The sequence below is a fragment of the Pleuronectes platessa genome, chromosome 13 (genome assembly GCF_947347685.1).
Source record: "Pleuronectes platessa chromosome 13, fPlePla1.1, whole genome shotgun sequence".
Classification (NCBI taxonomy): domain Eukaryota; kingdom Metazoa; phylum Chordata; class Actinopteri; order Pleuronectiformes; family Pleuronectidae; genus Pleuronectes; species Pleuronectes platessa.
Window position 1 is genome coordinate 21090072 of NC_070638.1, and position 288358 is coordinate 21378429.

Consider the following 288358-nt stretch of genomic DNA (forward strand, 5'->3'; position numbering starts at 1 on the left):
AATTTGGCTAAAGCGATGTGAATGAATGAGGAAAGAGGAGGGAAGCATTTTCACTTTCATTAGCCAGCCCTCCCCTTTGGCCCCAAACACATAGAGCTCAGTGCCTCACACACACACACGCACACACACGCACGCGCACGCACACCCACTCACACACACACACACACACACACACACACACACACACACACACAGTCTCAGTTATCCTCCTTTCCTGGCACAAACTGTCTCTCCTCTTTCATCCCACGTTTTCTCTCCATCCTCTCCTCGTCAAGATCTCTCATCCATCTTTCCATTCTTCCCATCCTCTGGTCCTCCTCCCTCCATCCCCTCTCCCCGGTGCTCATCATCATCGCAGCCTCACCTCCTTCCCTCTCCTCCTCCTCCTCCTCTGCTGCTTTCAGCCAATTGCAGCCGAGCGAGGTGTGGTTTCACTCCGGGAGGATGGACAGATCTCGTGGAGGAGAGGAGAGAGAGCGGGAGAGAGGAGGAGAGCGCTGGTGAAAAGAGACGCTCTTTCACGAGTCACTTTGAAAGGCAACGCCAGGCTGTTCCACCGTGAGTGATGACCGAGGCGCGCAGAGACCCAGGCGATCCGGGATATTAAGACGTTTGAAAAAGAAAAGCAAAGTGCGGTACAGAGAGGAAGAGGAAGAGGAGGGCGCTCCGTCAGTGGATACCTGTGCGTGCCTGCTCCGGCAGCAGGTGCACCACAGCCCCTGTGAGGAGAGAGTTTTTTTTTTGGTCCGGAGCGGAAAGAGAGAGACGAACTAATCTCCCTGGGATTATCTCCCTCCTTTCACGCCCGATCTCATCCGTTTCTCAGCCACTTTGGGAGCAAACTTTCTCTGCAGCCGCCGCTCTGACTAGAACCATATCGCGAGGAGCTTCTTTTAATTCGTGGACTGTTCCATCAGACTGTTTCCAAACGCGGATAACTGGGGGCGCACCATCTCCAACCGGAGCTTGGAAACCCATCCGAACTGTGAACTTTCGAGTTGTGGCCCGAATCCGAGTCCGTAGTTTGATGTTAATGTTTTGACGAAGAGGACAATGTCTGGATTATTACAGCCGCTGCTCAGCCTGCCCCGAGGAAGAGGCAGGGACTGAGGGAAGAAGAGAAAGAGAGAGGAAGAGGAGAAGAAGAAGGAGGGAAGTCGGTGGCGTATGGCTGCCGTCCTCTAGTTGGTTTTCGCCTTTGCTGCACGGGTTTCTCCCTCCTCTTTTTACTGGATACAGGGACACACACACACATCTAGAGGCGCACGGGGAGGACCTGCGTTCACACCCTGGGTGAGTTTTTGCGTTTGTGTGTGTGAGTGCGTGTATGTGCGTGTGTGTCTGTGTGTTTCCTCTCTTGGGGGAGGAATACGACCCCGTGCGTATTCGTGGCACAAGACGGCAGAACGGGTTCGGGTGGTCAGTTGCAGCTGGAGTTGAGATCAAGTCGTGACGCATGATGGATCAGCAGAGAGTGAGGGAAGGGGGAGAAGAGTTGAGTCAGATGTGAGGCTCGTGCAGCTCGTGTCCACACTGGCAGCAGTGGATTCCTTCTCGTCAATATCTGTGCAAAAAAATCTATGTTGTGCAAAAGAGTTGCGCACAACCAAACACACCTCGGGGGTCACACGTGGGTCTTTCCTCACTGTTTGTGTGATTGTTGTGTGTTTTGAACGTGTGAAGACTGAGTAAAGCTCCGCATTCGCACCATGCCGTAGAAATATCTGTGAGTTGTGGATTGTGTTGTTTTTTGGCGTAACTACAACTTTGCAGTTTCCCTCCGTATGTGCGTGTTAAGAGCGTGCCTGTGCGCGCACCCTAATCCAGCCCTGTCCCATGGTTTTACATAAAAGCCAAAGCTGGAGCCGACCTGTCCTTCAACCTCTGCTTTGCGTCGTCTCATCAACGTGCGTGTCTGCGTGTGCGCTGTTGCTCTCCCACTGAAAACCTTCCTGCCTCTCCCCGCCGTCTCTCTCTCTCTCTCACTCTCTATTTCGCTCTGCGCCCCGTGCATGCGTGCGGGATACAGTCGCTCCATCAGTCACCCTGAATGCCTGCCACGCACCGTGCAATTTCTCACAAATTCTCTGAACCGTGTAAGGACAACATTTACCTGTCAGCTACTTTGTCGGGACTCGGCTGCTGTGTATGTGGCCGCCGGAAATCCTCGGAGAAGAAGAGGCGCTGCTGTCTCAGTTTTCACACTGAACGCCCACTGCTGCTGCCAGAGACCCGAGGAGGGGGGGGGGGGGGGGGGGGATCCTGTCAAACAAATAATGGAGGAGAGAGAAGAAAGCGACCAAGTCAGAATCAAACTCCTGCAGCTGGAAAGCGAGAGGAAGAGGGACAGTCACCCTGTTTGATCTCTAAATACTGTGGCAGTCCAGTAAGTCCACATACACCTGGCAGCATTTCATCCTGCGGGGACACGTCAGCAGCTTCAATTAACATTCACATCCTACATCAGGATGGAGAAACATGTGATCTTAGTGAGGTTGACATGATAGCTGTTGTTTGAGTGTTTCTGAAACTCCTGATCTCTCACACTCTCTGGAGTTTTTACTCTTGAGACTGGAGAGTAAAACAAAAGAGTGAGCTGCTCTTCAAGCAAAAACAGGGAAGACATTATCGATGAGATGGGTCAGAGGAGAAAGGCTACGGCATACCTCAGATAACCTCTTTACAGCTGTGGTGAGCCGAACAGCATCTCAGAATGAACAACACATCCAACCTTGAGGTGGAGGGGTGTCAGTTTCCACTCCTTGGATGCCGGTGGTGGTGTAATGGTGTGGGGGGGTCCAAACGTCAAATCCAACCCATTTTCGTGAACATGGCCATGTCACCCAGATGTGAAGGACACTGTGGTGATGTGGCAGAGCAGGAGATTGGCAGGGGGGGTGTGCGGAAATGATGTCATGCGGTCGACATGGATCAGAGTCAGAGGAAAGATTTCAACACCTTGTGGAATTCAATGAATTCAAAGAAGTGAGGCAGTTGTGAGGAGATTGAGCGGCTCCCCTCAGTATTGGTGTCACGACTGTGTATTTAAGTGGAGATGGGATGTGCTTAGTGAGCCTTGTTGTGATATACTGTGGCACTGAGAGAGAGAGCTTGACACTCAGAGATCTAATGACATGTTGTGTGAAGGCGGTGGGAGTGGACGTCCACGCGGAACATCCGGTCCGGATAGAAAAGGAGCATTGAACACTCGATGACTATGATCAGTGACATCTGGTGCTGAAGGGGGAGAGCGGACAGAGTGTCCAGGAGCAGATCTGTTCAGGTGGGAAGTGTTCTTCCACCGCGAGCCTCCGGGACTGTGTCAATACGACTCATCTCTTGAACTCAGCTGTAGAGAACAACATTCTTTTATGGGATTACATATCCTTGCCTGGTTTCTTTTACCTCGGGCTAAATCAGATTGCAGGTGGGCAGTTGGATTGCGATCTGGCCATTCGTGATGTTTCTCCACCTCTTAGTCTTTGTCTGTAATTCGTCAGCTGCCTGCATGCTGAAGCAGCGGCTCCCAGGGCACAGGCGTGTGGATGGATTGTGTCTCTTTCTAATTGTGTCGTGTTTCTCTGTGGCATCTCATTGTGGCCATTGGGATCCTGGGTGTGTACCCATGAGACCAGCTCAGTTAGTCATCCGTGTCCGCACACTGAACCCGAATGCTTTCTTTGGCGAGAAGGCTTCTGCAAACCCATGAAATTATTTTGCAGAAGTCGGAAATGTCCACAGAATTCTTATTTTAAATTGAGAATAAAAAAACATCTTTTATCTTTCAGTAGTCTATAAGAATATGCATTTAAGAAGTAATCCAACTTTATATTACATCAGAAAATAACTGTGCGCATGTTAAAAAAAAGAAAGTTGGAATGACTCATTTTGTTTTATATACATTTTTAATTAGTTGTTAATAATTTATTATTGACGCCCCTTATTTGGACTTTAGAGGATTGTAAAATAAATCCCCAGTTTAAGCAGATGCAGTGAATGGTAATGAGCGCTGGCACTTCAGATTAATGACTCAGACATCTTCGTCAAACACTCCACTAACTCAAGACAGTCCACACGTAAACAACTGCAAGACGGTATTGGATTGAAAAGGTGAAAGAATATTTAAGCTGTCTTTTCTGGTGGCTTTATATTCGACAATCTTCTTCTTAGAGGTGTTGCATGATATAAAAACCTTTGTACATGAATCAACATGAGATTTTTCTCAACACGCAGAATGGACAAAGTTGGAGGTAAAGCAGCTTCATCATAAAACGCTTTTCAACTATTTAAACATCCTCAAAACAAATATCAAATTACCAATTTTACACCCTCTATAGGAAGTGTAATTGTATGACGCCTTGTATAAAAGCGTCAGCTAAATGACATGTTATGTATTGAAGAAAAAAAGTCAAGAATGTTGGAAAAGCGCTTTATAAATACAAAACCATTTACCATTTACCCTGAAAAAAAATCTATCTTCACTCTCCACATTTCTTTGTGCCTCCCAACCTTGTATGAGGAAATATATCTCAATGCACTCCCATTATATCTGGCTTGTTTTTATCTAGTTAAATGATATCAGAAACAGAAACCAAGCATTCACCTGTGGTTTCTGTTGATAATTGTTGTCTCGGGTTTAGAATCATAAAGCAGGCAATTTCTAGGGTGATGGCCACAGTAGGCGGAATGAAACATATGACTCATCGGTTATCTTCATGCGTTCCTCGAGTGTTCAAACATTTCGGCAAAGCAATAAAATAAGAGTAAAATTAAACCCCTTCTCATTTTGCTCAGGAGGACCCGGTGGGATCCGTTCATTGGCCCCTGATGGTCCCCGCTCTGTACTTTTTAACAAATATATTACTCTGTCTCGAAATGTGTTTATCGTCTCCCTCAGTCGTAATAAGCAGTTCTCACCAGACGCATTCCACAGCAAACAACTCCACATCCAATCCCTCAGATATTTCTATACGATTGCAAATTTCCAGTGAAAGGACATTCAGTGCTGGAAAAGAGAATATCTCCTCTCACCTGTTGTCCTTCCCTAAACCCAAAACAATTCATTTGACCTCTTATTTCGTTCACTTATTCTCCCTCACGTTTCTCTCGCCCGAGGTTGCATATTTAAAGGAGGCTCTCCGTCCGTCTCTGACCTTTGCTCTGCCTCTTAAGAGAACTGAAAAACATCGCAGCTGGATCTACCGTCGCTATCTCGCCGGGAGCCACTCTGCAGAACAGCACATCGGCTAAATGCGTGTGTATAAATGTAAATGCGTGTGTTTGCTCCTCAGATTGACTTGTGCATACGACGCAGCTGTGTCCTTCAAACAGCAAGGACATGGGGGAGATATTGAAAATGCAGGCATTTCAGCGATTGATACATAATAGCCGCCTTTCAGATTTGCTTCCGGTCTCACCCCTCAGAATTGCACAGTGTCCTTCATAGATAAGTGGCACGTGGGTTTTTAAGGTTCATGTCATACTGTGCACACATTTTCAAAGGTTGCTTTTTCTATGGGCTGAGTAGGTGGCTTCTCCATACATCCGTATGCCAGCAGTGTGGAGCAGGGTTTCACTTTCCCAGGCAGCCTCTCACTCACTGCTGCATCACTGTTCCTTGGACCATGCACAATTCAGACTGATCATTATTTTCAGTAATTCAAAAATGAAGGCCAGTTTATCCATTTGTCAGAGATTATATCGACGGTTTTGATTATCCAAAGACATTGACATTTGATTTAACACGTTTTCTTCCTAGATAAAAGCCTCAGGAGATGACACACCACATGCCCGAGTGTTGCATTTATAGAGTTTCTATTAAATAGATTAAACATGGTTTAAACAGTGTTTATCAATGAAGAGGTGTTAGATACATTTAGTTACTTTGAGGCAGAGCCAGGTTAGCTGCTTCTAATTGAGCTATGAAACCCATCACGTTATATCAGACACTGTTTCCTTCCATAAGAAATGACATTTGAAAAGGACTCGTGTGTGTACGTAGGTAAGGCACACAACACAATACAAACAATTTAAATCCTGCAAACATGGGATTTGCATAAGTCTTCGATCAATTTTAGCGTAAATCACATGAATTCTGTTTTAATAAGACTCAATATTTTCTTCCAGGTATGAGAACCTCATACATTCTGAAACAGGTTGAGCACTGAACCTAATCCAACATCCCTGAAATGCATTCCTCCCTCATGGGGGGGTTGCAGCTGCTTCAGACATGTGTATGGTTTTTTTTGCTCTACTGTGTGAGACGTTTATCTCAAAGTGTTTTTTGTATATACCTATAATGTATGTATATTTAATTGATTGGCACACCTGATGTTTTGTGTGCAGAATGTATGTGGTGGTAAAAAAATCTTTAAGCAATGTTCTGAAGCTGCACAGCTCCTCTGCCATTTGGTCCCGCAGTAATTGATTATTGATTGACAGAGGCACGGCTACATCGTATCTCTGTGCCGTAAAAATTGGTGGAGATATCAATGACCAAAGTGATGCTGTAAGATATAAACAGAAGCAGTGGGCTGTATTTTTTGGGCTCAGAGGTGTAGTGACTAGAGTTGCAAAGGGGCGAAAAATGTCCGGTAAATTTCTGGAAACTCTCTGGAAACTTTCCATTGGAATATTAAGCTAGGAAATTTGGGGAATTAAAAAATAAAAAAATACATAAATTAAACGCTGAGCAATAAAAAGATCATTCAAAACTCTATTTCAAAGATGTATGGAATGCAACACATGCATTACTGGGGGAAATATATTAACATGCTGATTGAGGATTGTTCATCTGTTCTTTAAGCCTATTTATATTCATTTATCCATCAATTGTAAAATATTTTTAAAAACGATTCCAATTGGCCAACTATTTATATCTCTGGCATTGCTTAAGTGTTTTTTTACAAGCTTTTTTCTCATCTTACTCTACAGAACAATGCCACGTGCACTATCTCATGTGTGAAGACACTTCACTCCAGCCAATGTAGAAAGAAAGGCTGTGTACATTTGCAAATACTGTGCAAAGACCAATGTTAAGAATGACAGAAGCATAAAGTCAAGTGCCCAAAGTTTCCTCAGGGCTCAAATCAGCCTATGACAAAACAAAATGTTTATATTTATCTCTGTATATGACAAGGTAAATACAGTTAGTATAAATTACCCACACAATTTCCAGTTTATTCCCGTTAATTCCCGTTAATTCCCGTATATTCCCGTTAATTCCCATGGAAAGTTTCCAACTTTGAATATTCCCGGAATTTTGCAACCCTAGTAGTGACCGAGCTTGCTGCAGCTCTTGACACAGTGCAGCCACACGAGTGAGAGGCCTGACTGCCGTGCAGTGAGAAACGCTGCATTGCTGAGGCTCTTCAGGTTTTCAGTTGCAGCCGTCAACATGAAGATGAATCAAATCATTCATAATTAACTTTACCTTGTATACACTAGTGTAGTGAAGGGTCCACGCAGGTATACATTACATACCCACTTATTTGTGATAGCATAGCAGTGGGAATACAGCACAGGATATACCCACTTCTAAATCGCCTCTTGTGCGCATCATTCATTCGTGTTTTGCAAGCCCATCTTTTCCTAGGACAGAAAAAGCAGCCAGCAATTTACTCTGCCTCTGATAGGTAAGTTATTAGAAAATAAAAATGAGCCAATTAGAGGCAGAATAGGGCGGGCCATATATGGGTTTGTCTTCCGGGTACAAAATATCTCCTTCCCTTTACCTGATCTCCTGATTAACAGAACTCAAACTAAATACGGCCTCTATGGAAATTCTAACACGAGGCAAACTACCCATACAAAATATCAGCAGACGTTTCAGTACGTTTTACCTCGGTGCTGCTTGCCACTGGCTCAGGTTGTCATGGTAGTTCAGCTTAATCTGCATCAGTGAACTAAATAAGCAATAGTAGTTTTTCATTTCACAACACACAAGGTTAGTCCTTTGCTGGACGGGCTGAAAAAAAAAAAGACAAATTAAGAGTATATCTCCAGACACCACTACACCACTGCTTTTATAGACTGCTTTCATTTGAACTAGTTGAGTTTCGCAATATTTCAAAGACATCCGTCAAAACAAACTTATTAATAAAAGTGTTCATTGTTTATTGAAATCTCTTGGATTTCTGCCTGAGGTGAATGAAACTTCACCGGCGACATCCGCTGTCAGTGTCCCAGTTTTTCTGGATAAGACAAATACATCAACTCTCTGCTGCAACAGCCTTTTACTGAAAAAATAATCTGTATGAAACCATCAAGTCATTGCAAAAAAAAAATTGACAAAAAAAAAAAAGCAATTTTGGACGCCACACAGGTCATTCCTCTCCTCTGGGAACCATCTAACTTTAGCTTTTAATCAGTGTGCAAAATACCCAGTGGCAATCCGGGTTCCCCCTTTCCTAGTGCTCCAGTGTGTGTGTGAGTGTGTGTCTGCCCGTCTCTGTCACTCTTCACACAAACTGACCGTCACATGTATTTACAGTGCCTTGCATAAGTATTCACCCCCCTTGGACTTTTTCCCTTTATGTACTGTTACTAACTGGAATTCAAATAGACTTAAATAAACGTTTTCCCGTTTGATCAACAAAACATGCATAGTACTTTGGAGGTGCAAAATAAATTTTATTGTGACACAAACAATAATGAGAACAAAAAAGTTGACATCTGTTGGGTGCATAAGTATTCACCCCCCTGTGTCAATAATTGGTAGAACCCCCTTTCGCTGCAATTACAGCTGCAAGTCTTTTGGGGTATGTCTCTACCAGCTTTGCACATCTAGAGATGGAAAGGTTTGTCCATTCTTCTTGGCAAAAAAGATGAAGCTCAGTCAGATTGGATGGAGACCGTCTGTGAACCGCAATCTTCAAGTCTTGCCATAGATTCTCTATTGGATTGAGGTCTGGGCTTTGACTGGGCCATTTTAAGACATTAACATTCTTTAATCCAAACCATTCCTTTGTAGCTCTGGCTGTATGTTTAGGGTCATTGTCCTGCTGGAAGATGAACCTCCGCCCCAGTCTCAAGTCTTTTGCAGACTGCATCAGATTTTCTTCAAGGATTTCCCTGTATTTGGCTCCATCCATCTTTCCCTCTATTCTGACCAGTTTCCCTGTACCTGCTGAAGAGAAGCATCCCCACAGCATGATGCTACCACCACCATGTTTCACTGTTGGGATGGTGTGCTCAGGGTGATGGGCAGTGTTGGGTTTTCGCCACACATAGCGTTTTGCATTGAGGCCAAAAAGTTCAATTTTGGTCTCATCTGACCAGAGCACCTTCTTCCACATGTTTGCTGTGTCTCCCACATGGCTTCTGGCAAACTCCAAACGGGATTTTTTATGGATCCCTTTCAACAACGGCTTTCTTCTTGCCACTCTTCCATAAAGGCCAGATTTGTGGAGTAGACGACTAATAGTTGTCCTGTGGACAGATTCTCCCACCTCAGCTGTGGATCTCTGCAACTCCTCCAGAGTAACCATGGGCCTCCTGGTTGCTTCTCTGATTAATTTTCTCCTTGTCCGACTCTTCAGTTTGGGTGGACGGCCTCCTCTTGGTAGGTTTGCGGTTGTGCCATATTCTTTCCATTTTCTTATGATGAATTTTATGGTGCTCAGAGAGATGTTCAAAGCTCTGGATATTTTTTTATAACCTAACCCTGCTTCATATTTCTCCACAACTTTATCCCTGACCTGTTTGGTGAGCTCCTTGGTCTTCATGATGCTGTTTGTTCAGTAATGATCTCCAACAAACTCTGAGTCCGTCACAGAACAGGTGTATTTATACTGAGATTAAATTGCAGACAGGTGGACCCTATTTACTAATTATGTGACTTGCAAATGTGACTTGTGAATGCAATTGGTTGCACCAGATCTTTGTTAGGGGTTTCACAGTAAAGGGGGTGAATACATATGCACTCAACACTTTTCAGATTTTTATTTGTAAATAATTGTGAAATCCATGTAATATTTCCCCCCACTTCCAAATGATGCACTATTTTGTGTTGGTCCATTACATAAACTCACGATGAAATAAATTTTAATCTGTGGTTATACCATGACAAAATGTAGAAAAGTCCAAAGGGGGTGAATACTTATGCAAGGCACTGTAGTTATTAATTGATGGTGTCAGAAAACATGAATCCGGATTGTTCTGGGCGCCTTAACCCTGATGTCCAGGCTGTGCGCGTCACGTCTCGTGTTGTGTTTTTCAGTTGAACTGTGTGTGCGCGAAATGTGGGATTTTTTTCCTACGTGTTGGGGGGACGGGGGGGACGGACATGCTGCAGGGCACAAAGATATCGCCTAAATCCAAAAAGAAATACACGTTAATGACAATTAAACTGATCATTTTAGATTTATTTTTTCCAGAGACCCCCACCCCAGAATTTCACTGTTGAGGCTTTCGGGAGGTTTCTCAAGTGTCGATCAAGGGTCTCAAACTCCCCCATTTTTTATCCTCCGTTTGTTAACATTTAAATAAAAGTTAATCATGTTCCCAGATCTTGAGACGATATGGCTTGATTAAACATGACAGACACTCTTTTGTATTCAAATTGGACTCATACTCCAATAGAGAAAATCATTATGAGAATGGAAACGTATACAATTTGCATTCTTGCCTGTTAAATGACCCAAACACTTAATCCGTGATCATCAGTTCTCTCCACACTGATCACCGACTAATTGGCACACCATGCCATCCCTATTTGTCGATAGAAAATCTGAAATATCTCCGATCATACTGCAGGGAGCTGTTATATTTAGCTGTGTCGACCTTTAAATGAAAGCTGCCAGCAGCCGGTATATCGAGCTTTCTGAATCCCTTATCCAACATTGAGATTCGCCTTTATCTTCCCTTGTGCTTGTGCCAGTCATTAGGAACGGTATCTCTGGGGGGGGGGAATAAAAGGAAAGATGAAACAATGGCCCTAACCACGAACCTCCCCACTGGTGCTCCAATCCTTAGCGCCGACATGCCTCTGGTGGCAAACCCTGGAGAAGTGCCTGGCTTCAGTTGCTTGTTAAAGGCAAAACAGCTAAAAGAAAGTGAATGGGAAGGAGGGAGGCACATGAAAGGCAGTTAAACTCTCTCTTTCTTTCGACGTTGGCCCCTTCTCCTCCTCTCTTCTCACATCAGAGTGCTCCTCTCTTCTAAGGAGAAGCCAGATGCATCCCACGGCAGTTGTAGTAGGAGGGGATGAGTGAGCAGTGTGACGCTCCATTGTTTGCTGTATGTACATTAATCCTGAACTGGGCTCCAACGTGGACTGTGGCGGTCCAGGGACTCATCCTACACAGGGGATGTATGAGGGTGACGGGACATTTGTGTGTGTGTTGATTGTACATGTGGGTGGGGGTGGGTTTAATGCTGTTTTTACCACTACACAGTGAAAAACACAGCTTTCTGTTTAACTTAATCCACTGAGGATTTTTTAAAACCGATTACAAATACTTTTATGGACTAAGCAGTTGAGTTGTGTGGGAAAATGTCTTGTCTCATTAATACAAAGGGATCAGCCGCTCGTTCCCATAAGGCTTTGGGGAAATTGTTTTTGCAACGCTCTTTTTTAGAAAGGTCAAGCACAAAATGTACTGTCTTAAAACTTATATGCTACCATTAAACTTCTCCATCTGTTTTTCTCATCCTATACATCAGAAAATTACATCAAAAGCCATACAACATCTCATGATTGATGTGAGATGTTATCTCAACTTGTTTTGCTTGTATTTTCCAGCTTATGTCTCTTTTCAAATTTTCAAAAAGCTAAGTGAAAAGCTTGATTTGTAGATCAAACTTCGGATAGCCATTAGCCAACAGATCACAATACTAAATTTAATTAGAATACACATCGACACATTTTGTCATCTTGTCCGTCTTTCTTTTTTCTTACATTTTATTTCAAGTGTGTCATATCTGGATAAAATCTTCAGTAGATTAAATCAGTTACATAATGGAGTTTTCCTTTACCCTTCATCAGCTGCTTTGTCTTTTTATCTGTTGTGTACATTTTCAATAATTGGTGCTCTTACCCCCTCCAGTTAATTTTGAGCACCAACAATTAAACTCCTGTTGCTGCTAAACAGAAAAAGGCATCAACATTCTGTGGGCAAGAGGGATTTTGCTGAATAGATGCATTCAGTCATTACTGTAGCAAACAAAAACCACAAGGACTGCATCAGTGTTTTCCTTAAAAGCATTGAGAAAAATTTACATCTCCATATCAAATGCAGCTCAGTGTTACCTAAATTCATGTGTACATGAAATTAAAACCATTAAACGTTCCATCCGGGTTCTCAGAAGAAGAAACATAAAGGAAATTTAAACTCTCTTGGCGCGAAGGCAGTGTATTATTTATGCCCTATCCAGCGTGTGAATCTCTGCCTCTCACCCCCCCTCCCTCTTCCCTCTCCTCCACCCTCTGACAATGATAAGGAAAGACATTTAGTGGTAAGAAATACATCGATTATAAGTTGAGGCATTGATCTGTGTATTGACCTATATCATCCTGAGTCAATAACTCTGACATCCAAACTCCTCCCATTGATTTTTACCAAAGCTGTTGAAGGCTGCGTACCCCCCCCCCCCTTCTTGCATACACACACACACACACACACACACACACACACACACACACACACACACACACACACACACACACACACACACACACACACACACACACACACACACACACACACACACCAGGCTATTAGCTTCATTGCGGGGATTTTGATTCAGGACAGACTCTTAATAGAGAGGGGTAAGTAAGAGAGAGTCCATACACATTACTTTATATTCATGCTGTTTTACCTCAGGCCTGGAAAATGCAAAATGTCCCAACCAAGCAGTTAAAAAAAAAAAAAAAGTGAACCAGCATGGCGTCACCTTGTCTCCCGCATCAGCAAGATACTCGTTTTGCCACCGGAACACATTTCACGGCCAAACATCGGCCGGGCTCCCTTCAGATCGAGCGGGCTGCTTCAAAGTGAAGCAAATGAAGTGGAATGGCTGGGTGCGCTTATTAAAAACCTATCAGGCGGCTGCATTGGCCCAACACACTCCACCGAGAACATCTGGGAGGACGCGATAATGGCCTTGCTGCCCGCTCAGACATGTCACAGCTGTCCCTGCGGAGAGTGTGTGTCACTGGGGGTGAGGAGGTGTTGAGTGAGAGTAGGGATGTGGCCTCTCAGGAGAAATGTAGAGTTGACACTATGGGACTGCTTTCATTGATTTTATGTTGTAGACACGCCGACAGGTGGCGGGAGAAAGACAAGAAGTCCACAAGAGTCAAACTTCTCATCAGCAAGGACACTGAAGATTCAACTTTGCAAACCTATAGAGCTTTTTCATCTCTTTAAGCCTGTTTAATGCCGTACTGGTTCTCACACTACTCCCATCAAAGCTTTTTAACGCAGAAGCTGCCCCAGAGCAACTCCAACAGCGGATGGGGTAAGCTAACAGCTAGCTGCTAATTAGTGGTTAGGAAAATTTACATTTTGCAGCTTAAGATGCAAATATTTTATTCTCTATCTAGCAACTGCGTCTTTTAACTCTTAATTCCAATGCTCTTTTGAGATTTTAAGCATTGCTGTTTTCTTGCCCTTCTAATTAAATGCCTGGATGGAAACACCATTTTCCTTATAGGGCTATTAAGTTTAATACTTTTCCAATGGAGGTAAGGTAGACGTTTGGATGAAGGCAGTAAGAAGCTAGGCGTGTCTCCTCGCCATCAGCTTACAGTGAAACTCTAAAAAGATAAATTCATTTAGAGCCTGAAACTTGGACCCTTATAACGTCAAGGAACCCACTGGGATCTTACAGTCTAGGCTCTGCTCTTTTGCGAACATGTTAGCTGAAACAACTTCATAGAGCCACGTCATGGTTAGCTGATGTTCAATCAGTTGTAATTCTGCCAATGTTGCTTCCTTTCATCTGTCTCTCTGGAAAAGGTGAAACAGATTTCTGAGGGTTACCATAAGGTCTCTATGGGAGACGGGCTTTAAAAGTTGTTCTGGCACATATATAACCCTGAGGTACAGCGTCTTATCACATGGCAAGAGGAGAGTTGGCCGAGGATGATGAGGGTTTGGTGTTAAAAGGCGTCCAAAAAAATATATAGACGTTTAAAAGGCCCATAGGAAAAGAGACAGGGTTAATGTGTCATAGGGAGATAGAGAGATATTCTGCCCCTAGTTGCCAAATAATATTTTAAGACAACAAGAATATCAAAGGGCTTAGTCACCCGTGGGACATCAGCATCTCCTCTAATTGTCTTGTGGAGACGTTGATCCAAGAAATGGCTATTCATTGTTAACAAGATCAATCTTTCTTGAGGAAAAGAGAAAATATTACGAGGCCACACTTCACTTCTAGTAAAGTTTGAACTTTTCAATGCAAATGTTGTGATAGGGCACAAAATCTACCTATTCGATTTGTAAAGTCAGAATTCAAGTGGATCACAGTGATTATTAGTAAAAACAGGCAATAGCTTGTTTTGTACTGATCATAATTGCTGTTGGGGAAAAAAAAGGGAAATGGTTCATCAGCCTCTCTTTTGTTGTTAGAGGAAAATGTGACCAACTGAATGTCTTCCCAGTGAAAGGATGATAATGATTTCCAAATAAGTGTGCCTCTAATAATGCTAATTTATTCGATGAAGGGGCTTCTTTATTTTCTTGGTTTCAGCAAAGTTAAAACTCCCGGATTTGTCTGGCTCAGTTTGCATGCCTGATTACATATTTAATTCATGAGGAAACATCCCAAAATGTGGGCAACCCACCCCCCGCCCCCTCCATGCTGCGTTTTGGCTGACTAACCCAACGCTCGGCTTTGAACCTACTCATGCATGTGGTTTTGGGAAAGCGCTCATGCAAATCTGACTTCACATCTGACAATACCAAAGGGGAACACATGTATTTACATTCCGGGTATCACTATTGTGAAGTGAAATGCTGTGAAATGAGAGGCTGGCATTTTGTGTGTGTGTGTGTGCGCGAGTGGCATCTTTGAAGGGTGAGGGAAGTAAGAGGGATTTTGATCGCAATCAATATTTATAAATTATAAAGCAGTTAGGCGAAGAAATACAGGCCGATACATGAGACGCGATGAGTTCACAATGAGAGCAGCTTCAGAACAAGAGAGAAGAGCTGGGTTTTAAGGCAGAATGTTGAATATTAACACAACATGTCTCACCTCAAGTGTATGCTCACTCTAGTATAGAATACATGCAACATACAAAGCAATACGGCAGATAAGCAGCATAAAGCTTTGTGTCACTTGGAAGTACTTCAAATGAATGTGAGTTCATGTCCACTGCACTGACCCTGCTTAGGCGTCGAAGGTTTACACAATCCTTGAAATGTTCAGTTAAGTTTCTGAACCAGTGAAGAGCACAAGGTGACAACGTGCACCCTGTGCCCGGTGATTGGTGGCGCAGGTTGTGGTTGTGTTTTTGTTTCCATTACTTTGGATATTTCAGGTCGACCATTGTTCTCCCGCTGTCCAGATGTTGATAGATTTGTTTATGCCTTCACTGTAAGTTATCACGACTTTCTCCAGCTGCGATAAGCTTCTGAATGATAGTTCTTTAAGTAAAAGAACTGTGCATTTTTCTCTGCAAGTTCCAGGATGAGAGCCGGATGATTAACAACCACTGAAACCAAACCTGCGCCCTTGAACGGATCAAATAAAGAAGCTCAAATGTTTTCCCAGCTCCTGCTTTTCCAGTGAGAGACTCTGTAGCATTAATCTAGTCTCTCCGACAAAGTTATGCCTCCATCTATTATCTATACCGCTTATCCAGCAGAGGCTGCCAGCACATGGCAGGGCTGACACATAGAGACAAACAACCCTTCACACTCACAACCACACTTACGGATAATCTGGAGTTGCCAATCAGACTCCGCTGCACGTCATTGGACTGTGGGAGGAAGTCAGAGTACCCGGAGAAAACCCCACACAGACGCAGGGGAGAACCAGCAAACTCCACAAAGGAAGGCCTTCGCCGAACTAGGATTCTAATCGATGTCCTTCTTATTGTGTGGTAACCACTGCACCGACCCTCTGAAAATGGATTTATCTGAGCAAATAGGCATATGATTCACTCATGAACACATTTACAGGCTGAAGAATAAATGGAAATCTGAAATTGAAAATACAATATATTCATTGTTTGCAGCCCTAGATTCAATATGTTCTACTCAAAACTACTGTAAGTGATTTATGTATATTTTTTTTACACAGGAGATCATGTTTTCTACCAGAGAAAGCTCTGTTGATTTGACTCTGCATGTGTACTGGTCCAAACCCTGAGTCCATGCCCAAAAGTGTCCTCGAGCAAGACACTGAACTGCTCCCAACGTTTGTGCACGGAAAAATATAAACTGCTTCGTACAGAAGCATTTACCAAAAGCATTATTTTAAGATAATCCCTCATTGATCCGAACGAGGGAAATTGGGTATTACAGCAGTACAAAATAAATACAGATATATATATATATATATATACAATATAGAATTAAAGTAGAATAGACTAAAATGGAACTGCACAGCAACAATAAGACACACAGCTCAGTGACAAAAAAATGACTAGTGAACAAATTAAGGCAGGCTTGAGCTAGTTTCGTAAACTAAGTGTCATTGTGATGATGATGATGATCAAAGTATATTTTTTTAAATCATAAATTAACTATTATTTTATCTAATTTAATTATTGTCGGACAAATTCAGGTTAATCACATGGTGTTACTACTGTTTGAATGTAGCTCAACACAACGCCTGTGCTCTGTGCTTGAGGTCAATCCAAGTTTGACGCGTCCCTCTCAGCCCGGTGTCTCCCACTGATCCTGCAGTCAGCCGTGATGTGCCAGCTCCTCTGAACAGCTCTAACAGGATTGGACCTCTGTCTCCACGGTGACGCACTAAGCCTGTCAAGGTCACTAACGGCGTCACATAAAAGAAGACATCAGTTCTTAATGAAGTCATACATCACGTTTAGCATATGGTTCAATTAAAGGCTTCATAGAGATTATTGAGATTATATTATCCCAGCGCATCCATTAGCTAAGCTCCAATAGTCGCCCATCTGATTAAAAGCTGTGAGGGGATTTGCTGCTGTTGACTGGGACCGATCCAAGCAGTGGAGGGAGATGGAGTTGCTGCTGGGGCAGAGATGGAGCGTACATGTTCCGGTTCGTGTTTAATTGCGTGGATGTTTGATTTTATGCAAATGAATTTGTAGGGGTACACATGTTAACATGTGTAAGGACATTAAGCTCATAGTGTTTATGAAAACTATATTTGTGGCTTCATGTGGCACTCACACTAGCCACGGTTCGAAAACTTTGTTAATCCTACTGGTTTATCTGCAATGAGGATTCTGTAGTCAATGTTTTTCATAATACGAAACAGAATTTACTTAAATTTGCATCTTTGAGGCTTTTTTATAAGTTACAATGATTCAGTGAACTACTGTTTCTTTTTTCATACATTGCGGTTTGACTATTTCAGACCCAAGTTCACAACTTTTCACAATAAAGGTGCTTCAATTGGGATCGATATGAAGGCTAGCAGCAGGAAGAGGGAGACATGTTCAACTTGGCTGCAGAGCACTGGTCGCCTGCTCATCTCATTTTTATTAATATCCTATAACATATCCGATATCAAAATTTCACCAAACTCAGCAGTACACATTTTCAAGCAATTTCTAATACCGAAGTGTGAAGCTGGTAAGATGAGCAGTTCATGAACTATGTGTTCCACATAGACAGACAGATGGAATTAGCAGGTACAGTAGATATGTTGGAGTCACTGGCTCAGCTTTCTTCAGAGAGACACACTGTACTCCTCTATTATTGTGTCTTTATAATGGAAGGTGTTTTTCACTGCTGGCCTGATGTGGGCTTTTCTATTCAGTTTATGAGCCATGATAGATTTTCTATTTTTATGTTGTTTGTTTTCATCCCCACAGAATAAGTTTGTCTTGATGGTATTTCTTGGAAAAGTTTTCACCAATGCCATGTACTACATCATTTAGAGACGGAGATGAATTGCGTCACACGTCCCTCAGTGTACTTTTTTTTCAAATGCACACACCTCACCAGGAAGAAAACTCACAATAACACAAAACAATAACAACATAAAAACCGAGAGGTTTCCTATCATGTGTTTATTGTCTGATTTCACTTGGAAATATCTCTGTCAAATTGAAGATTTCTGAAGGAGACTTTAAAACTCCCCTGAGACTTTTTGCCAGAGGTTTGACTAAGACACTAAGCACCATCTGCTTGGACCTGTGGGCCCAGTTTCAGGGCATTTGTAGCTGCGACACCAGATGCAGTTAACTGCTGTTGCTGATTATCAACAAAAATCTCTTTTAAAGAAAATAGGAATGTGGTGGAGGTAAGTGCTGATCTGCATAAAGCACAGTAAGCATAATAAGCAGCTCTTTGACTGACGTATGGACGTCTATAATGTTTTGAGACAACTGCAATTTATGTGTTCTAGTGTGTGTGTGTGGGGGGGGGGGTCTCTTAAATTCCATTAGTCTCTCTTTGTCTGCCTGTCCATAATGTACATAATAATTTGAAGTGATGCTCATCGTGTCTAACATCAAAATCGAATTTAAATAAATGGAAACAATAAAGGTAAGATACTTTGAAAATACAACACTGTAGTGATTGAAAAGGAAAACATAATACAACAGTGGTTTTAAATAAGGAAATGGTAAGTGACATTATTATATCACTCTCATAATAAACAAATACTTCTGCCAAAGCCCAACAGTCCTGTTTTCTTCAATCAAGCTGCAGCAAATTGCACACGCAAAGCTATCAGTCCCCAAAATATGCCTGGTTCATCAAGATTCATGATTTAGTTCCCGGAAAATCTGTGAATACATCACAATAATAAAACCATTTCACAATGATTAAACACTTTATGGTCCCCCCCCGAGCCGGATTCCGCTGACTCTCATTGCCATTTACTATAAAAATTTAACTAAACATAAATTTGACTCCTATGGGCCGATAAAGAAAAAGATCGGAAGACAACAACTGGGACCTGATGGTTATTGTGCACATTTTAGACGTGACCCTTTTGAGTGAGACAAAACCATGTTGTAATTATCCTCTGAGGAATTATATATTAACGGTGGTTACGACACCTTCGGTTAAAGGTTAAGAATCCAAGCGGCAGTTCACCTTCTGACCTTCACCTCAAACTCTTTTCCAACACGTCAGTCATGATTTCCTGTAGAGTAATTCTTATCTTCACATTTTTAATTAGAAAACCAGGCGGGACTGTCTCAGCCCTCTCAGGGGAGAAGTGAGGCGACCGAGGACATGACGTGAGCAGGGGGCTGAGCCTGCGCCGGCTGCTCCCTCTGTTGGATCTTAAGACCCTCTGCCCTAGTTGACACTTTAAACGATGCACTTAACAATCTACAATTCATTGAAAATGCTGTAAAATGACAACTGATCTTGGTGGCATGGAGGTGGTGGGAAGTGGAAATCTGTTTTCATCTGTGTGATTGCCCTGCGCCGTGAGTCTCTCCCGCTTTCGAGCACGCACACACACACACACACACACACACACACACACACACACACACACACACACACACACACACACACACACACACACACACATACATACATATGTACATAAATCACGTCTGACTCCACTCACCAAGTCCTGCTCTATCCCGGGGTCATCTCAAAATCACCATTTAATGTTTAACGGCGAAGTGGGCTCTGAGACCAGCAGATAAAGTGGAATTTCTTGATTGCTTTGGTCAAAGAGGCTCCGCTTGCTGAGAAAATGATTTATAGGACACGGGGTAGTCGACGGAGATCAAACGAGACATACGAACCACTGATTCACACCACGGGCTCCGAGTGGGCCGGGACATGTCCAGTCACTCGCACCAGCGGTGCCACTATACCACCACTGTTCCTTCCTTTTAATTGGCCACTGGGAGAGAGATATAGAGAGAGAGAGGGGTGATGATGTGGGAAGGGGGATGCACAGGTTACCTGAGAGCTGCAGGCTGGAGCCCATTACTCAGGTTGCAGAAAGAGAGGGTCACCCATGAGGAAGAGATGAGGAAGGGTCAGTCTGGGTGGTGGGTCGCTGATTACACCTCCGTGAGAGAGTTCCCATCGAAGTGAACGGAGATTACTTTGCGGCCCCGGCTCCTCATTCAGAAAGAGTGCGATGGGATTGGAGTGGAGGAACTGGAGAAGTTGCGTTGCAGAAGGGCAAGAGAATTGAATGCCTGAAAAATGGTGGGGTATTGATATTTTACAAGAGAGAAGATTTGCTCCCAAGATTGAGAGCAATATCACATTAAACCCTGTTGCCGGCCCAGAAAGAGAAAATAAAGCCAGTGAATCAACCCTCTCCCTCTCCTGTTTTTTTTATTTTTAATAACTTCCAGCCTGAAGTGCAGCGCTGGAGAATTACAGCTCGTGAGACAATTGGAAAAACACCAGCATGCCCGGTTATTGGAAGGAATGTGCATCATTCATGAGGTGGTGACCAGTTATTGGTACAAAGAGGAATGAGCTTGTAAAAAAAAAAAAAGCTCCCATTTTGAGCAGGTTGTCATAATAATGCAAACCGTATATTCAATGAGGGTCCATTACACATTTATCCTTAAAGAAATCTACATAGAACATGCATCTGTTGGCATGATTTATGGCATGAGGGTATTTCAGAGGCAAAGAACTTTGCATCTGCACTTTTCCTGTACAAATAGCAGTTATTTGTCCTGATGCTTACAGCCGGGGATACAGGGCTCCTGCTTCACATGATGTGTTCTATCTCCATAAGCAATATACACAAGTAAAGTAACAAACTGCATACCATTTACATGTTTACTACATTTCTTGCATTATAATAATACACTGCACTAGCCATTATTGTGAAACAAGTCATTTTATTTGTGGGTTAGGTTTCCTGCAGTGTTCATTGTTCAGAGGTCTCCTCCATTTCAAAACAAGCACATCCTGAGATTAACTCTGATAAGAACACTGAAAACTGCAGCTTCACCTAAGATCCAGAGGCCCGGCGACTAAAATCCTCGGTCCAGTTAAAGGTTAGAGTCATAAGTTTGTAAAGTTATAAACGATGTGACGACTTGGAACAGTAATAAAGACTGTTTTAATGTCCGGCCATCTGGACGAAAGCCAGCTCTCATGCAAACCCGGAAGTAAGGTAAACAGAGCTGTAACATAGTCCATCAATTCCCGGCTGAATATGTGGATAGATTTCAATTTATGTATCAGGACGATGCAGCTGTTAACAGTTTGGAGAAGCACTAAGGGGGGGAAAGTGGTGTCCAAACATCAGAGACCACTTTCCCTATTCAAGTGAATGCTCTGATTTGCATTGGCAGCTGTGAGACCTTGTTTACACAGATTTGTGCCTTCCCAAATCACATCTAATCAATTGAATTTACCAGATGCTCCACAGGCAAATTGGAGCAATATCTCAGAGTTGATCAATACAAATAGGAGGCGCTGGAGTGGAGTCTGAATACTTATATCAGTGTGATATTTAGTTTTCCCCTTTTTGATAAATTTGAAAGAAAGTTCTTAAATTAAGTTTTTTGCCTTTTCATTTTGAGGTATTGATTGTAGATTTCACTCAATTTAAGAGCGCTGTCGATCAGTTTGACAGCAGGGCTTTTTGTACATTCAGATTTTGTAATGCTCTGACTCAAAACCCTGTGTTTGCGCTCTATAAGCACTGCTAAGTTTTCCTGCAGCTTCAGCTCTACTCCTCGCAGCCGCGTTACGTCAAACAACTGCTCTTGGATTTTTCAGTTGCTCGCGGATTTGAGTAGAAGTCGAGCAGATGGCTGGTTGACATAGAGCGTCAAAAACAAGGTCGCCAAGTTAGGTTTATATTATGGGAACATTCTAGCAACTATGAAGCCAAAACGGATGCTTGTTTATTTTCCTCATGTGTTTTGTGGGAACCGACAGCCAGAGTTCACAAACAGGGGTCAACTCCAACCGTCATCACTGCTCTCAACCTGAAAGACTCAGACAAATAAGTATGTGAAAGATGCAAGAAAATTAAATGTAAAAAAAAGGAAAAGTTGAAATTGAGCAGAAAGAAAATCATTTAAAATTTCGATTTATTTTTGCATCATTATCAATGTGCCTTTTTGTCTCATTACAGTGTGAAAAATAATGAAAACCGATATCGGACAGACATTAGCAGCGCAAAGGGGTGTAGGATATTTCCTGCAGCGAAACCACACTACCCCATACTGTTAACTCTACTGTGTGTACTGAAACTAATGCACCAAAAGATTTTGATGCAGTGCACTGACTGAGAGGGCGCGAAAGACAGCAGAGAAATGGGAGAAAAATGGAGATTTATGGCTTATGCTTAATTAAAATCTCTGGAAGCTAATGGTGGGAAAATTGAAATGTTCCTTATAGATTAAATTCCCCACTACTGCGAGGTTTCATAGTACGGTTAAGCAGACTGTGACCATCTCGTGATCTCTGTGTATAATAGAGTTTCCAACATGTAATTGGAAAGTGGGAGCTGTCTAAAAGTGTTCACCAACCGATGCATAGACTCTCAACAGCTTGCGAAGAGGCTGACTGATCCATTTCTGAGGCAGTCTTTAGTTTTTTAGTTTATTTCTGTACACATTAACCTGATTCCCAAAATAAAAGTTAAACCCTGAATTTGAGAAGTCGTTGGCCCCCTTTCAAAGAGCTGGCATCCCAAACTGATACAGGTAATGAGATAAGGCCAACACGGGTGGCTTCATGGTGGACCATCAATAACAAGCTGTGGTCAGAAAGAGTTTTTGCTGCACCACACAGTTCAGACTTTCTTTCCCAACATGCTTTTCTGCTCCAATGATTATGGCACCACATGTTATAAACAGACACACAGACCGGAGACCCCCACGCTGGAGAATGGAACCCTCCCGGGACCAAATTACTTTCGATGTTGTGTGGACCCTGTCCGACCTACGTCCCTGGTTTGGTCACGGCTTTAAGGCACCATTCATTGGAGCCAGGCCAGCCCATAACTTGGCCATCCCAGGAGAAATCAGCATCACTTACATGTTTTTCTTTGCTAGTGATATTTTTTTCTTCTGTTCAGCCATGTTGTACATAAGCTCGTCTCAATATATTTATCGTAGACTGCTGATGACCTTTTACCACTCTGCAATACAGAGCATCCTGTCGTACGGCATCACAACGGCAAGCTCTGCTGCCGATAGAAGAATCTCTACAGAGGGTCATCAACACAGCACAAGATATGATCTGCTCCCCTCTCTGAGCAGCCTCTTTGGCCTCTCCAGCCAACAAGTGAAGGACTGTTGATGCATAAAAAAGTCTGACATAAATGGCTTTGATGTCCACCCATAACATCGGATACCCAGCCAATGAATTTCCTCCAGCCAGGAAACTGGTTAACAACTTGTTCCTTTAACTTGTTTCAGTAAAAAAAATAAACACCACTACCAGTCACTGCAGCTGTGGTCCAGTTATTTGTCAAGTATCCTATCCTGGTAATGACACTGAGATATTGTTACAATCCACCACGATGATTTGCTGATCCATCAAAACAATTAATGACACCATTACGGTTGCAATCCTACACTGGTGGTTTCGGGGACACACTGCAAACAGAGAGGTCAGTACTGACAGAACCTGAGCACAGCCGGGCCGCCTGTCTGAGGAGGTTGTAGGAATTGGAGCGGCAGCTTGTAACATGCACCACATCACAACATATCAGGGACCCCGGTAGTTGTCTTACCCCCCCTCCACCTGCACGTCAAGATGGATGGTTGTCATTATCACGTCCCTCTGCCGACTCGCTGGGGTCCGCTGACCTTTTTCCAGGGGTCACTCCCATCAAGGATAACCTATTGATCAAATTCTCTGACACAGGGTGCTTCTTGACAATGTGTGCGTACAGGTTGTGTGTCTTCTACAGACATGAGGACTGTCACCAACACAATAGGGCTGTGCGATGAGCCCAGAGTCGTGCATGCGTGCAGTGAAGGTGTGTGCATCTCCTTGGCCGGGAAAACAAAATGAGCCCATCAAAAGTGAGTGAGCGTGCGTCTCCTTGACCTTGGTGATGGGTGTGTCAACTCAAAGAAGGTATAAAAGTTGATGAGGTGATATAAAGCGAGCAGTATGAACAATGGACTGAACAATGGGCCTTTGAGGACACAAACACACCCACCCACGTGCTCTCTCCATCTCTCTCTCCCTCACACACACACACACAACAGGTTTTTAATGAGGACCCAACTTTGAACCGATGTCCCCTCTCTGGTACGTGCCCTGCGTCAGGTCGTTACTCTTTTACCTCATACTGAGCCGCCGTTGTGTCTCTGCGGGTGTCAATCGCAGGTCCAGCAGGATCGTTTGGAGAACCCAGCGTGGTGAACGATGAGCTCGCAACGCTGTTTGTCATGGAGCTAAGCAGCAGTGCTGAAAGTGTAGAGGAGATGGGGTGTCCTCAATTGCTCCCATCGATACACGAATCTTCCCTCCACGACCCTTGAGATGAAATATGGACTCATACATTTGCCATAGCAATTCTCAACATGATGTCGTCCGTGTCATGCAGAGATCTGGCCCGCGCGCGGCATGCGTCCTGCAGTTGAAGCAGCTGTCTGCAGCACTTTCCTGTGCTGCAGTGTCTTTCTATTGCTTATCAATTAAACACAATAGTGATTTCACCTCCAGCTTGTGAGAGATCTTAAACACTCGGCTAACACACTTCTGCACAGGAGGTGATGCATTTACACTTTGAGGCAGCAGGCGCGGCAGCCCGTGGGGAACCTTTTTTTGTCTATTCTCAAGAGGCATGGACGCCTCCGAGAAATGGTGCAGTTTTGCTTTTTTTAGCTGTTGCTCACTTCAGTTGGGGCCCACTGCTTCCTTCTGGTACTACTGCTTAAATGTGAAGACTACACAGGCCGTCTGAGACAAAGTGTGTGGTTTATGATGTAAGAGGTGAGTTAGCAGGACAAACACAACAGGTGGCTTTTCTCAGCCAAATGTTAGCATAGCCAATGTCAGCTAGATGTTAAAGGTCCATGTGGACTATTGCAGAACACCATAGCAACATCCTGTTCTCTCTTGTCAACTCGTTTTGTCTAGATTTGTTTATACAAGAACAGTACTATTCTGACTCTCGCTATTTTGACATAAAATGAGACAGACTCTGTTTTATTTTGTATTTGTAGCATGACATCTACCATGATATGTATATATTCTTTATTGTTAAGACATCCCATGATACATACAGTTGTTTAACCCCTTGTGGACGAATGTCGCGAATTTGCCTCAAACCCCAATCCGGTCTTAATGCCGCCGAGGTGACGATTGTGCCTGATGGTGCAAATACTACACATACCAAGGAAGGTATTGGAAGCACTCGGCTGCCATCTAGTGGTCAGAGTGGAAAATACATTCTAGCCACTTGGGACTGTGCAGCAAAGTTATTTTGAGGTATTAAGCTGTATTTGAAATACTGTGATGATGGAACAGCAATAATTGTACAGAAACATACCAGAGACTGGTAAATTAAGGTTATGCCCCATTATGCCTAATTTTGATAATTTGCCTCATACCTTAATTTTATGTCTACTGTATATGCTATATTGAAATTAAAAATCTTCAATTAATTTAGCAGCTGTATGACAGCCAAAAACACATAATAATTGTATTGTTGATACATATTAGAAGTCTGAGGAAAAGCCTTGTGCCTGAAACATCACTGACAAATAACTGGAGCTGCGGTGCGGGGGGGTTATAGGTCAATTGTGGCTCAAATTTCTCACAAAATTTCAAGAAATGTTACAAATGACAACGAGACTGAATGCATGTTTATATGCACCATTGTGGCAAATATCTAATATATAAAATAATATGTAAATATCAGGAGTTGGTTTGTCAATGTAAACAGTTCTTGGGGCTCAGTCTCCAGTTGGGTGCCAACAAAACCACTGCAGAAGAAGCAAACATCCAACGGGGGAAAAACATTATGGAAATATGGCATTCATTAAACATTTGTTTGGGATTAGTTTATGGAATGTTATAGTATCATAATGTAATATCACACAGATCGTTTTTTTCTCTCTGTCTGCTTCCTCTTCAGTCTCTTCACTATAGCGGACCCACCAGTAAAACACACAGTCACATGCATAATGTATGCAATGATTTATTCACTACGTCTGCTTCCCTGCACTCAAATGCCACGGTAAACCCAAGTGTAAAAATATACTGTTTCCTATGCAATTGTAGTTTAAAGAATTTGGTTAAAGTAATCAAGTTATCTGCTTATTGTGTTAATTTTTGATCTTTTCAAACATGTTCGGAGCATAAACGTCACTGCCAAACAATTGGAGCCAAACCGAGCTCGCCCAGTCATTTCCTCCTTCCCTCCCTTCAATTGCCTAAGTTTACAAATTCTGTAGTTTTTTTTAACCAGTCTGAGTTTCCACGTGTGTCTGAGGACACTGTTATTCTTTTTGTGAGTGCATGTGTATGTCAGAGCGAGAGACCCTGAATCAATACATTAATGTGCAGCTGTGAAGAAAGATTTTACTCCTTTAGAAGCGTAGATCATTATTTGTTTATTTGTTTATTTAGAAGGATCCCCATTAGCTCTACCCTAAGACAGAGCTACTTTTAGTGGGGTCCACATTTAAGACAAACAGATATCAAACATTTTAAAACAAACATTAAATACCAATATCAAACATTTAAAACATACGTTACATTATAAATATGTTACATTATAGATATCAAAAGTTAATATACATAAAAATAGTGATCATATACTATTACAGATATCAAAAATAAATTGAGTGGTTATGCAATATTACCTTTTTCATGATATAAAATACTGATATATACAATTTAATAGAAGCGAAAACTGCAAATACTACTACTCCTTTATGTACAGTACCTCACCATCTAGTGTCACAAGTATTATGTGGTGATCAGAGTTGATATTTGGGCGTCATTTCAAACAGTTGTGGTGGGTCAGAGATGTCAGCTGAGTCTGTGTCAGGGCAAGAGATAGAGAGAGAAAAAGAAGTGAGCAGTGGCGTCAGGGTGTGTGCACAATGTGATTTCGTCAGGTTAAAATTATAGTCAACCGCTTTTACCTTTCCCTCAAATTCTGGGACTATGAGGCAGAAGCTATACATTTCTTTAATAGTAATGATCGCTTATAGTGATCAATTTGGCCTGTGATCACTGTATGTGTTTTCCACTGTATATCACAGGTTTGTAAAAATAGATCTTCTCTATAATAAAATATTCATGCCTTAAAAGTTTCAGACACAGAACAGGAAGCTTTTACTGAAATTAAACGACTATCCAGTCACTTAATCTATATTGAACCTAAAACCATCATCCGAGTGTGACCCCCTTAACAGAGTAATAGTGGAGCTGCTCAGCTGCTGGATTCTGCCTCCGTTCACTATTCAGCCTCGTGGTCACGGTCTAATCGATTTTTGCATTGCTCGATTCGGGCAGCACATGAGGCCAATTTCATACGCCCCACTCTTGATCCTGCTGAAGGCTCACCGCACGGAGCTGACTTCAAATGTAAGCAATTTAGGTACGCCTGCTTTGCTTAGAGATTCTCATAACTGAGAAGGTTATCGGATTGATGAGTGAACTCATTTTCACCTCCCATCATTTTGACCTGTGCTCAGTGTTTCTCAAGTCAAGGATTAATTACAAATATTAATTGTAAAGTATTTTAACAGGATAACCTTTGCAGAAATTGTTGGATGTGGTATCAACATAAAAGAACACAATTGAAGATTGTTCTTATCAAGGTTTTATTATTGGCACTTTGTGCTGTTGTGAAAATTGTTATACTTCACAGCTCCAAATATACCAGCTACATTAAATGTGTTAAAAATGATGCAGATTTTTTTATAGCCGAACCGCTTCACTGCTGCAAAGGGTTGTCCACTTTTTTTTTATTTGAGAAAATGAAAGTGTTTCGTGAGAATCAATTTAATTAGGAAGTTGTTGCTTTACCTGTAATCTCACTCTCAAAATAACAGTGTTACTTGTGCGGCATGAAGCATATTGTCTCATCTCAGGTTGCCAGAGTTTATGGGAGCATTTCTTGTGGCGTTTCAGTTACTTTCGCTCTAATTATAGCTGCTAACCTAAAAGCTGGACTGTTGAACTTCTTCTCTCATAGCTCTCTCGTTCTTTTAGCAACTTTCTCAACAATCCTGCAGTAGTTTGCATGCTGTTCTCATTCATGACTTGCTTCAGCTTTCCACCGACAGAACGCTAGTGGGGATCCAAGACACAGGCTACAAAACTATCCAGCAATGTCATATTGTAGAGATTAGGCCTGCAGGATTCAATATGATAATATGTAATAATAATATTGGATCTCGATTATGCTGCTGCACTCTCCCCCTACAAGGACAATTGATGCAGAGTAGCAGAAAGCCAGCAATTAAAAGCTGAGATAAGATTGCAGTCAAGTCAATAAAAAAACTTACAAATTTTTAAAAAATCACAATAACATGAATCCAGAAGAAAAACACTGCAGGGGACCCAGATATGTGCATTTACATAAAAACATTTGTCCCTTGTGAGATGACCTGACCACTGGTCAGGTTTGGACCTCACGTCCCTGCTCCATAGGCAATTAAACACATGAACTTATTGTGTTCAGGGAGACTAAAACATATTTTTCATAATCCAATTTTTTCCAGTATCATGCATCCCTAGTGGAAACCGATAAGAGAGCGCACCCTCAGTCATTCGCAGACTTGGTTTAACTTTTATTTTGTGATTCCTTGGCCATCGAATTCCATCCTGTTCTCTCCGAAGGGAAGTTTGGGCGATGTCCTCATCCTCGTCCATCTCTCTCAGCCAACACTCAGGAGTAGTTTCCACAATCCCTCCCTCTTGATTGGCTCTCTACTCCTGTCTCCCCGTCCATCACTCACCCTCCCACTTCTCACCACGCTCCCTCAGCCCTCTCACCTCCCCCCCTCCATCTCCCTCTGTCGCTCTTCATGGGATGTGTCTCACAGACGGTGGGTCTGTTTTGACGGCTTTGCATTCTGCCAGCGAGGCGTCAACTTCGGCTTTCCCTCCCGTCCATCACTCGCCCGGCTGCCGCACCTATGCATTAAATATCAAGCCCTCGTGGAAGGAGTCGCAGGATAGCACGCTGGGGTTTGAGCTCCGTTGGCAGATCTGGGGGGAATCTCTCCTCGCAGTTGGTGAAGCTGGAAGAAGCGGTTGTGGAGCAGCTTTTAATATTTCCCTGATGTGAAAGCACCGTGGGAGCGTTTGAATATTGCATTAAAGGACGCCGACTTTGGCGCGAACACAAGCGTATTGAAGAATGCATCTCTCTGTACTTCTCATGCACACCAACGCACAAAAAGCTGCTCTCCAGAGCAAGGACAAGCACAAACCCACACTAATTTGTGCACACAGACAAGCTAATGAGATTAGCATACAGATTTTTTGGGGGGAAACTGGCGGATTGAACGAGTAGTAGGGGGAAACAACACAATTGTGTTGAAATTTTGCGGATGCATCAGTGATGGCACAATTTTCAAGCAGAGGAGAACTGAACTTCATTATACTCGAGCCTCTTTTCATTTGTTGAAATGTCCATGCTTTAATCAGAGGTGGGAAGCAACAAAGTACAAATTTAAATGTTCTCTAGTTGATTTTTCATGTATCTATATTTTGCTTGAGTATTTTATTTTTATTTTACAATTTACCAAGAATATCCGTAGTTTCTATACGTCTCATTGTCAAAACATGTTCGTTACTTTGGTTAAAATTGCATCTTGTTGTGGTTTTTATTTTCAGCCTAAAATATACGCCCCTTTCACCCGATTATGCACAGAGCTCTGCTTTGAACTCAATATATATATATAAATTATGACTGAAAATAATATTCAGGAGAATTATTTGTGAAAAACACAAGGGTGTAGAATCTAGACTGAAGACGTTTATTCTGGGCTAGCCTGTTTTATACCCCGTGGTTAAACTGGACTAGACATGAATATACCTTTGGCTATGAAACAGACTAGCCCACTTTAACTAACCCCGGGGATAGTTTGGTGGGGGGTTAATGTGGACTGCTACACCTGAAGCAGATACAGGAGTAAAAAATGTTAAATGGGTTTAATGATTCTCAGTGGTGGGACTGGTGATGGTTGAGGCAGTGGGCAGGCAGGCAGACGAGCGGAGGGGGTAGGCATGAAGATAGCTGGAAGCCGACTGGAGTGGAGAGATGAGTGGAGGGTTGGAGCTGGCACGGCAGGCGGGGGAATCTGGCGTCCCTGTAATAGGAGTCCAGGTCACGATAGAGAAGGTAGTGAGCACTTAAAGTTGACGTGTAGCTCTAAATACTAAAGAACATGCTGTTTCACATTAATCAGCTGAGAGCTTGTACCAACTAGACCGATAGAAGAGTGTGGAGTAGAACGGCAGGAGAACCAGGGGATCTGTAATGCTGGGTTGATGAGCAGATTCCCAGCATCTAGACCAATTTCAACCTTAATGCAAGGTCCAATAATGCAACAAAATAGATTCCTTGATGTTAATCAGTGCATATCATAAGCAACATACATAACTTGGCATAAAAAGCAAAGCAAGACAAAACTGAAAAGAGAGCGCGACACAAATGTCCTTGATTATGGTCGTTAGCAGCTGAGGAGCCCCCTACAGACGAGCAGAGCATCGTCAAGTGTTCAACATGGTCTAACTGCGTGGCGAGTGCAGTGGGGTGTGTGAATGTGTCAGGACCATTTGTGTGTCATGTCCGCTTCCTTCGCACGGCGCTATCTGTGACAAGGTATAACGACATGGAGGAAAGAAAAGAATCAGTCAACATCGCTGACAAATCGTTGACATTCTCCACCGCTGGCCTTATTTAAATCAAAAATACTTCATTCAGTACATTGTGCAAATTTCCTCCAGGAAAATTGTCCATTCCTCAAAACCTTTTCTCACTAAACCTATGTTCTTAGTTTATAGTTTTATTTTATTTTTATCTAAAGAAATTGAAAGATGCTACTTTTTACATTTAAACTTTAAGTACATTCCCGAGCCTTTACTTTGACCAGCTAATACTTTTCCTTGCGTTGTTACTTGAGTAAAGAATGTTTGACTTTTGCCACCTCTGCTTCTGTTGATGTGAATGGGGAAGTAGCTGGAAGTGAGCCCGGCTTGATAAGGGAGCTGTCACGTTGATGTTCATCCATCCAGGCTCGTGCAACAGGCTGCTCAGCTGATCTGTATATCTCCACCTCCATCATGCTGTCACTTTGTTATGCTCCCACTGCATCCTGCCAGTGCCTTGTATCTCCAAAAGGAAAGTTTTCAGCCATTCATAAATAGACTGTACTTGACAGTTTTATAATACATATTCAGTAGCTGGGTTGATCCCAGGATCGTAAAGTGATACCTGGGGGGACAATGTCACCTGTCTAACTGAGCGAGGGCGGGGGTGTAAAATGGAAATACGAGGGTTTTACAAGGCGTGAGCAGTGTCATGGCAGCTGTGTGTGAAATTACATGTTATACTCCAACAGATATTTGCATTAGTTTCACTTTTACTAGTTTAAGTGAGTCCCCGTGAGTTGATGCAGTTTCACTTTTTTTCTTTCTAAGAGTGAGGAGCGGGCAGAGATGCTGCACCACTGATGGATGCTGAAGTGATGCATGATGGGTGACAGCTAGATGGATGACACCACACATTAATATTCTTTCCCAAACCTCTTCTCCATCATTGTGACATGAATTTCCACTTAATCAAAAATTAGTCGTGATGAAATGATGTGACATTTTTAAAGTATCATAAACAACTGGTTTTGGAAATTTGGGATTCATCATATACATTAATATAGAGACAGGCAAAAACCTTATTGTTGGTAATAGTTTTTTTTTTTTTTAAATACAATCGAATCATATTTTGGTCACATGATGGGCTGTATCTGTCTTGTTGGAACCAAGATGGATTATGGCACATTCAGTCACTGGCCTGGGGCATTATAACCAAAGGTCAAAGTTCAAATCCTGAGGACAGATGGAAAGCACTGGTATTTGTGTTTTCTTTGACATCATTAACCGGTTCTGGATGGGTCGCTCTATTAACGACACTAGTGGAACAGGAACTGTGAAGCAACCGTCACTCTGGATTGAATTTGTGTAAAATTAAGTCCTGCAACTGACTCAAATATACTGTGTAATTTGACTCGAGCAGCCAGAGTGTCCACACTGAGAAGTGGTGAATATTGGATTTCTTTTTTTAATCGGGAGCCATAAAGGGGCCAAATCACAAATAGAGGCCAGCTATATGTCCATTGCCAATAGTATATCCGCCCCTGGATCCATCCCTGATCCTATCTGGTTAAAACTTTGATATGCCAGAAACAAATTTGTGCTGGCAGAGTAAATGCTGCCAAAATGTCTTTTTTATGGGGGCATATTAATTTATGCCGACCAAAAACGGTTCTCTCATCCTTCTCCGTTCTTTTCTCTGGTGTCATATTTAAGAGCATAGCATTAACTAAAATTTGAAAGCCAAGTGAGATTAGGAGGCTGCCTGATAAATCGATGCGTTCATATAATCAGCCTCAACCAGCTAATTATTGAAATCATTTCAGCAGGCTGTAGAATTCAGTTTCTGTTCTGCTCCTCAGAGTTGGGGAGAAGAACCCGACAGCAGAAAGAAACCGGTTGTGAACTGAGAAAGCACAAGTGAGACAGTGAGGCAATACTGGATGGAGAAGACTTTGTACAAGTGGCTTTGGTGCCATTTTGCAGCACTGAACCAACAGAGAAGAAATGGATATGTGTTTTCCATCAGTGATACACGAAGAAAGAGCAGAGACTGTTTCCGGGCTGCAGACGTGGAGTGTGGATGTGACAGCTGGTTTGTGTAAAACAACAGCAGTCTCTCAGCTGCACTTTCGGGAAGATGAGTTTCTTTGAAAACCACAGGGACTTGATTTATTTTCAACAACAATCAATCCCTCTCCCTGAGACGGAAGTATTGTAAACTTCAGGTGACCCACAAACACTGAAAATAAACTCTGGGAACATAAAAAAAAAAAAGTACCAATAGCTAAAGGCAGTAGGCTGCGTTTACTAGTAGAGCAGGTTTACAGGAGAAATAATCTGAGATACAACATCATACATGAAACATAGTTAATTAAATGTAGAGGCACGATCCATCCACCTTCATGCTTTTGTGAAAACGACATTTAAATGTGTGTATTTCACAATTAAACTTTGACTGCTGGTCCATTCGGATTCAAACCTTTCATCGTCATTTCCACAATCGCTGCGAGACAGCAGAGGCGCAGCTCGAACACGGAGCTTGATTTCTATTATCTTCAAACCGGGGGTGTCATGTTCGCTTTGGAGACTGTCTGCCGAGGTAGATCAAGAGCACGTCGGCGGGGTTCAAGGAGCTCAAATATTTGACACTTCAGTCAGAGATTTTATTCAGGTCTGTCAAAGAGACGTTTGCTCTGAAGAGATCTGTCATTTTGTGTCCTTGTCATCACAGCCCGACGCAAGGCTGTTGCTGCCGGCTGCACACACAACACGATAGGTGGGGGAGAGCGCAGTTCTGTTGTTACAATACAATCAATTCTGCTATACATGTTTTCTCATTTTATTTCCATATTAATTTTTTGTTTATTTTCCTCATCATTTAGCAGCAGCCCCCCCCCCCTCCAATCCCATTATTATTCCCAGTTATCTTCAGTGTTCTTGTAATTGGAAACTAGAATTGTCTCACCTAGTATGAAATTGTATTAGGGCCTAAGTGCATTTTATTATCATGACGCACTTCGCAGTGATATTAAAATGTAATAGAAAAATCTGCTCGCTGCTATGATTGTTCTTTAAGCAATTATTGTGACATTATTTTCTTATAAATCTGCGTATTATTGTCTCATGCAAGATAGCTAATTATCTTATGTATCGGGTTCAGCGCACTGTGTTGGTTTGTTGTTCTTGCAGCCTTTTGGCATTTCAGCTGAGGTGAAGATGTTGGCAACTATAGAAAAGAGTTATTAAAACATAAAGTAAACAAAACCAAAACCATGTCTGCATACTATAGGGAAATGACAAGAATGGATGTTAAAATGCCTATAACTACCTGCAAGGGTTTTTACAAAAGACTAAACCCACTAACTAGTTTTAATATTGTGGCTGATTGACGAACTATTTCAACTGACTTCCTGCTTTGCTCCTGTCATAACTTCTACAACCACTAGAGGCCTTTAGCAATAAAACACAACAACAGTGACTTGGATCAAACTGAAATCCACTGAACTTCCCAACGGAGCTGACACTCATTCAACCAGCTCTCACTCCTTCCATCCATTGTATAGAAAATACCTCAGATGAGTGCAGCACTAAGGTTACAGGGAGAGATGGTATGTTGCTAGGGAACTTGATGAGAGCATGGTCTCCCGTGCGTTGTTGATCCAGTTGCTGACCCACGCTGAACTCCATGCTTGGATTTGTGCCACTAAATTATCTCACACCAACAAGCCACAGTTCAAAACAAATCAAGATTATTTTATGTCATGTTTTTAGATTGTTTTGGCCAAAAACTAAGTCAAAACAACAAGTGTTGCATAAGCAAATATATCTAGCATGGTCCTGTTGGTCAGGATGCAGGATAAGAACATTTTCAGAAGCAGTTGAATGCAAAATGCAATGAATAACTCACTTTTTGGAATACTTGCAGTGGCTGTTTGTCGGGTAACCTGTATGAAGACTGGCAAAAGTTGAGGATGCCCACTCTGAGCTGTACTACGCTGTAGTGGCAGTGCAGTATATTATAGAGTATAGCTGTAATAATACTGCAGACACCCTTGACTTGCCCACAGACATAACAGATCCGCTCGGCACATTTCTCTCCCCTTGTCCTTTTCCTCCCTCTCATTGACCCTTCTTCTCATTCTGTGTTTTTCTACGCTCTCTCTTTTTTGTCTGTCTCAGCCTCTTGCCCACTTATCTCCCTTCTCCCTCTTCTCTCTTTATCCCCGTCTCCCTCTCCGTCTCACGGCTTGGCTGTGGCCCCGAGGCCCCTCATTACTTTGTCGCTGTGCAGTGGCCACTCCTTTCAACCTGATGCGCCTGTGGGATTAGCGTTATCTCCATCTATGTCACTTGCTTATCTGTTTTCTAGACTCTTGAAATATAGCCCGGCCAGACGTGTGATGCACTTCAGATTACCAGAGGCAGGAGGCAGGTATGGAAATCCCCCGCCGATCAGATGCCCTTACTCAGTCTGAGGGAGATGTGCACAGACATTTAACTCGGAATCCAAAGTCCTGAGAAGGCAAAGTCAGGATTTGATTTATCTTTCCTCCTCTACCTGAAAAGGGCATCAATTACACACGTTGAACATAACAAAATAAGCTTAAACTATGTTTTTTCTTAGTGAAATAACACCATGAACTAAATCAGTGTTGCGAATCAGAAGCGGATACATTCAAATGAATCATTCTTTATATCCCTTAATCAAAGAAACAAGTAAACAAGATATTAATCAAAGAGAATAAAATACATATTCAAGCAGCAAATTTGCAGCATCAAGAATACACAAATAAATACAGAACCATTATGCCTTATACGTAACTTAGGGTGTGATGACAATTTATAAATGTATAAATTTATAAATTTCATTTATAAATAATTTACTTCTCAGTATTTGTCATTAAGTCTTGCAAAGTGAGGTATTAGGAAAATTCCCCCAAAGACCTCCCAACTATGTTTATTTAATACCAGGCCATCACTGGATTCATTATTAACTTAGAAATGCATTTTCATTTTTTTTAAAAATATTTTACACAAAAAAGAAACCTAGACCAAGACCCCCTATTGTAATCAGACAAAATTAGATTTCATTCACTCGTATCAGGCGGCAGAGGAACCATACAGAATAAGTAATATGTGACAGAAGAGGGAAATGTCACGGAAGCAAATGTGGTTGAACTGCTGCTTATCTTGAAATGCTGCCACGTGGTGACAGTGGTAGATAGGATATGGGCCATCTTGACTGGATGCTGTGTCAACACGCAGAACAAGAGCTGTGGGTCGTCTCTATGGACCGAGAACTTTTGTTTATCCTTTTTCACTCAACTATGAAGCTTATTATTTATCAATTTGCGGCATTTAGAAAAAAATCCAGTATTGATTTTGCATTTGCTCTTAATGACTCTTTGGAGCAACACTATAATTGACCTGACGTGTGGAATAACAAAGCTTCAGGGTTGATGATGGTTGTTATGACCATGTATCAGTATCGAAAAGAGAAGTGCAACAACGCAATGAATGGACCTGGAAATAAAAAGGCACATCAACAGCAGTTGGTTTATTTTGTATTTATGTCTTTCCTGGCAGATTTACTTTTAACCCACCCCCTCACTAATATATAAAGCCAATAGCTGGTGATTATGTCTTAACAACCGCAGGTTACTGGCAGTGACAATGACACACCGATGCTGTTCTTCTTTTGCTTCACAGTATTTAACAGCAGACTGGCTGAGCTCCACCGAGCCATTGCTGCGGCAATCACTTTTACTCCACGTAGGAAAGTCTCAGTAAACCTGTTTACTGCAGTCTGGTGTCAGGTATTTCCATGTGAAAGAAAGCCAGGACACAGTGTGCTGCCTTCTTCTTCATAGAACACAGCTATCTCTTAATGCTGTTTTCATACCGAAGGTATTTACCGACCTGTACGGCAAGAAGCAAGAGACAAGCAAGTTCTCCTGTGTATTATAGAAAGGTTTTGGTGGATAGATAGAAGCTTAGTCCTGAATCAATTTGTAGATTGAGCACTGGTTCAGTCCACAACTAATCTGATAGCTTCCTAAATTTGGAATAATTCATCATCATCATTTCATATATTTGACAAAGCAAAGGTACCGACTGGAGATTATTGTGCATGACTTGCAGTGATACCTCTCAGCTTCCTACGTTTTAAAAGATTATCATTATATGGTTTTTAACACAACTACACACAGACAGTAATACAAACATCTGCCAAAGCTTCCAAAAAACACTTCCAGTTTTTGGTTTCATGGGGATCACAACAACAACAAAACATCACTGTCACGGCAAGCAAAGACTCACATCTGTGAAAATTAGCCGAATTTCCCTGTAATATGACATATTGCACATATTGTCAGATAAAACAAACAATTTAAAGACATCACTGCAGCCTGTGATTGGAATGTGTTTTTTTTCTTTTAGGTGTTTTAATTACTGTTGGTATCCTCTCCATGGCAGTTTGGTCTGAGATACGTTTATGTAAATAAAGTCTGTAGTTTGTTTGCTGAATTTAACCTGATGTAGGTCTGAGGACCAGAATGTCATTAATATTCTGACTGGAAGTTATTTGCACTGGACAACTTTTTGGCGTTATGTGCATGGGGCACATTTGGGGTATAACTAGTGACTTTATAACAACAAGCTGATAGAGTCTTTGACATTGTTCTATATAACTGCTCAGAAACAGGTCACATTCTTGTCCAGAGTCAACAAGGGCAGACTAAACATCTGCAGCAAATGCACAGCAGCTGTGGAATTATACCTAAAAAAACCTAAATAAATAATGACTAGAATTGCACAACCAGTAGACATGTTTAGTCCTAAAAAGCAGGGATGTCAGCAGTAATGCGCTCTGTCCTCACTGAGGGAAGGCAGCCTTTTCACAGTATCTCTTTGCATATACAGTATTTTTCTGCAGTGGAGTGGATGAAAGTCTTCCCTCAGTAAGAGTCAGTCCCTGCAGCCATCTGAAGGCAGCAGGGCACATATTTGTCATAAATCATCAGCCTCCAACTTGAGAAGTGTCAGTCCGCGAGGCATCTTAGAATCTAAATGGAAGTCGCTCTTGGAGTTCCCTGCACAGTGTGTGCACCCAGCTTTGCACTGGCTGTTGAGCTTGGACCATTATTGTTGTATTGGCAGGTTTTTACCATTCAACTTACTGCAATTAATGCATTTGAATGGGCTCTTTATGGTCTTTTCATCTGGGAAAGCATGAGGCGTGGTGTTCAGAATCAATAGGGATTAATACAGTGGCATTCAGGAGGGAGCACAAAGGGGACATGAAGATTTTCCCAAAGGCCCATGTTGGTAACATGTGTCCTCTTCTGTGCTCATTTCGTCCCTTGTCCACTGTGCTTAATTTATGGCTATACCTGCATTGCCTCTCCTGGACGTCGGAGGAAGGATTTATACCGGCTGTTTTATGTTGCAGACGATAGCTTGCAGCCGCGGTTAGCTAAGACTGTAGAAAAAAGAAGAGAGACCATGAAAACGACAAAGACACAGCGAGTGTGAGGGAAGTGACAGAAGGGTTCACTGTCTGAATTTAGGGCCGACCAAATCCAAAGCCCACTCGGGCAACGTTTGTGTCTGTGCACACAATTCACGCCGGGGAAAAACAAAAGTGGAAATTGACTCATCCTTTTCTCACCTGAGTTATATGTTCATCGGCAGGAGGAGGATATTGTGTCTCTGAGTGTTGCTCCGGTTGTTTTGCCACTTTTCTCCTCTTCCTGCATGACTCACCATCTCCTTGTCCTGCTTCACCTAAGGGCACACATCTGCCAGGCTGGGATTAGGCTGAAACGGAAGCGCGATTAAACGGCTTTGGCAACTGTCTTCTCATACATCTTAATAGAATTCAAAAGTCTGTTTAGGGTGAAATCCAGCTCCAGTCTTGTTTTTTTTTTCCTCTTTCATTTATCTGAAGTGAGGGCCTTCTTTGAGTCGACAACTGGTTTAATGCGCTCATGGGCAGGGCAGAGCAGATTAGTCAATTAAATGAAGCCGTGGAGGAAAAAGGGCTCAGTTTGTTCTCATCCTTAAGCCCCTATTCTGTTCGTCTTAAGAAGCCGCTGAGGGAAATCAAATGACCAGATTGTTGGGGGGAAAGTGAAGAAAACAAATGCAGTGTGCGGACATGCTCCGACAAACTCTGTAATGCAACAAATTGAAAGATAAGAACTTTTGGCAGATGGAAGAAATAGAGTGCATTTACTAAAGTGGGAACAATATCTGAAAGCTATACACTTTGTTCCACCTTCTGATATTTATGATGCTTCGGTACTTAATGAATTATTTGTTTCTTTGGGAGATACACTTTTCCACTTTCTTGCCCAGCGTTTGATAAGGTCATTGAGGTCATGTCTGTACAGGAAGTGTTAGGCTACAGGCAGCTGTCAGCTAGCTTAGCTTAGCAAAACAATCAAAAATAGACTGGCACACAACATACTGAAAAAATACTTTCGTTGGACTTTACCCAAAAATCAATAAGAGCAGCGTCTGTGGTTTTAATTAATAGCAGTTTATTTACTGTTTTTTTGTAGCATTTAGACAAAGAAAATGTATTGTGAAATAGAAAGTTGATCTGTAAAACTAAATTATATGACTGCTCTCTGATTGAATACATAAATGCTGATTTCAAATCACTTAATACAGGATTTATAAAAGTGTTACTTATATAGAGGGACCGCGCTTAGGAGTCTGCTCATTTTCAAATCTATTCTGAAACTAAACTCCTAAATCATCCCACTGTGTCTCAAGTCAGATGTCCCCCATCCTCTCTCCAGCCTCTCACCCTCCTCGCCCTCATCTGTCTATAACCGTTCAACTCAGGCCCACCGGGCTCCTCTTACTTGGCTGAGCCCCGGCTGTCTCAGGATCTGCCCCCAGTGTCAGCAGTTCATACTGTTATGGACGACCATGGTCTTGACCTTCAGGAAACTCTGGAGGCGAGAAGCCTCTTATCCATTTGACTTTTTTCTGTCGTAAAGTGTGTGCGCGGCTCTTGGAGTCATCGCTTATAGCTACACAGCGCAGATAACTTTATCTAAATCATAAATTGGTATGTTGTATATTTGTGTTTGTGGGTCAGGGGGGGATAGATTGATCTGTCTCAGCCCTGTCTGCCAGCACACCGTGTTTAAAAGTCATATATTGAATTTCTAGGGACAGACACAAATTTGAGGTGTGAAATTACAGATCAATGATGAAAGGCAGATTTAGATCGAGCCAGGTTTGCTGTTTCCCTGCGTTTTTGTGCGATGATAACTGGCTCTAACATTTGGCCTTTAACAAGTTAATAACTATAATATGACTTTAAATATGTAACCAATACGTTTACTATTGATATTAAGTGTATATTTTGCTGATAATGTGTCAGTTTTACTTTGACTTAATTTACTCAAGTCAGATTCTGGACGATTCAAATAAATGCCGTGTGATATTTTTATCCCAGTAAATCTGGCACTGAAGAGCAAACACACGTTTAATAGTTAAAGAGTAAACTCTCCACAACCCTGCGCCGTCAATAATATTCCAGTGAAAGTGATATAAAATGCAACGCTGCAATTAAGCTGAAATTGAGTTTGAAGCATTATTATTTATCTGCAGGCAGATCAATGTAGATTATTTTCAGGCGTGAATGATGTATTCAAATAAGTGGGAAATTAATAATTATCAATCAAAGATTTCCACGACCAGAGAATAGTAAAAAGAGCAAGAGCCTCAATGATAATAGAGAAGATGATTGCAGCCCTCTCTATCTGCCGCCAGGATAAAGCGGCATTGTTGCGGCAAAGATCCTTAACTATCCGCATGACGCGACAGACTCGCTTAAAGGTCAGGCCATTGTGTGAAATTAGCAAAGACAGAAAGGTCATTGAGATTGTTCCCGGCTAATAGATTAGCCCCGAGGCCTTAATGGGTTCATGTTTTCTCCTTTTTTATCAAGGGAGGATAATGCACATGAGCCGGCCCTTTTGTGTCTGATGGACTCCAACACACCCACACAAACACACAAACACACAGAGACCCACACCGAGAGCAAAACAAGCGCCGGTGCATCAGACACAGGAAAATACTGCCAGGCATGAGGCACGTAAAGCCAGGGTGATATAGAAGTTGAGTCAGTTACTAAATAAGAAATTACATATAAATTATTGTACAATGGTTTGTATCTGTGCTTTTAACAGTGTGGGGGTGGATTTTCTGGGCTTTAAGCAGGGAAAGATGGAGGAGGTGCGTTCAGGAAGCCGTGCATCATTCGGAAGCAGCCAAAGTGCATGCTGCAAGCTGATGAATCATGTCTTTTGTAACCTCATAACCAACCCTTTTAAAGAAAACACAAAGATTCATCTTAACATCTGGACAGAAAAAAGAAAGATAATTGGTCAATTCTATTGGGATCGCTCTGACTTGCAGAATTAGGAAAGGTGGTTTTGCCGACTTCTCTTTTTCTTTTTGGTATCACCTGCAGCTGCTTCAAAAGGGAAAAAGGTTGAAAACTCTCTGCACCTTTTTTCTGACACATTCTGTTCTCTCGCTGATTGTGCCTTCGCTTCATCTACTGTATAAATGCTATTTCGAGGCTGAAGGTAAAAGTTGAAGTGGTGTCCAAAAAAACTGAGATACACTACTGTAAAATAATCCTGTGAAAAATTGATAAATATATTTATGTATTTGTTGAATACAAAGCATTTCATAACAAACTCAGATTATATGTAAGTGTAATTAATAAAAACAACTCAGAACTGAAACTTTAATCAGTTTCAGTCAGTCTGGTTTATTTTTTAATAGCTTCGTGAGTTAATTATTTCTGGTGATTAATGAACATTTTAAGACTCAAAACAACATCATTTATATAACAATGTAAAAATGCACTTTTCCTCACTAGACAAAATAATAATTGTTGAATGCAGGGCGACATGTACTTAAGTACCGAAGTTAAAAGTTCAAATGAATTTTAGCTTCAATGATGCACGATGCGAAATGAAAAAAAGTTTTAGGCACACAAAATAGGATAGTTTATCCTCTTGTGTTAACACCCACCCACAGTGCTGGTACAGAGAAGAATACACAAATCACTGGACACTGTCTAGTTTTGCTGCCAAATTTCAGACAGAATAATAAAGACTGAACTGAACCCAGGTCCTGCAGGAGCACCTGGATAATTCTTTTACAGGAAATAAATGGATGGGGGATGTGCTCGTGTTGATTAAGTCCCTGCCCTTTGTACACACCGTCTGTTGCTATTACCCATTGGATGGTTCAGTGAGGTCCTCAGATCGGCCCCGCCGGAGTCGGTCCAGGTCTAGAGGAAGTAAATGTTTCCGTAGGTTAACCTGTGGAGGGATCAGTACCGGTACAGCCGCTTGACCTCTGCCGACCACGGCAGCCCATCCAACCTCCGGACGTTTAGGGTCTTGCGCCCCCCCCCCCGACTGCACACACACCGCGAGGTCTGCTTTTCTCCGTAGGCCGGGGGCAAGCGAGTGAGCGAGCGGTTAGCAGTGTGCGTAAAAGCGCGCAGTGAGCCAACCTCCGTTGCCAAAGTAACGAGCCAGGGAAAAATTAGCTCAAGTAAAGTACAGATACTTCAAATATCTAATTAAGTACATAGACGAAGTACAAATACTAAACACTTCTAACCTCTGGATCAGTGAAAAAAAGCAGTAAAAACATGGATTTTCCTCTATTATCCACGAATGATCATAAGGCCCCGACGTTTATATTCAATTCGAAAACGAGGTAATTTATACCTTGTTTTAAACCTAAATTTCCTCTGATATCTTCTGACGAGGTGCATTAAGGGACCAGCGGAAATACTAACAACCTAGCCTAGTTATTTCCAGTGGACTGTTAAGATTTTTACATTTCTACAGTGATTTAGAGGAGATTTTGTAAATAGATATATCGTGGTATCACCTAAAAATATCGCAATATTTCTTTTAGGCCATCTCGCCATGGTTTTGCATTGCACAAGCATCGTGAGAGGTAAATACATTAATGTTTGTGAAATGTATGCTGTTTTACACATGTATGGAATTGTATGCCCATAAAAACAAGTTTAAAAATATGTATAATCAGGTTTTCGTCATAGTTACATTTTATCAATGGGTCTCACTTTAATCACTAAAGAACGTCTCTGTGGTCTTCAAACACACAATGCAATTCCTATTTGAACTACTCCCCCCCCCCCCCCATCTCCTTCCCCTTCTGTCTTTCTCTTCCTTCCCAAAGCTGAGGTTTTCTTGATGTCGTCTTTTCAGTTTCGTCTGTGTCAGGGAAAAAAGTAAACATAGGTTCAGTTTGCATTTATATGCAAATATTCCTCTCTAGGAGGTTCAATTCAATATAAAAGTATATAGGAGGCATCTCATTTTAACATATATTTCAACTCTTAACACAAACTTAAACAAACTTGTTTTGAAAGTTTACCAGTCTGACAATGGATGGATTCATTTACTGTCAGCTAGCTGGATATTAAATTCAATCTGGTAAAACTTTTATAAAATAGTAGCATGAAAGCAAATACAGTATTCTTATAAGAAATATAATTCAAATAACTAAAATGAGATTGAAATATTAAGAATCAATGCAACAAGAATGTGAATTATTATATTAATATTCATCTTTTTGTGAATTCTTGGTGTTGTAGTAGTAGATTTTATTTGGACATGGACATGACAATGTCATTGGACGAACCAGATGCATTGTTTACAGTGTATTAGCATAAATGCTAGTTTACAACACCTGTCCACAGGAGGCTTTTTGAAAACAACAAAAGAAACTGAACAAGACAGAAACAAGATCAAATACTGATAAAAAACTGATAGTGATAATTAAAAAGAGTAAAAATGCAGTATACAGTAGAGTACAGAGCAGCAATATAATGAGTTGAATATATATATATAGGCTACGTAGAGAACAAAGGCAGCATGATCAAACAATAACCAGTTGTAAATTATTTGTGTGAGCACTGTTGATTTGATTTGAGCCGTTGTTTTAGTTCTCTGTTAAAAGTGTTGCTGTTAGTCTCTAGTTTTAGACTAGTGGGCAAGAGGTTCCATAGTTTTGCCCCCTTTGCAGAGAAGACAGACTGACCGCAAGATGTCCTGTGCATGGGAACAAGACAATCACCATTGATGGAGGCTCGTGTATTTGCCCGACGAGAGCTCTGACGTCTGATGGCCAATTCAGACAACAGTGGTGACACATGGTTATTTACACACTTGAAAAACAATTGAAGATGACTAAAATTAATAAAGTTATCAAAGGTGAAAAGGTTGTGTTTTTTTAGAATGCCGCAGTGATGCCATCTCATGGGTTTCCGGTCCATGACTTTTATTGTCTGTTTGTATATTGAGAAGATAGGTTTTAATGCAGTAGAAGAAGCTTGTGACCATGATGTGATACAGTATGACAAATGAGAAAATATCATAGCGTGCATAAATAATTTGGCCGTTTGACATGACAAGTCCCTTCTTATGAAACGGAAACAGTTTAGATTTAGTTTTGCCTTTTTTGCAACATACTTAATTTGCGTAACAAATTTTAAATTCTGATCCAGGATTATGCCCAGATATTTTACTTCATTTACTGATTCAATTAATTCATTTTTGATCCGTACCTCGAAAACATCGGTGATAGGCCTATTACGGATGGAGAAGCACATAGAGGCGGTTTTCTTCACATTAATGGTCAACTGAGACAGCTCAAGCCATTTTGAAATGCTGAGTAATGCTTGTGTCAGGTGCTCACCTGCTAAGCTGGGTGTTTTACTGGACACATGGATAACAGTGTCATCAGCATACATTTGACAGTTGGACCCCGGACAGCAGTTTGGTAGGTCATTGATATACATAGAAAACAACAGTGGACCAAGTACAGACCCTTGCGGTACACCCATGCTGTTGGCACGCAGATGGGACCTGACCCCATTGACCCTGACACATTGCTCTCTCCCCTCCAGGTAAGATGCAAACCACTGCAGAGCTTCTGATGACATTTTGAACGATTTTAACTTGTTCATTAGAGTACTGTGGTTTACCGTGTCAAAGGCCTTTTTTAGGTCTAGGAACACTGCCCCAACAACATTTCCTTTATCCATTGAAGCTTTTATGTTTTCAAGCAAATACCAAATTGGCTGTTTCAGTTGAGTATTTCTGTCTAAACCCAAACTGCTGTGGATGAAGCAGCTGGTTAGACTCTAGATGTTCCATTAGTTGCTCAGCTATAATTTTCTCCAGAACCTTTGAGACAACAGGGAGGATAGCAATAGGCCTATAATTACTCGCTATGTCCTTGTCTCCTGATTTATAAACAGGGGTAATTATTGCAGTTTTCCAGCTTTCTGGGAATATTTTGGTTTGTATAGACAGGTTAACTAAGTAAGTGACTGGCTCTAACAAGTAGCTCTGATGTTTCTTGATTAATGCAGCATGAAGATTATGAATATCTTTTGACTTGGAGTTACTCATGTTTGTGATCACCTTTTCAACTTTATCATGAGATACCAATTTAATATAAAAGGAGTCAGAATGAGCATTGTCAAATTCTTTGGTAGATTATTCCGTAGCTTTAAAATTACTCGCCAGCTCTTGTACAGACTCAATAAAAAAGCTATTAAAAACATTTGCAATGGACTCATTACTATGGATAAGAGTATCACCTACTTTCAGACTGGTTATTTTGGGGTGTTTATGCTTGCTGGAGTTGGTTAGTTTGTTTATATGTTGCCACAGTTTTGAACTATTACCATTGGCCTCTTCAATGAGTTTGGAGAAGTAATTGGTCTTGGCCTTTCGTAATTCAGACACTACTTTGTTCCTCAGGCCTGTAAAGACAAGGTGGTCAGTGTTGTGTTTTGTTATTAAAGACCTTTTAAGAGCAAGATCTCGCTTTTTAATGATCTGAAGGATATCACTGTTGACCCATGGAAGAGATAATTTCTTGGGTCTGCTTTTCCAGGTTTGTGTGTATTTATCAATTAGATCACAAAGGGTTGAGACAAAGTTGTTGGCACTGTGGTTTAGATCTTGCTCTTTAATTACCTTTTCCCAATTAATTTCACTCAAGTCATGTTCAAAGTCACCAACTTTTGACTTGGGAATTGCAGTTGTTAGAATTAGATTTTCTGTTTTGTTGTGGTGTACTAGGCGTTTTTTTGTTAGCTTTCGTACCATCAGTGTCATATTATGATCTGAAAGGCCAGTTATTAGATTATATGTTTTTGTAACCCTCTCTGGCCTGTTTGTAAAAATCATATCAATAAGGGTTTCACTTTTCCTAGTGATTCGAGTAGCTCTACTGATCAGCTGTTTGTATTTAAATTTCTCCATTGTTGATTTTAGTTTTGATTTACCACTTTTATCCAGCCAGTTGATGTTAAAATCCCCAAACAACATACATTCATGACAGTTATCGACAACAGAGAGAAGATTCTTCAGTTCATTGTAGACATTTGCATCATGTGATGGCGGATTATAAAGTACAACGATATTAAATTTCATTTTAGGGGATAGCATTACATTCAATCCCAGGCACTCTAAATTCAGGTCCAGTTTAAGCTCTACACATTTAAAATGTTCCCTAATATAAATTAAAACACCCCCTCCCCTTCCCTTGGCCCTATCTCTCCTATGGCATGTGTATCCTGATATGTCAATTAGGTCAGTAGGAACATTAGGATTTAACCAGCTCTCAGAAAGGCACAAAAAGTCCAAATTAGAGTCATTAAGTACATTCCGGATCTGGTCTATTTTAGGCAGTATGCTTCTGATATTGATATGTCCTCCCAATATACCTTTAGGTTTACATTCAGAATTCCAGATGATTTTGGCATGATTCACAGTTTGAAAAAGTCTTAACTGCCGTTGTTTCTGGACTGCGCGATTAGTGAAGTGTTTTATGGCCCTTTCGGGCGTCCGTCTTTGTTGACATTCATCAGCTGTCACAAACAGTTCACCGAGAGAATGACAGTCTATTGCTGGAGCACCACACGAATCAACACCAGGCGCCGAACTCACCCGAATGTTAGTGCCGCTGATGGTCCCGGGCTGGCCAAGTACCATTGCCGCTGATGAAGCAGCAAAAAGTGCGGGATTATACAACTCCGCGCTTCCATCCGAGCCCGAAGGGTATGGCTGTAACCGCCGCACTAGCCCGACAGGCTCTCCCAGCGCGATAAGTGGACTAGCTCGTCCACCCATCCGTGCCTCCCCAGTGGAACCGCAGCGATAAGAATCCCCTCCGGCCAGCCGATTCTTAAGGCCCACGACCTCCGAAGCCCCGCTAGGACAGACGCTATCCGGCATCAGAATCTGCGGAGTCTCTGTGGGTGACTCGCTGCCGCTTCGGTTCTCGCCCCCGTGTCCTCTCCAAAGCATTAGCACTAGCATTAGCCTGTGCTAATGCTCAGAGCCTGCACAGAGCCGACGGTTCATGGAGGAGCTGGACTTTGCAGTCGATGACAAGGAACCTTGCCTGTCACCGGAACTGGACGTGGTTGGCAAACGTTACTGGAGCAACAACTTCCTGGTGGATCTGGTGGCAGTCACAGCTAATGGCTCCCTGGTGGCCGGCTACATTAAAGGTCATCACCCTGCCTCCTGCATGTATGTGGATTGGACATAGACCAAACTGAAAAGTTAAAATACACCTCAGATAAAACATTTTCAGTGTTGTTTTCTCTCATTTTATCACAATGATCTACGTTCCGCAGTCTGATGGCATGAAAGCTTTGTGGGCGGCAACTTTAACACAGTGCGGCTGCATAGGAACTGATGTCTGCACTTGATAGACATGTAACCGCGGCAGTCTCCTAGTGAAGTTCCAGTTTGCTCAGTTATGCTTCTCCACATTCAGGTGCCTGCTCGTCTGTTGTTGTGTTGTTGACACAATCAAAGAACAGCGCTGTTGAGAGTAACGATAAGAGCCTTCACTCCACCCACACACACAGACACACGCTAGAAAAGCAGTAAGGCACATGATCTGATGATACAGTTATCTTGCCATTGCGTCTTTGCAGAGCTGATGTAGTTATTTTAGTGTTAGTTAAATATATCATTTCTTCAGAACTTTTACAATATAAAATACAGACCTGTGCACATGCGGAGTCCGCTTCTAGTGAACAACAGGGTCTCATTATATCACCTCTTTTACGGTACTACCCAGCTTTTCTAAGCCTGTAATAGAGAAGACAGAAGCTGAGGCTGAGTAAAATGGATCCATGGCAGCATCTGGTTCATACCTCGGCTTTCAGCTGCTTATTGAAAGGAAGGAACAATATATTGCACAGCCATATTACAGGAAATAACTTTTACCTGGTGTTATAATATCTGGGGGAAAAAAGCCTCATCACTATGACACAGCATACCAAGATAATTGTAGAGCTGTGTGTATAAAGTACAAAGTGATGTTTGGTGTATCTTACCTCTCAGCAGTAAGAAATGTTACTAGTTACACATTAATGTCTCTAATATGAAGACAGTGTTTTAAATTAATTATCTAGATCAGTCTGCCATATTCTAATTTGTCCCACCAAAGTTTCATAATGAATTTTTTTCTTTTTTTTACACAACTCATAATAAAATCAGAGATCTCAAACTTGGTGTGTGTGCAGTGACACATGTACACATGACACATGTATGCTAAGCCTGTCACCCCATCGTGTGCTCACGTTACTGCATGTTCGTACTTACACTTGTTTGAGCTAACGCAAGCTGCCGCATGCTCTGGCTTAAGTCCACACTGGGACCATAATGTTTTTACCATCCACGCAGACATCGTCATAACTTCATAATTTCAGCTGCAGTTTGGGCATTAACGCATTTCTTTCTCTCGCTTGAGAACTAATCTTTAACCTTCTCATCTGTTTAGCTGTCACCACTGTTGCACGTGAGACCTTTAAAGCACCAACAGCAATAAAAGACATGAGATTAACAAGATAAAGTCCGTATTGTGAATCAGTCAAAGGCTCAAACAGGCGTACGGTTTATTCATCGCTGCATTTTACAGCTCAGGTGTAATTGCAGTAGTTCTGCCAGTTTCTTGTTAATCTTCTCAGCTGTGACACAACCTGTAGTGATGACGTCAGCCAGGGACAAATCCTGGAGCCGCTCCACAGACTGTGAATAATGCTACAGCTCCTGGGACACACTGACAGCCAGCGCGGTGATTATACTGGGATGTGGGACAATGTCTGACTCACAGCTGGAAACCCCACATTCACGTACAACTTGTTTACGTCAAAACAGAGAATGTGTATGTTGGTACGCCACCTCAGAGGGGCAGATGTTTTCTGCCAAATTCAGTGACATCATTAGTCGTATTTCAGCCTACATACTTAATAAAGATGTCAGCTCGTTGTGCCACCAGTGGCCCTGCTTCAGTGGGAAGCAGTGAGCAGCTGAGCAGCTCCTCAGGGTGTCTTTGCCCTCTGTTCTCCACAGAAGGCTCACAGCAGGATGGAAAATAAAAGCAGTCAGTCTGCAGGGAATTGTGCCTGAGTGAAAATAGAGACACACAAGCACACACAGGAAGTAACAAACACACGTGTCAACTTTGATTCAAGCGCATTGATCCTGACACTTGCAAACACAAATATGTCTTGATTACTTGTGTTTTGATTGTTGAACAATCAATCAGGAGTATTCAGGGATGCATTCAAGTTTCCATCAGTATGTTGATGTAATGATCCGTTATAGCACTTTCTGAAGTTCTACATTCTTATATAAAAGTTTTTGAAAGCACTAAGATACTTGTTAACACAGTGGGGGGGAAGAAAATTGCCAAATAAAATACAGCCCTAATGTACAAATCCAATTTAACTTCTTCTTTGCTTTTGCTTATGTAGTTATTGCTGCCACACAATCAATTTTCAATGTGCATAGTTGGGGCTGATATGGTTCATATCAAGTGTGCATTAATTTCTTTATACTCTCCCCATGTTTTGAAAAGGTTTATGTATTTTTAAATCATTTTTATTGACTTACATTTAATTTTCTATCTCCTTTTGTTGTTGTGTGTCTTACTGTGTGCAAAGTGTAGCAGTCCATAGCTTTAAAACGTCAAAGCTGAATAGCTTCAGTAGCTTATTAACTTTATTTGTCCAGTAAACAAAGAGTAAGTTAATACCAATTTTATAAAATATTTAAGAGTCTCTGGCAAATACATTTCTTTTTGTGCAGTTTTGTTGTTTTAACAGTTCTGTTGATAGATTCTACCTGTAATGAACTTGTTGGAACACACAGTACAATTAGGATCTGGGCAAGCAAAATCAAATCAAATCAAAGTTTATTGTCACATGCACCAATGACAGCGTCATCGGAGCAGTGAAATAGGCTATAGGCAATAGGCTAGCAGCTGCCCTGACAGCCACACATTGAATGACTGATACTCAATATCGATTAACAACATGTGTAAAGAGTAAAATAGTTTTTTGAATTGTTGTTAGAGCAGAGATTACATGGTTTTAAATATAAATGGGATTTTTGTGTTTAACATCTGTTGGGATTTGAGATACCCAACCTAACAATGGGATTATCCTGGACAAACGGGGACATGTGGTTGCTGAAAGTGAAATGTTTTGTGTCATGACACAAAGATGAATAACGCCTTAATAAGCTTAACCTTTAAGGCGGGCTTTGAACACACTGTGGCTTTATTGTTCAATTACTCTAATAGAGGCCCAACAGACGACTGTGGTGTCCTGACAGCTCCCAGGTGGTCACCAGTATGTGTGATAAAGGCATGCTAGAGGAAGGAGCAAGTTGCTCATCGCAGGTTTCTTGAATAAACGATGGCAAACACATTTAAACACACACACACACACACCTACTCTTCATCAACCAGCCTCACCCTGTGCTCCCTGCATGTACACATCAGTGCCCTGGAAGCTTCTCCTCAGCACTTTTAGCCTCCTTAATTAAACCAACCATCGCTCCTCCAATTTTGCCCCATTAAGGAGCTGTAAATCTCGCAAGCAGCTCCAACTAACAGCAATTTATCCACACAATGATGCAACTGTCTCAGATTGGCCTTGCAGCCTAATCAGCCTCCATGAATAAATCAGATGGCGGGAGGAGAAGGGGGCAGAAGCGGCGATGCGTGTGCACGTATGTGACTGCGCATTTCGCCGTGTGCGCTGACATTTACTCTCATGGTTTGTTTTCTGGGCTGTGCACAGGATGAGGGTGCACGTCGGAGGAAGCGTAGACATGGGAGCGTGTCAGCTCGAGCCGAACAGATGGAGGACGAGGGAGTGTGAACAGAAGGTGTCAAACATGGAAGAACTTATTGTTTCGCTCATTGTTTGCCGGCAGTTTTTTTTTATTGTTTAAAATCTGTCAGTTTTGGCTGGGAGCAAACTCTGCCATGTGCATTGTACAAGACGGTCTGTTTACCGAAGACCAGCCAGAGAGGATGAGAATCTGCTTCAGGAGGAGAGACAGGCAGCCATGAGTGAACGCCCCGTGCTTAACATGCACCAGACTGCCTCTTTGTGGGTTTCCTTGCAGAGAAGTACTTTCCTCTGTGCTCTTGTCGGCGTCGCTGTCATTTTCTGTTGCCATTTTCCGCCTTTGCTTTGTGTGAATAACATGAATTTTTAAAGATCTTTTGTATGGCAGTCAGGAGAACTTTGATATTCAACAAAAGAGAAGGACAGGGATGAAAAATGCTGACAGATGCAATCATAAACACAGATACACAAATATATCCTGTATATGTATAAATACCAATACATTACAGTTATGTTAGCAGGCAGAACACCATTTTATTATTTGCAATTTTTTTTCACGAAACCAGTGCAAAGTGTAGACTTTGAAAACAGTACTGGTGTCCAAATGCTACCAGAACCAATACTTTTTTGAAGCATTTCAATATATTTCCTGTTTAAAGTTGACTTAACTTTAAACCCAGCAACTTTAAATAATAAAATCACAAAGAAATGCTAAACCCAGTCTACTTCCAGTGCCTACTGATGTAAAATAAACCAAAACTGTCATCATTCTCTCCCCACAGCTGGGCCTAGGTACGACCAAACTGCCGGCTGATGTGCTCGAAACGAGGTCAAACATTTCAACCCGGTGCATCCCTTCGCATCGAAAAGTATCCCTCCATTGCCCTTCGTTAAGTTGATCACGTCCCTGCCTTTCTTCTTCTTAGTCTCTCAGTTTACGGCCAGATCACAAAACAACAAGATTAATAACAGCAGCTAGCCTATAAACAGCTGCCAGGGCCCAACTATCGGGTGTCGGTTGTACATTTCCTGCATGTATTGGTGTTCAAAAACCTTCCTTGTGAAATACAGCCACACTTCCTACCTCTGAGCTTCTTAATTTTGTTGTCGTGTTGACTAGAGTTTGAGCCCGAGGTGCTGCCAGAGCCATATGGAGAGTGTTCTGAGTGTAATGATAACTAGACACGTGCTCTGATGATTTTGTCTCCTGTACGTACCCAACATACCCAATCGTACATATGTTAAGAAGAACACTTGTAAGTAAAATCAGTATTTCAGTGATCACTGTGATTTCCAATTAAAGATAACCGCATGAACAAGGTTATAACAGAGCCTGTGAACACTTGGCCTGGCTGGTTTTGGCTTGGCTTGTCTCAAATGGAGCACTGCCACTCATGGTATGGAACTACCAAGAACAAGTGGTAAACCAGATAGTGAGGCTTCATAGAGAATAAACATTGGTGAAGATACAGGAGGCCACTGAACATGAGCGGAAATAAAACTGCAGCTCAGGAACCTAGAGAGTCTGCCCAATGACCAATCATTTAAAAATGACACCAACCACAACAAATAATTCTCATCATCTCTCTACGCTTTATCATCATGGCAGTCAAAACTACTAGTCTGTATCCAGACTGCCATGAAAGGTTACGTGAAATTGATGATTGTTCAAAAGGTGAACGATGAGATTTTTTTTCTCTCCACTCTAGAAAATCAAATTTTTGCCACAACAGCTATTAATAATAACAAAGAAGAATATTGTAGTTGTCTTTCCTGTGTGCTGAGAGGACAGCAGGGAGGATGCAGTGTGCCGTTTTCTAAATTTGCCGCCTATCAATAAATCTTGAATGACTGTGAGCTAGTCTTATTTTTCTCTGGGTAACTATTTGACTGTAGGGCCACAAAAAGTTCAATGAAGTAAAATCAGTCACCGCTTCAATGTCGGTGCCGTCCTCGGGCAAAAAGCCCAAAAAGGTGTGGCCAGTGTCACTGCAGCCATCCATCACGTTTCTCATCATGAATGGAGACTGCTGTCGTCCATCATGTTAACTGTATTACATTCCGGGAGTCTATATATGAATATGCATGCATCACTTGTAAGATGTGATTGAGCCTGTGCGCGTGCATGCGTTTTTGAGTATATGTGTGTGTGTGTTTGTTGGTGAGTGTGTTTGTGGGTGTTTGTGTGCATGCTTGAGCGTGTGTGTGTGTTTGCTTGGACGCACAGGGGATAAATCTGTATATATCAGCCTTTAAAAATGATATAAGGATGATAACATGGAGAGAAGCACCTCTGAGAACTGCGTTTAAGATAAGAAAAGGATACGACAGTTCCATAATGCACCGTCACACACTGTGGCTGTGTGTATTCTGCATACCGCTGCATTATTTGCGGCGGAGACACACACTGCCTGAATCCTTGTGGGCCAAGATGAGAGAAGAACTAGTTTGACTTTTTCCGCACGCACGCGCACGCGCACACGCACACGCACACGCACACACACTCTGTAGTTGCCCGATGGTTTGGAGAATGCCAAAACAGACTTCTGCTACTATATTATCTTTTATTAAAACAATGGTGCACCCCGGCTGGATTTAAGGCTAATTCATTGCTCTTGGCAAAAGCCGGAGCAGAAAATGTACGACACAATACTGAGATAGCACAAATGTGTGGGTAGATGACAATCCAATTTGTTGTGTCGCACTGGCCACCTCACACGATATATAATAACAGGAGCTCTAACAATAAGCCAGCAAGCATGATTCACTGTACGAAGGTGAGGCTTTTCTTTCCCATTTGAGTCACTTAAGAGACGCGGTAGCATCATTAAGGTTAAATATAACATTGCAGGCACATATGATATAACTGGATTGTATTACACCGTATGCTTATGGACTAGAAGGACTTTGCTGTCTTTTGTACATACACTTTCCACATTTTGAAAAGGAGAATTCTTCAAATAAAAAGAACTCCAGTGGTATCCCGGTAAAAATATGTAACTATCTGGTAAGGGATCAAACATATCACATAACATAACATAAAATATTTTATTTTATAGAGCAGGTGCAACTGTGTCAGATAGAAAACCGTAAAGCAGACACAACATGGCTCATTGCAGATAAGAACACAAAAAAGCCAATCTGAAATCATTCAGTAACCATATGCATCTGGCATTTAAAATCAGCAATTACACTGAATTCAATGTGCAACAGAGAATTTTAATCCAATGCGTAACGAATTTGAATGGGATTTCCGTTTAGATGTTCTAAAACAAACTGTCACGAGTCCCATAAGAAATTAAAGTAGTCAGTTAGTGGCTTAAATAAATCATTGCACTGATCCATGTCGATATGTTGCAATAGGAAAGTAAAAGAAAAAATACTTTATTTAAGAACTGAGGAGGCCATTACTGCAAAACACAAAACACGCATTGATGCATTCACAACATTCCTTCTGTTTCCTCATCTTGAAGCACTTAGCATTCTGTGCTGCAGTGCACAGTAAGCTCACTGGGGATGATACATAAACCCCAAGCAGCTACAAACCTTTTTTTTCCTTCTACAATGATCAATATGTCTAATGTTACAAAGCTTTAACCTCTTTGCTTTCCCTCTACTTTCCTCCGTGTCTGTGCTCCCATGTCAGTGCATGGCAATAAAATACTATGGAGATAATCAATATGTTAAATTGGCATCCTGAGAGATTTGCAGGCCTCATGTTTCTCATGTCCTTTGTTATTTCTGGTTATTTTTTCCTCTACAGGCAAGTTGCTACATACACTAGTGAACTGTCTTTTACAACAAGGAGATTTTGTAAAACATTTGCAATAAGGTAAAGTTAGTTAATAGAATTGGCAGTGGTCAGTAGAAATGTACGATTAAGTTTATATTTTCTATTTGTATGTAATTTTGCACACAAGTATAGCTATAATAAAATAGCCAATCTATGAATGTAATTATTATTGTAAAAAAAAAACTATTCATCGTCTACTGTGTAATAAATTCACAATGTGTGCGTTTCTACACATAAAAAAAGAGACTTTCCAGTCCTTCGATCCGTTTTGTCCAGCCTGATGCCTCATAACTCCAAACAAGCCCTTTCTGTGTCCGAGCCGAGCCGCCTGAAGCAAAAGAAATACTTTAGCTGTCACACAGGACACCTGGGAAGGATAGGCTACGGTGGCAGCTGCTGCCGTAGTGCACGACGAATGGGTTACAAGGGACCTACTAACCCTCCAGTTTTGAGCACCACCCTGAGTCCATGTGACGGCCTGAATAAACACTTGCCGGATCTCGGTCTTGTATTTATTTCACCTTGACATCCAATCTGGCTGCACCTCCCTGCTGGACCTTGGGCAGGGAAAGCAAACACAGTGGCTGCTCCTACAAATATAAAACCCGCTGCCCTTTTATTAATCTTTTATCTGAAAGTAATTTCAACAGCAGCTCCGACTCCACATTGTAAAAATGGACAATGGCAATCTTTCAGTGGATGAGTTGTTGCCGTTGAGGACAGACGTGTTTGGATGGAAAGGTGATAAAATACATTCCAAACACTGTAGCAGACCATTAATGAGATACAGCAGCTCAGCTTACCACTAAACACTATGATGAATTAACAAATCCGGCCAGAGAACACAGTTATTTACTGTGTTTTACTCCATGTCTCTTGCCCTATGCTAATGTGGACTTTAGCTGCGTCTCAATTCAGGGGGTGCATCCATCAGAGGATGCGGTCCGCCCCGTTGGAACTTTTCTTTATTTGTAACGAAAGGACACATCTCTCGGCTGCAGCTGAAAGAGCATTTGAAATGGGGGCAGCCTAGTCGCCCCGCTGTGATGCAATCGGTCCATAAATGCAGCCTCAGAAGAATGCGGTCCCTGGATTGATTGATAGTCTTTGTCCATTGCCGGTTTGCGGGTTTACAGTATTTGCAGGGTCCAATATATCACACACGTAATAAGAAGCATCATCCAACTCATATTTCTTAGAAAAGGCGGACGAGAGTGTCAAACTGTGTTAATTATAAAGCGATCTCCACTGTCGTCCAGCCAAAATTGCAAGTCACTAGCTATTTCTGGCGGAAGCTTTGTCAGCAGCCCCGGACTGAAACCGCTCCCTGATGAGCAAGGTTCTGCTGCTGATGCCCAATTCCACTGGAAATGAGTAACCATACATGTGATCATTACGCCGCTTTGCTGAGGGCCTCCTAAAATATTCAACATCCTTTTTCGAAACATATTAGCCTATCGGCTTCAAGTAGCATGGAAATGTAATGTGGCTGCAGGGCCGTGCAGATCCAGCAGTCTGAAATGGACAGCAGGTCTGTGACAGGCTCGGGCACGAAATTATAATGGGAGCAGCATGCTGTGTGCAAAGATGGCAGATATGTTCAAAAAGTTCAGACTTTGCATTAGTCTTTCCGGAGCTGAGACGGCTGACTATCTGCACATGAATTAATATGTTCATAATTGTCTTTCAATGTGTGTGATGCTCCGCAGCACTATTGGAATATTGATTCAGAGATATCTCTGTGGAGCCGATAAACAGCATTACAGATACAGAGGCATCGATATCTTGGAATATTTAATAAACCATGTTTTTCTCCCCCTGAAGTTTTTTCTGAGTCAAATTTATACTCATCAACATCGCAGGGAGAATACATTATCGTGCTTTTCCCTCAGTAGTTGTGTTTTACTTTTTTATTCCAGGGTTTTTATCAGAGCCTATCCTAAACGTGCATAGTTAAATTGAGAGAATGGAGGAGTGATAAATGATATTGGGCCCATATCTGGTGAAGTATTATTCATTTAAAACCAGTAAACATAACAGTCGGAAAGTTTTTTTATCGTATCTTTTATCCTTTTTATCCTCAGTGTTCATTGCAGTGAATTGCTTTGGGGGAAAAAACAGTGAACCATGAGGCAATGAAGGACTTTTAAATTCTTACTTTTGAATGATCTAATCTCTTAAGTGTATCAGCTTCACATGTGTATTGTTAAAGAAAGCCCAAAGATGTTTAAATCTGATGCAATTTGGACATTTGCACCAGACTTTGTATAGGTGTGAGGACCTTTTAATATTTTATACACAAATAATACATTTTTCAATAGAATTTTGACTTTTAGGTTTCAACCTATGAAATAATGACCTAAATTATTTGACTATTTAAATGCAACAATGCTGAAGTGGAATGAGTGTACTTACAACTGAAGATGATGTTTTCACCTGCTGCATGTAACAAGGCTCAGCAGTGACAATGAGAGAATCAGATGGTGCTAATCCACTGCTCTGTGCCGTTCCTGTTGATTCATTTTATTTGTGGGCTCACCTGTTACCGAAGGAGGAACTATGATGCTGGGATTGTTAATTGGTTTCCCTGTAAACTGGTTTCCCCTCCAGAGCCAGTTCATCTAAAGTGAGCACCTGCAGCCAGATGGCCCACAATAACAGCATGTGTTTTTTCTTCCTTTTCCTTCTGCAGGACTAATATGAAAAGCTAATTACTTTATTCCATGAAAGGTACAGTCTTTAGCCATAATCAGTTCATATAATTTTGATAGTTAACCCAGGTCAAGAAATCCCTTGGTTTGTGTTACTATTCTTCCTAATTAACTGTTGTTTTATATGACTAGGTCTAAATTAATTTAATGGTCTGTTTTCCTCTCCATTTGTTCCATTGCGTGCCATGAAAAGTTACCATAGTATAACACAAATTGGTCAAATTCAATTATTGAAACAAGTTACTGGAAAAAACAGTTAAGGAAGAGTGCGTCTGGTAGCTTCTAAATTGACCTGCAAAATAATGCTATTTAAGTAATTTCATGGACCCACATAACTATATTAACTGTATTACCTTTTATGTTTATTTTAGATACAAGCCTTTTTAAGCTGACTGCCTTTATTCTTGCTATGTCCAGACTGTTGCAGTATATTGGATGTGTCACTCCTGTTGTGATCACAACAGAAACTGGACCAAAACAATATAATCTGGCCACGAGTGAAGGGATCACCGGGATCCTTTTGCGGCTGGACATGATTAGTGGAATGATCTGGGGGGGCAGCAGTAAACCTGCAGTAGAGAGTCAGTTTATTTTAGAGCTGCAATGAATAGATGCTATAACAGTGACTATCTAACTCATTAAGTCAGACAACCTTGGAAAAAGAAAATAATTAATCAAATCTAATAAAATAGAAAAAACCATCTGGCAGTACAGTTTGTTTCTCAGAAACTGATTTGAATAATTATTCTAACTGCTTTATCCTCGAGAGGAATTCAATTCCAACTATATTCGTTATATGGACCAAAGTGGTGGATCAGCCAGTCGATCCTCTGTCATTGCTCTGCACTGTGCGCTACAAAGTGACTCATGCTGCCCCCATCGCACATAGACACATTTTGTGTGATCTATGTCTAAAGTAAGATTTGCAGACTCCTACTGTTACAGCACATAACAGTGGGTCATGATGACAGGTTCTGACTTTCTAACCTTCCTCCAAAGAAACACGAAATGCTTTGACATAAGTTTAATTGCACCTGTGAGCATTTGACACATTACAACAACAAACAAACAATTCGCAAATTGCTCCGATCATGAAACAGTGTCCAGTGACGTGCGATACTCCTAGCCAACAAGTAGGTGCCTTTGAACGACTCATATGAACGGTATCGGATCCGTCCACCTGAAACAGTAACTACAACCCTGCTCAGAACATTAGCATACTGGACCTGGAAATATTCATTCATAGCAGATCTATGCACAGTGTCATCCATATACATTAGGTAATAACATGATTTTGTCCTTGAAAACAGCAGGAATGTGTCACATGTTTATTTGTTTATATAGTATTGAAAATCTGCTCACAAGTGGTCACATGGGACTGTTACAGGACACATTTTAATGTCAGGTGTGACCAGGAGAACGTCGAGCTGTACGAGGTCTGAACAGGGCTGAGAACTCCCACCGACTGTTGGTGGGAGATAGATTTCAAACTTACATGACCAGCAGCCAATCGTCAAGAGGGTTTTAAAACATCCGAACAACTTTGAAGCCTTTGCACAGCTCCCACTACGACACTGGCTATGATGGGTTTGGCTCATCTTCGTATCTGTCCAAAAAAAACCACATTACTGTGATTTACTGGTGCCTTTGGGCTCCTCCAATGGATCACCATTTTAATCCCTCACTGGTTCACACAGCACCTTCAGGCTGCACTTCAACATGTTACACACAGTCTAGCTCACTGCTGATGTGGAAGTGCTGCTTCATGCCGGCAAAGCCAAACACACATATCCCCATGAGTGAGGTGGGAAGGTTAAGATCGTTTTTAGCAAACCAGTCATTACATTAAGCTGAACAAAGGCTCGAGCTGTACATCCATGTTCCGCCCATTTGAACATGTAGGCGGCATATTAAATGTTCTGATGTTCTGAGGAGAGCTTCTCCCTTCCTCTTTCCTTTTTTTCTTTTTTTATAAATAGCGATAAGAGAGGCAGGCAGATGAAGCTAAGAGGCTGAACAGGAAAATAATGCTGCTCCTCATTGCTGCGAAGCTGAAAAAGGATTCTGAAAATGCCCGTGGGTATAGATTTGCAGGGTGAGAGGAAAAGAGAGAATGAGAGGCCGGTTCCAGACGGAATAAAGTTATGAACGTGAAAATAAGAGGAATACAAAGAGAGTAAGTGAGAGCGAGGCAATTTGACAGTGAAGTGGGGATGTGGCTGCTGCCTCCATTATCTCTTTTTTTTTTATAAACTTCAGGAAATTTCAAAACTAATTTCAAACTCCTTCCCTCTGGGGCCGCACTAAACGGTGCCTCAGCTGCAGAAAAAGCAGCGAGGCGATTCCTCTGCCGTAACATCCCCGTCTAACTGGGGTTCGAAAGCAATCATGTTATCTATACTGCCGGAGCGGGAGAGCAACAGCTTTCATTAAAGGACACTTCAGTAATCACTGCAGCCATTATAGCTCAGTTAGCCAACCTTTTTACTCATGGGGTAACGTTTACCTTTTACAGAGGCCATTCTTTCTGTATTTCTATATATTTATAAATCATACAAATCAGGAGTAAATTAAGAACTTTAATCAGATTTTGGCATTTAAAGTCCTTAGTTAGGCCATTTAGACTTAAGCTAGTTTACCTCCTTCAAGGAGGTTATGTTTTCACCTATGTCCGTTAGTCCGTTGGTTGGATTGTGAGTTTGAATGCAAGATAACTCAAAAAAACTAAATGGATTTCCCCGAAACTTGGTGGTATGGGTCAGGGAAGAACCTGTTAAATGTTGGAGCTGATCCGGATCCAAGGCATAGATCGTGAGAACAACAATCCGGTACATTTCGGGATAGGGACTAACATCTATGAGTGTGTGATATTTGGTGCAGCTTGATTGGATTTAAAGGGACCTTGGCGGAGTATCGTGCTCTACTGAGTGACATTCTAGTTCTCACATAATAAATATTACAGCTGGTCAGGAGCAGTCGTTAAGTCAGAATCCATGCCCGTAAAAATAGTTGAAGTATTGAAGTAGTAGTCTACTTTGTGCTGTGTAAAAAAAGCTGCTTAAAGCTTGAGGCTTTCTCTCTATCGTTGACTGTCCCCTTGTTTTATAAGTCATAAAGTTGTATTACTATTACATTTTTGTAAGGGATGTTCAGTCTGTTTGTCTACGATCTCTTCTGCTCCATTTCTGTATCAGCAGACATCTACACTGAACATCGCAAACCGTGATGCATTGTTCAGAGTGTGTGGGTATGTCAAGTGTTGGCTATATGTGAGAAATGGTAAAACCAAGTAAATATAATTTAATATCAATTAGTAAGATGCAACTAGTAATCAAATTAACAACAAATATTTCATAAATCAACGCGAAGAAAAAATATCCTGTTTAGAGACACAGGGATCATTGGCACAAATATGAGCGTACACATGAATGTGCAGCACTAAGACCAGTTTGATCCGTTTTTATTAAAGATCAGATTGTGTAACCTGCTCCTGAGCATTATTCTCATCTTTTCGCAAAGGCCTAACCTCTCCTATTTGCATTACATTAAGTTGACATAGCGAGAAATGGTCCAGCAATATATCAAATCCTCATGGTTATTTCATGTAGAATTCGAGTAGTAAAGAGTTTTTGAGAAGTGTCTTTTACGTTGGCAACCAAGACATTTTTCTGGTTTTGCCCTCACATTCTTGCCTGCCTGTAGCGTATAGACTTTATATTAGGTGATAGTGCACACATTCAAAAATACTTGTCTAGGTTCAGGGAACATTTTACAGAACATATAGCCTTCGAGGAAAAGAAATGAATAATTCAATGAGAAATGATCTGGTTTGCAGTTGGAGGTGTTTTACACTTTTACTGCAAGGGGCTGGTGAGAGATGACACTATATTAATACATCTCGCATATCAGCACGTTTACCAGTCTGAAGGGCGAAAGGCCAAATTGGCTCGATCTGTACTGCTTGCCATCTAAAAGACATTGTAGCTCTGCTTTGGTCTCCACCCTCTCCAGAGAAAAGTGAAAGCTGTTACAATGAGAGCACAGCTTTTTTTTTCTTTTTTTTTGGCTCAATCTCAAAGAGGAAAGTGTTCATTTAGGATTGAAAGAAAAAAACATTATGATGTGTATTCTTTAGTTTTAGTTTAATACCATCTTATAAGAATCCAAGCCTACGTATTTCATCGAACTGTCTATCTGTAGCTTTAAACGTCGGGTCTTTCTTTTTGAGAGACCCCGTGGAGAGGTAACTTGTTTGCACTCTGGCTGCACAGAGTCATCGCTCACACACAGCACACCTGACGTTTTGGTCTTTGACAAAATAAAGAACGATTGCAGCTAACAGCCCTACAGCTGCAGTGGCCCAGCTGTTTCTGGGGCCCTACTGCTTTTAGGAGGCAGCAGCCCGTAGATTTAACTCCCCATTACTCTTTGCTCTCACTTCATCCACCCGTGCATCTTTCACCCTCTTTCTGTGACCCCCCCCCCCTCTCTCTCTCCCTCTCTCTCGCTCACTCCCTCTCACTGAGCATCAACAACAGAGAGGTGTTTGTTTCTCGTTAGCTTTTGGCTGCATCCTCCCAGGGGGACTCGGGCTGTTTTGTAGCAATGCAGGACACATGATTGGAGTTGGCATGGGAGTGTTGCCAGGGGCACTGTGCCTCCAGCATCACAGCCCCATGCCTTCACTGAGGGAAGTGACGCTGGCCAAAAAAAGCTCAACATTTCCACCTCAGACTCCCTCTGGCCGTAATTTATATAATCACCTTGTCTCATGTCTGCATTCTAAAATGTAGTTTTCTTTGCGTCGTTTAATTTTCTGTAAATATAGTATCAGGCATGTTGGTGACTCAGTTTTTATAACGCGACTGAACGCACCTCTTAGCCAGTGCCCTCCTCTATTGCCCATTCTCTCCCGTCTTTCCCTGACTGCCGGGAGCTTGTGTGAAAGTGCTGCTCTGCACCTGATTCGCTCCGAGGTTCAGCACCAAGCTCACCTGCTCATGACTATTTAACAACGCAGTTGGGCAAAGCTGGAAATCGTGCACACCGAAGCCCAAGAAACATCCAAAATGCATTTGTGCTTGTAAGAGTCTGAAACCAGTCATGAAAGTACGATGCTTTATTTAACATTGATAAACGCTGTGAACTACTTTCTTCTTTCTTTTGCTTACTTAAGGTAATGAGTGAATGTTTTTTCAAGATACATTTTGTGAAGAAAGCAGCATAAAGTAAGAGAGAGAGAGAGAGAGCATAAAGAGACTAAGAGAATATAACACAATCCATAAAACAGAAAACAACCACTAGTGTTCTTTTTATGATTCATATTTTATTGACTTGTGAAAGAAAACAACAGTCGTAATGGACATCTGACAATAATTATCACCACATACAACTGTATAGCAACACAGCAATATATATATGAATAAACCACAGTGTTCTTTATCAAGTCCTGTTTAAAACCCATATGTAGTATGGAATGCCAAAAAAAGTAAAGAAGCGAAAGTTGAAAGACCACTTACTGTTTTTTAGATCATATTTCTCTCATTTGTAGAATATTATTCAGGGTAAGTGTGCTGCACCTGCATTTTTTTTATTATGTAGAAGCTTACTTTTTTGCAACTTAAACCTTTTAAAACCTATTTTAGCCTAAAAGACAGAATTATATTAGGCAGTTGCCATATTAAATCAAAACAATGGATATGGATACTAATTTGTATCCATCAAGCTGGAAAAAATATTACATTGTGATTTTTTGCAGTAGAATGTTTATTGACTCTGACTTGGAGTTCTTACAAGCAAGAAAACCCCCAGGTTGAAAAAACAGGAAATGTTTAGTTTAACAGTATGTTCATATTTTTCCATGAAGGTTTTGCTTCTTCTAGTTTTGGAAAGTTTGGGGAATTCTACAGATATGAATATCAGTAATTCATGCACATAAAAGGAGATAATTCATAAATTGAATGTATATAGCAGATACTGTAATTGTTTATTTTTCTTCGGTACAGTCTGACTGACTGTCCCCTCTCTTCACCACTGCATCCATTTTAGAAGTGGCCATCACAGAGCTCAATGTGGCCCAATCTATTTTCTCATCTCATCTAAGTTCAGCTCTGTGTTATTAAACTGGGATGAAATCCCTTGCACACAGCCACTTTACAACCACATCGCTTGGAGAAAATGATTTGTCAAATGGCCTTAGTATTTGCAAAGAGCCTGGGGAGAGGTTCCGATGTTTGCATAGTGGGAAATAAGCAACTATGACCGCCCCTCTCGCCTCATAGCCCTTAAAGCTGCTTAAATCTGAGGCCGGGGAATAGTTTAGGTGATCAATTTCTCACTTCCTCTTGTCTGTGATGCAGAAAAAAAAAACAGCTTCTTACCGATTTCTGAAAGTGGCCCCATGAGCAGCCACGCAAGAGTTTTTATCTTTAAAATGTGGTGAGAGGAAAAACGCATTTTTCTAAACTTTCAGACAGCAGAGAGCAAAGAGTGTTGGACTCTCCACACACACACACACACCGTCCATACGATCCCGCAGTCCTGGCTGGCAGTATCAAGCGACTTTTACCGGCCACAGAAATAAATGACTTCCCTAAGGAAGCGTTTCAGGGCTCGGATCTTTACTGCAGCAATCAGGTGAGTTATGCATGCTAGACTCTGAGTAATTAATTCACCGAGCACAGCTATTGTTATATCGATCCGCAGAGTGCTATACCCCGGTAGAAAAGCCAATACATGTGTTATTGATTGGAAAAAATTGCTGTTGGACCTGATAAGCCTGGTTCAAACTGCTAAAGCTTAAGAGACAGGCAGAGTGTAGGATTACTCTATTAGTGACTCTCACCGTGTTCCTTACTGCAACTGAATGAAACCAAAGTGGCCTCGTAATTTGGAAATGCACTGTTTAGTCCCCATGGAGAGCAGAACCATAGTTATGGGCCGTCAATGGCTCTGGTGGTTTGTAGATTATTTAGAACTATCTCACTGATAATTTATCATTCTTTCACATTGGTATCTTAATAAGTGTCAATTGGTTGCATTTGTCACTGCTTGTAGTATTAGGTTGTTTCCTTTTTCGTTTTCAGAATCTTTAAGTCATTTCTATGATCCTGTTCTATATTAACCATGCCTGCAGTTCATTTTGAATTAGGATTTTACAGACAAAGAATTTATTTACAAGACACTAAGAAATTTACATAATTAGCTTTAGCCTAATAAATCCTTGGATTAAGTTTTTTACATTTGACATTTCATAATTTTCTGAATTCACCCAGTGCAGAGTGATAAACATATTAGCATTTAAGAACACGCCACTTGTGGAGTTGTTAAGTTTCTCTCTACCAGCTACATGATTTTATATCATCTGAGTCTGTTCGGTTAATCTGCTGGCAGCCAATAGGAGCCACTTTCTTCTACAGGCACCATGAAGTAGATATGTGTTTTTGAGTGAAAGGTCTTAAGTATAGCATGTAACCTATTGCAATGAAACCTGGCATAGACTCAGCAGTACTCTCAACAGAGCCAAGTAGTAAATTTTATATATATATATATATATATATATATATATATATATATATATATATATACAATCTTGTTATTGTGATATTGTTGGCATACATACATTTGTATCTCAAAGTATAGTGAATGGTAATGTCACAGAGGACAATCTGTCCTTCCAAAGGAACTGTTATGTCATCGTTGAAAAGAAACAGGAACAAACCAACGGGGGTTAGATACCCCTTTGTGTTTCCCTTAGGGATTAGTAGTAAGTACTAAAACCAAAAGCACTTATAGTGTACTCATTAGAAATTAGGTATATATAAAATGCAACAGCATAAATATTTTGTTGGGAATGTAGTTGTGACTAAATTATTATTTACCGTTCTCTCTACTGCAAAATATAGTAGCAGTCAACTCTAGAAAAAAATGTAATTGCTAGGAGATTGAGTTCATACATATGCCACAAAAACCCTCACATACTGACCGTTTGAACTTGAAAATCTTAGTTATTTGCTGATACTGCTACTTTTGTTGTTTTCCCACTATTATACATTTTTTTTACCTATACTAGATATATGTTGGAGAGAGAAGCGTCATACTATTCCATTGTCCCTGTGTATAGGGAAAATACAGATCTTGAAGTATTGAATAATTCAATATTACCTCTTGTTTGCCAAAAATAAGTTTCTTCTCACCCTGCAGAAAAAATGTCCCATCTTCTCTGTAGGTATAAATATAAGAAATTAGAAATTAGAGCAGTTTGCATGTGATGTGGACCATTAAAGTAATTCGAACATTTCCGTGTCACACATTTCCTCTTTCTCCTGGCAGGACTATAATCAGCACCGGAGCGGTAATGTGTAAGTAATGTGTTTTACAAATGGGCTTCATCATCAAGGTGAACTCGTAATGAAGACATACAAAAGTTTGTGTTATAAATGTGCTAGCCATGAAATTGGTTTGACCAGTAATATTCTTTGACTCTGAAAGATTGATGAGGTTAAAAAGAAGATAATAATAAAAGGAGCAATATGAAGTTGGCTACAGAGATAGAGAAACTGGAGGGGCAAATAAAAATACTGCCTTTGACCCAGGAGAGGGAAACATCAAATGTCATCAGTGTCACGGTTGTCAGAAATGTAGCAGTGCTAAATATGTCTTGTGTGTAGCAAATAGAGACAGAAAAGAATGTCTCAGTACTCCGCGGGCTCTGTAACAACTTTTTAATGTGTTTTTTTTTTTTAAGGGTAATTGGGTTTATTAAGCTAATTCACAAATTAAACTCACAACGGAGCAAACATCACTTCCCAACTAATTGAGATGCTGTGGATTCAGCCAGTTTAACCCAAAGGAAATCCTGGTGTGTGAAACACTCAGGGAATAATTTGTTTTCAGATCATCTTGAGTATAACAATTTCAGTCTACAACTTAAAATAATATTTTGATGCAATTAAGAAATACAATTTGTTGTTGTTGTTGTTGCTGAGTGTTGACATATATGTTACATCATTTACAGGCACTAGTTTACTATTGTTTTGAGCTGTGGACAGATAGGGAGTAGCTGTTCCACTCGAACTTAATCTTAGAGCAAATAAAAAAACAAACAGAGTTTATACACTGTTAGCTGTAATTTGTATTAGTTTTTATTTACCATAAAGAAGTACACATCTCAGAAAAATTTGGGTAAGAAAGCAACATCAGTTTTGAAATTCTTCCTCTAAGAAGCTATTCGTCCAAGAAAATAAAAAAAATTGGTCATTTATAAATCAAGAAACACATTTGGGTTGCCTGGGAAATTCAGCTGCAAATTAATAACAACAAACAAGTCAGAAACAATATCAGTGTGAAATAGACAAACTACTCAACCACAAGTTTGAACTGAGCAGGGGCAAGACAACAAAGGGAAAGTCTGAGCAAGAGTGAGAGGGACAGTTCTAATGGCAACAAGCAGATAATAACTCGGCCCTAGCATTTCTGAGACATTTACTGTCCGAATCCAATCTTGGCCACAATAATCTGTGAACCGCCCCGACAATATCAAACATCTTTGATATTTACAGCCATCTACAGGGGCCTGATCTGTCCTGTAGTGTGTAGAGTATTACAAAGGCTGCAGGCAAGAGAGGCCAGCTCATGTTCATTGTTGGTCTGATTGGAATCACATTGCAAAGGAGATCTCACGAGATTGGAACCCCTGGTGTCGGAGGCATATATTGAATAAGAAAAACTGACACCAGAGCTCGAGAACGTTTTTGACAAATTTTTTACAAAGCTAAAGAAATCACATGATTCACCCAATTTGGTTAGATTTCTCAATAAGACAGCCTGTGAGTGCAATGCTGGTAAACAGCCAACATATGTCAGAGACTATGAATGCACCAACCTATTACTTTTTGTAGTAATCCTAAAAACAAGCCATTAAATACACTTTTTTGTGTTATCCTCTCTTTACAGTTTTCTTCCCTGTGCTGCATTCCAGTTGTTTATCTGACCAGACAAACTAATCAGTGGACATGCATTCATGTAAAGGACTTGTGTTAGAGACAAAAGTCTGATATATATTCAAATATTTGACCATGTATCCATTCATTCACTGAGGCCAATTCATTTTAAGATTTAAAACACAATGATAAAATAACTAGCAGGTTACGGTTTGGTGACGCTCGACTACACAGAACCCCGAACTGGAGAATCAGTTGTCGCCATTATCATGAACGTGCGGTTGTCACAATCAATGATGCCACGTAGCCACCGCTGCTTCAGATCTGTACTTTAAATGTAGTAATATTTAGCATTTAGCATGTTCAAAATGATCCAAATTATTTTCTGCACTTCCTCGGGCCTCCAGCAACACGCCTGCCAAAGTAGTAGTAGTTTGTAATAGTGCAAGGTCAATGGGTTGAACGGTATTTGTGATGGGTGAATTACATAAACACATGAACTGAGATTCCTTGCATTGTGCTAAGATTTCAAAATGAAATCAATATGTAGTTGTTAGCATCTCTATTGAATCTCCTTTGCTTGTAACCCAAGATGCCCCCTCAGTGTGTGTGTGTGTGCCAGAGAGAGGGAGCGAGAGAAAGAGAATGTTAGAACGACAGATGTGAAAAGGAAAAAAAAAACACCTTTAACCGACCTCAGAAACATCCTCATCTGCCGAAGCAGCAGGATTGAGTGGATGCACATTGTGACCTGAGGGGCCGAGAGGAATAAGACCGTAACAATGGCTTGTATACACACACACCTCATTGGACCCCGCGCTGCAGACACGTATGGAATAGAAGCGAGACAGCCCACGCTGAATGGATAAAGGAGAACTTGCTTGCATGTCAGTTTCTAAAGCGCTCTTAGGAATAGGAGCTCAAATTTGAGAAAGATTAAAGGAAATCTCAATGCCCCCTCGTTTCCACTCTCTTTGTAACTTTAGCTTCAGGGCCGAGAGCAGGGAAGGGGCGTACTTTTGCAAACTCTGCCCGTGTTGTTGGTGCAACGTGACAGGACTGCTGTGGCACAGACTTGCAAGGCCTCATTCTGTACTGTTAAAAGGGAAAAAAGGTTAGATAAGGTACTTCGTCTTTTTTTTATAACAGATGTCTTGTGTTGACGGTATCTCGGCTCGCTTTGGGCTAATTTCTCTGAGCTTGAAAAGTGCTGAGCATTCAGCTGGAGAAATATTTGCCATGTTTTAAAAAAATCCTTTTGATGTTTCAGAAGTTTCAGCAGCTTAATAGGTAGAATATGAAGGAAAATATTATATAGCATCTTAGTTATTTGCTTTGTTGAAGACATCACATTTATTTTTGACCGCGAAGTGCCATAATGCCCTGCTTTTATCACTGAAATTGCTCTCTTTTTGTGAGTAAAATATTCTCTTTGTTACCTTTGGAGTGAGCTCGAGCTTCAGCTGTCATATCTTATGACCCCCCCTCCTCTTATGATTTGAAGGTAAGTTTTAAAAATGTTTGTCAAATAATCTCGAGTTCTTTTGAATCCCTCCAGGAAGCCTGACTGTTGCCTTTGCACTGGCGAATCCCTCTAGTTGAGTAGTTTGGCCTCATCTGATTCTGAATCCGAGTTGTTTCTGTGAAGTGCTGTTGGTCGGTTAGGGTCCAGCACTGAGGTGGTTCACCCTGTGACAACACACGTTAGTGTTATTAAATCGAATTAACCCGCTTGAAAGGGAATGTAAGGGGGCAAAGAGGGTGAGGAAGACAGGATATGATAGAGCCGACTCTCGTGTGTGTGTGTGTATGTGAGAAGCACAGAGCCGGTGTTAGGACTCACTGTACAGACAGCCTCTCTTCTAAATTACAGGTTGCCAACATGTCTGTGAAACGCAGACCCTTCACCCAGCTGCTATTTACTGAGTTAAAACCTAATAATTAAATGTGTCTGCCTCTGAGCTCTTACACAGACTCCACAAAGGGCCAGAGAAAGACAAGAATTCATAAATTAACTTTCGTGTTTTAAATGGAGCTCATGCATAAAATTAAAGAAAGTGGTCTTAAAAAATACAGCAAATGGATTAAAAAATCTAACTGGATAAAGAAACTGTATCAGATGATAAATTGTTCAAGAGGTTAATTGCAAAGAGATTGTTATTGTTACCGTGTAATTTGAATCCATTTAGCAGCAAAAAACAATTGGAAGCTGTTCCATCAAATAAGAGTAAAAAAATATGAGAGTAAAAATATAAAATGATCCTTGTTGTACACTGCAATGTTGATTCTGCTCAGAAAAAGATAAAGACATTACTAACACCATTGCAATTTAATATTAGAGTTACGCTAGAATGAATTGACGTAAGATATTTCATCATACTGAAAAGATGAGATACTCGGCTGCACTGCTTTAACCTCAGTAGTGAGGAAAAAACAATACCAACTCGTTTTTTTAATCTTTACAATAACAATATTATTGTGGTTACAACTATAACATGCAGTTTTTACAAACGATTACTATATGCGTCTTATTTTTAAGACAAGGCAACAACTGTGTCCGGTCCTTCGATCGCTTGCATGTGTTGTGACATTCAACATTGTGTAAAAGACCGAATCTAACAGTGGACTTTGCTGAACTAAAGTGCACTTTGTGTAGTATGAGTGGCTGCGCTGACACTTTATGTCTGCGGGATGTCAATGTATTGACTGTGCTAACCCAGATACCGGACTGAATGCTCCATTAAACTGAAGGTTTGTGTTCGGGAGCTCTCGGAGGACGGGCCACGCCAATTACCAACGCACACACATTCATTGACACTCTCCGACGCATGAGTAGAAAGTCAAAGTACAGTATTGTGAGTGTGTTGCGAGTGATTTTTAAAACATTGGCTGGAGCTGCTTCAAGATGCGTCAGCAGATGTGTTCCTATTGATCCCGTCTCTTAACCTTTACCTCTCGCCCACCCATCCTCCCGCCCTCCCACCTTGCACCCTCAAAACCTCATTCACATGAGAGCCATGAAAGAGAGCACTCTACATAATAGCTGCGTGCGTTGGTAATATTTTATAACAAGTGTCTGAAGCTGTTGAGTTACATTGCGATCCGTTTCAAATTCCATATATACAAGTTGTAGCCTGATCGTCTGATGTGCAGCTCTTAAAAAGACTGACAGGCACAAGTGAAAAGCTGTTTCTCTTCCCGGTTCCTTCTCTCTCGGCTGTTATGGTGCAATATTCCTGAGTCTAACCTTTGTCATCATCGCCGCTTGAAGCGCAGTAAAGAACACCCCCGGGTGTCATGTCTCTCGGGTGCCTTTGCATTAAAAGTTCTGAGGCAATGCGCACATGACTGGTGAAATTAGGGGAGAGAAATCGCATAGACAGGAAAGGTTGTTTAGAAATATGCCCTTTTATGCCATTCGGTGGTATGGAGTTTGTGATTTAAATTTCACGCAACACTTGTTGTAAGGCTAGACGGTATTTCACGGTTGCTTGGTTATTAAGCAAATGGTTCAGTGGAAATGGTTTCCATATAACCTATTTGGCTTGGTTCACTTGGGATGCTGTGAAATCTGTCAGTTGCAAGTGGGTCTTGATCCATCCCCAGTGAGTGGGTCCGACCTCCCCCCTCAGTAGATTTGATGTGTATATTTCTGCTTGACAAATGCTCATGTAGCAATCTAGTGTATTTGAATAAAATATATGGCTTTTAATGGGATCTCTCTTCCAATGCTGCTTCTGTCGCTGGTTTCTTCACTGCCCCTTAGTGGTTACTCATTGTGGTAACTGTCGAGTTTCCCTCTATAGCGTTGGAAAGTCTTGACTTCACTCTGCAAAGTGCCTTGAGGTCCTGCACGTTAAGACTCGGTGCTATACAGATTAAAAAAAAAGTCACGGGATGCAAGTAAGTTTAGTTAGGCAGCTTTGGGTCTGAATCCAGCTTTGGACAATAGACACCAAGTTGTCTGGCATCTCGTGCAAAACCCTGTATATCATGGACAATTTGTGTGGTTGACACAGCTTCCAGGAAACAAAACTTTAAGTACCTGACTGAAGAACAGATACAGGAATTAGCTTTGCTGCTGTTAATTAACAAGCCTTCTTTTAGGCTTGACGCTGCTCTGAGTGTCCATTTCTGCTGTGGGAAACCAGAAGAGATGTTAGTTATTAATGTTTAAAGTCATGCACTTATTCAACAAATCTCTCCCTGATTTTCTGTTGGTATTGGATTGGAATCTCAAAAACTGTTTATTATATTGGCTTCAAACTTGGAATGTGTATTTCTAAGGGTCCAAGGATGTGCAGTGTTGAATTTATTGTGATTTTGAAAAGTGCGATACCTTCAATATTAGTACCATCTGAATAAACAGGAACACAGCGCCTTGCAGTCAGTGGGGATGGGGCCTTGAATGTGGCTTCTTGTAAATTGTTGGACAACCTACAGCACTGGGTGGCAAATTATGATAATTTAGATGATTCCATGTTTTTTTATAATCTGTTATGGCAACATATAATCACTTCCTCTATAGACATATTTAACACAGTAAAAGCATAATATTTGTCGAATTGAATGCAATGATTTAACATTGAGTATTCATTAACTGTGAAGACCTCTGAAAAAGCCGATATGCATTGCGGGAAAAATATCACCAGTACAGTAAATCCTTGAAATTTGTAAGCAACATGCCTGAATAGTAAGAAAATAAGTTGAAATCTTGATTGCAGATTAACCAGGTAGATAGATTCACCATAGACTAAAAATATCTACACGCAACGTCCAGCATAAAAACAATTAAACATGTCAGTATATTATAGAATACAGGGCATAACTCTAGAGCAGGGGTGTCCAAACCTTTTTTCCCCGAGGGCAAGATACACCACTATTGGCAAAATTAATCAAATGCAGGCAAATTACATTTATGTTGGTAACCGCCGCAACCCCCCCCCGCCCCGGGGAGGACTGTTGTTGTTTGGACACCCCTGCTCTAGAGCAGTAACACAGGCAACCAAACAGCCCATCCCAAACCGGCAGGTTTAGAAAGGACACTGTACTAGTTACACTAATTACAGTTTGGCAGGGTCACACACTGCGGGTAATTCTTTTCTTTTTTCGGATAGAGCCACTGACTTAACACAACATTCAGCGTCAGTCAAGCAGCCTTACATGTCGATAATCCTCCTAACATAACACAACCCTCCTTCATCTGGTCAATCTGTGACAGCAAGTAGTCTTACGTGTACACACGCTCTTCTAAAAGACGTTAAACTCCTAAGCATTAGGGTCCCTTCCATAAATGCCACTCTTTTCCTTTGAGGAGGCTCTGTACTTGTCAGTACGAGTGCTTTGGTGCCAGATCTGTGTTCTTCCCCTGATCACAGTGAAAGGTAAATAACAGACAATCCTCCTGAGTATTACCACATCACATATTGTTCAAAGAAAACCATATAAAAGAGAAACTCATTAGAAAATCAATTCATATATTGCAACGCACTCGTAACATGTTACTGGTGAGAAGAAAAAATACAAAAACTCACTATGATCCTGACAGAATTTCAGGACTCAGGGTTATTTGCTATAATAATTCACAGAGTGTCAGCAGGGAAGAGCCGATATTGAAGTCTTATTCTCTGCACTTACTTCAGGAGATGTTAAGTCATGATCACAGATCTTGACTGAAAAGGTTGCTATCTGAGGGGTATCAAGGCTGACAAACTGAAAAGCACATTTCCATGGTCTGTTTGATGGGAGTTCATTTCAAAATCACGAATTGTACAACATTTATATACTCTGAGTTGTGTGCTGCTTCTTCTCGGGGTCTTCTCGGGGTGTTTCTGCCGTCACCGGGGGTTCCGTGTTAATCTTACCATGCTTGAAGAACAGACCAGTGCTGCTAAACTGCTTACTGTAGATTCTCCTCAATGAAAAGATGGAGGGAAGGACAGTGCTCCATATTCAATAGGGCCAAGTCAAATGATTGTGTGCAATGAAAGAAACTGTGTCAAATCGGGCCTTGAGTGGATCGCTAGGCTGGAGAATGCCGTATGACTGTGAAATGACTTATGTCTGCTATTGTCAATAATGACCTAACACATGTAGTTCACATTTTTTTTACTGTAGTTGCTGAACACTGGGGAAACACTAGACTGCCATTTCCAGTGTTTCAGTAAGCCTAATTAGATTTATGCGATTTAGTGACCGGAAAGGTTAAAGTGATGGTGACAGTAGTTTGGAGGGAGGTTAAATACAGCACAGGGCCATGTTTTATGATGCGACTGCCGCAGTTTCTGCTCTGCAAAATGAAGCGTTACCACTGCGGCCTGGTGAAGCAATTACAAGACCTCTACAGGCTTTATTTTGTAGCAGCGCTGCTAATGAAATGGTTTTCAATGGGAATCCCATGGGAAAAGATCATTAAGAAATTACTCTAAATCTAACTGTGATGCATCGGCAGATATACTCCCCGTGGGTGGATGTGTGTGTGTGTGTGTGTGTGTGTGTGTGTGTGTGTGTGTGTGTGTGTGTGTGTGTGTGTGTGTGTGTGTGTGTGTGTGTGTGTGTGTGTGAGAGTGAGAGAGTTATACAGACGCACTGTGACCCAGGAGACTGTAGTACATCTGTTACAGATGAAGGGACTTCTTAAACCCATTTCAATGAAGTGACTATCAGCAGCTAATGTGCTCCTATAATAGAGGCAGGTTGCTGATGATGATGATGTTGGGAGGGGAAATGAGCCTTCAATCATTCCCCCTTCAATAATCTCAGCAATTCAAATTCCACTACTTGAAGCTAACTGGATTCAATTTAATTTGAAGGATTTGATCCAGGAGAAGAAAAACAACACGCGTCCCCCTGAGAACATTTCTGCAGATCTTCCTTTGAAAACAATTTTTTTTACCTTTTTATATCTAGGCTCAACGTGCAAACATCAGCTGATTGCATTACAGCTGAGGTGCTGAAGACAGAGTGCGAGTGACACGTGTTGAAATTGCACTGCCTGCTGGGAAGGCAGAGGCTTTTCAAACGGCCTTGATTAAGCATCACAACAAGAAGCAGGACAGTTACATTGAGGAATATATTTCTGTGATGACAGGGTCAAAATACACCCGCCCTATCACACTCAGCCCTGTGGTAATGGGGCAATAGCACGATGCTTGACCCCCATAACTGTCATGGCCCACACACAATTTAAACAAATAGAACAGGCAGCCCACACACACTCACTCACACACCGGCGATTGTGCCCTATTCTTTTTTAAACTATGTGCCGGGACCTACAATATTTCATGGCCCCCACCTCTGCTGGAGTTGCCACATGGTACTAGCGGCAATGAATAATGAAGCTGCATGGGACCCAGGGAATGGGATTACATTTTTCATTTTGTTTTAGAGGAGATATAAGTTTTAGGTCCCCTGAATTATGCAGTGGATGCAACACTGTTTATCAAAAGCGCTCAGATATAGAGGTTATTTGAGAGGACAAAGTGTTTAGAACAAAGATGTATTGAGATTCGACATCAAACTTTTCCCCCTTAACGATAAAAGAACTAGGCGGAGTAGAACGGATGCTCTCTGGCCTATAAGGGTGCAAGGAAAAGAGCTGGTATTTGTCTGGTCATAGGAAACTAGAATTGAGCAAATACGGAAATATCTTCACAAAATAGCAGAGTGATGAGAGCAGAATGTAATGTTTACCCATGGTGACTGCTCTGGTGCTACACGATTAGAACGGCAGACATGTTCTGGGCCGAGAAAAGATGATATAAGCAGTGATTAAAATCAAAGCTCGGATATGTTATGACTGTGATGCGAAGAGGGATGAAGACAGTAAGCAATAGGCCATCTGTGGTCTCATGCAGCCTTACCACTTAGGAAACCTCGCAAAGATCGACAGTAAAAACAACTGTTTGCAAAACCATTCCACAAATCTACTGTTCAGTCATAGCCTAGAAAATTCACACTTTTTAGATGGTGATCGGGGCATAAGCAAAGTGCGATTTGCATAGTTAGGACTTTTCTAGTCAGTGTTTGCATGTTTGACTCACTCAATAACTTAAATAACTGTAGTTTGTTCAGATACACTATATTTGAATGAAATTCTTGTGTCTTCAGTAGCAGACCTTTCCAGCTCCATGTTGCATTTGGGGGAAGTTAGCAGCCAAAAGTCAAATATGAGATACTTTTTTTAAATAAAAAAACTGGAATATGAAAAACAAATTTATGCTATTTATTTCTTGACACTATTATATCTGCAAACCATCTTAAGTAGGAATAAGAACTGTCCTCTGACACCCCCACTGCCATTTCCCTTTAAAGGGTTAGAAACCATCAGAGCTTTATAAACTTTGCAAACTTAGTTCTTTTATCCAAGTATTTTGATGCTGGTGCAGCGCTGGTGCTGCTGGTTGAGATGAAGGAACATGAACCATCTAAGTTCCTAATCAGCATTCAATAAGGTGGATTTTGTGCACAAGCCATATTGGTTAGGAAACAGTCAGATACCATCAATAAGGACTCTCTACCTTGTGTCTTCTAGTCTCCACCGTCTGTTGTGCTCTATTTCTGCTTGTTCTTTCTCATGATTTGTGTCTTTTCTTGCTCAATCCTACAGGATTACTTTTTCATGGGGAAGACCAGTTCTCACAATGAACATTTTCAAATGTAATTTTTATTGTAAGGCATAATCACCAATAACATAAGTAAATAATCACTTCGATTTTACTAATTTAGCAGATGCCTTTATCCAAAACGACTTAAAAGAGAGGGACATTATTAAAGTGTTAGTTTAGTAAGAGACCTTGAAGTAAGTACTAAGTGCTCAAAGTGTTGAAGAGAAGGTCAGAGACAGCTTAGAAAGAGCTCAAAAAGTGCTTAAAATTGACAATTAAAAGTTGAATTATAACTTGATACACACAACCTATTTGCCTCAACCTCATGACAACACAACAAACGTTAACATTGTCAAGATTTTTATTTCGAGCAATCCTTCATTCCCTTTTGTTAAAGAGACACTTCATGTTAACCTATCCTATCATGCCAAGGGGCTGATATAGTTGGGTAAAGCTAGGGTGAGTGTATGGCATCACAATTTTGATATGTTAAAAAATGTAATGTTGGACATAAAGTCGATTTAAATTCATAAGCTGTGGAATTATCTAAAGTGTAGACCTGTTCATAAGTTTATTTGAATACAGTTATGATCAGATCGCTATGCAGTGCTCTGTAACTCGGTGCCATAAAAGACAATTAAGCTCATTTAACTTCATGAAAAGACAAGAGCACTGCTTAACGTTAGGGTGTTATTAACCTCCTCTGTGATTGGCCGTCATTTCATAGGTCAAGCAAAGAAACTTCTGTATGATTAAACTCTGGCTGAGCAGCTGTGTGGGTGAGCGCTGAATGAGCACAGCTTTAGAACAACGCTTGCTTCTACTGCCAATGGCTCTCAACCTGCCTGCTCTCTACTTACTGAAGATGAATGACTTCTAAGTGGCCATTACTTACCATGTGAAATGGCCTTAGAAGGAATGGCATCGCCCTTGTACACATAAATGTGACCAAATGCCATAAAGTCGCCCTCACTTAAAAAGGAATCCATTATATGTAACAAAACTATGAGCTCGAAATGAACTTTTGATCTAGCGGCAAATTAAAAATCCGGTTTACGTTACGCAGTTTAGCATTTTAAAGGTCAGAATGCAAATCAAATATGTAGAGTAACAACCTAGAAAAATAAGAATGTGTTTTCCTGCAATTTTAATAACTAATAAATAAATCTGTTCTTAAAAAATGATTTGTCCAATGAACTAGAACAGAACATTTCCTGTAGTTATAGAGTATAAATACTCCCTTATAAAATGTACTGCAAGTTGACGTATTATGCTTTTAATTAATTTGAGGTAATATAAACTGATGGCTCAGTAGCATCCCATGAGATACGTTGCAATGTGTGTAATTACTCTATAGGATTCCTAGGGTGACCATGGTCCACCTATTACTGACCTTGGGTTTAGTGGGATATCATGGTAAGATGCTCTTCATTATCTACAGCCGGGGTCATGGAAATGTCATTCGATTTATTTGGTCATAGGCCAAGCTGTAGGACGAATCAAGATGCTGACCTGATGCCGGCATCTCATGTAAACTTGAATTCAAACCATGTTGTGATTCTTCTGAAGGAAAAGATCTGTATAAAATCAAGATGATAATGCAACCTAAAGTTGTATCAATGTTCAACTAAAAAACATGTTGGTGCTGCAGGAAAGAGATCACCAAAACCATAAGATGACATCATCTTGTAACCATGAATACCTGTTGAAATGTTTCAGTTAAACATGGATATGTCTAGGTCTTTTTAAAGGTGGAGGGGGTGCTACAGGAAATGCCAAGGAAAATCAAGAGAGGCATTAGGATTCATTATCTGGGGATCAGGAATATCTGTGAAACATTTCAGGGTTACCCCTTCCAAAGTCCAAAATATGACTCACCAATATACTGGCATTGGGGTTATGGTTAACCTGACCCCCATACAACTATACACCTTCCTTTTTTACAGTACTTGCAAAAGTATTTTATTTAAAGTACATATTCATTCAAATGCTTTGATGACAGCTGGCAAAAATATTAGAAACATTTGAGCTTTTTAAACTGTATTATCACTATTTGATAGGTCAATATAAAACGATAATTTATAAACTGATCATCATATTTATGTTAAACCCTAAACTGTGAAGCAACTAGGATATCAAAGCAAAAATTCTTCACCTTGAAATACGTGCAATGAGGTATGAGTATCTTCAATTTCTATTTCTCTGAAAACCTTGCAAATCTCCCACATTCCATTCTTGTTCACTTCAGGTATTGGTAAATATACATGTGCATCTGGTCACAGCAGCCTAAAATTTGTGCTTTCCTTTAGAAAGTTGCCAGCTTCTCTGGAGTATTGATGAAGTATGTGTTTGGCATTGGAATTAGTCCATCTTCATCCATGCTACTATGGTTCTTTGTAGACTTGAGAGATTTTACAAGAGGAACTGTATCTCAAAATCATTCTAACACTATGGTTGGCCTGTTATCTCACACATGGCTGGTCTGCAAATGCTCTGAGAGGCCACACGTGCTATACCAGCTCAAATAAGAGCAAAGTGTTATTTCACACGACCCAAGATATCCAGTTAGTAGCGCTAACTATTCTAACAGTCTTATTAATTGTCACATTAGTGATCATTGCATTAAGAGCTTCATGGATATTGTTGATGGACAGTGCTTTGGCAGCCTTTAGTTGTGGCTGGTCTGAAAAACAAGAAACCAAAATAGTAATTATTGTGCAATTCCGTTTGAGTATCATCACTTATTGGATAAACGACTGCCGGAGGACTTTTATTCTATTTTCATAGACTGGAATGAGTGCATGTGTGTAACAGAGCATGAGATGCTCTTTGTGAGTAGCAGGCTATTCATCACAGTCTTCTCTCCTCTGGTCATGGCTTTAACTTGTCCTTAATGTGTCACACACTTAGGCAGCTTTTAACTGCTGTAAGCGACCCTACCCAGTGGTAAATGTCCTGCTTTTTGTTTTTCTATAGATTAGCTTTAAAAGTGGTTTGCCCTCGGCTACGGCTAATACCTCCCATTTATAGTTGTTATTGTCAACTTAGTGGTATTGACAGATGGCAGAGCTGACTGCACAGCTGATTAATGGATGCTGCAGGGTCAACACTGTGGCTGCTTCCGCTTGTCACGACAGTGGCAGAGCCGTTACAAATGTTATTAGAGTGACAAAGTCACTGCGGCTTCTGAAACACAAAGGAATCTACATTAATAGCAATTTGAAGCACCTCCAAAATCCATCAACCTCAAATCAACCTTCAAACTAACATGAAATTTGTCATTATCTATCGCCAGCACAATAACAAAAGCAAATAATTGCACAAAATCTATCAGCAAATTCATCTATGAATGAAAAGCTAACCCCTTGACTCCAATATCATCCTAATTTCACACTGCGCTTGTGCTTAGTTAGAATGTTTATTTATATTTCTCTAAGAGACTCCTCTGCACAACTGGAATGTAGTCACTCAAACAGCTGTGCATCCACAATAAGCTCAAATGGATATTTGTTTGGTTGACAGTGTGGTACTGGATCCATTCTGAATCAGCTCGCCAAGGATAATGTGGGTAGTCCAGTTATTATCATGATGACATTGTGGGTGGTCAGGGGTTTTGGTGTAAGCCCTTTTGTCTGTGTAATAGTGGGACTGATTATTACAGCTACATTTGGACCAGTACTAATTGCATGGCTGCCCTAATAGCCTACGTGGCCAGAATGTTAAGCATATGATGGCTCACAAGGGGCCCGATGCTCACTCAATTATCCACCGACCGTTTGTATATGTAAAGACTTAACTCGACTGGGGATGGTTTCTCCTTGGAGCTTGTTGCCGTTGTCGGTGAGCTCATTGTCTGTTGCGTGGATGCAGGCAACATCGATTATATTTAGCATCAGCTCGGGGTTATCAAGTAATAAGCAACTATAATACCACCATGTTCGACATTTGAATTTCGCTTTATTATTTCTTCTCCTAAGCTTGTATAGTTGGACTGAAGCTGCCCAGACAGCCAACTTTTAGGTAAATGCTGCCTACATTTGGCACAATGGAGATTAAATGAGGCGTGGAAACAAGGGCAAACGGTCCGACCAGCGTTTTTTTGATTGGTTTGCGGAAATACTAAATGTTTCCAGGTGCATCGACAGATCTATCCCCAGCCACATTGAGGAAAGTGACACAAGTTACAAAACCTCAAAAATGGCTACTGAGCAGACATATACCGTTTCTGAGTCGCCGACAAATGTTAAATCTCCTGTCAGTCCCAGTTTCCACAGACTCATGGTAAAAATATCTGTCTCTTTAGCTCAGCTGAATAGTGCAGCCCCTTCATTAGTGAGCCACCAACTTTGTCTGTGTGCCATCCAGTGCCGGGCAAGCTGCCTGCTGTGTTTACAGCACATTATGGTCTTTTGACAACCGCTTTTGTTCTGAGCGATTTCACAAGTGCTTTGAAAGTCGGAAGCAAAGTTTGCCGACTGCAAAGCCAAGAGCAGAAATATGGTAAAGGCTCTCTACCGCTTAATGCAACTGCAAAACTCAGCGGGGATTCTGTCATTACAACCAACACCTCTCACATTACACAGTCACCCAACACCTATGGTTTAAAAAGAAATTTTGCTTGTGTTCAAATATTTGCAGTTTTTCCATTATCCTACTTATTTTTCTTCCAGGCAACATCTCCCTGAGTGACCACTCAGCATAATTGCCATGACTCTAGGAAGCAGATTGTTTGTGCACACGGGTACATTGGCATAAATTAATCTGATGTATATTCTAAACATACAGCCTCAGGTACACCTTCTGTATATTGCTGCGTGGTGCGGTGTAATTGGAGCTCCCCATCCCACACGGCTCTTTCAATTACCAGAATCTGCTTTCTGCTGTTGCTGGCAGAATATCAGGCGAGGCCCGGTTGACTCTGTGTGGACCTATTTGGAAAGGATTAAGCCAGCTCGCAACTAATAAAGGAGATGTTGCAGTATGCATATAGGGACTTTATGGGGCTGCTGGGCTCAGTAGTGAGCAGCCTGTGTAATTATCAGGAGAAGGGATGGGAGCTAATGAGGGAGGGAGAAAAATGCTGCGGTGAAAGAAGGGGGGAGGGAATAATTGATGGGTGACAGACTTGGAGAGAGAAAGGGTGGTTTGGTTTAATGTGGAGCTTTTAAAGAAGAATTATGTCCAATGAATTTCACAAAATGATTCTATTTTGAAATAAGAAATTACACACAACATTCTTCAGTGGTTAGACTCCTTAAAATTGTGAGTCAATGCCTTTTTGCTTGTCTTACAGCCAAAAATGAAACATTTAGAATATTTCCCCAAAGAACCATGAAGGGATTTATTATTTTGCTCTTCTTCAAAACAAAAAGAAAGAGCATAACTGCAGGACTGTAATGCTGCAGCACCAGTTATGAGCAGGTAATCAGAAACTTGCAAATGATTGCAATGTTAAGCTCCCTGCAGACCAGGTTTTCATTATTTATTGAAGCTGTATGAGACTGAGAATGGGACTGTAACATGGCAGCCTCTGAGACCTGCAGGCTGCTGGGGAATTCTTGTCTGTGTGTTTGTACCTCCTACTTTACTGCTCAGACTTATGTTTTTTTCAGATGGAATCTATGGAAAACATATTAGCGGATGATTTACTTGAATGCTAGTCAGTCCAATAAAGGGGAGAATATATATTTTTTTATGTTTATTATATCCATTAAGATTATGTGGATTGCAACTAATGATGGTTTTATACTGTGGGAGCAGCATGGCTGCCAATGACTCGAAAAGGCAAAATAAAGTTATGGTCTAGTCATCCTAGGCCATGTAATTGCGAGTCTAAATTCATCAGGAACTGTAAAAAAAAAAAGGAAGACAGAGAAATGCTCCAACCAGTTTGAAGAGAAGTAGATCAGTTACATTGATACAAAACTACAAGCACAATGCAGCATCAGAATTATAGGGAATTAAGAGTGTATCAGTCACAGAGACCATTTTCCTGCTCGGGTACTTTTGATACTTTCATTAAATTTCTCAATTCGTGATGGTGAGCTTTGGAGAACAAAGACTAATTCCTTTAGACTGTATTTCTCCTCACTCATCTGTTGTTATTGTTGCAGTATCAGTCAGTTTATATGTTCTTCCAAAACTGTTTTTACAATGTTACAATGATATAACAACAATGTTTTTTGAACAGTGACTTGTCATTACGTGTTAAAACTAACAATTTAAGCGATGTACCAACCATTTTGTGTCTTTACAGCCCTGATGTGTTGGGTTAATATGACTTTCAGCATGGAGAGCGCTGCTGACAGGCCGTTGGTTTCTTAATTATCAGCTGGTAAAGATGTTAACAGAGGTATTGATGAGCCTTAATTGACCATATGGTTGTTTGTTTGTCTAGCTGGAGTTTGGCCAGAGAATGTCACACACACACCTACACACTAACACACACACACTAACACAGATGGATGCAACATGCATTGCACGCGGACCCATACACACACACACACACATTCTTGTACGCAAATCTTAGTGAGGACACTCGTAGGCATAATGCCGTTGCCAGCCCCTTACCCTTACCCTAATTCTAACCCTAACAGTCAAAGCAAGTCTTTGCCCTCAAACAGGCATTTGAAAAAGGGAAGACCGGGCAAAAAGGCCTCCCTTTCCAAAAATGTCCTCACTCTGTAATGTTTATTCTCAAAATGGACCTCGCAAACCTTTAAGTAAAAGCATACACACACACACTGGGAGCCAGCTCAGCATATCATTTGCAGGGGTTCTAGTTTCCAAACAGAGCCCTTCAGAGTGTGTCTTCCAACATTATCGGCATTATGCTGCGCGCTGACATTATTGCTGGCTCTGCTGCTTCTTAATTCAGTTGTGCTTATGCGTGTGTGTGTTGTACATGTGTTTCTTCGGGGGGGGGGGGATTGGAGATCTTACCACCTGCTTGTTCAAAGACTCCGCCTTAAGGCCCTGTAGGTCTGAGGGGGGAAAAACAACGTGTAATCATGTCGCTCTCTTTTATTTCTAGTCAGACGCACCTTCATCGCCCTTTTTTCTCACACTTTAATTGCATGACATTGTTTTTAATGCTCTCTCCCCAAACTGACACTTATCGGTTTCAACATGTTTCGTTATTAGACAAGTTAAACCGGATTATGAATCTCGGTTGATTATTGAATTCATTCTCCTGATGACTTCAAAAGTCAGAGAAGCATTTCCCAATAGAATAAGCAAATGTTGAGCAAATATTACCCTCTGCAAAGATCACTATGTAGCTGTTCATGTAAGCTGGAAATACTGTCAACTGCAGCCAAGAGGAGTAAGATGTTAAGAGAAAACTGCCATATTTATTAAAAGACACACGCACACACACAGAGGCGAATCACGTTTATCTGTGTTCTGTCTGAACAGGTTAACATGTATCAGACCAGCCCCTGGTCTGTTAATAGGTCCCCTTAGACACCTTGTTTTTTTTTGTATTTATTTTTTATTGCAATGCATTTCATATTTGAACAATTCTTGAGGCAGGAGGCCACGCTAAAATGTAAGACATATCCATCCTAAGGGTAAATTTATAAAGTATTATCATATATACAGTATATATATATATATAAAAAAAAAATCATAGAAATGAAAGAGATTATATAATTTTTTACAGTAGATCTACAGACTAGCATCTCGTAAGAGAAACCAACCTGAGATTTACAGCATCCTGTATAGTAGAGAGATCACTAGACTAATCCTTGTCAGAGTTGGTCACTGTTTTGTTAGTATCTCCGTACCCAGGCACATGACAACAAGTCATGTGAGTGAAATGAGACCCAGTCAGGCTCCCAATATCTCCACTGACAGTTGATGACAATAATTTGCAAGTTTGTAGTAAAATGAAATAAAAACAGTGAAGAACCTTGCTAGGAAGTAAACAAGGAAGTTATTTCACATAAAATATCATGCGTTTAAATGTTTATGAGGAAAGAAGATCGTTGAGCAGGTTTATCAGGCTGGTTAATTTTGACGAACACGGTGGGTGTTGGACAATAGAACTGAATGTAAACATATCTTAAAAAGTTGGGTGCTTTGAGAGCACATACCTCAACTAACCATCTCTCTTGACATGTAAAGAAAGTGAAAACATAACCCTGGATCCACCTGTGTGAACAGATCTGCTCCTTGGGTCCTGGCCTAACCCCTCACCTCTGCACCAAAGTAGATATTGAGGTATTTGTCTGTATGACTGACAGACAAACAGATGACAATGACATCATCTACTAATCAATGTTAGTGGAAACAATGATACAGTGTTCCAAGGTGGTTCCCTAGTCTGTCCAATCACAGCTGATTTTTACATTTGAATGATTCTAGTGACTCAAACTGAAAATGATTCCCCCATTGCCCAGTGTTTTCTGTGAGCATATGTTTTGTAGACCCAAGTTATGTATATCTCCTATGTGAATAAAACTTTCCACTCTCTGAAGAGATCTCGTCTCTAATGCCAACCCTGTGTGTACACAGTATATACATTTAGAAACTGAAATACCTAAAAGCTATGTAGAAAAGACAAAAAAAACCTTCTTGTGTGTGTTTTTAATGAGCCACCGATTGGACCAGCTTTTAAAGACCCCTCTTTTTTCTCTGGTCCTTTTCACCACATCAAAACTTTGAGCCAGCAGCCTTTGCTATTCACACCCAAACCCTCGCACACATCTAAATGTGGATCTGAGTCCCTCCTTGTCCCTTTGGTCGCTCCCTCTGGATGCACCTGTCTCTCCTCCTGTCGCTCCCTCTTAACGTCCCTGTTTGTCTCTCTCTGACTGGCGTCCCGTACCGTTAGCATCAATCCTTCACTTCAAACTTTCGTCCCCCTCTCAGTTCTCTCCTCTTTGCCCCCCCCCTCAATCCAAGTCCAACCTATGTATGGTGGACCTGAATCGCAAGAGGGAGAGGTGGGGGTGGGGGTTGGTTGGCGCTGAGAGCAGGTGTGCATCTGGCTCGCTATTGCTGCTGACTAGCATAAGCGCTGAGAGTTGAGTGGTGAGCTGCTGGTGCTGAGGGGTGCAGCTGGCCTCTAATGCTGATGGACCTCCACCTGCTCTAATGTTTGCCAGGTGCGCACGCACGCACGCACCCACACACACAGACACACACACACAGATTTTTAGATCCGCAGCTACAAGCCGACATGAGGTTCATACTGTATGTGAGTCACACCCAATAAGGATTCCCAGCTGCAGTGATTGCAGTGCACAGACGTTGAGCTGATGAATTCTGGACCAGGTTTATGATCTGTATGCTGCCTGAAAATGAAAACAAGTTTTATTTTCATACTTGTGGTAGGGGAAAACTAGGACAGCAGCTTACCCTCGTAATTCTCTGCCTTTCCAACTTGAGCACAAATTACTTTGGGTAGTCAGGAGGTCGCCTTCAGCCGGGCCACTCTGCGGCTGGGTGGGGAGTTTAAGGGAGGCAGCTCTACAGGGAATGAGCTGCACATTTTCAAGAGCCATTTCCCCTGCCCGCTCCCCGTCTGTCTCTCCTCGTTTCCCTCCCTCTCATTTCCTCCGTCAACGCTCTCAGCCTTCCTGATGTTTCTCATTTCCCTCTTGTCTTCTCCCTTTTTTTCTGCAAACACAGTTAAACAACCTGCGCCTTACACACGAAGCCTAGTGAAGGCGCAGGGAGAAAACAATCCGATAAACATAAGCCCCGGGTCCCCCCTTGACTCTACTGTCGTCTCCAAGATGTTATTTAAGTGCGACACATGGTCGATTTCTTCCATTCCACCTGGAAGACCTCAGCTCCCCTCCTCCCCATCTCCAATATGGATTTGAAATGCTCGTGCCATTTTGCCTTACCTCAATCTCCCCCGAGCTGGGGAGGGAGAAGGGTAAATACACAAAGGCTGTGTGAATAATGCAAGGCGAACATTAAATGTCAAGGCTAAAAATTCGCAATTCCTCTCTTTTGTCTAGCTGGCATTCGCTGGCATGTTTTATGCATTTTATAATTAGTAGGGGGGTCTCAGAGGAGAGGAGGCCAGGCAGCTATAGGGATTCCTTATTTCTGCGAGAGGTGCGTTTCAAGAAGTTACAGAACTTCATCTGAAAGGCAAATCTCACTCTGCCTTGGAATGGAAAAGGAATTCATCGATAGATCGTTATCAGCCCTAACATGTATGTAGCATGTGTAGGTGTGTACATGCATATATAAATAGTTATTTAAGTATATGGTATGCACTCAAGGTCTTTGCTTTTCATTTTCAAACCAAGTGGCTCAATAATGACGAAGCAGAGGTAGAAGCTTGTTACATTAACACAAACCGTGTTCGGCTACAGGTCAGTGTTTGATTTGGCATCCGTCCAAACTTTTTAGGGTCGAAGGGGGTGAGAGGTAGGGTACATCCTGGGCAGCTCGCCAGTCCATCCTGCAAATGTAGGCTTGCCATTTAACTCAACCAGCATGTCTTCAGAGCGAGATGTACGCACAATGCACCACACCGAAAAAGACATGCGAGGCCCTGGGAGAACATGCAAGCTCCACAAAGAAAAGCCATGCCAGCCGGCTGGTTTCACGCCTTCTTGCTGTGAGAGGACAGGGCTACAGTACACCACCGCACCTGAGATAGATGGATATATATATATATATATATACAGTGCCTTGCATAAGTATTCACCCCCCTTGGACTTTTTCCCATTATGTACTGTTACTAACTGGAATTCAAATAGACTTAAATAAACTTTTTCCCGTTTGATCAACAAAACATGCATAGTACTTTGGAGGTGCAAAATAAATTTTATTGTGACACAAACAATAATGAGAACAAAAAAGTTGACATCTGTTGGGTGCATAAGTATTCACCCCCCTGTGTCAATACTTGGTAGAACCCCCTTTCGCTGCAATTACAGCTGCAAGTCTTTTGGGGTATGTCTCTACCAGCTTTGCACATCTAGAGATGGAAAGGTTTGTCCATTCTTCTTGGCAAAAAAGATGAAGCTCAGTCAGATTGGATGGAGACCGTCTGTGAACCGCAATCTTCAAGTCTTGCCATAGATTCTCTATTGGATTGAGGTCTCGGGTTCATTTTAAGACATTAACATTCTTTAATCCAAACCATTCCTTTGTAGCTCTGGCTGTATGTTTAGGGTCATTGTCCTGCTGGAAGATGAACCTCCGCCCCAGTCTCAAGTCTTTTGCAGACTGCATCAGATTTTCTTCAAGGATTTCCCTGTATTTGGCTCCATCCATCTTTCCCTCTATTCTGACCAGTTTCCCTGTACCTGCTGAAGAGAAGCATCCCCACAGCATGATGCTACCACCACCATGTTTCACTGTTGGGATGGTGTGCTCAGGGTGATGGGCAGTGTTGGGTTTTCGCCACACATAGCGTTTTGCATTGAGGCCAAAAAGTTCAATTTTGGTCTCATCTGACCAGAGCACCTTCTTCCACATGTTTGCTGTGTCTCCCACATGGCTTCTGGCAAACTCCAAACGGGATTTTTTATGGATCCCTTTCAACAATGGCTTTCTTCTTGCCACTCTTCCATAAAGGCAAGATTTGTGGAGTAGACGACTAATAGTTGTCCTGTGGACAGATTCTCCCACCTCAGCTGTGGATCTCTGCAACTCCTCCAGAGTAACCATGGGCCTCCTGGTTGCTTCTCTGATTAATTTTCTCCTTGTCCGACTCTTCAGTTTGGGTGGACGGCCTCCTCTTGGTAGGTTTGCGGTTGTGCCATATTCTTTCCATTTTCTTATGATGGATTTTATGGTGCTCAGAGAGATGTTCAAAGCTCTGGATATTTTTTTATAACCTAACCCTGCTTCATATTTCTCCACAACTTTATCCCTGACCTGTTTGGTGAGCTCCTTGGTCTTCATGATGCTGTTTGTTCAGTAATGATCTCCAACAAACTCTGAGTCCGTCACAGAACAGGTGTATTTATACTGAGATTAAATTGCAGACAGGTGGACCCTATTTACTAATTATGTGACTTGCAAATGTGACTTGTGAATGCAATTGGTCGCACCAGATCTTTGTTAGGGGTTTCACAGTAAAGGGGGTGAATACATATGCACTCAACACTTTTCAGATTTTTATTTGTAAATAATTGTGAAATCCATGTAATATTTCCCCCCACTTCCACATGATGCACTCTTTTGTGTTGGTCCATTACATAAACTCACGATGAAATACATTTTAATCTGTGGTCATACCATGACAAAATGTAGAAAAGTCCAAAGGGGGTGAATACTTATGCAAGGCACTGTATATATATATACACTCCTGATCAAAATCTTAAGACCAGTTAAAAAATTGCATGAATTTGCATTTTGCACTGTTGAATCTTAGGAAGGTTCTAAGTAGAGTTTCAAAATGCAAAAAGAAGAAATGGGAACAAGAGCCCAAATGTTGTGAGCAGGCAATTTATTGAAAACAACAATTTAACTGAAGTAGGCTGTTCATCAGCTGATCAAAAGTTTGAGACCACAGCTAAAAAATAAAAAAAAACCTCCTAAAACAGAAATTAAAGTGTCAAAAACTGACTCAGTAATGAGTAGCTCCACCATTATTGTTGATCACTTCAAAAATTCGTTTTGGCATGCTTGATGCAAGTGTTTCCAAAAGGCTAGTGTGAATGTTGCGCCAAGTGGTGAAAATGGCTTCACGAAGGGCATCCACTGTCTGGAACTGAAGTCCATTTTTGTAAACTTCCCTTGCCATCCATCCCCAAATGTTCTCAATTGGATTAAGATCAGGGGAACATGCAGGATGGTCCAAAAGAGTGATGTTATTTTCCTGGAAAAAAGTCTTTGTCAGACGGGCATTGTGAATCGGAGCGTTGTCCTGCTGAAAAACCCAGTCGTTACCACACAGACGAGGGCCCTCAGTCATGAGGGATGCAGGCTGCAGCATCTCCACATAGCTAGCTGCTGTTTGACGCCCCTGCACAACCTGGAGCTCCATTGTTCCATTGAAGGAAAAAGCACCCCAGATCATGATGGCGCCCCCTCCACTGTGCCGCGTAGAAAACATCTCAGGTGGCATCTCCTTGTCATGCCAGTAACGTTGGAAGCCATAAGGACCATCAAGGTTAAATTTTTTCTCGTCAGAGAATAAAACTTTCTTCCACCTTTGAATGTCCCATGTTTGGTGCTCCCTTGCAAAGTCTAAACGGGCAATTTTGTGGCGTTGAAGGAGACGGGGCCTTTGAAGACGTTTCTTGTTTTGAAGCCCTTCCTTCGCAGATGGGTTAGGGTTAGGTTAGGCTGATGGTTATTGGGCTGCAGTCAGCACCAGTAATGGCCTTAATTTGGGACGAGGATCGTCCCGTGTCTTGACGGACAGCCATTCGGATCCTCCGGCTCAGCGCCGGTGAGATTTTTTTGTTCCATAACCCTGAGGATCTGTTAAGAAATGCAAAATGACTGTCTTACTGCGTCCAACCTCAGCAGCGATGGCACGTTGTGAGAGGCCTTGTTTATGCAGTTCAACAATCCTACCACGTTCAAAGACGGTGAGCTTTTTTGCCTTTGCCATCAAGAGATCTTCACAGTGTGATTACTTGACAGGAAATGACATGGAATCCAAATTTTTGCACAGATTTTGGCTTTTAAAGGCTGTGGTCTTAAACTTTTGATCAGCTGATGAACAGCCTACTTCAGTTAAATTGTTGTTTTCAATAAATTGCCTGCTCACAACTTTTGGTCTCTTGTTCCCATTTCTTCTTCTTGCATTTTGAAGCTCTACTTAGAACCTCCCTAAGATACAACAGTGCAAAATGCAAATTCATGCAATTTTTTAACTGGTCTTAAGATTTTGATCAGGAGTGTATATATAGATGGATAGAGGGACATTTAGGCATCCAGTAGCATACAAAACAGTATACATTGCTCAAGCTATACAAAGTTGTGCATTTCGACTAACATACCCTGTAAATTATGGTATATCATATGTAAGCCTATTTGAATAAAAAATTACTGAACAGTACAATTTAAAAAACAAAACCAGGGATATAAAAATATAAAATCAAATAAAGATAAACATATTCAGTAATGGTGACAGTCTGGCAGCCTAGTAGTATTAGACAAACAGAAAGTTCAATTTCATAAACAAGTTGATCTCTTAAATTGTGTCAGAATAGAGGATTTTTATATTAATGTTTTTGGAAAGTAGGTAATTTGGAGGTAAAAATGAATTGATAATCAAATATTCCTAAAGATTAGATTGCCTTAAGTATTTAGTCCAAACCTGGTTTTTCATTTAAATTATAGCTTTAAACAGGCTTTTTCAGTTACCTAATAACCTTTTTTTACAAACAGTACACTATGATATGCGATTTCATAGTTTTTGGAAAAGACAAGAAAGGTTTTTCCTGTTGTTTTATTCTTGTTAGTACTTACTTGGCCTTCAATGTGTAGCTGTCCTAGAATATCATTCGGTCTCCTGCCAGTGACATAATAAACAGTTAAAATAGTTATTTAAGAAAATAACTTTAAAAAGCCCTATACAGCCACTGCATGCGTTCACGTTCATCTAAGTTTCCGTCCTTCCCTGACTTGCATGAATACATTCGTTTGACGGATGACTTTTACTAATCGCTTCTTAAACTGCAGTGTTCTCCTGGTGCAGCGAGTGAAAATGAAAAAAGCTGTGCTCTGAGTATTGTATTTTCATGTCTGAGCCCGCAGTTATCCACCTGAACTTAATTCTCTAATTTGAATTTAAGATAAACAGGGAATACTAAGCTTCCCAGCCCACTTAAAGCATCTTCTCCACTGCTCTACGTATCCACTCTGAAATACAGATTTTTCCCTGAAGGCTCCACCCAGCAGTGCTGCCAGTCATTAACAGATAAGTGAAGAGCGTGCCTTGACTTTTTTTTTAGGGCACTGCAAAGTCTGTTTCAAAGTGTCACCTTAGAATTTTTTTTTTACTGCAGTGTGCGTGTTTGCCTGCTCCGTCTAAATAAAGGCAATGTCCTGTGGAGTTGGCTGTGAGACCCGGCTCCTCACACTCGAGCTGCGGTGTGATTCGCTAACACCGCTGCTCTGTGTGGAGGCAGGCGATGACACGTTTCTCCAAACGCAGTATAAAAAAAAAAACGCACACAATTTGCACATTCTCCACTCAGAGCCGCCTGCAGGTGACTTTCAGTCGTTCAGAAACTTTTAATGAGCTCATTTCACTTTTGTCCGTTGAGCGAGTGTGAAGCTGAGCTGTGTTGTCTCAGGGTCAGTGATCATACTTTATGAAGTATGAAGATGCTCTTTTGTTTGAATCATCGGCCAGTAAACAAAGCTTTTCATTCATGTGAGACTTGATTTTAGCCATTAACGTAATGCACACACTTTACAAAGCCATCAAATGGACACACGGTGTTGTGAGGAAAACTTCAGTAGCACTTTTATAGCAACAGCTTTGCCAGTGTATGGTATGTGTCTGGCTAAATTTATTTTATTCTGCTGTGTATACACTCTATTAATATGTAAGTTCACATGAGTTGAGTTGTGGGATCACTACTTCACATGACATGACTCCTGATCTGGAGTCTTAGGCTACATCCATATGCGACTGCGTTTTCATTTGAAAACGGCGTTTGGAAACTGAGATGATCTCTGTTCACATGTGTGTTTTGGCTCTATATCAGTTTTAATCCTCATCCATGCTAACTTGCCTGAAAACACATTTCAAATCATACATATATCATGTACACTTGGCATGCGTGTCTCAGTGTAAACATGAAGGCAAGTGTGCCATGCTGAGGTCCTTAAGGGACTTGATAATTGTCGTAGATTGTTTCTATGATAGTAAGCAGGTGCATCATTATAAAATGCAGAATTTAACTGCACAGCAGTTTTTAGCAAAGACGACAGGATCAGCAACACCGATACACTGATATCCAGGTTGCATTCTATACTGGTGGCCAAGGCTGGTTGGTAGCCAAGGCAGATGTCTGGTTATTTGATAAGAGCCTGATGAATCAGGAAAGGTTGTGTTATAACAAAAAGACTCATCAGCAAGCAGTTGTGAGTGTGTGCGTCGTAGTTTCCAAACATCTCAATTTCTGGCGTCCAGACCCAAAAAAAAATCCGGTTAATAATTTATTAAACAAAAATATATTTATGTAGACGTACCATTCAAGTTATTTTTAGTTCTTATATGACTTATTGGTGGCGTGTTGTTGTCAAACACAAAGGCTTTCTCCAGGAGGAAGAGGAGAGGCTGAAATGCTTCTGTGACTTGGCTGGAGTTGCGGTAGTTTTGGTGATTTGGTGATGTCCTTTCCATCACTTGTCCTTTTCGTTTCTTTTTTCCTTCTGTTTTCCAGTTGCTTCTACGAAGTATGGGTGGGAACAGATACCTGCTGCACTGGCTGCATGACAGCTTTCATTATACCTGCACAACACAAAGCAGATTTCTTATGCTCAGAGTCTCGGATGAACTGCCACTCAGTACCGTGCCTGACTGCACTCAGTGGAGACCCACTGTAAGAGGGAAAACAATTAGCCACGTGATTGGCCAATTAGAGAGAGCTTGTGTCATGCAGATACAACTGTGCAACACTTCTGCTACCTTCTCCTTTCCCTCCGACATGCATGTAGAAAGACCCTGACACAGAGAAGCTAAATGCACAGGCTGAATGACTTAACATATCACATTTCAGCCCATTCAAATGCCTGATCAGTTTGTGAATACAGTTATTTATTTCTAATTTAAAACACATTTTCAAGGAGGTTTTTAAATTCAATCAATGATTTATGAAATCCTTGATGAATAGTGTTTAATGTTGTTTTCTGTCCCTTTTTTGTTATCATTTGAACCATCTGTTGATGGGTTAGGCTTACTGGGTTACTGGTTGACCAATTAATAACTTTACTTAATCTTAGCTTTGTATTTATACATACAATTAATTTGTGAACAAGTTTATTAATGCCAGTTTATTATTGTACACTTATTTATTACCAATAAGAGGCTTTGTCATCAGATTATTTTATATCATTCTTAAATGTTCGACAGTCACTCTCACACAGGTGTTGGTGGTGCTGTGTGAAAGGAGTAGATGCATGGGGCAGTTAGTGCAAAACGTTGATGTCAACACAACTCGTCACGTAACAGTAGATCGCTAGAAATTTCAGATAATTTATTAAAGGATCTTTTATTAAGAATACAAAGCATGTAAGCATATCATATAAAGAATTGATTCAGACACGGGGAACAACAATTGATTTGGTTTATTGTACTTTAGTGGTGCTCATTATCAAACAGATTTATTTAGCAATAAATACAAATTACCTCCATGTGTCCCTCAGAGGAACTGGGGAGTAATGCCAGCCATGATTTGTAGGCTTGACTAACAAAGGCACTAACGGGATACTGTTGAACTGCATCAGAATTGTTTCCTGATCTGAGATATCTGCCACATAAAAGTGCAAATTGTTCCCAGGATATCAACCATAGGCACTGAGCTGATCAGTGGGGTAAATATTTAATGGAGTTAGAAAAGAAAAAAAAGCAAATCTCTCTGATTCCTGCATTTAATTATTGTTCATGGTTTTATAACAACACGAGTCCAGGATATGCAGAGGAAACCTTCCACGAGTCCGAACAGACAAGGAGTCATACTGTTATGATTGAATTAAACTAGATTAATTATAATTCTGAACTGAAAACACAATGTTTAAACAGCAGAGTCTTACAATCATAACAAACTTCATTTAAGAAGTGCCTACATAGCCCAGTAGGCCCCGTAAAGTCAATCCAGCTGCACCAGACACATAGATATGAGTTCCCTAAATATAGACAGTTGTGATCAAGACCTGTGATTTTCTTTCTGGAAAATAATCTGTTCATTGTTTTATGGGTAATCCTGTGTGTATAGGGGTGAAAAAAGGACCTCCTTGGTGGAGGTAAAAATTATAAACTAAGTGTTTTAATCTCTTATCATTGTTTTTGTAATTAACGCCAAATGTTTCTGTGTTTGGTTTTTCAGGCCAGTGGGAGGTGACTGTCAGAAGAAATGCCGGTCCCAGGTGCCCTAGTACATCACCACCATGGCAACTCCTTGGCCAATCAGAAGAGAGAGGTGCTCCCATGGCTCTGCGTGCCTTGCTAGATGGTCAGCGTCCTCCTTGATGCTCCTATGGTTGCCTTGGGTGTTGCTATGGCAGCCATGGCCCACCCGTGCTGAACAAGTGGGCGGCGGGGGACAGAGCGGGAAGCCAATCCATAGTTCGCTAGCGTCTGCCTCATCCTCCTCGTCCTCATCCTCCTCGTCCCCCTCCAGCACCTCATCGTGGGGCTTCAGCACGAGGCAGAGTGGGGGGCAGCTGGACTGGCTGCTTTCAGAGAAGGGACCTTTCCACAGATGTCCGGAGTACACAGAGTTCAGAGAGCGGTTCCAGCAGGGATTTTCTACCAGATACAAGATTTACAGGTAAGAAAGTTCTGCAGCCTTGTGTATGAACGCTGTGAAAACTAATATTTTGGCTCCAAACAAAAGAAAAAGGGAAAAAGGGAAAACTGCTTCTACTGAATAACGGTTGAACTAACCCAGAACATGATGTGAATTAGTCTTTTTTGAACTTTAAAAATAGTAGTCATTACCACGTATGTAAGAATTCACGGCTAATAAGCTTCAGTTGTCTCAAACTGGCTTGACTTAGACACAGAAGTTTCCCTGCTTCAACTCGTGAACTTAACTTGCATCAACAGTTCAAAGATGTATTGTACGTTTTGAAAACATAAAACCACAAGTTAGTCATATGATGATGAATCTGGTGATTAATGTGGAGAAGGCAGATCGGCCTTCTTTGTAACGTGTTGACAAAAGAACAAATCTGAGCCACTTCGTACCAGAGTCAGAGTCCACACATATACATGTATATTCATACAGCACATCAGCCCTGCGTTATAATATTTTAATCTGAATCTGAAATTAAATTGAATCTGATCTTACTGGGTCTTTATACTTTAGACGAGGTATTTAGCATTTGTTTCGATTATGTTACAGTTACAGCTTTGACTACAGTAAATAACATCCTTGTCATTATTAAACCATTTGTACCAGAAAATCTAAAGGAAATCCAATTAGGTCAAGCAGCCGGCCCTGGTCAACGAGTCCCTGGTCAAGCAACCTGCTAAACACCTTGAGCCCGAAGGATGGCATTGAGTTCCAATTTAAAACATTGTCCACACATGAGCCTGGTTATGACTGTATACAGGTGCAAGCAGTCCTTCCAGTTCCTTTATTACCGTATGGAACAAATGTACATTAAATGAAGGTTTGAGTGTTAAAAGACAAGTTGCATAAATGTCCTTTTCGTCACAGCTTCAGAATACTGTTCAGAGAGGAGGTATTTTTGTCCAGCATTTATGTGGCATTCAATCTTTTTCCAGGAAATGTTACCAATTCATGAGTAGTGAGCATACGCCCACACCCAGAGTACTGGGTGCCTGGTGAGCAGTTTTGGGGGGGGTTAAGTACCTTTCTCAAGTGTTTATTCACTTCTCCCCCATCCGTCGTTCTCACTGCCATCCAGGGATTGGAACATGTGACCTCTTGGCAACAACTCCCACCCAGTACCAGTGGGTTTTGTTTTTCATTTTGAATAACAAAACCCCGAAACAAAATGATTCTTCCACTGAACTCTCTACAGTTTGAATAATGCAGCACTAACTCCTAAATTCATCAAAGAATCTATGTGCATGAGTGCGTGTAATGAAATGCTGCTCTGTTACTTTTACTTAAAATACTTATTGTCAAACATAGCTCTTTGCATCAAAATTTGCTGGATGGATGAAATTTAATTTCCATCGCTACTGCTCGCCGGACCTGTGTGACAGCAGTATCTCCTTTCTGCTGATAATGGACTGTTTAGTGTGTGTGTGTGAAGCTAAAGGAGATTGCTTTTAGTGTGTCTCCTGTTCTTTGACTGGCCCGTTTGGACATTTTATTAACTAATTAATTCAAAACCAGCTTTTTTGGAGAGATTTCTTCCGTCTTTTTATCTCGGCTGTGAATTAATTTTCCAGTAAGCTCGCTCTGCTGCTGACATTCATGCGGACTCTGCAAATTCAAGTAAATAAAACACTGTTCTGAGGTGGATTCTTTAAAGAGCATCTAAAGAGATACAGAGGGAAAGGTGAATGTATCGTGTCTGGCAGATTAAAGCAGAACTTCTAAACCTGCCTTCATGTAATCTGTGAATAAATAAATGGAAAAAAAATGGTGTTCTTTTTTGAGTCAAAGAAGAAGGAGATGCGACTGTTGTACATTGAACTGGCAACGCATTTGGCTCCAGTCCCTTTTTGCTGATTCTTTCTCTTCTGAATCATGAGCTCAGCAGGACCAGGGGTAAATGGAATTCAGGCTTTAACTAGTTTAAGGAGCAGTAATTACAACTTGTAATATAAATAATATATAGCAAAGGTTCATTATAGTCATAGAAACACGAGTGTCCGTGCAGCCAGCTCTCACCTTCCTGGGGCGGTCCAATTTAAAAGATGTGACGGGATAACGTCCTTCTTGACAGCTCGTAAAAACTCATAAAACTCATAAAAAATATTTTCAAATTTAAAAAAAAGTCACCTTCTGCAGAGCTGTAACATGTACAGGATCCAACACAGTCCTGCCATGTCTTTTATAATCCGGAGAAATCAATACATTTAACAAGACTCTGAAATAAGCTTTATTGTGAAGCTTCAAAAGGAATATTATTCATGAAGAGACGACAGAGTTCGGCCTGTCTACTCTACATACAACACTGTTGAACACATACATCTAAGCAGGATATAATTCACTGCAATAGGATGAGTAGGATGCAGAGAACAGTTTCATCAAGGTACAAGGTACAGAGGGAGCCGCATGTGATGACTGTAAATTATTCATTAATCGTTGTTATTTATAGAATGTTAACATTAGCGCTACGTATCTTTACTAGTTGTGGTCAGTGGCCCGAGTTGGACCCTGCTGAGAAGTGTTAACGTTTCACACAATTCCTGCCGTTTAAATGTTCAATCCATGCTCGTGTTTGTAAGTTATTTCTATAAAGATCTCTGAAGTGACTTTGCAACATGATGACATTAACTCTTATGTATGTATCTATATTTGTTATTAGTGAATCCCTCATGAATGTCCATGAGGTTGGTCAAGACTTGTAAACGAAGATATAGCATCATGACAACGCTGCTTTATCAGCATTTATGATGAGAGAAAGGTCAACGTCAACACCTTTATGTATTAATGTCTCCAGTGGGGGGAGATGGTTGCCAGTGGAGCAGGGCAGACATGTACCGACCTATTAAGAGCTCTCCTGTTTGGTACAGCTGCTGTACCACGCCATGACGCTGTCCACTGCACACTGGCAGAGCGTCTAAACCTTCCTTTGTACTGAGTGTATCTTTCTTCAGCGTCCTCACAGAGTAGAGGCTCTGGTTCACCCTTTTTACAGTGTGAGATGTTTTGTGGTGTGGTAAAGGTTGTAGGTGATGTGGAAGCCAAAAGCAGTCCTTAGTGTGAAGAACCTGACAGCGTTAGAGGTTGGGACTGACCCAAAGGTGAACCCAACCATCATTGTTATTTAATCTATCTAGTTTCCGTTTGAGAAATATAAAGACGAGAACTCCAAAGATGCAGCTAGATCATTTTCTAGATAGTCCTACAATTCTCAGGGTGGGACACAGTAGTCAGTCTTTGGACAGTGAGTGCAGAGACAGGTGTTTTGTTGCCTGTGTCCAGAGGCTGTCAGATGTGTGGTCTGTCCATGATGCAGTGGAGTCCCTCACCAGCTCCATAGGTCATGTCTGCCCCTGTCACTAATATCCTTATTGCTAATTGAAAACAAAATGTGATGGATTTATACTCTATCCTCCTACGGCTGCAGTTTCAATTTCCATTTTTTCTCAACTAAGAGATGTGTATCCTTCCTTTCCTCAGTTCATTAGCTCTTTAAAACTCAAAATATTATTTTAAAGCATAACTTGAATGTTGTCACGTGCATTTGTTCTGTCATAAACATAGATTCCCCTTATATATTATAATTATCTGTGGCTTCTATTTCTTTGATGTCATAGGAGGGGACTGTGACTATGTTTCAAAAGACTTTTTCAAACACTTCCCTATACGGTCCCTTTTGAAGTGAATCATACAGACTCTGGCTCACTTCCTCTCTCGTCCTGGCTGTTTTTTTCATCAATAGCAAAGTCAGCTGAAGATGTGTGACAGGCTGGTTTGCATTTATACAGCCACTCTCCACTGGTGCCTGTTTCAGTTCTCTGCTGCTCCTCTGGTCACTTGGACAGCAGGAGGTGAGACACATCTCTATCAAAGCTACTTTTATCCGTTCCTCATCCATCAGTTTCTTCAGCAGACTACGTCCCTGTGTGCACAGTCTCAGGTGCTTTTGCTTTTACAAATACAGAATGACAAGTCTTTTCCTGTCTCCCTCCGTCTTCCTCCCTCTCTGACGCCTTCCCTTCCTCTCACTCTCCCTCTGCCTCCACTTGAATGAAATGGAAATGACAGCATCGCTTACAGATGAAAGGGAAGTGAAGTGTGAAATGACAGGTGAAGTTTCCATAAGTGGGGCAGATTGTCATATGAGTCTTCTTTTAGCTGCAGGACACTTTGAATGAACCATGATAAGGCAACATGGCAAACTCCTCCTGATGTGCGCCGCTTTCTCCGAGACACAAATACTAACTTTTCTGACTTCTTATTTTTGGCCATTTTTTTTTTCTTCCTAACTCTTCCTGTTGTCAACCTCCTAGGATTTTATTGGTTATTTGGCAAGTTCAAAGGTCAGGACCAAACACGAAAGCTGTGAACGATAACCAAAATTAGATCGGGCCTAAATATGTAGTCTCAAGCAGGAAGCTCACAGGATTGCTTGCCGTCTTTGCATCAGACAATGTAATGTTTGAATGACAAATACATTCATTTAGCTGATAGTGATACGATAATGACAGTAACAGTGAAAATGAAATTAACAAAGTGAAACTATTTTCTCCATTCAAAGACAATTCCGCTAACAAACAATGTCAAGAATAGATACATATGGAAAAGTCTTTAGTCCGGTCCCTGCATTTCAATGTGAAACCAAAATGAACCTTGCTTCGGACCGTGGTCTAGATTTTCAGGTGTGAAAAAGACCTGACTCTCTCGGAGTGTCTGCAGCATGTGACAGCTGCCTCACTGATCTGCTGCGTCTCAAATGCATCTGTTGTTGTTCCATGGAGCGCGTCTGCTGCTGAGCTGCTACATGAGCTGCTACATGTTTGAATACCCTATTTTTTCAAAAATATAAGAAGGACAATTTACTCAACAAAATGTCAGGACCCTACAGTATGAAGCCATTATCTGCTGGTCCTGCAATGAAAATGAAAATCTTGTTAAAGCAAATTAATAGATTTAGACAGCAGAAACCCTGGATTGATTTTACTTTGAAACAGGGACAGGAAGTGATGCAAATATTTATGTTTGTGACATGTTCAACAGGTAGAAACTGTGGTGAAGGTCATTTTCAATGTCTATCTTGCTCTGAACAAAAGAGTGGTGTAGCTCAAACGCATGCACCTGAGAGGCTTGTCTCTTGCAGGCAGTGGGGCTGCTCCCACCTGTCAACATTGACACTGAAATGAAAAGCCCGTCCTGTGGCATACACGCCCACGCAGCCAGTGAGGCCTGGGTGTTCGTCTCCTGGAAGGCAAATGCCAAGCTTTTCTTGCTTGTTTAGGTTGTGTAACTATTTGGAGCAACTCCCTGTTTAATCCGAGCAACTCTTTACTTTAATAATTATATTCTCATACAATAACTTAATTGTGGCCCCAATTGGTGCCAGCAAACATGATCCCTGAAATCCCTGACACGATTATGTTTGGATGTGATGTTTTTAATGAATGAATGAAGCCTTCCATTCATGTACAGTATCCAAGAGGCAGCAAGTTGAATGTCCAAAAGACTTGAACCTTTGAGTTATTTACAACAAAGTCAGTTTGGTTTCAATCAATCAAATTTGTTTTGTATAGCCCATATTTACAAATCACCATTTGTCTCATTGGGCTTAACAAGGCTTAACATCCTCTGCCCTTAACCCTCAACAACCGAAAGGACAAAAATATGAAAAAACAAAAAATATTAACAGAGGAAAAAACGTAGAAATCTCACAGACAGCCCATCTCCCAGCAAAATAACTGTATTTACAACATTGATTGGAAGAAACAGTTTGTAACACAATTGAAAGTAAATGGATTGAGGAGTTATTGTTAGAAATGGTAGAGTAAGTGAGTTTGGTTTAAGGTTATTGAAACATTCATGGCTTTGTTATGTAGTCGGTACAAGCAGATGTTGTATTGCAAAATCAGATATTCCAGCAAAAATCAAATGTCATTTGTTGTATGTTGTTGATTACACATCCTGCAGAGCAATTTGCTTTGTGTCAACTGTTACCGACAGACGTCTCTTTAATGACATATAGATGTTGAGTCTCTTTCCTTTCAGCAGCTGTTTCCAGTTTGACGCAAAGTAATTGTCAGTTACTTAGTAACCAGTGCAGCATCCTGTCCCTCCAGCTCATCCTCAATCAATTCCCTCATCACTTCAGCAAGCTCTAAAAATCTGGATGAGCCCTTATATCAGACCCCAATCCAGCCATGACTCACTCATATGTAGCAGCGGTTATGTCAGAATTGAGTGCTGCCTCTCGTCTCTCCTCCGCGCCGCCAGAGATTCATGGCCTCCGTGTTTGTGTTGTGTGTGCCTCCAAAGTGCGTGCGTAAATTTCTGAGATTGTTTATTTTTTTCCTTGTTGATTTGATTGCTGAATCCCCTGCTACCCACAACAACAAAGCACTCTGGTATTTCAGCCAAGGCATCCCACTATGTGCTCCTCAAGACCACTGGCACACTTCCTCTCAGTCTGTATGAAAACAATGACAGTGGCAGAGAAACAAGGCCGGGGGGGGCCTGACAACATGAGCTCCAAGGCAACAGCGCCAAACCCGAGTGAAATGTCGTCTTTTTCCACGACCAGATAAAAACGAGAAAATAACACTACTCTTAGCTGAGGGTGCTGAGCATTTTCTATGTGATTGTCAATGTGAAGGTTATTGTTTTCACATCATTACACTTATGAAACCGACATGAAATATTGATCCTTTGCTGTGCAGTGATGAAAATCTTAATGAATGTAATTCTGAGTGGAGCCATGTGGAACATCATTCCATAAGCCTGATCAGTGATGGTGGAGATAATGTGCATGACAGGACAGTGGGTAGATGAATGAAGAGACTGACAGCCCTGATCAAACTCACAGTTCTGTAATTAGATCATGATTATAATTACATGCGCTGGCACCTAGTTATTTTTACATGCGTCATGGAACAGGAAGCCGGCAGTTAGTAAACACTAAAGAGAGAACAGCTCTCCTCCTGTGTTTCTTACTGTACTCCGGTGACATTTACTAATGCTAATACTCTATCTGATTATCATTTAGGATGCCGGCGGGCTTCTCTCTGAATTAACTCTCCACAGAGCCAGAGCAAAATTGGCTGCTCTCATTAGCTCTTAATAAGGGGTAATGGAGATGGGAATCCATGTTGGCTACATTTTCCTGGGCTAACCCTAATCCGTTAAATCCTTTAATCTCATCATCGCACTAGTTACATCAGCTGCTACAGCCTAAAACAAGCTCGAAAACCATCAATGGATGAGGTCGTGGTAGCTGCACTTTCCCAAGTGTTGGCTATTCTCTCGGGTGGCGGCTGTTGTCTGAGGAAAAATCCCCCTTTGACTCCACATGAGAGGCTGTTTGGAGTCAGTCCATTTTTGGCAGTCACATATACATCAAATTAACCATCATGTACTTACCATGTACAACAACATGTTTGTTTTTTCATGTGGGTTTCTAGATAAGGCCCTCATCTCCTCCATGAAGGATACTGCAGTGTTAGTTAAAGTGACTATGCACACTTAAATGTTTCTTTTTAGCTGTATAAAAAATTTTTTATGACCCAATTGACCCTAACCCTGATGAAATACATAAATGCTGATTTTGATATCAGATTTATTACCTTGAAATATATAATCAATTTGAATGGGTTGAACACGGTTCATAACGCCATGTAGTGTTTCTAACTTTGAGGGCCAATGCATCGTTGGAATCAACCTTACGGGACGTCATGCCATTTGTATATAATTGAAAAAGTGGGTGGTCCCCGCTACTATCGATTGCTCAAAATAAAGCTGCGTAAACCTTAAACCCCTGCATTGTCTAATATTTAGAGATGTCCCCCATCATCTTCTGCCCCTCGGCCACTGCCCTCTACAGACGGGGTTTAATTTTTTCGGCAGCGGTTGCCTTTGCCGGTGGTTCAAATGCCTTGGGAAGACTGTGGCTTTGGCCGTCACAAAAGTGTGTGTGCTGCAACTGGAGTAGTAGCTCAAAGCTAGGCAGTATAAATAACTTAGCTTTTGCAAGGTGATTTGTATGTTGTATGTCTGTGGTGGGTGGATGTGGGTAGGCCCTACCCCGTCCTCCCAGGACTGCGTTCTAAATGTATTGTATTAAAATTTCCATGGAAAGACAATTCAGCCAAAACTTAGAGTTTAACAGGGCCTTGTCCCATTAACTATACGTTATAACTATAAGTGTTTAGGTGCCAACATTCATTAGTTGTTATAGATACATTTTACTACAGATTTCCAAGCCTACCATCAGAGGTGTGGACTCTTGTCAGATTTAACTCATGAATCAGATCCTCCTGAATGGACAAAAATAAAAAATACCTGAAACTCAGCTTGGAGTGCTGCAGCTCACATAGCTATGGTGTTGACCTGCATGGTACGCTATGGCTAAGCCCTGACTCCAGATACCGACAACTCTTACATTTACTCAACAATTTGATCAGAAACACAAACAAACTCAGCCCAGCTTTGCTACTTAATCTGCTTTTGAGTACAAAGATCCATTAGGAAAGCACTTTGGCAGGGAGAACAGATGTTGAATTGTTTAAACACTTAAATATAATGATATAGCCTAATATTGATTTTTCTTCTGTCCTCGGTACAGTAATATAAATATGCTTCAGTGTGTATAAACATGCCACAGCCTATACAGTTAGGCGACCACCACCTTCTCATTGATCTATGTCCTTTGTTGCCATCTGCCGTCCTGGACCAGTCGAGCTGGCACAGGCTAATAGTGCTGTAATAGTCGCATGTAGTGTGAGGTGTTACAAGAAGAAGCTGAATAAACTCAAAATATCTCAATGTGTCTGCCTCTTATTGGCACCACGAATATTATAACTAATTTAATTTCTTATAATAGTGGAAGAGGTCTCTCCAGCTCTAATGATATATAATTACAGTTATTGATCGCAGGAAACAGGACCAGCCTCCATTGTGTGATGCCTTAATTGGCAGCTCAACCGATTAGATGGTGTATTGGATGAATGCAGATCAAGAGCAAACAGATTCTGCATGTGAATACGCAGAATCTGTTTGCGAATGGACACGACTTTGGGGCCTAACGCCTTGTAGTTTGACCAGTAATGTATGAGCAGACCTAGATAATTCGCAGGTTAACAGTCCGCGTTGCGAGCAAAAGAGGTGGAACACATTGACAGAAATGCGTTAGATATCCATCCATCATCTTTACCGCTTATCCATTTAAGGGTCAAGGGGGCAGCCAATCTCAGCTGACGTTAGGGAAGAGGCGGGGTGTACCCTGGACAGGTCGCCAGCCCATCACAGGGCCAACATACAGAGACAATCAATCTTCTGAGTCTCTTGGTGTGCAGTTTAACCTGGTCCAGGACATGCAGATTAAGGTTAGGTCATTTGGAGACTCTAAATTGACTGTAGGTGTAAGTGTGAGTGCATCAGCTCTCAGCTTTTTGATCTATCTGTATTCATATGTAGATAACTGTTAATAGAGATTGAATATCTGGACCTGAAACACTTACAAAGATAATCGCTGTTTGTGTTTCTTGTAGAGAAACCTTCGACTTGTGTGATAAAATAAACTAGTGAGTCTTGGTTGTTGCCGCTAGAGACAAGTTCCTTGTCAGACCAATTGGCTCCAAATGTGGTTTGTTTGAGGAGAGAGAATACAGAAATAGAGGCCAAATCCCTTTACACACCTTGGCCCTACCGCTTAGACCAGGGGTGTCCAAACAAATAAGTAGCACTGAAATGGCAGTTACTTATAGCACTATGTAGTTTTGCTCTATTTTTGAAGAAATTATACTTTCTTGATTCTTGTTGTTCTGGGTTTGTACCCTCGAGTAGGGGAGAGCGGGGGAATGTGAGACATTTTTTACATTTGCTCCCCTCTAGGCGAGCTAAAATCATATATCAGTAAAATGTACACATTTCCTATTAATTCAGGATGTTTCCTAGCATTGGAAATGATCAGAATGTCTTCAGGACAAAGGGCAATGAAAATATGATTGTTTGTAAAAAAGTGGTCTTGTGTCTCACTTCACCCCAGCTTAGGGGTAAAGTGAGACAGACCAGAGAAATGATCCACTTACCTTTTCCACTTTAAAAATACCATAACAACACATGTTGTAATAGGTAAATTAAGCACATTAATGATTATTATGATTCATTTGATCTCTTGCACACCCTAGCTTGCCTACACATTGTTTCTCTGTCCAATTGGCAGGGACAGGGATATTGTTTTTCTCTGCATATTCAAATGCCAGTTCACGGCACTTAACTGGAGCAAGGCCATGGAACTGGTCAGCTAGTTGTTTCAAGTGTTTGGCAAGCTCCTCCTCCATCTCATCTGTGAATATTCTCTTTGCCTCAGCTACTGCACCCCAGGCTACTGATTTTACTTCCCATTTCTCTGTTTTCTTTATGAATCTTTTGAGGGTTGTCTTATCAATATTTCTATCCCTTCCAGCTTTTCTTAAGGACTTCTTTCCTTGCATGACCTCAGCGGCTGCACTCTCCATCTCTGGGAGGGGTGTTTGGCCCCAGGTTGTCTTCCTGGGGTGTAGTTTCTTTGCAAGATGGCTTTTCTACAATGTTTAAGGCATTAAAAATAAAACATATGTAATGTAATATAAGTTCACCAACATGTTTGATATAAGTTTTTCTACCTGAATCAATTTTTTTTGACAAAACAGTTGATGCAAGATAATTTACTTTTACATGCAAAAAGAACATTTTTGTGAAAAAACATTCTAACCACAGCATCAGCACCAACTTCTCTTTCATGGCAAGAGTGGAATGGGAGGGGCTTGAAAACATAATGATCACATGACCACAAATGTGTTCCGTTGCCTAGATACAGGGGGTGTCTCACATTACCCCACTCTCCCCTTCCCGTGAATGCACTGATTGAAAATCGCTTTGGATAAAAGCGTCAGCTAAATTAATTGTAATGTAATGGACTATGGCCCACTGTATTGTACTACTCAGTTTTGACACTAGGTGGCGCCACGCCCCCCGCCCTAAGCTACGCGATTGAGGCGCACTGTCAACAGTCCGCTCCAGTGCAGGGGGGCGTGGCGGCGTGAGTGGCCCAGACCTTCACATTTTTTTCTGTATGTGGCCCTCAGGATAAAAAGTTTGGACACCCCTGGCTTAGACCCTTCCCCTTCGAGCAAAACTCTGTGTCTTGTCTGTTTACATCGACGACTACTGATGAGATGTCAGGTTTTAGTAATGACTACTGTAGATGTAACGGCTTCTTGAAGGGCTATACCGATTCGTAGGGGAGGATTTCAACCACTACCCATGTGACTCCATTTCAAGGGGAAAGGTCACCCTGGAAAACAAGGGGTATGGCTAGTGAGTGAAATGGGATTGGGCGTAAGTACATTATTCAAACTAAAAAAATCCAACTAATTTCCTTATGTTCAATCATGATCTAGTAGTCTCGCAGAGTCTGAATTAAGCTTCAGGGCTGGTGGAGCACCACATGTGGCGCCATTGACTTTTCTTCTGTGGTCCAAAACATCACAGAGTGCTTAGCGTGGACAGAGCTGTGGGACAGAAACAAGCCTGTGGCTCTGTGATGGAAACAGTCAGGAGGCAACACTTGCCTGTTGTACACACTGTGTGGTGCCTGTGTGTGTGCAGGGCCCAACACTGGCCCAAATGAATCCTGTGTAACACAAATGTGGGTCACCCCACCTCGCCATTCAAACACACAGGGTCTTTGCAGTCTGTTTGACGTGTTTACCTCTCTGTTTCATGAAGGGATGAAACAAAAGAAGCATTGAAAGCCGCCTACATTACCACTGGTCTTAAACACCAAGTGGGTTCACACAGATGCAGGGAGGCAGAGGGAGAGATGAAGAGGGCACAGAGGAAAAACCCAAACAGTGTGACACAGAGAGAGACATGCATACATTCAAGTGAAAGAACAAAGCTAACAGGTTGGACAGTATCTTGGAAAGTATAATACTGCATTTCATTCACATGCTGGCACAGCAGACAACAAACGGCTCACTTATACAACACATACACAGTGTGTGTAGTTTCTTATGGGGTGAAGGGTTTCAGACCAGAACCAACAACCTGTCTCTCTCTTTAAAGATGTTTAAAAAAGACTTGTCATGAATACAGTTTTACAGTTTTTTATAGTAATGCTTTGAACGAACATGTCAAAAATATGGACAATCATTTGTTTATTATTATTAAATTTATTACAATTATTATTTAGGTCTGTAGCAAAAAATAAATATGCTTTATCAGCCTTAGGATTTGCTATTAAATATAATGACAAGTCATGGTTCAGCATAATAAAGTGAAACTACAAAAATGTTGCTTTTGCTTTGTTACCAGTTTAATTAAACAGACAATGAATTAAGTGAATAATTAATACATTTTATTGCTTGCTGTCTAAATCACATTATTACTAGTTCCGCTCTGTCTGATACTGATGATTTACAGTCCTCTGTGCAGGACTTTAAAGATGACAATAACACCAACAACTAACCCCCCTGATAATCAGCTTTTGTATGTGTGGCAGTAATCTACTGCACTCCCAGGGAAAGCCATAATGACAGATGTGTTTCCTGTTTAAAAAGGAGCCTGCATGTGAAATAAAGTGTCTGGAAAGCAGCCTGTGAATATACAGAGACCTTGACCTCGGAAAGTGAATATGCAAAAAAAAGTATACTAGCGAGCTTTCACTTTAACCTCTGATATGAGCTATTTGCCATCAAAGAGACGTTTGGCTATTAAAAATGCAATGCAGAGCAAAATCTGCCAAAACAAATCAAAAATGACAGGGAAAAAGTGTCTGTGTGTGTCTGTGAGACTATGTTCCTTTCCATTTTGCCTCAACTCAGTTTAAAATCATAAAATAACCACCAGTAAAAGCCTTCACTAAATTACCTGGAGCTTTCCCACCTCTAGTTCACATAGAACTCTAAATTGACAGGAGTGAACGACTTAAATCTATTTTTCATTGAAATTTCACCCCCTGGAGCCTCGAAGTGAAGACGAGCGCCTGCTTTGACTGTCAGAACTCACTGGGAGCGTAGATGTGGGTAAGAAGGGCCCATTACTCCAACTCCCATGACTCAGTAGGCTGTTGTACTCATGTGCTCAATGCCGTCATGGTTACACTATTAAGAGGTGCTTTCGGTTAAAATTGCTACTAATTAAATTAACAACAACGATGAACAGAGAAACAAATGAGGTCTCCTGTTTATTAGTGCTGTGTTTTATGTATGCTTTACATATGGCGCTATGACTGTCATCTGACTTTTCTGCTGTCATATTGACTGTGGTCAGTAGAGGCCGCCTATCTATATTTCATGGGCTGTAATCATACACTGTAAATGAAGATTGATGACAGGTCCCTACTTCCTACCAATAACCCCAAAATTAAGCAAAAATATTCCAGATCTTGAGCCTAAGATGGACTAAGGCACTGCGATAAGTGATCAGGGAATGTCGCTGCAGTAGCGACTTCCCACCAATATCATCATTTAACTAATAAGAAATCAATGTCAGCTGTCCTTCATGAAGTTTCAGCCCATTTTTACATAATTTAAATCCAACTTTCAGGAAACATGGGACCTAAAATGACAGAAACCATCCTTCAGAAAGTGTATTTTAACTGTTTAGCTGGTTCAATGTCCCATCCTCTGACATGGAGGGGGCGGAGTTGATGACCTAAAGGCAGCCACCTGGGTCGATTAAGATGCTTTGGCTTCACTTTTGGGGAGCTGCCATGGCTCTAGTGTTTATACAGTCAGTTGTTGTAATGGCCGTTTGGTCGTTTGTTTTCCAGTAGAAGGCAGTGTCCCTGCACGCCACCTACTGGCCAACTGGTAGCTGCTTTTCACCTCGTCTGAAGCATAGCTACGGAGAAAATGACAACTGATAGTAGCTTTTTGTAGGATAATACAATGAATTGTGGCTGCTCTTAAAAGTGCTTAGCCTCCCCCCTCAGATGACTGACAGACATAGTAGTGAAAATGGATTCCAGTGGTATCAAAAAAATCCCAAACTTCTCAAAGCACTTCTCATGTTCTCAATTTTTTTTCAGCAAGTATCCTATATATATACATTAGAGATTTACTAAAAAAGATTATTTGGCCGTGAAACTAGCAAATGATAAATTATAACACAATTACAAGTTGTGTATGCTATTTTTAAATGCCCTGATTACTTACACTACCTATATCTCAGAGTTTGGATGCTTTAGATTCCCTGTAGGATCTAGTGTGAAATGTAGATTCTTACTTTACCAAGTCCCTTTGAGAAAAATCCTGGCACGCTCACGCACACACACCCACCCACACACACTGAATACACATTTACACCCTTAGCCCCCTGCTGTGAGTGTGTGAGTTTGTGTGTGTGCCTGAATGAGCGAGGGAGAGGTAGAGATGAGGAGTAGGGGAACTTGCAGCTACGCAGAGACAATAAAACATCAAAAAGAGCTTTTCCGTCAAAGAAGATTACGTTAGATGCAACACTGATGGGATGGAAATCCGGGCAACATTTCCCTCTTTTTTCATCATCAAAAGATTATGTTTTCTGAATAAAACACTCCACAACTCTCGCTCCCCCCGCCTTCGTCCCCCACCCCGCACACACACACTTATCCAGCGCAGAGTGCCTTGTGTGCTTGTGCCTCTCGCTCTCTGCATCTTTTTCTAACAAACACATGGAGTTGATGAGTTCAGAGGATCATGCATTCTGATGTGAGTTGGGATTTGATTAGCAAGTAGCTGAGGTTCATGTTGAGTCAGGATTTCTGCTGCTGGGATTTAATTTACACTCAGGGGGACACATGACAACATCTGGAAATTGGACTCCTGCTATTGCTCGTCGTCTTTTCCTATTTGTGTTTGTGCAAGAAGAAGATGCTGTTCCCAGAGCTTCGACACTGAGGATCTCATATGACATAGATTCATCTCAGGACCTCTATTATCAACCTCTTCAGAATAGGAAATCCAAGAAATTCTGATCCATTTTATAATAAAAGCATTTCATAATATTTCTTCACTTGTAATAACTTGTCTCTGAGCTACAGAGGTCTTCCACCTTGTTTGTCACGAGTTGCCAGGCGATGGCATTCAGCCAGAGATATTCTGTGAGTGGAGTCAAGAGAGGAGAGATGTTTTGGAAACGCTTGATGACAACAAGTTCATCTAAAAGATGATTTTCCAAAAGATTGTGTGGGGTACACGGGAGGACACATGCTGTCCCTGCTGAAAGTGATGTCCACACGAGGCTGGAATTTATTATAAATAAGGAAATGCATCGAACAGAACCAACAACTGCAGCTGGCAGGATTCAGACTTTGATCTGAATTAAACACATCATAATGAGCATTAGACTACGTTCACACTTTCACCACTACTGGGAGTTGAGTCGTCACATTAGACCCGGTCAGAAACAGAACGTGGGTGTCTCCACAATATTATTTTTAAACTTTCCATTTCTCCCCTTCTAGAAAGATACACAAACTGTTTTCTAAAAAGTGTTTACAAAAGTCTCCATTTTGAAATGCTAAAAATTAGAGAAGCCAAATATGTAAGTGTGGATGTTATGTGATTGTTGTTAATATCATCAGTTATGTCTGTTGATGCTGTTTGTTGGTGTGTTGAAAATGCCCTGCGATTTTAGCGGCAAACCACTTTCCCTGCAAGGAAAAATAAAGAATCTAATTTAGTCAGTTGTTTGAGGAAGGCTGTACCTGGCCTGGCTGGATGTCGAAGGCTCGTGAGGGTCAGTATCCAACAAGTTGTACATCCCTTGATTGTACAAGATGCACAGAACATGATTGTTACATTAGCCGTTACATTAGCCACTGCTTCTTCTCTAATTATCAGTGAGAATGTAGATTGAGTCAGTCCATAGAGGAGAACCAATAAGATCAACAAACATTATTACTGACAGAGAGAATGTTACTGAATGCAAAGTGCGTCTTATTAATGTAAGTCAAACAGACTTCGTTATCTGAACAAGACAGGTTTTGGACAGTGGAGGTTGATGGATCAGGAGCTGGGCTGCAGGCTGTTGGATATGCCTGTGCATTAAAACTGTATTTATTAATTACTCCATCCATTTGTCCCTCTTTCACTTTGTTTGTGTTTTTGTTGTCGGGGAAACAATTGAATTTAGATTTTAATTTTTTGATAGATCATGAAGAGATGGTCAATAAATATTATTTATAATTTTTCTGGTTTGAACTCTCAGAGAAACTTTGTTTGGCCGCATTAGGTTTTGAACAAAAGGTCAAATATGTAAAAACCTGGAAAACAGACAGTGGTAAAAATACAGCCTGGTTGCATCTAATTATGTTAATAAAGAACCTGCTGATTGGCACCATGCTGTGAGTGTAAGGGTTTGGAAAGGTTGCTTAAACCACAGGAAAGCTCCCCCATGATTTTTAAATTGAGGGAAGTAGCCAAATATATGGTGTACGGAAGTGAGGTGGCCTAATGAGTGTTGCTGATTTACCGGTTTGCTAAAATTCATTTATCTGTATTTATAAATGTGAAACTCTCTCCAGCTGGAGTACAGTATTTTGGAATCCGACAGCAATGCTACAATCCATCAGTAATTTATGCATTAACACCAGTGACATGCAATGAGGCTTCGGTAAATACCATTACCAGGCCTGAGATGATCCGTCACAGAAATTCAACGGCAGAGAAGGGTCAAGATGAAGAGTAGAGGCCCCAGAGTGCTTGTACATTGCACAGTTGAATGTTAGACCATAAAGCCTCATAAAAGACAGAGGGGATCAGAGAAGCAAGCTGAGCTTTGATAGCTGGCTTTTCACCTCAGCTTACCTGAAGCTATTTGTAACAGTAGACAACATTTTCACCTTAAGATTGGGTGAGACGTTATTTAGTATGATAGAGATGTGCGCCAAGAAACGGATCTTAAATTGTTATCAGTATCTGATTAGTCTGAACCCTAATACCAATAATCAATAAGTATGTTTATTAGCATTTTGTTTGACATGTCTGACACATCTCTGAAGAATAGAAAAAAAGACAAGCCAACCTCGATTCAAAAGCCCCTTTCCTGTTATATCGCCATTAAGAATTTAGATTTTCATCCATTAAGACCAGGTACAACATTAGTGTGCTTCTCCCCTTAGAGCCGGATGAGAAGTGTGCGTCATTGTTTGAAAACATGTGACTGATAAATCGAGCATGAATTGTGGTTGCCCGAAATACTTGCAGAAAAGGCAAAATGCATTAATAAAAATAGTTTTTTTGTGTTAGTGCTCTTAGCCTGCAAAGAAGCACTTCAGGCAATGGCTGATCATCTAAGACAGGGGAGAGATATTGAAGCAGCAAAGAGAATTATTGACTAAAACAACAATGAACAACATTCAGACCCGCGTGATGTTGCTGCTCACCCTAAGCCTGAGAAATGTTTGAGGAGGAAGGGGAGATCTCGATGAGTTTGTCAGCTCTATTGGTTTTTTAAACATCTTAAATCAAGTTTAGGGAAGTTCATAAAGTTTTTGTTTTTTCTTACATGTGTGTTTCTGCTTCAGAGGCTGATAAAGTAAAGCTTTTGTAAACCTTGGCAATTCTGTGAGCTCTTCAGAAAACCCTTTAGGTGGTCTGTTTCAAACTATGCTTTGCTTAGAGAGTGTGCTTTTATCTGGCACCTTCGGTCTTAAATGGGTGAAATTGTATGCTGGTTTTCTGGAATCGGAAGCATGATGTAACACATCAGCATCTTTGTCCTGTCAAAAGACAACAAGCCCGGTTTGTGAAGACCCCTACTACCGACATAAATTTTTATACAGAACAGCAAGGTGGAAAGAAGGTGCAAAATTCCCACCTGTGTAAATGGGGTTTTAGTCAAACCTGCAGCTGTTCCCATTTGTTATCCATAAAAACCGAATGATAGCCATTCCAATTGTATGACCTGGTTTGATCAAAGGCTACTGAAATATGAGGTAGCTGAAGGAATCTGATCGGCATCAACTAACATTTGGGGACAGTAAAAGTTAATTTACTGTTAGAGGAGAACTCCAGGTTCCTCCTCGTCACTGCTCTTTGAGCCGAGTCTGGGTTTTTATAGTTTTCTGAGTAAGCTGCAGTGGATCTCGTTCCCGGAACAGTCAAGATTGACTCTTATTTCCGCTGCTTCTGAGTCGAAGGTGGAAGAGTGGATGAGTACAGGTTGTGTCTGTACACATCATTACCACAAAAGTTATATTTTTTGAGTAAGTTGCCACTTTCAATGTGGCTGCCTGCAGTGTTGCCACAGTTACTTTGAAAAAGTAACTTAGTTACTTTACAGATTACTTGATTTTACAAGTAATTTAGTTACTTTACAGATTACTTGATTTTAAAAGTAACTTAGTTAGATAATTAGTTACATTCAGCAGCTGTCGACAACACCCCCGCTGCCTCAACATAAAAATTACTACAGATTTTGCCAACACTCACTTTATTAGAAACCGCCGGAGGGGCCCCCCCCGCGCGAACGAAGGGTTCCCCCAGCGGGTGCCATAGCTGAGGTGATCCGTGAGAAGGGGCCGACGACACGCGTCCAGAGTCGCTGCCGCCGACCGCCGTACCCATTCCCCCATCAACCGGTCCCCTCCAACTTGTCCCCCCCTTCAGCACCGCCGACGAACACCGCCCCGCGACTCAAGAGAAAAGAGAAAGGCGACGCCCTGAGGCGCCACCAGACGAGGACCTCCCCCCCCCAAAAAAAACTTCGAGGCGGGCCGCACACCGAGCCTCCGGCAGCGTGGAGAGGAGGGCGACTGGGCGACTGCTTCCCCAGCCGCGGCACGTGCCCAGTGGTTTAACCACAAATACCTAAATAGTAACGCACAGTGACTTGGACAAGTAACTTTAATCTGATTACTGGTTTGGAAATAGTAACGTGTTAGACTACTCGTTACTGAAAAAAGTGGGCAGATTAGGCATCACTGGCCGCCTGTCAGCCAACTTTTCTTCTGTCTGCAGTCAAGCATTGTTTTCCTCATTGTCTGAACTCCCTTTTTGTCGAAAGCCTACAGGGCATGTGGGAGTCGAATGAGTCAGCCATAGTCCTTTAACAAACTATTTCAAATTGCATATTGACATCTACAAGCAGGTTGAAAGCTCTTTGCTCCCTGCTGCGTCTTGAGGGGGGTTACTCATTTGCCTTCACTATTCAGAAACTCAATTTTCTTACCATTTCCCTCTGCTAAAATCAGGCATTCAATGACGCATGTTTTCTTTGTTCAGTTTTATCCTTTGCCCCGGTGATCAACTGACCAATCTCTGGGTGCAGGAAATGGGCAGCAACAGTCAAACGGCTTTCTTAGCAAATGGTTGCAGAACAGCACAAAGAGAGATCCCCAAAAGCAACAAGGACACCGTGGAAGAGCTGAGTAAGAGCAATAATACCTCGGCAAAACAGAGAGAGGGAGATGAGGCGCTAGGGAGGGGAAGGCGGGAAACATGGGAGAGTAAGATGAGATGGGATGGTTTGAAGAAGGAAGTAAGATGAGATGGGATGGTTTGAAGAAGGAAGTATGAGGGCAGTGCTGTTTCTGGAAAAGGGGTAGAGAAACAGATAGTGTGTATATCTGTGTAGGTTCTCGTTTGTTTTCCCTACAGTGTGAAAGCGGAAGAAAAATTGACCAATACAGCCACACCTCGCTCCACAGTGCTGCGTCAGTCCTGGAAAAGGATCCGGCTGCACCTGTTCTCTGAGGGGAAAGAAATATAAAATGAGATATTCCTTTAGCCCATCAAAGTCATCATAGGTAGCTTCATCCCCATGATGCACTGGTAAACTGGTCCAAGAAAAGAAATCCTTGCTCATCGTTGCTTTTCGTCTTTTACAGTATTTTCTATAACAATGCGACCATTTGAGAAACAGATAATCTACGTCCTGTTTACACCATCACATCTTTCCCACACACATGCCCAATGTGTTTGACAGATGATAATGTGCCGTTGTTGTGGTCACAGTTTGTTCCACAGCCGCAACGTGTCTTGAGTGCTGTAAGTGTGGCCTCATCATAAATGATGAAACCCACAGAAGGAAATTCTTTTTGAGGGTCTTTTATTGCATCAATGCTGCAATTTTGGAGGCAAGACAATTGCAGTTATTGTATGACTAAGGTGGTGCAGTCGCATTTTGCTTTTATATATTTAATTTGTGAAGATGAGGGAAGCATATGTCTCATATGAACGTCATTTTCTGAGACACTCTCTGTAGCTGAAGACTAATATTGACTGGTAGCTCAAAATTCTTCACTATTGTACGAATCAATATCCAAGGAAGCAGGTTGGTCACACAGGACATGAACAATTACAGTAAACAGTACTTTGCCTGCAGATAATTTGACCTCATCAACACTTTGCAGTAGATATTAACACATATAGACAACAATAGTGGATGTAAAGGAAGAAAATAAAAATAAACCATCAAATAACATCCGTTGAACCACTTGTGAATATACCACAAGAAAAAATACATTCGTTTTCTTGGAAACATATACGCATTAACAAAATATACCTTTCAGAGTTCAAAATGTGTTTTTCCAGAAGAAAATCATCTCTATCTAGTGCGCAGCATACACACAGAGAGAAACTTACGCCGGGCCACACCGGAGGCGGAAGCACCACGAAGCGCCATTTCCAGTGCAAGCAGCCACCTGGCTGTTCACACCGGAAGTGGATTTCTCTGTACTGGTCAGCCCGCCATTCTGCTTCTGCTGCTACTTTGTACTCACACGTATAGCTGACTCTCGGCGTTAGACTGTCCTTGCTCAGATAGTCATCATAAATAAATGAACATATTTAACAAAAGTTGCAAAAAAAAGAATAAAAGGCCCCTTGTTGGAGATGGTGAGGCAGATGCTTGGGAATGCATGCCATGTTGACCTGGCAGTGGAAACAGTCATTATTCTGCAGTACCACCGCCTATAAGTTCCTCAAGTCTTGTGGGAGCCTACACTTTATAACTTTTACATAACTAGTCCTGCAAGTAACTAAATGTCCTGCTAACAGCCCAAACTACTCCCTCTAAGATAGTAACATGGGTCAGTCCAGTACACAACACCACACAACACAACACAACACAAATGCCTATTCACAAAAAAGTAAGGAGTTTTAATCAGGTCCTATTGTATAATCCAATATTTTCTCTCTTACATTCACAAAACCTTTCAGAGCCATAGGCCACCTCAATAAGAGAGCTTGAGAAATTTAGGCCTGTTTTTTAATAAAAAAAAAAATTCTGTCATAATTCATCTGCCATTGCATTGAAAAAAAAATAACAATCTGCTGAGGGAGTGCGTTGATGAGACGAGAGAGAGGCTGCTGAAGCCAATGTGCCCTCCGGAGGTGCACTCCAGTGGCCGGTTGATGAGAATCAGTGGTGTGACACCAAATCCACACACAGTTATTACACAGAGGGCCACGATGCAATATATGGAAGAAACCCACGAGTCATGATAATTAAAAACATAGGCTCCCCCACACAGGTCCTGATCAGCTTTTGTTTATCGGCCATCACATCGTAACCATCCAAACTGGTCATATAACAAGAGATTATGAAACATTGTAATATGCTGCTGTAGAGAGTCTGTGTGATATCAACTGTGTTTTAATAAAAACATGTTAAGGAGAAGTACCAACAAAACTCAGGTGTAATAGTGACAGCTGTCTCTATTCCAGCTGTTACCGGGGAACTTTTTACCACAACCGGGATAATTGTGCCGGCTACGAACAGATTGTTCAGCTTTGTATTACGTTTAACACGGAGCAACCAGGATTTCTGTTTCCATCATGTTGCATTTTTCAGAGATGAGGAAAAGCAAAAACAATTTTACAATTGTATTATTCATTTGAAATGGTTTATTGGATGCGCAGTCCTTTCCCTTTTAAATAATGCAGACTGTCAGTGCTTTTTTCAATTTTTTCAGATTTTTTATTTATTTTTTGCCCAGAGCCAAATATTTGATGCTCAGGGTTCATATCATAGCTGCTCGACCTGGTTCCCGGTTTAAAACTATTTTTACAGCCACTTCAGTTGTGGCTGAGGGTGTGAAGCGGTTGTTCTCATACCAGCCAGTCTTCCAGCTCTGCATGCCGAAGTGTCCTTGGGCAAGATACTGAACCCCAAGTTGACCCTCATAGAACAAAGCGCTGCCCATAGATGCACTGCATGAATGGTTGAATGGAAAGAAACTGTACTGTAACGTTGAGGTCATCAAGACAAGAAAAGCTCTGTATAAACATGGACCATTTACCATTTTCATAAGGCTAATCTGAAACTTAAATGAAGAAAACAAATGGGGAATTTACTTCAGTAACCAGCGATGCTCTAGTGTGGGCAGCCACTGTTGAGCTCGATTTATCGAGAGCTAAAGCTGGCTCCTGCATACTTTGTGCAATCCATTCCACTGAATATATTCTCACACTGTATATATATTCTGTTTTTTATACTCTATACATTTTTATTACATTTATTTTCTACATTCCTTACAATTACAATTCTAAGAATCGCATGCTGACTTATTTTTGACTGCCCTCTTGCGGTTGGAACATTGCACATTTCCTTGTTGTGGGACAATTAAAGGATTATCTTATCTTATCTTAGAACACTGGTTAATTCAGACCATACATTTATATATTGTATTTTGTATTTGCCAAATATCTACACAATCTGGTGGGTTGCTTTAAAATAAATTGCTGTCCACACCGGCTCGAATCGGAAGCGATATTAGAGGAGGTTGCCTCATATTAGAGGGGCGTTGAGTTTGTCAGCGCTGCCAACATTTGCTCCTAATAAGTGTCATATTGCAAAGTCCAGGGGCAGCAGACAATATTCGCCTGGTGTGAGAGCCCCGGGATTGGATTGTAATTGGTCCTCGTGCTCACGTGTGTGCACATGTCTGCATGCAGCACGTGTCCGTGCCCTGTGAAATGACACCAGGGCACAGAAAGCTCACTGTGATAATTAGTGTGTCCAGATCCATGTATAAACACGTAGTGATTCAATTAATTTATTCCAGCTAAAAAAAAAAAATATGGAAATGGCTCCGGGGCAGCACAGTAGGAGCAACCTGCATTTGTATGCTTGAAACTTGTGTGCGCTCTCTCCTTTGATTTAGAAAGAGTCAATTTGAATTATATCTCCAAGGCTCAGTCTGTATTTGCTAAGTGGAGAGTGGGAGTTGGTGAGTTGGTTCACGATCCACAGCCGTGTCTAACAATACCTGCTCTCATTTGGTTGAAGCTGTGCATATTACAAAATAAGGAAAAAAAGGATCTTGCCTATTTTCTTTTTTTTCTTTTGTCCGCTGGCAAAATTATAAAATTTTCTGATAAAGCAATTGAAGTTTTCTGACAGGGTATGTTTAAGTGGCACAGGGGAAGAATAGGGACAAAAAGAAAAGATAAGTCACATAAACCTCTGACCCACTGCAGGTACGACTCAGTTTAGATTTGACAATGTCATCATCTACCTCAACCAATCCTTTCTCATTACATTACATCTAATTTAAATGACGCTTTTATTCAAAGCGAATTCCACTCCAAACTTGAATGGGTTCTTGAATGGAGAGACATAACTGCATGGTCAGTGGTCACCAACATAAAAACTACATTTGGAGATTCACAATTTGCTAGAATATGATGAAAAACGATTATAAAAGGCAACAGCAACATCTTTTCAGGGATCAATTCAGAGAACCATGACGTGATGAATACCATCTGCTCATCTCACCAGAGCGTCGGAAATGCATAGAGCCAATTCTTTTTTTTTATATTCCCATGGAACACCAGGAGCTCTGTTTCTTGCTTATTCAAACTCCTCATCCACTGCTGCCGTCGGTTGAACCTGTTGTCAGGCCCGGATCTAGACTGCTCAGATTTAGGAGGCGGGTACAAATTCTTCTCATTTTAATTAGAGCGAATAGGATGACTATAAGAATAGAGCCTAATGTAGAGCTCACAAATAGTTTAAACATGAAATATTAATAATGCCCATTTGTGAAATCTAACCAGGTACTTTAACTTTGTTTATACCGAGTCAGCGTTGGCCAACTGTGCTTGTGTACTATTTATCTAGTACAATAAAACAACTACCAGCAACGATACCTTTTTAATACAACATTCCAACAAACAACACAATAATTTGTAACATAAACAAGAAGTATAATACTAATAGGCTTCCACTGTCACATATCAATAGAACACAAATTCTCTGCATGCAGAATGACAACAGGGAACAGCGTACTTATACCATCCTCCTAGGGTTGGGTATCACCATTGATTTCCCAAATCAGTTTGACACTGATTCACAAGGTCTCAGTTCGATTCAAATGAATTGACTGTGATAAATGATATTTACCTCTGCATAGACAAGCGCCAACGAACTTGTTTACACCTGCACAGAAGCACATATGCCGGTGAAGAGTTACAGTAAGGACGATGCGACAATTATAATATATATATATATTTTTTTAACGAAACATGTGTTAATTTCAAATTTGTTAAAGAACAAGTTTAAGTTTTTTTACTGTGAGCACCTGGAGACTTCTATGTATGTAGGTGTATAATATCTGGAGGAATATAATTGTAAGTTAAAACTAATTGAACACAGACAATAAAGCGGAAGCGAGGCAGTGTTCATGCTGCTTTATAGGAAGTAGATTCTGCTTTCAAAATCCGAGTATCTACAGAGATTGGGAGATGAAGCAGCCTGAGAGGCACAGATACAGTGATGAAGAGCTGGGAAACAAAAGAGCTGAGAGCCGCTCGTCAACTATACCCAGTCAGTACTAAACCAGTTCATTGTTAATTGGAAATTGGACACTCTTGCCCACTGCCCATGTCGTTTCTCTAAATCTTTCATTAAACGAGTGGTTGTCACTGTGCTTAGAATCTCAACAACCGCACAGAAGTGACATCACCAGACCTATAGGAACCTCTGGAAACTTTCTGACTGTGTGATGTGAGGACACCAATACAAATTGATGAGTGCTCTCCCCCTGTTCCAGGAAGAGTTATGAATAATGCAATTGCCCGTATAGATGTGCATCTTCTTTATTGAATCTCAGTTTCTTTCAGAACAATTATTTAGCCTGAGAAACAATCAAACGGACGCCTGCTCGTCTCTCTTGTAGAAGAAAGACGTGGATACAGATATTAATAATAAACTCAAAACCCAGTTTTCAATGAAAAATAGGACACATCAGCTCCCAATCATAAACACCCATGGCACATATGAGTTTGAAAAACAGTCGCACAGAGGGTTGGGGGGAAGGGGGGTTAGGGAATGGTATAACACATCTCTTAAAATAAATATAAATTTTAAAAGGGGAAGTGAGACATTCAGCTGCTTGAAATCCTCCACTATGACACTAATAGACAGAGGCAGGTAGGTTGGTGAGTAAATTTAGAGCACGTACCGCTTCCTCTGGCTCTTTCTTTTTTGTTGTTGTTTATCCTATGACAAAATGTGCTGTGGAGGAAAGCCTCTCTTAAAGCAATTAGCCTGATGTTGTTGAATCAACACCATGTTGAGTGTGTAGTGTTGCAGCAGGAGTCTACAAATGAAGGACAATTATTGAGGGCTGTCACAGCTGCTGCTGCTGCTGCTCTCGTTCTGTTCAGCTCTTTTGACCAAAATTGGCCTTTCAGCAGTTTTGAGGGGGGTGGGTGCTCTTGCATTCAGATGCCTTAGAGGAATGTATCATGGTTGTGCTGGTTTATTTCAGTGGACTGTTGTATTCTGTGTGGGTCTTACAAAGAGAGAGAATGCACATGGCAGTATTCTGGACATGCACTGATTCCATGCATACACTACCTGTAACACTCTGGAGACCTACTGTGTAAAAATACTCACATCAATATTAACTTGCTTGTGGGAATATTATAATGTAATGTAATTTACATACATACATTATTATATTATATGTATTGATGCTTTAGGATCTAAACAAGCATTGTAATCTTGTGGTGGTTAGACTATCTGCCTGTAAAGTCAGGTCGACCAATGAGCCCACATGTCGTCTGTGTAAGAGGTTGTGGAAGAGGCCTCCAGGAACCGCTAATCAACATTTATTCCTGACTCTTAAACAAACCTAACCATGTGTTAAAGCATTATTATACAGCTATTAAGGTATGATCATATACTAGTTTTAGAATGATGATGACGAAGGTGATCTAAGCCTAAATGTAATCCCCATACCCTAACTTTAACTCTAAGGGCCTGTGCCTACTTGACAGCTGCATGTGTTTGACTGTACTGTCCTCTAACCTTACCTGCCTAAAGAAGTACTCATTTTCACATAAACCACAACTGTTTCCTGAAGTTTGCTAAGTTGGGACAATTCCACAGCCTCGACAACAAGGTTAGACACATTGTAGCCATGACAACAAAGGTCTGTTCAGGCAGGTTGCATTACTGTTGGATTGATTGAATTAGCTAGATTTTGTTTCTGCACTGTAACAGGTTTAGAAACACAGCTGATCTTTTATCAGTCATAAAGTTACTAGGAGGCACTTTCCTATCAACACGTGCACGTGCAGCAGACAAAGAGCAATGCAACAGTCCTGCAGAGTCATGTTTCGAGCCGTGCCTCGTCCACTGAGGACACTATTTGGCAAAACATCGGATACATAACTTGGTCAGTTATTTATTTTTTTCGCGAAAATGCCAAAGCATCATCAGGCTCCAGCATCTTCAATGTGGGCATTTGGTGCTTTTCTTTGTCAACAGATCACAATTTGAATATGTTTCCATCCTGGACTGTTGGTTGGACTAAACAAGAAGTTACCAAAGAAACCCTGATGGGCATCTTTACAAAACGGACATTTTTGCTCATCCATTATTCGAGAGTGAAATGAGTGGATTAATTGATAATGAGAGTAATCATAATAATTCAAATGTGCTTAAAGTATAAAAATTATACAAAATTAGTACCACAAAACTGCAACAGCTTTGGTTCAGGTACATGCTTGGTCCTTTTCTGCATGAACCCCTTTCACAATTTTCTAAGTAGTTATCATTTTGGCAGAATGGCGGCTCTCTTTTATTTGTATATATCATATTAAAGATTGCTATCATCACTTATGATGCCATGATTATGTTATAGGTGTTTGAAATGGAGCTGATCTAACTCCTGGCTGATTTAAGATTTTGTACAACAATGCATCATATTAGTATCCTAAGGTCTTTTTCCATCTTGATCTGTAAAGTATCTAATAGCTGTTCAAAATGTTAATGAAATAAACTGAAACATTTATTTACGTCTGGAGTGAATTAAAAAAATACTAAAGTAGAGACTAGAAGTATTAGGGACAAGTAGTCAAAAGTACTGTGTAATCCAGCGAATGTAACTAGTTAGTTACCTCTTCCCATGATTGGTATACATTATAAAACTGTTTTGCCTTGTTAGTTGATGCTGAGCTGCTTCTTACACCTTCATATGTTGCACCTCTTGAAGTGTAGAACTAAAAATGGCTCCTGCAATTTGCTGCAATCATGTCAAATCTCAGCAGTGTCCTTGATGTAACATATCGTACACGTCTCCATGTCTCAAACCAGCAGCATTCCGCTGAAGCATGATGAATTTTAAAAAAGCTGACAGAGACACTCAACCTAGATATGCCAGCCTCACAAGTAGGAAGGTGATGTTTTCTACAGATTCAGGACACACGCAATTTAACATCACCCCACATTAAATAGGTTTGACTTCCCCGTCTGCTCCATACTTGAAACTTACTGAACAAACTTTATGGTGCACAACTTAAAGTCCCACTGAGTAAGTCCTAAATCTTTTGCAGTAATATATAGCTTTGTCCTCATGTCACAGCTCCATCTCAGTGTCATGGTGGGAACGCTGTTTCAGGTCCTTTGCAGTGTGGCTTCAGATTTAATTCCTTTCAGGGGAAGTATAATGACTCTGATGGGCGAACTGGGATATCATTAAAAAATCATGCACCGGCTTCCACTCTCCACGTGTGGAGGGTCTATTTCTAGTGGGCTCCCATAAGACAGGATAGAGTTTTAATGAACTTGGATCCTATGACAAAAGGTGGACTTGGGTTCGACTCTCTGGCAAAAAAAGTAAACCCTTGGATGTAAAACTCTGACTTACTGATGTGAAAGAACCTGTCATTTTTAGATTCCAAAATCTAGCAGCTTATTATTTCGTTTTTCTCTGCTCCTCCTCTGCCACTCTCCGTTGCCACTCTTGTAATATCAATACTCATTTCACCTCAGGATGGAACTTGTTGGAGGCCAAAGATAGGATCAGGATCCAAAGGTGTTATACAAAAGAAGTCATAAATCAATCCAAGAGTTGGCAGAGGTATCAAAATCCAGGATCAGAGGTCATACATGTATGAACTCTACCTAATAAAGTGCTGGAACTCTGAAATCAAACGTGTCAATGCAGAACTGCAGAGAAACTCTGAGACTAAAAGAGTCAAACAGACAGAGGTGAGACACATTAGAGCAGTCATGGGTCCTCAGGAGAGCAGACAGTGAAGTGACCTCAGACAGGACGAGACCTGAATTTCAAAATAAAGCAGGAAACAGGGCAACATGCAGAATTAAAAGCCAACTTAACTCAAGTGGAGATGTGAAAGTTAGGGGCATCTCACTGGCACATGGAGGTAAATTATAGAGGGTTGAATGATGTTTCTTTTATGATCATTTTCAAATGTTGTTTACAGTTTTACATTTTGTTGATACAAAGGGCTCTATCAAAGTCAAAGCACTTAAGCCAGTGCTTAGTGAAATGCAAATAGAAAATTATAAATGCAAATTGAGAAACTGGTACACAACTAAAGTATTTGCTCAATACAGGACGGCTCAAATATGTAAACCGGATGAAATAGTCTTTATAGTATCTTTCAGTCTTTGTAAGTGTTGTTTTAAGGAAAGTGTCCTTAGGGAAGAACCTACACATCTACAATCACCTGTAGTAGAAATAGTATTCAAATACATCACAGATTATTGTGGGTTTGAAAAAAGATTTGTCAGTGTTACAAGTGTCCCTGTCAACCTGCCTTCTTTCCTCTTCTTTACAACAACAGGCAGGTTTACCTGAATATAATAAATCACAATTTGAATAAAAAGTTTTGAAAATAGCATCCCCCTCTCTCATGGATCAAGGCTCATTTGCATGAACAATTTGTTGTGAGCTGTGAAGCTCAACTTTCATGGAGGAAACTGAGCGAGTATTGCCCTCCACCAGCTCCAGCAGTTGTATGTGGGTCACTTTGGGTGAGACTACACCTGAGTCAGGTGAAACCGCTCATTATAAAGTTTCCGTTCTGCTCACTTTCACACCACAAACCTCTCATCATCGCTCAAAATGTGGAACAAATGGGTTTGTGGTGTTCTGTGGCACAAAATGCAGAAGTGCATACTGCAAACTGAACTTGCAATTTACTCTTTCTCTCACCTTCTCTCTGACTTTTACTTTGGAACTTATTTTTCTGCCCACCTGAAAACAAAGAGATGATAATAATAATAATCGTTATCAACATCACTGCAGTTGGCACCAGTCTTGACTGTTGAATCCAAACATATTCTCACACAAATTGTCAAATACAGATGCTTTGTCAAACACAATATGGCCACAACAAGGATTTTTATTTGTGGCTGCTTCAGCCTTCCCATCCAAATGTATGATAGCAGATGAACTAAAAGAAGATTATTCGTAACAGAGCTTAAAAAAAGATTTGAATCTGTCTTGCTATTTATGAACTGGACTTCATCATTTCCCATGCCAAGGTAGTGTTTTCAAAGAAAAACAATTACATTTTTCATGACCAAGTCAAAATGATTTAAGCTGATGGCCATCGCGGAAACTCATTGTATCTCCTTTGTTTTTCCGTTAAGGAATGATAAGGATATCATTAAAAATGTGGAATTACACCAAGTCCCTGCACTGGCTGCCTGTCTGCCTCAGAATTGATTTTAAAATCCTTTTATTGGTTTATAAAGCTCTTAATGGTCTGGATGCGTTTCTATTCATCAGGTTTGGTTTCCCCTGTGAACCCTCCAGAAGCCTCTGGTCTTCTGCTAGTGGCCTTTTAATTTCATCCATAGTCAGAGCACAAACCCACAGTGAGGCATCTTTTCATTACCATGGTACATGTGTCTGGAACAGCCTCCCTGAAGACCTGAGGGGGGCAGAGGATGTTTTTGTAGCAAACTCAAGATCGGCTTTTATTTTATTTGGTTTGGTTTATTTTGTCGTCTTCTACTGCTTTGATCGTTTATCATTTCATTCTATTTTTATGTCCTGGATTATATTTTAATATCCTGCTTTTAGTATTTTATATGGCTCTTTTCTTTATCTTTGTATCTACCCGCCTACGGTGGTTCCCTACATGCAAATTAGAAATTCATGATAGTTGAATTTATTGTTGTTTTGCTCTGTGCATGGATGTGGCTTTAGGGGGCTGTTGTTTGTATTGCATTTGCTCTGTTATTCTACTTGTATACGTTTTATTCTGTGAAGCAAAAATTCTAGTTTGATTGATCCACTGATTGAATTTCCAATTGTGAAAAAAATACTACTCTTGGGCAGCTCCTCTCGTTCAATGCCTTATATGGACAGAAAATCTGTGCCATGCCTAAACTCTCCAATCAGGATGTCAGATCTAAAAACGCTCAATATTACAGAGGGTGGGTTTACATTGGTGTTAGCCCACAGCCGGAGTGCTCTCTCTTATATCCCTGTGGCTGAGGTAACATCAAGGTTAGCTGAAAATCCTGTGTGTCAATATACACACCAGTATAGAAGCTGAAGGGTTTTCATGTTGTTCAAACAAAAAAACAAGGTTTGATAAATCGTCAGCGTTTAAAGAGCAGGGAGTAATAACAGGTTGGGAAACTACACCTACGACACAGGCTGAGGTGAAAACTGAAGAATAGGAAAAACAAGACACAGAAAATGAAAACTTTGTTGGCTGTGGAAATGGAGAGGCCTGGTTGTACAGTAATTACTACCAAGAAGGGTAAATTAATGCATGTGTTGGATAACTCAAGGAGAAGTGATGATGGAGATGTTTCCGGATGTTTGAATGAACTGACAGCTGCAGCACTGGGAGCATCCCGATACAGATATTAGACATCAAGGTCTGCTTCAACATTTTCAGGGCTTCTAAAGGCCTGAATTATCACTGCACTTTACGCTGTTACCCCAGCTGTCATCTAAAATAGTAAGACATGTTAAATATTTATGTTTTGTAGAGCACAAAAATGAAAACTAGACAATGGCTCGCCTTGTGAAACAGATCTTTAGACTATCATGCTCATACTGATTGTCAACATGCTTACGATATGCAACGTTCTTCTTCTGCATGTTAGGGTGTGATGAGAATGTACAGCTGTGGCTCATGGGAAAATACATTTATTTTTTTGGACACATGGACATTTCAACACAATGAAGGTGCTGGGCGAAAATGGATCATGCACCAAATTTCCTCGCAGTTCCTACAGTTGTTTTAGAGACATTTCATTTAAAACCACAAATATTAAACTCATTGTGGTGCAGAGAGAATAAAAGATATCATCAGACAGCAAGTGATTTACAGACATTGTCTTATAGCGGTGAAAGTACAATCGCTAAAAACAAATGAATCTGTTGGAATTTTCAGCAGCCAATTTTTTACCTACCCAACTCACCAGGAACCTCAACCTTAAGAAATATGTTGTGGTTGATGGTTACCCCTGTTGCCTCACAGCAAGAAGATTTCTGGTTTGAATCCCTGCTGGATGGATTCCTGTGTAAATTGGTGCTGACATTCATGTTCCCCTCTTTGCCTTGCTCTTCCATCGGGTCATCATTGTGTTGAGTTTGCATGTTCTCCACGTGTTTCTGTGGCTTCACTCCGGGTATTCTCGCTTCTCCCCCATAGTCCACAAACATGCATGATGAATGTTAGTGTGAATGTGTTTATCACTGATTGGTGGGGACCTGTGCTCCATGCCAGACGTCAGCTGGGATTGGCTCCAGGCCTCTGCCGCCCTCTTAGGACAAGCATTCACCTTCAGATAATAATATAATAAAACTATATTAATGATCACACACACACACACACACACACATCACAGGATTCCCTCTCCTGGAAGTGACCATGTGGGTCTCTCTGTCTCATTCCTCATAACATTCATATGTTATTTTCCAACATGCTGTCAGGAGGAATATCTCAGGGAAGCTTCTGCATGGGAAGGGCTTGATTCAGTTTTTCCCCCCTTCCAAATAAAAGAAATAAATAACGCAGAGAAACCAAGCACGAGAGCTGGGGCGCAATCAGTGCTGTGCTAAAATCTTTTAATTAAAACCATCTATCATCATTAGCCGAACAGTCAGCCAACAGACTCAACGTTTTAAGAGAGCGGAGCAAGGAGAAAAGTAAATGATGCACCGCTCTTCTTTTTTTGCCTCCTTGACCGTGTTGCCGTCAGCTCTGCTTCCCCGTGCTCAGTCACTGTGGAGCAGCTCAAACAAACCCGCATCAGTCTAAATCAGCCCCAGTTAATGTGTGCAACCACTGGCTGCCGTCCGGGGACTCGCTGGTCCAAATACGAAGCTAAAACTAATGCCTGCTGATGCGTGTGATAGCTGAAGACTAATTGTTATACTTTGCCGCCTTCAAATGAGATTGACCTTTGGGTTGGGATATTTGTCATGTAGCCACCACTGGAATCACAGCAGCTGTATTTGTCCTGAGCACTTATTTTTCTGCCCAGACCAAAAACACTGCACACGCAGAATTCAGGCAGTGCCACAGACCTGCCATTAAGAGATTACAGACCATTAGATTTTCTGAAAGAGATGTAGGACAGTTAATAATGAAACATGATGCTTTTATCACTTTAGTCTCTCAACAACAAATGGAGTAGGGGTGGAATGAGGGTTTGCTTTGCACTTGATTTTTTTTACCAGTTACAGAGGCTGGTAACAAACCAGTTACTGCTTAATTGTTGTTAAAATTCTCACTATTGCGTTTACAGTGTTTATATCCTTGCCTGAGCAGATCAGACTTGACAGCACTTAACCTTTTCTCAAGTCATTGCTTAAAACCAGTTTTTATAGGAAAGTGATTGAATGCCTGTTTTTAAAATGACTGTATCAACAATGTATTTAGAATACTGAACATTAGGTTGTTGTTATTACTTTTTATTTTAACACAGTCCAACTCAACAATGCCATACCTTTCGTTTCCTCATAAGCCCAGTCTGAGCAGGAGAAGCTTCACAGGGACAGCCGTTCTTGACTCATTCGCGTTGGATTGTAACAGATTGCCTTAGATCACACTACTTTTTGTTTTCCTCTTAATGTGCCCAGCCTTGGTTAAATAAGTAAGGGCAGTTTGAACAAATCAGGTAAGCATATGTCTTCAGCAATCATACTGGAACAGGCCCTGTGTACGGCATAAAGTAGACAATTGTGAGTTTGTGTTTTTACTGCAGGAACAAAGCCCAGAACACCATAGTAATCAAAGCACATGGAGAACAAAAGACTGTCTCTATGAATATATACTGTAATATAAATAAAGCAAGATAATACTGTTTATGTTGACATTTTTATTGTCATTGTTAAATGGAACACACAACACTTCTGTTCTCTCATGGGTTTTGGTTATTATTTTGTCAGCATATACATTAGATAAAACAGGGCCATGAAATAAAATCAACCCTTTGAAATGACTGCATTACCTGCATCCTCCCAAATGTGAAGCCGTGAGGAGTTAGCTCGGGGGGGCTGCTGATCTGCATCAGTGTGTGACAGCTTGCCAGCATGGAGGGTTAGAACCAACAATGACCCTGCAAACTGAAGGAAGCCTACAACAGGAGCCAAAGAGAGGTAATCCACCAGTTTAGCCCCATGTTTCAGGCCGTAATGATACAAGAAATATATTTCTCTTGGAAAGTGGAACATTCGACACTCCTTTTTATTTTCCTTGGCAATCGCAGCTGCACATGTGTTTCGTTCACCCTCACTCTGACCTGACACTCAAGCAGCGAGTGGGGAGCATCCTAAAGGACATGTTTCTCTACTCATCGTCTTGTGGGCCATAAGCAGCCCAGGAGCCTGAGCTTGCCCATACCCAGGCTACACACTGAGGAGGAGCAAACAAATAGGTGTGAGAGAGCAACAGTTGCTCACTCATATTTGGTTTTTGCCTGCAGTTGTGCAGTGTACCCTCAGTCTGCGCCCCCATGAGTTGTCCTACTTTACTGAAAGAAGAATGTGGCCAGGGTGAATGATATTAATTGGTACAGTATGGGAGAATGAAGCATCTAATGATGCACTGGTTTGACCATATGCTCGGGGGTCAAATCCCTCTATGGAAAGCTTTGTCATGGTGCTAAATGGTTACAAATCTGAGCTCTCCGTTGAGGACTAATATGCATAACAGCGGCTCAAGTCCTATTATAGTCCCTCGCTGCCGTATGAACATCCGAGTGACTTTATGCATATTCATTTTGCATTATTAAAGGAAGTAGCCTATTCTGTGAGTTCCAGTATAGGCACAATGCTGTCAACGGCATAATTACTCCATGATGTTGTATGTAATAGTAAACTATTGACCTCAGAAAGGCAGCCAGTAGGAAACGGAGACAGTGATACAGTGTATGCACCTCCCTCTGTGTGTGAGAGAGAGAGAGAGAGAGAGAGAGAGAGAGAGAGAGAGAGAGAGAGAGAGAGAGAGAGAGAGAGAGAGAGAGAGAGAGAGAGAGAGAGAGAGAGAGAGAGAGAGAGAGAGAGAGAGAGAGAGAGAGAGAGAGAGAGAGAACTACAACTACAGGAAATAATGTGCTAAGAGTCAGTGCCTCTTGTTTTGCACCTAATTTATGCAGATGGGTCTGTACTTTTCTGCTGGTATTTGCATAATCTTCACACACCTCTGGGTGCTGCTATGTGAATGAGTGAGGTGTTGAAATGATTGTCCGGCGCTAGTAGTTTCCCCACTGTGTCACTTTCTTCCGATGACCAGCGGAGCAGAAACAGTGTTGGTGCTACTGCCTGGCATTTGTCTGGACAGCCAAAGAACAGGGGTGTTTTGGAAATGTAGGAATCTAAATGTCACCCAGTCCCATAGTCTCCTAGATACTGTGACCAGGACCGGCTAGGTCACAGGTTCCTTAGAGGATGAGGCTGACATTAGTCTCTTTATTCGAGCATTGCATTTTTTATTATTTTGTTTATGTTGACATTTTCACTTGGATGGAGCAGACAGCACTTGCGTTATTAAGCGCTCATGTGTTCTGGTTACTACTTTTTCAGCATATGCATTGGATAAAACGGGGTCATAAACTCAAATGAACTGACTGCATTATCTGCATCCTCCCAGATGTGAAGCAGTGAGGAGTTAGCTTCAGTGTGTGGACTGCGCCCCTGACAGCTTGCCAACATTGAGGGTTAGAACCAACAATGACCCTGAAAACTGAAGGAAGCCTACAACAGAATGACTCCAAACACTCATTGCATATATATATATATATATTAACCCTGTAAAAGCTGAAATGTATGGGCTTTCTCCTCTTTAGTAAGTTTTAAGGAAATATAATATTTCAATATGAATCCTCGTTGGGAGCAGACACTTCTGAACAAATATGCTAAATGACTAAAGGTTCATTATAAATAACAATCACGCAAAAGTCAAATTTTTCTGAATTACAATTGTTTATTATAAAATGACAGAAGACACTATTCAGAGATCTGTGAGTAATCATTATGATTTTGTTTGTCAATTTCCATGCTTACCCAAAGTAGCAAGAAATCAAACAGAACATACATTATTATTATCTTATGAAAACAAGCACAGAGCAATGCTCACATTCATTCAGAGCCATGTTTCTAGCCACCGGAGAAATGTAAATCCAGTATTCACTCGCCATTTAACTTCTGAAAAGAGCTACCTTCTGTCGCAAAACATTTTATTCGTGAGCTGTCAACCAAACCGATCAGCTTACAGACATTAAAATGCTCAGGTGATGATTCCCTGTGGGCTTGCCAATGCGAGTCTTGCCTGTTCAACACATCTTTTGTAAGCCCTTAACCTGAGTGTAATTTAGAATTGGGATGATTGTATGAAATAGTGATGAACCATTTAAGGATCATAAGGGTTGAAACTAAATATTGGTAGAGAGACACCTGGTTAGATTTGGGAAAAAAACAATAAATCAATCAATCAATACAATATCATTGTTTAGCCCATCTTAAAAAATCACAGTTTCTTGCATAAGGCTTCAAAAGGTGGGCCCTCCTTTGTCCGTATCCTTCAACAAGAGTGAGGAAATAATACCATGAAAACATATCAACGGGGGAATAAAAATGTAATAACCTCAGAAAAAGAGCCACATGTGAGGGATCCCTCTCTCAGGTTGGACAGAAGTACAGTTATGTTCATAATCTCTGATCAGCTGCCTCCATGATCAGGATCCACTGGCTGAATAATCAACAAACACCCTGGTCAGAGTTGATCTAAGTACACTCTGCTTTGCTGTGGTAAAGACTCTGGACACTTACTGTCTGTAGATGACGAGATAATGGCATATTGAGGATTACTCTCAACTAGGCTTCTTTACCTTATAGTCAATAATGGACAACTGTAAGCTGGGACGCAGATATTCCTTCACATCTGTCGTGATCGACATAGGTCTTACATTTCATTCATTCTGGTCTGGGTGAGGTAACATGTCTTAAAATTAACTTGCTGGAATAGCAATGCTTGTGCATTGGATACCTACAAGTTATCCAGAAAAATAAAATAAAACTTTAAATGCAACCAGCCACCTTAGCAGGTGGTTGGAACAAAATGTTGTCCATGAGAAGGGATCCTTTCTGTTTTGCTCGTCCTGTTAAAGTTAATATATTTGCCTTTGTATCTAAATTGGAGATTCCAAAGACAGAAGGTATTGTTTTACGGAGCAAAATGTGCGCACAACGCTGTATTTAGCTTTTCTCATATCATCAACAGCAGGAGATTCTCTGCTCAGACACAACAACACAGAAATATGTGTGTTATGATTCCGTAACGAGGATCGTGATTTTGTTAACAGCACATCAGCAGTAATGTTGGCTATTATCACCAGAAAGCTCTAGAATCTTGTTTTATCAAGCTGACATCTTCATCGATGTCCTCTACCTGTATGAGTCAGTTCAGTTAGACTGTGATGTTCTACTAGTACCTTTAACCTCCTTTTCATTCCTCAAAATGTACTCGGGTACCTTTCTCAGCCTCTGTTGTGTGTGTGTGTGTGTGTGTGTGTGTGTGTGTGTGTGTGTGTGTGTGTGTGTGTGTGTGTGTGTGTGTGTGTGTGTGTGTGTGTGTGTGTGTGTGTGTGTGTGTGTGTGTGTGTGTGTGTGTGTGTGTGTGTGTGTGTGTATTTGTACCCACTCCGTCTTATTCGAGTGTTGAACCTTTGAATGTGTTCATCATTTCAGGGAGTTCAGCCACTGGAAGGTGAACAGCCTGGCCACGCAGAAGAGAGATTCCCTCAAAGCTCCGTTGCCCTTAGCGCCAGAGTTCCTGCGCAACCTCCGGCTACTGGGGCGACGACCGACCCTGCAGCAAATCCACGAAAACCTCATCAAGAAGTATGGGACCCACTTCCTCGTTTCTGCTACCCTGGGAGGTAAGGAAGGACTGCAGGTGTCACCTTTATTCTCACGTTAGGAGGTGTCGAGACACACCAAAAATAGAGCCTCGGAGGAGTTATAGTGTTTGTTACAGAAGTGCTGGTGGAGGCACAGGATCTATTGCTGCTCTTTCCTTTAAAGTTACAACGAGAAAAAAAGCAACAATTGCAAAAAGACCATACCTTGCACCTCAAGCATTCAACCAAGGTTGCTTTCCTCAGAATTTTTCCTCTCATCTTTCCCTTTGATGAACGTTGTGTGCAGCGGCAAAGGACTCACAACGCAGAGATGAGATCAAATTGACCCATTTATCAGTATGTGTCCGTGTCTTTATTGGATTTCTGATTACCCATGATCTCAGAGGAGAGAAGTAACTCACAAAACAGAAATTACCAGCCGTATCGATTGCGTGCGGCTCGCGTTGCGTTCAAAGCGCCGGCGTCACGATCCCGACCCACTGCTGATGCCGGTCCTCACACAGCAGCACAGATTCTGAAAAGGAGTTCTTATCTTTACAAATTTATAGAAGTGTAGCAAATTAATAGTGAGTCGGAGGAAGATTTACAAGCCAAGGGTACCTAGGCCAGCTAAACCTTTATGATATACTGTGAATGTATATAAATAGAAGGGGATAGGTTATTACCAGTGATATAATGGACTTTAATTGGACAAAAGACAACCTTTTGATACTGAATTTCCCTTGATACCTTCACCTGGCAGTGCTGTCAGATACTGGACCAGTAGTAACTGACAGCACCACCAATTTGGTTTCCCCCCCGAATCTAGTCTCTCCCTTAAATCTCTGATATTTGGTGTTTGCGTCCACTTACACGTGCATTTGTGCCACTTATCACTGAGTGTCTGCACTGGCGTATCAGCGTGGGACATAAAGCAAAGATTAATGCATTGGAAGACTTATATTTAGACTCTATATGTAATTAACAGCCTCGAGTAAATGGGCTAAGCCAGTGTGCATACTGATTAGACTGTAGTTGAGAAAATACCAAATTCCCAGAGCTCAATTTTGTCTTTTGTTCTACAGTTTTCATCTTAGTCTTTTTCTTTTGCTCCTCCGGGGTTACATCAAACTGCTGTTTTTGCAAGTGTTAGCTGGGTTAAAATGACAAACTGTGACTTTCAAAAGTAAAACATACTTACCCAAAAAATTGGAAGAATTATCTTGTGCTTCTGTCGATCAGATTTTAGCTTGTTGTACTTGCTTTTCTGAGGGGCTGTCAAATGACACCCTTGATCACTGTCACCACTGTCTTTATAAGACAGGCTATAACAGGTACATTCTGATTTCGGACACTCAAGCATTACACGTAGGATTGACACTATAACATAGACCATGGCAAAAGGTAAATATTGTGCAAAATACTGTATTGTAATAAGACGGCCATTCTGGAACATCCTGGCTTAAATCCCTGCTAATGTAGCTCTTTGACTATATCTGTGATTCCTTGAATGGCTTTAAAGCATTGGTCTCTTTGCCATTACTGTCATTATAATATATTATATTACATTACATATCATTGAGCTGACGCTTTTATCCAAAGCACCTTCTAATAAGTGCATTCAAACACAAGGGTACAAACCCAACACAGCAAAAATAATAAGTACATAAGCTTAAAAAAAGCCAAACTACAATGTGTCACATGTAAGTGCAATATATTCAGGTGCACTTACTATTATTATTAGCCCATCATTTTCTTAGCCAAGTTGTAGTTGGAAGAGATGTGTTTTTAGCCTGCGGCTGAAGTTGCTAAATAATAAATGCATATTTTTTCTTACACCTATGGAAAAAATTGAATTTTCCCATGTTTTTGAGAAGAGTGCATGTTCGCTACTGCAGAGGAGGGAGTTCAGAACTTCCACCAAATACACAGAGCTCCGACCTCTCAGAAGGATTGAAAGATCACCAACCATTTAGCTAACAGCTAGTGACTGGCACTGATCAGCAACACTTCCTGGGAACCCAGTGTACAACTCATTGTTCATTTAAATCAGTGTAGGCCTATCTGGGACAAGTTTTGATTACATTAGATATTTAAAAAGAAAAATACTTCCTAGACTCAGTTGCAGTGTCTGTGGGAGCTGCCTAAAGAAGAAAACGTGGTCTGCTGTGTGTGTTGTTTTTGGTTAATTGGCTGTAGTGTTAATGGTTTTATTATTGTCTGATGAAAGGGAGAGACGCAAAGGGAAGTGTATTATCTCCTGCACAGCAGACAAGCAAACCAGTGAGAAAGTGACAGCCCACCAAACAAGTGTCAAATTAAAAAGTAGAACCTACTTTCAGTTCTTCTGAGAATAAAATCAGCCTGATCTTCTGACAGGGTGAAATATTATGATGAAAGTAGTTTGACTAGACGGATCCACACTGGATATGAGACCTGCCAATGGGTGCCCATTTTATTTTTGCACTTTTCTACAGGAAACAACAACAACCTCCTCAGTGCGAGTCACCCTCATACTGACAATGGGAAGTTTGGATGGAGATATGGATCTTGCAATTACACAGTCGATACTTCTTCTGCTGTTTTTGTGGCCTTTTTCTTTAGCAGGAAATCAGCCCATTTAATGACACTGTTCCAAACAAGTCTCCCCCCCAACGCTTTATTGTGCAAGGGCACTGTCACTGCATCCTGGGCTTTGGGCCGAGCAAGACTATTGTGACTGGTTTAAAGAATTACAAAAAACCTAATGGGTGCAACCCCACCACACGGTGCTGTGGAGACATGTCTGGCTATGCCAAAAAAAGAGGGAATTGCCTTTGCCTTTGTGGAAACATCAGGTTATGTAAACTGTAACAAAAATAGAGAGATTCAGTGGAAGAGAGACTGACTAGAGTTATTGATTGATCCACAGGGGAGGAATCCTTGACCATTTTCCTGGACAAGCAGAAGCTGAACAAGAAGTCGGAAGGCAGCAGCAACAGTTCAGTGGTGTCCCTGGAGCTGCTGCATCAGTTGGCGGCGTCCTACTTCACAGATCGAGAGAGCACCCTGAGGCGCCTGCACCACCTCCAGATCGCCACCTCTGCCATCAAGGTACTGTACACACGCACCCAGCCAGTGGCGGAGATTACTCGCAGTGTATAGATGCGTATTCTTTGCTTTCAAGCAGCCCCGAGAAATGTCTGTTTCAATATACGGCACGAAAACACTGTTTGTTTGCAGTTTGAAGACTTGTGTTTGCCGTTCTGCACATTCACAAACAACCACCCATCAAGCTCGACGCGCAGACATTAACCCTCCTCTAAAACTGTCCCTCTGGGATATGTTCCTCTGTGCTACAACTATGACAAATAGGTCGGCTTTTTGTCAACTTATGCACACAAACAATCCTTTTCAAAGATTATTTACAAGGTGCATCATTGCTCAACAGCCGGGGAGAGACGGAAGAGAGCGCACAAGGACGTGACATTTTTCAATTCTTTTTAAAGCGGCATGCTGGATTAAAGGCTCCGCAGCAGTGAGACGCTCCATTGCATGGCAAATGTCTCAATGGGAACCAAATCTTTCATTCTTACCCTTCTCTACTGGATTCCATCTTGAATTGGTTAAAGGCCCTTTGTGTCCTTTCCTCTAGGAGTGTGTGTGTCACTTTAGACTTAAAAACATCTGGAAATCCTCGTCACCTTTGTAGAAAGAAAGCTGTTGGATACCAGAAAGAAGTTTCTCTCTTTTATAAGATTAAGTATTATGGGCACATTGAGGAAAGCATTGATGTGACTTATAGAATAATGTCGTAAATAAATAACAATTTTACGAAAAAAAGGGATTTTAGGCTACCTGCATTTCACAGAGGTGATATCAGAAGATGATCTTGTTGCCTGCTTAAAAATTAAGAAATATTGAACATCTTGTTAAGTTATACTAATCAGTACCACATTATTACAAGTATCGGGACTACAAAAGGGTTGTCTAACAAAACCACACAAACTAGAAGGAAATTGTTTGGCTGCGAGCAGCTTTGAGGTTTAATAGTTTCACAATGAAAATGAGGGAAACTCCAGTATGCTTTTAATCCGTTTTCTTGTAATATAATATGAATTTATTATTGTAATAGAACAAATTAAGACTTTATTCTCATAATATTACGACTTTAATGTTGTGGTATTACGACTTTATTCCTAATTGCAACTTTATTCTCAGTTACAACTTTGTTTGGTAATATTACAACTTTATTCTCAATTACAGCTTTATACTAGGGATGCACCGATTTATCGGCCAAACATCGGTAGCGGCCGATATTCGCCTCGTTTACTGATATCGGCTTATCGGTAATAAACTTGACTTTCACCGATATCATTGGCCGATGTTCATATTTGTTGTAAAACCGCTGGGCACGTGCCGCAGCTGGGGGAGCAGTCGCTCCGTCGCCCTCCTCTCCGCGGCCAGAGGTTCAGTGTGCGGCACCGGGAGGTCCTAACGGCGTCGCTGGTGCGGGGGCTTTCTTTCTCTTGGACCGCGGGGCGGTGTCCATCGCCGGCGCGGAAGGACTCTGGACGCGTGTCGGGCCCTTCTCGCGGATCACCTCAGCTACGGCGACCGCTGGGGGAACCCTCCGGCTGGCGCCTAGCAGCTGACTGAGAACTGGTGCGGACCAGGGGAATCCGACTGTTTAATTAAAACAAGCATCGCGAAGGGCCACGGTGGGTGTTGACGCGATGTGATTTCTGCCCGACACTAAAAACAGGTAAAACTGAGGAGGGCTTGTTAAGTTATCTTGACTCACGCAGTGTAACTTGGTGTAAAAAGTATGAGCGTAGCGTCTGTTTAAGTACTTTATTCTCATGTGCATCGGCTCTATTCATCCGTCTCATGCACAGGTAACAAGGGAATTGACAACATACGTCATACACACAGAAGCCGTAACACCTCTAATAAACGGGCAATACTGCTACCGTAAAAGAATGAGAAGAGCGTTCTCTATAATGATACTTTAACAGGGCTGTTTTAGACAGGGTAAAATGGTGCTGTTTTAAATAATCCTTGTGGTATTTTGACCAAAATATGTTAGTCATTTCATTAAGATCCCAAGGAACCATTTCAACTTGCGGAAAATTGGTCCTTATATGTCTCTGTTAAATAAAGTTTAGTTAAATCAAAGATTGTTTCATAAATCTGATTCAATTTGTGTCATTAAAAGATAAGAGTGATGAAGGGCTGAACATTTTTTAAATAGTGCTTTCTAAATAATGATTTAATTATTTTTCTGGCACAAAAGGGTGAATGAATAACAACAAAAAGAAAATAAACAAATATCGGTATCGGCTATCGGCCAGATTGTTATTTTAAATATCGGTATCGGCCAAGAATTTCCATATCGGTGCATCCCTACTTTATACTCATAATATTACAAATCAATTCTAGTGTCTCATAATTTTTTTTCTTCAACATGGCCCTAAGATTCTGTCGTAGTCACTAGAAAAGCTTTAACCCCATTTCATGTCACATAAACAGGTCCTTTCCTTTATTTTATTTACCTGCCTACCCAAAACTCAACTCCCCTTGAGGTGGTCTATCGTCATTTACCCAAAAATTCACCACGTTAACTAGCTCTTTTCACCATTAATTGCAAATGGCACTTTTGTTAAAAAATCCACTCATAGAACGGAGAAAAAATAGATCCTATTATCTCTTCAGCCTGGTCGCGAAACCCCCAACCCACCCACACACACACCCTGACGACTGCAAGCAAAACATAAAAAAGCGAAACATTTTTCACATCAGAATAGATCTGTTGGCTCTCGAGCGAGGACAGCAGGTGTGTGGGTGGATGGGCCTAGCTTTCCGTGCTTCAACCTAAATGGCAAATTTGGTTTAAATGAGCCATTGCGAGGTGTAAACTTGGAAAGAAGGTGGCTTATTTCAAAGTGGCGTGCAGCCCAGAACGCAGAGGAGAACAGGGGTCGGCTCTCGGACCATTTCAGTGAGACGCCGAAAGCTCCTGTTTGCTTGAAGACGTTTACCTGAATGAGTTCTTCACAATAAACAGCTCCTCCACTCAGTGCATCCTCCTTTTGCCGTAAGATAAAAGCTTGATTACTATGAGAACATGGAAGTGAATTTTTATGCCTAATAAAAAAAAAGGAAATGTTTGCTGCAGAACATGTAGCTGCAAGGACTCCTAATGAAAAGTGCATCAAGTCCAGTATTTTTTTTACTGACAAGCTTTATCTCAGCAATACACAACGTTAAAATGTGGGCAAATATAATGAACCATCTTGACCATTGAAGTTTGCTGGGTATAAGCAGCATCTCAGCCGTAATACATTATCTGCTGAGCCTGAATGAGTTGATAATTGTGTCTGTGGGGGGAGGCTAATGAGCGACTGGTGCCCTAAAACAATTTACATGCATCACAACAATAGCAGATAAATAAGTAATCGACAAGAAGCAAGATCTTTTTTCCACTTTAGATAATCTGTTTTCAGTCAGTCCAGTGATATTCTGCTAAGTGGACTTGGTACAAATACAACGGCTTGTCTGTTAAACAGAATGCCTCTAGTAAAAATACTTAGAGCTAGTCCCTGACAGCTTGTCAAACCATGCTGTTTGTTTTAAGTTGAGCTTTGTAAGATAAAGACAAATTTCATAATATTAAAAGGTATTTAAGTAGAATTCCAAAGTTTCTTATTTTGATATGGGCAGTAATTTCCAGAACAGTGGACATTTGATAAATCCTTAAAAGTTTTTAATTGTGTGATGTGATTGGAGTTTCAGGTTTTATGACAATGAGTCTAGAGAGGAACCATTACAAACCAGGTTAACATTCCAAATTGGGTTAGTACCTTCAAGGGCCCCCAACGTTCACTGTGTGCACTGAGTTTCCCCATTAATTCATTGCACATTCTTTTGGGAATTTGCACCACATCAATACCATATCACTTAACATGGGTCCAATATTATTACTGAGCCGTGTTGCCCTATATCGTACACAGGTCACATGTCAAATCTAGTCATGGGAACTGGTTAAAAAGACGCTCACGTATGCAAGTCAGTACGTGAGCCGGATCATAGATTCTGACCACCATTGCGTGTTCTAGTTTAAAATATTTGAATGTGGAGAGAAGCACCTCAGTAGGTTTGCATGACGTGTAAATTTGTTCCAGATAATGAAGGGGAAGAGGGTTAGAAGAGCAGAGAGAGCGGGAGTGGAGTTTTCAAAGTGTGCAATCAAAAGTGGAAAGCATCAACCACTGTTGTCCCTGAGTTCAACTGGAAGGCAGTGTTGAGCAGCAGCCATGTTCCAGTGGTTCTGCAGTTGTGCAATGGAGAGCAGAGTTACTCTTGGATACTGTTCTCTGCCCTCATGTCAATATACAGGGACGTGGTTTTTGAAATGCTCAAATTGTGAGACAAAATAAACTCTATACCCCAGCCACTCTCTTTCCCTTTGGTTTTGCTCGGGGGGAACATAAAATGCTGTTTAGTTGAAATGCCTCAAACTAGGGATGGGCATTCGATTAAATTGTCTTAATCGATCGTCGGGAGAATTAACGATCGATTTTTGATTAATCATTAATATTTTTATATTAAAATTCACTATTTATAGGTTATATTAAAATGCAGTGAGATCTTTATAACACGATGAACAACTCGTGTGGCAGTTAAACGGGATCTGTTCAATGGTTACACTTGAAACTATGCGCTGCTGTTCTCTCAAGCCCCGATGAGAGAGCAGCAGCTAGCCGCTGAGAGCTAGCTGGATTTGAGGGTTCTCGATCTCTCAGTCCGGTTGTTGTCACGCCCTCCCTCCCGAAACCCCTCACCCAGACCCGGGTTCCGTTCCCCGTGGAGTGACGGTCCGTGTGCGGACATGAAGCCGAGCTAGCCGGGGAGGCTAGCTTCGGGCTGCTTCCTCCAGCGGCTAACATCCTCGCTGTGATGCGTTCAGGGCAACTCGGATATTCCGTCCTCCCGACACATAGCGATCATGCAATACTTTTTATCGGTGAAAAAATAATGTCATCGACGAAATTCGTAATGATCAATTAAGCGATTGTCGATTAATTATGCCCATCCCTACCTCAAACTAATTGTCAGATCCACAAAAGATTGGTCAATATCTGGGTTTTTAACTAATAGAATAGAATTCTGAAAACCAATCAATCGATAATGATATGCAAGTAGGCAAAGGTGTGTGTTAACATCTATTCATTCCACTTAAGCATCTAACATTTTTTTATACTTAATGTATATGTACCGTCCATGCAGAATAAATACATGCAACCAGACATGAAATTGATGCCCCCAATTTCTTGTCTCCTGAGTTTCAGTTCTTAATTTGGTTCAGTTTAGTTTACTTGTCACTTTACTTTTCCTCGACTCGCTGCTGTCAGTTGGTGTTATTCAGACTCAGCAGTTAAAGGACACACCGATGACTTTCCCAAACTTTTCTAAAAAGTAGAAAGTCCTCCTGTCCGCCCACCTCACACACTTCTAGCGTTTTTTGCGATGGGAAAAGCTTCAGTAAAAGTGACATCAAAATACAGAGAGCCAGATGCAGGAGCATAATATTAAGAGGAGAGAAGAAGCTGCCACAGAGGTATCGCACACCAGTGGAGAAATGTGAAAAAACGTCTGAAATGAAGGGAACATGAAGAAGCGTGCATGCATGGAATTCAACATGTATGACTTTTGGTTTCTGTACTTTTTTTCAATTGGGCTCAGCTCTCTTAAAGGACAATGTGAAACTACCCTATATTATTTCTTACTTACCGCATCCTCTCATCCTGAGACATACTTGTCTCACTGGTTCGAAGACGAACGCTCGTCACAAACCTTCAAGTTTACCAATTAAAAACCAAAACATAATAATAATAGAAACTGCAAAATTATAACTTCAGCATATGTGACAGAGAACAAACACTATCAAAATAAAACCCTCATGGATCACGATGAACCAATTTAGGTAAATCGGATTGAGAAAACATTGTACTATCTGCATTCACCAGTGATGAAGCACAATAATCAGCACAAATGGAAGGGTCCTGACCCGTTTTAGGTAACAAAAGCTTTATTTACTTTCCTTCCAAAGCATCCTTTTTGAGCTGCTACATTGAATACATCCAAAAGTGGATGTCCTAAAAGTAAATTAATCGTTTGGCGGTTTGCCACAAAATCCTGAAGCTGTTGCCTCCATCATCCTATTTATGATTCTCTAAGCTCTGCTATAGAGACAGAGGGACTCCCAAAGATAAATCCTTTAGTCAATATAAGGACGGCACATTTAATTTATTCAGAAAAACATTCAATCAATTTAGTTGCACCTTGTTCTCTGAAGTATATAACTCCTTGCAATATTCCCTAAATCTCTCATTTATTGACTAAGCCCCATCCAGATGGGATTTAATGTATTACTCCAGGGAAGGTGCTGGTCAGTGATTTTAATCTTCTCCTGATTACGCTGAGTATGTAATTGTTCACCTCACACCACAATACAGATTATAGCTGCATATATATTCGCCATATACTTGTTGGTATTCTTATAGTTTAAATACTTTGGTAGTCTCATTTTATATTAGCCTTTATTCCTTCATGTTTTGAGGATTTGGTGCCATTAAAAGTCTGTTGAGTTAGCCTTTAGCAGATTCTGTATGCAGTCTGACTGGGATGTAAAAAAAACTTTCACTGGTACTGAAGACATTTTTTTATTTGTGCAAGAAAAATTCAAAATGTAATTTTTTTCTTTTGGTCATTTCTAAATGGATTAATGGACATTTGTTCAGGGTTAATATTGGAGATAATAATAACGTTGTAGGAAATTTCTGTTAAATTACATCACTTTGTGTTTCATGGTTGGGAAAGAAATATAATGCTCAAAGCTAATTCTCATTCTACAAAATCATTGTCTCAAATTCAACTCTCTGGTGCATCCCTGGTGAATTCCCACCTCTACCTGACATTTGAATCCCAACCAAATTGGGTTTCAGGATCCATTATTAAATAATCCTATCAGAAAAAGTATTTATTTATTTATTAATTAAATTGAAAATGTATTTGCCAGCTCTAGATAGGAAAGTTATATCTCTAGTTCATATATGTTGTAATTGTATACCTCATTTGGCAAGCAGTTTTTCTCTTATCTTTGAACATTGTAAATTAATCCCCCAAAAATTATTTTGTCTACACTATTGACCTAAATAAATTGATGTAGTATCAATGTGTTCCCAAAAATCATTACTCCGCAATAAAGATAGATTGAAATGCCATAGTGGCAGTCCACATTTAAAGCCTCGATTGTTGATAGAGCCTGTACAGAGTGCTGAGATTAATATAGGTACAGGGACTGAGTGTCTTCTGGACAAACACTTCATACTGGAGATTGGACTCACACTTAGATCAACAGGTACCATACTTCAGACATTCAATTTCCCAGAATCCTATTGCTCTTATATTCAAGCTTTATTTATATTCTTGAGAAATGTCTCTTTGCTTGCTCTTTGCTTGCAAGTTTTTCAGGTTCATCTGCGGCATCAATCGGAAAACAAATGTTTCCAGGGTTACAAGTCTTTTTTCTCAGACTGCTCCAAACAAGTCGATAATGTGGCTGTAAGTTCGTTCATTGGTTTTGAATTTGCACAGAGAGATGCAGATATCCTTTCATGGATAATTTGCCTTATTGCAACTGTGGGTTCAGTGACTTGACACATGATCCAACCAACACTAAAGGTTATTTATTCCATACTTGAAATAAATATTGCTCATTTAGTCAGAAATATAGAAAACTACATTTCAATATTCTCCTATGTTTTATTCCTGTCTCCTATGCAGCCATTTTCTGCTGCTTTAGTGAGTCCGAGTCACAGCTGGCTAAATGACTAAACCACAACATCAGGCTTCTCCCGAGGGACCCCAGGGCATTTAGAAGCCCCATGAAATATACACCAACATCCCAGTCAGCAGGTTTTACCCTAGGGTCTAACTATTTGGGACATGCCAAGAGAACCTACAAAACAAGTAGTTAGTGGACATCCCATTCAGGACTTCAGGACACATTTTAAGGATGTCATGATATGAAGTTTCGGTGCAACAATTATTGTCAGAGGAAATATCACAGTTTCACGGTTTTAACGATTACCGATACCATAGAAGGAAAATGTCACACAACAAGCAAAATATAGCTAATAATATAGCTAATGAACTTAATTTGTTTTATTGTCATAAATTGTATCCAGTTATTTTTGCCATTAAAAAATTAGGTATGAAAGTTATTTTATTTAGTTGCCTTGTTGTGGAAGGTTGGTCGGTTAATTTGGGTTTCCTGGGTTTCATCATAAGATGTGTACCTATCTGGAACTTTTATTGTGAAAGTCATAAATGGGCGATGTGATGACTAGATGTGAAAAACTCAATGTGTCTTGGTTCAGGCAAACATTCTTCGTGTCAGAAGGTCAGCCGCTCCTTCGGGAGTGTTCAGAATCAGAAAGTAAACAAGGATTTCTCCTTTCGCTGTGAACTCCTCCGATGGAGTTGTTATCAATTCTCTATGAAACCGCGTTATCTTAAATTCTCTGAGGGTATAGGGCCTATTCCCTCAGAGGATAAGCGGTATAGATAATGGATGGATGCATATTCAAATACTTATACCTATATTTCCAGAAACTACTCGCCTCATTAATGCTATTTTTTTAGTGCATACAATTAGTGCATGGTTTTTCACTCTCGTATGCAATAATGCTCTAATAACATGTAAATAATAATAATAATAAAATATCAAAAGACTATAGGTCCTCAGATAAACTTGTTTACTTGTCCATGATGAGTACAGCTATCCGGCTGACAGGCAGGTAAACAGACCCTCTTTAAAAACAGCCAACACCCAGAGATTTTGCACACCCGCCCACACAAACACAAATTTACCAGCACACACAGACAACAAACACACATCTCCTCCCACTTGGCGACGCGCATCCTTTGCCTGCTTTTGCTAAATGAGGATATCAGGTATGCATGCCACCTGCCGCGCCGTGTTCTGCCAGATCAACTCATCACCCAGGAGGAAGAGACATTGAGTGGGATGTACTTGACCTGTGTCCATGTACGCCTCTGGGCTCTGTGTCGCTCTAGCGCCGGGTAGGAGGTGGGAGCTAAATACATTCTCTTTATCTCCAGCGATGGAGTGGAGGGCCCTTAGTCTCACGTCTACTTTAGTCCACAGTTTTCTCTCAGACAAATAAAGACCTTCTGTAACATCTGTGTGAAATCTGCTTGGTTGGAAACGAGAGAGGAACTGGCTCAGTGTGACGCAGAGGAAGGAAAAGTATTTTTACCGCAGCACTGTGGTCGCCAAGAGCCAAAATCAGCAGGGACACCGCACAGAGACACTTTGCTCCGCTATAATTTCTTTTGCAGTTATTCAAATGACCATAAAATAACTGCTGTGCAATGAATGTGGTGCTTTTGGGGACTTTGGAAGTCTGGGGCCTGAATGGTTATCTGGCTTTACCCATAAAGCTTTGTTTTTGTTGTGTATTGGGGCCCAGCCATATCCAGTTTTCAAATCCACTTAAAGCCCAGATAAGTGCAAATAAGAAATCGAAAAATCGTCATAAGAATGTAAATAGCATGACAGAATAATTGTAAAGCTGAAATAGAAAAAGTCTTGCATCACTTTAATCAGTTATGGTTTTGAAATAATGAAATATTTTGAAATAAAAAAAGTATGTGATTATTCCTTCCATTTATTTTAACACATTATATATTTTATTTTATTTTAGAATGTGATATAATTTGGTCAGCAGCTAAATATTAATAAGATGGTCATGTTGTGGTCAGGGGCTGAACCCTTTTGTTGGTCTTTCTTTGAGATTTCAACCAGGTAGTGAAATACTGTCTGTGGCAGATTACACACATCGCTTATGTTTGCATGGAGCACATTTAAAGCGTGCTCCCTTTGAAATGCCCTGAACATTAAGTCTGAACAGACAAAATTTGTTTTGAGCGAAATTGATCTCAGTGTAAAACAAGGAACACTTCTGTGCCTGAAATGTGATCAAGGGTTAGAAGGATGAAAGAAGGGACGGAGAGAAATTAATGAATGGACACTGAACAAATAGCAGAGAGTAGAAAGATTCTGCATTGCAAAACTGTGCAAACAAAAAGGGGAAAGTGCACAGTTTATTTCCAAAAAACCTTGAGCCAATCTAAGCCACACTTTGGTGTAGCCAAGCTACTTCGGTGGTATAAGATGCCGAACAAATGAGTACACAGTCATGTTCTATCATATAGATTTGTCTTTAAGAACTGTAAACCTTGGGGTTTTCTTCCATCGTCAATCCAGAAACATCAATGAGATGCAACAGTTCCCTCTTTCATTATTAAAGCAGAGATTGTCTGTGACCACATCTGTGTCTTAAACAACTACCCAAATCACTAATCCTCCTTTGATCTTCCCCTTCATCGCTCTCTAATCTTTAAGTCCATCTTTGGGAGATGATATTCGAGAGATGTTCGAGATGCGTATCTTCCATAGAGCCTTGAAGCTAACTTCGGATCTTTTGATAATAGATGCAATCTCAATGCAAGACCGAGTGTGAAGATGCGAGGAGGAACAAGGCTGTTTTAATGACGGCAAATTCACACAGGCTGCTTTATTTGTAGAATAGAGTGATTTCGCTGGAGAATTGCTTTGCCGGAGGCTACATCCATCACCTAGTGCTAATTGTCCTATCTTGAACACTCATTCCGAATAATGGACTATTTGTTGTAACCTATTTTTTCTTTAGTCCTCTCTGTTCTATGTTCAGTCTTAATTTCTCCTAGAAAATGTTGTCTCCCCCTTTGACCTTTGTCTCCTTATACACTTGACCTTTCACTGTCATCATCTGCCCCCACAATCTGCAGTTCTTAAGCAGATATAAAGCAAAGCTTCAACCACAGCATAATACGTAGGGTATTCAAAATGCATCATACTTTCCATGACATGCATGGTATCTCAGCAGCGACATTATCCAGGTCAGATGATTGTGCCACAATTAATATTTCATTGAACCGTGAAAGTCAAAATTTAAGGGGTATTCTCTCCAGTTTAGAGTAAAACCCAGTGTTTTTGTAACTTACTGAACTCAGGAGAATTTATTTCCTCAGGGACTATTTGTGAGAAAGCAATTGTCTGAGTGAGAGCCTCAGCACATTCTGCGTCATTTATCTGGCCAGGACCCTGGTCAGAACTCTGAATAAGCCTATGTGAGAACACAGCAGGAGATTATATAGAGGATTCACAGCCACAGAGTGGGTGTGTTGAAGATGCTGCCAAGAGCGACTGATTCACAACTACAAAAAGAATACAAATATCTCTGGAGGAAAAAGTGGTGCCATACCCCTCGATAAAACAGACAAAGACGTCAAGAGAGCTTTTGATAAAGGCCGACACTGTTGTCAATTTGCTGTAACCATGAACGTGATCTTCGTAAGGGGATATATATGTTACCTCCTGCCTCTGCATGCAACCCCTCACCTGAGCAAATCAGACATTATTATTCGGTGAACATGTGAAAGTTTATGTCTAAAAAAGGATGTTAGTTTTTAAATTCCCATTGATAAATATGTAGGTTCTGTCATCTTTGAAAGATGTAATAACATTTATTAGAATTTAGATATCAAGTAGCTGCTGTGCCTGTTTTCTGTTCTGCTTCCAGAACATTTTCTTTAAAGGACGAAAATCTTATCGTGTGATTTGAGACATGGAAGGAATTTGACTTAATTTTGATCCATTCTGAATTTCTTTGAGTAGTAGTGGAGATAAATTTTGTTGTAATGTGAAATAATGAGGATAGAACAGGGATGATGTTGGTTGAGAGGTTTACACATTTTCTAAAATATGTCATCTGGTTAACGGAAGTTTCTTTTTCTTTCGGAAAATCTTGAGTTTGGACTTGAAACAGTAGTTTAGACGCCTAACTTCCTGTTTATTTTTATTTTTTTTACCTTTGAATGACTTCCCTTGTGTGTCTTTTGTTTTTGACACTTCCTGTATTTGTCAGGCTTTCCGTTTCAGTGATTGTCAGCCCCGCCCACATGCGTTTCACCTGTGTTCAATTATCTCTACCTCCCGGGTGCATTTTGTCTGTGTGCTCCACAGCCGTCTTCATAAATTTGTCCCCTGCTGCTTCCTCATGTGTCGGTTTATTTATATATTTGTTGAAGTTCCTTTATTTTTGCCTGTTTTGTTTTGTTGAGTTTGAGTTTTACTTCTCCAAAGTTTATTTGTGCCGGCTTGTCTGCTGACCACCAACAGAGACTTTAAGCCTGTCGATTTTGTCTGACGTCTGCTCTCTGAGTAGTGTGAGCTACACATGTTGACAGCAGATTTGTTTGTGTGCAGATTTTGAAATGTGGTTGAACGAGGCTAATCCTTCCAAGTGGAGCGATGGCATCAGCAGGTTCTATCGGTGTCTAAAAGTGACATTAGTTGATGTTGGGATGAAAAAGCCTTCTCGTGGTGGTGTAAGATGTGGCTCTGTGACCTTGTCACAAATTTGTGTAGGGAGGACATTATTCCATTAATTTTACAATCTGGTTATCAAACCATGATGTTGAACCTCGAATCCTCAACCATCTTATTTGGTTTTAATGGATTTGGCCATAAGCAACAGATAGCTGTACAACATGGATGATTATCATTAAGACTTAACTGATGCTGTCAAAGTGATTGTAATCTTTTTATGGGAACATTGACAGAATATGATCCCCTGTAACTGCAGCTTCCCTCAGCTCTACAGAGCTTTACAGAAAGTTTTCAGCGCACGTTTTAACTGTGCAGGCCATAATCTTACATCTTTTTCCCAATGTCACTTTTATAATGGTGATTTTGGATGTCAGAGAAGCTCTTAAAACCTACTGTACAGTAACTCAAAGAGGAAACAGCAGTGAGTGAGAATAGCCGGTGAACAAAGTGAAACTTCCAGCAATGAAACATTCCAGATATATTTCCCTCAGGATTTGGAGCTAAAGGAGAGTAAATGCTGGACTCAAATTAAATTGCACTATATCATTGTAAAATGTGACTATACATAAATTGTGTTCCCAGATTGTTCCCCACTATGGTCAATTAAAACCAAATAAAATATGGTGTTACACTTGCTGTCGTCTATATTTGTGATCAGACAAAATAATTCATCATGCAGTACAAAATCCATGTAGGATTCTTCAGGGAGAAGCGATGTCTTTGTCCTGCTAAACAACTGATGCATCCACCACTCAAGTTTATTTCTCATGCACATTTAAAAGTGCTCATCGTCTCTACTACAGCACAGAACTGCTAAAAGGCTTTTGACGCATGCAACTTTCCCCCTCTGTCCTTACTTTGGCTGCTTCACAGATTAATTCACCTTTCACAGACACCTGCACTTTTTCTCGTGAAACGTCCATTAGACAGCTGGCTCACTTCAGGCAGCTGTGGGTGAGGGAATGCAGTCAGAGGGCATCAGTGGACATTCTCTACTAATGTGGCATTGTAAAAAAAAAAGGTGTAGACACTGTGTAGCTGGATGTTCAATAAGTATGTCCTTCCTCTGTTTCCCAGGTAACTGAGACAAGGACGGGCCCTCTCGGCTGCAGTAACTACGACAGCTTGGATTCAGTTAGCTCTGTGTTGGTACACAGCCCAGAAAACAAGATCCACCTAAAGGGTAAGGCTGGATAACACACACACACACAGCCAGTCACGTATATATTCATCTTAAATGAATGCAGACCCACACTCATAAACACACAAGTCACAGCCTCGAAGAAAATGTCCACTGAGGGTTTTTCACTCCCATACACACACACACACACACACAAACACACTTAGATACTACCACCATCTCCATCCACCACACAACCACACACACGAGCCGCTCACCTCCTGGGTATAGAAGCTGGGTAGGATGACCCTTTATTTTACGGTGCAGTAGTTTATATGTCTGTTCTGCCTGACTGGCCCTCGCTCTCCTGGGGAATCTGTTATCTTACCAGGCTGTAGATGGACCGTGTCTCGCCACAGTGACCCCAACCCAACCCCTCCTACCACACCTGGTGACACTCAGTGCACGAGGAAACCTCAAATGGTAAAACTTGTACAAGCCTTGTTGCTCGATACAACTTGCAGTATATCGGTGGAATAAGAGGGGAAGAGACGGACTATGAACAAGAATCTACAGAATTACTCAATTACTCAATTTTGACTTTGTCACAAACATGCCACGTTTACAAAATAAGAAAATTATCTCCACGCTAAAGTCTAATTCTTTTGGTGGAGGAAGAGTGGGGTGACATCGTTTTGAGGCTAATTCTTCGTTTGTATGCAGTGGGATATGAAACTAGTTAAATGAGCCACTTAAGGAGACTTAAATCGCTTGAGGCGAAACATTTTCAAGATGACAGTGTTTCTCCTTGGAAGAAGAGGTAACCATGTTTTGTCTGTGTGAAGGCTAAAGTATCTCAAGCTGCTTTCAGACATGCAGAATGTGTTGTTGTTGTGAACGTGTCTAAGCAGGCAAACCCCCCCCCCCGCTGCGTTGTGCACGTGTGAAAGGAAATCTCAGGAGAAAGTCCGGACCCCATTCTGTGGAGATCCTCTGAAGGCTTCAGTAATGATTACACACAGCATAATAAAGTTACTCAAATAGTATTAGATGGAGTCATTTAAATGCAGCATTCTTTTACTCACACTTGAGTCGAATTGTAGAGTAAAACATTTCTTCTACTCTTCATTACAAGAGTATACACTTGTTGAGCTATCCATTATTTGCCCATTTATTCACACATACTGTGATCACACTTTGGTCACAGCCAGAATGACTCTGTCTCATTAGGTCACTGGCTGAAAGAGAAACTACAATGGGAGATTTCAGACAAAGTGGAAGATGGGCCTGCTCGGGTAAAGATGTGGGGGTATTGGAGGAGTATAAAGCTTTTTTAATTACACTTTTGCCTCTCTGAGGGCCGTGGGGTATGTTGGTCCTAAAAATTACCAAGTGAGGTGTGTTCAGGCACATTGTTATCACAGTGCTGTCTTTAGACAATGGAAGTGAATGCATGTATAACCAACAACCTTTTTATCCACTGTAAAACTGACAAAAAGGGACTTGGAAAACCACATTAACTCTAGGTGGCATTTCAGGAGAATCTGAACACACACACATAACAGGTATGTATATATATATATATAATTCAGCAATAAATAATAAAAAAATGTGGGAAAGCTCTCATTACATAGTTTGTCATCATCAGAATTCTCCAGTCAATCAATCATAGGGTTTTGTCTTTTTGTTTGGATACTGCTCTTTCAGCAAGGTGGCAGACAGTCTGATGAACAATAAAACGATTTAAAGAGCTAAATAAAGGACAAGAATATAAAATTACCATTATTCTACCCATCTGCGTGGCTCTGTCGTCGCCAACGAGGAATAGTCACCAGCTCTGACCTGAAGCCTCTTCTAAACAGGAGACAAAGGGTGACCAAACTTTCTTGTCAACAGAGGTTCGTCCTTGAGACTGTACCTAATGCAGAGAGTGAAGTGACACTATTGAGAAACTACTTCACAGTGGGCACTTCATAGTTCTCCAAATCTGAAGTATAATTTGATTTCTATTGTTAGGCCAAAGGCAATAGTGTTGTTAGGATGCAGTGTGTGTGCCCTGTGCTTCTGAGGTGATGAGTATTATCAGCATCTGGCTGCAGTTTGGCATCCATGAGAGAAAACAAACCTGGTTTAGTTTTCTTGTGAACAGAAATGTATTGTTTGGTTCTGATCTCTCATTAACCTTATTTTAAGCATCAGAGTGTAACCACAATAAACCCAGTTCACACTTTCTGCCCGACCTAAGACATACAGACGTTGGGTCGCATGTAAGAGCATTTTCACTGTTTTTCACTGATTCTTTTATTTCCTCTGTGTTGCTTGTTGGGGTGCTCGATCCTTGGATTGACCAGATTCTGTCAATTCTCAATAACAACTCGCAAATTGCTTGTTTCCAGGTGGATACGAGCAATTTGCGAGGTGAATGCAACCTTTTCATGCGGTGCTATGTTGTTTTCTTTAGCAGCATAACTGGCAACTCTAAAATTAGGCAACTCAAGGCCAAATCTGTCCTCAGAAGTTCCTTCTATTTGCATGATTCCTAACGTGAGCAATTTGGTGGTGAACCTGGTGGAGCATTTAACTATTTGCTAATATATTTGCTGTACCTACTTAACATGAATGTCTTTTCAAATACAATACGTATTCTGATCAGAAAAAAATACCTAACTAACCAATTTGTCAAAACCGATAGTCAAGGCAGGGGAGAGGGGCAAAAAAAAAGGCACAATTACTGACATCTCTCAAGGTGAATAACAAGTGTGTGTGAAAGATAGATCTTAGAATGTAGGACTAGATGGTAAATATCACTTGTATATTTGAAGGTCTTCTGTACAATTTAGGTTATCAGGTGTTAGCTGCACCAGTCGATGTTAGTGACATAACCTCAGTCCTGCGCCTTAGCATTATCAAGGGTTTTTGCCTTGAAATCAACGAAACAGAAAATGAGGACTCGTCTGTAATTAAAAAAATTATTTCCCCAAAAAATTACAAAGAGATGAGTTCAGACATTTCTTTTGTCAGGTCCAGAGAGGTTGTGTTTGTGAGTCCATTAAGTTTTAGGCGAATGCGACTTTGCTAAAAGAGAAAAATTCTGCAATATGAACCCCATGTACTTTTGTTTGTCTCTTTCAAAACATTACTGATTATTATGTAGAGGTTTAAAGAGGGAAAATGCCCTGATCTGCAGGGTTAATATTTGTTCCTTTTTATTTACTAATGGTGTATTATATGACGTGTTTATTCTCTGATCCTTTTTTAATTGCAATGGAGAAAGTGCAACCACAGCAATGTCCATGGTTAAACTCTTCTAATTCCATCCAATTAGCTTGATGGGTTTCCATTTAACTGGAATTTCAGAGCTTTTCCTGGGAGCCCAATCAACACAAATTAGGTCGTGCAAGTTGTTTTTTATTTTCATTATAATCATAGGGATCAATCTCTGTAATTCCTACATTCCTCCCATTGATTTGTAAAGACCTCTGCATTGTAATTCTACCTGTACAGCCTTTGTATTTTAGCCTCTGCACCACTGCTAACTGAAATGAAACAGTATTAGAGTTGTAGGACAGAAGTGGTACATTGTACTTTCTATTCCCCACATGGTTCAACACTCGGCCGTTCTTACTATTTCTGATCTGTCCCTAATTGCATGCCCCCGTGTATCTTTAGGCTTTGCCTGTGTATGTGTGTACGTATGTGTATGTGTGTGCATATATGCCTCTGTCAAATCAAGAACCATTGTCTTTCATGCCAAAAGAGGCTGCCATCTCTCATCGTTAGCGGTTGACAAAAAACAGTGTGGCTTTATCCTTGAGTCAGAGTAGTGCTTGTGAAATTATTATTATTATCTTTATTGAGTGTATGGCCAAACTTTTTGCCTTAAAAATGAAACCTCTTCGTTTTTAGTTGTGCGGCTCCTTTGAGTATATGAACATGTTTATGCGCATTGTGTGTGTGGGCGGTGTTCTTGAGCGGGAGTGCATCGATAACACATCCAGAGACCACGAAAAACCACCCTGACAAAAACATCATGGAGAACTGTGTTGGGAGAGACAGACGCATAACATTGAAACCAGTGCATCAGTTGTCTTGGGCAGCCTTGAACAGCTATTCGCCTTAATACTCTCGACTCACAGAACCTTCACTCTCACCACAATCTAAGTATGTACATAAGTAACTGTACTTGGAGAATTCTGCACCAAATAGTTTCTACACTGGTGCACAGCCAATTCAGAACTGGTTGGCAACAGCAGACTGGTGCATTAGAAAGGTCCATGTTTGGTTCTCAAACCTTCCATAACCATGTTCTTTTATGACCCGACTTGCATTTTGTTTCATGCAGCAACAGGAGAGCAACTGCATGCATCGCTTTGCATTAGTTTGCTTTCAAATTCTTACATTTTAAGTTTTCAGAAAGCTTCTTGTTTCTGCTGCTTCAACAAGTTTCTCAATTTTTAGTTACTATCATCAGTTGTTCCAACCTTTGGACCAGAACATTTGTGCAGGTGTAGCATCCCTTTCCAGCTACTAGCACGTCTTTTTTTTTTTTTTTTCTTGTGGTGGAAATGCATTGAGCCTGTTCTCTATTAGGCACCAGCACCATGTAATTGGACAACGACTAAGGTCTACTGGATCCCCATTCATAGACTGCTGCTATCACTCTTGGTTTGACACTGAACTTAGGCTGGTTTGACTGTGGTATTATGTTTTTGTAGAGAAATGTACTGCCTCTATGCTGCTGGCCTTGGATGGATAATGTGGCCTGGCTAATTTTCAACATTAAAACCTTGAAGAAATAAGACTGTCAGCCTGTATCGCTGGATAAGTATCTGCTGTACTGTGCACCTGTTTGTTGCAATGACCCTGAGAATAAGCCAACACTGACCTTTTCTGTGGAGTGGTGTATGCACTTTGTGTCAGCGTCTTCTTAATCAACAAGCTGACTGCTGTCTGCCCTTGCCCGAAGCTGCAAACACAGGTTTCTTCTTCTGTAAGTCGCTCACTAAACTTTGGTTGGGTTGGAAGGAGGATGATCTCATGGCCCAAACTGTAGAGGACCTAGCAGAAATGGCTTGAAATTATCAAAAAGTTAAACATTTTCGTCAACAGTCATTTTATTATAACTGGACATGTCTAGTTGAACTCAATACAATTCTCAAAGCATTGCATCTCCAGTCAAGGTTCCCAAGAAAACCTGTCGAATTTGCCCTAAGAAATAACTGAAGTTTTTCCAAATAACTAGTATCAAAAACATTCCCAAAATAAATGTTGTTTTTGCATATTGTCATTTATGCACCGGTTTCCTTTCACATCATTTGTTTCATCGGTTCATACGTGATAGATCCTTTAGACTTGCACATTAGCAAAGCTAGTGTATTTAAGCAATCATAGCTGTAAGCCACATTCCAAAGGTCCCTTTACCTTTTAAAAAGTGCACACCACCTGAAAAGTTCTCCCTGAAACCTAATTCAGGACCTTGCACTTCTGATGGAAACATTGTGTCTCGATACAATAGCTTATCCTTAAAAACTCAAAGAATTAAACAAATACAGTCCGTGTGGAACTAGCACTTACAGCTATTTTCCGTTGCACTACAAGCAATGATCATCCTATTCCATCAAAGTCTCTTTTGGAACCCAGCAACAGAGATATGAGTCTATAATGGTTTTCTCTGAAACACAATATAGGCTTGGCCCAATGTCAAAGTAGTTTCTCAGTGTATTGGCCTTCGCAGAGGGACTCCAGGAAAACCTCTTAGAGATCATTCCCCAAAGTGCCCCAAACATGCCTTTAGAACTCGCTGGATTTCCATCAATAGCAGGAGCAGGGACAGATGCTCTGCGACACTTGTGAGTTCCTGCAAGGTGAGAGATCTATCAAGTGCCTCCCTCTAGTGAGGCCTTAGCCTGGGCAGTCACTAAAACAGAGTCCCAACACACTCACTGTAACACGGGGCATACATTTTCTTTGCAAAACTTCTTATTCGTCCCTCCGAGTGGCAGTCTCAATGTAAGAGTTATTTGAAGATAGAGGTACATACATAAAGGTTGAGGGAGAGTGCTTATCCTCCTTTTGCACTTGCCATGATAGACGCAATTTGTCCTTGTAACTGGACGACCAACAGGCTCTTAACCAATCAACACCAATCAGGCCTTATCTATTCCCAGCTTTAATGCCCCGCATTTTGAATCCACTAGCTGAGAACACAGCTGATTGCAAAAACAACCAGCAAAGTACAATCTGGCTTTTACTCTTTGCCACGGGTAGTCCATCTTGACGTGACTAAAATGTCGGGTAAGAGTGAGACTGAAAAAGAAATGCAGGCATGAAGATAGGCATAAAGGGAGCCACAGAGAGTGTGATACCGTAGCATCTGTAACAGCCTGTAGGAAACGTAGTGTTTATGAAGCTCGGTCACTGCCAAAGCCTAACACGCTGTGAGCTGGAGCACGGTCCAAAACTACCAGCACCACCATCTGCTGTACAGCCAAAAGTGCATTCCAGCGGACCAAGTGCCTTTCGGAAGCAAAGGCTTAGAGAGCACACACACACATGCACATACACTCAGACACACAATGATAACAGAGGGGTGGTGATCATGGGGGAAGCTTAAGAGCTTCAAATTGCCCAAAATGGAAAGTTTGGTCCCTGCTGGAGACGGAGAGATAGACAGAAACGGAACCATGGGTCGGCTATTTCTGGTCTTTTGGAGTGATATAAATCTGTCGCTGAATGGAAGCAAAGCTTTATGGGTAATGACCCGAAAAGCCCCCCTCAAAAGAAGATACCCACTGTCTTTTTCCCTGGAATTTATTGTAGGGAGTTGAAAATAGAAGAGACAAAATTAAAGACAACAAACAAAGATTTTCTTTCAATAACTGTTGCCAAGGAAATAATAAAAATAAAGTATAATCGAGTCAAGTCTGCTGGAGCCTTTAATCCATAATCTCTCATCTTTTTTATTATCAGAAGGCAGACCAAAGTTTAAAACTGGTTCTCTAATAAAATGTACAGTTCACATCAAGGTGGAATGATGATTGATATATGATTGATTACTAAATCAATTACCTCAAAGCAGTATTCAACTATGATACATCATGTTATTTATGTTTCACTATTAGATAAAAATATATAAATTAAAAAAGGTGTCAACATGGTGGCAAATACGTTGACATTATGTTTGACAAAATATCGGGAGCAGCAAGGCAATGATCTGATGTACACAAGGTGCACAACTGAAGACATGTCCCTCACATCCGCTGGTGGGCATTTATTAGTGCGGAAGAAAATAAAGGGATATTCTCAATATTTTCCTGTTCTAAAATGGGACAGTGTTTAGTTAAAAAAGGATAATGATGTCTGATCTACTGAGTGGGCCACATGGCTTTCATAGCACTGCTATACAAGTTAGTACCCAGTCAGATTTACATTTATCCTCAGCATACCCTCAAGTAGGCCAAAACATTGGATAACAACTGAATTTATGTCACTAACATCCGCTGATGGATGCAAACACCTGCTATCAGCTACTGGTAGTTGGTTACTTACTGTAAATTGTGCAGAAGTCTGCAAACGTATTAGGGGTATTCATAAACTCTCAAATGTTGTCCTCCATCCACCCTTCCATCTATTAATTATACAATTTTTCCTGGGAGGGTTTGCAACAAGTCTAAAAAGATGCTGAACACACATTTTATAGACAGGAAAGGCTGAATCCACACTGCCATCATCAGTCAAGAGCAGTAGTTATTTTCTTGTGAAAATATTATTTCAATTCACACAAATCACATAATATAAGCCATTATAGGATGGATGGGTGACGTTGAATACGTTTAAATACTGGTGGAAGTGAAAACAAGGCCCTTCAGGTAAAGTTGTAAAGTTGAATGTAGGAGAAAACATTGCAACCAGCGATGTGCTCACTCGTTTGCTCTGCTGGTGAAACGACATTCATTTTAACTTCAATTCAAATGTTCAAGGATGTGACTCCTTTTCAGCTAATCCTCCTCTGTGTGTATATCCTGGAGGTTTAGAACCGTGTGACATTCTGAGGTGTGAGTTTTTGTATTCAGCAGGTGAGAGCTGCGTGAGGAATACGACAAGTGATTCTCTGGAGTACTAATGTGCTGCAATAGCTACACCGTTATTATCATGGTTACGATAAAAAAAAAAAATATATATATTGTTACGCTTGTAAAACCATTGTGGATGTTTTTCAGATTGTGAACATAGACTGTTTGGTTAGGGTTGACGGAGAGATTATCATTTTGGTTTATATGATTACTTTAAAGGATCTTATAGTCTTGGTTACAGTAATAACGATCATGGTTAATGATGATAACTAGTTTGAGACATAATATAATCAGGGGCCTTACTCCGGCCACCAGAGGTCACTTCTTAACACAATTACGTAGTTAGAGATCGTAATAAGCTGAGGCAGGAGTGAAAAAAAGGTGAACGATAAAAAATGCTAACAACAAACTCTTTATTCAAAATTTGTATAAACTGGGAGAGTGAAAAAAAGACCAACCATCTGTTGTCGACAGGAAGTTAGCCGACGGCCAATGTGGAAGTACAACACATTACATTGTGCAAGTAGAGATTAGGGGCTGTAAGGAGTAACCAACCAAACCATTACACGCAACTGTTTACAGGCTGCATAGCGATGAGCTAATGTGTCTTAACTCTCAGTCTGATCTAATCCATCTTGTTTGTTTTTCATTGAGCTTAACACATTGTCTACATTTTACTGCTTCGGCCTTTGCTTGAGAAATTTTAGTTTAAAGCTAAACCATGTTTCATTTCCAACATTATTTAGGCCAGAAATGACAGTGACAGACAGAAGGAAAAAAAAAAAAATATAAGTGCCAAAGGTTCAAATGTTGAGTGCGTGAAAGACAGAATGGTGTGACACTTAATACCAAGGTTCTTCAGAAACGTCAGGACTGCTGCTATTACTGCTGCAGTCAAAATCTGACACGTCCTTTTAAACCCAGAGTTAAATGAAAAAATGAAGGAAAGAAGAAACAAACAGGGCGCTGGAAGAGCGAGAGAAAGTGGGACATTTACTGTTGATAATGTTAAGCTGTCTTTAGCGCTCCACAAATAAAACGTACAACACACACAGTACCTGCCAAAGCAAGGGAGAAGAAAAATATGACTATTACATCTCTTTCCAAGCCATTGAAAGAGTAAATACCTAAGAAGAGACATGCATATTCATAACGGGGCACAGTGGGGTTGCCTCGGATGTTGAAAACGATCCAGAATAAGACTAGGAAGTGGAAAGGGGAAACAGACATGACAGACAGACAGACATATTCAAGTCTTACAAAAGCGGCCTGCTGGTTTCTCACAGATGATGCATTTATTAAATCACAAAGCAGTTCTCAATTTAGTGTAATACACTGTGGAGTCATGAAACTTTTGGCGCCATAATTAGCATATCACTGCTTTTTTGAATATGATTCTAATCATGAAAGTGGTGAAATTTAAACTGAAGTTCCCCTGCTGTGAGGACACAGAGACAGAGCTTGATTCCCACAGCGGGAGCATTTATTAGTGGCTTTGGAACCAGTAGGTTGGGTCTCATTTTATTTTTTGTAAGAAACTTTGTAAGAATGTAAATCGTTTTTTAAGTGTATGTAGTCAACTTGACGAATTATACTACATACTTAAAGAACGGCACACAGTTATTTTACCAGACATTGGGAGATTCTGGATTGATTCTGATGGCATGTGATACAAAGGCTGATTACACACACACGCACACACTCATGCTCTTAATACACTTATAGCTGTCTGACACTTTTCTCAAGTGACTCAGATACAGTGCCTTGCATAAGTATTCACCCCCTTTGGACTTTTCTACATTTTGTCATGGTATAACCACAGATTAAAATTTATTTCATCGTGAGTTTATGTAATGGACCAACACAAAATAGTGCATCATTTGGAAGTGGGGGGAAATATTACATGGATTTCACAATTATTTACAAATAAAAATCTGAAAAGTGTTGAGTGCATATGTATTCACCCCCTTTACTGTGAAACCCCTAACAAAGATCTGGTGCGACCAATTGCATTCACAAGTCACATTTGCAAGTCACATAATTAGTAAATAGGGTCCACCTGTCTGCAATTTAATCTCAGTATAAATACACCTGTTCTGTGACGGACTCAGAGTTTGTTGGAGATCATTACTGAACAAACAGCATCATGAAGACCAAGGAGCTCACCAAACAGGTCAGGGATAAAGTTGTGGAGAAATATGAAGCAGGGTTAGGTTATAAAAAAATATCCAGAGCTTTGAACATCTCTCTGAGCACCATAAAATCCATCATAAGAAAATGGAAAGAATATGGCACAACCGCAAACCTACCAAGAGGAGGCCGTCCACCCAAACTGAAGAGTCGGACAAGGAGAAAATGAATCAGAGAAGCAACCAGGAGGCCCATGGTTACTCTGGAGGAGTTGCAGAGATCCACAGCTGAGGTGGGAGAATCTGTCCACAGGACAACTATTAGTCGTCTACTCCACAAATCTGGCCTTTATGGAAGAGTGGCAAGAAGAAAGCCATTGTTGAAAGGGATCCATAAAAATCCCGTTTGGAGTTTGCCAGAGAACTGTGGGAGACACAGCAAACATGTGGAAGAAGGTGCTCTGGTCAGATGAGACCAAAATTGAACTTTTTGGCCTCAATGCAAAACGCTATGTGTGGCGAAAACCCAACACTGCCCATCACCCTGAGCACACCATCCCAACAGTGAAACATGGTGGTGGTAGCATCATGCTGTGGGGATGCTTCTCTTCAGCAGGTACAGGGAAACTGGTCAGAATAGAGGGAAAGATGGATGGAGCCAAATACAGGGAAATCCTTGAAGAAAATCTGATGCAGTCTGCAAAAGACTTGAGACTGGGGCGGAGGTTCATCTTCCAGCAGGACAATGACCCTAAACATACAGCCAGAGCTACAAAGGAATAGTTTGGATTAAAGAATGTTAATGTCTTAAAATGGCCCAGTCAAAGCCCAGACCTCAATCCAATAGAGAATCTATGGCAATACTTGAAGATTGCGGTTCACAGACGGTCTCCATCCAATCTGACTGAGCTTCATCTTTTTTGCCAAGAAGAATGGACAAACCTTTCCATCTCTAGATGTGCAAAGCTGGTAGAGACATACCCCAAAAGACTTGCAGCTGTAATTGCAGCGAAAGGGGGTTCTACCAAGTATTGACACAGGGGGGTGAATACTTATGCACCCAACAGATTTCAACTTTTTTGTTCTCATTATTGTTTGTGTCACAATAAAATTTATTTTGCACCTCCAAAGTACTATGCATGTTTTGTTGATCAAACGGGAAAAAGTTTATTTAAGTCTATTTGAATTCCAGTTAGTAACAGTACATAATGGGAAAAAGTCCAAGGGGGGTGAATACTTATGCAAGGCACTGTACACTTAAGACAAGTGACAATGTGACAGTGAGCCAACATGGACACTTGAAGGACCTTGAAACTAAAGCAGCTAAATGGACTTCAACCATCCTTGATTTAATGATGCACATCTTTGCTTCGCTTACTGTGGCATCTCAAAACATATCCTGTAAAAATGTGTGGTTCATTAGATTTTTAAGGTCAGTCTAAAGGTTCAATTCAGTGAATTTTTCCAGGCTTGCAAGTTGATCATGTATGCCGGGATGGCACGCTACCCTCTGAAAGCTAGCTGCCTTTTTATTGATTTGATAATAAAGTTTGTGCTATTGTTGGTCTGAGCCAGGTGTCTGTTTTCAAAGTTTTAAAAAGAAAAATATTGTGCTGATAGTTTTTACTTAGACAATTCCAAATGCAGCCACGTACATTCGGTCCTACTCCGGACTTAAGGTAGCAGAGGTTTGCTGTGCACCATTGTAATTTAACAAGGGAATCAAGGTATTACGGCCGTTGGCTGTTTTCTTGCGGCCCATTAAGATGTGGGGCAGTGTGTTTTATTCTCCCACAGGTGAACCACTCCTCCAACCAGGTCCTATTTTCCAGTTTCTCTGCAGTTTCCTCTTATTTCATCAGGCCTCATGTTACCCTCATAAGAACCCCCCCACACACACACACACACACACACCGTGCAGGCACTTGAGAAAGTAAACATTGTGGTTAGGGCATAATATTGTGTACTGTGTACGTGAATCTACCTCAGAGTCCACCCTCTACACGCCCACATTCAACCATAAATAGTCACTGCAAATCACCTCATGAATATTTAATAATCCTGCTGACCAATGGGTTTCTAGAGTTGGTTTGTGAGGTCGGAAGTGAAGAAAGACAGATTGTTTGGAGGCCACAGAATAGATCTCATTAATAAAGATAATGCACTGATACACTGCTGCTACTGCAAATAATACAGTGAGTGAGAGTGCTTACAATAGAAAAAACAGTACCTAAAATAAACAAATAAAAACATTCTATTTTAAAGTTAGAGGCAAAAAAAAGAATCACCCACACTTTCAGAATGTGAGAAAACTTGCGGTATCGCCTGTTCATATGTTAATCATCCAAAACTGCAGGATTATTGCCTTCAGAGACAGCTTTGATCCATAAAATGTAACAGTATTATATATTTTTTATGATTACTCGAGGCTTTATCACATCATATCACACTGTCCGTAATAAACCTGAGTGGAGAGTTCTTGTGTTGTACTGAGATGGTTCTGTTCCGTCGGTCAATCTGTGTAATACTAGACTCAATTCAGCACAAAGATCTATGATCAGAGATCTATACAATCTCTATCATTTGATGAGTTATCATCATGGGAATGGAAATCTTTGTGATTGCTGAACACTCGTTTCCTCCTCATCCTTCCATTCACCAACTCCTCAGTGCCAGAACATCCATCATACAACATTACACACGAGTGTCAGCAATGGATCAATATATTTTGAACCATCGGACCGATTACTTCACACATTCGTGGGAAACTAACCTCCACTCTGGGATATTATTTGGAAATGAAAATGAAGTTTTGTTTAGTTTTTTGTAAGGGATCTCAAGTGCGCTCTGCGCTCTTGATGGCACAGTCATCTTCACTGCAGCAATTTTACACAGGCACACACACACAATGAAAACTAAAGTCTTACTTCATGATAGACGCACAGTGTCAGAAGAAATTATTAAAAACTGTTAATGACTCAGATCTTCAACCCTGCAGATTGCAGGTATTTGAAAGTAATTTGCTGTAAGTTGTTTTATATCTTTATCAATTGAAGGTTGTGGAACAGGTGTGTAGTACTTGCACAAATAACGCTGTTGGTTTTAATGTTAATGATGAAGGTGGTTATAAATGAGGCCCCTAGGGCAGCAGGTTGTTTGTGGTGACTGCAGACGATAGTTGACCACTGGAACATACTGTATGAGGAGATAATATTTGTAATTCTATTCTATTGTCTTGTCCCTGTGATAATAAAATGGTGACTGCAGCTACAGCTTATCCACCAATCAGATACAACACATTGAACTATTTGAAACGTGGTCTCAATACGCAAACACACATACACAAATAGACTGAGCCAGATGATGAGCCGTTGTCTTTAAACATGTCATTTCTATCAACCTCAGATGTGATAAGACATGTTATTAGTGTCGGAATCGCTTTGCAATATGCAATGATGACAGTATGCACACTGCACCGCAGATGGGCATTTCAACAGCTGTATGTAATAGAGCTTGACATAGAGCAGTCACTTTCGTGTCATAGACTGACAACATGATAGTGAATATTATATTGCATGTTTAAAATGTGCATCCGTTGAAGGAACATTCAGTTGCAGGTTCAAGACAAGGTGCCTTTGAAAACAAGACTCTCCTCCAGCATCAGGATCTCGTGGTTGCTACGGCCACAGAGACTGTTGCTATCAAGGACATTTAATTATCAACTCCAGGATGTGTTGAAAATGAATAATCCTGAAACAAATGACATGTCAGCTGCTAATACTACATTGAGAATTTCCTATATTTACTCTAATATTGCGAAATTATTTTTTCTGCAGTGCAACATTCTCAACACTTCCCCTTTGAGCCTCACAGAAATATCACTTTGAACCAGCCTGAAAAAGAAAATAAACTTAACTCTGACAATGAAGCAGACCTCACCATGTATTTATCTTCTTTGTATTTTTACAGGCTTGCAAGATGTCCTTCCAGAGTTCCTGCGTGGGCGTTTTGTGGAGGCAGCCCTCAGCTATGTGGCCTGCAACTCAGAGGGTGAGTTGCTCTGCCGCAGCAACGACTGCTGGTGCCGGTGCTCTCCCCGCTTCCCAGAATGCAACTGTCCCTTCGCGGACATCAAGGTCATGGAGGAGAACCTGGAGAAGAGCAAGGATGCCTGGAGCGGCTTCAACCAAGAGTTCATGGAATCAGGTATGGGCTGTGATGTTTCTATGAAACCTGTTGAGCTGCTTACGATGAGGTTGTGTTGAATGAGGTTTTAGTTTGGTGGTTTCTTTTCTGGAAGACCAGTGGATGTGTCAGGAATGAATGAGGGTTTAAGCTTTAAGGTTGAACTTGACACATATTTAATCAATTCATGGAGAGTTTCTGTTGGCATGGTGTTTAAGGACATTTTGTGGCACTTTTGGATTTTTTAATATGATGTAATGAAGCCGTGTGCCTAGAATTAGTGTGTGATTTTTCATATATTTCCAATACCTGTGTAGGAAGTTTAAGTTTGTGATCGCAGCTCAGTTATCTAGATTGTTTAGCTATGAGAAATGACTCCAGTAGCTGCACACACCTTTGTGACAGATATGTTGTATGAAGTAGAGGCTTTGTCAGCCATGACTGAGCAGCTTGACTGAGACAGCTGGGCTAAAGCAACCATGACGGAGACGGTGCGGTGGTCCCAAGCTGTTTGATCCACTGGCACAGGCAGCCGTGGTCTTGGCCACCTGGAAACTCCAGAGGAGAGAAGCCCTATACTTCAAACGACAAGCCGAGGTTAAAGCAGCTGTGGACATGAAGGGGTAGGACAGGCTGGGAGAAGTCTCTGAACGGCAGAAGATGTGCTGGTTTTTAGGGTGTGGTTTGAGCATAGATTTGAAAATGAGCATAGTTTTCCATTTTCCCAGTATGGAGCAGCTGCAGGTGTCAGGGGCCTGTCCACCTTGGATTGGAGGGTTTTCACTTTTTTCAAATATTTTAATTGTCATGTAGGGACATCCCAAATGGTTGACTGTAATTAAGCAGTAGCCGCCGGACGGTCCATGAGGGTTTGATGAACGTAGATTTTTTTTATAACTTTGGCAATAGAGTGATTAAAACCAACATCAATGTATTTTATCACAAAATAGTCATAACTTAGTTTCCAGCTCAGTGTGCAGTATCACTTTAAAAACAAATACATGACTGTGGAAATTATGAGTTATTTGGAATACCCATGCCTCTTGTTTAATGTGAACATAAAAATATGTGCATCAATAAATCTTCACATATTTGCACCCACAAATCTGGCTTGATTTTAAATAACTTTAAGTCCTACAAACCATGATGTCGAGAAGTCTATGTTTGAGCCCATAAAGTGGTAATTCAGAAAATAAATTGTTCAAGTAAACAACTGAAAGTCATTATCCACAGCCAAGTAAGTTAATCCAATGGTGACTGAGCTCATGGCCCACCAACTTTTCCTTCTGCTACAGATGCACAGCGAAAGCTTTCAACTGGCAAACCACACGTTGAGTTTACAGTGAGATTCTCGTGACAGTGTCATTATCGTGAACAGCCCCAGGCGACAGTCCGAACTACTCCAACTCCTCATGGTGGATACCGACTCCTTTTCCTGTATCCTGCCGTTCACGGACTCATGTCGTCTGCAGCATGAAACTACACAAAAAGGATGAAGGTTATTTATTGACTGACTTCTATTATTATAATGTCAATAGCCCAACAATGTTGTGACCGGCATTATTGAAGTGCAAATGATGTTACCCACCAAGTAAATCGACCGTGACTGAAATTATACATACATAAAATACTCAGAGCAAGTACTCCCTTATTATGACATTTTGATTCTGCATCAGGCTGAGGAGAGGGTGAAGGTGTTACATTGAAGCATTGACAGCTGGACTGAAATTGTGTTGCGTAAGAATGTTCCGGTCCCACATGCAGCAGGTGATGATTTATAGCTCCACGGCGAATTGCACTTTATTCTCACCAACACAAAATTCATGCAGTGTGTACCTGTGAAGTGTTGTTCTAACGGTGGCTGTAATCACTTGTGATATTGACAAACACAGCTTAGTCATGGAGGATGTGCGGTAATCTATTGAATAACAGTTCAGTCGCTGCTCATTTTTCTTCATAAAGACCAACACGTTACATTAAAAAGCCTAGTGTGAGTTTCTAATAACTTCAGTGCGCTGAATATTACCTGTTGAGCCTGAGGAGGAGTTAGTTTTATATGGATAATACTCTCAATACTCCTGGTTTTATCTACATTTTTAAATGATGGGGTGAAATAGGTCATATAAGCTCTGAATGAACCAGCAGCCTAAGTGAACCCAGAATCTGCCTCAAAACATGGTTAATGGGACAACTTAGTAAAAAAACAATACAAGCAATAGTGACCATCAGCCACCATGAGATCTGTGATAGCAAAACATGTGTGCAATCTATGCCTACTCATCCCTTTAGAGTTATGACTGAATTCATTTATTTTAATTTATCCAAGGTATGAATGTTATTTCTTCTTTTAAATCAGTTCAATTTGGGAATTTTTTATTCAATTTCAACTTATGTCTAAATCTTATAACCCCAACTGTAGTGTTTACTAAACCTGACTAACGAATTAAAAATTCCCCTTTAATTCTCTAAGAAAAAACAGAGTTATCATTGTTACTCAGTGGAACTCAGCCCCAGCTATCTGTATTTGGCTTACTGTTGAAACTGCTACATTGTTAAAGAAAAAATGGTAATATATGACAATGTTTTAAAACCTGTGGTGTGGGAGCAGTGTCTTGGCACACACAGTGATGGAGACCCCATCAGGTGTATAATTTCATTCTCCTGAAATCCATTTTAAGTTTGCTGGGCTGCTTCCTGGAAACTATTCATCACAGAGAGTGAGACGCGAGTGTCATCCACTGCCGCAATGATAAATAACAAGTCATGCATCATTTCTTTAAGTAGCTTTTTGTTGTTGTATTCGTTTTATTATATATATATATATAATAATATATATATATATCAAGTTCTCACCAACTCACTTCTTAATGACCTGGAAAGTTAAGGCAGGATTTAATTTGAGGTAAACGTGTGTGGGTGTAAAGGGATTACTCATTGTGAGACCTGAACACATCAGAGGGACATCTCATTCATGACAACAAAATATGAGTAAATTGTTAAATTTGAAGGTGGTTTAAGGTCGGGGTAATGTAAGGTTATCGTTATGTTAGGGTTAGCCAAGTGTTTGCTATGGTTAAAGGGGACCTATTATTATTTTTCTTATTTTCAGAGGTAAATATAATATTACAATGTTGAATAGTCATATAAAACATGGTTAGAGTAAATGTCATTCAGACATGAAGTCTGAATGACATTTACCTTTCACCTATGAAAAATGCAGCAGCAGATTCTGCTCTGCTACGCATCAAAGACCACATAGTACTCTCAAGCTTTAAGATGGGGGGGGTCGAGTAGCCAGGACAAAAGCTCTTGAATCTCCTCTTTCCACGTTGCTGTCTGTGTGTGCTTCTTCCACAGGCATGACACCTATTTTTCATTCTGATTCATTTTTATTCTTTTTTTTTTCAGTTTTGCGCCCGACCTGTGTTAGAAGCATCGACCTGACCACTTGGTCGTAGTGAATTCCTTAGATAATAAGCAACTGACACGGACATTTGCGTTCTCACATACAGCCCCTCTGGATAATTTGAGGGAATTATGCTGAGTTCAGTGCATGAAAGCAGTTAAGGAGACTTGACAGTGTGTGTGTGTGTGTGTGTGTGTGTGTGTGTGTGTGTGTGTGTGTGTGTGTGTGTGTGTGTGTGTGTGTGTGTGTGTGTGTGTGTGTGTGTGTGTGTGTGTGTGTGTGTGTGTGTGTGTGTGTGTGTGTACATTGGAGAGGCGTTACCTATATTGTAAGGACCTAAATCCATCATATTCTAGTACAAAATCAGGTATATTACTACATATTTAAAACATAAACATTTTTTAACTCCCAACCCTCCAGCCTCTGAATTGGCAAATTGTTGTTGTCCTATTTTCTGCTGCGTATTAAATCTTTGTAAAGATGCACTGACAGTCCTTCACAGAGGAGGAAGAAAAGCATCTATGAGGCTTTCTTGTTCTGCTGATGTTGTGGGAGGTTTTCTTACCTTTTCCGCTGTTTGTCACATGCAGCAAACAAGGCCTTTACGTACTTCTGGAGACTGCGTTTGGGTAACGAGCTAAAAATATCACAAAAGGCTTCCTGGTTTGTTGCGAGCACATGAGGACAGACGGCACAGACGTGCATATACAGTGCACCCCAGGCATGTATCCAGGGGTCATCAAAGTTGTATCTAATTTGAGTGGAGCACACAATCCATTCACACATGCAAGTTGGGGTGAAAAATGAATGCAGGGAGTTGGCAGGAGGGTAATCTACATGGCAAATAATGTTTGACTGTCAGTACTCTGAAGTGTTTTGTATCAGCACTCATTGTCTCTGTAGTTTTTTTATCTTTCCCCCCACTCTTCACACACACACACATTGACGTGGGCTTTTGGGAGTACTGTTTGGTGTCTGCTCTGCAGGAATGGGCTGATAAATTTATTGAGGTGATAGGAAAATAACTGGGAGGATTTTGTGTGTGTGGGTGTGTCGGAGATTATTCATTGGAGTGTCAGAAAGACAGAAGGAAAGGCTAGGTAGAGACTAAATCCAGTTGTGTGTCTGTGTGCGGGAGAAATGAGGAGAATAAAACCCTCAAACCTAAGCCACTACTATTTCACAACTAAAGACCCAAGATTAGCTTGATATTGATATCTGTATTTTTACCCTGTAAATCAGAAGATTAATAAGAACATTTTCCTCATTATGTGAGTGGTTTTGTTAAGTGGTTTTATATAAACTAGAGCAGTGCTTGTTCTAAACCTGGCCTTTTGGAATGGGCGGTTAACTTGCCCTGTGTTAACGCTACAGAGCTTCTTCAGAATTATTTTTTGTCATTAGTTAGTCTTCCTCAAACAGTTTATTATACTGTCACTTTGTATTGTTTGTGTGAACGACATTTTTTTGCAAAGCTTTTTATAACTATAGTGCAGAGTGTTCATCCTGTCTGGTTTATCTGCGGTGAAGATTTTATTGTCAATAGTTTTCAGAAAAATGCTTTATTGCAGTTCATGTAAGTTGAAAAGTTTTACTTTATTTTTACATAGATGGCATGTCGGCTGTTTGAGAGGTGTGTTAAGCAATCACCACAATCTTCAGACCCAAGTTCGTAAATTTCACAATAAAAGCTCAGTAATTCAGCTCATTTAAACCATTGCAACCAAATGCACGTTGTTTTACTTAAAGACTTTTGCTAAACTGATTCTATGAATGTTAGAACCATCAGAATAATGTTTGATCACCTCAGTTGGTAATTCAGCTCTTTAGATTACAGTGGTTGAATTCAGTTAGCACTACGTAAATGAGAATTCTTAGATGTTTCAGCCCTGGTTGATTCAGCAACACCTTGGTCTTTACAGGACATAATACTACAGGAAAGAGAATAGTGGAGGCAGACAAACTAACTCTTGTCATTTTGATAAAGATGTCAGTCAATAATTGTTCCTTCCACTATTCTGAGAGCAGCATAAATCTGATTTCATGCTGCAGAGGCCTGACAACACCAGGACACAGAGCTGGTTACCTGCCTGAGAAGCTGGAGATGTTTGGCCTATTGCCTCCAGCTCTCCAGCTCTCTGTGGCCCAAATTCCATTTCCTGGGGCGACTTCATATCAAAAGTCAGCTCATGTTCCCCAGTTCAATATTTGTTATGTGATATTGCAGCAGTAGGAAAATGTTTGCTTTGGATTAGAAATATTTTTAATAAAGCATTTCTTTCTTTGGAGATGTTACAACAGACACCAGGATCAAGAGATATTGTAACTCTTCCGTCAGTGTGAGGCTTATACCTCTTTCACACCATAAAAGTATCGGTATATATACTTTCATTTTTCAGGTACGTTGTACCTGATGTGTCCTTTTTCTTTTGATATCACAAACCTACTGAAAACTGAGGTGTTCTTTTACCTATTTGTCTTGCAAAATTAGCTTGTTCACCCATGTGTCACGTGTCCATCACTGCTGATCGGATCCGGAGCAGATCAAACCCCATGTCTACTTAAGAGTAATTTGACCCGGGAGTGAATGCAGATTGTATCCAATCCCACTGCAGACAAAAGCTTGAGCATGGTAGATTGTTGGTGGTAGATAGTGTCTGGACAGTTATGGGTTTAAATATTATTTTTTTGTTCTTTGTTTGCATCCTAACATCACCAATGACCACGTTAGCATTACAATTACAAGTTGTACACTGTACCAACATTTTGTGCTATGACTGTCTCATGAACCGAGCTTTAAAAATTACTACGGACTTTCTTATCATTTCTTTTTCCAATGAACAATACAGCCTCAGCCAGCTGCCTGTGTGCTTCAGATGCACGGCCCTCAGTCCTATTCATTAAAAGACAAATGATGAGACACACTTGTTGTTTTCACTTCATATAAAAAAACATGCCCTGACCTGAAGAGATGCAGGCAGCCATTTAAAGATTTTCAGCTTTACGAGGAGCCATTATACGTGCTGCATCACAATGCCCAACACCAGTCACACTGTTAATTGGATGTGCTTGGCTTGCTGATCCAATTTTGAACGTGTGAAGGAGCAGGTTGGTAATGTAACCATTAGGCCGACTAGTCAGACCGTGAGGCAAAGTACATTAAATTGACTAACAATAACAGAAGCAACAAGAGCAACCGAGACAAGTTCTTGTGTTGTAAAACTCCCTCTGGCTGTCATTGAGTCAGTACGCACGTACACTGCAAAGCCGCTTAAGTAGAAATCAGCAGGGTAAGTATTCATTCAAATCCATAGCCCTTCAACAAGAAAAGAAGGACATGTTTAACTTACAAGAGCCCTGGGATGGTACAAACTCAACAGCTTCTACTAGGAATTCATCATCTCATTAGGAGCTCTGTCTGTGGCACACTATGGAGGAGGATTATTTCTCTCTCCTGTTGTTCAGTGGTTAGCATTTACAAAGCAGGCTGTGAGTACATTTACCTGAGAGGAACGTCTCTGAACTGCAATAATTCCACCAGACCAGCACCGTGACATATTTGCATATTGCACATAAATGCACTATTGTTGTTTAATTTTCTCTTCAGCTGTTTATATATATATATATTTATATATATATATATACTTTATTTCTATTGTATACTATTTATATTTTATTTTATAGGTTGTTGCTAGAAGAGAGCCTGTGACTCAAGCATTTCACTGCCAGCGACTGCTTAATGTTATTGTAGTGCATTTGATAATAAAAATCTTGAATCTTGAATCTTGAATCCTGGGACCAGGCTGGAGTGAACTAAAACGCATGGACACTGGTCACGTGGGTAATGTCGTACACAGGAAGCGTTAAGTAGTAAGTAGCAGAACTGTTGCAAGCCGCCTGAATAGCAGCATGTCTCAGTACGCATGTACAAAGTTGCATCATTGTAAAATGCAGAGTTTCACTGCACAACAGGATCAGTGACGCTTGTACTTGATTATCCAGGTATGTGAGGCTAATGCCAGTTGTTTTCTGCCAGAAGGGGGTCATGTGATCGGAGCCTGATGAATCAGCGATGGCCACGTTGTCACCGAAAAGATCCAAAAAGCAAGCGGTTGTGAGTTTCTACGCCCTTGTTCTCATACTAAAATGGGGCCAGCCGCATTTAGTTGCTCTCAAACTCTGAAGTAGTGTGGACGCCAGGCGGATCTGGAGCAGAGTTTCCAAACAAAAGTCTAGTAGTGTTGATGTAGCCAAGGTTGATGGACGGGGCAACACCCAATCTACCCTCTGTGTTGAAACGAAAATCCATCTTTGGCCTATAAATATTTAGCTTTGTCGGTGGTCATTTCACATCATTGACAGGCAGCACTGCTTAACCATAATCTCCTTGTTATAACACGCAGCCATAAATCATGGATGAATCTATAAATCCAGATCATTAATGTTTACATCTTCCTCTCTCTATCTCATTACACGTCCACTAATGTTTCTTCTTCTTCGATCTGTCTGCTGCGTCTTCCTCTCGTATTTATACAACGCAGTACGTCTTCTAATTGTCCCTCTGCTTCCATTATGTTGATTAAAAAGCCTCCTTGAAAGCGAACACAAATCTCTTTGATACTTGGTGCCGCCTACAAATAGTCCTGGCATGGATTCCACTCAACGCTATCAGAACATCGGCGTTTTAAATCTCTGCCCATTTCCACCTTTATTGCTGTCATAAAGCACGTTGCCTCAGTGTGCAGATGTGTGCACTTCCTGGAAATATCAAGACAACAAAAGAAGGAGGGATTATTTGAGTCCCTCCGACTCATTTTGCCTCAGATCAAGATTTGGCTTTTTCGCAACCTCAGCCTTCTCATTTAATTTCCTTCTTTGCTTTCACAAGAGGACCATGTTTGGCACAGGCAGAGCTCTTCACTTCCAAATGTCCTCATTTTTTCCACCATTGTCTTTTTTCTCAGTTGTTCTCCAGGCTCTCCGTCTGCCATGCTTCTTTTTTCATTTAGTTTTTTTTTACAGTAGGAATCCCCAACCAAATCTTTCTTCCAGCATGCTTCTAAAATACAGCTGTTGTCATCGTTGGGTCTCTCAGTACTTTGAGCGTGAATGGAAACATAAGTGTGTGTTACAATGTGGATTAAGGGTTTCATTACAGTCCGGTCTGCTCATCTCACCAGACTCGGAGGCACAAGAGCCTTGATACCAGGGCATTATTTAGAATTCCATTGGCAATCAAACCTGTTTGTCACCACTGGTATTATTTATTATCTTTTTTTTTATTACTTTTGAATTGAGCATGTTATATGCACAAAATAACTTGGAAAGCATTACAATGGTAATCTCTGTTTGGTTTCTTTCATTTGAGGGGATGAGAGACCAGTGATTACTATGCTGGATTAGGACTTTGCATTGATGTTTCTTAATGTAAATCTAAAGGAAATGTACTGCACTCAGCCCCTAAACCCATGGCAGCTCATCAAGACTTGATCTATGGCCAAAGATATGCATGTAGGCACCGTACAAAATTGTGATTAAGAAGGAAGCGGTAAACATTCGATATTGAAAAAAATACACGACAAGACAAACTTTGTATCAACTGCTGACATAATCTGCTGCACCGCCCCCATTTTAATAATGTCTTTATCAATCAGAACAGATATGTTGTAGATGAATGGGGGATTTAATGAAATTGGATAGGTTAATATCTGCTTCTATCAGTATTAGGATCACAATGCCACCAAGGAAACTTGCATATTAAGGAATTTTGGAGAAACTTTATGGGTGAACTAATAGGGAGAATACAGGTCACTTTTTTTATTAAATATAGAATGTATGGGTACCATCATTTTATTGATGAACTTAAGTGAGGAATCGTTAACTGATTTCATCCCCATAACATAGAAAATGATAATCATTCAATCTTATTTTAGAAGAACTGAGCTGGTTCATGTGTATAACATGAGAGGCGGTATTTTGAATACAGTGGTATCATCTGCATCAAAATGTATTGATAGTTATATTCAAAAGAGGAAATTGTTCTCATTATGGAACCAGTTGTAGACACTTTTTGACACAGTGACAGTCAACGACAGCGAGGGACAGAGGGAAAGAGAGGGAGCTGTAACTCGCAGATGTGGATTTATTTTGTTGTAGCTAAAAACAAGTTTGCGAGATTAAATGCTGAAGTGATGTGTTGTTCTTGAAGTAGTATGTATGAGAAGCAGGAAGATGTTACTAGTGCTCCCCTGTTTTTAGGATTTTGTTTTTTGTTTGCTCTGATTAGGCAATAAAATGTATTGTTTGAAATGCATAAACTGTCTGTAGTAACAACCACTGTGGGATGATTCTCACAGTAACCCTGACTGCACGTCACACACCTACGTACGTATGTATGCAAATGCATGTGACATGTTAAGAAACGGAAAATAGGGCTCTCCTGAAAGCTGTGTAATTTGAACCCTGATTATAATAACTGCTGTTCATTTGTATGTGTCAGAACCTGAACCATTTCGAATCCTAGAATAGATTATGTAATTAAATTGCCCTCACCGTTCTGATCTGGCCCTTAGATTAAATATGAGCAATGAAAAGCTGAAGAGGAAAGGAACACCTGCAGTCTGGATGCATAGTAATCTTGGCATGGTACTTTCACCTGTTGTGCAGTAGAATAGGAATAGCACGGCCCTATTGATAGGGCTATTGGCCATGTAAAAAAATGATATATAAGGTCGGGGATAGCTCCATCATTCAATGTATAATACTAGCAACCAAATCTTAAAGCACCAAGCCTGTAAAATGTTTGAATTTACATCGCAAAGGGAAAAAAACATGATAAAAGCTAAAAAGCTTTGCTCATGACCTGAGTCTCATCACAACTCAAAAATGGGATTATTGGATAGGATATGGGATAAAACATTTCTCACATTACACATGCCAACTTCCTGCACTAATACAAACAGCAGTGTGTCATTTATTTAGCAATGTAAGTTTGTTGAGGACAGCATATTAGTGGGGCTATAGTAGTCATGATTGACTATCATGCAGGAGACTAGATTTCATGCCCCGTCAGTAACCTACAATCAACAACAACCTTTTCTTTCTTTCACCTTTACCCGGTGTTTAGGAGGCTTGACTGTTTTAATCAAACCAAGCTTTAACCACAGTATGTTTGCCATAATGAATGTATTTTCCCACAAGCATACAAGCCTTGTTATATACTGTAGATACACATTGAAAGTCACATTGTTGTCTCTTAATAGGGCTGTCCCCATTATAAATGCTCCTACTTTGCCCCAACTCTCTGCTTAACGTGCTGTATCTAAAAATACAGTGAAGAAGGAAGAGTGCGTAATAGGAATTTCATTAACAGGACGCAGCAATACAAATATCTTTCTGCTGTTTTAATTCAACCGTCTGCGGAACGGGCCAAGGGTTAGGTCACTGTGACAGACTTAACTCAGTGGCACCCGAGCCTTGGAAAGCCACTTAATTTATTTTTAGACAAACTCCTCCTCACACAGGAGAAGAACGTTATCCAATCAGCTCTCTGCATGTCTTGACAGAATGCTCAGACATTCGGTCTGCATCTCATCATTTAGAGGGGTCTCTGAGAGAGATGTTTTTCACAAGTGTGAGGGGAATACATTTGCATCTCCATTCACAGGAAGTTTGTCACACTTGTCCTTATGTTAACCATCGCCAGATTCCAAGTGTTAAGGATGAGCAGCTGAAGAGGCTGGAAGTTGTCTCAAAAGAGGTTGGAGTAGGTTTATTGTCAGTTCCTTAATAAATGTGTGCTGCAAGATAGAAGAGGAGCATGTGGTAAACATTCAGACTTTCACGATTTCAAGTCGCTTCTCGCCATGTAGCTCACATGTTAGACATGCTATCCACTTTTCTAAAGGCTATAGTTCTCAAACCTTCAATCAAAAAATGTTAAACCAGGCATCAAATGAGCAGTCCCCACAAACGCTTGATTATACCTTTTTTTATATTTAGGACAAAATGGTGAATATCTTGTCTTATGTTATGTTGTATTTCTACCATAAATTAATCTCTAATGGATTTCATGGAGCCCTCAGTGAAGGTCAGCCTAACCCCATCATGATGACATTCAGCTACTGATAACAGATTGAGTGTCTTCCACTGCCAACTAAAGATTCACATCAGAGATCACAAAAGAACACCGGCCATTACTGCCTGAAAGGAGAAAACCTTGGAATTGGAATATTATTTAATGTCCTGGATTTTAGCCATTATCATGAAAATAAGTTATTCGACTTTCTTTAGGAAAATGATCACAGCAGTCAGTGTTTGGAAGGTTAAAGTTTTCTCCTTTTCCCACGATTCATCATCTCTTGTCAGCAGGGACTGGTCAGTGTTACTCCCAAGTCACCACATACACACTGGGTCAGGATCAGGCGTCAGCGTTTTAATGCCCAGGGAAGCAGTGCTCTCTCTGGGGAAAAGTTGATGCATGAATGAAGGGGACCGCCGCCCCAGGTCTGTTGATGCATATCTGACCAAACGGCATTATTATTTTGAAGTCACAGTGAACTTTTGTCCGTGGTAAACAGAACACAATATTCACCCAACCTTAACTAAGTGCTAAGAATCTGCTAACTTTATAAATCCACCACTTTATTCATTCAAATGAAGAAAATTGACACAAATGAGTGTGTATGTGACCAGAACTCATTGATACATTTTTAAGGGGGCTGGGACTGACGGCCCTGCAAAGCGTCCTCCTACCTCTGTTTCTTGAACATGAGAGTGTCCTAGTGGTCGGAAGTTAATGAGCAGTCTAGGCCCCAGACATGTTGACAGTAGAGCTAAAGGGCAACATACATTCAAAGTGCAAGGAGAGCACACACTGTCCAACTAAGTGTGTCTGCTGACTGGTACTGAGCAGGAAGTGAAGCAGGTGCTTGCTGTGGCTGAAAACAGGACTGAGAGCTGTCAGAGTGAACTGAAACAGTTGCAGGCAGGACAGCTAAACCATGAGCTGAGATTCCCTATAAATCTCTGTAAACCTGGGGCGAGCTGCAGATCCAGGTGATAAGTCTTTGAAGGTTTTATTGCTCTGAGTCACCCTTTTCACATTGTCACATTGTTTTCACATCATTTGATGCATTGATGTCATAAAAGTATAAATTATGGCTGCTTTAAGGGTTAGGTCTTAGTGCTCTTGGCCATCATCCCCATCTGTATTATACTGGCTGGGTTAAATACTGAGGTTAAACCACTAAAAGTATAGTCTAATAAGACCAAAAAGTGCAGTCTAGCTGACTTACTCAGAAGAAACGGTGGGATTCCTGATGTGTTTTGAAGCTGAAAATACAGAAAACCTGGAATAGTAAAATTATATGAATTATGATGAAAGAGAACAAATTATTAGCTGAGAAACGTATTCACTTTTACACCCTCACCTCTCCTCTAGTGCCACCGTCAGGCCCAATCTTGCTTTCTTCGTATGAATATCAACATTTCAAGGCCTTTAATATTAACAATTACATTTACTAAACACGTTGAGTCCCCAGGGTATGGAACATTTCCATCTTCTTATTCGAACAACAAACAGCCCATTGTAGATTACCTGTGCAGCTGCTTCACCATCTCTTTAGTGTCTAAAAGCCAGATGCTCATCTAATTAGGCCTGCAAGTACAAAATGGTTACATCAGGGGAGCACATACAATTATTGTGTGTTATTTTATGTTTAGCTTATTAATTTGTGCAACACACACACACACCCCGTGAGAGCTTAACTGGTTACATACCATTGGTTCTTGTTATGCTGATTGAATTTTGAGAAGAGAGTGCTCTCAGTCCAAAACCATGGGCTTAGACATGAGTGTCTTGCTTGCTGCTCCTCTACCTTTCCTCTCTGGATCACTGGCTTTGTTTTTCTGTAAAATCCTGCAAACCGAAGTATGCTGCTACTGGTCACTGCTGGTGTATCTTGAAGGGAATCAGCAGGGGAACAAAAGCATTTACAGGACCCGGGCAATGGAGGAGTATAGGTGTTTGTGTGTTTGCTTGTTTGCAGAGGCACACACACATACACAGAGATAAACACCATTTACCAGCATTGCACAAATCTATTGGGGTTTTTATTGGATCAAATAAATATTAGTGCATTAATTAATGCTATGAAAATATGTATCCATAAGTAAATGGATGTTAAATAATGTGATTATATGCAAAATTATACAATTGTTACAAGTACTGGAATGATGAACCCAAATGTGAGACACGGAGGGAAAGGTTTAAAGGTGACTTGTTTTAAAAGATCAAGGCTGGATATGTAGGGACCATGCTGGAGTTATTCAGTGAGGCAGATTTGTGGCTGAAGGCTGGGCTTGGCCTGGTGGCTTGTGACGGTGGTTGGTGATACTGAACACAGAGAAAAATAATATGTACAAGGAGGAAATAAACTTCAAAAGGAAATAATTTAAGCAGATCATTTGGTGTCCACAAGTTGTAATATCTCTCTCCTGACAACATATTAAAAGGCACCACCCACAGAGGGGCAAACATACAGATCACACAGTGTATACCGGATTTTATGCCAGGGAGATAAAAGGGAATAGTTAAGCAGAAATCAATGTAAAGTACCGATAGCACCGAGACGTCATGCATGACAAAACCATAATGAACATTGCTGCTGTTGCTGGACAGCTACAATTGAACTTTCTTTTTCGTTATTTAGTTTTGCGACAGGTTGCCAGAATCTGATCAACAAGCCCTACAAATTACTGCAGAACACTATCCCACAAATAAATAAACCCTCTGAAAACAATCATGCTGCCAACTATGTCAATAACAAAAAGCATGTTGTTGAGGGGCAGTGACCAGGAGAGGTGAATTCACAGCACTCTGACTCAAGGTTGCACTCAAGGTCCAACTGTGTCTTATGTCCAAGGGACATCAGCAAAACTCAACAAAGGTCCTCAGTTCCTACAGGGACTTATCATACATTGTAGTGAATGCTCTAAATGTTAATATAGTGTCAATGCGGGGGATTGTAGCCCGGTGCAAAAACAGTATAGTAGAAACATATAGTCCTGGCCTTCTGGCGAATTTAAATAGCCAACACATTTAGAAAGTATCTAAAAAAGTTCCTTTTGTTAATATAGAAATATGCCTCAATAACTAAACAAACACAAGAGTGAAAATGTGAAAACTAAGAAATGGATTTGCAGCACTGTAACTCTCCTCCAAAACTCTCCTCCAAGAGTTTGACTGCTCAATTTGTGTGTAGAAAGAAAACAATCCTCACCTTGTCGCGTTGAAACTTCAAGAGTCTCACTAACTATTCCAGCTGCTCTGTCTAGAAAATTTCAAGTTGATGTCCGAATGAATGAAAACCAGTTTGAGCTCATAAAATAGATGTCTCTATCTTGCACCATAGAAAAGCCTGAATAAACATCCAAGTAGCAAACAAATTTCTGCCGCATCAACATTGCTTTTGGTTGTGAATGCTCGTGAAGCACATTTCCATTGCAGGTTGAAAGTTGCACCATCTGCATAGCTTCTTTTGCGAAATGCAGTAGCTAGACAGATTTTTTAGCTCCATTCAAATTTGATCCAATCAGAATCTAAAGTATCTTCTCATAGCTCAGACTATAACCTACATATTCATTCATCCCAATGTTTTGCTCTTTCCCTGACTCCAGGGGCCTGGGGTTGTGTCTACACTATCGGTATTCAGCCTCGTGCCTCACCTATCCAACCCGTCACAACTGCTCTCTCACTTCTAGTTAGCTCTTCATTACAGCGTATAACACTGCAACACCATGCATGCATCGAATACTGAGAGAGTGAGGAGGAGGAAAGAAGGTGTGGATGGGCACTTTCTTCGTCTGTGTGTCATGATGGAAAAACATGTTCTCCCAGAAGACTTGACTGCTGGCATCAGCAAACCAGCAAAAGGTCTCTGGAGGAGGTTTTGGCAGGAGGGAACGAAGAAGGCGGTGGATCGGACCATTAAAAAAAAACAACTAAAAACTGAGACAAACAGAAACTCCGGAGCCAGAAATCTACACAAATGGACAGGTGTAGTTTGATTCTTGACAGAAACAAATGAGCCTGAGGCGGAGTGAGAGGGGACAGCGGCAAGAAGATCTCTAAAAACGAGGCGCTCATCAGTGATGCTCAATATGCCATTTGACTTCCTTGCGCGTACTTATACTACATCCAAGCCCATAAACAGCCCAAGGGCATGAGCCCCAAGCTGACAGAAAGGCGGGCGGCAGCAGTTTATCTCAGGATGTTGCCCTGGGTGAGAGGAGGTGACACCGAGGCTCTACAAGGCACAACCTAGTAGCTATTAATCCTTCAACACGTGTAGAGGAGGAAATAAGGTGAGGTGGACGAGGGGAGGAGAGTTAATCAAGGGAGAGGGAAGTGTAGAGGAGGAGAGGGGGAGGACATGAAAGCCGAGTGAAAGACATGAGATTATAGACAAACAGAGAAAGAGAACGGAGAGGAGCGACCGGGAGATGATATAAAGAGGAAGAGAGGAGGGTAGATTTGAAAACGAGCAGAGGAGGAGAGAAGAAATGAGCAGCTTCCAGTTAAAAGTTATATTCATCCAATGAAAAGAGAGAAGTATTGAAAGTAAGGAGAGGAAATTATTGGACTGATTTAAACAGAGGAAATAGGAATATTTTGTCATCCCTCATATTTTCCAAATGTTCCCTATTTTAGATTTTATCATGGAGCTGCACTTTTGATTTGTTTTAAAACACGCCGGCTTATCTATAAAGTAATGTGTTTATTTCATACACACAATAAAGCTAATCAATTTAAAATCACAGCTCAAATTTCAAGCAAAATAAAGAGTTTTAATGACAAATAAAGAAAAAATTATTAAAATAAAAATACAGTAAATCATGATGTCGGCACGACTTTGTGAAGGGTTCAGTTAAAGGGACGTGAATAAAAAATACAGAATTAAATCTGGTTTAAAAATTGCAATGGCTGGAGCATTTCTAACATCATCAGGCAGTTGGTCCTTTACTTGTAGTATTCAACTTTACTGTAGATAAAAGCATGACATGTTGTTGTGCTGTCATGAGGTCCCTGAATTTGGATGTTTTTAAGGTGACAAAATGCAGATTTCGGATTTTTATGCTGAATATAAGGTCAGAATCCATTAAAACATACAAGTTTTTAACCTTCTCTTTTAAAGTATATCGTTAGACTTTGTACTTCCCAGTAAAGGCTATGAAGAGATTCTATGCCGTAGGTTAGACACACAAACACTCAGTCTTTGCCTTTTCACTCTTGATCCCTTCCTTCTATTTCTGCCCCATATCTTGAGGAACCCCCCCTTAGTTCACTGAAGATAGGAGATAAGTGGAGAAGGGGGAGGTGCCTCTGGTTCCCTCTGGGGGAGTCGTTTAATGAACGCTCTTATCGCTTCGCCCACCTCGCTTCCTCGGACAGGAAGACGACCTCCGTGAAGCGGAACTAAGGTGCTAGGATAGAGGTGCTATGAGGATACCTCACTTACCAGGTAACAGCTGCAGCTGGGGAGTGGAAGATTGGATGATGCGAGTTGAAATCTGTCATCTCCACACAGAAGCACGAATGCCATGAACCAGTCCGTCGGACAGAGAAGTAAACCCAGGAGAGTTCTTAATGGGGTTGTGAAGTGGAGAGATTGCAATTGAAACATGACATGGGAGTTGATTTCATGTCACCAAGTGGTACAGTCTATAAAATCCCCCAAAAAGCATATAGTTACGACCACAAGATAAATGGGACATAAACATAACATAAAACTAAACAACGGAAATAATGAAACGGAATTAAAAGTTTACAACCTGCCTGCGAGAACCAAAACAGGAGAAAAAACTTAATGGCAGCCCCCCACCTTCCGCTGTAGAATAAAAAATAAATGGCACACAAACAACTGAGAGAGATCAACAAACTCAGATTTAACAAAATAGGGATAGTTAGATCCAGCCTGATACATGTTAGCCACAGAACCATCAACCAGGATAGCTCTTACAGATGAACAGGCAAGCATCTGAGTCGTGCAGCTCCTCAGTCCCTGGGGGCTTGGTTGGCAGCAGGGGCTCAGGTGTCACCAACCAATAGCATGAGGAGGGAGTGTCCAAGGTGAGGGCCCGGTCACACATACATGAAAAAATCAGTGGTGATCCTTTGCTTCCTGTTCACTTCCAATCAAATGAGACACCTGCTTCCTGTGGCGAGACAAAGCGCAATGTTGGTGTACTTGAACTTGTAATAATGACATTCACTTGTGTGTGGGCATGACCTGACGCCAGCAGCCTGAGAAGCACATTGCATTATCCATTTCATACATTCCCCTATAGGGGCATTTACAACAAGGAAAAAGGGCACAGATAACAGGAGATTTTTAATTCCTATTTTATTTCTAGGATATTTGGGAACTTCCATGCACCGTTATCTTTAACACTCAAGTATTCTCGGACATTTTGTACTAACAATGTGTCAAATGATTGTTCTCAATATCACAGGGGTTTCTTGTAGGTTGTCAACCTATGATCCCATCTGGTTTTCGGCAAATATAAATGCTACGATAAACCTATAATGATAACGTCAGCAACTAATTAGATACCTCAGATAAAGTCACATGTGAGGGATCCCTCTCCCGGGAAGGACAGAAGTGCAACAGATGTCAGGTGTGGCAGAGCACACCAATAAAATAACTTTATTAACAACACTGAACGGGTGTTTCAATGTTAGTATTTGTACATAACAAAATGTCTGACAGAGATGAAGGGAGCAGTTGTAATAACAGAGGTGTTGTCAGTAACGGTGATATGTGTGAGTAGGTGTATTGTATATCTATTTGATATCTAAGTAATAATCATTGATCAGCTGCCGTCAGTAGTGAGGTGCATCACTCCAAATGATTATTAAAAAAGAGGGATGGATTGATAATGGATGGATGCTAGTGCTTCCATGTTTGAATTTGGGAGAAACAGCATCTCGATGTATACATTTTTAGGATGTTTACATACATTTAAATGACCCACATAAAATACATAAATCGTCCATGTTTAACAAGCCCAGTGTTGCAAATCCAACATACTGACTATGAGCAGAAAAAAAAGGATTTAAATCTAAATAAACAATAAGCAATTGTGTCATGTCTAATTCTAACAAGATACGGTAAAAACTAAACATAATAAACAGATCATATAAAGCTTAAAGCTCTGTTAAAGTTTATATTGTACAAATACTCCTGTCTCGTTGTTGTGTTCACAGCTGCTGGCTGGCCTGAGTGGCTGTACCAAGGCCCTCCTGGTGCCAAGTGCCACCTCGAATCTCCAGAGACTCAATTAGAACACAGACACACAGCCTATCAAATGTCATCACTGTGTGTGTGTGTGTGTGTGTGTGTGTGTGTGCACGCGCGTGTGTGTGTGTGCGTATGTCACAGCTGCATATGACCATGCAGACAGGCCTTTCAGTTAATGAGGAAGTCATTAACAAGCTTCTAAAGCCAAAGACAGATTTGTGTTTCTTTTCAGGTCCTTGTAAAGTTCATCCTCTGTGGCATGAACTTCATATATGAACAGTTTGGTAGTCAGACTTGAGGACACATAGCAAGTGATCCACACAGATACTAAAGGCTATGATCTATGTATTGATATTAAAATTAATTTTACACTGATGTGAATGAGGGGGGGAAATGTGAGTAGTTTTTTCTGGTGGTTTTCTCCCAAAGCAAATATTTCCAAGGTGTCATATGAGTAACAATGCACCTGTTACAGTGAAAAAGTATGAAATATTTCTGGGTGATGAAGTTACATACAAAGTCATTGTAAAGACACGAATAAGACGCTAATTGTACATCTTTCGTGCTGGGCAACGTGAATGGTGCAACACAAGAAATGCAACATTTGCACTTGCATGACGCAATGTTGTAAAGGCCAATCAGCTTTTGAGTGAAAACGTCATCTGGACGCATAAAAACTTTGTTGCATATTTGGTGTAAAATTACCACAATAGTTGTCATCTCTTCAAGTGTATGCAGCTTGTAGTCGGTATGAACAGGTCCAATGTTATTATTGGGTTTCTATGTTCTTAGCTATATTTTTAATAGTTCCCCATTAGATGCTGAAAATCTGCAGACTTGGTCACAAGAAACACTGCTTGAGAGCACTCAGAATGAAAAGAAATACATGTCCTCCCATCCCATCACAAGATAGGGCTACTTGATTTGAAAATTGCTTTCACCTCATTTGTATTTCTGGTCTCAAGGAAGTAAACAGTTTTCTTTCCATGGTAATGGGTTCTGCTCCCATTTGTAGAGCATAGCTTCAAAGATAAAAGCCATATAATCAATATAAACATGAAAATTATCTATAATATAAAACGTGTTCTTTTTGTAGCTCAAGGATCTCTGTGGGTTTCCGTAATGACTTGAAATATGTTGTGCAACTGCACTTTAGGGGTTTTACCAATTATTACTTTTGTTTTGCAAATGACACAGAATGACAAACAAAACAATTTAGATACTTTGTATAAATAAATCTCCTCAGCCGTCATCCCTCTTAATAATCCCCCAACCTAGCTCTCCAGGGTCTTCTACAGACTGCTTACCCATATCTTATTGAGAAAGCTATGATGTATGGTGTTCCTCTTATCGTGTCCCATGGAGGATTTGCACCGCTGCCTTTGACCACATCTCCAAGTTGGAGGAGTTTGCCTTATTAATTTGCGCAGTGAAAAGCTCCAGTCATATCACGTCATGGGAATATGTCCCGTGCTGGTGTTGAAACCTCCCAGTAACAACCTGTTCTCCCCTTTTATCCAGTTCACGGAATAAATGTTGAGAAGCAGCAAAAATGAATGACTTAGAATGGCTTTTCCCATTAATTCTGATAAAACCTACACACAAACCCAACACTTTATATTTTGTTCCATCTCTTTATCTGTGTCATATGAAACCTGGTGAGAGCTGTGAGGTTCAAAAGCCCGATACCACTTTCCCCTCTAAGTGAAAAGCGGCTGCTGCTCAGGTGTACAGTTTTATGGAGACATCTATTCACACTGACCAGTGCATTTGATTGGGTAATCATGTCTCTTGATGCTGGGAAATGTTTGACTGGTTCGAGTGGAAGTATTAATGGGCATTATCAGGAGGATATCAGCTCTGTGACAAGTTTGTCAAACACAAACAAGCTTTGTATGCCAACCCATCAGCTGTGGTTGGAACAAAAGTGACTTAACTCTGATCCTTTCCTAATTTTCCTTGTCCAAGATAAGTTCTGTGTCAAGCTTTGTTCACGACAATCATATTACTGTAAAATGATTCTACCTCTCTCACAGCTGTACTTATAAACCACCTCAGTCAGCGTCTAAAATGAATTGGATGATGTGATGCTGCTGAATGAGATCTGGAGAACTTGGGGATCTTGAATCGAACATTTAATTTACTCCAGGAAACTGCATGGAACACTGCATATTACATTATGGACAAACTCTAGCCACACATTTCAGAGCTGTAGCAAAAAATGGGAATGCAACCAATTTCATTATTTCTTCATGTGACATTAAATAAATATTTTAATCTGTAATTAAATGGCTATTCTATTTAGAAGTCAGTTCAGCACATAAATCACATTAAGTTAGGGGCTATGCGTCACTTTTACCTTTTGACGGACTGGATGAACTCTCTCTCCCCAGGAGATCTGTGTTATTAATATACTCCTTGGCAACAGAAGAAGCTACACTATCTAGAGAAACAGTGTGTGAAAGAGCGACTCTGGGAAAATGTGTGGGAAAAGACCTTCTTCTCCCCAAAAAGCCCAAACTACCAATGTATCCACTCCCAGTAACTGGTTTCATTGTTGCGGCTGATCACTGTCTCTGTCTCTGAATCTGTTTCTCCGGAGCTTTTGTCCTTTTTATTCACGCCAGCTCAGCTCTTTCTCCTCTTTCGCCCCTCACTTTCAACTGCGCTGTTCACCCTAACCCACTTGTCGCTGTGTTGATGCCTGTGTGCATGTGTAATGTGCAGTGCATTTTATACTGGGCGGTTTTTGAGCAAGTCGTCCTGGTAACAGGAACCATGTTGGCACCTAAACAGAAGAATCAAATCTTCCAAAAGTCATTCACATTCTCTGTATACTACATCCTAACTGTTATGAAGACAGCTTGAACAGTTAGTATCTTAATCACCCTGTAAGCTGTGATTTCATTGATGAAGCGACTAATTCATTAAGCAGTTTATATCTGTTTGTACCTGAGTCAGCAATTCAGTCATTATGACGGCTTGTTCACCTTTCATTTCACACAGGATGACATTGGATATTTATAGCCACTCATTACTCACATCAGCAGTGACATCTTATTGGTCGGAGATAATTGGAACCAAATTTGCAATCCATAAAATCACAATGGTCTCCTCATTGGGAGCTTTAATTAGTTCCCTCTGTGTAAAAGGTTAAACATTTCTCAGCACACATTTAGCTTATGACTGACCAGAGCTGACACTTTGCCAAATCCCTTACAGTGATCTCTGTTTCTTACTCTCTCATCTATTTTAACCTGACCCTCCTCTGCCTGACCCCCCGCAGGCAACAAAGCGATTCACATTGCTTCAGCGAGGACAGCTCAGTGCTGTTGAAGCCTCTTGTAAACATCACCCACCTTCACTTGCCCTGGGCCCCGGATATCGGAGGCGCTTTGCAGAACAGACTCAAGCGCTTCTCTACTCCTTAGCATGCTGAAAAACAAATGTATAGCTCAATACGAGTACTTCGTCATGGGGAGACGTTTTCACCTGTGGTTTGCCACAGGACATGGTCTGGTCAGCAGCACCAAGGCTGGCGCTGCTGAAGGTAAACGTCCTTTGATCGATTAATAGAGGCTAAATTTGTCATCTCAAAAGAGCATGGACTGGATAGCATGTGCGCATCCAAGCTATCGACACCTTAGTCATCATATCTGTTATCATCAAGGGTAAAGAGGATGATTTATGTTACCAGGAAGATTTTCACGGAGAAAAACTGTGTGCGTTTGTCTTTTATTACCCAATTGTCTTTGAGTGGGCGAGCTGAGAATTCCTGTGGACATTTTGTAAAAGTCTTGTTATCACACACTCGGTACGAGGTTAATAAAGGAAGGATACACATCAAATAGCCCATAAAGCACAATGTTATAGCCAGGGAGTGCTCTCACCTTGTGTTCAAAGAAGTAGTTATTTGAAAGCGCAGCTTGCAGGAATCACAAGGTGAACGCCCTTCAAGGATAGAAAACAAAATGTCTGTCTTCAGGGTGACAGAGAAGAAAATCAGATCGTTCAGCCCTTTCTTCAATGAGTCAATGAGAAGACTTGAAACACGTGAAAGAAGAGGAAACATAAGGCTAACTGCTAACCTTCCTTGACTAAAATATCCATTCATGAGACGATTGAAGCGGCAGCACATAACTTACAGTAAAACTGCTTATGTCTGAAAATATCAGCACCAAGGAGGAAGTGTTTCATTCATTGTAGCTCAGCGTCAGAAAAAAAGGTTGCTTTGATGGAGTTGTTGGGGGATTTTGGTAACAAGGAGGAAATTCATGTTCATGAGGTTTAAATTATTTTGACCTCCATGGATATCCGAAAGGCCATAATTCCTGAATGCTGTTCAAAATTCAAATATTAACTTGTTGGGTATCGCCAGTGTTAATGATTTTAAATTGCCGACCTGTCTGCTTCACAGTAAGCCTATGTACCCATTTGGCTTTTTAACCTTCACACGTGAACAAACTTGGCGATAATGCCAAAGGTGTAAAAACATAAACAGATCGCTGCTATAACTTGGGGATTGTTTGCAGCTTGAGTGGGTGGGCCGTTAAAACCCATCTGTCCGCAGACAAACGCGGCCCTGGCCCATCTGGGTTCCTTTTGCTATCTGAGACCTTGGGAGCATTTAGGGAATAATTTATTAGGTGCAGCTATCAGACCCCAGAATGGCTTCCTCTCAATCTATGAGGTCTGCATGTTAAGGAACACTGGTTAAGTGGAGGTTCACTGTGGTTCACCATCATGCATCTGTCCTCCAGTTATCCTTTATTAATAACGGGGGCAGCTGCTGTAGGCTTCCACACATGCTGATGAGTGAAAACAAAGAGATAATAAAATATGTTTTTGACCTGCTCCAATATTATTAAAAAAATATGTAAAGACAGATTTTCCAAATTTAATTACAATGCACTCATGTATAATGCATGCTGTGAAATAAATTTAAGCAACCACTAAGGCCCTATTGGATATTGAATACGGCTTTAGCCTAAGGATGGCAGATTAAATTAGTTGATTTTTTAGAGTCAGTTTTTTTTTATTGAATTCCTCTCCTCATATCTATGCTATCATTAACTATATTCATTTCAGTGTTTTATATGTTTTACTACTCAGCCAGTGTTGGTCATTAATGCGTTACTTAATGCAAGTTGTTTTTGATAAGCTGTATGTAACTATGTAACATGCTGAGTAAGAGCTGGCTAAATGGTAAAGTGCCGTACTACATCAGAAATTCAGTGTTTATACTGGTTTTTAACCACCACATTGACAGTGAAAACCTGACAATTATAGATTGTATTCTAATAGCCAGCCAGATCAGGTTTTGGGTCAGAAAATATCAAGAATTGTTAAAATATGACATTAGTGAATGTCTAATTGCATCTCTCATCTCTCCTTACTATTCGTGGGTTAGTAGGTAGAGCAACAACCAGAAGGTTCGATCCCGTGCCCCACCAGTCCTCTTGTGCCGGCAGTATGCACAGCATAGAGAAGCGCTGCTGGAATGTGTGTTGAAGCGTAGTTTGCTTTGAATGGTTGACTAGAAAAGCACAATATAAATTCAGTCCACTACTGGTTTGTATTAGCATGACCGCTGCATCAGGCTTTCTGTTTACATTATATTACAATAGTTGTAGGTGGTTAATATTAATTCAGCCGCAACTGCACTGAAAGTTCAGTCTGTGGAGAAAAGACACATCACTATTTAGCATCTCTCTATGGCTGTCAGTAACTGTGTCTGTAATCCAGCAGAATGACAACTCTTCTCTGGGCGAATGATTAACTGAACATATTAGACAAATACAGGAGGGTCCATTTCAAGCTTTTAATGTAAAAATAAAATAATGTAATTAATAACCACATAGTTGTTAATCTACATCTCAATTATTGGATCAAGTAGTTTGTGAAAAATCAGGCATATGTTTATTAATCTAAAAGTGTGCGTTGTTGCTTTTTTTCTGTGCAAAAAAATTGTTGGGAGTGACATCCTTTTATTTCATTTTCAGGTCAAAGGATTTTTAAACAACTAGACAAACAGGCATTTCTTTTGTAGCACACTGGCACCTTAATTATCTTGATTTGTAATTCTGTATTAATCAGAGTACGTGTTTTAAGGTTCCTCCCAGTACATGCGACAACACATCCATGCTGTACATTTTATTTTTCACGAAACAAAGAGGCACTGAATGGATTTTCTTTGATCTGGGAGAATCATTGTTGTAGTTTTATTGTGAGAAGAACATAGCTTTTAAATTGCCCTCGGTTTTTCACTGGGGAAACTACTCTGTAGTTTGCATCAAAGATATACAAGATGTTAAATCTTGCTTTACACAAAATACATCTCTCATCAAATGTAGCAGCGTCTTCGATCGTAAAGCAGTGATAATAAGTAGCAGAGTAGATTAATGAAAACCCCTTCAAATGTAACAATTCTCAATCACAAACATACACATACACATGAGATAACCATTAGTGGACTTCTTGTTCTCATTCTACACATATTGGTTCTCTATTTCAGGTAACTCTATTGCTAACCCTTTTTTCTCATATTATTACTGGAAATGTAATTGCCAAGGGATCTTGAGCAATGTCTGTCAATGAGGTGACCTCCACATACCGTAGAGGGAGTGCATGTCTGTACCCTTTCTTTCGTCCAATAAGTATTTGCTTTTTTACAAATATCTATAATAATACAAATAATTTAACTTTAAAATGTCATCTTTGTTGATACAAACAAAAAGAAAGCCTGAGAATTGAGAATTATAGGTCCTGTAGACAATCTAGTGTGCCCATTAAGAGCAGCGCAGGCACACACGCACACACAAACACACCGCCCTGACAGTTATTTCCCACACCCTTTATTCAAATAGCCAGCAATTTATTTCCCTCAGTGGGACCCTACAATCTGCAGGCAGTAAAACCCTGCAGTGTCACTTCTTCAGACGATTTCTCAATCATTGCGGGTTGCAGGGGAAGTGAACCTATATTGTTCTCTTGTTCTTTAGCAGCTGCTGTTAAAACATCCTTGAGCTGCCTTCACCCACTGACAGAAAACCATGTTTTTCCCGGACGGCCCCCAGCAGCCGACCGAGGAAGCTGCGGCATCCCCGACAGCTCCCAAATGTGTGTAACCGTGCGAGTGTGAAGCAGAACATTGTTTAAAAGAGCACATGTGTTCTGGAAAGGTTTCCCCCGCAGGTGAAAGCAGCTTGAAAATAACTTGCTGGATATAATGACTGACCCCAGCTCAACCCTCTCTTGTGTTCACCCGAATCTGTTATCCATTTCTGATATCTCGACAGGAGTCAAGAAGTTAGTCCAGCTTCCAACAGCTTTGCTAAAGGTGGGCAGGCATCCTCTGTATTTGTCTCAGTCAGGGGAGGCCACGTCCGACCTGTAGGATAATGCTGAACCACGTTGAGAAGGAGCCAGGTGATTTTATCCAGCAGACATCAAGTGGCCTATAGGATTCCTGTGGCTTTTTGGCTCCACTGTAAGATAGACACAGATTAGTAAGGTTACTGAATATGGCCGAGGCTAAGAACAACAATTTATCGAGTAGTGTCATCACTTTTGCCACAGATCTGATGTAATTATGATTAGGATATATTGCTTACTTCTATATCAGTTACATCATTGACAACAAGCAAGATGATTTCTCACAAGATTATGGCAGACGTCAGCATCCTATGAGGGAGGAACCACTGTCAGCTGCAGGGGTCTCATCCTTGTTCATGTGGTGGAGGAGAAATTGCATTTCGATGAGGGAAAATCACCTGAACGGCGGAAGCAACAACTCGGCAAGTTGAAAAAAGACTAAATAAATGGTCAAGTTGCACCTTTAAACCAATCAACACCATTTTTATAGTCCGCACTGAAAACTATTTTTTTATGCAACCTCAGATGTTCCATGATGAAAATGTCCTGTGCAGCTCTCACAAGCTCCTAACAGCACTTTCTAAATTAACAGATGTTTTAATGCGTTTCAAATGATTTATATTCCTGTCTCACCTGATCCTTTTTCTTTGCTCTTCGTTTCTATCCAAACATTGGAAAGATTTGTTAAGCTGTTGTTTTAACGCTACAAGCACATCAATACAACGCGTCCATGTTTTTTTTTCTGATCAAACAAAAGTCTGAATGATTACTACCAAACTCGGGAAACTACCTTGTGGAAGGCATGACAATAGGGAAAGGGGGGAAATATATCATTGTTTATGTCAGAACAGAGAGCATTTGCTCTTTGAAAGTCGTGCAAAGAACTGCTCCGAAGGCTTTTCTCAAAGAAAGATATGTTTTCGCTCTTCTCCTGACTTGACTTTGTCTAATGTGATAGATGTTGATGGACGATAGGATCATTCCATCGCCTTACAGGTATTTTTGTTTTTTTTAAAAGCATCTGCCCTTTTTCAATCAGCTTCCAATGTCACCTTCCAGATGGTTCTGTGTAACAAACCATCTGTCACATCTGGTTGTGGTTGACAGCCAATGTATGTAACATTTGGAATGTTTAACGGTTGATATATTCCTGTAGTTGGTAAAGCTGACATGTTTTACACTAGCTGAATACGGTATGAAACAGAAAATGAGAAAATTACAACACCTGGTATCATCCAACACTGTCAACACTTGCACGCTATTTAAAAGTTGGTTGAATTCGACTGAGACAGCTTTCATGAAGACGAGGAGAGTTTCTTCATTAATAATTAAAAGCTTGACGGACTGTTGTTGGTATGGAATTGTTTTTTTAACTTCAACTTTTGTGGAGACACTTGAATACAAATTATGCCATTGACTATTGTTTTTTTAACAGGCTTTTACTTTACGTCCAGCAGCAAAAAAAAAAAAAACTAATACTGAAGGGACAAAATGTGTTTTAATTTAATTTCTGTTCTTAAATTTCCAGTTAAGTAGTTTACTTTTTAAGCTTGCTTAACTTTTATTCTGAAAGGCACCTAAATAAAGATTTATAATGAAAGTAGTGCAGGGTTTTTAATTTTGCTTGGTGTTGATGGCCTACCTGGATCTCTCTTGCTCTGCACAAGGCCACTATCATCCACTTCTCCAGATTCTAACCTGAACCCTAAGTTAATCATGTTTAGTTTAAGCATCAGTGAGTCTCCGTTGTCTCTAATGTTGATTTTACACTGAAAAACACTGCGTTGCATCACAATTTGCGAGAAGAACCTCTCTTCCATTCTGAGGAGAGCGTCAGCGTGTTTGTCTGCTTGTCTCTGTCGCTCTGTCGGCGTCTACTTGATATCTATATATCAGTTCTTGTGACATCCCTATTTAGAATTGATTTCAGCTTGAAGAAACCCTACCATACAGAAACGTACATAGTCATTAAACTAACAGAAATTCACATATGCACTAATACGGAGAAATATTGTCTACAGACACTAGGTAGATCTAGAGATTGTGAAATAAGCCTCTACATCAGTGAGGATCATAAATGCTCTGTATATACAGGCTGTCATGCTCTTTGCATTACATCCTTCCCGGCCTGGGACATGTCAGTCAAGCGTCATGTTCGATGTGTCAGCAGGACTAATCTTTTGACATTTTAGGAGGACCATTTGTGTTTGATTGACTGAATTAGTCTGTTAATCCCATGCTCATGTCCAATTTGCATTACACAAGTAACATTTGCACCGCCATATGTACACATCTTTCAATTCTCAACAAAGAACAGCCATATTCAGCCTGTTAGTGGATTATACAAACACAAAGACGTCATGCTGGCTAGTGTCATAATATTTCTAGCTTCGCAACCTCCTCTGAATAGCGGAGGTGTGAAAGCGATATTTCTAAGTCTCTAAGAGCCCGACAAGTCTAAACACAGAGGAGATATAGGCCTCGCACCAACCTTGAACAAGAAGCAAAATGGTGCTTCTAATTAAGATAGAACCTCAAGGCTGAGGGTACGATACTGAGGCTTTTCTATTTTCACGTTACAATCACCCACAAGAGTCCAATAAGTGCATTCCCTGATAGTATTTCTTTCCTGACACGTTACGCCTTTGCGGATTGGCCCCCCAAACAGAAATGCCACCCATTTCTCACTTCCACAATGGCTGTGAGAAGGAACGCCAGCAAGTATGCGTAAGATGTTCACTATAAATCTCAGACTATGTTTGGATTTGTATGTATGAGTTACGATGTTGGGCTTTACAGAAATACCCTTCAGTTTCACCAATGCCAGTGCAATTTTGTAGGTTTTAGTAGCACTAAGTTACAATTCCCAGGGCTTAAAAAACTCAGGCGTCCCCTGCAGCAAAGCCTGGCATGGGGGGAATTGGTCTGTCATTTGGTCCATTTGTATTCCACTGAAAGTTGGAGCTTAGAGACTCAGGTGAAGAATTTGAATGAGATCTGTTAGTACGCAGCGTCCTGTCTGCTCATCAGGGGGACTGACACAGCAGAATAGCTGGCAGGGCTGGAAAAGGTTATCTCAGCTAACATATTTCAATTACACATCCTGGTGGAGAGAGTTTTTGCTTGAAGAAACATTGCTGTTTTCTTGGGTTTCTTTTTGTACTGCTGCTTTAGGAGGTGTCCAAGTCAGAAATTTGAAGTCCTGCACACAGGCATATAGAGAAACACTGTATTGCACTCGAACAACCCTGTTGGACTCATTATGAAAAGGTAAAATAGAGAATACAAATTGACGCAGCAGAGCCAAACTTACATTCAAACATTCAGCTTCCCTGTTGAAACCGGGTAAAGCCTTGATTACCCACCATGCAAATCAGATGCTAATTTTGAGACACAGATGTTCTATGCTAGTAGTGGCTAATGAAACCTGGAGTTGGTAGCCTCAAGATGACTTGAGCAGTGGGCTTGGTAGTTCTTTTAAAGAGGTAAGGTTAGTAAGTTGTCTCTGAAACACTATTTATCTTATTTGTTGAAAGCATCTTCACGTCGCCAATGAAATGATTGGCTGGCGTACCTGTATGTCACTAACTGACCAGCCTGCCTGCATGCACCCTGGCCATGCTCTCACTGCACAGGACCAAAGTCATCAGTGAGAGACATACACAGTTGAAGCAGAGATAATAGCTAGAAGTAAGCGAGCGACTCATGGGAAGGCTGCTTCTAACAGTTCACAGACAGTGCACGTTGATATGTTTTGGGGTCGTAGCTTTGACAAGAAGGCCGATGGAGGGGGATGTGATGTGCCAGTTTATTTTAACCCTAACCCTATTTCCAGCCTGCTCTTGCTAGTTTCTCCAGGATGACTATCCCTAACTTGACTGACTTCATCCTAATGCAAAACACACAATTTTTATTTACAAAGATTGTCTCAGGCCCCAACTGTAAAATATTTATTATATTATACAAAAAAACACAAATGAAAATCCTACTCTCTTGGGGAGTTTGGCCCTTTGTGTGTCCACCCCTGCACCTACACTGCTGTTAAATAATGTAGGGCAAAATTGAAAACACGTAGATTGTACAAGGTGATTCCTACATCAGTACAGCTTTAGGCATGCTGGGTATCTTTACTACATAAGGCTGTTCTTAGGAAGATTAAACTTGCCACTTCTTTCTTCCAGCAGTCCTATCAACGTCACTAAAAGGGCCATACTTTACACCTTCCTGGGTGCAGTCGAAAAAACTGCTGCAATGCGTAGTTCCATGTCCTCTCTTCTCTTATGTATTCTACACAATTATGGGCCCTTTAATGTTTTCCATTTAAATGCATCTGCCTGTATTTTCCATTCGGAGTGTGGTGGGGGTTCTAAAAATATGATTCTGGATGATGGAGATGCAACCAGAGTACACTGTAACTACAGGGATTTAACATCCACTGTAAATAAGCATTGGACCTGAAACAAATATAAACCAAAGTGAAATTAATGACTTCATTAAACGTCATTAGATTAGATTTAAAGAATCAACACGAACATGTGGTTGCATAATTCCCACACAAGTCACGTTCTGTATTATGAGTCACTGAATGTGTCATACCATATCCTGTCTTCAAAAAAATTACGATGAGGATTAAAAATACAAATGTTAAATTTTGAGTGTACATGATAAAACACAGCTGCATTATGTTTTGGTCAGATTCCTAAAGCCTATAGCATTTATGTGCAGAGATGAATGCAACTTTAATTACTCTTCTCAGGGTTGAGCATGTGAGTTCAGCTGAAGTTAAGTACAGAGATGTGCTCTTGTCTTTTTGAAGGATTTTCTACTTATGGAAGACGTGTCTGGAAAAAAAAACCTTCAAGTCTTTAGAGGATTACGGGCTAATCAGAAAACAAAAGGCTTGCTTTGCTAAGAACCAAATGTAATTAGAGCGTATCACAATGAATCACTCACTGCGACCAGCTTTCTGCTGAGTTGTCCTCTCTACCTGATCCTTTTTCTGACAGCATTTATTGCAACAAATGTGCAACAGTAGACACTTGGGCCACTTATTACAAATGGTTATGTATCGGAGCCCTATCAGATCATGGACAACCAAATGAACATTTCGATTATGCACACTGTATTCGTCATCGGGTCTGTAAGTATCGACATTTAGTGCTGTACGCCCTGGGAATGCAGGTTCTTCCCATTAACAGTGATGACCCCTCTGTTTTGGTGCTTTATTTGCATTACCATTTCCTCTATATATACGATCAGAATTTCCTTTGAGTTAAGTTGGAGGTAAATAAAGTGTTTTTATTGAGCCAGTTTTATAATCGACACACTGAGCAGTGACTGATCTTCCTTAAGAAAAAGTACATCAGACTAGTTTTTACTACAGACGATCCATGGATATTTCGACATGAAATCCTCCCTGCTCAGTATTGTGCGAGCAGTCTCAGCGATGCGTGCTGGTTGGCGCCTTCAATGTGTTACAGACACTTTGAAGTAATGGAGATAGCAGCTCAGCTCTGCTCGACAGCTCTGGACCCACTGTTTTCCACCCCGTCTCTCCCAGCCAGCGTCAGTGCAGAAGAAAAAAGGGAGAGCGCTGCCGCATTCTCCGGAAGACATCCCAACTCCAACCTAATTTTCTGGAATGTTCGCAACTGAATTAAATGCACAGAGGAAGAAGGATGATTATTGAAGTTGTTGTTGCGAGAAATCCTGTGGGATTTAATGAGAGGATCTTCACTTAGATGTAACTGACAGGCAGGGGCACTGCACGGGGAAAAGGAAGACATCTTAAGAAAATGAAGATGTTCCAGACACCAGTGTTCAATGCTACACATGACAGGTAGCTCTAAACCCATCAATTCTAATTCCAGCTATGACAGAGACGCAATGACAGTGAGTACATACAGAGGTTATAACTGATTGATGTACACATGCTTGTTGTAATTATACACAGCGTCACGGAACAGGCTGCATGTAGCTGAAACTGCAAAACAAAATGACACTTCAAACAAAAGATGCAATAGACTAGAGGATAATGTCAGGGTGACAGCGATCCGTGAAGTTGTATATCCTATAGCATGAAAAGACTATTCTTATAATATGATTCACTCCATCAATGCTTATGCTGGCATGTGTATTGTTCAGGGCTCAAGGAAGTACAGTGTTGGTTTTGGTGCTATTTTGGACTTAATATTATTAACATTAATAAGGATTGAATAAACCGGTATAAAATATACCGGTGCTCTGCAGCAGCAGTGGCAGGGACTCGTCATTGTAATTGACACTGATAATTAGGGCTGCTCGATTAATCGCAATTTAATCGTAATTTCGATTATTGGGTCAAACGATCTCCAAACTACTTTAATCGAGTTGAAACGATTATTTTGCATTTTTGTCAGACCAGACCCGCATTTCTCCGCGCCGGTCAGTCGGTCATAGAATGTTACAGCATGCCATCATTAAGGGTTTGAATAACCGGGCACCGATATCCTGGTTTCACGGAGGAATAAGACATGCAGCCGTCATCGGTGTTTACCTGAACCGGAAGTGATTCACTTTATTGCGCACGCTCCAGTCGTTTAAAGCATAAAGCATAGACTTCAGAATATGGGCACATATTAATAATCATTTGAATAATGGTGATTTCGATATTGTTTAAAATAATCGTGATTATGATTTTTTCCATAATCGAGCAGCCCTACTGTTAATCACAACAACAATGCATTAATGACACCGGGTGTGTTCAGGACAATTGATTCTCCAATTCTCGGTTCGGCAAACTAAGTCGAGCTTCACTGAACTTTGAAAAAACAGGGTGAAGAGCAGCTCTTTGTGCAGCAGCAGCGCCAGCGGCTTGGCAGCAGGGTTCTACGGACTGAGTTAGGAAGTCGTCTCTGATCACCGCGGTTTAATCTCTGCAGGTCACTTTGACAGATTCATAAAGGAAGTTGTCACCAGCACAACAGGCGAAAGAAACGACCCATTCCAAACAGGCAGGTTAAGAACAAGCACTGCACTGGTAATCTTTAGTAGAAACAAAAGACTGAATCCACATCAACCCTGAGCTTTTGGCTCCCAGTGTTCATGCTGCATGAGAAACATCAAGGGAGAAAATAGCGTTTGTATACGGTATTAATGATTCATTAACCCACTCGACATAGCTCTATTTGCCTAATGTGAAAATAAAAAGTAGTCATTGAGAAAGAGGACCTTCATTAATCTACAATCTACATTTAATCGGGGATTTGTGTAAATTGAGGTGATCACTAAAGTTCTTCACATCCCTCTAAATTGGACATGCCAGTACCATTTTTTATATGAATCCATCAAATCGTTGTCAACATGTCTCACAAAAACCCACAAACGTCAGCTGACTGACATTGTCAACATAGAGCCACTACACTGTATTGTGTATGGCTGTTTGTGCTCTTCAAATCCTGGCTCTGGCTTTTTTATGATCCCATGTGCTTGTAGGGAGTTGAGAACAGGCCTTTGCCAGCTAGTCACTTAGCTGTCATCTCTGCCTGATGATGTCATGAATCACTAACTCAGCCCAGAGATGGGGATTTCGGGCCCGACGCGGTCAGCCATCATGAATACAACCCCCCTCCGGCCTCCTTATCTGCGGGATTTTGAGTGAGCCAAATTGTCCATAAATTTGGAACATGGAGTCATAAATGTCAGGAAAAGGGAGGAAAACAGACGGACGAATTTCTCCAGCATGATGGCAGTGCCAATGATTACTACCGAGAGTGTGTGAGGAGGGAGCGAGATGGAGAGCGAGAGAGAGAGAGAGAGAGAGACAGAGGCTGGGCTGAAGTGATGCTTAAGGATTGTTGAAGACAGAGAGCGGGACTATAGGATAATGAAAAAATAAAGAATGAAGAACTCCAATGTGGAGCAGTTTAGTGAATGAGGGAAAAAGGAGAAAACATAAATGTGCCACTGTGTGCAACTTCGGTGCTGGTTCACACCTGGAAATAACAAGGCTCTTCGGTGAACTCACCCATTACTCTTTGAGAACCGATCACTCCGACTCCAACCAGAGGTAGTCTGGTCCGTACGTGAGCACATTCTTACATACAACAGAGTGTACATGGATGTGACCTGAGCCATATTAAAGAAGCGCCCACTCAACTGTGTAGCGTCAAGCCTAGTTCACACTACACAATTTTTGCCTGATTACCAATCGCTAGGTGCGAACTCTTCAAAGATTTGATTAGAGAGACTCTGTCGTTTTGAAGATTTGCTGCAAGCTGGTCCACCAAACAGGTCCATCTGGTTCGGATAGTCTGGTTCAGCTTGGGCTCATTAAGATTTGTCATTTGGCCCTGGATGCATTTTGACAGTAAAAGTCGGGGTCCTAGCTGCTCTATAGTCTCTACCAGTAATTTCCCCTGAAGCCCTTTCACCTTTCATCCAGCCTGATGTGTCGTCAGGATCACGCGGTGTATCTTCTCGCGTGTGTTTTCCAAAAAAAAAACCAGTCTGGGTTCCTTCTTGTGATTCCCCCGTCGCCAGTCAGTTGTGTAGTATGTACTCACTACGACTGCAAGATCACAACACAAGTCGTGAAGTGTGAACTGGGCTAAACAGGAAATAAACACCTCTTAGCTTTCTCCAATTGCAGCTTTGTCCAAAACTTTGAAAAGGCGACTGTATTATATGAGTGTGTAATATACATCAAACATCCTAAGATTGGATATCCATGCAACACACCTGGGAATAGACTGAGTCTTATTTTGATGTCTTTGTCTTTTGTTCATTTCCTGTACCGTAATGAGCTAAATCTATTAATAGAGGGCTCTTTTATGGGATGATGTTAATAGCCATATTTGAGTCTGTTGAACTGAAGCTGTGGTATTTATAGAAATGAACAGTAATGGTGACCCCACCATCCAAATTAAAGTCGTTGAATTGTCCAAAACAGTGTTCAAAAATGTATCACAAAAGTTTCAAAGATATCTCGTCAGCTGGATCTTAGGAAAAACGCTATGGAAATGTGTACGTTTCCATTTGAATTAAAACATAAAACCATAAAATATATTTTTAATTAAATGTTTCACTTCATTTAAGCACTTTATGACTTCTATAGAGTTTGGAACAAGCAGACACAGGATGGTAAACTTGATATGGAGAAATGATATGATTCAAATTTGGATTGTTAACTTTCTACCTATGTGGTTTTGGGTAAATACCTTCTGACTTTATTCTCGAAACATTGTGACTGCTCTCTTGTACAATTAAGACTTTATTATCTCACAGTATTATGACTTTAGTCTTGTGATATGTATAAATGTCTATTAATATTTTCGTCCTTAAAGTTTCCCGAATACTCTTTTGTAGTATGTCGATATGATGTTACGATGATTACATTTACAGCTGCTATTAAAGGGTTATCGGCATTACTCTGTCTCGCACATGCACTGGAATACAATCTGTTCAAAATGTGGATGTGAACATTCCTGGAGGTGGTAAACAGGGTTCTGCATATGTTCTACCAAAGGAGCAGCTCTGCACATCACCACCAGAGGCAAAATAGAAGGATGTAATATACCATTTTGCAAGAACAGCGCACACTTGGGGATACCAATACAACAGCTAACTCGTAGCTCATCTGCCCACTGTCACTGACACATCTGGTCTTGATAATAAATACTTGATTCCTTCAATATTTCCAGAGGGACAGATATTATACAGAGATACTGTGGAAAGGGGAAAGAGACAGGTGCACAAAGCTGTTCTAAAAACAGCAGAAAGAGAGTTATTGCAGTTTGTCCTGTTGAATTTAATGCGGTCAGCAGTTGGAGCAGCAGTACAGGCTCTGACAAGGAACTCATGGAGGCAATTAAGATATTTTTAAACCCCTCAGTACCTGATTACATCAACATTTGTTCTACTTCTCCGAGTTTTCACACAGCCAAATCTGAACACAGACATTCTTTACGGCTCCAGATCACCAGGGAGTTTTCAGATGTTGTTATGTTTCCTTCAGTCATTCAGTGATAGTTGTCTATAGATTCATGGGTTCATAGCAAACAGAATACAATAGTTATTCAGTAGTGAATAAAATATACAAATAAAAATGTATACAATATAATACATATTTCACAATAAAAGAGTGAATAGATGTTGAAAACTATACTGAAAATCAATCATAAAGAAAAAATTATTTAAAAGTAAACAGATTCATTTTAAGAGTGTGAAACAGTCTTCACATTTAATTCATTATCCGATTCCTGTGTTTGTATGTGTAACAGCTGTGACTCGTTTAAAAAATAAATTAAAAAAAGCTTGTTTTTAAAAATGTTTTTAAACAAACCATAACTCAAAAGCGACTACAGACACTCAAAGTCAAAGACACAGGTGGAGATAAGTCTATATCAATTATTTGTCAAGAAAAACCGCTGTGGTTCAAGTCACATTCGCCTGTGATTGCTTGTGTAGCCGGTGATGCTGAACTTAGCAGTTAACTTGTAATTAGACCTCGCTGTGCAAACCAAACAAAGAAAGCGGTATGTAGCCTCCATGTCGTTGTTGTTGGTTCTGGCTCATGCTTATAACACAAAGCAACAGTGGGCATGTGCAAAGTGAGCTGTAACGTCATAGTTTTGGTAAAAGCTCCAACCTACAAGAACAGGGACACAGAAAGTAGTTTTAGTGACTTAAAAGCCATCTGCATGTGAACGAGAGGCTTAGGTGCAGCACAAATAATTTTGTTTTGCTAAATACTGCAGACATTAGTGTGGACAGGGTGTAAATCAGTTATTTCTTCCAAAATGAGAGACGTTTAAAACACCTTGTTTATCATCCAGTTTTCAGCAACAGCGTTACATTTTATAGTTTCCCCCAGTCCCACTTTTATCTAGTCCCAGATGAGATTGGATTTTGGGATGTTTAGTTGTATCAGCACTACATTCAAAGCATAGTTTGTCTGTAAAAACAGCTGAGATTAAAAAACAAATAATAATAATTCATGCATATCAACGTGAGACATTTTGGTCTCCATTTTTTTCTTTTGCACATTCAGCTCTTTGCAGCTTTTAACGCTTCGCGACCAACAGTAGTAGTAGTGGGATGAAACAAGCTCTAAAACAGACCAGCTGAGGAATGTACTCAGTAAACAGAATGATAACAAAGTTAATGTGGCCCTTCTACTTCAGCCGAGTGTCAGTAAAGAGAGGAGACGAGAGGAGGAGATGAGGGAGGGTGGAAGTAACAAGACATGCAGAAAAAGACAGACAGGAACACACGGAGACACACAAAACCCGAGAGAGAGCCAACGAGGCCAGCCCCGACTCGCTAGTCCAGAAGAGAAAGATCACACTGAGAGAAAGCAGCTGACATACACGGAGAGAAGGATGGAGAGAGACGGACAATTGTGTCATCTGGGATCACTGAGCGCTGTAGTAGGCTCGAGTCTTGTCAGTTGGGCTCAGCTCAGGTCGGCTTGGCTCCAGGCCTCCTTGCTGTCTCTCTGCCAACAACAGCACATGGGAATACCATTCAGCAGCAGACCAACAATCCTAAAAGGTCTCCTTATCTGGCTTTAGGAGGAAAGGAAATAATAGGTTTAGTTTCCCAGAGGCTTCACACTGGCATTATATTTGCCCACTGGTTCATAATGGAACTAAAATGATCTTCACAACGGAGGGCTCCTGGCAAACCTGACGCAGTTTTTCGAGCTGTGTCTTCTGTGCCAACTCTATTCTCAGTATAATGTATTCCAGTAGTTTCTTGTCTTTGTTTTTTTTTTTTTTTGGAGATTCCACTGTTACACATACACACGGGTGAAATGATAACCACACTACTTGAGTTTCTTTCCTCATTTTGGCTGGGGTAGTAGTACATCTCCACGTGTCTGCTACAGCAAAGTAGGAGCTGTTCTGCCTAAAGTACCCATCAGGGAAAACTCAGCTTTTATTCATAATAGCATGAGGCGAGTAAAGCCAGGCATGTCTCCTTGAATTATAGCTCGTGGCTCTTTTGTTAATACCAGGGAGTTTACACTTGCCTTTAAAGCTAATGCTGAAAGTATGCACAGTGGCAAAACAAAAACCATATGTTTAAATTATCCTTAAGTGTCCTTTTCTAATTGTTGCTCATCATGTTTCAGTCAGAAACAAAGGAAGGCCTGGTGCATGCCCAATATGCTGGAAGTGTAATGACTTAAAAGCTGTTGTTCCATATTTTTTGATAATGCAAACATTACAAACTTCCTTTAACCAAGTGTCATGTTACAAATAGTTTAATTAATTCATATATAAAGCATTCTTGCTCAGTTCAATGCACTGCTACAGCCTTGGCTTCAGCCTATGGACTAAAACTATATAAGAATGAATGAAATTGATTACTTAAATCATTTATTTAATTGTGCAGTACCTTAACTCTTCTATGAAGTTATAAAAAGAGGTAATACTGATGCTAATCCTTAAACACTTCCAAGTTTCTGTTTCAGCCACACTTCACTTGTAAAGGTAAAGAGTTCCTCTGGCTCTCTTGCCACCCTGTAGGAGGAGCAACTGTAGAGCAACTCCCCCACTGTTTTCAACATAACACTCATTCAATTGAACTGGGAAATGAGAGACTTGAATCCCAGTTAATTTGTTATATACTGTGCTTACTCTCAGTCAGGACTTATCAACTTATATCTTTATCTCCTCAAGGCTACTGACATGAGAGGATCTTATTACCTGATTGTTTGTTACACAGAATCACAAGGGAAGATGTCCTGGGAAACTGCCTTGAAAGGGACAGGCACCGTCAAAAATCGTGGCAGGTGATTGGATGAGACCTCTGCCTGTAACAGCCTAACTTGAACAAATCCAATTAACTGTCACTGTCCCTACCACAGACTGTCATCACAATCACTCGTAGCAGAGTAGTTGTACTGACTGGTCAATGTGGTTCGACCACAAATGCAAAGCTTGAAACCCAGCCAGATTCTCACATGATCTCAGGATATGGAGAGAGAATCCAGGTGCCTCACAATCTAAAATATATTGTTATAGGGGCCATATAAAGATATGAAGGTAATTTTGTATATACATATGTTATAGTTGGGAGCGGGCAGTGCGCGTGAAAATCAGCACATAATATATTTGGCTCTGGAGTTAAGGAGCTTTCGAAAATACCCTTATCAGCTTTATCTCAAAGTGGTGCCCATTTGTAACAGAAACCCTGAATGGAATCGCAGATGTGGACATTTTCCAGGCAGGAACTGTCTAATGACAAGATGCTATAGGCTGCATTGTCGGGGAAATGAGTATTGGAAATGTAACATATGGCACTGTTCAGTCAGCAGAATGGGGCGGACAGAAAACCAACATCCATTATTTTAACTCGGGAGCGCTCTTACATCATTCTAAGAAGGGTCGATCCACTTGTAAGTGTGTAGCTACTCCAGATAAACAGGTACGCCTCTGTAGTTGTGTAGCTGCTCAATCCCAAGGGACATACACAGACATTTTTAAAGCTCAATGAACTGTCGGATAAGTCAGAAGCTGACCTAATATAAGATATGATGACTTCAGGATTGATGTGACTTTTAATCTTTAATTTCTTCTTAATGTTTCGTGCGACTCTCCTTACTGTATAGATATAACAGTAATTTGCAAGAGTGCAACATTAATTTAGTTTTTTCAAAATTTTCAGTGTAATTATCAGTCTTACTTACAAGCATGTACTTTAACAACAGTTTGACTGTTATGATGAGATAATATTGTCTAACAGTCAAGAGACCAGAAGACTTTTGTTTTTAATAGATTTTTAAATTTCTACTTTTTTTTTTATTTCCTCTGACAATACGTATTGAACTTTTAACTTTTTATGTCCAAACTAGGCTTTAATGGGTTTGACTCACTTTTAGAAATGAAATTAATGTTGGCATGAAAGGGAACGGCTGAATTGATAAATTAGGTATATCATCTAATTTATTGTTATAGTCACAAATAATTAACCGTTAATTTTAGAATAGGAATTAATAATTCAAATTATCAAAAATAATTGGGAATTCCTGTTATGTTGTTGGTGTTGAAATGTAGTTCTAATTCCATTACAACTACTTTTATACCACCGATGATAAAATAATATAGCGACAGCGATGGGGGGCATCGGTGCATATTGAAGCGGAATCAGACAGGACAACAGTATGTTCCTGAGAAACCATTTATAAAACCATTAACTCTAATATAATGAATAGCAATCATTACTGAGCAGCAGTGTAAGAATCAATATGATAATGATGTGAGGAAGTGAGGCTGAAGTGCTGAAGTATTCAGAGTTTAATGAGAAAGCAAAAGGAGGGTGTGCGAGGATGTAAAAGGTGTGAGTGTGTGCGTGCACTGAGGAGAGGGAAAAGGAGAGAAGCTTTAAATGTTCTCTTAAACTTGTGATTATGGTTTTTCCCATAACTTATTTGGGCTTGTAAAGAAAGAAATACAATATATATGAAAATGGGCATCTGTATACGTGAGACCAAATGCCAGATTGTCAGATGGTGAGAGTTGCTAAGTAGCAAAGCTGCCAATGTGAATATGATGAGCCTCTAATGGTGAGGTGAGTATAACGGCAGATTGAGGCACAGGTGTTTCCTTTGCGATGGCAATTCATTTGAACATAACAGCTTTTTGTCTCTATTCTAATTACACATGAAACTCCCCCAGTTCCTCAGTCATTATCTACGCATGCCACCAGGGATAAAATGGCATGTGGTGAATAGGTTTGCAATGCTCAAAAGGGCATAGTTAACATTTAAATTACTTGACAGCATCTAATTTTGTTCTTTTTCCCCCCCTCTTTCTCCACGTACCCTATCCCTGTGCCCATTACACTCCTTGCAGATGAGTTCAAAGCCTTCCTGAAGCGCCTGCCCACCGACCGGTTCATGAACGTGTCCATGATTGCCAAGCTCTGGTCGACTGACTTGTCCCTGCAGAAGCGCTACGCCCAGCTGGAGTCCAGCACAGCGCTGGTCCTGGGAAAGGCCCAGAAGATCATCAGGAAACTGTTCACCCTGAGCAAACGTTGCCCCAAGCAACCTCGAATCAGCCTGCCCCGAGAGAGGTAGCCCACCGGGACACACTGACAGAAAACAAACCAATGAAGGAGGCGTAATTACTCATTACAGGAAGTTTAGCTGGCTGCTCTGTGTGGATTCACCACAGCTGCAGGCTCTCTTACAGTTTGCCTAGAGTGGGGCACGCTAGGAAAAGCCCGCAGCTACTGTCTGGATCGAGCCCAGCTGAAAATTTAACAGAAGTTATACATTCAAGATGGTGGGACACACGAGGCCCCGAAACTGGCATTGTGAATTCAGCTGTTTCCGCTTTAGCTCGTCTCTGCTGTCAACAGATTATACACCAACAAATATCTTACTGGGTTAAAATGATGGACATAAAGTAGGAGCCGCAGCTGTATCTTGCAACATTTGTATAATAGACCACAAAAGTTTGAGGATGCTTTGAGGTATAAGTATAACCATAAATAAAAGTAGGTAATTAGATGAGAAAAAATAACATTTTAAATGAATTTATAGCCAGACTAAAAGGGTAGGTCATTGGTTTGCTTTAGAAAATGTCCCCTGTCGCCCTCAGGTCTTCAGGGAGATTGCGTCAGAGTCGTGGACCAGAGCAATAAAAAGAAGCCTCACTGTGGGTTTTTGTTCTGACTTTGGATGTAATTAAAAGGCCACTTCAAAAAGACCTGGGGCTTCTGGAAGGTTCACAGGGTAAAAGCATCTGATAAAAAGGAAGGACCAGTACCATTAAGAGCTTTATAAAGCAATAAAAGGATTTTAAAATCAATCGTGAAGCAGACAGGCAGCCAGTGCAGAGACTCAAAACTCAATGTAATGTGTGATCCATGTCTGGTAGGCACACGAGCAGCTGAGTCTCTATGATGAGCACAGACATGTTGAAATCATGAAGGTGACAAACAGAAGTTAGGGATCATCTCAAAGGGCATGTTAATGGTTAAAAGGAAGGTTTTCTCTCAGTTTCTTTCAACTGTTCTTTGAAACATCAGAGACCAGTATCATTTTGTTGGATTCTATTTAGTTTGCTCACTTCTAAATATATGTGTGACCAAAGAGTATCGATTGTAAAACACATCAATGCAGAGAATGAAGCAGATGAGAGACACTGACAATATCAAGTATAAACTAAATAGATATAATTTGGCAGGGTACATTAGGTACAGGTGTTGAAAATATGTATGTAGATCATTTTCACTGTCTAATATTGTTGTGATCATTAAGGCAGGCATCCCCCAGGTTGACCAGACTTATTTAAAAGGGATAGAAACGTTTTAATCCATGCTGTCCACTGCAAATGTCAATCATAGTTTACAGACTGAGCCCCAAGTTCAGCTCTAACCTTCACCGATGGGGAGGGAAAGGCTCACCAATGTGGTAAACAGATAAATGGGATGATATGATGGTGACATAGAGAGAGAGAGAGAGAGAGAAAAGGGAGTTGAAGGCTCTCGTTACTGGTTGTGGAGACCATTGTGGGGGGAGGGACGTACTATTGTGGCACGCTGTAATCAAGTTCTTCCCTGGACTCACAGCTCGGCACTTGTTTACAGAGGACTTTAATTTCCCTGACAGTCCTGTTCCTCTTCCCATCACTCCATTTCCCCCCCTCTCTTGCACTCAAGTGCTTTCCGTCTCTATTTCTCGCCCTTAGCTACCTTTGTGTCACTTTGCTCTCTCTCTGTGTCTCACCCCTGTCAGTCAGAAGCTTAACCCCCTGCACATCAGTTACAGCCAGTTTGGGCTGCTCGGCTGAAAGCTCACTGCTTTTTCCGGCTCAAACCTATTTGTTTTATCATCATTCATTTTGGTCCATTTACAAAGGCCTGGGGAGGGGAAGGGGATTCTTGGAGTATTTGGGCAATGTTGTGTGAGGATTCTTGAACGTAGCGCTGGGATAGAATCTCTGCAGAGCCAATTTTTACTCTGAACTTGTTGCTGTACCTAATTGTATGGTAATTTATGTATTTCTGCAGTTTCATCTCTAATGCAGTCAAACTAAACAGCCACTCCTCTAACTGTCAAACTGATTGTTAAAATGAAATGACAGAGTAATACTTTAAATGAAATGATATTAATAATGGTAGCAGCACCAGTCAATAATAATAAATATAATAGTTGAATAGTGTTAGATCTGAATCCTGACGTTTTGAATTCAGAGATAGCTACAGAACACATACTGAGAATTCAGCCAATAGGGTACCGCTGTCAGTTTTTGGAGCCTCCTGAGGCACCTACCACCACCTAAACCTGCAGCCAGTCAATCGTAGAGGAAACTTAATGTTCAACCCATGGCATCTGACCGGCCATCCAGAAAACGTTTGAACAAAAGACGCTGCCTGACATGGCTGCCATCAACTCGTGTCAGGCTGTGATGAGCTCCACCCACAGCCCCAACCTCATGCTCTGACTGAATGGCTGGTTGTTCATTTTGACAGAGATATCTGTCAAAAAATTCCTACTTCTATACCATTTCATAATTCACCTTATTTCTTGGTTAGATTTGTTTGTCATTTAAAATATTCCATAAGTCAGCATCCAAGATTGAAGAAAATTAAATCAATTGATTCTGATTAATTTCTCAACTGATTAACCTTATTTACTCTAAATCAGCTCCTTGATAAGGTCTCTTTAACTTTCCAATCACTGTAAGATGAGGCAACGCACTCAGAGATGACTAATATTATTTTTATATAAGCAGTTATATTATATAATATATAAGATATATGTACTTCACAAAAGTATGAGTTATTTGTTTACTTTATATATATTGGTTGGCCTTAGTAAGACCTAGAGCATGAATTAAGATAAAATATGCCTGTCAATTTTGATTTAGTGACAGGTCGGACTCATCGGGTTGTCACATATTCGGTTAAACTACACCTGCCGACCTTGCCAGTTGTGGTTGCTACTAGCAGATGACCTACCTGAAGTTATATGCATAAGTCCTGACATCACATCAGGGTGAGACAGGGAAACACTTGTGTCCACACTCAACTGCACACAGTTGTCAGGAGTCGTTTTAGTAGTGTTATGTTACTTGTTACCTACAACTATTCATATTTAACCTGATACAAAGCTGCAGTGTTGTTCTTTTCTCTGTCTCCTCTGCAGGTCCACAGGGTTTTGGCTGAACAAGGCTCAGTCTCTGTTGTACTGCAATGAGCACGGAGTGCTGGGCTCCTTCTCTGAGGAGGTGAAGCGCTGCAGCTGCCCTGTGGAGCAGCCCACCTGCCAGGAAGCCATCCCCTGCATCGTGGGCACATCACCCACCTCCTGCTCCTCCTGTGCCACTGATAATGCGACCCGCTGTGGAGCCTGTCACCATGGCAACTTCCTCCATCTTGGTTCCTGCCACCCGAGCATTGCGGCATCCCTGGACCACTATCTGAACTTGGACCTGGACATGCCTGATGCTGAGGTTCCTGGAGTTTCTAATATTTGTATTCCATTGGTCCTCAAACCTCTTTGGACCGCATGTTACATTACCTGATTACCCTAAAGATAATGGGGAAAAGTTGAATAACAACAAATATGAGAGCACCACAAATGGTTTATTTATACATGGATGCTAGAATGCTGCAAACATTTTCCAATCTCTGACAAATACAAACATGAAATATGGTTTTGTAAAGTGAGCCTATAAATCAAACGTATTTACAGTATTTATCGCTTTCATTATTTTCTCCCTTCTCAGACTCAAAACATTCTAAGTATGCAAAAGTCAGTGCATAAGTTAATAGTCAAAGCCAGATGCATACAATGTACACAACAGAACGAGTTCAGGCAAATACTTGAAGTATTAGAGACAAATACAGATCTCGCTCTGAATCAATTTTACTGTGTGTGCAGTATGTGTGAAAGAAGCTTCTTACAAAAGTTGAACTAAACAGATATGGATTAAATACCTTTCATTATTCTCTTCTCCTTTTTTATAAAGTGCAGGAAGTGTATATTGTTATGGAAGTTTTCTGGAAACTGGTAAAGTCATTTCAGTGTAGACTTGATGGATCAAGGAGACGAGAAGGTCCAACAATTCAAAGCTAACAGAGTAACATGAGTAATTCTCACTGCTCCCCAAAGTCTGACGATGTCTCCCACAGCATCTCAGCATTACTTCCTCTAATTGCGTCACCCATTCTAATAGCACATCCATGAATGACGAGAATTGCTGTCACTCTCTATGTTACATGTAGGTGTTTGTATCCTATTGGATAGCTAAGCCTAAAGTACAAATAGTCCAAAGACTAAATAAAAGTGTAATATTAAAATGTGCAGGAGTTGATCTAATCTTACCTGTGGATCTGTATTTATCTCTCTTCAGGTGAAGTACCTGCTTCAGCGACTGGACAGCAGAATAGAGGTCCATGCCATCTACATCAGCAATGATGTCCGTCTTGGAAGTTGGTTCAATCCTGCCTGGAGGAAGAGGATGTTGTTGACACTCAAGAGCAACAAGAATAAGTCTAATCTCATTCACATGCTGATGGGCATTTCTTTCCAGATATGCTCGACTAAGAATTCTACCCTGGAGCCCGTGCCTGCGATTTACGTGAATCCTTTTGGTGGGAGTCACTCAGAGAGCTGGTTCATGCCAGTGAACCAGCCTGACTTCCCTGACTGGGAGAGAACTCGACTGGACGCCGTTGTCACGGCACAGTGTTACAACTGGACACTGTCTCTGGGCAACACATGGAAGTCCTTCTTTGAAACGGTTCACATCTACCTGCGAAGCCGCATTGTCACGGATGATCCAACAGTGAATGAAACGCTCTTCTACGAACCGTTGGACTTAGATGACCAGACGTCCAACCTGGGGTACATGAAGATCAACACGCTGAAGGTCTTTGGATACAGCCTGCACTTTGACCCTGAGGGCATCAAGGATCTGATTCTCCAGCTGGACTATCCCTACACGCAGGGTACACAGGATGCCGCCTTCCTGATGTTGTTGGAGATGAGAGATCGGGTTAACCGACTTTCTCCCCCAGCCCCGCAGCCACTGGACCTGTTTTCTTGCTTGTTGCGCCACCGGCTGAAGATGTCGGCCGGTGAGGTGGCTCGCATCAAGGACGCTCTGCAGATTTTCAACTCCAAGCTTCCGAATGCTTCTCCTGAACCCGAGCTGGCCCAGCTGTGCAGCTAGCTGTCTCACTGATGACAAGATTCAAGTCCAGGAATAACACAACAAGACTGAGTTGCTGCTTCAGGGGCAAACCCAACCTGAGAAGGGGAGGTCCCTCCATGTTGGCTTTTTGGATCCAAGTCCTCTTGATTAACACCCGACTCTAAAGGGGGACTTGGCTTTTCCTGCGGCCACTCCTGGTTGGTTTTCTGGTCCCATTTTTATTATTCATTTTTGGTGGAGAACAGCTGATGCCTGGAGGTTTACGTTTGCCATGTCTGCCCTGATTTTGGTGACCACAGCGACTGATTGAAGAGACTCCCAAACGTTGGCAGGTTAGGTCGATTGTAACCTCAGAGAGCCGATGTCATTATATATACCTTAGACCTCTGCCTTTCAAAGATGAAGCTGATTTTCAGATACAAAGAAGAACTCAAAAGGGGTCAGTGGAAGAAGATTTCCCCTTTTCTACGCCTATTTTCTTTGGCTAAAGAACAATCTTGGGGAAGCGGAAATGGAATAATATCATATATGTGTTGAATGAGTTATGTTATGCTTAACAGTTAAAAATTTGATAATCCTGAACCTGTTACTGTCTTAGAATATTTCTTTTTAATCCTTGCTTTCCGTTTTAATCTGGCATTTGAGTGAGAAGCCAGTTAGTGATGTTGTGTCCTTGGTGGTGTGTCTGTACCAAAAGAAGGTGAACACATCAGAAAACTGGATGGCAAAGTATCCTAAACGATCAGTTCTTTTTTTAGCAGAAAATCATCACGAAGTCTTCTGATGTGGTGACAAAAAGGTCGGCAGATAAAACGCTGTAAATAAAGCTCCATCTAACCCTGAGTGTGGACAAGTGCACATTGCTTTTTAGATAACCGAGTGCAAAGACCAAAAAAATGTTTATAACAAAAACAAATTCATGCCTTATATGGAAATTCAATGTTACGATAAGAAGCACATCTGGTTTTTGTGTTTGGTTCTCGGCGGAGGCTGTATTGCTTTTTATATCTCAGTATTCCTACCAAGAAAGAACAGCAGACGTTCTTCAGGCTATGTGGTATTGTAACTTTCCCATGTAAATGCCAGTCACACTTTTTGCAGATACTTGTTATGATTTGGTGTTGTGAAACTTATTGAGTCACTATCACACATTGCACACCAGTACTTACGATTACTGTTATTGTTCTGCAAAATCCTTCTTTCTCCAATTAGACAATTCTGATGGAATTTATAAAAAAAGTCAAATTGTTTGGTTTAGTCTCAGGTCTAAGAAAATTATTTTTTTTCCGTTTTCTTTTCACACGTGGGTCCGTTGTCAGCTACCAGTTACCACGGCGAATGGACTAACTTTGATTTCTGCAGGGCAGTGATGATAGGCCTGTTACCTTGAGAGCTCAAGAACTTGATATGATTTTACATTAACGTCACTAATTTCTCACTAAAAGTCAGTAAACCTTGTCATTGTCATTTTCAGGTGTTCTTCTGTGCTCAGCTTGCTTAAGTAAATACACGGTGGTTTACCTAACTGGCATCCTTCTCCTTGTTTCAATACTAGCTTTCTGTTCTCCTTGTAACATGTACATTGCATAACATGTTGATAAATATATTACAGCACAGGTTGTCTTTGAAGTGTTGACAAATCCCTCCACTGTCTTTGCCATGCAACACATCACTCCACACTGATTTGCTGACAAAATGGTGCAGCACAAATGTACACAGGAGGTAGAGGTGCTGATGTTCTGAGGGAAAAAAAGAAGAAAAAATGCTCTAATCAGAAGCAAAATTATCAAGTACAAATTATGTTTTAATGATAGAGAAAATAAATCACCCAAAAAAAAAACTCCAGGCCCAGAATGTGAAATTAATTAACATAAACTGTCACTCTTCGCACTAATTTATTTTGTGTCAGAATTTCTGTCACAGCTATGAAAAACAAGATCTGAAATTATATTTTTTACAATTTCAAACTGTGAAAAAGGGCCATAAGGACATAATGCCTAGAAATGTCCTTAGGGCCCCTTTTCACAATGTATAACCATGTGTTATGTTGTAAATAGTTGTATCTTAAAGTTGTCTTTATCAAAAGAACATTACGTACTCGTTACCTAGTTACACTCAGTATCTTGTTTATTGTGTTCATCTTGCTAAGACTTCTGAGGCTACTGACTTGTTTTGTGTTATACAGAATATAAAGTTGAATCCACACATTTATTTAACAGTTTCAACAAATATAGACTTCATGAAGGTAAGACCATTGAATGTGAAATATAATTTTATTTTGGTGTGGCCAGTTGACTCTCCCCATGAACTCTATTGGTAGACATGTGGAGGGTCATGACCCACTGTATTAACGTTTTTTTAAGTTTGATTTCCCAAATAAAATAGGAAACTGTACTTTGGTAGAAATCCTCCGGATGATGATGCTTAAGGGATATGAGGGCATGATCACAAGGTAAAAACTCAACAACAGGCTAATAACTGCATGTCAGCCTAATAGGCTCTGCCTATCAGACACAAACAGCAGAATGCCAGTTACCTGATGTTGTTGTTTGAACTTGTACAAGCACTTTATTTTACAAATTCCATCCCCTAAAGTTTCTCAATGCGAGGACAAATATCATGTTTTTGTAAAAAGATCAACATTAAACAAATATAAAATGTCATTTTCCCATTTCTAACAATATTTTAGGCATTATTGCCTTTTATTTAAAAGGAAAGAATTTTGGATTAGATAGAGGGAGCGACCAGGCAAAGCAAAGGGCCGGGTTGGAACCAAACCTCCTGCTGCAGATACATTTCTTCTGCAATGGTTTCATGGAATCCAACTGGGGAATTAATGTCATTGTTATCTCAAAGCACCCAATCTTGTAATAATTGCAACCCAGTATTAGATGGCCACAGCAATCAGAGTAAAGGCTAATTCATATTTTTTCTTCACGTCAACCTTCTAGTTGTCCGATGTGCCATCAGAAAATTGGCCATGCTTCTGCGTGGAAGCTACGTCATAGGTGCACATGCAGCCTCCGCTTGGGGTCGAGAATTCAAAGTTGTGCGTGAGTCTCGCTGCAGTTACGCCGCCGAAATGCTAATAGCGGTAGAGTTTCTGGAGTCTGCATTTTTACAAATTGTCCAGCGTCTCTGTTCGCTTGGCGAGTGTTACGAAGCGGAGCATGTTGGAGTTGGAGCTGATGATGAAGAGCAAATACTATTCCTTGAAGAACTGCAACAAAAAAAGAAAGAAGTTATCCACGTTCATTCCTTCAACTCAATTCAGAACTGGCGGCGAGTCTGTCGGACCAAGCAGACCAATCACTGCTCTTGCCGTCTGAAAACCAACCTTCTGGTCATTGAGCAGCTGTGACCAGAGAGAAACTGAGTATTCTGTTTCTTTCCACTGTTCTTCAACATAGTCACACACCAGGTGCTTCATGCGTGTGTGTGTGTATGAGCGCCCACACTCACACATTTTCTCTCACTCCTGGTATTTCATATGATGGCCTTAATGATGATGAGAAAAATAAAGAGAGCAACATTCACCCTCGCTGGAATTAACGGTGCTAACGTTCACATTCGTCATATGTAAACTGATTCCTTCCGTGAGTTATGGGGCAGACAGGAGGGGTTGCTGGTGAGTAAAAACTGACAGAGGACCGAAGTAAGAAATATTCAACAGGGCTTCCAGAATTAAAAAATACTGAATAAAGTCGGCCATAGCCTGAGTACCAGTGTGGTGAACCAACAAAGTGGCAGAAAATGGAAGGCAGTATTTATACTGCTGGAGTAGAGTGCTTCACAGGTGTCCAGTGCAGAAGTGGGACAGCTACACCCTGTGGATACCTGCCACACACACACACGCACTCAACGCAGCAGAGATCCTGACACTGCCATCTTTAATCTGAGTAGTTTATTAGAAAAAAAGTTATTGGAAAAATTGCATTTGAACATACATCAGAATGATACATTCTAACTATCTAAAATGACCGAAAACACATGACATTTCAATTCCACCCATGTCCCTTTTGCTAACATGGAGGAAGCTGTGTTACGATCTATCCTGCAGCCAGCCACCAGGGGGGGATCCAGATGACTTGGCTTCACTTTTGGGAACCGACACGTCGTCCATCTGCCGTGTTCGACCAAGTGTGACAGTTTTAAGAGTAGCTGGCAAATACAGGGCCATTAGGGAACCTTCCTTCAGGGGTTGACAGGGAACAAAGAGCTGAGAGAGAATGAATTATTATCTGTCATAACGCGAATCATGGGTCAAGACAAAAACTGGTGCAATATTCCAAAAAATTCTATTTATTTTGAGCAAAACTATGAACTGAACATATCAATAAGATTGGGCGGTGTAAGTCAGTGGCATCAGTAGTGTAGATGCAGGCGTGTGAATGATGTAAGGTGCCGTGTGTTGGAGTATGGATAACTAAACAAAATGAGCCGGTGCAGAGAACAGAGAAGAGAGCAGCGTGCTGAGAGCCTTACATCCCACATCTGCCACACACAACCAGTCGCGTGGTGGTGCACACATAAACTCAATCTAACATTCATCAGCCCAAAAACATTTTCATATTCTTACACAATTGTTTTTTAATAAGTTTGCCATTTCAAACTTCTCTGAAAGTTGTCCCTGAGTGGCCAAAACAGATGACTCCAACAAAATACATAATCAGTGCTACCTATCTTTTTGTCCGGTGATTATTTGCTGTCCTCCCTTAAAAGCATTTGTAATACAGAGAGAGTTGCACTTTGCAAACATCTGCTAAATTATGTTAAAAGTCTGACTCTTCCTAGTGCACTATAGGTGCACACATACAGCATGGGCCTGGAACAGAATGAACAACTGAAAAACACTCAGCAAAAGCCTTAATAAATCCAGCCCCACGTACATTGCCATAAAATGAAAGCATAAACTTCCAATTACCCTCTGCCCCTCATAATAAGATGAATGCCCTCTAATATTCAGAGTGCGGTGTTTTTTTGAAAGATGAAAAGCCAATTTCCTGGGTTGTCAGGGAGCAAAAAAAAAAGAGAACCAAATGCAAACTGTCACATTACATCACGCTGCTGGTTTATCTGCTGGAGAAAGCAAGAGAGCAATGGAGAAGAAGACAGGAGGAGTGGCAGAGTCGGGGAGATGCAAGGAGAGACAGAGAGCTACGGTGACCAGCTGGAGCTGCCTGCATGTTTCTTTTTTTTCCACCCCATAATGAGGTAGAGAAGGAGTCACTCTGCATCGGGTTAATAAACAGTTATTCATCTTCAGCATGGCACCCAGGAAACCGGAGTGGGTTTGCCCTTGGGCTAATCTTCAAGCCTATAGGAGACAGCCGATTCATCAGAGTACTATTTAAACTGCATACTACAAACTTTCAGAGCCCCCCCCCCACTCCTCACCCAAGGAAGAAAGTGGAAGAGAGAAAATGAGTGATTGAAAAGGGAGTACATGACATAGAGGGAGAGATGGAGGGAAGATAAGGTCGAGAGAAAGTGGAGGGTAGGGAAAAGGTGAGAGGGGTTGGGCTGCAAGTCCTGCGGGGATTTATGCTGTTTGGAAAGTCAAGACTTTGAATTAATTACGTAGAATCGGTGAAGTCGACTGGCAAGTGCGTTCAGGGGCCTGTGCGGGCTGCGCACGTGTACTTGTAAGTCATTTGACATAGTCATCAATAACAAGTGTGGATTTCAGGGTTTGAAATTACTTTCAAATTACGCCATCACCAATGCATCCAGAGAAATCATTCATGTTTGCAGACGGAGTGGTCATTTAAATGCAAAGTCGGGGATTGGTTGACCTTGACAGCGAGGCAGGAGCAAATTGAGTTGCTCTTATCATAAGGTGGTTGATTGTGATGCCACTTTTGATACAGTGGCATCATGGCTGACAAATCTGAAAGGCAGGATTTATAGGGCTAAAAAGATAATGTGTTCCCCGTATTGCTTTCCAAGTCTCGCCAAGCAAACCCATTCATTACCTCTGACCGGCGATAGACAAGGTCACATTACAAATTCACGAGGATCGCAGCAGACGTTTTTTCGTCTTTGCCAGCAATATGTAGACTCAGCAGAGTGGGACACTGCTTGTTAGCACTGGCAGCATTACAGCATGTCCTACCATACTGCCTCTATTTAATGAAAGACTGCTAAATAAATCACAACGGCACCTTGGTCTCCCATGTGTAACACTAGATATTCAGAGGCTGTACTATGTAACGTTTGAGTTCTAACACCACCATAAAATAACACTAGTCGTGTTGGAACTCAATTAGCTATTTGATGCTATACAGTATATATATATATATATATATACACACACACACATACACACACAAGGCTGAGACGTCATGATTGACAGCTGACACTAACATTTGGTTTGACGAGTGTAATAATGCGACGTTGAATCTATATGGAAAATGGAAGAATCTGTATCCAGGATATTTTGGTTCCAGTATTTAACAGTGGGTGGAGTGAAGACGTGTTGGTCTGTCTTTACACTGGGAACACTGGGTTTTTTGTTGTCAGGTAATCTTATATTTTCCAGAACATAACTCAACCGACAAAGAACCTGTACAGGACTCAATCACTATGGCAACTTTTATTCGCAGGTAAGGATGTATCAAGTAGATGTTTGTCAAATAGACTGATATTAATACACATCCATGTGTAACGGTCTTCCTTTACAGCTCTGGAATCTTAACGTTTTGCAACAAACGGACTTCAATGAAACCTCATCACTTTCTTTGTGCACTGGAGCTCATCCTCTAACTCCCATTTTAACACCCTTCATCCATCACCTTTATCTTACCCCCTTAATTCATTTTGATCTTATTTCCATACCATCTGCTTCATATAACTACCGCAGCTCCATCCAAAGTTAAGCCATTATTGATGTTTAGCTCCCAGCTACATATGAAGCAATACAGTTCAGCCATCCATAAAGCAATGCAGCCGGCAATCTCACTGCAGTTTCTGAAGAAATTGCATTTGCTAGTTGACAATAAACTAATGGCAGCAGCCAGACTCAGTCATCACTGACTTAGAAAGTGGTTTTACACAAAGTTTCCAATCACTATGTTCAAATATGGTTTGAAATGAAGATAGAAACATGTTTGTTCATGCCAGGTGCACTTGGAAGGACATGCAAACTTTATTAAGACTGGTGTTGGGCCAGAGCCCAGCGGGGTGCCACCAGACACTGGAGCCGAGAGGAACAAAGGGTTGTTAAACTTTGGGCGGGAAAACATCCTCCTGCAGGCTCAAGAATCTCCCCCTGGTGGTGGAAAAATGTCCTGGGGTTTGCCTTGGAACCCCGCTGATTTCCAAGCCCCGCCCACTCAGATCCATTTCTGACACTCAATTGGCTTAAAGCCAGCATCATCCTATGACCAACTCCTCAAGGAGGAGGACCTCTCAGGTAGAACAAAACCACTGAGACCCCAAACATCGCAGCCATTTTACCCTGCTCTGAAGACAACACCAGGCCCCCTTCGGGGCCTCCCAGCTGATTTAGTGGCTAAAGGGGGCAACCAGAGTTATTTTATTTCATTTCTTTTATTTCTTTATTCAGTCGACGTTTTTATTTTCAAAAGGACTTTTGCTCTTTTAACTTGAAAAGACCAAACAGGAAATTGCACACGGAACAATCTCAGACTGTTTCACGTTCCCCACGGACTTTTTCTTTTCCCAACGATCTACAAACGGCTTCCACAGCCGTCCCCTGCAGAAGCGCGAGATTCATTCCGCTGAGGAGCACGAGCTCCACATCCCTGAAGAGGAAGGACGTCGTTCATCCCGTCGAAGCAGCACGAGAAAATCCGCTGTTTGTCCGGTCCAGCGGCCGAAGACCGCTTGAGAGACCACGTGATTCACTGGCCCGACGCGCACCGCGAGGGTGGTACAGTAAGAGGCTTTATTGTCTGGGCAGATGTTAATCTAATACGTAGCGTATTGTTTTAATACTTGAATGTATTTGTTTTGTATGAGACCGCCGAGTCTCTAATGTTTAGCGGCGATTCGCCACTTCCGGTTTCCGGTTACGGCCTTGTGCCACAGTTTTTAAGCGCCGTGAGCAGCGTCTCCAGCTCATTGTGACCGTTTGAACAACTTTAAAGAGACTTTACCGGTCAAACCTCAGCACACAATGCCACTTGGGTGCTGATGGGTAAAGTAAATGTAACTTGTCTCTGACGGTGCTTTTAAGAGCTTTGCTCTCTCCTTGTATGCTCTCTCTCTCTCTCTCTCTCCTTCTAAACCTACCTATACACACATCCGATCTGTATTTAGAATACAGTTCATGTAACATAGTTAAATCTATATTCAGAGAGGCCGGACACATCTGGAAGCCATGCGGCCGAACGCCAAAGCAGAGACAAAGAATTCTCTTTGTCTGAAAATCCCTTGGTGCAATTCATGTGACGACCACCAGTGTGAGCTCCGGCCACATGGTGTCATTAACATAGACTCCATTTTGAATAACGCAAGTTAAACCACCATTTTGAATCTATTATTGCCACGCCTCCTCTCTCCCTCTCCTCCCATTCTGGCTCTAAATTCATAACGGCTCCGCCATCTTGTTTTGTAGTCAATCCGCCATTTTGAGAGTTTTTAGGCCTTGATTCCACGAATCATGATCGGCCGCCATCTTAGATGTGACGTCACCAAGTGACTGCGTCATCGCCACGCCCCCTTCTTTTTCTCTCTCTCTCTCTCGCTCTCTCACACACACACACACACACACACACACACACAGACACACAGACACACAGACACAGAGACACATTGATAGACACAGACAGATACACACACAGATACACATAGATGAATACATGTGTTTTTCTAAATTGTGATAAGCGGCTGCTGTTGTTATCTTTGAAATATGGGAGTTTGTTAAAATGATGAATCATTAAATAACACTAACTTTGTTTCACATGCATACACATAGACACACACACACAGAGAGACACTTTGACACAGACACACACACACACACACCGAGACAGACATACATAGGTAGACCGCCGGTTTTACATGTATTTTCTGAATTGTGATAAGTGCTGCTGCTGTGTTTATCTTTGAAATATCGGAGCTTGTTAAAATGATGAATCATTGAATAACATTATAACTTTATTTCCCCTTTTTAATAAATGCTTTTGTAATTAAAGTATCTGTAGTCTGTGATTATTTGTGCATATGTATGTGATTGCAGCTGGATTATGATTGCCTGTGCTCGAACTTAGAAGCCTTCACTGTTAATTAAATAATTATTAATATTAAATATTGAGATTATTGATTTGACATTTATCATTATGAGACTGATATTTATAGATTGTATCGTTGGTCCCTGTAACCAGGGTGGTGCCCCGCGACAATAAGCAATGATTACAGATTTGTATTATTCTTAATTGATAATTTTATTGTTTTCATTAATTATTTTAACAATTATTAATGGATAACCGTATCATTTCTAATTAAATGTGTTACATTTCTTAATTAATAGCTTTATCATTTTTGATTATTTTTAAGAAATAATTGTTATTTTAATAATCATATTTCATGATTATTAATAATTAGCCAACGTCAATTCTACTCCTACTATTGCACAACACTGGGGAAAAAAAGAGATGAACAAAATCAAATTATTTATGATCGTTAATCCTCCTAAATGAATTGTGTGATAGTTAAAATACTCAGTAAGATCAGAGCTTGGATAAAAATAATTCAATAGTTTACAATTTAAAAAATTGAAGTTTCAGCCCAATTTAGACCCCAAGTCCTTAGAAAATTTTATTTTATAGTTTTTCTAGTTCATAAGGATGTGTTTCTTTAAGTTAATTTAAAGAGGACAAGGAGCTCACCAAACAGATCCCCCCCCCCCCCCCCCCCCCAATGGAAGAAGTTCCAAAGTGTCCTGACCCTCACCCAATAGGCCTGGTCACCTTTGTTGGTCAGCTGTAACTGTAATGAGCCTCGTGAAATCAGGCAGGGTGTCACATGGTCTTCACTTCTGCAGGATGTGAGGAACATTTAGCATCTGTGTAAGTGGGTCATATACACCATTTACTAGCAACACAGACCCACGAGGACTGTACACAGTGACCAGTGGACAAAATACCCAGTGGCAATCAGGGCCCCCCCACTAATAGAGCTCCAGTGTTATGATAAAGTTATGTCAGTTATGTCGGGAGAGCGTGGCCTAGGGGATAGAGCGGGTTCTCTGCAACAAGAAGGTTGCTGGTTCGAATCCCACTCTATCCCATCTGCATGCCTAAGTGTCCTTGGCAAGATACTGAACCCCTAAATGACCCCTCATAAATGCTGAGTGTTCTGCATTTATGAGGGGCAGAACACCTAAACACCTAAACACCTAATGAGGCCTAAATGGCCCCTCATAAATGCTGAGTGTTCTGAAAATGTAAGTCGCTTTGGATAAAAGCGTCAGCTAAATGACATGTAATGTCATAATCTACGTATTGAACTTCTCTGATGCTAATGACCTCACAAGAGGAAAACTTCTTTCACCTCTCGTATGTGATTGATTTCTCTGTAGTTTCAGAATTTTTTTTACCCTAAAGGCTCCTAATATTTAAGTGAAATACCAACAGCTTTACGAATCCAACTCACATGTTGGGCACAACTACTGCATATATGAAATAAGTTGTATAAGCCACCTGTGGCTTCAACAGGACTGCATGAGATCTTAGCAATCCTCAAATATGTCACTTGAATCTGCATTATTTGGGTCTGGGAACTACAACTTTGACCCGATTTTGCTGCAACAATTTTTAACCACTTCCGGTTAAATTCTTTGTCCTGAGCCCAATAATGATTATTTTAGGGTTACATAATAATTAACCCATGAATTAAATGGACCAACATTCAAGATTATTCTTTAATGTCGCACTGTATCACAAAATTCAACAAAAATCACCACACTCCCTGAGATTTAGAAAACAGTGACCAAACGTAGTATAAATGTGAAGATTATGTGTCCCCCTCCCTTTTCTGTTCTTCTCCTGCAGGTCAGGTTTGTGGCTGACTTCTCCTTCTCTGCAGCAGACAAGGCACACCTGCTCCCACTCAACTCGGCAACCTCCCCATAAATCCTGGTCTCGACTCCACTGCTCTGCCAGATATTTCTGTCTAGTTCGTTAGATGTGCTGCATGTTTTTTGTGAACCTTCTATGCTCTTGTTTTTTGGATGTTCCTCACCACCGTTTTTCTTCTCCGTTTATTTACCCAGATATCCTGTGTGCCTTGCTGCTCGCCTACGTTGTGTCTTCTGTGCAGTAAGTTTGTTCAACGTGCTCAGCACTCCTGCTGCTTTGAGGATTCGACCAGCTAGCAAGCCTGCTCTCTGCCTCCACTGTCTGCAATTTATTGCTTCCTTTTTTTCGCAATAAACACCTTTGCTTATCATCACCTGCATGTCAGTCTCTGCTTTGGGGTCCAAATCAGGACTTGACAATAAAGCTATGAACAGAAATATAAACATGCGACACAGTGTACAAATGAACTTTCCGGCGCCGACGCGAGTGGCCGTCTTTCCACGTAGCTCCAATGTCTCGTGTCTTTTTTTAGCTTTTTTAAGTTTTTTTGTCATTGTTTACACTTGCTTTTCAGAGGCACTGATCAACTGCAACAGGGCAGTCAGGACTTTGTTTACACGAGGGATCAGCTGCTCGCGCTGCGGAGAGGAAATCATGCCGGCGCAGTTCACCCCATACCGGAGGAGCTGGTGAGGCGCTACCGCGGAAGCAGAGCTGGCACGTTGGTGGAGGCGAGGCGCCTGCAGAAGCGGTGGAGGTTCAAACCGGCTATTCCTTCATGTGTGATGGGGAATGTCAACTCGCTGGCCAACAAGACAGATGAGCTGGCAGCGTTGGTGATGAACGTGAAGTTGTACAGAGAGTGCAGCTTACTGTGCCTCACGAAGACCCGGCTAACTAGCAACATCCCGGACCACAACGTGGAGCTACCTGGCTTCACTACTGTGAGAGCGGACCGAGATTCAAATCTAAGTGGCAAACGGAAAGGTGGGGGGCTTGTACTTTATGTTAACATTAGGTGGTGTAACCCAGGGCATGTGACTGTAAAAGAGACCATCTGTTGCCCGGACATCGAAGTGTTAGCTGTTAGCCTCCGTCCGTATTACATGCCCAGGGAATTTCTCTCACGCCATTGTTGTTTGTGTTTACATCCCTCCAAGAGCTACGGCCGAAATCTCGTGTGACATCATCTACTCTGTTATTTCTGGGCTCCAAACTAAACATCCTGAGGCCTTCATTGCAATTTCGGGGGACTTCAATCATGTAACTCTTGACTCAACTCTGCCTGCTTTTCACCAGTTTGTGTCTTGCCCCACCAGGAAGAACAGGACAATTGACCTGATGTATGCTAACATGAGGGACGCATACAAAGCCACACCACTTCCTCCCCTGGGGAAATCAGATCACAATCTGGTTTTCCTACAACCCAAATATACACCAACAGTGCGCAGACAACCAACCACCACGCGCTCCTTCAGGAAGTGGTCTCCTGAGGCAGAGGATGCCCTCAGGGACTGCTTTGAGTCAACTGACTGGAGCGTGCTGCAAGACTCTTTTGGGGAGGACATTGACGGGGTCACACACTGCACTACTGACTACCTGAACTTCTGTATGGACATTGTCGCTCCCACTAAAACGGTGCGCTGCTTCCCTAGCAACAAGCCCTGGATTACCAGCAATGTCAAACATCTCCTCAACATGAAAAAGAGGGCATTCAAAGAGGGGGACCAGGCAGAGCGGAAGCACGCACAGGGAGAGCTGAAGACCATGCTGAAAGAGGCAAAGTATTCATACAGAAGGAAGGTGGAGCAGAAGCTGCAGGAGAACAACATGAGAGGTGTGGGATGGCGTGAAAACCATCACAGGATGCAAGAAGAGCAGCGGCACTGTTGAGGGGGATGTGGTGAGAGTTTAACCACTTCTACAATAGGTTTGACAATCCTGCTCCAGGGGGTAATGACTGTTTAACACCTAGTCCTGCATCCCCCCCGTCAACCCCATCTGCTGCTGTTACCTGCTCACTGCATTCCTCAACCCCCTCATCCTCACATCCCAGAGATCATCCCCTCCCCCCTGCTCGGACCACAGCCAGTGTGGCCCCACTTCCTCCAGCTTCCAGCCCTCTGCCATTCCCCACAGCTGCACCCCTCTCTCAGACGAACACAGAGCCCCCCCCCTACCATCACTGCGGAGCAGGTCACAGGAAAGCTGAGGAGACTGCGCCCTAGGAAAGCAGCCGGCCCTGATGGGGTCTGTCCAAGACTTCTCAAGGCATGTGCTGCGGAGCTGGGTGAGCCTCTGCAGCATATATTCAACCTGAGCCTCCAACTGGGGAAGGTCCCTGCACTGTGGAAAACATCCTGCCTCATCCCTGTTCCAAAGAAGCCACACCCCAGTGCGCTGAATGACTTCAGACCAGTTGCCTTAACATCACACATCTCAAAGACTATGGAACGACTGCTTCTTCACATCCTCATACCCCAGGCACTCGACCCGCTGCAGTTTGCCTACCAGGAGAAGGTGGGCGTGGAAGATGCCATCATCTACCTTATGCACAGGGCACACTCGTATTTGGACAAAGGGAAATGTGCTGTGAGAATCATGTTTTTTGATTTCTCCAATGCCTTTAACACCATCCAGCCCCTTCCACTGAGTGACAAGCTCTTGCAGATGGGTGTGAACGTCCACCTGGTATCCTGGATCACTGACTACCTGACGGAGAGACCACAGTTCGTCAGGCTGAAAGACTGCCTCTCTGAGAATGTGTTGTGCAGACCGGCGCTCCACAGGGGACTGTGCTCTCACCAGTCCTGTTCACCCTGTACACATCGGACTTCAATTACAACTCTGAGTCATGCCACATTCAGAAGTTCTCTGACGACTCTGCTATTGTGGAATGTATCAGGGATGGCCAGGAGGGGGAGTACAGAAGCCAAGTGGATAACTTTGTGCAGTGGTGTACACATAACAACCTGCAGCTGAACACCACTAAGTCCAAGGAGATGGTGGTGGAGGTCTCAGCCTCCTCTGCTTCCAGTCTCCATCGAGGGGGTCAGTGTGGAGGTGGTCAACACCTTCAAATATTTAGGAGTCCATATGGACAATAAACTTGACTGGTCAGCCAACGTGGATGCAATCTACAAAAAGGGTCAGAGCCGGCTCTACTTCCTGAGGAGGTTGAGGTTGTTCAACATCTGCAACCAACTCCTGCGCATGTTCTACCAGTCTGTTGTTGCCAGCGTCCTTGTCTATGCTGTTGTGTGCTGGGGAGGCAGCATAAAGAAGAGGGATGCGGGGCGACTGGATAGGCTGGTGAGGAAGGCGGGAGCTCTTGTTGGCTCTGAACTGGACTGCCTCACAACAGTGGCAGAGAGTAGGACCCTGAGTAGGTTTTGGACTATCTTGGCCAATGAGCACCACCCATTACACAGAACTCTCATCGGACAGAGGAGCTCATTCAGTGGCAGACTCCTGTCACTGTCATGCTCATCCGACAGGCTGAGGAGGTCATTTGTCCCCAGGGCCATTCAGCTACATAACGCCACGCAGAAGAGGGGGGGGAGTGATCTTCCCTGCATGAGTCTACCTCAGTCTGCCCTCCCCTTCTCTACTCATCTCATTATTATATACCAACCCACTGTCCATCCCTTTACTGGCTATACTAGCCCCATGCAGAGACTTTACCACTACATATTCTTATATATTTAGATATTTATATATATATATATATATAAAGTTTCCTGCTGTTTTTATATATATGCATTTTATATTTTATTGTACTATCCACACCAGCAGCACAAGAACACTTTCCTACTGGACACTGACACAATCACATCATTGCATTTCATTCCTGTATCTGCAAATTTGTTCTCCGTATGTGATTTATGTACACTACTGTTCAAAAGTTTGGGGTCACTTAGAAATTTCCCTTATTTTTCCATGAAGATAACATTAAATTAATCAGAAATATACTTTATACATTGTTAATGTGGTAAATGACTATTCTAGGTGGAAACGGCTGGTTTTTAAAGAAATATATACATAGGTGTAAAGAGGCCCATTTCCAGCAACTATCACTCCAGTGTTCTAATGGTACATTTGGTTTGCTAATCGCCTTAGAAGACTAATGGATGATTAGAAAACCTGTGTGTAGTTATGTTAGCACAGCTGAAAACTGTTTAGCTGGTGAGAGAAGCTATAAAAGTGGCCTTCGTTTGAGCTAGTTGAGTATCTGGAGCATCACATTTGTGGGTTTGAATATGCTCTCAAAATGGCCAGAATAAGAGAACTTTCATGTGAAACTCGCCAGTCTATTCTTGTTCCTAGAAATGAAGGCTATTCAATGCGAGAAATTTCAAAGAAACTGAAAATTTCCTACAACGGTGTGTACTACTCCCTTCAGAGAACAGCACTAACGGCCTCTAACCAGAGTAGAAAGATAAGTGGGAGGCCCCGGTGCACAACTTAGCAAGAAGACAAGTATATTAGAGTCTTTAGTTTGAGAAATAGACGCCTCACAGGTCCTCAACTGGCAGCTTCTTTAAATGGTACCCACATCTACTCGACACAGCGACTCTGGGATGCTGGCCTTCTAGGCAAAGTGGCAAAGAAAAAGCCATATCTGAGACTGGCCAGTAAAAAGAAAAGATTAATATGAGCAAAAGAACACAGACATTGGACAGAGGAAGATTGGAAAAAAGTGTTATGGACAGACGAATCAAAGTTTGAGGTGTTTGGATCACACAGAAGAACATTTGTGAGATGTAGAACAGGTGTATTTTGCAACGCCATGCCATACCCTGTGGACAGCACTTGATTTGAGCCAATTTCCTCCTACAACAGGACAATGACCCAAAGCACACAAAAAATTATGCAAGAACTATTTAGGGAAGAGGCAGGCAGCTGGTAAGTTGTCTGTAAAGGAGCTGCCCGCGCAGTCACCAGATGTCGACCCCATTGAACTGTTGTGGGAGCAGCTTGACCGTATGGTATGCAAGAAGTGCCCATCAAGCCAATCCAACTTGTGGGAGGTGCTTCAGGAAGAGTGGGGTGAAATTTCTACAGATTACCTCACCAAATTAACAGCTAGAATGCCAAAGGTCTGCAATGCTGCAATTACTGCAAATGGAGCGTTCTTTGATGAAAGCAAAGTTTGAAGAACAAAATTAATATTTCAAATAAAAACTAGGGCTACGTTGTAGCACTTGCGGGCCCGAGCACCCGCACGTTGAAGCCTGTTGCGGTCGGTGGAGAGAGCGATCGATGACTAAGCGCACATCATCGATCGAGCATGCACTTCTCCACGTTGCATGCGTTATGCGCTCTGCGGCAGTAGGTTTGCCAGTAGGTGGTGCCATCACTATTATTACACACAGACTTATAGATCTGTTCAAGTAGCCGCTCTGATGTAGCGTGAGCAGTTTCGTGTCAATTGGAAAATTTTACCACAATGTAATTTTCACACTGATCAGTAGGTGGCGCTATGACCCTGAACTAATGTTTATATATGGAGCTGTTCAGATCAGGATTGTGATCATAGGTCAGTAGTTTGGAGCCGGTTGGATAAGGCAGTGTGGATTAACAAAGTACTTCCTGTTTCATGGATAATCAGTAGGTGGCGCTATGACACTGAGGAAATATTGACACATAGAGCTGTTCAGGCTTGGACTCTGACCATGTGACAGAAGTTTTGTAGTGATAGGACAATGCACAGTGGACTTATGATAACATCGTGTCCTTTGGCGAAGGAAAATCCTTCGCCGCACATCAATGTTTACACGGTTTGAGGAAACGTCACAATTCTGACCATGATCTAATGACTTGACTGATCTGATTTGAGCTGTATATTGTAAATCAGCCAGGAGCAGTTCATCAAAGTATAAAACATGTCACTTCCTGTAGCCACCAGGGGGCGCTGTAATTTCAAGTCATAATTTCTGTGTAGATGTCATCAGGATGGCACCCTTGTCTTACATGTCTAGTTTGGACTCGATTGGACAATGTATGTCCGAGATACAGAACCTCGTGTTTTGATGGCGTTTAATCAAACTCAAGACGCCACGCCACGGTCACACGGTGTGACGAAAGGTCAATCTCTTAATCACTTTTTATCTCCATCTTGTTGTGATGGCACTGATCTTAATTTGAAGTTAATCTGATGAAAGCCCTGGGACAAGTGCATCAAGTAAAAATGTGGAATATGGAAAAAAAATGGCCACTTAATCCAAAATGGCGGCCTCCCTGTTTGGTCAAGCATACCTATCCAAGATATTTTTTTGTTTGTTATGAAACGACACATGTCCCGATAGATTTGTATAAATGTCGGCCATCGTAGTGCCGGGGTTGCCCTATAGGGGGCGCTGGTCAGTTTTTTTGCCACGCCCATTTCTTAAAACCATATGAATATCTTCAGGGGGGGGCTGTTGTTACACACATGTAGTTTGAGAGAGATAGAATCATGAACACTGAAGTTACAGCAATTTCGTGTTTCACGGCGAGTTGATGAACTTTAATGCCACGCCATTCATATGGCGTTTGACGAAAAGTCACGGTAATCTTATGTCTTCATTGTCAATGTCTTGGGACCCATTTGATACAGTTTGACATGGTTGAGGTCAGTGGATGAGGAGAAATTCATCCAAGTGTAAGACAAGCAAAAAACAAGACATTTCCTGTTGCCACCAGGGGGCGCTGCGGTTTTAAGTCATCATTTATGCATAGATGTCATCAGGCGGGGACTATTGTCTTATATGTCTAGTTTGGACTTGATTGGAACATGTATGTCCGAGATACAGATGCCCGTGTTTTGATGGCGTGTAACCAATTTTTAACGCCATGCCACGGTCATACGGTGTGATAAAAAAAAAATCCCTCAATCATTTTTTATCTCCATCTTGTTGTGATGACACTCATCTGAATTTGAAGTTGATCTGATGAAAGCCCTGGGACAAGTACGTAAAAGTAAAAATGTGGGATATTGCCAAAATGGCCACTAAAAGCAAAATGGCGGACTTCCTGTTGCGTTTTTCATAATGCTCCATGAGACTTTTTTTCATGACTGGTCACGATACACCTATATCCAGATTTTGATGAAAATCCGTTATGTGGAAACCTAGGGGCTGGTTCCAGGGGGCGCTGTAGAGCCATTTTGCCACGCCCAATTCCAATTACTCCAGAATACTAAAATATCCGCAGACCTTGAATTTCCTGCAAAGTTTCATAACTTTTTGAGCATGTCTAGACCCTGAAAAAGCCCCCCAAAGGGAAATAATAATAATAATAATAATAATAATAATAATAATAATAAAAATCCTTACAGATTCAATAGGGCCTCTCACCATTCGGTGCTCGGGCCCTAATAATTATCTATAACCTTGTCAATGTCTTGACTATATATTCTATTCATTTAGCAACTCATTTGATAAATAAAAGTGTGAGTTTTCATGGAAAACATAAAATTGTCTGGGTGACCCCAAACTGTTGAACGGTAGTGTATGTATGTCAGTGATGTGTTAAATGTACAAGCTACTTGATGATCTGAATTTCCCACGGGATTAATAAAGTATCCATCTATCTATCTATCATCTATATATCTATTAATGAGTGGCACATCAGACTGGAAGGTCATTGGTTCAAGGCTACGGACTGACAAAACATACCTGGATATGGAACAGACCTGGATCTGTTCAGGTCCAAGAGGACTCTCCCTAAACCACTGTCTAAGTGCCGCTGAGCACGGCTATCTTACTCCCCCAACATCTGCTCCCTTGGTGCCGTCCATGGCTGCCCACTGCTCTGTATGTTCACATTGTGTGTGTTGTGTCCTACTGTGGTCACACGGATGGGTCAAAAGCAGAGGACAAATTCCCCCCTTTGCATGTACTGGGTGTGGGACCAATAGAGGAATCTTAAAAAAAGAATTTCAAGCAAGATTCCAAAAAAACCACTACTTCTAGATGAATACATGGTCAATGATATAGTGCAAGAAGCTGCTTCCTCTCAGCCATGAGACTACAGGCAGTGCAGAGATCTCCATCCTGAGAAAAATCTATTGTCAGCAGGACAGAAAGAAAGTCAGTGTGCAGTTTATACAAAATGCAAACCAGAATTTAGGGTGCTTACAGGTCAAAAAGACTGAGGGACCATTTACTGCAAAATCTGAGTTTTATAGAAGTTTGTAAGAGTAAAATAGATTGATTAAACTCTCCGTTAGAATTAACTGCTGATTTAGCTCAATGAAATCAACACATGGAGGCTTAGGAACTCAACTGCAAGGCTGCATCTTTCACCTATACCAAACAACTTAAACACAGAGTAACTAAATCAGCATGTCGAAAAAATACGCAAACTATACATGTCCACAAAGCCAAGGAACCAACGATCAGGTTACCTCATGCTTACAACGTAAGCCCCGACTCCACAGATTCCAATGCTATCTGTCTAGTCTTTCTACGAACAACTCTTACTGAACCAGCAGCTGATCAACAGCAAAAATCACATCAACATAACATTTTCTTCCATAACTCTGGCAAAGGCACTAATCCAATGTGGCACAGATAATGTTCAGATAATGCTTTGGATTGTTAGAGGCTTTGGGGCTACAACTGCATGAGTTCAGATGGGATATTAAATCTGAAATGTGAAATTCTGTGAGGAGGAAATTAAATGTTTCATTTGACTGTACCCTTAAACAAGAGCATCGTTCAACATGATTCACATTCACCACTTGCAAACTGATCCGCTCAGTTCACCAAAAAGCACATGCACTTTTAGGTTGTTCATGTACACTAGACACACACACATTTGTATTTTCTGTTAGTCTTGAAGACTATCGCTTCGCTCCAAGCAACTTAGGTCTATCCCCAACAGGAGATTCACATGTTGTATCAAACTATAACAAAATGTAGATTTTGACGTTTTCTCTAAGCTCTGGAGGAACAGGGGGAGAAGAGGGATTTTAACTTGTTATACTAATGGTGGGAAAAGCTTCAGTAAGTGTTTGTGTAGTCAGCAGTACACCGCTCAGCTAGCAGCAGAATCAGAAAGGATGTGCAGACTTTGGAGAACATTAAAGACCAAATCCAGTTTCAGTTCACAGATACTAGTGGTGTCTTTTAGGACACTATAGACAATTTTTGGCCAAGGCACAAGGGCAGACTGAGAGAAATAGATGCCTTTTTTTTTTTCCAGCTTTGGTGGCAGACACCCTCATATTTTGAAAGGCCACAGACCTGGCAGAAATGAGGAGTAATGCTATTATTTGACATACACTCAATCGTAAGGAGGATGTTGACAGGGACTGTGCTGTCCAGCTGCTTCCCGACAGGCCTCATCTGATCTCTGGGCTGCTGGTTTGCACTGCTCTTGCAGGAGGTCACCTCAGTCATTAAGCTGCTGGTGTCTAACCAGGCTCCTTGTTTCAGCAGACTGACCTGTGACCTGACCAGTGCTGGGCAAACTTGAGTACTGTGTCTCTGTAATAGCTTGTACACATGTGGATCTTTTTCTTCTGCAGCTCTGGGAAATTTAGAAACTGGAGGAGCAAAAAAAGGGAAACATCACAATAACTTTACCAACCATGAAGAAGACTACTTAAGTGTGTAAAAACAGTACAATATTTCGAGGATAGTCAGCTGAAGGTCAACCAAGGTCAACCAGCTCCACGTCCAAGTATTGGACATGCATGTCCTCAATCGGCTGGGCCAGCAGAGGCTTCCTCTAACACTGAGTGAGCGACATTCATATCACCCTATAGCAAGTAGGATAGATGCTGTACCTTAAGTTAACATTTTTACTCCAGGACTCTCTTAGAATATAGATGATACAGAAGACATTTTAAGCATTTTTGCCTAAACTTGATAAGGCCAATAAAGTGTGTGAGGGGGGCAACTCACAGAAAAGGGCCACAAGTCGGAATTGAACCTGAGACCACTGTGGAGGACAGAACCCTCAGTACATAGGATGAAGGCAAGACTCTCTTGCAAAGAGTGTCAGCAGCCCCCTCATTACTAGTACTGCAGCTCCAATGATGCTCTGATCATTTTGGATGAATTTAATTATTATTATTATTAACAATCAGATGATGGATTCTAAGTTTTAATACATGTATTTATTTCCCAATGGGGTTACCTGAACACACCTGGGGCAAGCATGAGCTATAAGCTACACTGTTGTTAACAGGGAAAAAATGTGTGACTGGTGGATTTTATCTCTAGTGAAGTATAACCAAACCTTTGAACATTTAGTGTGCCATTGTCGAGCAGGGTGAATGTTTGTGTGTGAGTAAGTGATTATGTAGCAATAATAAAAAGGAAATCTGATTAATAATTTCTCTACTACCAAGATCACAACCGATGAAGTCAGCTCATTGATACTGTGGTCTTTAATAATTTAGCGCCTGCATCTGTTTAATACCAAGTTTCAGTAGCATCCCTAGAGAAGGTGGCCGTCACTCTGGAAGACATGCTCAGCTCTTTGCAGCTTTTGTTGTTGGTATCGATGACGTTTACCTTTTCCAACCATGTGACCATCGCAGCCAGATAAACTTATACAGAAGCTGAGCATCAAACTCAATGAGATTGTTCACCTCTTCACCAGTAGCCCAAAAAACATCAGGGAGAAATATTTTTGAGGCAAGATCAGCTCACCCAAATAATAACACTGTTTATGATACTAGCCAACAGATCTTGCTTTAGTAATTGTATCACATTGACAGTTTTTCTTCATTTTAAAAACATGACCATATTGTACCATGATTGGATGGATGGTAACAGCCCATGCAGGGGAGCTGGCAGCTGATACTAGTTCAAAATGCAGACCCTCAATGATGCCCAGTGGCAATGTAAAATCAATCAACTGTAAAAAAAAGATTTGACACATCTCAACTTCTTCCTATTTTACTAAAATGAAGCCAAGATATCCCAGATATGGGAGTTGCCATATTTAGCTGGTGCAGATCATTTGGATCCAGAGTCTGCACAGTAGTGATGGAGCCACAGTGATGAGGTCTCAGCCACCAATCATGACTGTTTTTTTAGCACACAAGTTATTCAAACTAAACTTATCTGAAAATCACTTGAGTATACATCAGTGTGATTAGAGCTATGTAACATGACAAAAACCATGTTTGGAGAAATGCTGTACATTCCACCAACATGGAGAAGGCCAGGTTTATGACATATACTGCAGCCAGCTACCAGGGGGTGTTCCAGATTATTTAGCTTCACTTAATTAAGGAAAAAACACAACTATACTAAAGCATAAAGTAACTATTATTGAAGGCTGGGAGTCTATTCCAGAAGAGCCACTGGGCCAGTGCAAAGGACTCGGCATCATTTTGTTCAATAAGCTTACAGACACCACTATAAACACTCTCTCAACCTACAATGAACATATTTGTCTCAATGGTTTCATTCAAGAATTCCTTTTTTTTCAGCTGATATATCATGTTCATCCACCATACAGTGAGGGAGAGACTGATAGACAGTGTGTTGGGTAGAATTAAAGAGCGAGAGAACACGACAATAAAAGGATGACAAATTGAGACAGAGAAAGAGGCAGACAGGCTGGCTGACATGCAAATATCCCCCAGCGGAACTAGCTGTCCCTTCCGATAGTGATCCTGTCATCTGAGGAGGAGCCTGAACAAGAGCGGATGGCACACAGCAGAAGAGGACAGTTTATCCTTTTGGGCAGAATGGAGGGGGAGTGCTGCCACAAATCTGAGACAAACAGACCCAGACACAGAAAAAGCGACTCTACGTCAGCATCACTTAGCTCATACAGATTATATCACACCAGCTAATGCCTCCATTAAATATTGCCCTTTACTTTTAGGTGAATATTTCAAGTTTTAGGGATTAGGGACAGTTAATAAATAAGTCAGCAGACAGGAAAGTAACAGATCGGTTTAATCATTGGATGTTTACTCATTTATTAGGCAAACTAATTGTCACATTTTGTTGGGGGGACGAGGGGTTAGTGAGGGAAGGTGGATTTTCACTGATATTTCAAAAGTGTAGTGATTAATCATTGAAATAGAAATGCTTAGAAGACAGTGGTTCTCATACAGTTTTTAACAACGTATTCCCATCTTTTCTGGTATCTTAATATTGCCCAGTTAAGAAGTTGGGTAGGTTTATGTTTTCACCAAATTGTTAATTTTTGTATCTGAGTGGTTTGTTGCTGTGCATTATTTTTTTAATATAATCGGCTGAGTTTTGGCTGCCATTGATGGACGTTTTACAAAGAAATTGCAAGTTAATTTATTTCAAGTTGCCTGTTGAACTCATCATTTTGTGTTTAATTAAAAACTAGCACTTCCCACATCAGATCTAAAACTACAGATCAATCAATAAAATAGAAAAATACTTTTGCTTTACTTTTCCTCTTTTTACAAAATAAGACAAGCCATGTGTTTGGCCAATATACAACGGATGTTTGCTCATCGAGCTGTGACAAAATTATTTATCTTTACCAAAGTTGCTTTGGCTTAAGTTTCTGACATTCAAGAGGGTTAATCCAATCATCAACATCATTTACATGCTGTTGAACACCTCTGATAGCTGCTCTACATAAGTGACGATCCAATTCAATTTGGGTTTAACCATCTCCGCGTAATTTATTCTGCAGCCAAAAGGATTGTACTCCTCATTGCCAATGAGCACAATGACCATTCTGGGGTTGGAATGTTGGCAAGAATGAGTAATCAGGTCTTTGCATGACTGAATTGTCCCGCCAGTTGAAGCAAGTACATATTTCTGGTTTCACTCCTGAACATTTTTTGATCAACCTGGAGAAGTCAGATAAGTTGTCAGTTGTTTTACTGTCCCTGCAAAAATTTATAACATTTCTTCTTACAACACTTTAACAATATTTCATCCAAATCTGCAATAGGGGTGCTTCAGTCAGGCAACTCACATTTCAAATGTTGTTTGCAGCTTAACATAGTGTTTAGTGTCTGGGCTCCAACTTCACAACTCCCCCTGATATGATTCCATAGATATGATGGGAGTTATGTTTGGGTGGTGGAGGGGCTGAATCAACAGACAACAATACTGACGCAGCAGCAGCAGAGGCCAAGCACAGGGAGTGGTGGCAAATTAATCTTAAACAGACTGCCAAATAGGGAGCGTGTGTTATTGAGGATTGTGGACAGTGAATCAGCAGACCACATGATTGGAGCACTGCAGCTTGTGTTGGCTGCCTGAACCAGCTTGGAAGCTTCACTCCATTCTCGCTCGTGCACAGGACAGAAGAGGCTGAAGGGGCGGTGGAAGCGAGACGGAGGTCTCTAAACCGGAAACTGCAATTTCATTAGGAACCGTTATAAGCAGTCGGCAGGTGGTCTAATCGTGGAGTGATTGATGAATAAAACATGTGGAAACATCACCTGTTGCATTTCAAATGAGATAATGTAATCACTCCTTTGCCCTCCACTATAAAAAGGGAGAACATTAACAACCGGAACAAGTGGTTTCAGCCTGAGAGAACATGTGGGTTCTTCAGTCTATCCATAAAGGTGGGAAGCTTAATTGAAAGATGTAAATGGGTCCACAGCAAAGGGGAGGCTACAGCGAACGTGTGATCCCCGTTACACCGAAGCCTCGACCGAGCGACAGCCAGAAGCAGTTGGCCTGAGGATGGAAGAGATCTGGGATTGGCAAGGGGGCAATGGAGCGCTGAGATGTACTCGTGCACAACGCCATGTAATGATTTAAAAACAGTTAGAAGAACCTTGAAATCTATCCCGTACCTAACTGGTCACCTAGATCAGGGGTTTTCAACCAGGGGTCGACGGCATTGCAGGGGGTCCGCGAAATTTGCTTTGATATTTCAACACATTTCTAGATTACTCTTGAATATCGTTTAAAATAAGAAAAATATGTCTAAATTTAAATAATATAAAGGTGATGAGGGGAACCTTGAAACCGGCTATAATTCACTGTACTGCAATATTTAGAGGAATGACAATAAGCTTTACCACAGCAGTCATGCCATCATTTCTCAGTACAGGTAAATCTAAGGGGGGTATGATTCGATATTATCTGCATTAAAATGTTAATAGTGAACAGTACATCCCTTGGGTCTTTACTGCTCTACTGAATAGAACTACTGTAATATAATGTGTCACTTTGTTTCATGGCTAATTGGTTGTAAATGAGCGATTCTGAATACAGTCTTCTTGAAGGAAACTAAATCATGAGGGAAAACGTGTTAAATTTCATTGCCTCTCATGAGCTCATACAACAAATTGAGAAAAGCATTAGTTCAGGCAGGCCACAAGATCGAGCTCTGTCCCCAACCCACAACAGCTCACTCTCATCCACATCGTAACTGTTGAAGTTACAATGTCCAATTTAAGCTGAATCGTACTACGATCTCTTTCTGCTGAAAACTGCTTTGCAATCTGCTACCAGCCAAGCTCCGTCATTTCATTGTGTATTTGACTTGTTCAATGTATTGCCTGTTGTCATGGATGCCTGCTCTGTTCGGTCGCCTCAAGTCAGAGCCCTTTGCTGCTGCATAAATAGTCTGTACCTCCCTTCCACATTATCCACCACACCATGCCCACCCAAACCAGTGATGTCAGTTCCGTTCCCTCAGTTTATCATCACTTCCGGGTAAAGTATTCAGTAAAGATCGTGCTCTATCCCTTCCACCCCACCGACCTTAAGACACTGACGCATATCCAAAGCGACTTACATTTTTAGAACACTCAGCATTTATGAGGGGCCATTTAGGGGTTCAGTATCTTGCCAAGGACACTTAGGCATGCAGATGGGATAGAGTGGGATTCCAACCGGCAACCTTCTTGTTGCAGTGCACCCGCTCTATCCCCTAGGCCACCCTCTCCCTATATGCTAAATTGTTTTGTCTTTGTTTATCCTGATGACATTTAGATATTTTTCCTGCAACCTCCAGGAGCATGTACAACATGTGAACATTGTGTTAAAGAGACTCCTGGAGAATAGACTTTACGTAAAGGCGGAAAAATGTAATTTTCATGTTCCCTCTGTTAGTTTTTGGGTTTTTATTGTGGAGAAGAGGCAAATTAAAACCGACCCAGCCAAGGTTAAGGCAGTGGCCGAATGGCCAACTCCTACATCAAGAAAGCAACTTCAGAGGTTTCCTGGGTTTGCAAATTTTTACTATAGCAGAGTTACCAGACCTCTTACCAATTCTGAACTCGGTTAAGGTTACTTTTGTGTGGTCGCCGGCAGCCGAGGTTGCTTTCTCAAAACTCAAGTTGATGTTTTCCTCTGCACCTGTATTAATTCATCCAGACCCTGCTGTTCAGTTCATTGTGGAGGTGGATGCCTCCGACTCCAGGGTGGGGGCCGTGCTCTCTCAGCGCACCACCTCTGACCTGAAGCAGCACCCGTGTGCTTTTTTCTTCCGCCAGCTCTCCCCTGCGGAGAGGAATTATGACGTTGGGAACCGGGAGCTGCTTGCGGTCGTTCTAGCCAGGCTCGGTGGGCGTTGTTCCTGGGGCGGTTCCACTTCACGCTCACCTACCAACCGGGATCGAAGAACATATAACCGGACGCGCTGTCACGTCAGTTTGCACCTCCTGTTGAGGATACATCGGGGAGCACCATTCTGCTATCCGCCTGTGTGGTGGGAGCAGCGGGATGGGAGATCGAAGGTGGGGTCCAGGGGGCCCTGAGGGATCAGCCAGTTCCACAAGGATGTCCACCAAACCAGCTGTTTGTTCCCTTGGCTGTCAGGCCTCCGGTTCTTCAATGGGGTCACTCCTCCCGGATCGCCTGTCATCCTGGTTGTCACCGGACCCTGGCCCTCCTCCAACAACGTTTCTGTTGGCCCTCCATGGCTGCCGATACCAGGGATTTCGTCGCCGCCTGTTCTGTCTGCACCCGAAGCAAGGCTTTGCACCAGGCTCCGGCGGCATTGCTGCGCCCCCTACCCATCCCTCACCCCCCTTGGTCGCACATAGCAGTGGACTTTATCACGGGCCTGCCCCCCTCTGAAGGCAATACGGTGGTTCTTACTATCGTGGACCGGTTTTCGAAGGCGGCTCATTTTGTTCCCCTAGTGAAGTTGCCGTCCGCCCTCGAGACCGCCAACCTACTTGTGATACAAGTTTTCCGTTTACATGGTATTCCGGTGGACATGGAAGGCGTTCTGCCAGGCGTTGGGGGCGTTGGCCAATCTATCTTTGGGGTACCATCCGCAGACCAACGGCCAGACAGAACGGGCAAACCAGGATCTGGGGGCGGCCCTACGCTGTGTGACAAAAAAACCCGGCTTCCTGGTCCACACACCTTCCTTGGATTGAATATGCACACAACTCCCTGGTCTGCTCTGCCACAGGTATGTCCCCATTCATGGCCACTAATGGTTTTCAGCCTCTAGCGTCTCTAGTCTCTAGCCTCTCTCTCTAGCGTCTCTAGTCTCTAGCGTCTCTAGTCTCTAGCCTCTCTCTCTAGCGTCTCTAGTCTCTAGCCTCTCTCTCTAGCTTCTCTCTAGTCTCTAGCGTCTCTAGCCTCTCTCTCTCGTCTCTAGCCTCACTCTCTCGTCTCTAGCCTCTCTAGTCTCTCTCTAGCGTCTCTAGCCTCTCTAGTCTCTCTCTAGCGTCTCTAGCCTCTCTAGTCTCTCTCTAGCGTCTCTAGCCTCTCTAGTCTCTCTCTAGCGTCTCTAGCCTCTGTAGTCTCTGTCTAGCGTCTCTAGCCTCTCTAGTCTCTCTCTAGTGTCTCTAGTCTCTCTAGCCTCTCTAGTCTCTATCTCTCTAGCGTCTCTAGCCTCTCTCTCTCTAGCGTCTCTCGTATCTAGCCTCTCTCTCTAGTCTCTCTCTCGTCTCTAGCCTCTCTCTCTAGTCTCTCTCTCGTGTCTAGCCTCTCTCTCTCGTCTCTAGCGTCTCTAGCCTCTCTCTCTCGTCTCTAGCGTCTCTGGTCTCTAGCCTCTCTCTCTCGTCTCTAGCGTCACTAGTCTCTAGCGTCTCTAGTCTCTAGCCTCTCTCTCTAGCGTCTCTATTCTCTAGCGTCTCTAGTCTCTAGCCTCTCTCTCTAGCGTCTCTAGTCTCTAGCCTCTCTCTCTAGCGTCTCTAGTCTCTCTCTCTAGCCTCTCTCTAGTCTCTCTAGTCTCTAGCCTCTCTCTATCGTCTCTAGCCTCTCTAGCCTCTCTAGTCTCTCTCTAGCGTCTCTAGCCTCTCTAGCCTCTCTCTAGCGTCTCTAGCCTCTCTAGCCTCTCTAGTCTCTATCTAGCATCTCTAGCCTCTCTAGTCTCTCTTTAGCCTCTCTAGTCTCTCTAGCCTCTCTAGCCTCTCTCTCTCTAGCGTCTCTCGTCTCTAGCCTCTCTCTCTAGTCTCTAGCGTCTCTAGCCTCTCTCTCTAGCCTCTCGTCTCTAGTCTCTAGCCTCTCGTCTCTAGTCTCTCTCTCGGGTCTCTGGTCTCTAGTCTCTCTCTCGGGTCTCTGGTCTCTAGTCTCTCTCTCGGGTCTCTGGTCTCTAGTCTCTCTCTCGGGTCTCTGGTCTCTAGTCTCTCGTCTCTCGTCTCTAGTCTCTCTCTCGGGTCTCTGGTCTCTAGTTTCTCTATCGGGTCTCTGGTCTCTAGTCTCTCTCTCGGGTCTCTGGTCTCTAGTCTCTCTCTCGGGTCTCTAGTCTCTCTCTTGTCTCTCGTCTCTAGTCTCTCTCTCGGGTCTATAGTCTCTCTCTCGGGTCTCTGGTCTCTACTCTCTCTCTAAGGTCTCTGGTCTCTAGTCTCTCTCTCGGGTCTCTCGTCTCTCGTCTCTAGTCTCTCTCTCGGGTCTCTCGTCTCTAGTCTCTCTCTCTGGTCTCTCGTCTCTTGTCTCTAGTCTCTCTCTCGGGTCTCTGGTCTCTAGTCTCTCTCTCGGGTCTCTCGTCTCTCGTCTCTAGTCTCTCTCTCGGGTCTCTCGTCTCTAGTCTCTCTCTCGGGTCTCTGGTCTCTAGTCTCTCTCTCGGGTCTCTCGTCTCTAGTCTCTCTCTCGGGTCTCTCGTCTCTAGTCTCTCTCTCGGGTCTCTCGTCTCTTGTCTCTAGTCTCTCTCTCGGGTCTCTGGTCTCTAGTCTCTCTCTCGGGTCTCTCTCTCGTCTCTAGTCTCTCTCTTGGGTCTCTCGTCTCTAGTCTCTCTCTTGTGTCTCTGGTTTCTAGTCTCTCTCTCGGGTCTCTGTTCTCTGGTCTCTCTCTCGGGTCTCTGGTCTCTAGTCTCTCTCTCGGGTCTCTGGTCTCTAGTCTCTCTCTCGGGTCTCTGGTCTCTAGTCTCTCTCTCGGGTCTCTCGTCTCTAGTCTCTCTCTCGGGTCTCTCGTCTCTAGTCTCTCTCTCGGGTCTCTCGTCTCTTGTCTCTAGTCTCTCTCTCGGGTCTCTGGTCTCTAGTCTCTCTCTCGGGTCTCTCTCTCGTCTCTAGTCTCTCTCTTGGGTCTCTCGTCTCTAGTCTCACTCTTGTGTCTCTGGTTTCTAGTCTCTCTCTCGGGTCTCTGGTCTCTGGTCTCTCTCTCGGGTCTCTGGTCTCTAGTCTCTAGTCTCTCTCTCGGGTCTCTGGTCTCTAGTCTCTCTCTCAGGTCTCTAGTCTCTCTCTCGGGTCTCTAGTCTCTCTCTCCGGTCTCTATTCTCTGTCTCGGGTCTCTGCTCTCTAGTCTCTCTCTCTGGTCTCTGGTCTCTAGTCTCTCTCTCTTGTCTCTGGTCTCTAGTCTCTCTCTCTGGTCTCTGGTCTCTAGTCTCTCGTCTCTAGTCTCTCTCTCTGGTCTCTGGTCTCTAGTCTCTCTCTCGGGTCTCTCGTCTCTAGTCTCTCTCTTGGCTCTCGTATCTAGTCTCTCTCTCGGGTCTCTCGTCTCTCGTCTCTAGTCTCCCTCTCGGGTCTCTGGTCTCTAGTCTCTCTCTCTGGTCTCTGGTCTCTAGTCTCTCTCTCGGGTCTCTGGTCTCTAGTCTCTCGTCTCTGGTCTCTAGTCTCTCTCTCGGGTCTCTGGTCTCTAGTCTCTCGTCTCTCGTCTCTAGTCTCTCTCTCGGGTCTCTGGTCTCTAGTCTCTCTCTCGGGTCTCTGGTCTCTAGTCTCTCGTCTCTCGTCTCTCGTCTCTAGTCTCTCTCTCGGGTCTCTGGTCTCTAGTTTCTCTATCGGGTCTCTGGTCTCTAGTCTCTCTCTCGGGTCTCTGGTCTCTAGTCTCTCTCTCGGGTCTCTAGTCTCTCTCTTGTCTCTCGTCTCTAGTCTCTCTCTCGGGTCTATAGTCTCTCTCTCGGGTCTCTGGTCTCTACTCTCTCTCTAAGGTCTCTGGTCTCTAGTCTCTCTCTCGGGTCTCTCGTCTCTCGTCTCTAGTCTCTCTCTCGGGTCTCTCGTCTCTAGTCTCTCTCTCTGGTCTCTCGTCTCTTGTCTCTAGTCTCTCTCTCGGGTCTCTGGTCTCTAGTCTCTCTCTCGGGTCTCTCGTCTCTCGTCTCTAGTCTCTCTCTCGGGTCTCTCGTCTCTAGTCTCTCTCTCGGGTCTCTGGTCTCTAGTCTCTCTCTCGGGTCTCTCGTCTCTAGTCTCTCTCTCGGGTCTCTCGTCTCTAGTCTCTCTCTCGGGTCTCTCGTCTCTTGTCTCTAGTCTCTCTCTCGGGTCTCTGGTCTCTAGTCTCTCTCTCGGGTCTCTCTCTCGTCTCTAGTCTCTCTCTTGGGTCTCTCGTCTCTAGTCTCTCTCTTGTGTCTCTGGTTTCTAGTCTCTCTCTCGGGTCTCTGGTCTCTGGTCTCTCTCTCGGGTCTCTGGTCTCTAGTCTCTCTCTCGGGTCTCTGGTCTCTAGTCTCTCTCTCGGGTCTCTGGTCTCTAGTCTCTCTCTCGGGTCTCTCGTCTCTAGTCTCTCTCTCGGGTCTCTCGTCTCTAGTCTCTCTCTCGGGTCTCTCGTCTCTTGTCTCTAGTCTCTCTCTCGGGTCTCTGGTCTCTAGTCTCTCTCTCGGGTCTCTCTCTCGTCTCTAGTCTCTCTCTTGGGTCTCTCGTCTCTAGTCTCACTCTTGTGTCTCTGGTTTCTAGTCTCTCTCTCGGGTCTCTGGTCTCTGGTCTCTCTCTCGGGTCTCTGGTCTCTAGTCTCTCTCTCGGGTCTCTGGTCTCTAGTCTCTCTCTCGGGTCTCTAGTCTCTCTCTCGGGTCTCTAGTCTCTCTCTCCGGTCTCTATTCTCTGTCTCGGGTCTCTGCTCTCTAGTCTCTCTCTCTGGTCTCTGGTCTCTAGTCTCTCTCTCTTGTCTCTGGTCTCTAGTCTCTCTCTCTGGTCTCTGGTCTCTAGTCTCTCGTCTCTAGTCTCTCTCTCTGGTCTCTGGTCTCTAGTCTCTCTCTCGGGTCTCTCGTCTCTAGTCTCTCTCTCGGCTCTCGTATCTAGTCTCTCTCTCGGGTCTCTCGTCTCTCGTCTCTAGTCTCCCTCTCGGGTCTCTGGTCTCTAGTCTCTCTCTCTGGTCTCTGGTCTCTAGTCTCTCTCTCGGGTCTCTGGTCTCTAGTCTCTCGTCTCTGGTCTCTAGTCTCTCTCTCGGGTCTCTGGTCTCTAGTCTCTCGTCTCTCGTCTCTAGTCTCTCTCTCGGGTCTCTGGTCTCTAGTCTCTCTCTCGGGTCTCTGGTCTCTAGTCTCTCGTCTCTCGTCTCTAGTCTCTCTCTCGGGTCTCTGGTCTCTAGTTTCTCTATCGGGTCTCTGGTCTCTAGTCTCTCTCTCGGGTCTCTGGTCTCTAGTCTCTCTCTCGGGTCTCTAGTCTCTCTCTTGTCTCTCGTCTCTAGTCTCTCTCTCGGGTCTATAGTCTCTCTCTCGGGTCTCTGGTCTCTACTCTCTCTCTAAGGTCTCTGGTCTCTAGTCTCTCTCTCGGGTCTCTCGTCTCTCGTCTCTAGTCTCTCTCTCGGGTCTCTCGTCTCTAGTCTCTCTCTCTGGTCTCTCGTCTCTTGTCTCTAGTCTCTCTCTCGGGTCTCTGGTCTCTAGTCTCTCTCTCGGGTCTCTCGTCTCTCGTCTCTAGTCTCTCTCTCGGGTCTCTCGTCTCTAGTCTCTCTCTCGGGTCTCTGGTCTCTAGTCTCTCTCTCGGGTCTCTCGTCTCTAGTCTCTCTCTCGGGTCTCTCGTCTCTAGTCTCTCTCTCGGGTCTCTCGTCTCTTGTCTCTAGTCTCTCTCTCGGGTCTCTGGTCTCTAGTCTCTCTCTCGGGTCTCTCTCTCGTCTCTAGTCTCTCTCTTGGGTCTCTCGTCTCTAGTCTCTCTCTTGTGTCTCTGGTTTCTAGTCTCTCTCTCGGGTCTCTGGTCTCTGGTCCCCTCTCGGGTCTCTGGTCTCTAGTCTCTCTCTCGGGTCTCTGGTCTCTAGTCTCTCTCTCGGGTCTCTAGTCTCTCTCTCGGGTCTCTAGTCTCTCTCTCCGGTCTCTATTCTCTGTCTCGGGTCTCTGCTCTCTAGTCTCTCTCTCTGGTCTCTGGTCTCTAGTCTCTCTCTCTTGTCTCTGGTCTCTAGTCTCTCTCTCTGGTCTCTGGTCTCTAGTCTCTCGTCTCTAGTCTCTCTCTCTGGTCTCTGGTCTCTAGTCTCTCTCTCGGGTCTCTCGTCTCTAGTCTCTCTCTCGGCTCTCGTATCTAGTCTCTCTCTCGGGTCTCTCGTCTCTCGTCTCTAGTCTCCCTCTCGGGTCTCTGGTCTCTAGTCTCTCTCTCTGGTCTCTGGTCTCTAGTCTCTCTCTCGGGTCTCTGGTCTCTAGTCTCTCGTCTCTAGTCTCTCTCTCGGGTCTCTCGTCTCTAGTCTCTCTCTCGGGTCTCTGGTCTCTAGTCTCTCTCTCGGGTCTCTCGTCTCTAGTCTCTCTCTCGGGTCTCTCGTCTCTAGTCTCTCTCTCGGGTCTCTGGTCTCTAGTTTCTCTCTCGGGTCTCTGGTCTCTAGTCTCTCTCTCGGGTCTCTCTCTCGTCTCTAGTCTCTCTCTTGGGTCTCTCGTCTCTAGTCTCTCTCTTGTGTCTCTGGTTTCTAGTCTCTCTCTCGGGTCTCTGGTCTCTGGTCTCTCTCTAGGGTCTCTGGTCTCTAGTCTCTCTCTCGGGTCTCTGGTCTCTAGTCTCTCTCTCGGGTCTCTAGTCTCTCTCTCGGGTCTCTAGTCTCTCTCTCCGGTCTCTATTCTCTGTCTCGGGTCTCTGCTCTCTAGTCTCTCTCTCTGGTCTCTGGTCTCTAGTCTCTCTCTCTTGTCTCTGGTCTCTAGTCTCTCTCTCTGGTCTCTGGTCTCTAGTCTCTCGTCTCTTGTCTCTCTCTCTGGTCTCTGGTCTCTAGTCTCTCTCTCGGGTCTCTCGTCTCTAGTCTCTCTCTCGGCTCTCGTATCTAGTCTCTCTCTCGGGTCTCTCGTCTCTCGTCTCTAGTCTCCCTCTCGGGTCTCTGGTCTCTAGTCTCTCTCTCTGGTCTCTGGTCTCTAGTCTCTCTCTCGGGTCTCTGGTCTCTAGTCTCTCGTCTCTAGTCTCTCTCTCGGGTCTCTGGTCTCTAGTCTCTCTCTCGGGTCTCTGGTCTCTAGTCTCTCTCTCGGGTCTCTGGTCTCTAGTCTCTCGTCTCTCGTCTCTAGTCTCTCTCTCGGGTCTCTGGTCTCTAGTTTCTCTCTCGGGTCTCTGGTCTCTAGTCTCTCTCTCGGGTCTCACACTCTAGTCTCTCTCTCGGGTCTCTAGTCTCTCTCTCGTCTCTCGTCTCTAGTCTCTCTCTCGGGTCTATAGTCTCTCTCTCGGGTCTCTGGTCTCTACTCTCTCTCTAAGGTCTCTGGTCTCTAGTCTCTCTCTCGGGTCTCTCGTCTCTCGTCTCTAGTCTCTATCTCGGGTCTCTCGTCTCTAGTCTCTCTCTCGGGTCTCTCGTCTCTTGTCTCTAGTCTCTCTCTCGGGTCTCTGGTCTCTAGTCTCTCTCTCGGGTCTCTCGTCTCTCGTCTCTAGTCTCTCTCTCGGGTCTCTGGTCTCGGGTCTCTAGTCTCTCTCTCGTCTCTCGTCTCTAGTCTCTCTCTCGGGTCTATAGTCTCTCTCTCGGGTCTCTGGTCTCTACTCTCTCTCTAAGGTCTCTGGTCTCTAGTCTCTCTCTCGGTGCTCTCGTCTCTCGTCTCTAGTCTCTCTCTCGGGTCTCTCGTCTCTAGTCTCTCTCTCGGGTCTCTCGTCTCTTGTCTCTAGTCTCTCTCTCGGGTCTCTGGTCTCTAGTCTCTCTCTCGGGTCTCTCGTCTCTCGTCTCTAGTCTCTCTCTCGGGTCTCTGGTCTCTGGTCTCTCGTCTCTAGTCTCTAGTGTCTCTCTCGTCTCTAGTCTCTCTCTTGGGTCTCTCGTCTCTAGTCTCTCTCTTGTGTCTCTGGTCTCTAGTCTCTCTCTCGGGTCTCTCGTCTCTAGTCTCTCTTTCGGGTCTCTGGTCTCTCTCTCGGGTCTCTGGTCTCTAGTCTCTCTCTCGGGTCTCTGGTCTCTAGTCTCTCTCTCGGGTCTCTGGTCTCTAGTCTCTCTCTCGGGTCTTTAGTCTCTCTCTCGGGTCTCTAGTCTCTCTCTCGGGTCTCTAGTCTCTCTCTCGGGTCTCTAGTCTCTCTCTCGGGTCTCTGGTCTCTAGTCTCTCTCTCTGGTCTCTGGTCTCTCTCTCGGGTCTCTGGTCTCTAGTCTCTCTCTCTGGTCTCTGGTCTCTAGTCTCTCGTCTCTAGTCTCTCTCTCTGGTCTCTGGTCTCTAGTCTCTCTCTCGGGTCTCTCGTCTCTAGTCTCTCTCTCGGCTCTCGTGTCTAGTCTCTCTCTCGGGTCTCTGGTCTCGGGTCTCTGGTCTCTAGTCTCTCTCTCGGGTCTCTGGTCTCTAGTCTCTCTCTCGGGTCTCTGGTCTCTAGTCTCTCGTCTCTGGTCTCTAGTCTCTCTCTCGGGTCTCTGGTCTCTAGTCTCTCTCTCGGGTCTCTGGTCTCTATGCTCTCTCTCGGGTCTCTGGTCTCTAGTCTCTCTCTCGGGTCTCTAGTCTCTCTCTCGTCTCTCGTCTCTAGTCTCTCTCTCTTCTCTAGTCTCTCTCTCGTCTCTAGTCTCTCTCTCGTCTCTACTCTCTCTCTCGGCTCTCTAGTCTCTCTCTCGGCTCTCGTCTCTAGTCTCTCTCTCGGGTCTCTCGTCTCTAGTCTCTCTCTCGGGTCTCTCGTCTCTAGTCTCTCTCTCGGGTCTCTGGTCTCTAGTCTCTCTCTCGGGTCTCTGGTCTCTAGTCTCTCACCTCGGGTCTCTGGTCTCTAGTCTCTCTCTCGGGTCTCTGGTCTCTAGTCTCTCTCTCGGGTCTCTGGTCTCTAGTCTCTCTCTCTGGTCTCTGGTCTCTAGTCTCTCGTCTCTAGTCTCTCTCTCTGGTCTCTGGTCTCTAGTCTCTCTCTCGGGTCTCTGGTCTCTAGTCTCTCGTCTCTAGTCTCTCTCTCTGGTCTCTGGTCTCTAGTCTCTCTCTCGGGTCTCTGGTCTCTAGTCTCTCTCTCGGGTCTCTGGTCTCTAGTCTCTCTCTCTGGTCTCTGGTCTCTAGTCTCTCTCTTGTCTCTGGTCTCTAGTCTCTCTCTGGTCTCTGGTCTCTAGTCTCTCTCTCTGGTCTCTCTCTCGGGTCTCTCGTCTCTGGTCTCTAGTCTCTCTCTCGTCTCTCGTCTCTAGTCTCTCTCTCGTCTCTAGTCTCTCTCTCGTCTCTAGTCTCTCTCTCGTCTCTACTCTCTCTCTCGGCTCTCTAGTCTCTCTCTCGGCTCTCTGGTCTCTAGTCTCTCTCTCGGGTCTCTCGTCTCTAGTCTCTCTCTCGGGTCTCTCGTCTCTTGTCTCTAGTCTCTCTCTCGGGTCTCTGGTCTCTAGTCTCTCTCTCGGGTCTCTCTCTCGTCTCTAGTCTCTCTCTTGGGTCTCTCGTCTCTAGTCTCACTCTTGTGTCTCTGGTTTCTAGTCTCTCTCTCGGGTCTCTGGTCTCTGGTCTCTCTCTCGGGTCTCTGGTCTCTAGTCTCTCTCTCGGGTCTCTGGTCTCTAGTCTCTCTCTCGGGTCTCTAGTCTCTCTCTCGGGTCTCTAGTCTCTCTCTCCGGTCTCTATTCTCTGTCTCGGGTCTCTGCTCTCTAGTCTCTCTCTCTGGTCTCTGGTCTCTAGTCTCTCTCTCTTGTCTCTGGTCTCTAGTCTCTCTCTCTGGTCTCTGGTCTCTAGTCTCTCGTCTCTAGTCTCTCTCTCTGGTCTCTGGTCTCTAGTCTCTCTCTCGGGTCTCTCGTCTCTAGTCTCTCTCTCGGCTCTCGTATCTAGTCTCTCTCTCGGGTCTCTCGTCTCTCGTCTCTAGTCTCCCTCTCGGGTCTCTGGTCTCTAGTCTCTCTCTCTGGTCTCTGGTCTCTAGTCTCTCTCTCGGGTCTCTGGTCTCTAGTCTCTCGTCTCTGGTCTCTAGTCTCTCTCTCGGGTCTCTGGTCTCTAGTCTCTCGTCTCTCGTCTCTAGTCTCTCTCTCGGGTCTCTGGTCTCTAGTCTCTCTCTCGGGTCTCTGGTCTCTAGTCTCTCGTCTCTCGTCTCTAGTCTCTCTCTCGGGTCTCTGGTCTCTAGTTTCTCTATCGGGTCTCTGGTCTCTAGTCTCTCTCTCGGGTCTCTGGTCTCTAGTCTCTCTCTCGGGTCTCTAGTCTCTCTCTTGTCTCTCGTCTCTAGTCTCTCTCTCGGGTCTATAGTCTCTCTCTCGGGTCTCTGGTCTCTACTCTCTCTCTAAGGTCTCTGGTCTCTAGTCTCTCTCTCGGGTCTCTCGTCTCTCGTCTCTAGTCTCTCTCTCGGGTCTCTCGTCTCTAGTCTCTCTCTCTGGTCTCTCGTCTCTTGTCTCTAGTCTCTCTCTCGGGTCTCTGGTCTCTAGTCTCTCTCTCGGGTCTCTCGTCTCTCGTCTCTAGTCTCTCTCTCGGGTCTCTCGTCTCTAGTCTCTCTCTCGGGTCTCTGGTCTCTAGTCTCTCTCTCGGGTCTCTCGTCTCTAGTCTCTCTCTCGGGTCTCTCGTCTCTAGTCTCTCTCTCGGGTCTCTCGTCTCTTGTCTCTAGTCTCTCTCTCGGGTCTCTGGTCTCTAGTCTCTCTCTCGGGTCTCTCTCTCGTCTCTAGTCTCTCTCTTGGGTCTCTCGTCTCTAGTCTCTCTCTTGTGTCTCTGGTTTCTAGTCTCTCTCTCGGGTCTCTGGTCTCTGGTCCCCTCTCGGGTCTCTGGTCTCTAGTCTCTCTCTCGGGTCTCTGGTCTCTAGTCTCTCTCTCGGGTCTCTAGTCTCTCTCTCGGGTCTCTAGTCTCTCTCTCCGGTCTCTATTCTCTGTCTCGGGTCTCTGCTCTCTAGTCTCTCTCTCTGGTCTCTGGTCTCTAGTCTCTCTCTCTTGTCTCTGGTCTCTAGTCTCTCTCTCTGGTCTCTGGTCTCTAGTCTCTCGTCTCTAGTCTCTCTCTCTGGTCTCTGGTCTCTAGTCTCTCTCTCGGGTCTCTCGTCTCTAGTCTCTCTCTCGGCTCTCGTATCTAGTCTCTCTCTCGGGTCTCTCGTCTCTCGTCTCTAGTCTCCCTCTCGGGTCTCTGGTCTCTAGTCTCTCTCTCTGGTCTCTGGTCTCTAGTCTCTCTCTCGGGTCTCTGGTCTCTAGTCTCTCGTCTCTAGTCTCTCTCTCGGGTCTCTCGTCTCTAGTCTCTCTCTCGGGTCTCTGGTCTCTAGTCTCTCTCTCGGGTCTCTCGTCTCTAGTCTCTCTCTCGGGTCTCTCGTCTCTAGTCTCTCTCTCGGGTCTCTGGTCTCTAGTTTCTCTCTCGGGTCTCTGGTCTCTAGTCTCTCTCTCGGGTCTCTCTCTCGTCTCTAGTCTCTCTCTTGGGTCTCTCGTCTCTAGTCTCTCTCTTGTGTCTCTGGTTTCTAGTCTCTCTCTCGGGTCTCTGGTCTCTGGTCTCTCTCTAGGGTCTCTGGTCTCTAGTCTCTCTCTCGGGTCTCTGGTCTCTAGTCTCTCTCTCGGGTCTCTAGTCTCTCTCTCGGGTCTCTAGTCTCTCTCTCCGGTCTCTATTCTCTGTCTCGGGTCTCTGCTCTCTAGTCTCTCTCTCTGGTCTCTGGTCTCTAGTCTCTCTCTCTTGTCTCTGGTCTCTAGTCTCTCTCTCTGGTCTCTGGTCTCTAGTCTCTCGTCTCTTGTCTCTCTCTCTGGTCTCTGGTCTCTAGTCTCTCTCTCGGGTCTCTCGTCTCTAGTCTCTCTCTCGGCTCTCGTATCTAGTCTCTCTCTCGGGTCTCTCGTCTCTCGTCTCTAGTCTCCCTCTCGGGTCTCTGGTCTCTAGTCTCTCTCTCTGGTCTCTGGTCTCTAGTCTCTCTCTCGGGTCTCTGGTCTCTAGTCTCTCGTCTCTAGTCTCTCTCTCGGGTCTCTGGTCTCTAGTCTCTCTCTCGGGTCTCTGGTCTCTAGTCTCTCTCTCGGGTCTCTGGTCTCTAGTCTCTCGTCTCTCGTCTCTAGTCTCTCTCTCGGGTCTCTGGTCTCTAGTTTCTCTCTCGGGTCTCTGGTCTCTAGTCTCTCTCTCGGGTCTCACACTCTAGTCTCTCTCTCGGGTCTCTAGTCTCTCTCTCGTCTCTCGTCTCTAGTCTCTCTCTCGGGTCTATAGTCTCTCTCTCGGGTCTCTGGTCTCTACTCTCTCTCTAAGGTCTCTGGTCTCTAGTCTCTCTCTCGGGTCTCTCGTCTCTCGTCTCTAGTCTCTATCTCGGGTCTCTCGTCTCTAGTCTCTCTCTCGGGTCTCTCGTCTCTTGTCTCTAGTCTCTCTCTCGGGTCTCTGGTCTCTAGTCTCTCTCTCGGGTCTCTCGTCTCTCGTCTCTAGTCTCTCTCTCGGGTCTCTGGTCTCGGGTCTCTAGTCTCTCTCTCGTCTCTCGTCTCTAGTCTCTCTCTCGGGTCTATAGTCTCTCTCTCGGGTCTCTGGTCTCTACTCTCTCTCTAAGGTCTCTGGTCTCTAGTCTCTCTCTCGGTGCTCTCGTCTCTCGTCTCTAGTCTCTCTCTCGGGTCTCTCGTCTCTAGTCTCTCTCTCGGGTCTCTCGTCTCTTGTCTCTAGTCTCTCTCTCGGGTCTCTGGTCTCTAGTCTCTCTCTCGGGTCTCTCGTCTCTCGTCTCTAGTCTCTCTCTCGGGTCTCTGGTCTCTGGTCTCTCGTCTCTAGTCTCTAGTGTCTCTCTCGTCTCTAGTCTCTCTCTTGGGTCTCTCGTCTCTAGTCTCTCTCTTGTGTCTCTGGTCTCTAGTCTCTCTCTCGGGTCTCTCGTCTCTAGTCTCTCTTTCGGGTCTCTGGTCTCTCTCTCGGGTCTCTGGTCTCTAGTCTCTCTCTCGGGTCTCTGGTCTCTAGTCTCTCTCTCGGGTCTCTGGTCTCTAGTCTCTCTCTCGGGTCTTTAGTCTCTCTCTCGGGTCTCTAGTCTCTCTCTCGGGTCTCTAGTCTCTCTCTCGGGTCTCTAGTCTCTCTCTCGGGTCTCTGGTCTCTAGTCTCTCTCTCTGGTCTCTGGTCTCTCTCTCGGGTCTCTGGTCTCTAGTCTCTCTCTCTGGTCTCTGGTCTCTAGTCTCTCGTCTCTAGTCTCTCTCTCTGGTCTCTGGTCTCTAGTCTCTCTCTCGGGTCTCTCGTCTCTAGTCTCTCTCTCGGCTCTCGTGTCTAGTCTCTCTCTCGGGTCTCTGGTCTCGGGTCTCTGGTCTCTAGTCTCTCTCTCGGGTCTCTGGTCTCTAGTCTCTCTCTCGGGTCTCTGGTCTCTAGTCTCTCGTCTCTGGTCTCTAGTCTCTCTCTCGGGTCTCTGGTCTCTAGTCTCTCTCTCGGGTCTCTGGTCTCTATGCTCTCTCTCGGGTCTCTGGTCTCTAGTCTCTCTCTCGGGTCTCTAGTCTCTCTCTCGTCTCTCGTCTCTAGTCTCTCTCTCTTCTCTAGTCTCTCTCTCGTCTCTAGTCTCTCTCTCGTCTCTACTCTCTCTCTCGGCTCTCTAGTCTCTCTCTCGGCTCTCGTCTCTAGTCTCTCTCTCGGGTCTCTCGTCTCTAGTCTCTCTCTCGGGTCTCTCGTCTCTAGTCTCTCTCTCGGGTCTCTGGTCTCTAGTCTCTCTCTCGGGTCTCTGGTCTCTAGTCTCTCACCTCGGGTCTCTGGTCTCTAGTCTCTCTCTCGGGTCTCTGGTCTCTAGTCTCTCTCTCGGGTCTCTGGTCTCTAGTCTCTCTCTCTGGTCTCTGGTCTCTAGTCTCTCGTCTCTAGTCTCTCTCTCTGGTCTCTGGTCTCTAGTCTCTCTCTCGGGTCTCTGGTCTCTAGTCTCTCGTCTCTAGTCTCTCTCTCTGGTCTCTGGTCTCTAGTCTCTCTCTCGGGTCTCTGGTCTCTAGTCTCTCTCTCGGGTCTCTGGTCTCTAGTCTCTCTCTCTGGTCTCTGGTCTCTAGTCTCTCTCTTGTCTCTGGTCTCTAGTCTCTCTCTGGTCTCTGGTCTCTAGTCTCTCTCTCTGGTCTCTCTCTCGGGTCTCTCGTCTCTGGTCTCTAGTCTCTCTCTCGTCTCTCGTCTCTAGTCTCTCTCTCGTCTCTAGTCTCTCTCTCGTCTCTACTCTCTCTCTCGGCTCTCTAGTCTCTCTCTCGGCTCTCTGGTCTCTAGTCTCTCTCTCGGGTCTCTGGTCTCTAGTCTCTCTCTCGGGTCTCTGGTCTCTAGTCTCTCTCTCGGGTCTCTGGTCTCTAGTCTCTCTCTCTGGTCTCTGGTCTCTAGTCTCTCGTCTCTAGTCTCTCTCTCTGGTCTCTAGTCTCTCTCTCGGGTCTCAAGTCTCTAGTCTCTCTCTTGGCTCTCGTCTCTAGTCTCTCTCTCGGGTCTCTGGTCTCTAGTCTCTCTCTCGGGTCTCTGGTCTCTAGTCTCTCTCTCGGGTCTCTGGTCTCTAGTTTCTCTCTCGGGTCTCTGGTCTCTAGTCTCTCTCTCGGGTCTCTGGTCTCTAGTCTCTCTCTCTGGTCTCTGGTCTCTAGTCTCTCGTCTCTAGTCTCTCTCTCTGGTCTCTAGTCTCTCTCTCGGGTCTCTCGTCTCTAGTCTCTCTCTCGGGTCTCTGGTCTCTAGTCTCTCGTCTCTGGTCTCTAGTCTCTCTCTCGGGTCTCTGGTCTCTCTCTCGTCTCTCGTCTCTAGTCTCTCTCTCGTCTCTAGTCTCTCTCTCGTCTCTAGTCTCTCTCTCGTCTCTAGTCTCTCTCTCGGGTCTCTAGTCTCTCTCTCGGGTCTCTGGTCTCTAGTCTCTGGTCTCTAGTCTCTCTCTCGGGTCTCTGGTCTCTAGTCTCTCTCTCGGGTCTCTGGTCTCTAGTCTCTCTCTCGGGTCTCTGGTCTCTAGGTTCTCTCTCGGGTCTCTGGTCTCTAGTCTCTCTCTCGGGTCTCTGGTCTCTAGTCTCTCTCTCTGGTCTCTGGTCTCTAGTCTCTCGTCTCTAGTCTCTCTCTCTGGTCTCTAGTCTCTCTCTCGGGTCTCTGGTCTCTAGTCTCTCTCTCTGGTCTCAGGTCTCTAGTCTCTCGTCTCTAGTCTCTCTCTCTGGTCTCTAGTCTCTCTCTCGGGTCTCTCGTCTCTAGTCTCTCTCTCGGGTCTCTGGTCTCTAGTCTCTCGTCTCTGGTCTCTAGTCTCTCTCTCGGGTCTCTGGTCTCTCTCTCGTCTCTCGTCTCTAGTCTCTCTCTCGTCTCTAGTCTCTCTCTCTGGTCTCTAGTCTCTCTCTCGTCTCTAGTCTCTCTCTCGGGTCTCTAGTCTCTCTCTCGGGTCTCTGGTCTCTAGTCTCTGGTCTCTAGTCTCTCTCTCGGGTCTCTGGTCTCTAGTCTCTCTCTCGGGTCTCTGGTCTCTAGTCTCTCTCTCGGGTCTCTGGTCTCTAGTCTCTCTCTCGGGTCTCTAGTCTCTCTCTCGTCTCTCGTCTCTAGTCTCTCTCTCGTCTCTAGTCTCTCTCTCGTCTCTACTCTCTCTCTCGGCTCTCTAGTCTCTCTCTCGGCTCTCTAGTCTCTCTCTCGGCTCTCGTCTCTAGTCTCTCTCTCGGGTCTCTCGTCTCTAGTCTCTCTCTCGGGTCTCTGGTCTCTAGTCTCTCTCTCGGGTCTCTGGTCTCTAGTCTCTGGTCTCTAGTCTCTCTCTCGGCTCTCGGCTCTAGTCTCTCTCTCAGGTCTCTCGTCTCTAGTCTCTCTCTCGGGTCTCTCGTCTCTAGTCTCTCTCTCGGGTCTCTGGTCTCTAACCTCTCTCTCGGGTCTCTGGTCTCTAGTCTCTCTCTCTGGTCTCTGGTCTCTAGTCTCTCTCTGGTCTCTGGTCTCTAGTCTCTCTCTCGGGTCTCTCGTCTCTGGTCTCTAGTCTCTCTCTCGGGTCTCTGGTCTCTAGTCTCTCTCTCGGGTCTCTGGTCTCTAGTCTCTCTCTCGGGTCTCTGGTCTCTAGTCTCTCGTCTCTAGTCTCTCTCTCGTCTCTAGTCTCTCTCTCGTCTCTAGTCTCTCTCTCGTCTCTACTCTCTCTCTCGGCTCTCTAGTCTCTCTCTCGGCACTCGTCTCTAGTCTCTCTCTCGGGTCTCTCGTCTCTAGTCTCTCTCTCGGGTCTCTGGTCTCTAGTCTCTCTCTCGGGTCTCTGGTCTCTAGTCTCTCTCTCGGGTCTCTGGTCTCTAGTCTCTCTCTCTGGTCTCTGGTCTCTAGTCTCTCTCTCGGGTCTCTGGTCTCTAGTCTCTCTCTCTGGTCTCTGGTCTCTAGTCTCTCTCTCTGGTCTCTGGTCTCTAGTCTCTCTCTGGTCTCTGGTCTCTAGTCTCTCTCTCGGGTCTCTGGTCTCTAGTCTCTCTCTCGGGTCTCTAGTCTCTCTCTCGGGTCTCTAGTCTCTCTCTCGGGTCTCTAGTCTCTCTCTCGGGTCTCTGGTCTCTAGTCTCTCTCTCTGGTCTCTAGTCTCTCTCTCGGGTCTCTAGTCTCTAGTCTCTCTCTCTGGTCTCTGGTCTCTAGTCTCTCTCTCGGGTCTCTAGTCTCTCTCTCGTCTCTAGTCTCTCTCTCGTCTCTAGTCTCTCTCTCGTCTCTAGTCTCTCTCTCGGGTCTCTAGTCTCTCTCTCGGCTCTCGTCTCTAGTCTCTCTCTCGGGTCTCTCGTCTCTAGTCTCTCTCTCGGGTCTCTGGTCTCTCGGGTCTCTAGTCTCTCTCTCGGGTCTCTAGTCTCTCTCTCGGGTCTCTGGTCTCTAGTCTCTCTCTCGGGTCTCTGGTCTCTAGTCTCTGGTCTCTAGTCTCTCTCTCGGCTCTCGTCTCTAGTCTCTCTCTCGGGTCTCTCGTCTCTAGTCTCTCTCTCGGGTCTCTCGTCTCTAGTCTCTCTCTCGGGTCTCTGGTCTCTAGTCTCTCTCTCGGGTCTCTGGTCTCTAGTCTCTCTCTCTGGTCTCTGGTCTCTAGTCTCTCTCTGGTCTCTGGTCTCTAGTCTCTCTCTCGGGTCTCTCGTCTCTGGTCTCTAGTCTCTCTCTCGGGTCTCTGGTCTCTAGTCTCTCTCTCGGGTCTCTGGTCTCTAGTCTCTCTCTCGGGTCTCTAGTCTCTCTCTCGTCTCTCGTCTCTAGTCTCTCTCTCGGCTCTCTAGTCTCTCTCTCGGCTCTCGTCTCTAGTCTCTCTCTCGGGTCTCTCGTCTCTAGTCTCTCTCTCGGGTCTCTGGTCTCTAGTCTCTCTCTCGGGTCTCTGGTCTCTAGTCTCTGGTCTCTAGTCTCTCTCTCGGCTCTCGTCTCTAGTCTCTCTCTCAGGTCTCTCGTCTCTAGTCTCTCTCTCGGGTCTCTCGTCTCTAGTCTCTCTCTCGGGTCTCTGGTCTCTAACCTCTCTCTCGGGTCTCTGGTCTCTAGTCTCTCTCTCTGGTCTCTGGTCTCTAGTCTCTCTCTGGTCTCTGGTCTCTAGTCTCTCTCTCGGGTCTCTCGTCTCTGGTCTCTAGTCTCTCTCTCGGGTCTCTGGTCTCTAGTCTCTCTCTCGGGTCTCTGGTCTCTAGTCTCTCTCTCGGGTCTCTGGTCTCTAGTCTCTCGTCTCTAGTCTCTCTCTCGTCTCTAGTCTCTCTCTCGTCTCTAGTCTCTCTCTCGTCTCTACTCTCTCTCTCGGCTCTCTAGTCTCTCTCTCGGCACTCGTCTCTAGTCTCTCTCTCGGGTCTCTCGTCTCTAGTCTCTCTCTCGGGTCTCTGGTCTCTAGTCTCTCTCTCGGGTCTCTGGTCTCTAGTCTCTCTCTCGGGTCTCTGGTCTCTAGTCTCTCTCTCTGGTCTCTGGTCTCTAGTCTCTCTCTCGGGTCTCTGGTCTCTAGTCTCTCTCTCTGGTCTCTGGTCTCTAGTCTCTCTCTCTGGTCTCTGGTCTCTAGTCTCTCTCTGGTCTCTGGTCTCTAGTCTCTCTCTCGGGTCTCTGGTCTCTAGTCTCTCTCTCGGGTCTCTAGTCTCTCTCTCGGGTCTCTAGTCTCTCTCTCGGGTCTCTAGTCTCTCTCTCGGGTCTCTGGTCTCTAGTCTCTCTCTCTGGTCTCTAGTCTCTCTCTCGGGTCTCTAGTCTCTCTCTCTGGTCTCTGGTCTCTAGTCTCTCTCTCGGGTCTCTAGTCTCTCTCTCGTCTCTAGTCTCTCTCTCGTCTCTAGTCTCTCTCTCGTCTCTAGTCTCTCTCTCGGGTCTCTGGTCTCTAGTCTCTCGTCTCTAGTCTCTCTCTCTGGTCTCTGGTCTCTAGTCTCTCTCTCGGGTCTCTGGTCTCTAGTCTCTCTCTCGGGTCTCTGGTCTCTAGTCTCTCTCTCGGGTCTCTGGTCTCTAGTCTCTCTCTCTGGTCTCTGGTCTCTAGTCTCTCTCTTGTCTCTGGTCTCTAGTCTCTCTCTGGTCTCTGGTCTCTAGTCTCTCTCTCTGGTCTCTCTCTCGGGTCTCTCGTCTCTGGTCTCTAGTCTCTCTCTCGTCTCTCGTCTCTAGTCTCTCTCTCGTCTCTAGTCTCTCTCTCGTCTCTACTCTCTCTCTCGGCTCTCTAGTCTCTCTCTCGGCTCTCTGGTCTCTAGTCTCTCTCTCGGGTCTCTGGTCTCTAGTCTCTCTCTCGGGTCTCTGGTCTCTAGTCTCTCTCTCGGGTCTCTGGTCTCTAGTCTCTCTCTCTGGTCTCTGGTCTCTAGTCTCTCGTCTCTAGTCTCTCTCTCTGGTCTCTAGTCTCTCTCTCGGGTCTCAAGTCTCTAGTCTCTCTCTTGGCTCTCGTCTCTAGTCTCTCTCTCGGGTCTCTGGTCTCTAGTCTCTCTCTCGGGTCTCTGGTCTCTAGTCTCTCTCTCGTCTCTACTCTCTCTCTCGGCTCTCTAGTCTCTCTCTCGGCACTCGTCTCTAGTCTCTCTCTCGGGTCTCTCGTCTCTAGTCTCTCTCTCGGGTCTCTGGTCTCTAGTCTCTCTCTCGGGTCTCTGGTCTCTAGTCTCTCTCTCGGGTCTCTGGTCTCTAGTCTCTCTCTCTGGTCTCTGGTCTCTAGTCTCTCTCTCGGGTCTCTGGTCTCTAGTCTCTCTCTCTGGTCTCTGGTCTCTAGTCTCTCTCTCTGGTCTCTGGTCTCTAGTCTCTCTCTGGTCTCTGGTCTCTAGTCTCTCTCTCGGGTCTCTGGTCTCTAGTCTCTCTCTCGGGTCTCTAGTCTCTCTCTCGGGTCTCTAGTCTCTCTCTCGGGTCTCTAGTCTCTCTCTCGGGTCTCTGGTCTCTAGTCTCTCTCTCTGGTCTCTAGTCTCTCTCTCGGGTCTCTAGTCTCTAGTCTCTCTCTCTGGTCTCTGGTCTCTAGTCTCTCTCTCGGGTCTCTAGTCTCTCTCTCGTCTCTAGTCTCTCTCTCGTCTCTAGTCTCTCTCTCGTCTCTAGTCTCTCTCTCGGGTCTCTAGTCTCTCTCTCGGCTCTCGTCTCTAGTCTCTCTCTCGGGTCTCTCGTCTCTAGTCTCTCTCTCGGGTCTCTGGTCTCTCGGGTCTCTAGTCTCTCTCTCGGGTCTCTAGTCTCTCTCTCGGGTCTCTGGTCTCTAGTCTCTCTCTCGGGTCTCTGGTCTCTAGTCTCTGGTCTCTAGTCTCTCTCTCGGCTCTCGTCTCTAGTCTCTCTCTCGGGTCTCTCGTCTCTAGTCTCTCTCTCGGGTCTCTCGTCTCTAGTCTCTCTCTCGGGTCTCTGGTCTCTAGTCTCTCTCTCGGGTCTCTGGTCTCTAGTCTCTCTCTCTGGTCTCTGGTCTCTAGTCTCTCTCTGGTCTCTGGTCTCTAGTCTCTCTCTCGGGTCTCTCGTCTCTGGTCTCTAGTCTCTCTCTCGGGTCTCTGGTCTCTAGTCTCTCTCTCGGGTCTCTGGTCTCTAGTCTCTCTCTCGGGTCTCTAGTCTCTCTCTCGTCTCTCGTCTCTAGTCTCTCTCTCGGCTCTCTAGTCTCTCTCTCGGCTCTCGTCTCTAGTCTCTCTCTCGGGTCTCTCGTCTCTAGTCTCTCTCTCGGGTCTCTGGTCTCTAGTCTCTCTCTCGGGTCTCTGGTCTCTAGTCTCTGGTCTCTAGTCTCTCTCTCGGCTCTCGTCTCTAGTCTCTCTCTCAGGTCTCTCGTCTCTAGTCTCTCTCTCGGGTCTCTCGTCTCTAGTCTCTCTCTCGGGTCTCTGGTCTCTAACCTCTCTCTCGGGTCTCTGGTCTCTAGTCTCTCTCTCTGGTCTCTGGTCTCTAGTCTCTCTCTGGTCTCTGGTCTCTAGTCTCTCTCTCGGGTCTCTCGTCTCTGGTCTCTAGTCTCTCTCTCGGGTCTCTGGTCTCTAGTCTCTCTCTCGGGTCTCTGGTCTCTAGTCTCTCTCTCGGGTCTCTGGTCTCTAGTCTCTCGTCTCTAGTCTCTCTCTCGTCTCTAGTCTCTCTCTCGTCTCTAGTCTCTCTCTCGTCTCTACTCTCTCTCTCGGCTCTCTAGTCTCTCTCTCGGCACTCGTCTCTAGTCTCTCTCTCGGGTCTCTCGTCTCTAGTCTCTCTCTCGGGTCTCTGGTCTCTAGTCTCTCTCTCGGGTCTCTGGTCTCTAGTCTCTCTCTCGGGTCTCTGGTCTCTAGTCTCTCTCTCTGGTCTCTGGTCTCTAGTCTCTCTCTCGGGTCTCTGGTCTCTAGTCTCTCTCTCTGGTCTCTGGTCTCTAGTCTCTCTCTCTGGTCTCTGGTCTCTAGTCTCTCTCTGGTCTCTGGTCTCTAGTCTCTCTCTCGGGTCTCTGGTCTCTAGTCTCTCTCTCGGGTCTCTAGTCTCTCTCTCGGGTCTCTAGTCTCTCTCTCGGGTCTCTAGTCTCTCTCTCGGGTCTCTGGTCTCTAGTCTCTCTCTCTGGTCTCTAGTCTCTCTCTCGGGTCTCTAGTCTCTCTCTCTGGTCTCTGGTCTCTAGTCTCTCTCTCGGGTCTCTAGTCTCTCTCTCGTCTCTAGTCTCTCTCTCGTCTCTAGTCTCTCTCTCGTCTCTAGTCTCTCTCTCGGGTCTCTGGTCTCTAGTCTCTCGTCTCTAGTCTCTCTCTCTGGTCTCTGGTCTCTAGTCTCTCTCTCGGGTCTCTGGTCTCTAGTCTCTCTCTCGGGTCTCTGGTCTCTAGTCTCTCTCTCGGGTCTCTGGTCTCTAGTCTCTCTCTCTGGTCTCTGGTCTCTAGTCTCTCTCTTGTCTCTGGTCTCTAGTCTCTCTCTGGTCTCTGGTCTCTAGTCTCTCTCTCTGGTCTCTCTCTCGGGTCTCTCGTCTCTGGTCTCTAGTCTCTCTCTCGTCTCTCGTCTCTAGTCTCTCTCTCGTCTCTAGTCTCTCTCTCGTCTCTACTCTCTCTCTCGGCTCTCTAGTCTCTCTCTCGGCTCTCTGGTCTCTAGTCTCTCTCTCGGGTCTCTGGTCTCTAGTCTCTCTCTCGGGTCTCTGGTCTCTAGTCTCTCTCTCGGGTCTCTGGTCTCTAGTCTCTCTCTCTGGTCTCTGGTCTCTAGTCTCTCGTCTCTAGTCTCTCTCTCTGGTCTCTAGTCTCTCTCTCGGGTCTCAAGTCTCTAGTCTCTCTCTTGGCTCTCGTCTCTAGTCTCTCTCTCGGGTCTCTGGTCTCTAGTCTCTCTCTCGGGTCTCTGGTCTCTAGTCTCTCTCTCGGGTCTCTGGTCTCTAGTTTCTCTCTCGGGTCTCTGGTCTCTAGTCTCTCTCTCGGGTCTCTGGTCTCTAGTCTCTCTCTCTGGTCTCTGGTCTCTAGTCTCTCGTCTCTAGTCTCTCTCTCTGGTCTCTAGTCTCTCTCTCGGGTCTCTCGTCTCTAGTCTCTCTCTCGGGTCTCTGGTCTCTAGTCTCTCGTCTCTCGTCTCTAGTCTCTCTCTCGGGTCTCTGGTCTCTCTCTCTTCTCTCGTCTCTAGTCTCTCTCTCGTCTCTAGTCTCTCTCTCGTCTCTAGTCTCTCTCTCGTCTCTAGTCTCTCTCTCGGGTCTCTAGTCTCTCTCTCAGGTCTCTGGTCTCTAGTCTCTGGTCTCTAGTCTCTCTCTCGGGTCTCTGGTCTCTAGTCTCTCTCTCGGGTCTCTGGTCTCTAGTCTCTCTCTCGGGTCTCTGGTCTCTAGGTTCTCTCTCGGGTCTCTGGTCTCTAGTCTCTCTCTCGGGTCTCTGGTCTCTAGTCTCTCTCTCTGGTCTCTGGTCTCTAGTCTCTCGTCTCTAGTCTCTCTCTCTGGTCTCTGGTCTCTAGTCTCTCGTCTCTAGTCTCTCTCTCTGGTCTCTGGTCTCTAGTCTCTCTCTCGGGTCTCTCGTCTCTAGTCTCTCTCTCGGCTCTCGTATCTAGTCTCTCTCTCGGGTCTCTCGTCTCTCGTCTCTAGTCTCCCTCTCGGGTCTCTGGTCTCTAGTCTCTCTCTCTGGTCTCTGGTCTCTAGTCTCTCTCTCGGGTCTCTGGTCTCTAGTCTCTCGTCTCTGGTCTCTAGTCTCTCTCTCGGGTCTCTGGTCTCTAGTCTCTCGTCTCTCGTCTCTAGTCTCTCTCTCGGGTCTCTGGTCTCTAGTCTCTCTCTCGGGTCTCTGGTCTCTAGTCTCTCGTCTCTCGTCTCTAGTCTCTCTCTCGGGTCTCTGGTCTCTAGTTTCTCTATCGGGTCTCTGGTCTCTAGTCTCTCTCTCGGGTCTCTGGTCTCTAGTCTCTCTCTCGGGTCTCTAGTCTCTCTCTTGTCTCTCGTCTCTAGTCTCTCTCTCGGGTCTATAGTCTCTCTCTCGGGTCTCTGGTCTCTACTCTCTCTCTAAGGTCTCTGGTCTCTAGTCTCTCTCTCGGGTCTCTCGTCTCTCGTCTCTAGTCTCTCTCTCGGGTCTCTCGTCTCTAGTCTCTCTCTCTGGTCTCTCGTCTCTTGTCTCTAGTCTCTCTCTCGGGTCTCTGGTCTCTAGTCTCTCTCTCGGGTCTCTCGTCTCTCGTCTCTAGTCTCTCTCTCGGGTCTCTCGTCTCTAGTCTCTCTCTCGGGTCTCTGGTCTCTAGTCTCTCTCTCGGGTCTCTCGTCTCTAGTCTCTCTCTCGGGTCTCTCGTCTCTAGTCTCTCTCTCGGGTCTCTCGTCTCTTGTCTCTAGTCTCTCTCTCGGGTCTCTGGTCTCTAGTCTCTCTCTCGGGTCTCTCTCTCGTCTCTAGTCTCTCTCTTGGGTCTCTCGTCTCTAGTCTCTCTCTTGTGTCTCTGGTTTCTAGTCTCTCTCTCGGGTCTCTGGTCTCTGGTCCCCTCTCGGGTCTCTGGTCTCTAGTCTCTCTCTCGGGTCTCTGGTCTCTAGTCTCTCTCTCGGGTCTCTAGTCTCTCTCTCGGGTCTCTAGTCTCTCTCTCCGGTCTCTATTCTCTGTCTCGGGTCTCTCGTCTCTAGTCTCTCTCTCGGGTCTCTGGTCTCTAGTCTCTCTCTCGGGTCTCTGGTCTCTAGTCTCTCACCTCGGGTCTCTGGTCTCTAGTCTCTCTCTCGGGTCTCTGGTCTCTAGTCTCTCTCTCGGGTCTCTGGTCTCTAGTCTCTCTCTCTGGTCTCTGGTCTCTAGTCTCTCGTCTCTAGTCTCTCTCTCTGGTCTCTGGTCTCTAGTCTCTCTCTCGGGTCTCTCGTCTCTAGTCTCTCTCTCTGGTCTCTGGTCTCTAGTCTCTCTCTCGGGTCTCTGGTCTCTAGTCTCTCTCTCGGGTCTCTGGTCTCTAGTCTCTCGTCTCTCGTCTCTAGTCTCTCTCTCGGGTCTCTGGTCTCTAGTCTCTCTCTCGGGTCTCTGGTCTCTAGTCTCTCTCTCTGGTCTCTGGTCTCTAGTCTCTCTCTCTGGTCTCTGGTCTCTAGTCTCTCTCTCTGGTCTCTGGTCTCTAGTCTCTCTCTCTGGTCTCTGGTCTCTAGTCTCTCTCTCGGGTCTCTCGTCTCTAGTCTCTCTCTCTGGTCTCTGGTCTCTAGTCTTTCTCTCGGGTCTCGGGTCTCTAGTCTCTCTCTCTGGTCTGTAGTCTCTCTCTCGGGTCTCTCGTCTCTAGTCTCTCTCTCTGGTCTCTGGTCTCTAGTCTCTCTCTCAGGTCTCTCGTCTCTAGTCTCTCTCTCGGGTCTCTCATCTCTAGTCTCTCTCTCGTCTCTAGTCTCTCTCTCGGGTCTCTCGTCTCTCGTCTCTAGTCTCTCTCTCGGGTCTCTGGTCTCTAGTCTCTCTCTCGGATCTCTGGTCTCTAGTCTCTCTCTCGGGTCTCTCGTCTCTCGTCTCTCTCTCGGGTCTCTGGTCTCTAGTCTCTCTCTCGGGTCTCTCGTCTCTCGTCTCTCTCTCTCGTCTCTAGTCTCTCTCTCGGGTATCTGGTCTCTCGTCTCTCGTCTCTAGTCTCTCTCTTGGGTCTCTCGTCTCTAGTCTCTCTCTTGTGTCTCTGGTCTCTAGTCTCTCTCTCGGGTCTCTCGTCTCTCGTCTCTCTCTCGGGTCTCTCGTCTCTAGTCTCTCTCTCTGGTCTCTGGTCACTAGTCTCTCTCTCGGGTCTCTGGTCTCTAGTCTCTCTCTCTGGTCTCTGGTCTCTAGTCTCTCGTCTCTAGTCTCTCTCTCTGGTCTCTGGTCTCTAGTCTCTCTCTCGGGTCTCTCGTCTCTAGTCTCTCTCTCGGCTCTCGTATCTAGTCTCTCTCTCGGGTCTCTCGTCTCTCGTCTCTAGTCTCCCTCTCGGGTCTCTGGCCTCTAGTCTCTCTCTCTGGTCTCTGGTCTCTAGTCTCTCTCTCGGGTCTCTGGTCTCTAGTCTCTCGTCTCTGGTCTCTAGTCTCTCTCTCGGGTCTCTGGTCTCTCTCTCGGGTCTCTGGTCTCTAGTCTCTCTCGGGTCTCTGGTCTCTAGTCTCTCTCTCGGGTCTCTAGTCTCTCTCTCGTCTCTCGTCTCTAGTCTCTCTCTCGTCTCTAGTCTCTCTCTCGGGTCTCTAGTCTCTCTCTCGGGTCTCTAGTCTCTCTCTCAGCTCTCGTCTCTAGTCTCTCTCTCGGGTCTCTGGTCTCTAGTCTCTCTCTCGGGTCTCTGGTCTCTAGTCTCTCTCTCGGCTCTCGTCTCTAGTCTCTCTCTCGGGTCTCTCGTCTCTGGTCTCTAGTCTCTCTCTCGGGTCTCTGGTCTCTAGTCTCTCTCTCGGGTCTCTGGTCTCTAGTCTCTCTCTCGGGTCTCTGGTCTCTAGTCTCTCTCTCGGGTCTCTAGTCTCTCTCTCTCTCTCTCGGGTCTCTAGTCTCTCTCTCGGGTCTCTAGTCTCTCTCTCAGCTCTCGTCTCTAGTCTCTCTCTCGGGTCTCTGGTCTCTAGTCTCTCTCTCGGGTCTCTGGTCTCTAGTCTCTCTCTCGGCTCTCGTCTCTAGTCTCTCTCTCGGGTCTCTCGTCTCTGGTCTCTAGTCTCTCTCTCGGGTCTCTGGTCTCTAGTCTCTCTCTCGGGTCTCTGGTCTCTAGTCTCTCTCTCGGGTCTCTGGTCTCTAGTCTCTCTCTCGGGTCTCTGGTCTCTAGTCTCTCTCTCGGGTCTCTAGTCTCTCTCTCTCGACTCTCGTCTCTAGTCTCTCTCTCGGGTCTATAGTCTCTCTCTCGGGTCTCTGGTCTCTACTCTCTCTCTAAGGTCTCTGGTCTCTAGTCTCTCTCTCGGGTCTCTCGTCTCTCGTCTCTAGTCTCTCTCTCGGGTCTCTCGTCTCTTGTCTCTCGTCTCTCTCTCGGGTCTCTGGTCTCTAGTCTCTCTCTCAGGTCTCTCGTCTCTCGTCTCTAGTCTCTCTCTCGGGTCTCTGGTCTCTCGTCTCTCGTCTCTAGTCCCTCTCTCGTCTCTAGTCTCTGTCTCGGGTCTCTGGTCTCTAGTCTCTCTCTCGGGTCTCTAGTCTCTCTCTCGGGTCTCTAGTCTCTCTCCCGGGTCTCGGGTCTCTAGTCTCTCTCTCGGGTCTCTGGTCTCTAGTCTCTCTCTCTGGTCTCTAGTCTCTCTCTCGGGTCTCTGGTCTCTAGTCTCTCTCTCGGGTCTCTGGTCTCTAGTCTCTCTCTCGGGTCTCTAGTCTCTCTCTCGGGTCTCTAGTATCTCTCTCGGGTCACTAGTCTCTCTCTCGGGACTCTGGTCTCTAGTCTCTCTCACTGGTCTCTGGTCTCTAGTCTCTCTCTCGGGTCTCTGGTCTCTAGTCTCTCTCTCTGGTCTCTGGTCTCTAGTCTCTCGTCTCTAGTCTCTCTCTCTGGTCTCTGGTCTCTAGTCTCTCTCTCGGGTCTCTCGTCTCTAGTCTCTCTCTCGGCTCTCGTATCTAGTGTCTCTCTCGGGTTTCTCGTCTCTCGTCTCTAGGCTCCCTCTCTGGTCTCTGGTCTCTAGTCTCTCTCTCGGGTCTCTGGTCTCTAGTCTCTCTCTCGGGTCTCTGGTCTCTAGTCTCTCGTCTCTGGTCTCTAGTCTCTCTCTCGGGTCTCTGGTCTCTCTCTCGGGTCTCTGGTCCCTAGTCTCTCTCTCGGGTCTCTGGTCTCTAGTCTCTCTCTCGGGTCTCTAGTCTCTCTCTCGTCTCTCGTCTCTAGTCTCTCTCTCGTCTCTAGTCTCTCTCTCGGGTCTCTAGTCTCTCTCTCGGGTCTCTAGTCTCTCTCTCAGCTCTCGTCTCTAGTCTCTCTCTCGGGTCTCTGGTCTCTAGTCTCTCTCTCGGGTCTCTGGTCTCTAGTCTCTCTCTCGGGTCTCTGGTCTCTAGTCTCTCTCTCGGGTCTCTGGTCTCTAGTCTCTCGTCTCTCTCTCGGGTCTCTGGTCTCTAGTCTCTCTCTCGGGTCTCTGGTCTCTAGTCTCTCTCTCGGGTCTCTGGTCTCTAGTCTCTCTCTCTGGTCTCTGGTCTCTAGTCTCTCTCTCGGGTCTCTCGTCTCTAGTCTCTCTCTATGGTCTCTGGTCTCTAGTCTCTCTCTCAGGTCTCTCGTCTCTAGTCTCTCTCTCGGGTCTCTCATCTCTAGTCTCTCTCTCGTCTCTAGTCTCTCTCTCGGGTCTCTCGTCTCTCGTCTCTAGTCTCTCTCTCGGGTCTCTGGTCTCTAGTCTCTCTCTCGGGTCTCTCGTCTCTCGTCTCTAGACTCTCTCTCTGGTCTCTGGTCTCTAGTCTCTCTCTCGGGTCTCTGGTCTCTAGTCTCTCGTCTCTCTCTTGGGTCTCTGGTCTCTAGTCTCTCTCTCGGGTCTCTGGTCTCTAGTCTCTCTCTCGGGTCTCTGGTCTCTAGTCTCTCTCTCGGGTCTCTAGTCTCTCTCTCGTCTCTCGTCTCTAGTCTCTCTCTCGTCTCTAGTCTCTCTCTCGGGTCTCTAGTCTCTCTCTCGGGTCTCTAGTCTCTCTCTCAGCTCTCGTCTCTAGTCTCTCTCTCGGGTCTCTGGTCTCTAGTCTCTCTCTCGGGTCTCTGGTCTCTAGTCTCTCTCTCGTGTCTCTGGTCTCTAGTCTCTCTCTAGGGTCTCTGGTCTCTAGTCTCTCTCTCGGGTCTCTGGTCTCTAGTCTCTCGTCTCTTGTCTCTAGTCTCTCTCTCGGGTCTCTGGTCTCTAGTCTCTCTCTCGGGTCTCTGGTCTCTAGTCTCTCTCTCGGGTCTCTGGTCTCTAGTCTCTCTCTCGGGTCTCTAGTCTCTCTCTCTCGACTCTCGTCTCTAGTCTCTCTCTCGGGTCTATAGTCTCTCTCTCGGGTCTCTGGTCTCTACTCTCTCTCTAAGGTCTCTGGTCTCTAGTCTCTCTCTCGGGTCTCTCGTCTCTCGTCTCTAGTCTCTCTCTCGGGTCTCTCGTCTCTTGTCTCTCGTCTCTCTCTCGGGTCTCTGGTCTCTAGTCTCTCTCTCAGGTCTCTCGTCTCTCGTCTCTAGTCTCTCTCTCGGGTCTCTGGTCTCTCGTCTCTCGTCTCTAGTCCCTCTCTCGTCTCTAGTCTCTGTCTCGTGTCTCTGGTCTCTAGTCTCTCTCTCGGGTCTCTAGTCTCTCTCTCGGGTCTCTAGTCTCTCTCCCGGGTCTCGGGTCTCTAGTCTCTCTCTCGGGTCTCTGGTCTCTAGTCTCTCTCTCTGGTCTCTAGTCTCTCTCTCGGGTCTCTGGTCTCTAGTCTCTCTCTCGGGTCTCTGGTCTCTAGTCTCTCTCTCGGGTCTCTAGTCTCTCTCTCGGGTCTCTAGTATCTCTCTCGGGTCACTAGTCTCTCTCTCGGGACTCTGGTCTCTAGTCTCTCTCTCTGGTCTCTGGTCTCTAGTCTCTCTCTCGGGTCTCTGGTCTCTAGTCTCTCTCCCTGGTCTCTGGTCTCTAGTCTCTCGTCTCTAGTCTCTCTCTCTGGTCTCTGGTCTGTAGTCTCTCTCTCGGGTCTCTCGTCTCTAGTCTCTCTCTCGGCTCTCGTATCTAGTCTCTCTCTCGGGTCTCTCGTCTCTCGTCTCTAGGCTCCCTCTCTGGTCTCTGGTCTCTAGTCTCTCTCTCTGGTCTCTGGTCTCTAGTCTCTCTCTCGGGTCTCTGGTCTCTAGTCTCTCGTCTCTGGTCTCTAGTCTCTCTCTCGGGTCTCTGGTCTCTCTCTCGGGTCTCTGGTCCCTAGTCTCTCTCTCGGGTCTCTGGTCTCTAGTCTCTCTCTCGGGTCTCTAGTCTCTCTCTCGTCTCTCGTCTCTAGTCTCTCTCTCGTCTCTAGTCTCTCTCTCGGGTCTCTAGTCTCTCTCTCGGGTCTCTAGTCTCTCTCTCAGCTCTCGTCTCTAGTCTCTCTCTCGGGTCTCTGGTCTCTAGTCTCTCTCTCGGGTCTCTGGTCTCTAGTCTCTCTCTCGGGTCTCTGGTCTCTAGTCTCTCTCTCGGGTCTCTGGTCTCTAGTCTCTCTCTCGGGTCTCTGGTCTCTAGTCTCTCGTCTCTCTCTCGGGTCTCTGGTCTCTAGTCTCTCTCTCGGGTCTCTGGTCTCTAGTCTCTCTCTCGGGTCTCTGGTCTCTAGTCTCTCTCTCTGGTCTCTGGTCTCTAGTCTCTCTCTCGGGTCTCTCGTCTCTAGTCTCTCTCTATGGTCTCTGGTCTCTAGTCTCTCTCTCAGGTCTCTCGTCTCTAGTCTCTCTCTCGGGTCTCTCATCTCTAGTCTCTCTCTCGTCTCTAGTCTCTCTCTCGGGTCTCTCGTCTCTCATCTCTAGTCTCTCTCTCGGGTCTCTGGTCTCTAGTCTCTCTCTCGGGTCTCTGGTCTCTAGTCTCTCTCTCGGGTCTCTCGTCTCTCGTCTCTAGACTCTCTCTCTGGTCTCTGGTCTCTAGTCTCTCTCTCGGGTCTCTGGTCTCTAGTCTCTCGTCTCTCTCTTGGGTCTTTGTTCTCTAGTCTCTCTCTCGGGTCTCTGGTCTCTAGTCTCTCTCTCGGGTCTCTGGTCTCTAGTCTCTCTCTCGGGTCTCTAGTCTCTCTCTCGTCTCTCGTCTCTAGTCTCTCTCTCGTCTCTAGTCTCTCTCTCGGGTCTCTAGTCTCTCTCTCGGGTCTCTAGTCTCTCTCTCAGCTCTCGTCTCTAGTCTCTCTCTCGGGTCTCTGGTCTCTAGTCTCTCTCTCGGGTCTCTGGTCTCTAGTCTCTCTCTCGGGTCTCTGGTCTCTAGTCTCTCTCTAGGGTCTCTGGTCTCTAGTCTCTCTCTCGGGTCTCTGGTCTCTAGTCTCTCGTCTCTCGTCTCTAGTCTCTCTCTCGGGTCTCTGGTCTCTAGTCTCTCTCTCGGGTCTCTGGTCTCTAGTCTCTCTCTCGGGTCTCTGGTCTCTAGTCTCTCTCTCGGGTCTCTAGTCTCTCTCTCTCGACTCTCGTCTCTAGTCTCTCTCTCGGGTCTATAGTCTCTCTCTCGGGTCTCTGGTCTCTACTCTCTCTCTAAGGTCTCTGGTCTCTAGTCTCTCTCTCGGGTCTCTCGTCTCTCGTCTCTAGTCTCTCTCTCGGGTCTCTCGTCTCTTGTCTCTAGTCTCTCTCTCGGGTCTCTGGTCTCTAGTCTCTCTCTCAGGTCTCTCGTCTCTCGTCTCTAGTCTCTCTCTCGGGTCTCTGGTCTCTCGTCTCTCGTCTCTAGTCCCTCTCTCGTCTCTAGTCTCTGTCTCGGGTCTCTGGTCTCTAGTCTCTCTCTCGGGTCTCTAGTCTCTCTCTCGGGTCTCTAGTCTCTCTCCCGGGTCTCGGGTCTCTAGTCTCTCTCTCGGGTCTCTGGTCTCTAGTCTCTCTCTCTGGTCTCTGGTCTCTAGTCTCTCTCTCGGGTCTCTGGTCTCTAGTCTCTCTCTCTGGTCTCTGGTCTCTAGTCTCTCTCTCTGGTCTCTGGTCTCTAGTCTCTCTCTCGGGTCTCTCGTCTCTAGTCTCTCTCTCGGCTCTCGTCTCTAGTCTCTCTCTCGGGTCTCTCGTCTCTCGTCTCTAGTCTCTCTCTCGGGACTCTGGTCTCTAGTCTCTCTCTCGGGTCTCTGGTCTCTAGTCTCTCTCTCGGGTCTCTGGTCTCTAGTCTCTCGTCTCTGGTCTCTAGTCTCTCTCTCGGGTCTCTAGTCTCTCTCGGGTCTCTCGTCTCTAGTCTCTCTCTCGTCTCTAGTCTCTCTCTCGTCTTTAGTCTCTCTCTCGGGTTTCTAGTCTCTCTCTCGGCTCTCGTCTCTAGTCTCTCTCTCGGGTCTCTCGTCTCTAGTCTCTCTCTCGGGTCTCTGGTCTCTAGTCTCTCTCTCGGGTCTCTAGTCTCTCTCTCGTCTCTCGTCTCTAGTCTCTCTCTCGGGTCTCTGGTCTCTAGTCTCTCTCTCGGGTCTCTGGTCTCTATTCTCTCTCTCGGGTCTCTGGTCTCTAGTCTCTCGTCTCTCGTCTCTAGTCTCTCTCTCGGGTCTCTGGTCTCTAGTCTCTCTCTCGGGTCTCTGGTCTCTAGTCTCTCTCTCTGGTCTCTGGTCTCTAGTCTCTCTCTCTGGTCTCTGGTCTCTAGTCTCTCTCTCGGGTCTCTCGTCTCTAGTCTCTCTCTCTGGTCTCTGGTCTCTAGTCTCTCTCTCGGGTCTCTGGTCTCTAGTCTCTCTCTCTGGTCTCTAGTCTCTCTCTCGGGTCTCTCGTCTCTAGTCTCTCTCTCTGGTCTCTGGTCTCTAGTCTCTCTCTCAGGTCTCTCGTCTCTAGTCTCTCTCTCGGGTGTCTCATCTCTAGTCTCTCTCTCGTCTCTAGTCTCTCTCTCGGGTCTCTCGTCTCTCGTCTCTAGTCTCTCTCTCGGGTCTGTGGTCTCTAGTCTCTCTCTCGGGTCTCTGGTCTCTAGTCTCTCTCTCGGGTCTCTCGTCTCTCGTCTCTAGTCTCTCTCTCTGGTCTCTGGTCTCTAGTCTCTCTCTCGGGTCTCTGGTCTCTAGTCTCTCTCTCTGGTCTGTAGTCTCTCTCTCGGGTCTCTCGTCTCTAGTCTCTCTCTCTGGTCTCTGGTCTCTGGTCTCTAGTCTCTCTCTCGGGTCTCTGGTCTCTAGTCTCTCTCTCGGCTCTCGTATCTAGTCTCTCTCTCGGGTCTCTCGTCTCTCGTCTCTAGTCTCCCTCTCGGGTCTCTAGTCTCTCTCTCTGGTCTCTGGTCTCTAGTCTCTCTCTCGGGTCTCTGGTCTCTAGTCTCTCGTCTCTGGTCTCTAGTCTCTCTCTCGGGTCTCTGGTCTCTCTCTCGGGTCTCTGGTCTCTAGTCTCTCTCTCGGGTCTCTGGTCTCTAGTCTCTCTCTCGGGTCTCTAGTCTCTCTCTCGTCTCTCGTCTCTAGTCTCTCTCTCGTCTCTAGTCTCTCTCTCGGGTCTCTAGTCTCTCTCTCGGGTCTCTAGTCTCTCTCTCAGCTCTCGTCTCTAGTCTCTCTCTCGGGTCTCTGGTCTCTAGTCTCTCTCTCGGGTCTCTGGTCTCTAGTCTCTCTCTCGGCTCTCGTCTCTAGTCTCTCTCTCGGGTCTCTCGTCTCTCGTCTCTAGTCTCTCTCTCGTCTCTAGTCTCTCTCTCGGGTCTCTAGTCTCTCTGGTCTCTGGTCTCTAGTCTCTCTCTCTGGTCTCTGGTCTCTAGTCTCTCTCTCGGGTCTCTCGTCTCTAGTCTCTCTCTCTGGTCTCTGGTCTCTAGTCTCTCTCTCGGGTCTCTGGTCTCTAGTCTCTCTCTCTGGTCTGTAGTCTCTCTCTCGGGTCTCTCGTCTCTAGTCTCTCTCTCTGGTCTCTGGTCTCTAGTCTCTCTCTCAGGTCTCTCGTCTCTAGTCTCTCTCTCGGGTCTCTCATCTCTAGTCTCTCTCTCGTCTCTAGTCTCTCTCTCGGGTCTCTCGTCTCTCGTCTCTAGTCTCTCTCTCGGGTCTCTGGTCTCTAGTCTTTCTCTCGGATCTCTGGTCTCTAGTCTCTCTCTCGGGTCTCTCGTCTCTCGTCTCTCTCTCGGGTCTCTGGTCTCTAGTCTCTCTCTCGGGTCTCTCGTCTCTCGTCTCTCTCTCTCGTCTCTAGTCTCTCTCTCGGGTATCTGGTCTCTCGTCTCTCGTCTCTAGTCTCTCTCTTGGGTCTCTCGTCTCTAGTCTCTCTCTTGTGTCTCTGGTCTCTAGTCTCTCTCTCGGGTCTCTCGTCTCTCGTTTCTCTCTCGGGTCTCTCGTCTCTAGTCTCTCTCTCTGGTCTCTGGTCTCTAGTCTCTCTCTCGGGTCTCTGGTCTCTAGTCTCTCTCTCTGGTCTCTGGTCTCTAGTCTCTCGTCTCTAGTCTCTCTCTCTGGTCTCTGGTCTCTAGTCTCTCTCTCGGGTCTCTCGTCTCTAGTCTCTCTCTCGGCTCTCGTATCTAGTCTCTCTCTCGGGTCTCTCGTCTCTCGTCTCTAGTCTCCCTCTCGGGTCTCTGGTCTCTAGTCTCTCTCTCTGGTCTCTGGTCTCTAGTCTCTCTCTCGGGTCTCTGGTCTCTAGTCTCTCGTCTCTTTTCTCTAGTCTCTCTCTCGGGTCTCTGGTCTCTCTCTCGGGTCTCTGGTCTCTAGTCTCTCTCGGGTCTCTGGTCTCTAGTCTCTCTCTCGGGTCTCTAGTCTCTCTCTCGTCTCTCGTCTCTAGTCTCTCTCTCGTCTCTCGTCTCTAGTCTCTCTCTCGGGTCTCTAGTCTCTCTCTCGGGTCTCTAGTCTCTCTCTCAGCTCTCGTCTCTAGTCTCTCTCTCGGGTCTCTTTTCTCTAGTCTCTCTCTCGGGTCTCTGGTCTCTAGTCTCTCTCTCGGCTCTCGTCTCTAGTCTCTCTCTCGGGTCTCTCGTCTCTGGTCTCTAGTCTCTCTCTCGGGTCTCTGGTCTCTAGTCTCTCTCTCGGGTCTCTGGTCTCTAGTCTCTCTCTCGGGTCTCTGGTCTCTAGTCTCTCGTCTCTGGTCTCTAGTCTCTCTCTCGGGTCTCTGGTCTCTAGTCTCTCTCTCGGGTCTCTAGTATCTCTCTCGGGTCTCTAGTCTCTCTCTCGGGACTCTGGTCTCTAGTCTCTCTCTCTGGTCTCTGGTCTCTAGTCTCTGTCTCGGGTCTCTGGTCTCTAGTCTCTCTCTCTGGTCTCTGGTCTCTAGTCTCTCGTCTCTAGTCTCTCTCTCTGGTCTCTGGTCTCTAGTCTCTCTCTCGGGTCTCTCGTCTCTAGTCTCTCTCTCGGCTCTCGTATCTAGTCTCTCTCTCGGGTCTCTCGTCTCTCGTCTCTAGTCTCCCTCTCTGGTCTCTGGTCTCTAGTCTCTCTCTCTCTGGTCTCTGGTCTCTAGTCTCTCTCTCGGGTCTCTGGTCTCTCTCTCGGGTCTCTGGTCTCTAGTCTCTCTCTCGGGTCTCTGGTCTCTAGTCTCTCTCTCGGGTCTCTAGTCTCTCTCTCGTCTCTCGTCTCTAGTCTCTCTCTCGTCTCTAGTCTCTCTCTCGGGTCTCTAGTCTCTCTCTCGGGTCTCTAGTCTCTCTCTCAGCTCTCGTCTCTAGTCTCTCTCTCGGGTCTCTGGTCTCTAGTCTCTCTCTCGGGTCTCTGGTCTCTAGTCTCTCTCTCGGCTCTCGTCTCTAGTCTCTCTCTCGGGTCTCTCGTCTCTCGTCTCTAGTCTCTCTCTCGTCTCTAGTCTCTCTCTCGGGTCTCTAGTCTCTCTGGTCTCTGGTCTCTAGTCTCTCTCTCTGGTCTCTGGTCTCTAGTCTCTCTCTCGGGTCTCTCGTCTCTAGTCTCTCTCTCTGGTCTCTGGTCTCTAGTCTCTCTCTCGGGTCTCTGGTCTCTAGTCTCTCTCTCTGGTCTGTAGTCTCTCTCTCGGGTCTCTCGTCTCTAGTCTCTCTCTCTGGTCTCTGGTCTCTAGTCTCTCTCTCAGGTCTCTCGTCTCTAGTCTCTCTCTCGGGTCTCTCATCTCTAGTCTCTCTCTCGTCTCTAGTCTCTCTCTCGGGTCTCTCGTCTCTCGTCTCTAGTCTCTCTCTCGGGTCTCTGGTCTCTAGTCTTTCTCTCGGATCTCTGGTCTCTAGTCTCTCTCTCGGGTCTCTCGTCTCTCGTCTCTCTCTCGGGTCTCTGGTCTCTAGTCTCTCTCTCGGGTCTCTCGTCTCTCGTCTCTCGTCTCTCTCTCTCGTCTCTAGTCTCTCTCTCGGGTATCTGGTCTCTCGTCTCTCGTCTCTAGTCTCTCTCTTGGGTCTCTCGTCTCTAGTCTCTCTCTTGTGTCTCTGGTCTCTAGTCTCTCTCTCGGGTCTCTCGTCTCTCGTTTCTCTCTCGGGTCTCTCGTCTCTAGTCTCTCTCTCTGGTCTCTGGTCTCTAGTCTCTCTCTCGGGTCTCTGGTCTCTAGTCTCTCTCTCTGGTCTCTGGTCTCTAGTCTCTCGTCTCTAGTCTCTCTCTCTGGTCTCTGGTCTCTAGTCTCTCTCTCGGGTCTCTCGTCTCTAGTCTCTCTCTCGGCTCTCGTATCTAGTCTCTCTCTCGGGTCTCTCGTCTCTCGTCTCTAGTCTCCCTCTCGGGTCTCTGGTCTCTAGTCTCTCTCTCTGGTCTCTGGTCTCTAGTCTCTCTCTCGGGTCTCTGGTCTCTAGTCTCTCGTCTCTGGTCTCTAGTCTCTCTCTCGGGTCTCTGGTCTCTCTCTCGGGTCTCTGGTCTCTAGTCTCTCTCGGGTCTCTGGTCTCTAGTCTCTCTCTCGGGTCTCTAGTCTCTCTCTCGTCTCTCGTCTCTAGTCTCTCTCTCGGGTCTCTCGTCTCTCGTCTCTCTCTCGGGTCTCTGGTCTCTAGTCTCTCTCTCGGGTCTCTCGTCTCTCGTCTCTCTCTCTCGTCTCTAGTCTCTCTCTCGGGTATCTGGTCTCTCGTCTCTCGTCTCTAGTCTCTCTCTTGGGTCTCTCGTCTCTAGTCTCTCTCTTGTGTCTCTGGTCTCTAGTCTCTCTCTCGGGTCTCTCGTCTCTCGTTTCTCTCTCGGGTCTCTCGTCTCTAGTCTCTCTCTCTGGTCTCTGGTCTCTAGTCTCTCTCTCGGGTCTCTGGTCTCTAGTCTCTCTCTCTGGTCTCTGGTCTCTAGTCTCTCGTCTCTAGTCTCTCTCTCTGGTCTCTGGTCTCTAGTCTCTCTCTCGGGTCTCTCGTCTCTAGTCTCTCTCTCGGCTCTCGTATCTAGTCTCTCTCTCGGGTCTCTCGTCTCTCGTCTCTAGTCTCCCTCTCGGGTCTCTGGTCTCTAGTCTCTCTCTCTGGTCTCTGGTCTCTAGTCTCTCTCTCGGGTCTCTGGTCTCTAGTCTCTCGTCTCTGGTCTCTAGTCTCTCTCTCGGGTCTCTGGTCTCTCTCTCGGGTCTCTGGTCTCTAGTCTCTCTCGGGTCTCTGGTCTCTAGTCTCTCTCTCGGGTCTCTAGTCTCTCTCTCGTCTCTCGTCTCTAGTCTCTCTCTCGTCTCTCGTCTCTAGTCTCTCTCTCGGGTCTCTAGTCTCTCTCTCGGGTCTCTAGTCTCTCTCTCAGCTCTCGTCTCTAGTCTCTCTCTCGGGTCTCTTTTCTCTAGTCTCTCTCTCGGGTCTCTGGTCTCTAGTCTCTCTCTCGGCTCTCGTCTCTAGTCTCTCTCTCGGGTCTCTCGTCTCTGGTCTCTAGTCTCTCTCTCGGGTCTCTGGTCTCTAGTCTCTCTCTCGGGTCTCTGGTCTCTAGTCTCTCTCTCGGGTCTCTGGTCTCTAGTCTCTCGTCTCTGGTCTCTAGTCTCTCTCTCGGGTCTCTGGTCTCTAGTCTCTCTCTCGGGTCTCTGGTCTCTAGTCTCTCTCTCGGGTCTCTAGTCTCTCTCTCGGGTCTCTAGTATCTCTCTCGGGTCTCTAGTCTCTCTCTCGGGACTCTGGTCTCTAGTCTCTCTCTCTGGTCTCTGGTCTCTAGTCTCTCTCTCGGGTCTCTGGTCTCTAGTCTCTCTCTCTGGTCTCTGGTCTCTAGTCTCTCGTCTCTAGTCTCTCTCTCTGGTCTCTGGTCTCTAGTCTCTCTCTCGGGTCTCTCGTCTCTAGTCTCTCTCTCGGCTCTCGTATCTAGTCTCTCTCTCGGGTCTCTCGTCTCTCGTCTCTAGTCTCCCTCTCTGGTCTCTGGTCTCTAGTCTCTCTCTCTGGTCTCTGGTCTCTAGTCTCTCTCTCGGGTCTCTGGTCTCTAGTCTCTCGTCTCTGGTCTCTAGTCTCTCTCTCGGGTCTCTGGTCTCTCTCTCGGGTCTCTGGTCCCTAGTCTCTCTCTCGGGTCTCTGGTCTCTAGTCTCTCTCTCGGGTCTCTAGTCTCTCTCTCGTCTCTCGTCTCTAGTCTCTCTCTCGTCTCTAGTCTCTCTCTCGTCTCTAGTCTCTCTCTCGGGTCTCTAGTCTCTCTCTCGGGTCTCTAGTCTCTCTCTCAGCTCTCGTCTCTAGTCTCTCTCTCGGGTCTCTGGTCTCTAGTCTCTCTCTCGGGTCTCTGGTCTCTAGTCTCTCTCTCGGGTCTCTGGTCTCTAGTCTCTCTCTCGGGTCTCTGGTCTCTAGTCTCTCTCTCGGGTCTCTGGTCTCTAGTCTCTCGTCTCTCTCTCGGGTCTCTGGTCTCTAGTCTCTCTCTCGGGTCTCTGGTCTCTAGTCTCTCTCTCGGGTCTCTAGTCTCTCTCTCGTCTCTCGTCTCTAGTCTCTCTCTCGTCTCTAGTCTCTCTCTCGGGTCTCTAGTCTCTCTCTCGGGTCTCTAGTCTCTCTCTCAGCTCTCGTCTCTAGTCTCTCTCTCGGGTCTCTGGTCTCTAGTCTCTCTCTCGGGTCTCTGGTCTCTAGTCTCTCTCTCGGGTCTCTGGTCTCTAGTCTCTCTCTCTGGTCTCTGGTCTCTAGTCTCTCTCTCGGGTCTCTGGTCTCTAGTCTCTCTCTCTGGTCTCTGGTCTCTAGTCTCTGGTCTCTAGTCTCTCTCTCTGGTCTCTGGTCTCTAGTCTCACTCTCGGGTCTCTCGTCTCTAGTCTCTCTCTCGGCTCTCGTCTCTAGTCTCTCTCTCGGGTCTCTGGTCTCTAGTCTCTCGTCTCTCTCTCGGGTCTCTGGTCTCTAGTCTCTCTCTCGGGTCTCTGGTCTCTAGTCTCTCTCTCGGGTCTCTGGTCTCTAGTCTCTCTCTCTGGTCTCTGGTCTCTAGTCTCTCTCTCGGGTCTCTCGTCTCTAGTCTCTCTCTATGGTCTCTGGTCTCTAGTCTCTCTCTCAGGTCTCTCGTCTCTAGTCTCTCTCTCGGGTCTCTCATCTCTAGTCTCTCTCTCGTCTCTAGTCTCTCTCTCGGGTCTCTCGTCTCTCGTCTCTAGTCTCTCTCTCGGGTCTCTGGTCTCTAGTCTCTCTCTCGGGTCTCTGGTCTCTAGTCTCTCGTCTCTCGTCTCTAGTCTCTCTCTCGGGTCTCTGGTCTCTAGTCTCTCTCTCGGGTCTCGGGTCTCTAGTCTCTCTCTCAGGTCTCTCGTCTCTCGTCTCTAGTCTCTCTCTCGGGTCTCTGGTCTCTCGTCTCTCGTCTCTAGTCCCTCTCTCGTCTCTAGTCTCTGTCTCGGGTCTCTGGTCTCTAGTCTCTCTCTCGGGTCTCTAGTCTCTCTCTCGGGTCTCTAGTCTCTCTCCCGGGTCTCGGGTCTCTAGTCTCTCTCTCGGGTCTCTGGTCTCTAGTCTCTCTCTCTGGTCTCTGGTCTCTAGTCTCTCTCTCGGGTCTCTGGTCTCTAGTCTCTCTCTCTGGTCTCTGGTCTCTAGTCTCTGGTCTCTAGTCTCTCTCTCTGGTCTCTGGTCTCTAGTCTCTCTCTCGGGTCTCTCGTCTCTAGTCTCTCTCTCGGCTCTCGTCTCTAGTCTCTCTCTCGGGTCTCTGGTCTCTAGTCTCTCGTCTCTCTCTCGGGTCTCTGGTCTCTAGTCTCTCTCTCGGGTCTCTGGTCTCTAGTCTCTCTCTCGGGTCTCTGGTCTCTAGTCTCTCTCTCTGGTCTCTGGTCTCTAGTCTCTCTCTCGGGTCTCTCGTCTCTAGTCTCTCTCTATGGTCTCTGGTCTCTAGTCTCTCTCTCGGGTCTCTCGTCTCTAGTCTCTCTCTCTGGTCTCTCATCTCTAGTCTCTCTCTCGTCTCTAGTCTCTCTCTCGGGTCTCTCGTCTCTCGTCTCTAGTCTCTTTCTCGGGTCTCTGGTCTCTAGTCTCTCTCTCGGGTCTCTGGTCTCTAGTCTCTCTCTCGGGTCTCTCGTCTCTCGTCTCTAGACTCTCTCTCGGGTCTCTGGTCTCTAGTCTCTCTCTCGGGTCTCTGGTCTCTAGTCTCTCGTCTCTCTCTCGGGTCTCTGGTCTCTAGTCTCTCTCTCGGGTCTCTGGTCTCTAGTCTCTCTCTCGGGTCTCTAGTCTCTCTCTCGTCTCTCGTCTCTAGTCTCTCTCTCGTCTCTAGTCTCTCTCTCGGGTCTCTAGTCTCTCTCTCGGGTCTCTAGTCTCTCTCTCAGCTCTCGTCTCTAGTCTCTCTCTCGGGTCTCTGGTCTCTAGTCTCTCTCTCGGGTCTCTGGTCTCTAGTCTCTCTCTCGGGTCTCTGGTCTCTAGTCTCTCTCTCGGGTCTCTGGTCTCTAGTCTCTCTCTCGGGTCTCTGGTCTCTAGTCTCTCGTCTCTCGTCTCTAGTCTCTCTCTCGGGTCTCTGGTCTCTAGTCTCTCTCTCGGGTCTCGGGTCTCTAGTCTCTCTCTCGGGTCTCTGGTCTCTAGTCTCTCGTCTCTCGTCTCTAGTCTCTCTCTCGGGTCTCTGGTCTCTAGTCTCTCTCTCGGGTCTCTGGTCTCTAGTCTCTCTCTCTGGTCTCTCGTCTCTAGTCTCTCTCTCGGGTCTCTGGTCTCTTGTCTCTCTCTCGGGTCTCTGGTCTCTAGTCTCTCTCTCGGGTCTCTGGTCTCTAGTCTCTCTCTCGGGTCTCTAGTCTCTCTCTCTCGACTCTCGTCTCTAGTCTCTCTCTTGGGTCTATAGTCTCTCTCGGGTCTCTGGTCTCTAGTCTCTCTCTCGGGTCTCTAGTCTCTCTCTCGGGTCTCTAGTCTCTCTCTCGGGTCTCTAGTCTCTCTCTCGGGTCTCTGGTCTCTAGTCTCTCTCTCTGGTCTCTGGTCTCTAGTCTCTCTCTCGGGTCTCTGGTCTCTAGTCTCTCTCTCTGGTCTCTGGTCTCTAGTCTCTCGTCTCTAGTCTCTCTCTCTGGTCTCTGTTCGCTAGTCTCTCTCTCGGGTCTCTCGTCTCTAGTCTCTCTCTCGGCTCTCGTATCTAGTCTCTCTCTCGGGTCTCTCGTCTCTCGTCTCTAGTCTCCCTCTCGGGTCTCTGGTCTCTAGTCTCTCTCTCTGGTCTCTGGTCTCTAGTCTCTCTCTCGGGTCTCTGGTCTCTAGTCTCTCGTCTCTGGTCTCTAGTCTCTCTCTCGGGTCTCTGGTCTCTCTCTCGGGTCTCTGGTCTCTAGTCTCTCTCTCGGGTCTCTGGTCTCTAGTCTCTCTCTCGGGTCTCTAGTCTACATCTCGTCTCTCGTCTCTAGTCTCTCTCTCGTCTCTAGTCTCTCTCTCGGGTCTCTAGTCTCTCTCTCGGGTCTCTAGTCTCTCTCTCAGCTCTCGTCTCTAGTCTCTCTCTCGGGTCTCTGGTCTCTAGTCTCTCTCTCGGGTCTCTGGTCTCTAGTCTCTCTCTCGGGTCTCTGGTCTCTAGTCTCTCTCTCGGGTCTCTGGTCTCTAGTCTCTCGTCTCTCGTCTCTAGTCTCTCTCTCGGGTCTCTGGTATCTAGTCTCTCTCTCGGGTCTCTGGTCTCTAGTCTCTCTCTCGGGTCTCTGGTCTCTAGTCTCTCTCTCGGGTCTCTAGTCTCTCTCTCGTCTCTCGTCTCTAGTCTCTCTCTCGGGTCTATAGTCTCTCTCTCGGGTCTCTGGTCTCTACTCTCTCTCTAAGGTCTCGGGTCTATAGTCTCTCTCTCGGGTCTCTGGTCTCTACTCTCTCTCTAAGGTCTCTGGTCTCTAGTCTCTCTCTCGGGTCTCTCGGGTCTCTGGTCTCTAGTCTCTCTCTCAAGTCTCTGGTCTCTAGTCTCTCGTCTCTGGTCTCTAGTCTCTCTCTCGGGTCTCTCGTCTCTCGTCTCTAGTCTCTCTCTCGGGTCTCTGGTCTCTAGTCTCTCTCTCGGGTCTCTGGTCTCTAGTCTCTCTCTCGGGTCTCTCGTCTCTCGTCTCTAGTCTCTCTCTCGGGTCTCTGGTCTCTAGTCTCTCTCTCGGGTCTCTCGTCTCTGGTCTCTCTCTCTCGTCTCTAGTCTCTCTCTCGGGTCTCTGGTCTCTCGTCTCTCGTCTCTAGTCTCTCTCTCGTCTCTAGTCTCTCTCTTGGGTCTCTCGTCTCTAGTCTCTCTCTTGTGTCTCTGGTCTCTAGTCTCTCTCTCGGGTCTCTCGTCTCTCGTCTCTCTCTCGGGTCTCTGGTCTCTAGTCTCTCTCTCGGGTCTCTCGTCTCTCGTCTCTCTCTCGGGTCTCTGGTCTCTAGTCTCTCTCTCGGGTCTCTGGTCTCTAGTCTCTCTCTCGGGTCTCTGGTCTCTAGTCTCTCTCTCGGGTCTCTGGTCTCTAGTCTCTCTCTCGGGTCTCTAGTCTCTCTCTCGGGTCTCTAGTCTCTCTCTCGGGTCTCTAGTCTCTCTCTCGGGTCTCTGGTCTCTAGTCTCTCTCTCTGGTCTCTGGTCTCTAGTCTCTCTCTCGGGTCTCTGGTCTCTAGTCTCTCTCTCTGGTCTCTGGTCTCTAGTCTCTCGTCTCTAGTCTCTCTCTCTGGTCTCTGTTCGCTAGTCTCTCTCTCGGGTCTCTCGTCTCTAGTCTCTCTCTCGGCTCTCGTATCTAGTCTCTCTCTCGGGTCTCTCGTCTCTCGTCTCTAGTCTCCCTCTCGGGTCTCTGGTCTCTAGTCTCTCTCTCTCTGGTCTCTGGTCTCTAGTCTCTCTCTCGGGTCTCTGGTCTCTAGTCTCTCGTCTCTGGTCTCTAGTCTCTCTCTCGGGACTCTGGTCTCTCTCTCGGGTCTCTGGTCTCTAGTCTCTCTCTCGGGTCTCTGGTCTCTAGTCTCTCTCTCGGGTCTCTGGTCTCTAGTCTCTCGTCTCTGGTCTCTAGTCTCTCTCTCGGGTCTCTGGTCTCTAGTCTCTCTCTCGGGTCTCTAGTCTCTCTCGGGTCTCTCGTCTCTAGTCTCTCTCTCGTCTCTAGTCTCTCTCTCGGGTTTCTAGTCTCTCTCTCGGCTCTCGTCTCTAGTCTCTCTCTCGGGTCTCTCGTCTCTAGTCTCTCTCTCGGGTCTCTGGTCTCTAGTCTCTCTCTCGGGTCTCTAGTCTCTCTCTCGTCTCTCGTCTCTAGTCTCTCTCTCGGGTCTCTGGTCTCTAGTCTCTCTCTCGGGTCTCTGGTCTCTAGTCTCTCTCTCGGGTCTCTGGTCTCTAGTCTCTCGTCTCTGGTCTCTAGTTTCTCTCTCGGGTCTCTGGTCTCTAGTCTCTCTCTCGGGTTTCTGGTCTCTAGTCTCTCTCTCGGGTCTCTAGTCTCTCTCTCGTCTCTCGTCTCTAGTCTCTCTCTCGGGTCTCTGGTCTCTAGTCTCTCTCTCGGGTCTCTGGTCTCTAGTCTCTCGTCTCTCGTCTCTAGTCTCTCTCTCGGGTCTCTGGTCTCTAGTCTCTCTCTCGGGTCTCTGGTCTCTAGTCTCTCTCTCTGGTCTCTGGTCTCTAGTCTCTCTCTCTGGTCTCTGGTCTCTAGTCTCTCTCTCTGGTCTCTGGTCTCTAGTCTCTCTCTCTGGTCTCTGGTCTCTAGTCTCTCTCTCGGGTCTCTGGTCTCTAGTCTCTCTCTCTGGTCTCTGGTCTCTAGTCTCTCTCTCGGGTCTCTGGTCTCTAGTCTCTCTCTCTGGTCTGTAGTCTCTCTCTCGGGTCTCTCGTCTCTAGTCTCTCTCTCTGGTCTCTGGTCTCTAGTCTCTCTCTCAGGTCTCTCGTCTCTAGTCTCTCTCTCGGGTCTCTCATCTCTAGTCTCTCTCTCGTCTCTAGTCTCTCTCTCGGGTCTCTCGTCTCTCGTCTCTAGTCTCTCTCTCGGGTCTCTGGTCTCTAGTCTCTCTCTCGGATCTCTGGTCTCTAGTCTCTCTCTCGGGTCTCTCGTCTCTCGTCTCTCTCTCGGGTCTCTGGTCTCTAGTCTCTCTCTCGGGTCTCTCGTCTCTCGTCTCTCTCTCTCGTCTCTAGTCTCTCTCTCGGGTATCTGGTCTCTCGTCTCTCGTCTCTAGTCTCTCTCTTGGGTCTCTCGTCTCTAGTCTCTCTCTGTGTCTCTGGTCTCTAGTCTCTCTCTCTGGTCTCTGGTCTCTAGTCTCTCTCTCGGGTCTCTGGTCTCTAGTCTCTCTCTCGGGTCTCTGGTCTCTAGTCTCTCTCTCGGGTCTCTAGTCTCTCTCTCGTCTCTCGTCTCTAGTCTCTCTCTCGTCTCTAGTCTCTCTCTCGGGTCTCTAGTCTCTCTCTCGGGTCTCTAGTCTCTCTCTCAGCTCTCGTCTCTAGTCTCTCTCTCGGGTCTCTGGTCTCTAGTCTCTCTCTCGGGTCTCTGGTCTCTAGTCTCTCTCTCGGCTCTCGTCTCTAGTCTCTCTCTCGGGTCTCTCGTCTCTGGTCTCTAGTCTCTCTCTCGGGTCTCTGGTCTCTAGTCTCTCTCTCGGGTCTCTGGTCTCTAGTCTCTCTCTCGGGTCTCTGGTCTCTAGTCTCTCGTCTCTGGTCTCTAGTCTCTCTCTCGGGTCTCTGGTCTCTAGTCTCTCTCTCGGGTCTCTGGTCTCTAGGCTCTCTCTCGGGTCTCTAGTCTCTCTCTCGGGTCTCTAGTATCTCTCTCAGGTCTCTAGTCTCTCTCTCGGGACTCTGGTCTCTAGTCTCTCTCTCTGGTCTCTGGTCTCTAGTCTCTCTCTCGGGTCTCGGGTCTCTAGTCTCTCTCTCGGGTCTCTAGTCTCTCTCTCAGCTCTCGTCTCTAGTCTCTCTCTCGGGTCTCTGGTCTCTAGTCTCTCTCTCGGGTCTCTGGTCTCTAGTCTCTCTCTCGGCTCTCGTCTCTAGTCTCTCTCTCGGGTCTCTCGTCTCTGGTCTCTAGTCTCTCTCTCGGGTCTCTGGTCTCTAGTCTCTCTCTCGGGTCTCTGGTCTCTAGTCTCTCTCTCGGGTCTCTGGTCTCTAGTCTCTCGTCTCTGGTCTCTAGTCTCTCTCTCGGGTCTCTGGTCTCTAGTCTCTCTCTCGGGTCTCTAGTCTCTCTCTCGGGTCTCTAGTATCTCTCAGGGGTCTCTAGTCTCTCTCTCGGGACTCTGGTCTCTAGTCTCTCTCTCTGGTCTCTGGTCTCTAGTCTCTCTCTCGGGTCTCTGGTCTCTAGTCTCTCGTCTCTAGTCTCTCTCTCTGGTCTCTGGTCTCTAGTCTCTCTCTCGGGTCTCTCGTCTCTAGTCTCTCTCTCGGCTCTCGTATCTAGTCTCTCTCTCGGGTCTCTCGTCTCTCGTCTCTAGTCTCCCTCTCTGGTGTCTGGTCTCTAGTCTCTCTCTCTGGTCTCTGGTCTCTAGTCTCTCTCTCGGGTCTCTGGTCTCTAGTCTCTCGTCTCTGGTCTCTAGTCTCTCTCTCGGGTCTCTGGTCTCTCTCTCGGGTCTCTGGTCCCTAGTCTCTCTCTCGGGTCTCTGGTCTCTAGTCTCTCTCTCGGGTCTCTAGTCTCTCTCTCGTCTCTCGTCTCTAGTCTCTCTCTCGTCTCTAGTCTCTCTCTCGGGTCTCTAGTCTCTCTCTCGGGTCTCTAGTCTCTCTCTCAGCTCTCGTCTCTAGTCTCTCTCTCGGGTCTCTGGTCTCTAGTCTCTCTCTCGGGTCTCTGGTCTCTAGTCTCTCTCTCGGGTCTCTGGTCTCTAATCTCTCGTCTCTCTCTCGGGCCTCTGGTCTCTAGTCTCTCTCTCGGGTCTCTGGTCTCTAGTCTCTCTCTCGGGTCTCTGGTCTCTAGTCTCTCTCTCTGGTCTCTGGTCTCTAGTCTCTCTCTCGGGTCTCTCGTCTCTAGTCTCTCTCTATGGTCTCTGGTCTCTAGTCTCTCTCTCAGGTCTCTCGTCTCTAGTCTCTCTCTCGGGTCTCTCATCTCTAGTCTCTCTCTCGTCTCTAGTCTCTCTCTCGGGTCTCTCGTCTCTCGTCTCTAGTCTCTCTCTCGGGTCTCTGGTCTCTAGTCTCTCTCTCGGGTCTCTGGTCTCTAGTCTCTCTCTCGGGTCTCTCGTCTCTCGTCTCTAGACTCTCTCTCGGGTCTCTGGTCTCTAGTCTCTCTCTCGGGTGTCTGGTCTCTAGTCTCTCGTCTCTCTCTCGGGTCTCTGGTCTCTAGTCTCTCTCTCTGGTCTCTGGTCTCTAGTCTCTCTCTCGGGTCTCTGGTCTCTAGTCTCTCTCTCGGGTCTCTAGTCTCTCTCTCGTCTCTCGTCTCTAGTCTCTCTCTCGTCTCTAGTCTCTCTCTCGGGTCTCTAGTCTCTCTCTCGGGTCTCTAGTCTCTCTCTCAGCTCTCGTCTCTAGTCTCTCTCTCGGGTCTCTGGTCTCTAGTCTCTCTCTCGGGTCTCTGGTCTCTAGTCTCTCTCTCTCTCGGGTCTCTGGTCTCTAGTCTCTCTCTCGGGTCTCTGGTCTCTAGTCTCTCGTCTCTCGTCTCTAGTCTCTCTCTCGGGTCTCTGGTCTCTAGTCTCTCTCTCGGGTCTCTGGTCTCTAGTCTCTCTCTCGGGTCTCTGGTCTCTAGTCTCTCTCTCGGGTCTCTGGTCTCTAGTCTCTCTCTCGGGTCTCTAGTCTCTCTCTCGGGTCTCTCGTCTCTAGTCTCTCTCTCGGGTCTCTCGTCTCTCGTCTCTAGTCTCTCTCTCGGGTCTCTGGTCTCTGGTCTCTAGTCTCTCTCTCGGGTCTCTGGTCTCTAGTCTCTCTCTCGGGTCTCTGGTCTCTAGTCTCTCTCGTCTCTCGTCTCTAGTCTCTCTCTCGGTCTCTCTCTCTCTCTCTCTCTCTCGGTGCATGCTGGGAGTGTGGTGCGTGAGCGAGTGTCGGAGCGAGTGCGATTTTCGTTTCTCACTTTCTATTTGTTTGTAGTTAATGTTATATTTTTTTCAATCACATATCACATTAGAGTCACAGTAGTTTATTTTCTGGTGGTTTGGGCGTTTGGTGGTGTGGGTGTTTTTCACTTCACCAGCGTCTTGCTGGTGTCGTGGCAGCGGCCATGGCCGGCTGTAATTTTAAATCACTTACACGCAAACACGGGGTTAGGGTATGTGTGAGTTTCCCCTGCAGCGTAGAGAGCATCGGGCTCGCTGTGGGGGAGAAGGTCGGTCACAGCTGCGTGGTGTCGGCCGCTCGGATGAACAGCGCCGTGGTCGTGTTCCTGGACCGCGTGGAGAAGGTGCACTCTGTGGTCGAGACAGGTATCACCGTGAACGGCTGTTTTGTACAGGTACTGCCTTTGTCTCAACCCGCTACCAAGGTGGTCCTGTCCAATGTCCCTCCGTTCATCACCGATGAGTTCCTCAGTAGAGAGCTGTCCAGACATGGGAAGGTAGCGTCCCCCATAAGGAAGTTGTTGTCTGGATGTAAGTCTCCGTTACTGAAACACGTAGTGTCCCACCGCAGACAGTTGTATATGATACTTAACAACCGGAACGAGGAGCTCAACCTCCGCTTCCATGTTAAAGTAGATGATTACGACTACGTGATTTTCGCCACTTCATCGGTGATGAAGTGCTTCGGGTGCGGCGAGGAGGGACACACGGTGAGAGCCTGTCCGAAGCAGAGTGACCCGCCTCCGCCCGGTCCTGGTGCGGCTGCGAGCGCTGGGGCGGGGGCCCCCGCTGCTCCTCCGGTACCGGAGCGACGGGCCCCCTTTGCCCGGCGGGCTGTGCCCGCTGGGCCGACCGGCCCCCCTGGGGGGTCGGTAGAGCACGCTGCGGTGCCGGTGGATCGCGCCGCGGTGCCGGTCGGCCCCCCCGGGGAGCCGGCCGCCACGGGGCCGACCCCCGTGTCCGAGCGGCCGATAGCAGCTCCACGGGTTTCTCCGCCGACATCTCCACGGAGAGGCGCGGCTGTGACCGAGCCAACACAAGGGGTGAGTTTAGTTAATACACCGGGTGTCGGGGGGGATGTGGTGGGTGAGGGTGTTGTGGGTGAAGGTGTTGTGGGTGAAGGTGTTGTGGGCGAAGTAGAGAAAAAGGAGGTGGGAGGTAAAGGGGAAGAAGAGGATGGTGCAGGTAACAAACAGGTGGAGGAGGAGACAGGTGGAGAAAAAAGCGTTGAGAAGGATGGAGGGGACAGTCAAAGAAAAGGAGGAGAAGCAGTTGAGGGCAGGATGGTGTGGAGTGAACAGGTGGAGGAGGAGGAGATGGAGGAAGAAACAGTAAAAGCTAAACAAACAGTAAAACGCAGGAGGTCAACCAGGACAGTTTTAAATGAAGCAAGGAACAATAAAGTACAAGTGGACAGTGATGTGAGTGAGTGTGAGGGTGTGTCTGACAGCAGCGACTTTCCGCCGTTTAACAGCAGCCAAAAAAAGAAAATCCTTACTGTAGATAAATTTAAATCGTTTTTACACCAAACAAAAAATCAACAACTCAAACTTGAGGAGCACTTCCCAGATCTCGGTCTTTTTATTTCCTCGGCCAGACTCCACATGAGCCAGAGGGAGGAGTCTGGCCTCACAGACCAGGAAGTTTTTAGAATAAAAAAACTTGTGCTCAGAGCAAAGAGACAACTGAGCAGTGATGGAAAGGACAGCAATGGTTGTATTAATTAATTTATTGTTTTCTGTTTTTGTTTCTAACATTTTAAACAACATGGATGTTTTTAAAGTTGGGGTTTTAAACGTGAACGGTGCAAGAGATCAAAAGAAAAGAACCTGTATTTATGAAACTATGAAAATGAAAAAAATTGAAGTCATGTTTTTACAAGAAACGCATAGTGATTTTAATAATGAGTCTGACTGGAGGAGGGAGTGGGGAGGGGAGGCCATTTTAAGTCACAACACTTCCCTGAGCGCAGGAGTGGGCTTCCTCTTCTCCACGGCTTTTAAACCGAACTCGCTGGAGGTCAAACATGTGATCCAGGGGAGGCTTCTTTTAGCCAAAGCTCAGTTCGACCATTTTACTGCTGTTTTTATTAACGTTTATGCTCCAGCAACCGGTGCAGAGAGGAAGCCGTTTTTAGAAAAAATAAGTGAAGTTATTAATGATTGTGCCATGGAGGATTTTTTATTCTTGGGGGGGGATTTTAACTGCACTGAAGATGCGGTTTTAGACCGCAACCACGCAGAGCCTCATCCAGCCTCTCAGCACGCCTTAAAGCAGCTGGTCCGCTCTCACGGCATGGTGGACGTGTGGAGGAGGATGCACCCAGACTGCAGACAGTACACCTGGTCCCACATCAGAGAGAGTAGGATCTCCTCAGCCAGGTTAGACAGGATTTATTGTTTTAAACATCATTTTAACATTTTTAAAAGCTGCGCCATCATGCCGGCTGGTTTTAGTGATCATTCCCTGCTTTTATGTCATGTTTTTATCAGGAATGTTTTACCCAAGAGCGCCTATTGGCATTTTAATTCTGTTTTAACATTCGATAAGAGTTTTAAAGATGTTTTTATGTATTTCTGGGGTGTTTTTAGACAGAGGAAGGGCGAGTTTAGTAATCTTAGGCAGTGGTGGGACCACGGTAAGACACAAATACGCCTATTGTGTCAACAACACACCCTCAATGTCACAAGAGACGCCACCCGATCTATGAAAGATCTAGAGACCGACATAGTGGAACTAGAACATTTAAGTGAGTCCACCGGAAATCGAGGTTATATTGAAAACCTCAAAGAAAAAAAAATGGCTTTAGCCGACCTGTTAGAACGTAAAGTACAGGGCGCGTTAGTCAGGTCTCGGTTCCTGAACATCAGTGAAATGGATGCTTCAACTAGCTATTTCTTCAGTCTGGAGAAAAAGAACGGGCAGAGGAGAGTAATCCACACCCTGCTCTCAGACACAGGGGAAGAGCTGATGGAGCCACGCCAGATCAGAGAGCGGGCTGTGAGTTTTTATCAAGCGCTGTACTCTTCTGAGGAAGAACACACAGGCAGGGAGGAGTTCTGTACAGAACTACCTCAGATCTCAGAAGAGTCCAACTCACAGCTCGCTGCCCCCCTCCGGATGCAGGAGCTGCTGACCGCCCTGCAGGGCATGCAGGGACGGCGGGCTCCTGGCATTGACGGACTGACACCGGAGTTTTATAAAGCTTACTGGGGCATTTTATCGCACGATCTTTTACAGGTTTTTAATGAGTGTCTGGCGGCTGGCTCCATGCCAGTGTCCTGCAGGAGGGCGGTCCTCACACTGCTCCCAAAAAAAGGTAACCTGCAGGACATCAAGAACTGGCGCCCTGTGTCATTGCTCTGTGTGGATTACAAACTTCTGTCCAAAGCACTGGCCTCCAGGCTGGGGAAGGCTTTGGAGCAGGTCATTCACAGGGACCAGACCTACTGCGTGCCCGGCAGGTCCATGGTGGACAATGTCCACCTCATTCGAGACCTTTTGGATGTCTCCAGTTCATTAGATGTAGATATAGGCTTGATTTCCCTAGACCAAGAAAAAGCTTTTGACCGCGTTGAACACAGCTTCCTGTGGAAAGTAATGGGGAAGTTTGGGTTCAGCGCTGGCTTCATAGCTAAGATCAAGGTGCTGTACAGTGACGTTGAGAGCGTGTTAAAGATCAACGGCAGTCTGAGTGCTCCTTTCAGGGTAGGTAGAGGTGTCAGGCAGGGCTGTGCTCTGTCGGGGATGCTCTACGCACTCTCCTTGGAACCTCTCCTCCGCAGAATAAGATCTAGCATGCAAGGTGTGTTTTATCCTGGTTTTAGTGGCAACATGATTTTATCAGCTTACGCCGACGATCTTATTGTTTTTATTAAAGACCAGACGGATGTAGATGTTTTAGCCAAAATCTTAAATGATTTTAGCGTGGCATCGGCCGCGAGGGTCAATTGGAAAAAAAGCGAAGCCCTCGCGGTCGGGGAGTGGCCTGGAGGTCTCCCAGTTCTCCCCCAAAACCTGAAATGGAAGAGGGAGGGCATAAAGTACCTCGGGGTGTTTTTAGGAAACGACGACATACATAAGAAGAACTGGGAGAGCGTAACAGAAAAAATAGAAAACAAACTGTTAAAATGGAAATGGCTGCTCCCAAAAATGTCTCTTAGAGGGAGGGTACTGGTTTTAAATAATCTTGTGGCATCCCAACTGTGGCACCACCTAATGTGTGTGGAACCCCCCCCTGGCTTGCTTTCCAATGTACAAAAGAAAATGGTGGATTTTTTCTGGGGGGGTCTACACTGGGTGCCACAGGGGGTGCTGTTTTTAGCCAGGGAGGAGGGGGGACAAGGCCTCGTCCACCTGGCCAGCCGGACTGCAACTTTTAGACTCCAGTTCGTTAAAAAGTACCTCACAGGTCCAGCAGATCTGGTGTGGAGAGATGTGGCCAGCAGCATCCTTAGGCGTGCAAATAACCTGGGGTTGGATGATGCTCTGTTTTTAACAGATTCTAAATTCTTAAAATTAAGTGGGTTGCCTCCTTTTTATCAAGGTGTTTTTAAATCATGGGCCCTTTTTAACAAAAAAAGGTGTCAAAAAGCAGCCTCTCTGTACTGGTTGTTGAGAGAACCACTCGTGAATGGAGCCAGACTGGACGTCAGCGGCACAACAACACCCGGCCTTATGGCGGCGCTGACCCGGTCTGGAACGGTGACCCTACAGCAGCTGGTGGATGCAGTGGGGCCGGCACTCAACAACGCCCAGGCCCTGGGCTCCCTGCTGGGGCTGCAGTCTTCCCGGATGGCCCAGAGGATCCTGGAGCTCTGGACCCAGAGGCTCTCCATCCAGGAAAAGGACCTCCTGAGGGCCTATCAGAGGGGGGAAATCACACCAGAGGCTGCAGACCCCTACCCGGAAATTATCCTGAGCCCAGGCCTGGGAGAAAAGACCGGCCCCCTACTAACTGAAATAAACACACACAAACTGACAATACACAAAATAGACAAAGAGACAATATACAGAAACTGTGTGAAAAGCATCCACCAGACCGGACTGAGCAACAGACCCCCCACTGTGTGGTCACGGAGGTGGGGTGAACATGGACCCAGCCCACAGTGGAGGATTTTATACAAACCTCCCCTCAAGAAAAGAACAGGCGACCTCCAGTGGAGAATTTTACACGGCGCCGTCGCTTCCAACGCTTTTATTTCTATTCTTAATCCCACCGTTTTTAACAAGTGTCCATTTTGCGACCTGCGTGAGACTGTTTATCACGTTTTTACTGAGTGCAAGAGACTTTCAAGTTTCTTCGCTCTTTTAACTGCGGTTTTTAGTGATTTTAACGTCACTTTTACTGAGAAGGTTTTTATCATGGGAGCTGCCTACAACAAAGCAGCTAAAGATAAGTGGCAGCTCCTGAACCACCTCTCAGGTGAGGCCAAGATGGCCATTTACATTAGTAGGAAAAACCGGGTAGAGAACAGGAACGGGCAGGAAGCGGCGGCGGTGTGGGTGGTAAACCTCCGGGCCAGACTCCGACTCGAGTTCGATTTTTACACGATGATATCTGATCTCGAGTCTTTTAAAAGAATTTGGTGTTTTAATGACATACTCTGCACCGTCACCAACAATGAGCTGTCCTTTCCACACTTTTTAACAGACTGAGTTTTTTTTAACAGCAGCATTTTTGTTTATTTTATTTGAATAATGTTGCAAACAAGTGTGTTGTAAAATGAAGAAAATGTAAATAAAGTGCTTGTGAAAAATCAAAAAAAAAATCTCTCGGGTCTCTAGTCTCTCTCTCTCGACTCTCGTCTCTAGTCTCTCTCTCGGGTCTATAGTCTCTCTCTCGGGTCTCTGGTCTCTACTCTCTCTCTAAGGTCTCTGGTCTCTAGTCTCTCTCTCGGGTCTCTCGTCTCTCGTCTCTCTCTCGGGTCTCTCGTCTCTTGTCTCTAGTCTCTCTCTCGGGTCTCTGGTCTCTCGTCTCTCGTCTCTAGTCCCTCTCTCGTCTCTAGTCTCTGTCTCGGGTCTCTGGTCTCTAGTCTCTCTCTCGGGTCTCTAGTCTCTCTCTCGGGTCTCTAGTCTCTCTCCCGGGTCTCGGGTCTCTAGTCTCTCTCTCGGGTCTCTGGTCTCTAGTCTCTCTCTCTGGTCTCTGGTCTCTAGTCTCTCTCTCGGGTCTCTGGTCTCTAGTCTCTCTCTCTGGTCTCTGGTCTCTAGTCTCTGGTCTCTAGTCTCTCTCTCTGGTCTCTGGTCTCTAGTCTCTCTCTCGGGTCTCTCGTCTCTAGTCTCTCTCTCGGCTCTCGTCTCTAGTCTCTCTCTCGGGTCTCGGGTCTCTCGTCTCTAGTCTCTCTCTCGGGTCTCTGGTCTCTAGTCTCTCTCGTCTCTCGTCTCTAGTCTCTCTCTCGGTCTCTCTCTCTCTCTCTCTCTCTCGGTGCATGCTGGGAGTGTGGTGCGTGAGCGAGTGTCGGAGCGAGTGCGATTTTCGTTTCTCACTTTCTATTTGTTTGTAGTTAATGTTATATTTTTTTCAATCACATATCACATTAGAGTCACAGTAGTTTATTTTCTGGTGGTTTGGGCGTTTGGTGGTGTGGGTGTTTTTCACTTCACCAGCGTCTTGCTGGTGTCGTGGCAGCGGCCATGGCCGGCTGTAATTTTAAATCACTTACACGCAAACACGGGGTTAGGGTATGTGTGAGTTTCCCCTGCAGCGTAGAGAGCATCGGGCTCGCTGTGGGGGAGAAGGTCGGTCACAGCTGCGTGGTGTCGGCCGCTCGGATGAACAGCGCCGTGGTCGTGTTCCTGGACCGCGTGGAGAAGGTGCACTCTGTGGTCGAGACAGGTATCACCGTGAACGGCTGTTTTGTACAGGTACTGCCTTTGTCTCAACCCGCTACCAAGGTGGTCCTGTCCAATGTCCCTCCGTTCATCACCGATGAGTTCCTCAGTAGAGAGCTGTCCAGACATGGGAAGGTAGCGTCCCCCATAAGGAAGTTGTTGTCTGGATGTAAGTCTCCGTTACTGAAACACGTAGTGTCCCACCGCAGACAGTTGTATATGATACTTAACAACCGGAACGAGGAGCTCAACCTCCGCTTCCATGTTAAAGTAGATGATTACGACTACGTGATTTTCGCCACTTCATCGGTGATGAAGTGCTTCGGGTGCGGCGAGGAGGGACACACGGTGAGAGCCTGTCCGAAGCAGAGTGACCCGCCTCCGCCCGGTCCTGGTGCGGCTGCGAGCGCTGGGGCGGGGGCCCCCGCTGCTCCTCCGGTACCGGAGCGACGGGCCCCCTTTGCCCGGCGGGCTGTGCCCGCTGGGCCGACCGGCCCCCCTGGGGGGTCGGTAGAGCACGCTGCGGTGCCGGTGGATCGCGCCGCGGTGCCGGTCGGCCCCCCCGGGGAGCCGGCCGCCACGGGGCCGACCCCCGTGTCCGAGCGGCCGATAGCAGCTCCACGGGTTTCTCCGCCGACATCTCCACGGAGAGGCGCGGCTGTGACCGAGCCAACACAAGGGGTGAGTTTAGTTAATACACCGGGTGTCGGGGGGGATGTGGTGGGTGAGGGTGTTGTGGGTGAAGGTGTTGTGGGTGAAGGTGTTGTGGGCGAAGTAGAGAAAAAGGAGGTGGGAGGTAAAGGGGAAGAAGAGGATGGTGCAGGTAACAAACAGGTGGAGGAGGAGACAGGTGGAGAAAAAAG

General features: G+C 43.3%; 1 protein-coding gene across 1 annotated transcript; it reads left to right on the plus strand.

The window, feature by feature from the left end:
* The first annotated feature begins 453 nt into the window (after positions 1 to 453).
* On the plus strand, positions 454 to 211099 carry brinp2 (bone morphogenetic protein/retinoic acid inducible neural-specific 2). The gene is made up of 9 exons (XM_053438689.1): positions 454 to 1293; positions 94177 to 94620; positions 132083 to 132273; positions 135146 to 135327; positions 148814 to 148919; positions 163027 to 163263; positions 204165 to 204387; positions 207470 to 207776; positions 208680 to 211099. Exons 2-9 carry the CDS (start codon positions 94238 to 94240, stop codon positions 209499 to 209501), a joined length of 2451 nt encoding a protein of 816 aa, XP_053294664.1. The 5' UTR covers positions 454 to 1293; positions 94177 to 94237; the 3' UTR covers positions 209502 to 211099.
* The last annotated feature ends 77259 nt before the right edge of the window (positions 211100 to 288358 follow it).

Bases quoted from the DNA above. Each gene is read 5' to 3' on its own strand.
- brinp2 (XM_053438689.1), top strand. From the start codon at position 94,238: ATGGCAACTCCTTGGCCAATCAGAAGAGAGAGGTGCTCCCATGGCTCT. The intron at 135,328-148,813 runs GTACTGTACACA...TCTGTTTCCCAG, and splicing joins TCGCCACCTCTGCCATCAAG to GTAACTGAGACAAGGACGGG. The intron at 207,777-208,679 runs GTTCCTGGAGTT...ATCTCTCTTCAG, and splicing joins TGGACATGCCTGATGCTGAG to GTGAAGTACCTGCTTCAGCG.